This window comes from Ambystoma mexicanum, chromosome 11 (genome assembly GCF_040938575.1).
Source record: "Ambystoma mexicanum isolate Mex_15411 chromosome 11, UKY_AmexF1_1, whole genome shotgun sequence".
NCBI lineage: Eukaryota > Metazoa > Chordata > Amphibia > Caudata > Ambystomatidae > Ambystoma > Ambystoma mexicanum.
The window spans coordinates 638,535,866-638,824,223 of record NC_090934.1 but is presented as its reverse complement, the minus strand read 5'-3'; positions in this window follow the sequence as shown (position 1 = coordinate 638,824,223).

The following is a 288,358-nucleotide window of genomic DNA, read 5'->3' as shown; positions in this document are numbered from 1 at the left end:
CCATATTGTAAATCCATTTAGTATTGTGGTTGTCTTTGGGGTGCTGAAAGGAACACTGTCACAGCTAGGGCTGCGCTTGATTCAGGCGCCACTGGTAATTATATTGACAATCAGTATGCCCAGGAGCTCGGGGTGCTTGTCATCACCGAGGATCACACTGAACTTGTTAACGCAGTTGACGGACCTGCCATTCTCTCTGGTTCTGTAACGAACAAACTGAGGACTTGGACATGGAAATTGCTCAGGGTCATACTGAAATCATATCGTTTGACTTGATCACTGCACCACAGTAAAAGTTGATACTTGGGTTGCCATGGCTTCGGGTACATAATACTGTGGTTGATTGGAACAAAGGTGGCATCGACTTTCACTCTGATCACTGTGAAAGACATTGGGCCTCATTACGACCCAGGCAGTAGAGGGTTAACAGTGCCGGTAGAGCTGCGAGCACCATTAACCCTCTACCACCTTATTACGAGGACTGCTTGCGGGTCCCGCTAAGGACATCTGGTAAAACCAGGCATCCTTAGCGGGACCCGCTAGCAGACCAGTATGCTAACAACGGGCCCATCATTAACGGGCCCATTGTTAGCATCCTCCCCTTTCCCATTGAGCCCTATGGGGATGTACCAGGTCCAGGTCCCGGGAAAGGGAATTACCGGGCCCTCCAGGGTCGGAATGGCCCAGTAATTCCCTATTCCAGGAACCCGGACCCAGTACACGGTACCCGGTATGGGGGTAGCCATGCCGCTAAAAGCAGCATGTCTACCTCCATACTCATAATGAGGCCCATTGCCTTAGTCGTGATTCACTACAATTGTCAACAATTACAATTTGTTGGAGGTTGCCCCTACTATTGGAGCTGTGGTCACATAAACCTTTGCCTTCAGAGTATAAAGGGTTCCAGGATGTCTTTGATGAAGGGGGTGCAGGGGAGTTGCCTCCACACAGACCATATGACTGCCCCATAGATCTCATACCTGGTGCTAAGATCCCATCTGGTAGGATCTATTCGTTAACACAGAAAGAAGATGTCATATTAAAGGACTACATTGATAAGGCCATGAAATCAGGGTTCATCCATCCTTCCCGCTCCTCTGCGGCTTCACCACTGTTTTTTGTCCCCAAGAGGGAGGGGGATTTATGTCCCTGCATTGATTACAGAGCCATCAATGCAATCACAGTCCGGAATCAATACCCGATTCTGCTGATATCTGTATTACATGACCAGTTGGGCTCTTCAAGGATATTCACCAAACTTGACACATGGGGTGCCTATAATTTGGTCAGAATTCGCAATGACGATGAGTGGAAGACCGCTTTTAAAACCAAATACGGTCTTTATGAGTATTGTGTAATGCCGTTCGGACTTTGCAACACACCGGCAACATTACAATACTTTATAAACAATGTTTTCAGAGACATGTTGGATCAGTTTGGATGACATCCTAAACTATTCCCCCTCTTATGATATACATGTGGTCCATGTTACTAAGGTACTGCAAAGACTACGAGAAAAACATTTATTTGCCAAGTTAGAAAAGTGTACCTTTCATGATACTGAAGTAGAGTTTCTTGGTTGTGAAATCACCAACAAAGGAGCTCAGATGAGCAACTCCAAGGTAAAGGCCATTTTAGAAAGGCTGGTTCCCAATAATCTAAAGTCTCTTCAATCATTATTGAGTTTCAACAGCTTTTATAAACAATTCATTAGAGACTCCTCTGAGGTGGTGGCTCCATTGACGGCTCTTACTAGCAGTAAGAAAGACTTCATGTGGAGTGAAGAAACACAACATGCTTTCGTAGCCCTTAAATCTGCATTTACAACAGCGCTAGTCTTACAACACCCTGATCCCTCTATTCTTTATGGAGGCAGATGCTTCAGACATTGCGGTGGGGGCCATCCTTTCCCAAGAATATCCTGATGCCAGTGGTTTGCATCCTGTTTCTTATCACTCAAGGAAATGGACACCCTATGAATGGGATTACAGTATTATGGAGCGGGAACTGTTAGCAGTACGGGATGCGTTCATGGTCTGGTGGCATCATCTATTGGGTAATGCACTCCCTGTTCATGTGTACATGGATCACAGGAATCTGCTAGCTCTTCAGTCCGTCAAGTGCATGACTGCATGGCATGCTAGAATGCATGAATTAGTTTCCATGTTTAATTTCATAATCACATACAGACCTGGCTCTCTTCACACCAAAGCCGATGCCCTTTCACAAATGCATATAGTTCCCTCTTCCAGTAGGGTTGATGGTTGTTTGCTTCTACCACATCAAGTTGTTTGCAGTTGCACCTTACAACCATCACTATGAAATACTATTCAAGATTGGGTGAGAACCAATCCTCTTGAGATAAAAGAATACAACTTGGACATCGTGTGTTCCATGCCATATGCACGTGGCCTGGTATACATACCCGATCACTCCAAGCATTGCAAGGCCATGCAATGGTGTCATGATTCTATGTTCGTGGCACATCCTAGAATTAGGAAAACTATGGACCTTTTACAGTGTTGGTGGCCTACTATGAGGAAGGATGTAACTGAGTACGTAGCAGCATGTGCTATCAGCGCTCAGTGTAAATGCTCATCTTCCAAACCTATAGGATTGCTACAGCCGCTTCACATGCCGGATCATCCATGGTCTATGATCTCTACGGACTTTGTGATTGAACTACCTCCTGTTATATGATATGATATTTTATTTGTATCGCACTCGTACACAAGTGTTTCAGAGCGCGACTAGGCAAGGGAGGGGAACACGGGAGAACATAACACAACAACAATCTTATTGGGCCCAGTGACATTGAGAACGCGCAAGTGCATGGGAAAGGGAAAAAGGGAAAAAGTGCATGGAAGGGGGAGAGTGGAAGGTGTGGAGCAGAGGAGAGCAAAATAAATAATAAATAGAACATTGAGGCAATAAACAGTGGTAGTGCAGCCGGCAAGTGGCAAGTGCTGTGTTTAAGGCAGCAGACTGGGTAGTCTGATAAGTGCAGAAAAAGAAGAAAAGAAAAATGGGGGGGGCTGTATGGGTACAGATACAGTCCCCAGTGCAAGGGGTGGCCGGGAGGCAGTGCAGGAGGGCAGTCGGAAAATGAGTTGAGTGTCATCAGCATAGCACTGGAAATTTGAGCAGAAAAAGGAAATACAGTGGGCGAGAGTTGACAGGTATTGGTTGAAGAGCCAGGGTGAGAGGTTAGACCCCTGGGGAACCCCACAGGTGGAGAGGAAGATAGATGATAGAAAGGACCCCAGTTGGACCTGGGGGGGCCGATCAGAGAGGAAAGAGGTCAGCCAAGCCAGAGCCTGATCAGTGATACCCAGGTTATCACGGAGATGGTCGAGCAGGATGGTGTGGTTCACTGTGGCGAAGGCAGAAGAGAGATCAAGAAGGATGAGGACAGAGGGAATGTTAGAGTCCAGGTTGGAGAGCAGATCTTCACGGATGTTCAGGAGAGCAGTTTCCGTGCTTCTGGCCGCTCAGAAGCCAGACTGGTGGTCACGAAGGCAGCCAACAGAGTCTGAGTGAAGGTTATGCTGAGAGATGGCCAGCTTTTCCAAGAGTTTGCCCAGAAAGGGGGTAATGGAAATTGGGCAGTAGTTAGTCGGACAGGAATTATCAGCTTTGGGTGTCTTGAGAAGAGATTGGTGGATATGATACCATATGGGTGGTTATTGATTATCTCACCAAGGTGGCTTTGTTTGTAGCATGCAGGGTCTTCCTTCTGCTCCCGTTCTGGTGGATTTGTTCTTAAAAAAACGTTTTCCGGTTCCATGGTCTCTCTATTCGATTATCATCACAGACAGGAGGTCCCAGTTTACTTCTCATTTTTGGAGGTCTCTCACTGCTTCATTCGGCATAATTGAAAGGTACTCAAGCGCATATCAACCCCATACAGATGGACAAACAGAGCAGTTAAATGCCACTTTGGGGCAATACTTGAGATGTCTTATCTTACAACATCAAGCTTCTTGGCTCTCTGTTCTAGTTATGGCCGAATTCGCCTCCAACAATTCCCTTAATTCCTCAACTCGCTCTTCCCTGTTCTTTGCCCTATATGGTCAGCATCCTTGTTCTCTTACATTGTCTCCCATATTAAGTTCCAACAATCCAGTGGCATGCACATGTGTCAACTGTTTGGTAAACCTACACAAGGATATCAAGCATCATCTGGCAGACGCACAGGAACATAAAAAACACTTTGCTGACATTCATCGTTCTACCGCTCTCTCATTCTTGGTGGGGATGAAAGTGTGGCTGTCCACTAAGAACTTTCGCATCCTAGGGCGTAAGTCTCTATTGCCATACCTTATTGGTCCTTACGTGGTTACAGACCTGATTAACCCAGTCACAGTGCATCTGGATCTCCTTTTTGATTGGAAAGTGCACCCAGTCTTCCATGTCTCATTGCTAAAACCTTTTCATCCTACCACCAGGCTTCAGTCATGCCCACTTCTGCTTTTGATACAGGGGGAAGACGAGTATGAGGTGAATGAGATCCTTGATAGTAAGGTCTCTAGAGGAGTGCAAATGCATTACATGGATTGGAAGGGATACGGTCCTGAGGACAGGAATTGGGAGCCTGGTAGTAACATTCATGCTCCTTGATTGATTGCCAGGTTTTGGGCTTCCAGGAGGGTGAGCGCATCTTTGAGGGAGGGTACTGTCATGATCAGGGGAAAGGTCCACCCTGTCTCATTATAAGTATCAAGGAGGAAATGAAGGAATTGTGTGATTAGGACACTTACGACTTGCTTAAAGAATCGCCTGCATAACTTATGCAGGTTGGTGTTTCCATACTCAAGTTCCAACAAAAGAACACATATCCAGAAAACTCTGTTCCGTGGTAGATGGAGGTTACCATGGAAACAATGGCGTCCTTTGCACCTGAGGTGAGCGGCACTTCCATGAAGGCCATGTAGGGTCACGTGATCTAACCCTTATAAGCCGAGACTTCTCAAAGATTGCTGCTTCTGAAAATCCTAAAGTTCTGTATTGTATTCTTTGTGTATTCCTATTGCCAACCTTGTGCTTAGTATTATGACCTGCCTTTGTCTTTTCCATGTCTGCTTAGGTAAACCTCTGACTAGGATCAACGGAATTGACCCTGCTTCATTTTTGACCTGGTTCGGTTCTGACCTTGCTCTCACTTAACTCTGTACTACCTTGAGCCAGATTGTTTCTTTGGACCGCCATTTCTCATCCGTTGGTGTTGTGTGTTTTCTCTTCCAAATCAACCCAGATTGTTTACTGGACTGCCTGGTGAGCGTGCATCTCGCTCCAACTACCCGGACCTTCTGTTGGATTGCTTTTCCTTCCCAATTCTACAACGCCATAAGTCAAAGTCTCTGCTCCACGTTATATCACGGCACACAGACTAGAGACTGCCATTGTGTGCCTTACTCTTATATGCATCCTCGTTTCGTCGGCAGATGGTTTTGTGGACATTAGGCATCCTTGTGCCATCGGGTCAGGATTGGGACACTTCCTGCTGCTTTGGATTCACAACACTTCAAGACAAGCAAGGATTCTTATGGTAAGACTGTTCCCTCAGTTTATGCTTGTTTGTTTGTTCTCCTTTGTGTTAGTACTGATATGTCAATGTACTTTGTAGATCACCTGTGACACCAGCATTCCTGTGCATCTTTGAACTCTGGTTCTTGGTATTTCTCCACATTGAATAGCACAGGTCAGTTTTGGTTTCTGCGAACCATATTGATTTTCCATTTATTGTCAAAGTAGTAACACTGTGACTTGTTTTCCTTGCAGCCGGTTGGTGTTTCCTTGGATCCTGTCTTTCAATTAATTGATCCCTCTGCATGTCCTTTTATACATCCAGGGTGATACATTAGTGGAGAGAATTCTTCTTCTACACTAGGGGAACAAGACAGTGAAGGAGAATTCTGACAATGTAAGAGTCTCTGGACTGGTTTCTTTGGTCTTTCTGCTTCGATCAAGGAATCTCTGATATTTCTTCCTCTCTTATAGGCCATCATGGGTGGTTCTGGGAATAGTTTATTGAGAATTGGGTCCAATCTAACCAAATTCCAATTCTTTTTGATCGTCTTTGTTACCTGGTAACGTCGTGCAGAGTATCTCACAGTATGTAACAGTTGGTTAGTCTCAGCTCTGGCTACTGATGTATTCAGGATCTCTACTGGGTAACACAGCTCCAGGAATCTTTTTGTCATCAGGGCATATTCTCTTTGTAGTTCATCCAAACTGGAAACTATGCATTTGAGCCTGAGAAATTGGCTTTAGGGCAGACTCTCCTTTAGGTGTTTTGGGTGGAAACTGTTATACTGAACAGTATTATTAACATATGTGGTTTTTCTGTAGATGCTTGTTGCCAATGTGCCTTCCGTGTATGTAATCCATACGTCCAAGAAATGCAATCTGGGGTCACTAATTTCAATCGTACATTTTATTTGTTTGTGACATTGGTGATGCATTCAAAAAAATGTAGGAGGTCAAGGCATGTTCCTCTAAAAATGGCAATAACATCATCAATATACCTTCTCCAGAATACTATTTTTGAACGCCAAGGTTCCTTTTGAAGTATATGCATCTTTTTGAAGTGAAATATGAAAATGTTTGTGTAAGTAGGGGCTACTGAGGAGCCCATCGAGGTCCCAGAGATTTGCAGATAGAACTTGACCTCATACCTAAAATAATTGTTATTTTTTTTTATTTTTTTACTTGAATTTTAATTAAAAAATAAATGTTCAATTTTTACAAGGGTTTTTCCCAACTTAAGGAGTCCCGAAGTGCGGAGATGAACTATTGACTCTGGAGTCCTTTGATCCCGTCTGGTTATATTCCATTTTTTTTTTGTTTAGCTGCAGGAGGAGTCTCCCTCTTCGGTAATCGGGTTTAGATCAATCTATTCCCTGGTTTTCGGATGCTGTCTCAATGGTGCCTGTCTGGTTTATCCTCTTAAAGGCTGTTTCTATTAGCTTCACCAATGAAAGGGACCAACGTGTTGTCTCTCCTGAAATTAGTCTGTGCCACAGCACCTCTTCTACCAGCGTTGCACCTTGCAGACGAGGTTGGAGATATGTGACTCTGCCTTGTTTGGTATTCTGGCATTGCAGGGTCAAATGTTTCAAGGTTTCCACTTGGTCAATGTTCTTACATAGCCGACAGCTGTTGTCTGTTGCCTGATTACGTATGGCTTGTCCTCAGCAAGGATATAAAATAATTGTTATATAAAATTATGTTGATGAGTTATATGGCAAAGACCTTGTCGATGTGTTCTTCATTATGCTGAAGTAACAGACATTCCATGGCCACCATTCCTTCTGCATGTGTTATTGAGGTATACAAGCTACTGACATCCAATGAAAAAAAAAGATATGTTCCATTTCTGATAAATGTAATTCACTTAGTAGTCTCAGAAAATATGATGTGTCTTTAATGTACGTCGAAAGTCTGTTGCACAAGAGGTTGAGGCGCTGTGTCCAAACAAATGCCTAGATGATTGAAGATACTCTCCTTACCAGCAACTATTGGTCTAAAAGTTGTGTCTATTGCATCCTTGTTTATAGTAGGCAGTGCATACAAAACTGGAGTGATGGGATGTTTCTGTATCATGAATTCCGCTGCCTTGGTCTTCTCCCATCCCAACTCCTTGGCTTTGGATATGGTTCCTCTATGAGTGTACAAGTCTCCACCAGTCAAGAAAAGAGGAAGCACTTTGGGGACAGTCAGCCTTTAATGATAGAGGACAGAGGTGGGGTTAAGCAGAGTCTATGAAGGATGGGACTTGAAGATCAGGTTTTTTATTTCCAAAAACAAAAAAAAGGCCTCATTACGAGCTAGGCCGTAAATGGTAACATTGGCAGTTACTGCCAATTGTATCTATATGCCAAATTATGAGTTTTGGTTTTCAGTGGGTTGTTTACCTCCAGCAAAACCCTAGATCTAAAACTTACCCTCAGCACCAAAATATCTGCAGAATAGGCGGAATTTCTGCAAAAATGACACTGCACGCACCACTTGTAATCAGGTGGCAATTTCGGCCTGACCAAGTGGCGGTAACAGTAATTGCTCAGGGCTATTTTTTGCAGGATTTACCTCCAATGTTCTGCCTAACTATTATAATTATTAACTCGTAATGAAGCCTAACCTTGTTTCCGTGCGAAATGAAGAAAAGTGACGGCCTCTGTGATTTAATAAAGTCCTGAGCTTACGTCATAAGCTAGCAAAACGACAATAGTATTCTTTCAAAACAACTACTAACAGTAGGGCATTTGTACAGGTTTGAATATAATTGTGTGAAATTCATGCAAGCATCGTTTTTAGGCTAAGTAGCATCGGAGAAACGTATTGTTTAATGTACTGTGTTTAGGAAATTCACAAACATTAAACATTGTGCATGGTCCCAACTCCTGCTCCAGTTTTTCATTCAGTATTTTATCCAGTTGGAATTATTGAACACATTTTAATTTCAGAATTATATCTAAACTTATTTCGATATTGACAGAAAGTAGCACAATGTCGATGGGTAATCTGTAATATAGATGATAGTTTAGTGGGGATTTTGAAAGAGAATGAAAGTAGAGAAGAAAGAGTGGATTTAGAGGAACATTAGGGGTAGGAAGGGAAGGGACAGGGGTATAAGGGAACAGTCCAGTATCTTTTGTTGTGTTCATTTTAGAGGAGAATCAAGAAGCAACATCTCTTGCCAAAGTGGAGCCCATGGCAGCAGACAGAACAATACGGATTTCTATGTCTGAGGCAAAGATAGAAGGAGGCAGGCTCACCACCAGTATCACAAATGGAATCGCGTGTATGTCCACAGATGGTGAAAAGGAGGCATAACTCCATAGTGGAACAAGAGTAAGGGAGGGTTTATGAGCAGACAGGATATTAGTGTCTAGTGCAGCTCCGAAGTCCAAATTAGATGCTTAATATAAGCGGCATGTGGAGGGGAAAGAACTAAGAGGGAACGAAGAGGAAAGCCGTGAATTCATTTATTTAGAAAACAGCTCACTTTCAGTATGTACATGCTCATGTGCCAGGTTAAAGAGAGGGAGAGATGGCAGAAAAAACATAGTACACGAGGGAGTGGTTCAGACGATCCGGCTCAGTTGATGGGAAGTAGAGTTGAGTGATGGGAAGAAAAAGACAAGTTACAGAACTGCAATTATTGTGATTTGGCTGTATCTGAAGAGAAACCAGGGAGTGGTCGAGGGAACATGGAGTTAAGCTCATGTGTTTGGGCATTGTACAATTTTGGAAAATTAAATTTCATCACATTAATAGGGTCCTTCGTGTGGTTTGTCTTGAGAGTGAGTTCAAAGCCAGGGAGGAAATCATTATGAGGGCCTCGGATTCTATAAAGGAGGATAATAAGCAACGTTTAATGGCAACATGATGAAGGAAGTAGAGAATGTAAGGAGAGAAGGCGGGGATGTCGAGAAAAGCCCTGTTGATCATGGTTCCACTATTTGCCTGGCTGGGAGGATGTGAGAAAGAGGCATTTTGAGTGTTGAGAAGTGTGAGGGGATGAGTCTGGTCGGATCATCTCTTCAGTTTCTTACACATAATTGTTAGGAAATACATTCTGGTTCATTCTGAAACAGCGAGTTGTTAAGCAAGAATCATGACAAACTGAAATAACTCAGCAAGAGTACAGAAAACGCAAGAGACTTTGACAATGTCTCTGAATGATGTCTGCCTTCCTCTTTTCTGACAGAATAACAATACTTAACAAATTGGCATGCGACATGCCTCAAACCTAATTGAGTGTCATCTCCTGCCAGGCCTCCTGTGAATCTGGCGGTTCTTTCTATAACGCCACTGGCAGCCTCTGTGGCATTGCCATCTGCGCCCCTGTTTGGCTACATTTCGTATGTGAGCAATGAAGATTTCACCGGCAGGAATAAAATTCCTGGTGCACATGAAATTAGACAATCTCTCCTGACAACAGAAACAAAGTCTCCTTGAGGAAAGTCCATTTTGTTTTCTCAATTATCACTCCACGAGGAAGCCAGGGGGTTGTAACTATACACAGGTGGGTTTGCTGTTCATTGTATGCACCAAATGTCACACTGCATACTGTTTAAAATAAAGTAAACCATGTAACATTTGGATGGATGGCGTAAAGCTGTTATTAATCTATAATGAATATTTGGATTGTACATATATGTTGCATACACTTTGTGAATGTGTGTTTATTCCTGCTATCTACATATAATTTACGATGCAAGCAATACAAGATTACAAGATTATTCATGAATGACATTTCATAAACTAAAATAGGTTTGAACGATATATATACATATATACATTACTGCAGAAACAGATACATAAACAGATGGTCAAATTCATGGATATACATATTTCTGCAAGATTACAAACCTTAAAAATCAAAGTTATTATGTAGCGGATAACACTTGAACTGCAACACTGGGAGTAACAGGACCAAAGGGAACAAAGACGGTGATGAAAAACATCAAACAAGCAGGTTACATGCTTAATATGTATTGTAAAGGCACTCAGCACCAATCAAATATCAAGTCCTAAAATGAAAGAATGTCCAGCATTTGCTATAAGAACGTAAAACACACAACCTCATTACGAGTACTGTGGTGCGTTAAAAACAGCAGTAACACAGTGGTAATTATGTTACCGCTGCATTACTGCACCGCTGCACTACAAGTTGAGCAGGGAAGTGGAGAATTTACCTCTAGCAAAAACCTGGAGGAAGATCTGTCACTTTACTGCCTGAAAATTGGCAACATTGGCAGAATTACCATGGAATTACTGCTTTAGTTAATTCCGCCAAAATCCCAATGGAGTCCAATGGACACCAATAATTGCGGACTAACACCAACTACCGCCACTTGCAATCCAGCTGTAAATCCGTCCGACCAAGTGGCAGTAACAGCAATTCTGTTTACCACTGGAATCCTGCCAAACTTGTAATGAGGTCCAATATTGTGTTTGCTTAATCACATACAACTGTGATTATCGAAATCAGAGTAACAGAATGCTTTCCGTGCAAGATTTCACCAGGTCAGTGGAATTTTTCTACTAACTGCTATGTTTGTATCTAGCTTGGCATGTTTCTATGGACCACATAACTCAAGTGTAAGTTGAAATAGTGTAAAGTTTTACCCCCTTTTAATTGTGGGTCTGTCAAAATTACTTCATACAGTGTTCCAGTGGAATGCAACATAATGTTATCACTGTCATAGTATGACATAAAGTACCTCGTTATTGTTTAAAACTCAAATCTTTACCTTCACCCAAAAGCTGACTGTGAAGTTTTTCGAAAAAAGTAATACATGTTTGTTAACATTGTTCCTGTACTGAAGGGAGGCATAACCCTTTCCTTTAAAACATCGCAGAAGGATGTGTAAAAGGAAATTCATTGAAGATGGAAAATCCCCATCACTGATGACCATCTTATCATTACCTTTCCCCTGGTCATGAAGATAAGAAGGATCTCCACTGGATTGATTTGATACTGTTTATATTGTAGCAGGTTTTACTTGAGGTATAGCTTTCATGCAGGATTAGAAAACTACAAGGAGAGAAGAGAATGGCTCCAAAAGCAACAGCAGCAAATTACTAAAAAAAGAGAACATTACACCTCTGTGACTCTCTATGGAGAGTTATATGTACCAACAGCCTGTCTTTATTTGAGGATGCCTTAAATTCCTCAGGGTTTTACCTGTTGGGGAGTACATCCAAAGCCCCCAACGTGCAAGGAAATACAGTCTTTGACAGTCCCTGTGAAGAAACACACAGTGTAAAGAAAGCAGCCCCACACAGAATTCCCTGTGTAGGCCCAACAATGCACTAGTAACTAAGCTTCAGTAAGCAGTATCCCTAAGGCCCAAGTAAGCCATAAAGTGCAGACCTTATACCTGAGTATAGCCAAATATCCTTAACAAGCATAGTAGCATTAACCTTAGTCAGAGAACCAGCAGGAGCACTCATAATGACAGCAACAACAGTAATCTTTTACACTAATTTAATGAACAACACAAGTATGCCTCGAGATACATTCAGCCATTCCAAAAGCATTCAAATCCTCATCACCTCAAAAGGGCATATGAGTCAGGCTCTCGCAAAGAAGCACACATGCAAAAAGCTAATAACTTCCCACACCCAGACTGAATGTCTCGCAGTGATTGGTCAAGACAGGTCGGTGAACATTTTCCGAAGCCTGAATTTTGCTATTGAGGTCATACAAAAGCAACAAAGAAGTAACACACCCCAGAGTTAAAAGATAATACTGCACATTGATTGGCTGATACACATCACCTTAGCCACGTTCTGAGCCTGCGTTCACAAGATATATAACAATGTATATTCCTAGTCAATATATTGAAACAAATGCCAATGGTGGTCACAATTGGGCAAGGATGAAACAATGAGCAGTGCAGAGTGTATATGTACTGTAGGGAACACCTGACTAAAAGAGATCCAGTTGCTAAGGTACAAACCATATAAAACATCATTGCACATAGAGTAGAATTAATTAGGCAACAATGACTTTATGGAAGCTCATGAACAACCCCAAACGCACAAACACAATATTATTGAAGAGTGTGTTTATAATATTGTAAACTACATACATATATTCATATCACTAAAAGAGAATGAAGTTTGCAAGCACCTAAGCCCCCAGCTCACAAGGTCGAAGGCAGGGCAAATGAAATCATGCACAATCCATGAGAAAGGAAGAAGTGAGTAATGTTTTCAACAACGAGTTGCAATATTGAACTAGTGAGGAATAGTTCGTAATGTTGGGAACGGTATGATGGTGCCAACCTTCGGGAAGAGGATGTAAAGTTATCATTTTATTGTCACGCTGTCACCTCTCACACAGGGATTAGTTGCATTTTTTTAAGTCATTCACTCCATGAATACTCCTCCTGGGACAGCTAATCAACTATTAAGTCTAGAGGATACAAATGTTAAAATATAGCATCCAATCAGCATCATGGGAATGAGGATGAACTCAATGTCAATTAATTAATAAACCGATGTCTTGCCATGGTCACAAGGGTAGGAAAAGCCAATAGGGCAAGGCATTGTATAGACTCACCTATAGTACAAATGAAAATACCCAATCACAAGCTGGGGATTTGTGAAAAACCTGTAAAAATAACTTGTAACTTCTCTTCTGATATTTACTATAAATGTAGCCATTTACAGATGCCCGTTTGATCATTCCACAGCCTAGGCTGTTTGTAATAAACATATTTTTTTCATATCTCATGCATTCTTTTTTGGCTCATAGGATCGATTTTTATTATTAGGTTTTGGTAATTGCATTACAAACCCAATACCTGTTCTCTTTCTCCAGCTTTCCACTCGCATTTTTGGATGTGGAAATTGAAAGTGGCCCCATCCACATCCTTCTTGACTCCAAGAGCTTGTAGGTTCTGATCCTCCACTTTATTTAATATTTTTTGTTTTGTTGGTATCTTCAAGGCACCCAAGTCATATGATCTCATCCAGTATGTAAATGCATGTACAGAACATTAACATTTTATCAGGGTTGGTATGCAAATATTTTCAAAGTACATGCAGAATTGCTAAGAAGATAAAGAGGGGGGAAAGGCGAGTGGGTAGGCAGGGAGAGGAGCAATGCATGGAGGGTCAGGTTAGAATGAAAGTAAGTGCAGTTTATTTAAGAGTCAAACGTGCTATGGCATTGAAAGTGCATATCACACACATACTATTGTGGTAAAAGGTAGGTGGAAGGGGAGAGTAGGCGTGATGTGGAATTTATTAACCAAGGTGGAGGTAAGGGAGACGGCAGGGGCATTTGGGTTGTTTAAGTGCTTGAATAGATTTTTTTTAAAACAATTTTTATTATTTTTTAACAACAATACAACCAAACTTGCAGTACACTTAACATTATTACAATATTATATTCCTTTAATAGTATATACTCCTCCCTCTAGACACCCCCCTCCCGAGCCTATTCTTCCACACCTTCTGTTCCTGCGCCTTGCAGGTGGAGTCCTTCATCCGAATTCTCTACTGAGTCGCGCTAACTGGACCCATCATGCGTGGGTCCAAATATCATAGCTACTATATGTTTCCAATCTATCAAGGTTTCTGCTTCCTCCTCCCCACCCGAGTTACTTGTCTCCTGCCATACTGCAGTTTTAGCTTCTGACCACTTTTGTAGATCTTTCCACCACACTTCTACCATCAGACCATGGCATGCCTTCCAGTTCATAGCAACTCTACGTTTCGCAAGTATATACGCCAGGTCTTTAAGTTTACTGACATGCTTCAATTACGTGGTCTGGGGAACCCTCCAATCAGGCACTCCCACGCTGATTCTATCGTTAGCTTAACCCCTTTTGTGTTCAGCCTATCCGCCACTCCCCTCCAGAAAGTTTCAATCACTGGGCACGCCCAGAACATGTGCACCATCCCAGCATTATTCTCGTTACATTTAGGGCATGCTTGCACCCTGCATTCGCAAATTTAGCTATTCTTTGGGGCGTCATGTAAGCTCTGTGGGTGATATACAACTGTATCTGCTGGAACCTGGCATTTCTTGACACTTTCTTGTGATATCTTAGAGCTCTCTCCCACATCCTATCTGTCATAGGGGGGCCCACCTCTTCTTCCCATTCCTGTCGTAATCGCGTTAGTTCTTTCCCCACTTTGGACATAACATCTCATATAGTCTGGATATCTCATGTCCTCCCTCTGCTATGTCGTATATAACCTCTATGTTGGCATCCGGTTGACCTTCCAGTATTATCTCTGATCACGTTTCTCTAACCCGTAGCACCACCCCGTGGTATGTAATATACTGTCCCTTGTGTAATCCAGTTTCCACTACCAAAGTCTCATAATCTGTAATCTTCTCATCTTGCCATACATCGCCCAGCGTTGCTATCCCAACTGGTTCCCAGTGCTTCCTGATTGTTTTCATTAGTTGGGCGTCTTTTCCCACCAGTGCCACAAGTGGCACCTGTGGGTAGCATGGGGTTGGGCTCTCCAATACCCGACAGGCCCTGTGCCATATGTCCCATCCCAGCAACATCATTTTCGGGCACTCTTTCATATTCTCTCTGAGTAGCCACATCATTTCTTGTTGAAAAAACGGTGCACATTCTGATCCAAACAGCCTAGATTAGAAGTCTGGTTCTTCCCATAACCATTGTGCTACAAATTGCAATTGACTCGCTAAGTAATAGGCCTCGTAGTTTGGCAGTTTTATCCCTCCTTTCTCATGCGTATTTTGTAGCTTCCAGAGGGCTATTCTATTTCTAGTCCCACTCCAAAGGAAATCTCTACATATGCTATTTAATCGGGCAAAGAATTGTTTTGGGATCAGGTGCGGTATATTACTAAAGTAATGCAACAATCTCGGCAAGACCACCATTTTTAACATTGCCCCTGTTCCCATCATCGCCAAAGGAAGCTTCACCCGGAACTTCATGCTACTCTCGATACCCTTGACCGCCCTCTCTGTGTTTTGCAGGTGCTCTGCCTCCACCGTATGGTAGATGTCCATTCCAAGGTACCTAAACGTGTCCACTTCCCACGGTATTGGCAATACCGGCAAGTGCTCTATTGGGGTCCCCTTATATCTACCCAGCAGGATTTACTGCTATGCCGGACAGAAACGCAAATTGTTCCATCACCTCCAGCACATATTGGAGGTTTTCTTCCGGGTATTTCAAGTACAACAGTATGTTGTCTGCATACAGGGAAATTAAATGTGGCTCTGCTTTAATGGTGATACCTATCACATTATACTGTTGTCTTAGGTATATTGCTAGTGGCTCTAGGGCTAAAATATATAACATAGGGGTCCATGGGCAACCCTGTCTGGTGCCCCTGCTAAACTGCCACCTCTCTGAGATTATCGTTCCCGTTTTCACCTTGGCTAGAGGCGCGCTATATAACAATTGGACCCATCTAAGGTACCCTGGTCCTGTCCCATAGCTGGTGTAGGCAGCCATAATCCAGGGACATTTTACTGAATCAAATGCTTTTATTGCATCCAGTGATATGATTGCCATCTCCCCCTCTTCTTCATTTGCATACTCAATGACTCGATGGAGCCGCCAAAGGTTATTCGTAATATTTCTGCCTGGGACGTACCCAGTCTGATCAGGGTGTATGAGTTTGGTGATAATTCTTTTCATCCTATTTGCTAGAACCGCTGTGAGTATTTTGCTGTCCTGGTTTAGCATTGACAATGGTCTATATGATCCACAATCCATGGCCGGCTTATTAGGTTTCGGGAGTGGTATAATTATCACCTCTCGCAGGGACTCTGGGAGCCCACCCTTGTCATATGCCTAATTTAGCATTGTCAACAGCGGGGGAAGCACCTCGTCTTTATATTTTTTATAAAATTTGCTCGGGAGTCCATCGGCTCCGGGGTCTTGTTTGTGGGTAGCAGCACCACTACCTCCTCCAATTCTTCCAGGGTGATCGGGGCGTCTAGCTCTTCTCATTCTTCCAAACTAATCTGTGGCAGACCTATGTCTTCTAGCATTTCATTTATTCTCCCATGATCTCTCCCCCCTTGATCGTCATTTAGGGTTCGGTAGTATTCTACAAATTCTTGATTAACAGCTTCTTGGGTGTCTACCGTACTCCCATCATCTCTCGCATTTGTCCTGATTGTGCTTCTGGGGGTTTTATTTTTATAGAGCCATGCCAACATTCTTCCTGGTTTGTCTGCTCCCGCATGCAATCTCTCTACGTACTTCCTATAATTAAGATGACACAGGGCCTCATTACAACCTTGGTGCTAAGTGCACCAACTATACCATCATGGTGTAAACTCCGTTTACACCATGGTGGATGGCGGATTTACCGCCCCATTCCAAGGTGAGTGGGGCGGTAAATCCCCATTTCCCATTTTCCCTTCCCCATTCCCATTTTTGCCCCATAGGGCATAATGGGAGTGGGGAAGGCGCTAATTACGCCGCCGTAAATTACGGCGGCGTAATTAGCACCATGGCAGGTTAGCGCCATGGATTTTAACGTCTGCTAAAAGCAGGCGTTAAAATCAGAATCAGGCGTTAAGGGTTAACGTTGGCGTTAACCCTTAACGCCTGAGTTGTAATGAGGCCCACAGTCTCTCCCAGCATCCCATACATATTTGCTGCAGCCCCAGTGTCTCTACCTTCTCTTCCTCAGTGGTACCACCCCTTCCTTGTGCTTTCTCCAACTCGTCTTCAGCCTCTTGTAATTCAGCCACTATCCCCCCTTGCAGCCCTTTAGATTTCGCTATGGCCATTCCCTTTACTACTACTTTAAAGGCCTCCCACAGCACACCAGCGGATTCCACACTATCAGTATTAATTTCAAAGTAGCTTACTATGTTGTCTCGCAGACTTTCTCTAAATATAGTATCTCTTATGTTAGGGAGAATTCTCTGTTAAAGCCAATTTCCCAAACCTAGTGAGTCCCCCAGCAGCTTTGCTGGATTTTTGGGGTTTCTTTTTTTCTCCTGCTAAGAGTGCGCGTCTTTTACTCCCACTCTTAGACATGATTTGAGGTGTTCCTTTGACTTTGAATGTGTTTTATGGGCTATGGGGTCTTTTACTCCATAGGGCTTCATGTGTTTTTGGTATGTGTGTTACACAGCACCCTCCGTGCAGTAACACAGGGGTGTCATAGTGACCCCCAAACATAGACTCCCTACCCTGGGACTGACTACTGTCTCCCAGGGCATGTAAAGTCACCATTTCCTTTTCTAGTCCTAAATTGTGAACAGAACCAGTACAAACCATCATATTGTGGATGTACTGGTAGGGGCAATTCAATTCCCCCTGGTTCTGTTGTTCGAGGGGGCACTGACCAGTCCCCCCTGATCGAGTTTTGGCTGGTGGCAGTGGATACTACTTTTTATATTCGACCGCAAATATATTCCTATGGGATTTTCCCACTGTTCGAGGCTACCACTTTGTAGCATAGTCTCAAACATACCGCCGGTTTATTAAATTAATATTAATTCACTGGTTGGGATTTTTTGCCAGAACTCGGTGCCAAAATGACGTCTGTGTTCGCTTTTGTAACTCTAACCCAAGTCGAGCCCTTTGTTTCACTTTTTGGCGGGCTTCTGCACAGAAGCCCTCCAAAGTGGTGCCACTCTGTCTGGGTCTACAGGATGTGTGGGAGGGGGGCTTAGGCACCCTGGACAGAGTTGCCTCGGGAACTCAAGTTGCACTCTTGTGTGATTGGCCCAGTGGTGAGACGCCCGGCTCACCACTTAGCATGTTTGAGTGACAGCTAGGACTGATGAATGAGGGTTTTCTGCATAAAAGCAGAGCTTTGGGGACTGGAACTTCAGAAGTCGCCACAGGACCAAAGAATCCGAAGAGGGAGAAGCTGAGCCAACCTGCAACGATGACACCACTGGTGGAACCCTCATGAACCGCCTCACCACTTCCCGACGACAGAGAAGATCTTCATCCCGGAGAGTCTTCTTCCTTTGAACTGGTGGGGATAACCAGTTCGCCCTCTTTTTCACCTTCCTAGATCGTCTCGTGGTCGAATCGCCGTGCCAAGCAGCCCGGCGGCCGGATAGCCTTGCTTCACCACTACCGCGAATAAAAGGGTAGCACCTTTTTAACCGGGAATCTCTGCGGCTGGTTTCTTCCCTGGCAGTGCAACGACCTCCAGCTTTCATCCCCGTCGTGGACCTCTCATTCCCCTGGATGAAGCACCGACTTGCACCCGCTGCCAGGAACAACTGCCCCCGCTGGAGCTTTCTCACCATTTCAGGTACTGTGTTCCGCCTGGTCTCCCTTGCAACAGACTGTTCAAGGTGTCCCGTAAATCCTTGACTCTCTATCCTGGGTGACCTGGGACCTGCTTACTAACTTTTTCTGAACTGATCCAACTCCTTTTGACCCATCTGCAAAGACTTTTAAAGTACAATTCAACTGTGTGATCTTGGACACATTCCGCCTTGCTCTCTCCAAGAGTGGGCCTGGCCTATGAACTTTCTTGCTCTACAGTAGACTCTGCCTTTCTTGCCTTGCTGTGGTCCTTTAAAAGTGTTTTTATTGTGTGCTTTCTAATTCTGCCTTTTTCCCTCTCTTTTTAACTAACTTATTGGAGTGCCATCTTAGGTTAAGCGCTCACCTCTGTCTGCAAATAAGTGGTGTTTTAACTAAGACTTGTTCAATAAGTAATCAGGGATGTATATATGTTGATAGTGACTGTGTTTTGAACTTGCTTGCCATATGCTTGCCATATTAGTGTTAGTGTATTTTTACAAGTGTGTTTTTAAATAAATAAGTATATACTTTTATATGAAAGCTCTGGTCAGTGTTTGCTTGTGCTACTGTATTTTGGTACCTAATGTGTATACTCTATATACTGCCTAACTCTTCTTGAGAGAAGTCTGACTGCCCAGCCACAGCTACCAGGTAAATCTGTGTGGTGCAGACTTCTACCAATTGGGTTTACTGCCAACACCTGTAGTCTTAAGCCTTTTGCAGTGGTCCCTAAGGGAACTGCACAGGTTTCTGCCTAACATCTCAGCACCTCAGCACGGAGGTGCCGAGTCGGTATCCTTGTTCTCGGGGCTGATGTTGCCATTCCAGTATCAACAGTGAGTGGTCTGATAGGTCCCTCGCTTTATATTCTGTAAGTCTATCTCCGACATTAGTTAATGCATGAAAAACATGTAATCCAGCCTAGTGTGCAAATTTTGTTGGGCTGAGTAATGGGAGTATTGTCTTTCTGACATGTGTTGCGCTCTCCATGCATCTTCAAACCCCAGGTCCGTCAGCAGTGTGGCTGCCGGGGTAGGTCTATCTATTTTATTATCCGATCTATCAATTCTCGGATTCAGCGCGCAATTAAAATCTCCTCCCCAGACCACCGCCCCTCCTAGGCACCTACCCATCTTACTATACAGAGACCTAAAATACGCTGCTGTATCTTGGTTTGGGGCATATGTATTAATAATACTTATTTCTCTATTTTCTATCAACCCTCTTATCATTAGCATCCTTCCGTCCTCTGCCACCGTGGATTGTAGCAACTGGAAAGGGACATGCGGCACCACCCATGTGATCACACCCCTGGCATAGGCTGAATATGTGGCGCCTACCTTGGTTTTATCACTTCTAGTGAGGTGTGTTTCCTGGATCAAAGCTATATCTATTTTTTGTCTGCCAGGTACATCATTACCTTGTTCCTCTTCAGGTAACTATTGAGCCCTATTACGTTACACATAGCAATTCTGAGTTATCCCATTATTTATCAATCTGTCTCTCATTCACCTACCGGTGCAAATTCTATTCAAAGCGTGTATTCTCACGTGTAGACTCATATAGGCTCGGTCCCCAGCTCCAAACAACACACTGAACTCCCCAACATCCACCCAACCCTCCCTTTTCACATCCCCATCTCCAACTTGCCCAAACACAATATCTACCCCTCCACTATTTCCCAACCCTCCCAACTGTTGCCCAGCTCTATCCATGGATCTCAGGCACCCCCCGCATTTAGCCCTTAACCCGACAATACACGTGCTCAGGGCTCAGTGGGGTGATTCAGCCCTAGAGGCTTTTCTTCTCACTCTATTTACCGGGGGTAGGTCACGTCCCGTTAGTGCCTCCTGCATTAGTAATCACATTGGAATATCAATATCAATATTTGACAGTGCCATCTATATTCCAGTCCAGTATGTCCAGCATTACTCATCTTGAGCAATCCATGTCATGCCCCTAGGTAGCCCCCATTATATCTCTTTTGCGGCAACCCATAGCATTGCCACACATCACTTATCTTGTGCCTCTAGTCTCTGATCCTCTTCAACGTCCAAGCATCCTTGGGCATCCAGCCAGTTTGTCGCTTCTTCCGGGGTGTCAAAAAAATATGTTTTGCTCTTGTATATTATCTTGAGTCTTGCAGGATACAGAAGCATGTATTTAAGGCCAGCCATGCGTAGTCTCCTCTTCACGGCTACAAATCAGTAGCATTGCCTTTGTACTTGCATGGTATAGTCGAGGTATGCAGTTATGGTCGCTGCCACTCTTTTTATCGTCCCTCCTTTTCTGAAGAACTCCAGGATCTTCTCACGGTCTCTATAGTTAAAAATTTTCACTATGATCGCTCGGGGCGGGTCCCTGGTTGCGGCCTCCGCATCAGGGCTCTATGTGCTTGTTCAATTACGAATCCTTGAGAAAGCTTGCCGGCTCCAATCTCCTGCATAATCATGCTCTCCACGTAGTCCATTGGATCTTGGGCTTCCTCTCCTTCTGGAAGGCCCACCACACGTATATTATTAAGTCTCGCTCTTCCTTCGGCTTCCTCTGCTCGGTTCTCTAAGTTCGATACTTGCTGCTTTAGTATGTGGACCTCTTTAGCATTGCTGGTGCTGGTTTCTGTGTTGGTTTTCACTGCACTTTCCAGACTGGTCGTCCTCTCTGCTAGCACCCTCATGTCTTGCCGCAATAGATTGACCTCTAAGCCCACTGCGTCTATTTTAGTCTCCAGCGCCACTTTCAAGTCTGCCATTGTTGTCCCGCACAAAGTTTTCAGTTCCGTGATAGCAGCCAAAATCGCCTGGTCATCTCTCAAGGGGGTGACTTCCGCTGACCCGCTGGTGGGGGTCTGTGCTGGGGTGGTCCGGGTCTAAGAGAATGTATCTATCGTTGATTGTTTAGCCTTCACTTTACCTCCTCTCACCAACATTATCCCACTCTTGGTTGAGTAATTGCAAGTCGCCACCACCTGGGCCTTGCCCTGGAACCAAAGTCAGGACTGCTTTATGTGGTGTGTTGACCAGAGTTGGTCTCTGCCCCTCCGATGTCCGCCAGCACTGATATGTCCGTGGGGATTGTGCACAATGCGTGCCTACTTGCTCCTCCGTCACATACAGCACCTTTCACCTGCAGTGTTCGTGTGTCTGGCCTCCTCGCCCCAGCATGCATTATGTTTATTTTCAGTCTATAGATACTGACCTTCGGGTGGGAGCGGGCGCCATCTTGTTTGAATCTCCACTGTTTTCTGCTGCTTCACTTCACGGCGATGCTTTGATACACGTAGGCCGCAATGTATGATCATTTTAACAGATATTCACTTGCATCCAGGTCCTCTCCAATGTTTTAGATCCGCTTTTATTGGCGAGCGACGCCGTTCCGTGATGTGCCAATGCAGCTGTCCTAAGGTGCCATTTTGTATCTCTCGCCAACCGAAGCTCATTTTCTTCCTTAGCTCACGATACAGCACTTCGTACACAGGTAGCGCCAGCTCCACGACCTCTATATGCCTCTCATATTCATGTATTCATAGTTCCAATAAGGCAGCACTCCGCAGGCTCAAAGCATGTTTTTTTGGTTGGATCGGCGTCGGATCGGCAGGAGATCATAGGGATCACGTCCTAGCCTGTGTCCATGTAGCCACGCCCCGCTAGGTGCTTAAATAGATGAACTCCAGTCTCCAGTCTCCAGATGAAGGAGGTAGTCAGACGGGCAAACTGTTACATGTCTGAAGGTGAAAGAAGGTGGCGTGTTAGGTTTGTGATTAAAGGTTGTCAGTGACCAGTCTTTGGGTAGTTTTTCAAAGCTGTTGAATTTATGTTCTTGGGAAATGCAGTATGGTACTATGCTCCATTCGGTGGGGGAAATGGAAGAGAATGATAAGCATCTCTGTTATTTGTGCCAACATTTGAGAGATGTTAGTTTCACCTTATATAATGACCGTAGGTATCTGCATGGGATGGCAAGTTTAAGTAATGATTGGAGGCATAAGGGGATAGGAGAGAGGATGGTTGTTTGGGTAATATTTTGAATTTTGAGATTTTGTTTCTTTTTGTTGGATGACCAACTGACAGGGTAATTCATAGAATTTCGCAGAAAAGTGTCGCAAGCGGCTGGCGCAGAGTGTCCGCGTGCGATTGACTGCGCCAGGCACGTGCGCTAAAACCGATTTCCGCGCACAGCGTATTCATGGATTTCAGGCTCCCAAACCAGCCGTGGCGCAGAGTATCGCAGCGACCCTGCAGCACTGCCAGTAACGCCCCCAAGAACGCCCTCGCGCAAGGAAAAGCCATCAAAACCGCTAAATCATCGCAAAGGGCAGCGCTAACCCTGGACCAGTCCACAGGGCTGCCAAACAAGGAACGCAAAGCGGGTAACGTGCATATCAGGGGTACGCGTGAAGTTTTACACGCGATTAGCCAGGGCACGTGTATCACAGGGGTACGCAGGAATTATCACACGCGATTTGGCTGGGTACGTATATTACAGGGGTGCGCGGGAATTATCACACGCGATTTCAGCTTCATATTAATTTCTCCCACCCCCTCAATAGGCCATGTCCTCATTGAAAAATGTGAGGTGCTGCTGCATAATCACCATTCGATGTGGGATCTTGCTTCTCTCTATTCAGACCCAATATGTAATAGTCATCTCCAATACTACTTCATCATCTGATGGGTCATCCCTAAACATGTCTTCATCGGTGAAGTCCCTCAATCTATACCCTTCCCCAATGGCAATTACCGTTCTCCATGGCCTGCCTTCATCATCAAATCCTTCAAGCATGGCTAATTCCCCTCATACTGTAGCAGCCTGCTGCTAAAAAATCTGTCCCCCACCTCCATCCATAGGAATCTGTGGCCTGAACAAAAATGCATCAGCTATTCTCATAATCTTTCCCACTAAGCCAGCTGACCATGTTAACAAAATGCATACCCCATAAAGAAAGACTTCTTGCTCTAATGGCATTTCTTGCAGAGCCATCTGCCTGTAAATGCCAAAATAAATTTACTCATGTTTAAATAATGTATCCCTGGAGTGGAACACACTATTCCCTCATCAGTGAAGGAAAATGTCACATTTAAGGTACAGATATATCAGACTCTCCTATAAACACTGATACTTCATCAAAATGCTACTTGTAGCTCTAGAGAAGCCTTGCGCATTCATGGCATTTCCTGATAACAAAAATGTTCCCTCTCGTATACATGAGCAAGTTGGTCCAGTGTCTAATAAAAAAGAAAAAGATGTGCCTCCAATTGTAACATTAACCCCTGGTTCCTCTCGAGGATTTGCTGTCAATGATAGTACTGTACACATCAAGTTACCCTGTGAGCTGTCCTATTGTGGGTACATGCTTATTCCCGTGCCTGTAAAAGGACTTCCTCTTGCATTAGGGACACCCATACTCTTGGAGTCAATAACTGTCCCGTATTTGCACTCTGCTGAATCTGCATGGGTGCATGCTGTGAATGTCCTTGTGGTGGATTCAATGGGTGTTTTTGTGGTTTTAAAGCCTGTTGCATTTGCAGCACTTGTGCTTGATACACTGTCTGATCTTGGGCAAACCCTTCCCTACTTTGTGAGCTATATGCTGGAGTATAAGCTGTCCCCCTCTTCAGAATTGCCCAGTCTGTACATTCCTTTGGCTCACGCATGTTCACGCAATGTGCCCTGTCATGCCACATGTCCAACATATAGGAGGGAATGTCCTCAATTGCCCTCCCTTCATATTTTGGTTATAATTCTGCAGATTTTGAAACCCGCCATGGGTATTTTGGAAACCACTCTGATTATTCTGAAAACCCCCTCTTCCTCTAAAACTTGCACCTCTGCCTCTCGACACAAACCCATTTCCAACTTTATCCAACTGGCATTGATTATTCGCCTGTAGCACACCTGCAACTTGCTGTGTTCCCAGCCCTTCTCCGCTTGTCAGTACTGCTCCTTCCATGGCGTACTTTGATAATTTCTTCTGGACTAACTTAGCTTCCTCAAGTTTCCTAGCATCCTCCCTCTTCTTATTTTTCTCTTGCAGCAATCGACAATGATGCACGATAATCAACTGTATCTCTGCCCATGGCTTCACTTCCATTCCCAAAAGCTTCTTGAGCTGTCTCTGTACCTGTTCTGGCAACCCCTCACACAAAATGTGGTAAAAAACTGGCACAAATTTCCCTCAAGGCTATTGAGTTTCCATGGTCCATCGTTCCTAAATTTTTTGAATACAAACAAGCAGATCTTCATTTTCTTGCATCTTACATGCCATAATTACACCGATGTCTTGTGTATAAGGATACTGTACGCTAAGCACTTTCCAAACAGCCGCCCTACAATTATTAAATGGTGCTCCATCATGAGCTGTATTCTGTGCTGTGACACTGAAATAAACTGCTCTTGTCCATATATCATCAGCTTTTTCCCCAAGAATGGCTGCTAGGTGAAATGTCCCCTATAGCTAACGTGTTTCCTTCTGTCATCTTTTCTAGCTCATAAATCCATTTCCCCACAACCGCCGTTAAACTGAGGAATTAGCATCTTAAATTATCCTTGTCCATTTGGGGCCAAGGATTGAGTAAACCCAAATCTGCAATCCGCTCCCATCGTCTGCCAACTCATAGTGGGAACAATGGTTCCCGATTGCCTTCTGCCTGGCAATGACCTCAACCGGCTCAAATATGGTGGTGATTCTCCCCTCTCGCTATGGGACTGCCCTTTAAGTCGCTTTGGGGATGTCATGGCATCTGGCGTCCTATCATTAGGTTGGTCTAAATCCAATCATCTTACTTCCTTATCTGTCTGCAGACATCCCTCAGGACTGTATGCATTGTCTCCCTCTTCCCACGGAAGGTTTCTCTTTTTTAATCTGACATGTCTAGTCCCCAACTAGTGCAGCTTTCATCTTTCTTATCTCTGTTTAACGTTAGCCTGTCCAAAGACAAGGCTTTAAGCTCAAAACTAAACAGGCTTCCTTCCTTTCCTCGTAACTGGGCACCTGTGGATCGATCATCTTTCCCCTTGCTTATTGACTCTTTTTTTGTCCTCATCTCTGATAAGCTTTATCGATTTCTATCTGTGATACTTCCTATCTCAAAATTCTCATCTAGGTTTACCCTAGATGGTCTTGGCATTGCTCCTTGCAATGGGAGGAACTCATCTATGTTGCCCCATGATATTACTGGACTCGGTTTCATCAACTCTTTGTCAATGCGGTCAATATTGCCTGCCCTCTGTCTTCTTTTTCATTCTATTTCTTTGTCTAATTCCCTTTGTTTTCTCGCTTCCCTTCTAACTCTATCTTTTTCCTGCCTTTTCTTTTCCCTTCTTTCATTTGAGCTACTCACTTCTTCATCTCTGCATTCATTTATCTTGTCATTTGTGTTCTCCCTCCTCTTCTCTCTTCTTTTATAGCCTGTCTCGTTCTTCAATTGCTCTCTGGCTGTTGTCATACTTTCTCTGTTCTTCTGCCCATTCTTCCTTTCTGAGCTGCTCCTCCTGATACATTTGCTCTCACCTTTGTCTATTCTTCCTTTTTTGCTCATCCTCTTTCAATCATTTCTCTCGTTCCTTGTCTTTTCTATCTTGTTTGTCTTGATCTTCCCCTTGCCAGAAGGGTAGACCCCATGGGAAACTTGGTAGGTCTAGTGAATCCTCTGGTGCCCAACCAGAGGGAGGTCAGCAGAAAACCCCATTCCAGAGAGCATTTGTTAAATGCTATGTCTGTGGGTCAACTGATCATGTGAAAGGAGATCCCAGATGCAAGGGTAAACCTGTAGGGGTCAGTACTGCCTCATTAGCCTTCTCCCCAGAGGAAGAAGTACACATGGCTAGTGCCCACTTTCAACTATTTGTTGAAGCACACTTGGGTCTTCAGGCCTCTGTATCCTTAGAGTCCATGGGTCTGGGTAAGAAACAGAATATGGGTGTGTATGACACCATTCCAGAAAACTACAAAAGGTATTATATGGACAGTGTTCTTGTAAATGGTCAGGGCACCCCTGCCATGAGAGACACTGGGGCCAACAGAACAATTGTGGATGAACGCTTTTTCAAGCCTGAGGATGTTGCTAAGGCACTCAAAGGTCCCACTAAATTTTCTGGAGGCCCTGTCCTGTTGGTTCCAATTCTATCAGCTCTCATTCAGTGTAATAATATGACAGTCAGTGTCCAGAATGAGGTGCCTTTGAGAGTCCTGTTGGGGAATGATTTAAAAACTCTAAGAGTAGTATCCAGCACCCCCAGGCCTCCCAGTGAGAGAAAAGAGAACCAAACCAAACTGACTAGAGAGGCAACCTTACAAGACCACTCTGAGCCTGTGGGAACCGCTACAGAGACCCCCACTGTAAGCCCTTGTGTTAGTAAATTGACCTCTAACCAAGGCAAATCTGAAGCTAGAATAGTAGGGACATAGTAGCCCCAACCAGGCCACATCATTTCCCATCCAATTGTAACGTCTTTGACCCCCCTGCTTCTGAGGAAGAGGTGGATAGACAAATTGGACCCCTCTCTAGGCCTGTGAGAACTGGTAATGCTCAAAGCTGGCGGGGGACGAGTGTTTGGGAGAATTCTCACCCAAGTGCTAAATTCCCTCTACCTTAGAAACCTCCAGCTCTTTTGCTATATATTGGGACTTTGAACTTTTCATTTTCAATGTGTTTTACTTTTGTGTTCTTTGGATATGGAGTTTTTAGACAAACTCCATAGGCATCATCTTTTTCTTGTGTGTCACACAGCACCTTCAGTTCAGTGGCACAGGAATGTCTTTCAGACTTCCCAAGGTTTAAATACCTTCTCTGGACTGACTACTGTCTCCCAGTGCATGTAAATTTAAATTGACTTTGCTAGTCTTTTTAAATTCATAGACCCAGCACAAACTATCTTCCTATAGAGTGCTAGCATCTCATATGTCTAAACAATCATGTAACAGTCAAATGTTACCCTTTCCTCCTGAAATGGCTGGTGGCAGTGGTTTTAGAACAAACTACCATGATATTTCCTGACCGCGAACACTGGTAGCTAAAAATCGGGTCAGTCATGTTTTTCAATATGGCGCCCAAGACCCCTCTGTAAAAACAGACTCCGGTCATGTTTTATGTATATTTGCCGTTTCTTTTAGGAAAGGTCTTTCTAGTGTTTGTCTCTGCACGCCAAACCAGGTTTGGTCCTTTTGTTCGATGGCCTTTTTTGACTTCAGTGCTGAAGCCCTCCTCTGGCACCTGAGTGTCTGGGGTGGACAGGATGTGAGGGAGGTGCCCGAAACTCCCTGTGCTAAGTCTCCTAGGAGACCTGAATGCACTTTGACGTGATTGGCTGGCTGACTGTCCAGCAAGGACAGCCACCCTGCTGTAAGAGTGACAGCTAGGCTGGAATGAATGTGAGAAAACTGTTTAAAAGTAGGTCTCTGGGACTTAAAAGGCAGAGTCGACCACTGGAATGAAAGAAACAGAGACGAGCCGAAGGAAGACGACTGCTGCAACTCCTGGACCGTTGGTTTGCCAGGTGAAGCTCTTCTGCAGGTCGGAATTGCCTGAAACTCCCTTGACAGAGAAGCCCTTCAAGGACGACTTCTTCCCTTGAGCTGGTGGGAACAACCAACTCGCAAACCACCTGGACACAGTCTCCATACAGGTCGAATTTTCTTCAGAGTGCTGTTGAAAACCGGATAGCCAATGAGAAGAATACCAGTTTGTGGACTTTAAGGCACTCACACCTTAAAACTGACTTTTAGCCAAGCTTGTGGATTCTTCCCTGGGCAGTGCAGGAATCTCTCGATGTCCTCCTTCTTGTCCCCATGACTGAAGCTCAGGAACAGCGAGATCTGCAGGAACTGCCAGGAACAACTGCCTCAGCTACAGCTTTTCTATATCCATAAGGTACTGTGGAAACGCAGTGTGGAAATCCTTTCTGCTGCGGTGACAGTTTGTGAAACTTTAACCAACTTTGGAGTATCGTTCGCTCCTAATCCGACATATAACTCTTTTTCTGGCAAACTACTTCTAAGAAAATTGGCAAATACTTAACCGTTTACTACCAGAACTGTGCTATCCTATCCAAGACACTGAACCATTGACTTTGGCCCAGGCCTATTGAATTGAATTGCCTCTTGTAGTGAACTGAAACTATTAGCCCTGCCTCTGAAAGTAATTGCGTTTTGATTCTTATAACCTCTGTCTTTCTACCCCTTTTGAAAGTTACTGAAGTGCCATTTTGCTCCCCATTCAGGGGACCCTAACTTGTTCAGAAATGTATTGGTTGTGTACCGTAGTGTATTATAGTGTGATATTGAGCTGCTTCTTACTAATAGAATAGAACTAAATGTGTAAATAAATGTATATTACTTACCAAGAAACCTTGAGTAAGTGTTTGTTTGAACTACTGTGATTGCAAGTCCTATGTTTAACATCTTATACTGCTCACATCCCTCTTGAGATAAGTCTGGCTGCTCAGCCACTGCTACCACATAACTGTGTTGTACGGGCTTGTACCAAAATGAGATTGTGTTTACACCTGTAGTCTTAATTGTGTGCAGAGTTCCCAAATGATACTGCATGTAATTCTGCCTAACACAGGGGGTTAAGGGTGGTGTCCCTACACTGCATGCAAGGTCCTGAGCACGCAATCGATGGAGTGAAACTGTGTCACTATGTCATCATCTGGCATGCATGTGATGTCCAGTATGGGTGGCCTACCTGCAGGTTGCCGTGATGGCTGATGGGGGTGTCCCATGACATGGGCCTGCCTGCAGGTTGGCGTGACAGCTGATGGGTGGGGTTGTCCCATGACACGGGTCTGCCTGCAGGTTTCCGTGATGGCTGATGGGGGTGTGGGTGTCCCATGACACGGGGCCTGCCTGCAGGTTGCAGTGACAGCTGATGGGGGTGTCCCATGACACAGGGCCTGCCTGCAGGTTGCCGTGATGGCTGATGGGGGGGTGGTCGATGGCACGGGGCCTGCCTGCAGGTTGCCGTGATGGCTGATGGGGGGTGGTCCATGGCACAGGGCCTGTCTGCAGGTTGCCGTGACAGCTGAAGGGGGGTGGTCCCAATAGGGGTGGGTACCATGTGGTGTGGACTGCCTGTGGGGTGTAGTCACGAGTGACAGGCGGTCCAATGTAGTTTGGGCTGTTTGCGGAGTGTGTGGTCACGAGTGACAGGTGATCCAATGTAGTTTGGGCTGTTTGCGGAGTGTGTGGTCACGAGTGACGGGGGTCCATGTGGTGTGGGCTGCCTGTGGGGTGTGGTCAAAGGGGGCGGGGGGTCCCATGTAGTGTGGGCTGCCTGCAGGGTGTGGTCAAGGGTGACAGGGACTGGGGGTCCCATGTGGTGTGGGCTGGCTGTGGGATGTGGTCACAGGTGACGGGGGTCCCATGTAGTGTGGGCTGCCTGCGGGGTATGATCATGGGTGTTGGGGGTGTCCCATGTGGTGTGGCCTGCCTGCGGGGAGTGGTCATGGGTGACGTGGGGTCCCATGTAGTGTGGGCCATCTGTGGGGTGTTGTCATGGATGACAGGGTCTGGGGGTCCCATGTGGTGTGGGCTGCCTGAGGGTGTGGTCATGGGTGACATGGGTTGGGAGGATCCCATGTGGTGTGGGCTGTCTGCGGGGTGTGGTCATGGGTGACGGGGGGTCCCATGTAGTGTGGGCTGCCTGTGGGGTGTGGTCATGGGTGACGGGGGCATTCGATGTTGTGTGGGCTGCCTGCGGGGTGTGGGGGGTCCCATGTAGTGTTGGCTGCCTGCGGGGTGTGGTCATGGGTGACGGGGGCTGGGGGCATCCCATGCGGTGTGGGCTTCCTGTGGGGTGTGGCGACGGGTGATGGGGGCAGAGGTGTGGCTGTCCCGTCAGGAGGGATTACCTACCAGTGGATTAGTGCATGTGCCACGGGGTACGCACTGAGTTTCCATGCGATTTGTATGGAGTGCGTCCAGGGTATGATATGATATGGCATTTGTAACGCGCCTATACACAAGTGTTTCAAGGCGCGAATGGGCTGAGTTTCCAGGTGATTTGGCTAGGGTGCATCTGTGGTATGCGCTGAATTTCCACGCAATTTGGCTGGGGTGCGTCCGGGGTATGCGTTAAGTTTCCACGCGATTTGGCTGGGGTGCATCCGGGGTACGCGCTGACTTCTCATGTGATTACTCCATCCGCACCCCAGCCAAGTCGCGCGGAAACTCATAGCGTACCCCGGACGCACCCCAGCCAAGTCACATGGGAACTCAATGCGTACCCAGGTCGCATGCAAACTCATTGCGTACCCCAGACGCACCGCAGCAACGTCACGTGGTAACTCATTGCATACTTTGGTCGCACCCCAACCAAATTGCATGGGAACTCAGCACGTACCCCACACGCACCGTGTTTTCACGCAATTTGGATGGGGGGGTTGTTAGCTGATCCAGGGATGCCGTGGGGTCATGCACTGCCTAGCCATTTCGCTTGCTTCTTGCCTGTGGGATGTGGTCATGGGTGATGGGGCGTTCCATGTGGTGTGGGCTGCCAGCGGGGTGTGGTCATGGGTGACAGGGTCTGGTGGGGTCCCATGTGTGTGGGCTACCTGCAGGGTGGCTCACGGGTGACAGGGGCCGGGGGGATCCCATGTGGTGTGGGCTGTCTGCGGGGTGTGGTCATGGGTGAGGGATTTCGGGGCATCCCATGTGGTGTGGGCTGCCTGTAGGGTGTGGTCACAGGTGATGGGGGTGGGGGTGTGGCTGACCCATCAGGAGGGATTAGCTTCCAGTGGATTAGTGCGTGTCGCGGGGTATGCGCTGAGTTTCCACGCAATTTGGCTGGGGTGCGTCCAGGTTACACGCTAAGTTTCCATGTGATTTGGGTGGGGTGCGTCCGGGGTACATGCTAAGTTTCCACCCGATTTGACTGGGGTGCGTCTGGGGTATGTGCTGAATTCTCACATGATTATTCCATCTGCTCCCCAGCCAAGTCACATGGAAACCCATAGAGTACCCCAGATGCACCCCAGCCAAGTCGCATGGAAACTCATTGCGTCCCCCGGATGCACCCCAGCCAAGTCGCGTGGGAAGTCATTACATACCTTGGTCGCACCCCAGCCAAGTCGCATGGAAACTCATTGCGTACCCCAGACGCACCCCAGCCAAGTTGTGTGGGAACTCAGCGCGTACCCCGGACGCACCGTGTTTTCATGCGATTTGGATAAGGGGGCTGTTAGCTGATCCAGGGATGGTGTGGGGTCTAGCACTGCCTTGGCATTTCGCTTGCTTTTTGCTGCGCATGGGGGCATGTTGGAGGTGTTACTGGCGCAGCTTTATGTTCCTTGTGCCACGGCTAATGATGCCTCGGAAAATCCATATATACGCGTGCCGCGCTATTGCTTCTATGCGCCTTTTCTACGTTGGATTCTATGAATCGGGCCCATAATTGAGCTTTAAGAAAAAAATTACAGAGCAATTCAAAAGATATTTATAGTTTTAAAACATGTATTTATTTAAGAAAGGGATGGAGTATCGGAATGGGAAACATAAATGGGAGAATTAGGAATTTCTAAACAATAATGTTCGGGGTCGAAAGGGATTTATATTTTGGGAATTTGATGGGGATGATTGCTGGGAACAAGAGGGACAGGTGCAAGAAGGACAGTGATAGTGAAACATTTTTATCATATGATTTTTGACATCATTTGAAAGTTTGACATTATGTTGTGTGCTAAATAAAAACATAATATGTACTTTTTCAAATGGTGATTTTGTAAAAAAAGGTATATTTGGGTGTAGTAAATATACATAATGCTTTATTTTTGTAGATGTGTTTGTTTGTTGAAGGGTACACAATGTTTGTTCTTCCCTATGCTTCTGGGCTTTGTGAATTCTGCCTGATATCCGCAAATATGTGTACTGTCTGTGGGTTAAGGGCGTACTGGTAAAATCCTAGGAAATTCAGTGAAAAAACGTTGTTAATGGGACGTTATGGTTAAGTTGCACTAATAAAAACCTATGAAATTCAGTGCAATACCTTTGTTAAAAGGATGTTACGGTTAAGTTGTACTAACAAAAAACCAATAAAATTCTGTATAACAAACTGTTAGCTTGACATTATGGTAAGTAAACCGAAAAACCCCAGAAGTTTGCCAGTTATGGCAAGCTAAGCAACTTTAACTCGCGCCACCACTGTGCACTGCTAAGACTAACATCCAGGACATCGAAGATGACATCACAAAATGTCATTGATGACATCACTGATGTCATCATATATGAAGTACATTTTGATGATGAGTCCCTAAAAGAGGTTGTGTTTATATTGTTGGTAAAAAGATGGCACGGGCGATTGGGAGACCTACTATGAACTACTTAATTCATTAAACGATATACTCATGTAAACAACACATTATATTGAAGTGTTGTTGTTAATACAGGAACCTAATCATACATATACATTGGCAATGGCTGCAGCAAGCACATAGAAGTGCAATATGTTTTATCTGGTAAGTCTGGATAGTAAAATCATTATTTTTATCCGATGACAGTTTTGAGTAATGTTAAACATGAAATAAATAGCTAACTAGTCAAGACTTACTACATACTTGTGTTACTACAAACAATACATATGAGTGCAGATATGTGGAACAAAAAATAGGCCTCAAACACACAATTCATGGGTATACATGATTATCAACTTTAATGCTATCAACATGTGTTGGTGATGTTGTTCCTTTCTTCTTTTACTTTAGTTTGCTTGTGTGCCTTTGATTGTTATACATGGACACAGAGTGAAAATTAGTCAGTAGGTTCTGGTCAGCGCCTTGCTTTTTTAGGAGGGGGATAACTGTGGTTGTTTTAAAAACAGAGGGAAAGCAAGCAGAGTCGAAGAACAGGTTGAAGAGTTCAGTGAGGTGTGAGGTCACTAGAGGGGCAATAGGCTTGACTAGCTGATCAGCGAGAGAGTCTGATGGTCTAATCACAAGAGAGGTTAGCCTTCATCACTAGAAATAGCACTGTGTCAGCATTAGTGTGACTAAAGTGGGAGAGAGAGGCAGAGGGTGATGGTAGAGTAGGCAGAGTGTAACATATAGGAGGAGGGAGTTTGAGGAAGGTCAGGAGAGAGTCTCTAATTTTGGAAATGTTTGCAGCGAAGTAGTCAGGTAGGTCATTAGCTGTGAGATTGGAGTTGATAAACGTATACAGGAGTCAACAAAGAGTTTAGGGTGCCCTGTCGCCGGCGAGTATGGTTGGAGTGAGAATAAATGAGGGTTATGTCAGTGAGGGTTAGGTAGAATTCCCTTTTTGCCCTATCAAGAGTGGACTTGAGAGAGTTCAGGGCAGACAGGTAGAGTTGCAGGTGCTCATGGGAGTGGGTATACTTCCATTTGCACAACAGCCGATGCCTGTCTGTGCATAGAGAGCATATGAATTGGGTGACCTATGGTTGAGGATGCTGAGACTTAGGGATGAACGCAAGCAGTGAAAAGTAAGAGGAGAATGAGTCATATAGTAGGGAGTGGAAGCAGGAGAAGGCAGTGTTGGTGGAAGAGGAATTGGGTGTGAAGGTGGAGAGTGAGAACTGTAGGTCAGAGAAAAAGGGGGGCATGCAGTGGCAGTAGTATTTGTGGTTGAGAGAGAGGCAGAGATGAATAAGACATCCAAAGAGTTACGCCCTTTTTTGGTAAGTTGGTTATGGATAGCATAGAGAGCGTGTCCACTAAGACAATATTGAAGTTCAGATTTATGAGACAGGGTTGGAGAGGGAAGGTTAAAGTCACCTAAGAGAATGAGGTGATGTTTAGTGGAAAGAGAATGTAAGGAGGTGTGCAAGATCATCAAAGAATGGTCCAGTAGGACAAGGAGTGTGATAGATGAAGATGATGTGAACTGAGTAGAGCAGAGCAAGAGTAGAGACAGTGAATTCAAAAGAGGTTAGAGAGGACGTGGCATTGGAAATTTGTGAGGCATTGAGGTTAGAAGAGAGTAGGTGTCTGACACCTACACCTCTGAGAGTCAGTTGAGGAGATTGAATGAAGGATCATTTGGAGTCAAGTACGGCCACCAGAGTGGCAGTGTCAGATATATAAATCCAGGTTTCAGTGATAGAAAGAAGATCTTGGGGAGGACAGCTGGAGGTAGAGTAGTCATTGATAAATGAAGTTGTGTTTCATTCATACTGGGTATTCCAGAGTGCAATGTTCAGTTAATGAGTTAAAGAATAGTAGAGAATTGGATTCTCAAAGGAAGAGAGACAGGGTGGATAGGTGTTAGAGGACGTATGGTGTGCTGATCAGCTTTTTTGTTTGAATGAGGTGGTCTACCCCTAACCAAAGTGGTTGGGTCCATTATTGTCTGTTATGTTATATGAGCTCCACTTTTGACTGGGGCACACACCATTAATGTGGAAGTCTAGGCAACTACACTACTATATTTGGCAAGAAAAATCAAATCGATCCTTGACAGATTAATCTGATTTACAAAAATCTTTTAACATTCAAATGTCTCATTGAAAACGTTTTTGTAAATCAACCCCTAAATAAATCTTTTTTATCATTTTCAAGCCAAAAAGTTTTGTTAACTGTGACGCTATTGTGATTTGCTGTTAATTTTTGTCCTTCTCCTTGCATATGATATGATATGATAAGGCATTCATAACCCACCTGGACACAAGTGTTTCAGGCGCAAGAAGACAAGATAGGGAAGACATAGGGAGAAAAAGACAAATGATCCTACTAGGCCTTGTATCATTCTGATCGTGCAAGAGCAACAATAGAAGTGCAAGGGGAAGGAAAGGGGGCTGTGCAACGGAGAGGAAAAGGGGAAGTGAGATTAGGACAGCATGGGCCTCATTACAAGATGTGCGGAATGGGTTTAACGGCGCCGGTAATGGTGCCGACGCCATTAAACACACTCCGCACAATCACGAGGTCCCCTCGCGGGATCCGCTCTGGATGTCGGGTTTTTCCAGATGTTCAGAGTGGGTCCCGCGAGGGGACCAGGGAGCTAACAATGGGCCGGTCGTAATCGGCCCGTTGTTAGCTCCCGCGCCCATTCCCATTGAGCCCTATGGGGGCTCAAATGGGAATGGGAAAGGTCCGGGCCCGGGTTTCCTGAAGGAGGAATTACCGGGCCCTCTGAATTTGGAATGGCCCGGTAATTCCCCATTTAGGGAACCCGGACCCAATTTTGGAGGCAGCCATGGCGCCAATAGCCCCATGGGTACCTCCAAAGTCGTAATGAGGCCCTATGTATCTGAAAAAGTGCAGCCAGGCCAGCGTGGCTCTAGGTAAGTGCAGGAGGCAGGGGTGCTGTAGAGGTTACAGTTAACAGTCACTAAGTGCACAGTAGGCTAGGAGGACCGGTCATGGAGGAGCCTGGTACCCAGTGAGACTCTGAGGGAACGAAGCAACCTGTTGTCAGAGCAGAAAACTTAGCAGAGGAGAAAAGGAGGGTCGTGAGCTGCTTCTGGAACTTCAGATGGTCTGGCTGAAGTCTGAGAGGGGCAGAGAGGCGGTTCCAGAGGGAAGGACCCACAGAGGAGAGAGATCTATCCCCCACTCTCTGCCTCGAGAACTGTCTGACCCTCAGCTAGTTGGAGGTAGCTGAGCAAAGGGCTCTAGAAGGAAGGTATTTCGGAAGGGAGAGTTGGATGTAGTGTGGGCCCCTGCAAAGAAAGACTTGTGGACAATGCAGAGGGTCTTGAACTTGATACTTGCAGCCACTGGGCGATATTTCAGGGCTGGATAGATGCAGTGTCTCGGCTTGGAACCAAGGATAAGTCTTGCATTCCTGTTCTGGATTAGTTGCAGGGGGTGAAGACTACAGGTAGGCAGATAGAGAAAGAGACTGTTGCAGTAGTCCAGCTTGGAGAGAACCAGGGCTCTGGAGACGGTGAGCTTCAGGGGGAAAGTAAAGATTATTTTTAATTAATTTCTATTTGCATGGTACTTGGTTGTAGTTGTGTTTGACATTATCATAAAAATATAGATGCAATATTTTTACTCTTGCTCTAAAAATGGACATGTGTTACAAATACTTCATTCGTTTTTATCCTATTACATTTTTATTTAGCAAGATGGTGAGTGTTTATTTTCATTAACATTTGTCCAAGAACAAAAACACAGTGATTGCAGCAATCCCTCATATGGCACTTTACAAGTGTGTGAAGGTGCATGTGGAGATAATCCAGTTGAGTGGGGAGACTGATTAGAAACACTAGAGACTAACAACATGTGTGCACGTTATATACAGACAATACTTAGGGGAAATGGTAATTGCATTTTTAATATGCTTAATTACAATGCAGGGGGAGTGGGTGTGGTGTTAGTTGGTAACGATGACTGTTGCATGGAATTCTGTTGTTCTCTCTAGGGGGTGGGGAGAGAGGTGATATGAGTACAGTTTTTAATGTCGAGAGAAAGGATGTTTTATGTGTGTTCTTTAGGAGTTCCAGTGGTCGCTAGAACAAAAGTGAAGGAGTGGGAAGCAGTGCAATGGGTTTCGGGAACTGTCAGGTATTGTATAGGTCAAGATTGCAAGTCGTGAGGAGGGCGACACATGTTAATAGAATTTTCCAGGCAGACGGGAGCCAATCCACTTATGGATTTAAACACTAAGAGAAGAGTTTAAGCAGGATCCGGTTTCAATTATTGACTTGCAGTGCATTCAAATCTAAACAATAAAGTGCACCCTCTTTCAGTCTGACTGATTGTATCTGCGTGTTTGCATCTCTGCCTACCTGTGCTGCTGGGTAAACAAGGCTTTTTATTGAATTCATTAGTAATGAGATGTGTTCCATAATATGTCAGTATTGTAAATGTAAAGTGATCGACTGGTCCATTATTCATTCTGCTAGTTTTTAATATTCAGTTTTAAATACATGTTTTTTTTTTCTCCACAAATCATTATGCAAATTGCCACTTTTATTGCTCGTGTGTATCTGAGTGCTGCTGAACGACAGAAAAATAGGAAGCTGTGTTATGAGTCCCAAAATACCAATTAAACTCTCATACCTGCACTGTGTGTGTGTATATGTTTTAATGAAATTGCACTAACTCTTCGAAAAGCCACCAAGCATGACACCATTGTCCAACCGTTCTCCCAAATAGCGGAATTAGGTTAGGAATGCACATTCCTTTCCTCAAACATATGTTTCCAAGGCAAGAGATACTACTCTTGGTTTTTTTTGTTTTTTGTTTTTGTTTTCCTGGCACACAATCGGCAATGTGGGAATGTGCAGTTTCACAGTGGTGATTCTGAAATTTGATGTTGTATTCTCTGCTGTAATAAAGGAGATGAGACGGAATACAAGGATGACAGATTGAGGAGTGGGTTCCCACCTGCTTATCTGTCACAAAGGATACTATTAATTTCAGATGAGCATTAGGTGAAAATGGACGACATAACCTTGGAAGGAAATGAACATTTGGGTGAGTGCTAAATGCTGCTTTCAAGATATTCCTGTTCAAAATTAGAGCAATTTGCATAGGATGTAAGAAGAATTAAATATAAGAAAAAAAATGTATAATAAACAAAATTGTGAGCTTCTGCACGCCCAATTCCTGGGAGTGGATCAAGGCAGATTGTGAGTCAGTAACATTTTCCTGGAGATAAATTTATGTTATATGAGGTATTACAGCTTTGGAATGTTAATCCCTCTATTGAAACAATAAATGGGTGGCAGCAGGCTATACTCACTGTTATAAGCCTGCTCCCTGAACATGTCAATGCTCTTAATTTCCATGGTCTCAGTCCCACTTTGATTTTCATCACTGCCAATCTTATTAACCTCTATCTATTTGGTGAACTGTTGTTCAAGGTGTTCAAGGTGGCTGTAGCAAACAGTCTCAAGCCGTTGACAGAAACCTAAGTAGGACCCTCTCCTGCCCCCACCAAGGTCAGTCATCTCCAATGGTATTTAGTGGAACACTGAGGAGCCTCATCCCGTCACCGAACTCACACATGGTCTCAAATAACAATCACTCAGGGAAACATACAAAGAGGCAGGGAGGAACCAGATGCCAAAAATGTCACTTCTGTATTAATACACAGAGACAAAACATAAGCTGGAACAAAAGCTGGCATACGCACTTCACTACTTACACATCTTGTTGCAGCCATGGACACATTGGAAAGAAAGGCAATCTCCACTAAGCCGGTTGGGGAAACAAGCCAGCACTCACAAATCAGACATCCACACCACAAGCAGAGAATGCATCAATGTGCAGCCTCTCATGAAGGTGCCGGTTCCAAACTCTGGAATTTGCTCCCTAAGGAGTCCCGAGGTATGAACAATCTGATGGCTTTTAAGGAGAAAAAAACAATCAGAGATCCAATAAATACATGGCATCAAGAGCCTAAGAGAAAACACTGACCAAAGCAGGCATCAAGATACACAGGCAGCAGCCCATAGGCATCCCCCACATCTACCGTCAACCTGACACCACTCTGATATACAGAGCCATCCTAAAAACCCAGAACATATCCTACCAAACCATTTCACTCCAGGTCATAACACGAATAACAAGCTCCAGACATAACCGAGTAACAACTGGGTCCACCCACACACACAAAATAGGTGCAGCACTTGAATCATGATGAAATAACACTTACATGTGCAACCTTCCCATTGCCACAACAAACGGTGACCTTTTTGCCAACGCCTGGACCACCCTGCCGTACAGAACCCTGTTGCAAATCTGCTTGTTGTTGGTACACCTAATGTTCAACTGTTTTCGAATTTCAGAACCATGCATAACTTTACTTCATGTTACAGAAACCCCAAGCCATTTTCTTTTCTTATTTCTTATTTTCTCACAACATCCCTGTGGCCGGAACACCCCTGCATGATATTTTTACAGCACTATTTAGCTTCTTGTTACCAAGATCACGCACACCATTATCAACACCAACACCTTTGCTTAACTACTTACTTGTTGCCACTAATTAATGAACCCCCTTAGGCCAACCTCGGTCACTCCAAAAATGGACATACACAGAACCCAAAGAACGGACCCCACGACAGACCATAAGATATTAAAGGAAATAGCCACAAAAGGAGGTCACCATAGACTGATCACATACTTAGACCGAGACGAAAGCCCTTAAATGACTCATCCATTGCCTCCCTGACGTACCATATCCAAACCCCCAGCAGACACATTTAGACAGAAAGTTTGTGAGAGGAGACCACAACACCAGCCCCAGCACCCAAGGAGGAGAATTGACACCCAACCCAAATTAATCAATCCATCAGCATTAGAACACCTACAGAGCTCGCTAGAATAGAACAGCGAGGAGCAATTATAACACTTACAGAGCGCATTAGAACATCACAGGGAGCGCCTCACACAAACCTAAAACCCTGCCAGGCGTAACCCAATCGCCCACCCGGATGAGATTGGGAGGACTGGCGAGCGTCAAACTCGGACATAGTTCTGAATTTTATCATGTTAAACTTCATACAATGCACTAACAAAAAAACTCAGCATTTCTGCAGACTTATCTCACTCAAAAATCTCACACAACCATCTCTCGCACAACCCGCATGCACTTCACAACACTGCAACAACACATAAGCCGCACCAACAGCACACGCGAACTGACATCAATCCGATACTCGCACCAAAGCTCAGCACCCGGTGTATATCGAGTTGAAGCTGCCAACAGAACACCACTGCTTTCACTATCTTACTCACGCTTCACCTACTAACCAATCCCACCTTCTCGTTTGCAGATCCGCCAGAGTGTCTGGGGACCAACTCCATTGGTGACGGTGCGTGGTACAAATACCTTTAACATTTAACATTTAGACAATGCATGAGACAACCTGCAGCACGTGGAGAGTTAGCTTAGCTATAATGCATCTTACATAAATACACATGTGATTATTTCAGTTCTAACTGCCTTGTCATATAAATAAGACCATCAGTCTATATGTGGAAACGGACACATTTATGGAACTCGTTTGAAGCATATTTGTAAGGAAACTCTACTCTAGCTTGCAATAAAAATGACTTCTTGGTCGACAGTATCACTTCAAGCACATTAGTTTCATAACTGAACATATCTGGCAGTTAAAACTAAATCCAAAGAGATGTGAACCTTACAATTGAAACTTTGGAATACAAATATATGGTACCACCTATAGCTGCGATTAATACTACTAAATTATTAATGTCACATATCTACTTTACCATGTTAAACATGTAAGAAATTTAACAACTTTTCTTGAAGGAAATCAATTGTGGGCATCTGGAGAACACCAAACGTGGCAGGGTAAGTCCAGCACTCTTCTATCTTGACCCACGAACATTTCATCTGATGTGACTACAGTGTGCCTTCAGAGCTCTCTAGGAACAACAATAGCCCTAATGACCAATTCCAATTCATTATTTTTAGTAGTCTCGTATTGGTAGCAACACTAGCCCCCTCTCCCCCGAACACTGCGAAGAACTGTTCCTTCAGGCAACCTGCACATTGGTGTCTTCTATGTTACAAGTCCTGCACATCTTATTCAGTGCAGAATGTCCAACTCTCCACAGCGTGAGACACATTTCGAAATCCCCTCAATTTTGACTTTGCCATTTTCCCTCCAGACGTCTTGGTGGAAAGACATCCTGATTCATCACCCAAGCTGGCTCCCATCAATATCGTGCATCACTCTCTGCTGCCTCAGGAGGCTGTATGGGACCTACTGTCGAACGGGAAATCATATCGTGCCTCCTATACTGTACGAATATATGTATATTGGCTATGCCAAGCCACCTACGAAGAGATCTGCGTTACAAGGTCTTGACCTTAGATCAGTGTAAGCCGCCATTTTAGGTCCATCAGCCATTTTAGATTCTCTCTCTAAAGTCACCCTGTGTTCTAATATGGTGGACAGTGTCATTCCGAATGTAACATGGCCGTCTTGACCTCTGTGTACAAACTAATATGTAACTTGCCTGCAGGCCACTTGTTAGGGTCATGAACTGAGACCCTGTCCTTCATTGACCTGTGTGTAGAGGATTATCTGCGCCAACTAAGCTAATCCGCGAGCATATGTTAAACACAATGTATTCAAATACTGAAATGGAACACTTGTTTGACTGCATTGTATAAAGAGGATTGAGAAGGCTCTATGAGAAATCCGAAGACATACTGTTGCCATTGTAACTTGTTTGTGAATTTATTAATGGTAAACCCTAAATGCATAGATGTATGAACTTGGCACAAACCCTAGATCTGTCATGTATTTACTTGTATTAACTTGTAGGTGGGCTGAACATCATGTTTTGGACTGTATAAAAGGCGCAACTATTCTAATGTACAGTCCCACTCACTGAGGAACACCGAACAGAGCTGGAGTTTGCTGTGTTGTACTGAGGGCTGATAGCTTTGTCCTTTGAAACTGTTCAGTACAGAATAAAGATCTTTGTATCTTTCTTTGTAACCAGTGTTTGGTGTATTTCCTTTGTTAGGCAGAAACCTGTGCAGTTCCCTCTGGGACCACTGCAAAAAGTTTAAGTCTACAGGAATTAGCAGTAAACCCAATTGGTAGCAGTCCGCACCACCCAGATTTACCTGGTAGCTGTGGCTGAGCAGTCAGACTTCTCTCAAGATGAGTTAGGCCGTATTTGGAGTATACAAGATAGGGCAATTTACACAGTAGAACAAGCAGACACTGATCAGAGCTTGGGTGTAAAGATATATCTTTTAACTGCTCAGCCACAGCTACCAGGTAAATCTGGGTGGTGCAGACTACTACCAATTGGGTTTACTTCTAACTCCTGTAGACTTAAACTTTTTGCAGTCGTCCCAGAGGGAACTGCACAGGTTTCTGCCTAACACTGGTGTACAGCGGTGGGATTTGTATTGAGTATACAGTTTAGAGTGCTTTTCAACACTTTAGGATAACTAACCACAAAGTTTAGCACTAAAAAGCAACTTTAAAAAAAAAAAAACATGTCTACTATGGAAGTTTACAGTCAAGAGTCCTTGTCAAAGGAAAATACGGAGAGTTTGAGAGCTCTCTGTAAACAAGAGAATCTGTCTGTAAAGGGCAAGAAAGTAGAACTGATAGCGAGATTGCTGGAAAACCAAAGTCTGGGTGCTGGTTCAGAGGAACCAACTTCTCCAGCAAATGTAGAAAACAGCAATGGTATTGATCTGAATCAAAGTCTTGATAATGAGTCAGAAGAGGAAAGTGAACCTAATGAAGTTAGCCACTCTGAGCCTCTGTCTGCCTTACCTACTGTACCTACTGGGCCCATACCAGGTCCCACATGTAACCCTGCGAATTTTGAACTTGAAAACATGAAGCTTGAATTAGAGTACAAATGGTTTTTAGCTCAATCTGAAAGAAACCAAGAGCTAGAGTTCAGAAGAATGAATGCCCAGGCTGAGCAGAAGCAAGCTGAGTTGAGACTCAGAGAAATAGAACTTAATCATGAGTTAGAAATTAAAAAGTTGTCTGTGGAAAATGCTTCTCTCTCCTCTGGTTCCTCTAGAAGTTCCAGTCCCAAAAGACCCCGGATGCCTAAGGAATTAGTGGGTATGTATGAACCTAGATTGGATGTGTTGGATTGGTTGAACATGTTTGAGTATAATCATGGGCTCCAGGACATCACAGGGAATGAGTTACTTCCCTGGTTGTTCTCTAGGCTACCCCCTGTTACAACTGATGTGGTAATGGAGTTGGGGGAGGTAGATAAGAAGGATTATGAAAGTGTGAAACTAGCTTTGATAGCTAGATTCAGGAAGACCCCTTCCCAGTATCTGAAGAGGTTTAGAACCCTCAAAAAGCATGATGGTACCCCTTGGGCTACCTGGGTGAGTGAAGGGTTGAAACACTTAGAGAGATGGATTAAGGGTTAAAAAGTGAACACTTATGAGGGTATGAAGAATCTTTTTATGTTGGAGTCTATTTATGATGCCTGTTCTCCTGAGCTCAGACAACACTTGGCTTATTCGAAGGAGTTGGATTCCGGGAAGCTAGCTAAGGCTGCTGACCTGTGGGTTGCCAACAGGGCTACTCATAAGGATTCTGGGGCAACTCAGAAAAAGGATGAGGGAAGACAGCCTAAAAAAGACTCAAAAGAGAATTCTAATAACTCAAATTCCAAAGAGGGCCCCAAACAAAACCATAAGGGTAGGCCACAAGGAAAACCGCAGCAGAGTAGTGTACCGTCTGGTGCTAAACCAGAGGGAGGCCAGAACAAGCCACCATTCCAGAAAGCATTCGGGAAATGCGTTGTTTGTGGCTCTACTGACCATGTGAAAGGACATCCCAGATGCAAGGGTAAACCTTCAGGGGTCCAGCTTGTCTCCTTAGCCATCGATCCAGAGGAGGAAGTCCAACTGGCAAGTGGAATCTTTCTACTGCTGGCTGATGAACCCACTGGAGTCTCAGCCAGCGTTTCTTTAGTGTCTCTGGGTTTGTGGGAACAACAGAATTTAGATGTCTATAATTCTATCCCAGATAATACTAAAGAGTATTATAAGGACAGTGTCCAGGTGAATGGTCAGGAGACTCCTGCCATTAGGGACACTGGAGCCAGCATAACTGTGGGGGATAAATCTTTTTTTCAGGCTGAGGATGTTGCTAAGGCACCCAAACGCCTCACCAAGTTAGCTGTAGGGCCTGTGCAGATGCTTCCCCAATTACCAGTTCTCATCCAGTGTAATGACATGACTGTGAAGATACCTGTCAGCATACTGAGTCAGGTACCAGGACAAGTTCTGCTGGGTAACGATTTGAAAACCTTTGGAGTTGTATCTCATACCCCCAGACCTCCTAGTAAACGATTACAGGAGCTAACCAGACCTGCAAGGGAGAGAACCATGAGAGGTACTCCCCAGGAGATGATGAAGAAAGATATCACTCCTGCTCCACTGGAATTGTCAGCTGCTGTCTCAAAGAAATCAGAAGTGAAAGGGAAACCTAAAACTTCTATACCGAAACCCGCAACCAGCATTTCAGTGCAGCCAACAAGGACTTCCCCTAGGTTGTCCAAAGTTACACCCGTAAATCCCCCTCCAGCTGAGGCTGAGAGGGTGGTACAGCCCTGTGTGATAGAATTAGACTCTGATGAAGAGCTAATGGAAGGCCAGGAATTCATTGGAGATCTGGATCCCGTTGACCATCCTGAGCTGCAGTCTTTACTGGCAGAAGGTGGGCCCAACAGGGCAGACTTCAGTAAGGGACAGAGAGAATCTCCAACTCTGGAAGGTCTTCGTCACCAGGCAGAAGCTCAGGCTGAAGGGTAAGAGCCTGGGAATACAGGTTGCACTGGGAAGATGGCCTCTTCTACAGTGAACCGACCGAGTCTGAACCTGCAGACTACAAACGACTTGTAGTACCCCAAGAGAACAGACAACAGTTCTTGCAGTTAGCCCACGAGATTCCTTTGGCTGGTCACTTGAGTTTCAAGAAGACTAAGGAAAGGCTCTCTCTCTACTTTTATTGGCCAAAGATGGGGGCCGAAGTAGAAAAACATGCATTAGCTGCCTCACCTGCCATACCTCTGGTAAGGTTGGCTCCAGGAATGTGGCACCTTTAGTGCCTCTCCCAGTTGTGGGAGTCCCATTTGAGAGAGTAGGGATTGACATTGTTGGTCCCCTTGATCCTCCAACCTCCTCAGGCAACAGGGTTATACTTGTCATAGTAGACCATGCTACTAGGTATCCTGAGGCAATTCCCATGAGGGCTGTTACGGCTCCGGCCGTGGCTAAGGCCCTCCTTGGTATTTTTACCAGGGTCGGGTTTCCTAAGGAAGTAATCTCTGGCAGGGGGTCAAACTTTATGTCCCACTACATGAAAGCCATGTGGAAAACCTGTGGAGTTACTACTTACAAGTTCTCTACCGCCTACCACCCTCAGACAAATGGGTTGGTAGAAAGGTTCAACCGAACCATGAAGAGCATGATAGGTGCTTTAGAGGAACCCCTTAAACGTAAGTGGGACCTTCTACTGCCATGCCTTCTATTTGCTTATAGAGAAGTCCCTCAGGAGGGAGTAGATTATTCTCCCTTTGAGCTTCTCTATGGTCATCCCGTCAGAGGTCCATTGGCCCTGATTAAGGAGGAGTTGGAGAGTGCTCCTTCCCCCAAGCCAGTCAGAGTGACTAGGTCTCTGGAATAGAATGTCGCACATGATGGCAGAAGCAAGCGATAACTTCAAAGCTGGACAAGCATTGATCAAGCACTGGCATGATCAAAAGGCTAACATGGTTGAGTTCACTCAAGACCAGCTAGTTCTCGTTATGATCCCAACAAGGCAGAGGGCCTTGCAAGACAAATGGATGAGACCCTTCAGAGTTGTGGGTAAACTCGGAGAGGTCAACTATCTGGTGGACTTGGGCAATCCCAAGGAGGCTCTGACAGTCTTCCACACCAACAGACTCAAAGCGTATGTCTCGAGACCTGATGTAGGAGCATTGCTTCTAGCATTCCGAGGAAGAAGAAGAGAGTGAAGCTCTTACTGATCTCCTCAGAGGCTTACCTTTAGACGAAACGATTGAAGAAGTAAATCTCTCTTCAAATCTGACACCTGAGCAACAAGAAGAGTGCAAATCTATGTTGAATCAGTTTGCCTCTCTGTTCTCACTTTCACCAGGCTTGACTCCTTGGGGCCAGCATGACATCCTCACTGGTGACTGTTTGCCAGTCTAAAGCAGAGGATAAAGAATGTCAGAAAATGTAAGAACCCACATCAAAGGTGAGGTCAGTAAGATGCTTGATCTCGGGGTAATAGAGCCCTCTACTAGTCCATGGTCTAGCCCAGTTGTGTTAGTACCAAAGGCAGCGTCTAAAGAACTTCGATTCTGTATGGATTATAGAGCTATTAATGCAGTCACCAAGACTGATGCCCACCCTTTGCCATGAACAGATGAGTTGGTGGATAGATTTGGTTCAGCCAGGTTCCTCAGCACATTTGACTTGACGTCAGGCTATTGGCAAATACCCCTGACAGACCATGCCAAGGAGAAAACTGCATTTTCTACCCCAGTTGGCTTATACCAGTTTAAGGTAATGCCTTTTGGATTGAAAAATGCACCTGCTACATTTCAATTGATGATAAACCAGGTTCTGAATGGCATGGAGGACTTCTGCATGGCATACTTGGATGACATAGCATTGTTCAGCAATTCCTGGGAAGAACATGTAACCCACCTAAGAGATGTTTTGCAGGCTCTTGGACGAGCCAATCTGACCATAAAGGCGAGTAAATGCCAAATTGGACAGAGTAAGGTAGTCTATCTTGGACATGAGGTAGGAGGTGGAGAAATAAGGCCTTTGCTCAGTAAGATTGAAACTGTGCAAAATTGGACAACACGTACTACTCAGACCAAGGCGAGAGCCTTCTTAGGTCTCACCGGGTATTACAGGAATTTCATTGAGAACTATGGGACCATAGCTTATCCTCTGAATGTAATCTCCTCTCCAAAATTCCCTAAAAAGGTTAGATGGAACGAGGAGTGCAATCAGGCCTTTGAAAACCTGAAAAAGGCTCTTTGCCAAGCCCCAGTACTCAGATCTCCTGATTACCACCAAACTTTCATTGTGCAGACAGATGCTTTGTATGTAGGAATAGGTGCAGTACTCAGTCAACTGGATGGGAAAGGTAGGGAGCAGCCCGTTTGCTTCATCAGACGCAAGCTGAAGGATCCTGAAACAAGATGGGCAACACTCAAAAGAGAATGCTTTGCTATCGTGTGGGCTCTGAAGAAGTTTAGGCCATACTTGTATGGTTCTACTTTTGTCATTCAGACTGACCACCAACCCATGAGATGGTTAATGCAAATGAAAGGGGAAAACCCAAAACTACCGAGATGGTCAATCTGCCTGCAAGGGTTTGATTTCACCATTGAGCACAGGTCAGGGTGTCACCACCAAAATGTTGATGGTCTCTCTAGGATGTATGTCATCGACTAGAGGTATGAGATTGATCCAGGAGTGGATTAAATCCTCCTGTCCCTTAGTCTGGGGGTCGAGTCTTAGGGAGAATTCTCTGTTTAGGCTGAATTTCCTAACCTAGTGAGTCCACCAGCAGCTTTGCTGGATTTCTGGAGTTTGTTTTTTTCATCCTGCCAAGAGTGAGACTCTTTTCCTCCCACTCTTGGACATGAATGTGGTTAATTCCTTTGAATGTCAATGTGTTCTATGGGCTATGGGGTCTTTTACTCCATAGGGCCTCATGTGTTTTGCTATGTGTGTTACACCGCACCCTCCGTGCCGCAACACTGTGGTGTCCTAGAGGATCCCCACCATAGACTCCATACCCTGGGACTGACTACTGTCTCCCAGGGCATGTAAAGTCACCATTGGTTTACTAGACCTAAATTTACTAACAGAACTAGTACAAACCATCCTATTGTGAACGTACTGGTAGGGGTAATTCGATTACCCCTGGGTCTGTTTTTCGAGGGGGCACTGTCCCTTCCCCCCTCGTCGAGTTTTGGCTGGTGGCAGTGGAAACTACTTTTTATATTCGACCGCAAATATATTCCTATGGGACTCTTCCCATTGTTGGAGGCTAATACTTTTTCACATTGGTCTCTAACATACCACCGGTTTATTTATCTTAAATAAATCCACCGGATGGTATTTTCTGTCAGAACTTGGTTTTTAAAATGGCGAATGTGTTCACCTCTGTAACTCCGAACCAAAGGTTGAGCCCTTTGTTCCACTTTTGGCGGGCTTCTACACAGTAGCCCTCCACAGTGGTGCCATTCTGTCTGGGTACCACCAGAGGTGTGGGAGGGGGTTCAGGCACCCTTGACTGAGTTGCCTTGCCAACTCAAGTCGCACTCTGGTGTGATTGGCCCAAGTGGTGAGCCGCCCCGCTCACCACTTAGCATGTTTGAGTGACAGCTAGGCTGAATGAATGGGGGTTTTCTGCATAAAAGCAGGGCTTTTGGGACTGGATCTTCAGAAGTCGCCACAGGACCTAAGAATCCAACGAGGGTAAAGCTGAGCCAACCTGCAACGACGACACCTCCGGTGGAGCCCTGCTGAACCGACTCACCACTTCGCAATGACAGAGGAGATCTCCCTGCTGGAGAGTCTTCTTCCCTTGACTGGAGGGAACAACCGGTCCCTTGCTTTTTCTTCGCTTCCAGGACGTCTAGTGGTCGAATTGCCCGTGCTGAGCACCCCCGCAACCGGATAGCCACTAACCACTGTACCGCGACCAAAAGGTGGTGCCTTGTGACGGAGCACTCCGCGGCTGGTCTCTTCCCTGGTGGTGCAACGATCTTCGCTTTCCTCGACGACGAGAGCATCTCTTCTTCTGGCAAAGTCCCGACTTGCATCTACCACCAGGAACAACTGCCCCCGCCGGAGCTGGCTCTTCACTTTCAAGGTACAGTGTCCGCCTGGCTTCCCTTGTGACGGTTAGCGTGAGGTGTCTTATATCCTTACCTTTCCACTGGGTCGCCTCCAGACCTTCTTACTTTTGTTCTAAACTGGTCCAACCTTTCTGTGACAATTTGCTGCAAAGACTCGAAGTGCATTTCCACTGTGATACTTTTGGGACATACCGTCTTGCCTCTCTGCGAGTGGGCCTGGCCTCTGAACTTTGTGATCTACAGTAGACCCTGCCTTGCTTGTCTTGCATTTGCTTCGTAAAAGTGTTGGTACCGATTTGGTTTCATACCCTGCCTTTTTCTCTCCCGTTCTAACGAATATTAGAGTGCCATCTAGGTTAAAGCATTCACCTCTGTCTGCAAATAAGTGGTGCCGGTGAACCTAGACTTGTCGAAGTATTGTTAGGGGATTGATATACTTATAGTAATTGTGATTGAAGTTGTTTGCCGTATTAGTGCCAGCGTGTTTTTCATAGATGTGTTCTTAAATAAATAATTATCTTTACACCCAAGCTCTGATCAGTGTCTGCTTGTTCTACTGTGCAAATTGCCCTATCTTGTATACTCCAAATACGGCCTAACTCATCTTGAGAGAAGTCTGACTGCTCTGCCACAGCTACCAGGTAAATCTGGCTGGTGCGGACTGCTACCAATTGGGTTTACTGCTAACTCCTGTAGACTTACATCCTTTTGGGGTACTCAGCCTCGAAATCTTCTTTTTGATTTTACACTACTATCTTCATAGTAACACTTTTCTCTCTTCTTTGTCACTCAGAGCTGCTTTACAGAGGGGGGGCTATGGCATCTCTCCCATCACTCTGCTATCAAATCCCTTGAGGCCCACAATGTAGTGGTCCGCTACAGTCTGCAGTTCATAACTCTAAAAGCTGCTGCTCATTTAAAAGGCCAGATATCACGTTACTATGTGATGCTAAGACATATTAACACCATGGGGGAAAAAAGACCTAATACAGGGCAATTTAATTACTTCATGGGCAGGTTTTCCAAGCTCTGTGTTGTAATGTGGAACATGGTTCTCACCAAGTTTCCACATTATGTGAGAATGTGATGGAGTGTTTAATGGTAGGCAATTTGGAGAAAGCTGAACATACATTGGTGCAATGGGTACCTCCAGTGAGGGGTTCTCTCTTCTTCTATCTCAATAAAACATATCAACCTTCATCCATGTCCGCCTCATCTCATCAATGGTGATGATCTGGGCCCACTAGGAGGACTTAATCTCGGGATGCTATAGGGAGCGACCCTCAGCCAAACCTTATTTGTTGCTATGAAGCCCTTATTCAGTACCTCACAAAAGCCTAGCAGGAATCTTGATCCGTGAAAACAGCAGATGGTTGGCCAAGCAGCCTTTAAAGCAAATGCAAGTAACGGGGGGGACCTGTACATACACCAACCATTTACATTGTAGGGTGCAAGGACTAACGACAGGATTGTACATTGTGTGTTTGGATAAAATTGCTCAAGGCCGAATGGTTTGCAATTTTTTTAAAGCATATTTCCTAAGAAATATAATGAGCAGGGAGACCACCTGCATGCCCTCCACATCCCCCACTGTAATCTGTGTGTCTTTATCTACCCTCTGCTGTCTCTATTTATGCTATGATAACCGGGGTGTCTGTGCTCGTTTAGCCTAAGCTTGCCCCTTTGACAGAGATTGGTCAGAAACTCCTCTCTGCCTTGATAGGAGGAGAAAAACAGTGTGTCACCTTTATGGTGTGGGTCTATGAGGCTTAGAATCCACCCCTAGTCTCTTGAACACAAAATCTACTTTTGACACAATACATATTTACACATGGGCCACCTCTATAACAACCACACATACAGATACATATGTTGTACAGCAGCTACACCTCCAAACCCCGTAGCTGTGGGATCTTGTATCTGCTTTTCACAGAATTGTGCCCTTTTCATCCAGGACACAATGTACAATTTATCAGCAAATTTCTACAAGTGTGCGCGTATAACCTGGGCATAAGTGTATAAAGTTTCATACTTCTAGCAGAAATACATTTGGTGTAAAATCACATTTTTTGCCATTTAATTCCAAAATATGTCACACGATGTTGCTGCCTCTTGAAATGTGCAGCCAAAATTTACATTTACAATTCTGTTACTTTTGTGTTTTTGACAATTTTATAATATATCTTTAAACAAAATGTTCTTTGTGAATGTTCAGCCACAGATGGCTGTTTGGGTCTGCCTCTTTTTCTCACCCTTCAGTCCAGAAGCATCTCCTCCCTGTTGGCTCTTGGCAGAGTCCATTTTCGACGGTCCTCACACCTAGCCTTTCCTGCTTTGCAGCTGTTCATTGTTTCCTTCCACACTGCAGACCAGGTTCTTCCCCAACCATATAATTATTGCTTTGGTGTGATTACCTCGTGGAGGGAGCTGGAGGGAGAGGCCTTGCCTCTGTGAGGAAAGCTGTTATTCCAGTTTGGTTGTTTTAGCCAGGCATACATTTAAATGTTAATTCTGTTGCATTTTTCCTTAGCTTAAAACAAACTTGTGATTTCAAAATAGCAGGTAGAATTATCATTCTAGGTTTTAAACCATGGGATTAAACAATTACAACATAGGTTACTCTCAGTAACAGGCCTCTTAGATTGCAAACATTTGATTTCAGTTTATACACGTTTAAAGTTTAATCCTGCAGGCCCCTGACAGATGTCATTCAGGTGGCCCAGGGTACTGCACCCTGATTTTGACAGATCCACAGACAGGCCACTTGTGCTGGGGAAATCCCTTGATGCTTTCAGCGTTTCAGGACATTGTAAGTTCACAATGGTTTCTTGAACTAAGTGAATTGTAGCACCCAGCAAGCATTTTGAATGTTTAAGGGTGTTTAGTACCAACCTTCTGCAGTTTCAGCCAAAAAGAAACAGATTGTGGGGTTTCCTTTAACAAAGCACTGCTTTTCCTTCTGTACTCCATCTTCACATGTTGTGGAGCCCAGTGACATGTTTCAGGAGTGAGATCTCTGTTCCACCACTGACAACATGCATGGCAGATTGGGCAGCCGTCTTTTTGTGCTTTGCAAAGCGCGATTTTCAGAGGTTTTGGTGCGCACAAGGGTTTTGCGGCCATTTTGATGTTTCTGGCACCATCAGACCACAGTAATGCCGCATGGCAGAGCAGAAATGGGTTAAGACATCCCACAAAACTGAGACCATGATTCTGGAGTGTTTTGTTTGATTGTAAGACTGTTGAGCTGTCTTAGCTTTCGGTGGCATTCAACGAGGGCTAGGCTGTACACATGGGGTCCTTTCGCTTGGGTGGATTTTGTTGGCATGCTGTATTTCAGGAGTAAAGGTTGGTAATCCACTGTGGGATCTTTCCCTTTGGTGACATTGACGTCACACTGCCTTGTGTAATTTTTCACCAGTTCGGCAATATTTGACGATGTCAACTTAAGCATCGTTTGCTGCTGGTTTGATTCAGTGGTAGCATTCCATAAAGGGTGTTGGATGCGGGCAATGGGCCAACTTGTGATCAGAAGGTTGTGGTCACTTTCGTCAGTCCTCAGAACTTTGAAAGAGTCAAGTTGTGCCAATAAAGTGGTGGAGACAAAGATATAATCTACGGTTGCAGAGGATGAAGCTCTTTTCCAAGTGGGGATCAGTTGGGCGGCTAAGCCAATGGACGAGGCGTTATGTAGAGATCTTGAATTCATGAGTGCCAGCCATTCTGATCCTCTTTAATCAGAAGAAGACCTGTGTTGACTCGATGTTGGTCTGCTGTTAAAATTGGGGCAGGTGGCGTTCAGGTCGCTGCAGATGAGGATATTGGACAGAAGGTGGTCTGCCAAGAACCCACGGTTGCGCAAAATGCTTTGGTTGTTGTTCTTTGAGGGTTCCAGTAAAGAGTGATTATCCCCAATTTTATTTTTCTGGGTGTCGATTTCAAGTTGTCACACACATCCCAGGTTAGAAGGGCGGCTAGATGGCATAAGATTCAGAAGTTTTCTTTATGAGGTTTACTCCCGAACTGTTGTGAACTGCCAAGAGTAGGCCAGATGAGGGTCTGCCTAAGGGGCCTCTGCTGGTGGGAGATACTATTACCGTAAAGCCATCGAGAAGTAGGATCTCCGCAAACCAAGCTTCTTGGAGGCAAAGTATGTTGAATGTGCCTAGATCAATTCCTCCAGGTTTTGTCAGGTGCCGATGCCCTCTCGTAGTCTATGATCCCAACTTTAATTTTGATAGTTTGGGTTGGTCGATTGAGGTGTCAGAGTTTGAGGAAAGTATTTGTTGGAGCTGCAGTGGCTGCTATCTCTTGCTAGTTGGATCAAAGGATTTCAGCAGCCAAGCCCATATTCCTTTCCTGGGACTTACATCTCTACGGTTTTCTGGTGATTTAAGTTTGGGAATTTTCTGGTCCAGCGACCGGTCTGATCTTCTACAGATGTTGACATGTTGGTCTGTGTCTTAAGACTTGGTCCAGTTCCTCAGATTTTTTGTGAGAAGAAGGGGAGCCTCACGATCTTCGATGGTCTGTGTCGCCATAAAAAAAAAACTCTGCAGAGATTGGGATGTGTCATTGGTTTCTGGAGGTCATGGATTCCTTTGTTGTTCTGAGAGGCTCTCTATAATATCTTCCCCATCTTGAGTTTTTGTACAGTTATTCTGTCTTCGAGACGTATCGACTATGAGGGCCTCTCTCACTGCTAGGGTCCCATTTAATTTTTGCCATTATCACCCAAAAACCTGATTGGAAGATTTCTGTGTGTGTGGTCCTTTGTGATGTAAACAAGGCCATCTGGCAGGATATGTATCCCCTTCCGAATATTAGCACTGCACTGCCTAAAATGCGGGAGGTGTGATGGTTCTCAAACATTGGCCTGTCCTCTGCATACCACCAGAAAACCTACATCATGATTCCAGGCATATCACAACATATCACATCATTCATAAATCCTCTTGGGGCATATCCGTCTACAAACATACCATGTGGGTTGGTTGGCACATGCCGTTGCCATCTTTCCAAGGGTTAAGGAACATCTTTTGCATGGGGGCAGTGTTTCCAGGATGACATTTTCCCGAGTACATGGGAAGTAAGACATACTTGGGCATATGCCGATTTTGGGTTGAAAATCTTGCTATGCAAAGGTATGTGTAGATTATAATTCACAATGATTTGCAACCACATTTACCTCAGCAGAAACACAAAGGTTGTTATAGACTTTTGTTTGGAGGTCTGCTCCAGAGAAGGTTTCTACAAATGCATTGCATGGGACTGACAATGGGGTGCAATGTGTGCATTTGTAAATGTGAAACATAGCAATTTAGGGGTGCACGGCTGTTGTAACCCTAGAAATTAAACGTTTTACATTGATTTCAAACACTTCTGGTGCACTTGGGTAAAGTCCTAGGCTAGTGGACCTGTACAAATTGCAAACAAATGCCCATTTAACATAATGAGAAACCCAATGACAGTCTATTTGGATCAAGCATTCAGAACAGTTATCCAACCGTTCAACACATTAGAAAACATTGTTCATATCTCAACTAGCTTTAAGGTAGACACACAGTCACAAACATTAACGACATTTCTGCTTACTCTTTATAATCCATGAAATTACTTTTTAGCAAATAAATTGTTCAACAGAAATTTGTATCAATAATAGTGCTCAAGTGGAATAAATGAACTAAGGAGATATACATTCGTTGCTTATTGAACATTTTTTAAATTATTTTGAAACAAAAGTTACCTTTTGAACTTGATAATGAACTTGATAATAATATTGTATCACAGTGGAAAGTGAAATTCATTTTGTTTTGAAGCAGCATATTTGGGTGAACAGATTGTGTTTATAAATTGTGGATTTGTTCCTAACTTTCCAAACAGAACTCCATCTAATCAGTTACCCTTTTCCTGACAAAAAGCTCCGGCTTTTATGTACTTAAATGAGGCGTATCCTCTGGGACGCGTGTACAACTCTTGCGCCACATTACTGATTCATTTTGCCCATGCTTATTAAAATAATCGATTCATATGCATCTATCTAAGGTAGGTAATAAGGGAATAGTAATATGAAACTGGTATTTTAAATGTCCACTAAACAGATTAAAATAAGTGAATTACTCTTACATTTGAAAGGGAAAGCTGCATATTACCCATCCCCTATATTTCACAATTTTCCTTTATAGTATACTTTACAACAAAACATATTTACTGTAGCAATGCTTGCTTTATTTTCACAGCAAATTAAGCTGCAGTAACTAATTTGCATCCTGAGAGAGCTGCCAAACTTTCAGTTGGCTCATGTTTGCAATGTGCATATGTGTGACATGTCATTGACTTTTGTGTGACACTGTTTAATTTACACTTCATCTCAAATTTAGGATTCACCTCTAGGAGTAATGCCTGACCTCAAACAAAAGGTTGTTACCAGTATCAAAAGGAATTCACTAAACTGTAATCATGAATGTTCAAATATTGTATTAGATCTATCAGACATTTTCCACAATAGTCTTTGGACGACATACACATCTCCAAGAATAGACGCCCCGGCAGTTTGGTTTCACTAGCACTTTCTGTAAAACATTATTCTTATTCACAAATGAAAGATATGGTCCTCAGGAGCCATCGGTCCAGCACTGATTTAATGTACCCATTAGAAATTACCACACCATCTGTAAATTAGCCTTCAGGGAAAGAATCACACATACCTATACTGTGATTTATACTGAATTGCACTCACCTGTAATGTTGCTCCAAACTGAAATCTTTCAATTGGGAATGATCAGGTAGTCACATCAGCGACAAACCAGACCCAAACCATTCTAGTCCACCAGTTCTTGGGTTTTCCCCTTTGGATACCATACTCCAATTTGTCTACCCCAAACCTATAAAAAGTAAATTGGCAAGACCTGGACCTATCAGGACTACAGAATTTGCATCTGCCGCTCCCACTGTCTCAATAATAACTCCCACACCCCTTGTTTTCATACAGATCCATGCACAGTGGGTTCACCAATCGTGGAAGAAGGGCACTATACAAGACCACTCACATTAAATTACATCAAAATGCTAACATGATATGGTCTTGTTAAATGTTTGCCTGCTTGGACAATTAATTAAATAAGATGACCATTCTGCCAAACTATCCACAGTTAATTGAGCTATAGATGTGTACACATTACACATGGTACTCACTTGTTTTTTTTCCATATAAAGTGATTAACACCATCATTCACAGATGCAAATAGTGGCAAAAGAAACACAAAAGGGGTGATGGCTGCAAGGTTTATAATTAACATTTTCTTCCAGCATTGGATGTGCCAATCCTACAGACCATCAGCCTGCCCAGCAATTACAGAAAAATACCATTTGCAAACCAGGCTTGGTCCTCACCAAAAAGGGGCACTCCAGCCTAAACTGCTTGGTCAAATCCCTTCTGCATGAAACCGCAAGCAATCCCAGACATGTTTCAAACTCATTGGGCATCACAAGTGATGTGTAGCTTGGGTCTCTAGGCCCAGCTGGCTCGTGACCATCAGCTGGGCATACCCATCCCACTCGTGATGACTAAATTAACGGAAAAGAGGTGATGCATGGAAGCTTTAGAATTGATCTTAATCTCTGGCAATTACTCTGTGCAACACTGCAGACCATCATTCTACAGGCTGCCAAGCCATTATAGAAAGAGGAAATACCATTTGTGCCATGCCTTCTGGGAAGTTTTCGCTGGCACCTACAATATTCCTTCATCTCCAATGTGGAGATTGTTTCAGTGCAGCTGGCAGAGTGGTAGACCTATGTCTACAGCAGTGCACCCCCAATGTTCCCTGGGGATGGTCAAGGGACTAAGCATTCCTGTTACATGGATGACTTTTGCCTTCACCTCTATGGAATAGTCTGCATTCCCAACAGATATAAGTGTATTTGTATTCTGATGTCCAAAAGTGAATGAAGTAAGGGGTGGGAAACCACTCTTTAAAAAGGCAACATTTCACAAAGGATTGGCTCCAAGTAAGCCTGTTTTAAGGGGAGCATTCCCTGCCCCTTGCCTTATTTCTTTAAAGTGCCTTGCTCAGCTCAACCGAACATGGAGGAGACAGAAAGGAAGAGGTCCTTTACAGAAAAGCTAAATGTTGGAACCCTTTCTTAGTTCCACATTCCCTCTGGCTACTCTAGCTCTTGACCCTTCCCAAACCTACTGACTTCAAAGCCCCTTTTGTGAAGCTGGCCTTTCTAATATGAGTAACCCTTTGGATCAAGTTTCCCTGGAGATCTCCTGGTAACAGCTCCTGTGCTCTGGTGTGAGGTGTTTGCATTCATATAATGTATTCAAAGACAGTAGTCATCAGCTATTGGAGTAATAGAGTCAACCAGACTAGCCATGAATGTACATAACCATTACATCACCGACCAGGGTTTTCAGGATAGAATCTTGAATGATATTGAATCAGATTGGTTTTACATAATAGTGACCTCTTATCAATCACCAAACCTTAATGAGCTAGGGGTCTTTTATATTAATTACCCTGAAATCACACTAATAAGAGAACAATTATTAAATGTTAGCGCATAACTGGAGAAGATGTTACCCCGATTTGTAATGACTTGGTGGACCAGCAGCATTCAGGAAAGCACATGTGACTTTTGAATCTGCCCTGTGTCACAGAAGAGCAAGGACTGCAGATGTCAGGGGACTGGTGAAACAATGTTACATGGATGCACTATGCTTTTGGCAAAGAGCTTTTTATGAGAGTGGTTTCAGATTAGCAGACATGCCTTTCAAAAACAGGACTACGTGCACATTTTATATTAATAAACATAAACAGGCTAGGGTTTTCTCACCCTCGCCAGATGACATCCTGTCATAGTTTCATAGTAATGTTTTCAATGATTATCACAATTGTCACAGCTGATCTTTCAATGGGGCATTCTTTAAGTCAGTGCCAGATGCTGTTTGATGTATGTCGTGTATTACATATTTCTGATTAGACTACCAACCATGTTAGCCAGCAATATGCATCAATTTGGTAATGTTACTGGGATTCCTGATGGAACTCAAATTATCCAACTTGAGAAGGACTGATAATTTGGCAGAGATGGATATTGTGCTTCGGATGATGGATGTGCTCTCACAATTGAAAGAATATCCATGTATAGCCTCAACGAAACATTAAAATGCTCCCTTTCACATTTTGACCTAAATGTCTTGATCTAATGGGCTGCTTTCCAGCATATAAGAACTCTTGAGTACCCATCAGAATAAGACACAGTAAACATGGCAAATATGCACTGATGTCATATGTGGAAATTGAAGTTGTCTGAAAACGAGAGTGTGGAAAGTAATGTAACAGTCCCTCTACTCAACATACCACCACTAGATATGTCAAAACATTGTTTTTTCATGATCATAGAGTCCATTTCTCTTGTCGCCTTCATCAACTATCCCATCGTCTGTAATCACTACTGACTGTAGTAATGGGCTGAGAAACCTGTGGTATAGGTTATTGAATGCTGGTGTGGATTACATCACATGAATCCATTAGCCTTTGTGCTACAACTCTTCTCATCTTAAGTCCTCTTTCTATGCCCTGCTCCTTCTTTAAAAAAACACATTCGTTTATGGGAGAGTTGCCTCTCGACAGGGAAAAAAGCAACTGACGTGGAATTGAATAGGGTTTCAAAGCCTGGTGGTGCGCCTCTGGTTTATAATATTGTGGGAGTATGCGTCAAGCACAAGCCACTTGGATGTGTCTTGCAAATCCTTTTGATATGCTAAAACAAACAGGACCAACATTATTACAAGACTCATGTGCTCAACTCCTTTTTTTTAAGTGTACATTTTTTATGTGGATAGTCTATCAATTGTCCATGTACTGGTAAAGTCAAAATAGTTGGCATGTAATATCTGAGAAACAGTGCCAAAAATAGGTATTACCGTTGGTCAAATATTATACTCAAATTCTTTTACATTACCTCATTGAGTGACCAAATATTTTTTATCATGCTTGTCATAGAAAAACTATCGACTTAAATACAATGTGATTTTCCTGTTCAAAAATAGTCCTTCATTGGGTAAACAATGTTTGTTACTGTCATTGAGTATCCCCATATTCAGGTCAAGTGGAAAATCTTCAACTCACTAATTAAACCATGCTTGTTGTCTTGAGAAAAAATAGAACTTCAAATCACTACTTAATCCAACACATGTTTCTCCCTGCTAGGCCTTGTCAAGGCTGTGTTGATCCTAAAATGTCTTTGTATCTCAAACTTTGTAATTTCATGCAACACGGTTATTGATTATTGACATAAGAAATGATAGGAAAGAAAAAAGCAAAATAAAGGAGTGTGAGAGAGAAGAGATGTAGAAAAATACATAATTAGTATACATGGCAGGTTAACCAAACAACATCTTTGTACGTAATGTATTTGTCATACGAATTGAACATATGGAGAACTCTTACTGTAAGCCACAATCGTGTACTTTCCTTCATTGGTGTTGCATTGTGTGCTATCAATTCATAACTTTTGTTTTTTGATACCCTCAAAACCTGTGAATAAATCATAGCTTTGCAACTGTTGAACATGATATACTCCAATAATTCTAGTGTTAATGTAGCTTTAAATGCGGCATGTCATCAAGTTAAATCCCAAACAGAATTCACAGATTATCAACAGGGTTCCTTCTTCACCGTTATATTTCTCATGTGGCTGGTCTCTCAATTGTCTATATACTGCTAAAGTTAAAACAGTATACATGTAATATCTGAGAAACTGTGCCAAGGCATGACATTATCTTGTCATCGTCCCAAGGTGCTATGAAGATGAATGGTAATTGAATAAAGTTCTTGATGTACAGGCAAAAAGGTTATGGAAACAGTTAGGCAAAAGGTTAACATAGTAGAATTGTAGATAAGAATGTATGAAGATTATTACAAATATGCGTAAAATAATATGTCTGATGGTAAAAAATGGTCAAAAACAATTGAACACATAGTTGCTCTTTTTTTTGTAAAGAATTGTGGATTGCATTAATTATGATGTATGTGTAGAGAACAAATATAATATTCACTATGTGTTCTCTACATATACAGCAAAATCAAAAATGAATGACTATGACAATCACTCCGAGCTAAGCAGGACCTTCCAAGTGAAGTGAGGTTTGTGGGCCATTACCATCCATGTAAGCCCCTGACAAGTGGGTGATAACCATTCGCACCCCAGAGTTCATACGGGTGTGAACGATTTATTTTTATTTTTTTGACAGGAGGTGGGCTTCGAGCCTATTGCACTAGCCTAATCTTCCGTCAAATAATAAAAGCAAGATGGCTGCCACCATAGGAAAGCTGACTTAGTCTATTTTCAATTTCTATGGAAGCTGCGGTGGGAGGAGCCCCGGGACCGGAGCACAAAGCTCCAGTCTAGCAGATGAGTGGGGAGGGAGTGGGGTCGAATGGTATGTTTTTGGGGCGCATCTGGGGGCAGGGTGGAAATTGGGTAGGCAACAAGGAGTGGCTCGCTGTTGCCTCCCAACATTCAAGATTGCACCACCCGGGGAAGGGCCTTGGATGGCTGGAAACAGTGGACTTTACACAGTGTTTTCTCACGCGCTATTCCAACCACCTGATTGGTTGACTGCTCTTCTCCCGGCGCAAATATATTTTCAATTTTTCTGTTACAATTTTTAGCACCATACATTATTTTTTGCATAAACATGTCTAATAATCTTCACCAATTTTTATCTTTGTAAAAAAAATGTATAAAACATTTGCACGTACATGATGTACTTTAATTATCGTTTACTCGCTGGCACTTCGGCACATTGACATTTTTGCACCAATGACATCACAGCCATGGTGACATCACTGAACAAGCGTGCTTCTGCACAGTATTTTGAAAAAAATATCCACAGCAATCCTCCTGAGGAATTCTGCCAGAATAAAGTAGTGAAATAGTTATGGTTCTCCCCATGCTACGTGAGGGAGCTATAGTTATACCATTTGTTCAGGTTCTCCTTGGTTATGGAGGGAGATGGATAGGAACAACAGGAGGGTGGCTCTATTCATTTATGTAGCAATGGTAGGGTAGACACAACTAAGGCTGGCAAGAATATTCTGGGAAAGTCTGACAGCCCCTTCCAACAGAAGGATATTGGTCTAAAGGGCTTATTAAAAACAACTATGTTGTCGGTGTTTTTGAGGTAAGCGTGAACGTTTCTATAGTGTGACAGGAGGTAAATTGAGAAAAAACACTGACTGGGCGAGAGACAATGAGAGATTCTGAAGGGGGCTAAGTTATAGTGTGCCAAGAAGGGAGTACCAGGAGATAGAAGCAGCCAGATAGTGCATGCTGGTCCATGTAAAATATGGAATGCTTGTCACGTTATCGCACATTGCAGATGGTGGTATCCAGTGTTTTTTGGTCGACCCTTTTGCCCATGCTATTGTGCTCTATATCATTTTAGTAAATGACCTGCATCTGTAGATCTGTTGTCCGATTCTTCCTCAACAAGACTGGAGGAGATGGCCATTGTGTCAGGACAATGGATTGCATATACCTTTGTGACGTCATTGTATGCCACCACCAAATGTGATGACACTTTCCAGCAAACGCATGATGCTTAACTTACTTGTCTCAATGCCCTGACTTATTGAAGTGCTTGCTGACGTTTATTATTGGTATGTTGGATGATTTTAACAGTTCAATATATGGAAGTAAGACGGGAAAAGGACTTAATAAGGCTGAGCTGTCATTACCAGAAATTGATTTTAAAGGGCTTCTCTTTTGACCCATGGAGGAACCTCTAAATGCATTGAAGTAATAAATAATATCATTCAGAAGAAGACTTAATTGCTGTGCAAAGACATTGTGCCGATGTATTGGTCGAAACAGGTAGACATTGTTTGCAATTTGTATAGTTTCATTTTCACTTTCATGTAATAGACATTTTGGGAATTCATATTTATGGTATGGTATTGCACAGTATGGTATGGTAACATCACTCATAAAGCACAACATCCACCATGAAATGGCATCACAGCACTGGGCAAGTGAAAATCCAGAGTATAAGAAACACAAATGACAGTACCATCTCCCTAGCCCAGAAAAAAATGCCATTATCAGTGCGGGTACAATAAAGGGCCTCATTATGAGTCCGGTGGTAGCCGTGCCGGTAAAAATGCCATGGCTACCGCTGGAGGCATTTTTTTTCTGGTGCCCGGCAATGGGGTCTTACCGGGGCATTACGGCCCCCGGCAGTCCCGGTAATTGCCCATTGCCGAGTGCCATACAATATAACTCCCCATTACCATTCAAATCCCATTGGACTCAATGGGAATGGTGAGGACGGATGCACCAGCACCATTCATGAAGGATGCCGGTGCATCCGTCAAGGTCTGCGAGCGGGTGCCTTTCCGCCCGCCAGGTCAGAAAGGCACCTGCTCGCAGAACTCATAGTTTGCCATTCCGGAAACAATGGTACCAGCAAGCTTACTGGCACCGTTGTTTCCAGACTGGCAACCTTGTAATGAGGCCCAAAGTCTTTAATTTATGTCTGAGGTCTGAGTGGTTTGAGATGACAAAAACGCCACAGGGATTTCTAGAGCTATTGCAACAGGATTGTAAATGCATGGGCCCCCCATCTTTTCAGTCTGAATTTCGGGTAACAAGACCCGCTGGGCAGAGCAGTGCATTCTGTTTGGTTTATACCATGTCAACTTGTTACTCATGAATGCTGGGGCCAAGTTCAGACTTCGTGAGCAACACAATGAGCCTTGAATTGTGTATGTTGGTCAACTGAGAGCCAATGCAAAGAGGGAAGGGCGGAAGAGATATGGGGCTAATTCACAGAAGCGTTTGATAATGGAAACACCCCATTAGGTAACGCTCTGTGAATTAAGCCCATGGTCTCTATGACCCAAATGCAACATGATCCTCATTGGACCCTTTGAAAGCTGAATGAATGATTTAGGTAGTCCCAAATGAATTGTGTTTCAGAAGTCTAATCTGCTTAATACAAAAACAGTCAATAGTTGGATCCTAATTGGGAACACACATGAATCCAGGATGCTCTTTAGTGAGCTGAGGTGGCAATGGCAGACCCTCATAACGATTCCTCCAGCCACTCCCCCAGGCTTCTGAACTTCGGAGCAGGGGTCCTGCAGTTGGCTAGCAAAGAGGGCCAACACCGACAGACATTTATGAGATACCTTCTATCTGGTGTGAGGCTGCCCTTTCTTATGGGTGTGGATTAACTGTTGGCTCATACATATGCTCTAGAGTATACCCTGATGAAGGACCCAGAGTTTCGATATGCATTGGAGGAATGTGCATTTACTTCTACACCCATGCTGATGTTTAAAGAAAGACGAGATCGACACGGAACTGATATAATATGCATTGTTAAAGTATCATAATGAAAATGATCAGCCAATTTCAGCATTTGTTTTGCTTTTGCCTGCAGCCAAGTCTGATAATATCTAGTTGTATATAGCACTACAAACCCCCACGTATCTAATCGTTGTATTAACAGTTGATATTATTATCCCACTGCCTACACAATGTATCGACTTCAGCAGGATGAAAGGCTAAAATGAGTAGTCTGACCATAATCCACATGTCTTTTTAATAACTGGCCTGATCTCATAGGGGTGACATGCCTATGATACCAATTAGATGTGGCTGTTATAATTGTGTGCACCAACAGTCACCATATTGATCAAGTATAGCTTACTCCTAGAGTTTACCCTCCAACCAGATGGATATGGCCACATGATCATGTTTTTGGATCAGAGGTGCAATAGTTACATGCAACCTTGTGTGACAGCAGCTGCCAAACATCCCAAATGTGACCTACCTGATCTGTGCCACACAAGGGCAGGTGGTGCTGTTCAGGAGACTGATGCAGCAGAGCACGTGCATACTATTCTTTTGGCATGGATCTTTATAAAAAAAAAAAAGGACGATTGATAAGCAGACCACCCTTTCTGAGAGGGATAACCCACATCATGTTATTATTTTAATACAAATCCAAAAGCCAGGACTGCTAGACCCTCACCAGACGGCAATCCCTCACTAAATGCTACCACAGTTTTAATGCACAATACATCTTCCAGCTTTCGATGTGAAACATCCCAGAGCTTTGTGTTCATTTTCCTATATGCAGATCATTGCATCTATCTTCATTTTGGAATATCTGTGAGACTTCCAATAATAGTATGCTTGCACGGTTTTAAATGTGATCGGAGCCACGCGTGCCGTCTACCCCATACAGTAGATTCATATACGAATATATCAAATGGAAATAGTTAGGCCTGTCATTCTGCGTTTGCAGTATTTGCATTCAGCCTCGTTAATCATTGTCTACGCAGGGATTGTATTCTCCAATGTGTGGCGCTTTGGAAGTATTTGCTTTAGAGCAGGGCTGCATGTGTGCAGATAGTAGACTGGGCAGGATGAACACGGGTGATGGCAGTGAAACTTCAAATTAACTTTTTTGAAAGATAATGGAAATAATACATTGCATTTTTGTATGCAGTCAGACAAGATCCTGCTTCTATTGTACGGATTTCTCGGTGGGCGACTGTAGCATATAGTAACAATGTGCTCATCACATTTATATTGCAGTGTCCTGTGGGGACCTAGATTACATGTGGAGCTATATAAACAAAAAAGCCTATGCGTTCAATTTCCGGAGTTTCCGAATAGTGAACGGTTGTAATAACAGTTCCCGTTTTATGCTCCGCATCAGATAATATTTGGCTCCGGTTTCAGGTTCTTATCCCCTCTGTAATTCTCAGTATCTTAGCCCTGGCATCCTTTGAGCATTAACGCAGAAAAGGTGGAGTGGATCTGAAAGAAGCACCAGGCAGAGACATGCACGTCAGTTGTTCCTGTTTAATTTAGATTTGACATTTTGCGTTCTTAGTAATTTCATTTAAGCTCTTCCTGCAATCTACCTAACGAAATATGTGGATGTATTCACTTGTTTTTAATTGCCTTTGTACTGCTATTCTCAAATATGTTTTATATGTGTACACATGACCTTCAGATGAATCTGAAATATAGATTTGTGTCAATATTTCGCAATTTCTTTTTGTTCCTTTATTGTGTCACTGGTTGAAAATACATTTCAAATACAAAAAAATAAAACATTGTTAAAATGTCACACATCAGATTTTAATTTAGCCCATGCTTTATAGAAGATTATTACTCAATTTACATGTAAAGCAAATTAACTAGCAGCGGTACCAATCAATGTTTATCCAGTGCCAGTGTTACCCCTATAGCTTAATTACACCTGCCTCTTTTAAAAATGTTATAACAGCAATTGTGGTCGCCGTATCTTCCACACTCGATATTCTGATAAAAAATAGTTAAGAATCCCATAGACTGAAATCATTTGTAAACTGCCTCAATAACCGAGTCCTTATGTCATAATCTGTGTGGATTGATTATGGCTATGAGTGTTGTGGTGAAGGGCAGTGATGTTACTAACATTCTAGGTGGAATGTTGATGTGGTGATGTCACTGGGATTCTAGATGGAATGTTGGTGTAGGTTTGGTATGCAAGGTTCTACTGATGGCAGTTGGACATAAGATTCTGGACCAGATGGATGTCCCAGTGCTTTCTCTACTTATGAACTTAAAGAATAAACGTACATGTAAAATAATTACCTTCTGGGGTTACATGATTGAGAAGGAGGCATAGATTATATCACTGGCGACGAGGATGGTCCTGCTGGGAAGGGGCAGTCGGTGAGGAGCGCTGCCTTCCAGGGTGACATCCATCTAACAACAAGGAGCTGCAGGCCGGGCGGTGCAGTGGGGTCCAATACAGTGGTCCAGGTCGGGGACCCGGAGGGTCCAGAGTCCAGGCGGTGCCAGGGGAGGTGGCCCAGCGCCTGGAAGGTCCGGATTCCAGCCGGCGCCCGGGCTGAGGTGGCCCAGGGTCCAGGCGGTGCCAGGAGAGGTCACTGGCGACGAGGATGGAACTGCTGGGAAGGGGCAGTAAGTGAGAGGCACTGCCTTCCAGGGTGACATCCATCCAGCATCAAGGAGCTGCAGGCTGGGCGACGAGGTTCGGGGCTGCAGCGGAGGGGGCAGCACAGCTGGAGAAGACACTGCCTCCAGTTCAAGATCCCACCCGGCGGGGCTCTGACCAGAGAGGAGGACTGTTGCTGGTCCGGATGCTTCTTGGACTGTTCGGGTCTTGGTCCCTCTCTTTGTTTGCTGAAGTATCAGCGTTGGTTTTGGTGCTGGTTGGTAGACTCCTGTCATCCGCAGCGGGGGACGTTGTCCAGTGCCCCGGGTCCGGTGTGGGTGGTCTGGTCCTGCTGGTGAGCCCGGTGATTTGCAGCAGGGGTGCTGTGTGCCCCTGGGTCTGGAGCCGGAAGGGTGAGAGGCGAGTGCAGCCGGAGTGCAGTGCACTGGTGGATGTGGAACTTGGTGAGCTGAGGCGGGCCGAAATACTCTGGCCCCGCGCAATCTTCCGTGGCAGGATTTTGGGGCGGGTCCCCCCCCCCGACCAGAGGAGGTGAGCTGCTGAATTTTGGAGGCCGAGGGTTACAGCTCCTGTAAACAGAGTGTTTCCGATCGCGTTTTGAGAACTTTCTTGGAGTCAGAGTGTTAACTGCCCCTGCAGCCTGTAGGTGGCGCTGTGGTGCGCGCTCGTCAGCGAATGTCATGGCCGTACAACAATGTCAGGAAGGGATGTTTCTTCCTGCGCAGCACGGCCTCAGAGAAGTGTCGGAACTACAACCTCTTTCTGTGATGCACGGCCTCAGAGAGATGTCGGAACTACAACCAAAACAATCGGAATTTCCTACGGTCACACTTGATGGGGAGTGCGCATACCCGAGGGTGTTTGGCAATAGTTCCAGGAAGAATTCCTCAGTGACAAACAGTCCGGGCAGGAATGAAATAAGCGACTTTTTGGCACAATTGGTGGGAATGGATGGCATTGAGGTGAAAACTCATTTATCACTGGAAATGGAGGGAAGCTTAATGATCGTGTCTGGATGTATGGACGCCTACAGTGAGTGCAATGGAAGGCGGTGGTTGCCACTTGCAGGTGATTTCACAAGAAGGCTGGCAAGGTGGCGGCCGCTGGATCCGGACCAGTGGGGAATAAGTAACGTGATGAGGGATTTGACAAGGCACAAAATAGAGGTATGTGTTTGGTGAGGCCGGTTTTATTTGGTTAATGCTGTTGTATTTATGTTGTGGCCTCTGGGTTTAGTACAATTATGGTTTGGGTTCTGGGTTGATGTTAGCAGTTTATGGCCTGTCATTCATGTACTGATGTCGTGTTTATGTAAGTGGCCTGCTATTAGGACATGTTTTTGGGTCTTCACTATGGACTCGCGGGGGTGGGGTCCATGGGACATTGTAATGCTGTGTATGCAATGTTTTCTTGCAGGTTGGCTGAAATGGACATGTGGGTGGGGGTATGGCGCTGGGACTTTAGCGCCATGTCACTTTCATACATTTTGGCATTTACAATTACTGGCCATGCATTTTGTGTTTTGCATTTCAGGGACATGTTGGGGTTTGGCGCAGGGTTTTAGCGCCATGGACTTGATCGGGTTATCGCTTACTGTGGGTTTTACATGTTGTCCTGCAGTGTTATGTTTGTCGGGTTCGTAGGGGCATTACCCCAGGTTATGTGGGGATGATACCAGTACTTTTGCGGGCAGTGAGGTGCTTTCACTGTATGCACATGCTGGGATGGTGGCGCTGGTGCAAGAACTTTGGCGCCATTACGGTGCAAGAACTTTGTGTCATGACGTCTGTTGGTTGTTGTTTGTAGGGGCATGTCCCCTGGTTATGTGTGCATGCTGCCAGTGTTTTTAGGAACAGTAAGGTGCAGTCTAGTGGGCAGTTAGGTGCCACATAGCGGGTAGTTAGGTGCTACCTGGGTCATCTTTGGGGGCAGTGAGGTACTGTCTAGCGGGCAGTTAGGTGCTGTCTGGGTCAACATTGGGGGCAGTGAGGTGCTGTCCAGCGGGCAGTGAGGTGCTGTTTGGGTCATTTTTGGGGGCAGTTAGGTGCTGTCTAGTGGGCAGTGAGGTGCTGCCTGGTGGTTGTCACAATCTGGTAGGGGGGGTAGCGAGGTGTTGTGTTGGCTTTAGGTTATTGAGGTGCAGTCGGTGTTTTAAGGGACTGTGAGGTGTGTGTTGGGGACAGTGAGGTGCTGTCTGGGTCATTTTGGGGGCAGTTAGGTGCTGTCTAGTGGGCAGTGAGGTGCTGTCTGGTTGTTGTCAGGGGTAGTGAGGTGTTGTCTGGACGTTTTCGGGAGCAGTGAGGAGCTGCTGGTGTTGTGTGGACAGTGAGGTGCTGTCTGGTTGTTTGTAGGGACAGTGAGGTGCTGTCTGGTGTTTTTAGGGATAGTGAAGTGCTGACTGGTGTTTTAGGAACAGTGAGGTGATGTCTGGGTCATTTTTGGGGTCAGTGAGGTGCTGTCCATCAGGCAGTTATGTGCTGTCTGGGGTTTTTAGGGACAGTGTGGTGCTGTCTGGTTAGTTTCTGGTGTATTTTAGGACAGTTTAGTGAGGTGCTGTTTGGTTGGTTTCTGGTGTGTTTTGGGGGTTTTAGGGCACTGAGGTGGTGTTTGTTGGGACTGTGGGGTGCGGTCTGGTTGTGTTCTGGTGTTTTAGGGACAGTCAGGTGCTGTTTGGTTGTTTTAGGGGCAGTGAGGTGCTGTCTGGTCGTTTGTAGGGGCAGTTGGGAGCTGTCTGGTGTTGTTAGGGACTGTGAGATGCAGTCTGGTTGTCTAAGGGGCAGTGAGGTGATGTTTGGTGTTTGTATGGATAGTGAGGTGTTGTCTGGATGCTGGCCACATGCTGGTAGGTGGGGTAGCGAGGTGTTGTGTTGGCTTTAGGTTATTGAGGTGCAGTCGGGTGTTTTAAGGGACTGTCAGGTGCAGTTTGGTGTGTTGGGGACAGTGAGGTGCCGTCTGGGTCATTTTTGGGGACAGTGAGGTGCTGTCTGGTTGTTGGTAGGGACTGTGAGGTGCAGTTAAGTGCTGTCTGTTGTTTTTGGGGCAGTGAAGTGCTGTCTAGTGTTTGTAGGGATAGTGAGGTGTTGTTTGGGTTGTTTTATGGTGTATTTAGGGACAGTGCGGTGCTCTTTGGTTGTTTTAGGGTCATATGCGAGTGTGCCCTGGTTGTTTTAGAGTTTAGTGAGGTGCTGTCTGGTTGTGTTCGGTGTGTTTTGGGTGTTTTAGGGTAGCAAGGTGGTGTTTGTAGGGACTGTGAGGTGAGGTCTGGTGTTTTTAGGGACAGTGAGGAGCAGCCTGGTGTATTTAGGGACAGTGAGGTGCTACCTGGGTCATTTTTGGGGGCAGTGAGGAGCTGTCCATCAGGGAGTTAGGTGCTATCTGGTGTTTTAGGGACAGTCAGGTGCTTTTTGGTTGTTTTAGGGGCAGTGAGGTGCTGTCTGGTCGTTTGTAGGGGCAGTTGGGAGCTGTCTGGTGTTGTTAGGGACTGTGAGGTGCAGTCTGGTTGTTTTGGGGCAGTGAGGTGCTGTCTGGGTCATTTTGGGGGGCAGTGAGGTGCTGTCTGGTTGTTTTAGGGGCAGTAAGGTGCTGCCTGGTGTTGTAGGGATAGTGAGGTGTTGTGGGTTGTTTTAGGGGCAGTGAGATGCTGCCTGGGTGCAGAGGGGGCAGTGAGATGCTGGCCACATGCTGTTAGGTGGGGTAGCAAGGTATATGCATTTTAGGACAGTCAGGTGTTGTTGGTTGTGGGTTGGGCAGCGAGGTGCTGTTGTTAATTTAAGGTTTATTTAGGTGCTGTCTAGGGCCTAGTTAGGGATTGTTAGTGTTGCTATGGCGGTACGAAGGGGTTTTTAGATGATATATATGTTTTGGGTAAGGGCAGCTAGGTGCGGTCTGGTCATTCAAGGGGTAGCCAGATCCTGTGTCTAGGTTAAAGGGAAGCCAGATGACGTTTGGTGTTTGTATGGATAGTGAGGTGTTGTCTGGATGCTGGCCACATGCTGGTTCATAGCGGGTGCCTTCAGGCTTTGGGGAGGGCCTGTGGTTGAGTTCCAGCTGTGTGTGTGTTGTCAATTTTACAGAGTATGGGTTAGAATGGTGGTGTAGTACAAGGGCTCAGTTGGGAGCTGTTCGGAGATGGTATGAGCCATTTAGTTTGGAACATTTATTGGCGGTGTTCATCCATCCTCATGGTGGGTGATGTCATGGGGGTTGTGATGTGTCAGTGCAAGGGAGGGAGACATATGTCATGACATGTTCTGGGCCCGATTATGGCTATTAGTATTGGGTTGGTTAAGAGAGGGACATATATGTCATAATCTGTGTGGGATTGATTTTTGCTAGGTGTGTTGTATTGGTTGAAGAGAAGGACATATGTCATAATCTGTGTGGATTGATTATGGCTATGAGTGTTGTGGTGAAGGGCAGTGATGTTACTAACATTCTAGGTGGAATGTTGATGTGGTGATGTCACTGGGATTCTAGATGGAATGTTGGTGTAGGTTTGGTATGCAAGGTTCTACTGATGGCAGTTGGACATAAGATTCTGGACCAGATGGATGTCCCAGTGCTTTCTCTACTTATGAACTTAAAGAATAAACGTACATGTAAAATAATTACCTTCTGGGGTTACATGATTGAGAAGGAGGCATAGATTATATCACCTTACTATCCGTAACGCACCGCAACACAGGACAATATATTCACAATTTTGAACCACATTGACGTCACGGCAAAGAGGACAACCTGTACTCACTCCATTCCCATGTGTTCTAATAATATAAATGTTTTGCTGTAGGGAGCAAGTTTAATCTAAAGCTAAGGAACTGGCAGGCCAAGAAACCATTCAGGAATTTTACAAGATATTTTGGTAAGGCACCGTGTAGTTTATCAACAATAGAGAGGCTAGAATATAATGTGTACCCTCTCATCTTCTGGATTGTATTTATCCAGTTCCATTTATGAAGGTACTTTTTTACATCATTTGGATTTACCATTAACACACCAGATGCATCCAAAAGGATCAGCCCCATTAAAAATGTTGCTGTCACAATCAAGGACCGAGATAGGGTGGTGTTAAGACGGATTTCTGAACTCTGTCCTGGTGGAACACTTGGAACAGGGTAACCTGTGGACAAGTCAGACCAATCAGCGTAGCGATCGCGGCGGTCAAGACTAGGTCTCAAGAGGGGTGAGGGTGACTGAAAGCCCGCAATGAGCACACAAAGCAAGGACACTTACAAACTACTCCAAACAGGTGTTATATTAAAAATATATACACATTTATTCCAAGGCCAAAGGCCTTTAAAACAATGACCGTAGCGAGAAATCACAATACAACTCTAGTAAACCAACACATACCAAACCAATACAATATATATACAAATACAAACGAGTCTAGAGCGTTAGATGCACGAAATGTGTAGTCCACCTAGAAGGGAAGGAAAACAGGCAGTGCGAAATAATGCTTAGACCCAGTCCGCCTTCAGAGGCACCTAACTAAAAGTTCAGGAGAGTAGGGCAACGGAGCGGCCGTGTGTATCTCCGCCAAATGTGCACTACTCACTTCAGACCTGGGAATGCCAAGTGTACGAATCGTGTGAGAGTGACAAGGACTCGAAATACAACACAACCTGGCGGCGGTTACAGAGCAAGACTCCTGGGTAGGCTGGTCAGTCTGCTGGATGGCCCAGAGACACTTCCGAAGGCTTACGTGCAGGAGATGGTGAAGATGGCGAGAATAGCTGTTCCCGCTATTCCAAGGGTCGAAGTACCAGTACAGGCCTTCTGGTTCGATCAGAGGTAAAAAGGGTTTCACAAGGCGACAGCAGTGCAGAGGAGCTGTCCTTCAGCGGGTCACCAGCGATTCCTCGGTTCAGCCTCGTAGTTGCAGGATACTTGGCTCCTGTATTCCTTCGTTCCTGAGAACTCAGGAGATCGACATGGTAGTGGCGTTTCCAGCCCCCTCTTATCCACGGTTCCCTTCGCTCCAAAATGGAGGGGACCCAATGGAAGATCCGCTCATCAACACTCACACCTTACGTGGACCTATCACGGACCACGGTGGTCCCAGGCATTCACACCACCCTAGACTCTCTGGCGCCCAGGATGTGTATTGGGACCAGACATCCCAGCCCACATCCTGGACGCACACACAAGGCCTGTAGAAGCCCGCGAAAGCATCAGTGTTTCGCGGGAAAGTACATGCCCAAATAAGGAAGGCCCCGGGTCGGCTCGACCTGGGGAAGTTGAAGGGAGCAAGACAGTCAGCGGACAGGACAAAGGAGCTTCGTGGTCTGGCCATTTTGGGAGCCAGGCCACCATTTTGGGCTAAGCGCGAGAAACGCGCTTAAGAAGTCAAAAGGAGCTCAAAACACAAGAAACGATCGCTGCCACCATTCCCGTCCGTGATTCACTTGCACCGATCAGTTACAATCCAAAAAGAGTATCTAGGACCTCTTGAAGGCTAGAGACCCAAGAGAGCAGTAACTTAGCTTACAGTGCCCTCTTGTGTCATGTTGCATGAAAGCCGCAACATGATAAAGAAACTACGGAAAACAGCGTTTCCCAGTACTGACTGTCTTAAGGGCATGTCAGTTTCCCCGTAAGATTGGAGTGAAAGCCCAGAGAAGTGCAGCAGAAGGCTGCACTTCTCTGGCAAAGTCGAGATCATGGTGAAAACAACAGCAACAAGTTTAGGGGTTGCCACATGGAAGGAAAATTACCCACAAGTACGAAATCTTTCCTAACAGGTGGTAATTCCCCGGATTTGCCGTATCCTCCTTCTTATAAATTGCACAAGAACTGAGTTTTTCCATGAGTCTGGGAACTCAATTACCATAATGTAAGAGAACAGCACATGCAAGATTTTAGACCACAATTCAGAATTCTCTTTCATGACCACTTTAGATAGACCATTTGGGTCTGCAAGTGTTGAATTTGTGGATCTCTAGATTAAACGTCCCACCTCACCCAAAGATATTAACAAATCCCATTTGTCACAATGCAAAGAAAATGCAATCTCTCTGTCCGATTTCTTATAAAAACACCAACCGCAATAAGGTTACTCTGTTGGTAACTTTGAATTTTTCCCAAATAGTTATTCAAGACCCCAAAGTTCCTTGTATCTTTCCTGTAAATGTCCAACATCTTTTCCCCCTCTTATTGTGTCTGCACACATTTTTAACCTTTAAACCAGTTGTTATATTGTTGTTGTAAATGCTTCTTCTCATCATAATGTGACTCAGAAACCATTCTCAATCCCCCCAATGCCTCAATCTGTCCCCTTAATATTCTTAGATTTGCCTGTATCCACCATGGTTAATAAGAGTTTGGGGTAGTCACTCAGATCAGTTTCAATCACCTTGAAATCCACACAAATGTCAAACACAGTTGGAGATACTGCAATATAATCAAGTAAAGCTGATCTTGCCCTGGATTTCCAGGTGTCCCTGGGCGATACATCCCCTGTTATTACCCCATTCATAATTATTAAATCCCAATTCGAAAAGATGTTTTTCCATAATTTCAAATCTGTCAATACATGTTGAACCACCGCTGATGCTACTTTATACTGTTTCATTGCCATTTTTTAACCCTAAATACAAGCAGCATTCAGGTCTCCTCCCACTTAGATATATGAGCCATTCTTATTGCATGTAGAAATATAATATGCGCAGCTCAGTCCCAGGAATGATCCATCCTATTCTGGTCTGCACGGGCTATTATAGATATATATCACTAGAACTGGTTTAGGGTACAGAAGTCCCTTCAATAATACTTTAATTGCCAATAACCCGTAAATGTACTCCGAATCCACTAACAAATAATTTTGGATTAGTGTAATCAGGCCCGCAGATGGTCTATCACCCTCACCCTTCCTAGCCAATTTTTGATCTCCACTCAATTTTATTAAATGCCTGACAAGTAATTTTCATCGCCGGGTGAGTTCCCAGATTAAAAATTCACTTACATACCGGCTCTTCTTCACTAAATCTCTTCCATGTTTGGTTTTCACCACACCTAATGTCACAACCCATAGCTCTGATTGAGTCGATCTCGTTAAAAATCATTTGCACAACCATATGCGTCTTGAAATCCAACCGTGCCATATTTGTGCCATATCCGTGCGATTGGCCACTGGGAAATAAACTCTCTCTATTTCCGTAGCGTCCAAGAGTTTGAGCTGGGGTACTTGATGCAATATTTTAATTATGTTTGTTCAATTTAACACAACCTTAAAGATGCTACTTTCCAACCTTTCGAAGTAACACTTTGTGGAACAAGCATAAACTCAATCTTTTTTCACAATCTGCCACTGTCTCTCTACCTGGGCTTTACCATTCAGAGACCCCACCTCTTCACACTCCCCTTAACTTTCACAACACCAATGGCCAAACCCTGTGCTTGCCCCAGTCTACGGCCGCCATGTTCATATTTGCTTAGTCCTTCTTGTTCAAAATGTACACTTTGAGTTTCACAATTACTCCTTTCTCCTCCATTCATCACATTTCTTATTGCTTGCGTCACCAATTCTGGTTTAATCGCACCCTCAATAACATTCCCAACTGAGTCTTCCAACCATCATATTTTTTCAGAAGTGTGTATTGGGGACCTATCGTTGTCACATTGTAGAACACATTATAAGTATTCTTTGCTTCTTTCTCCCCAGTTGCTAATACGTGTGAATCCCTATGTTGGTGGCTTTTCTTAGCCCTCAGGAAATACCACTGCTTACACTAGTCAACTCTACATTGGTAGGAGCATACTTTCCCTACCCAGTGCCCTAATTGAGCTCTCTATTCCAGATCATTGCTTTGGACCATAGCAGCTAAGGACCCGGAATGATCCCTCCTGCAGGAGCTTACATGGTAAGCACCCTGAACTTACAATTCTTTTCAGCGTTCCCACTGCAGTAACCTGTGATCTCACAATAGTTACTTCATCAACTCTTCCACCTGTGGTCACGTTTATGGCCCTTGTTGTATTAGTCTCATGCCTGTGAACAACAATACTGTTTGTCTCAATAGAGCTGTCCAATGTTTTGTTTAACTCCAGAAATATTTATTCCAGGACTCTTTAAGGATTGGATTTAGCATTTTGCTATCCATTTTACCATTTCTTTTGTTAATGATGTTCCAAAAATGTTTCCCTGTTTTTTGTTAAATAGCCTCTAACATTAGCTTACCGTCTCTCTAGAGCAGAAGTTGCCCATGACTATTCACCAATTTTTAACAACCCTAAACATGTTTTTCTAATGCGTCTGTCCAATTCCATTTTCCTTATCTGCACCTCGTTTACATAAACATGTAGGCGGTTTGATCAAAAGCTCAACCCACAGTATAAGGTGGCTTTAGAAACCTTATCCATTATGTACATGGGAAAGCTCTCTACCCCCACGTCCCTAATATTAGTTTATAAACTAGTGGCATGTCAGAAGTCCTCAATGAGCCCATTGATGTTCTCTAGAGTTTTTGTACTCCAGCTAACTCTGTCCTTATGATAGTTGATGTCAATATTTCTACACGCTGTGCTTTCGGGCAAACTTATCTCTGTGTTTAGATTCAGGCCCAGAATGTCATGGACGCTACACAAATTGTCAACCACTTCGAACAGGTCCAGTTCACACAGCACACCTTCTGATATGACCATATAATCTATCTAAGTATATCAATAATTCATATGCCAAGTAGGCTTTGGAGAAGAGTCTCCTGGGGATTGTCTATTAAGAAAGGGTAGGCCTCACATTTTCCCAAGCTCCCGCAATTGCGAACCCTGGTCAATTTGACCCAGTATATATTTGCTTTTGATATCCATTTGTTTATCTAAAACCATACTAAGGGCAGGACAGTGGGAGTTAAAGTCCCCTACCATTATTGTTTCGGTGTCAGGGAATTATATTTTATATGCTAATAGCATGTTTTCTATAATCCCCAGAATAAGTGACTGTGGCAGTGGGAAGAGTACCATTGCACATTCACCAGAAGGATATGTTTCCGCGCTCTGTCGACTTCCATCTCCAAATCAACTCCCAGCACAGCCTTAAAATCACTTGCAAACAGACTTCCAGTAATCCCCAGCCCATGTTTGATGCTAATATATAAACCCCCTCAAAGGACATCCTCTATTTATTCTGGAAATACCCTGTTTGTAATTAAGATGACCGTCCCAGACCAAATCCTCCATTGCACAGGTTTCTTGCAAATATATGATTACAAACCGTTTAACATTTCCATCAAGCTCAGATTCTTGGCTAACTCACCAAAAACCCTAACGTTCCAAGCTGATCTTTTGAATGTTTAATATGGGCAACTGTGCCGCACCAACCGTCACTGTTTTAGTTCTCTGACACAAAGTGTCGCCGACTAGCCCTGTGCCACATGGTGGACATGACCGCTGACCAGTCTACTTTTTTGTTATCGAATCTGGGTAAGTAGGTTTCATCTTCTGCCATAACAAGCCCCCCATAGGCATGCTCACATTCTCCCCAGAGCTGTTCTTATTCCCCAACTCAGTTGCACCCTCAAAGTACATGTGGATAGCATTACAGTCCATGCTCCAGGTTTTTGCCTTTCGGCTTATACACGTTCAAATACTAGCTTAGAGTTAAAGTGTTTCATACAACAGTTTGGGTCCTTTTTGTCCTGGAGTTTGACTCTGTCCAATACCACATATGACAGGGCCCTCTGGTTCTGGATTTCAGCAAATATAAACAAGACTTTGCTTCTGTTTAAACACAAAGAATAACCGTGACCAAGAGTGTGCACAAGCTGAAGTTGGATCCCTTTCGTACCATTTAAGCCCATCTCCACCTTCCTACCTTGCAAGTTACCAGAAATGCTACAGTTGGGTTTAGACCCATCAAGCAACATGGTACCCTTTGCCCTTGTGGGTAAGGCATTTTTTCTTGTACAAGTTACTAGGCTGTTACCCAGCTGATTACCCAGCTGAGTAATCCTTATTATAGCTGTCCAGGTGTAAGAAATAGATGAGTTTTATTAGATCACCCAAGTTCGCACCCACATTAAGACCTTCCCCATCTTCCAATCCACTCTGTACAATAGGGTTGATACCACGCTGGTTCTGAGAATGACAATCTCTATGCACTATGCAATCCATCCTTACCTCAATATTGTCGCTGTACATTTGTTAGCCCGCACTATCCCTTTGAGGGATTTTGTCCATGCTGACTCTCCTTTCCAAACTAGCCTTGAGTCCCCAAGATAGCATAGCTGCAGAATTCCACTGTTGAACTAAGGGGTTGACACCCTGGCCTTAAACCTTCCTTGAGCTGCGATTCCTTGGCAAGCCAAATGCAACCCTCCCTCACAGTCGTGGGTGCATCCACTGTCAATGTAACATGCCTATTTGTGCTAGGTCTTGTGTCAAGACTCATTGTCTGTTTCGGGTGCCCAAAGTAAACTTTGGGCATGCTGTCTGGCTCAATGTATGGACCGTTTAGGCCCAAAAGTTCTAGACCTGTATGCACTACCATGCTTACCATAATACAGCCTTTCCTTTGTTCTCTAATTCAGAGGGATTGATTCTATTAGTAATAACTGCAGATGTGTGTTTCGTTTTGGTGTGTGTAATCATATTGTGTTGCAGATGTAACAAGTCCCACAATGAAGTTATTCAGTACCCTTAGGGTAACCCAAATTGCCAGCCATATTACCAATTAACCCTTCAGTCAATGGCAATAAGGGACCACCCCGACACAGTTTGCGTACCATTCTTCCCACCCCTTGATGGTTCAGCTATTGTCAGTTCTACCAAAAAAGGAGCTGGCAGACTTGGTCTTTTTCTTTATTAGTCTTTGTTTTTTTGTTTTCTTTATAGTACCAGACACACACCCTGGCACGCTTTCCATTGATGACTTTTCAGTTTCAAGATCTCAGTTTCCTAACGTCTCCACGTGTGCCAGTACCACCTCTTTACCCTGGACTGGTAAACAATTTTTATGGGCAGGTTATTTTCTTCCTTCTGGCCTGACATCAGGCTGACTCTTCTGAGTCAGCTATGATCAAAAAGGGGGGGTATGTTTTTTCTTTTTTCAGCACTGCATTTATTACTTTTCCCCTACACTGATTGTTATCCAGCTCCTGCTGAAAGCTTTGCAGAGAGGACAGGTCTTCGATCTATACATTAATGTCAGCCAATATAAGTGTATGTGCCCTTACCTCATCCCATATGTTGTCATAAAGAGTTGCAAAGGAACTCAATACCATGTTTAAAGCAGACAAGGTAGGGGACATTAGGGGGATACGTTCATCCACCTATTTTAAGGTATGGTAAACAATGTATGCCCCATTAATACCATCATCCTTTGGGGAGTTAATGAAGACATCATTAGCCTAATTTTCTATGAAATAAGTAAGGCCAGTTGGAGAACCTTGTTTTTTTGGTGCCTGTCCTCTCCAAGAGCCATAGAATCCACATTTTCAATCAGACTCAGGTCGTTCAGCTTGTTCATGTGTGTATGGTCAAATCACCAATTGTTTTAACCCTGAGTTGTTTTCTGTATTTGTCTCAGGGATCTTGAAAATGTCTGTTATGGCCAAACCGCAAAGGGCCGTATTGTGGGGTCTTGGGAAGAAATATTGCCCTTAATCTATAAAATAAAATAAGTAAGGTCAGTGGAAGAACCTTGCAGGGAATGATCACATGTGTGCTGTACACAGCCCATTAGGACCCGGTGTACGGGAATTCGACCCTTATTTTATTATTGTACACAGATAATTGGTAGACATATGAATATCCCAACAGTCATTGCAGACCACACTCACAGTTTCAACATTCACTCCTTTGTATAGATCTGTGAAATATTTATTCCAGGCCTCTTCCTGAATTGCATTTAGCATTTTGCTATACATTTTACCATTTCTTTTGTTAATGATGTTCCAAAAATATTTCCCTGTTTTTTTTTACAAAGGCCTGTAAAATGAGTTCATCGTCTCTCTTGAGAAGAAGATGCCTATGACTTTTCACCCAATTTGTCTATATATATATTTTTTTAAATTATTTGGCCACCTATTTCTTTCTCAGACAACAACCCTAAACATGTTTTTCTTCTGCCTCTGCACATTTCCATTTTCTTTATCTGTACCTCGTTTATGTAAACATGTGGGCGGTTTGAACGAAAGCTCAACCCACAGTATAAGGTGGCTTTGTAAACCTTATCCATTAAGAACATTGTAAAGCTCTCTACCTCTGGGTCCCTAATATTAGTTAATAAAGCAGTCGCCTGTCAGAGTCCTTAATGAGCCTATTGATGGTCTGTCGAGTTTTTGTACTCCAACTAAATCTGTTCTGTCAATAGTTGATGTCAATATTTCTAAACACTGTGCTTTCAGGCAAACTTATCTTTGTGTATAGATTTTGGGCCAGAATGTCATGGTGCTACACAAGTTGCCAACCACTTCGAACAGGTACAGTTCATAAAGCACACCTTCTGATACAACCATATAATCTATCCAAGAATATCAATCGTTTCTATGCCAAGAAGGCTTCGGAGAAGAGTCTCCCGGGGACTGTTCATTAAGTATGTGTAGGCCCCCGGTTTTCCAGATCTCCCGCCATTGTGAACGCTGGTTAATTTGACCTAGTATATATTTGCTTGTGATATACAGTTGTTTATCTAAGACCATACTAATGGGAAGACAGTGGGAACTGAAGTCCCCTTCCATTATTGTTTTAGAGTCAGGGAATTGTACTTTATATGCTAATAGCATGTCCTCTATAATCCCCAGAATAAGTGACTCTGGCTGTGGGAAGAGTACCAGCTCACATTCACCAGAAGGATATGTTTCCTAGCTCTGTCGACTTCCATCTCCAAATCAACTCCCAGCACACCCTTGATGCTAATTTATAACCCCCCCAAAGGACATCCTCCATTTAATCTGGAATCACCCTGTTTGTAAGTAAGATGACCGTCCCAGATCCTCCATAGCACAGGTTTCTTGTAAACATATGATTGCATAACCATTTAACATTTCCATCAAGCTCAGATTCTGGGCTAACTTACCAAAACCCCTAGCTTTCCAAGTGACTAAGTTGATCTTTTGAGTGTTTAATATGGGCAACTGTTCTGCACGATTCATGACTGTTTTAGTTTGCTCACACAAAGTGTCACCGACTAGCTGAGTGACACATGGTGGAAATGACCGCCGACCAGTTATCGAATCTGGGTATGTAGGTTTCACCCTCTGTCACATCAACCCCCCCAATAGGCATGTGTACATTCTCCCCAGAGTTGTTCTTACTGTGTAAGGGGGGAAGGGTATTTTTGCCCCCCCTGTACATTCCGCATGAAAGAAGTCCATTTGCTCATTCCATTGCGGGGAGACGTCCCCCTTGTCTTTCCCCTGACAACAGTGGAAGGAAGCGATTGGATGATACATTCACACTCCATTTTGTGTCACCTCTGACTCCATCTTTTTTCTAGGCTGCACAATGATCTCTTAGAAGCCTTCTCTCCCCTTCTCTAGCACTGCACACAGCCAGCCCTGATGCCTCCACCTCCTCCTCCCCTGTCTGTGCTGCACTCTGAGCTCATTGCCCTGCATGTGACCGGGGCAAATCTTGAATTGTGTACACATCCGTATCCACAAACCTGCTCCTGCTCCTTCAACCCCCACCTTCAGAAATTATTACCTGTACAACCTTTTGCCCTTCTATTATCTTTTCATGTAGCAGTTGGTGGGACCCTTCCCCACGGACCACCCTAGATTGCCCCCAATAAACTTAACCCTATGTGATCATATATTCTCCATGGACTAACACCTATCAATCCATTTGTTTGAACCATGAGGCACCAGGCAAATAAATCTCAGATCAACATCCCTAGATAAGGCTCCTGTGAAAAAAGACCACTCCACCTCTGCCCCCACAAAGGCCTGTGTTAAGAATTTGTTTATGTTTGTCCACAATTTACAGGAGACCCGCATTCTGGTATACATTGTATGTCCTGTATTACTCTTTTCATGTCAACAATTATTGTGTAGTTTAGATTAGTTAGAACAATTGCATCTTGTGGACCCAGCTTGACCTTCACCTCGCGGAGATGAGCCCAGCTGACCCACGTGCCCACTGACCACTCAAGCTATAGCAACCAATTGGAGTCTGGCACTATATATTGCTACATACTGGGCCATATGCACACACCAATGAACGCTGCTATTTTACGCTGTATGTTGTGATGTTTTTGTGCATATAACTTACTGTTCATGTGTCATTTGGCAGAGCACTCTGAGAGCAGCAGAGTCCTCTGCATGCATCATTTACCTGATATAAACTTTGTTCAACTTGCAATCTTTCTCCTGGTCTCATTTCCTACTGGGGTGTGTCCATTTATTCTGAGTTTCGGATCTGTGTTTTGGGGAATGACTGCCTTCACTTGGTGACCCCTTAGACGTGATTGTCCCGGAAAGACCCCCGTACTCCGCGGCGAGATCCGAAGCACCCCCTTCAAGTCCACCACCACCTACGACTGACCGGTATTTAAAATGTGTATTCTCCGGAGCAGTTTCTGCAGGTCTCAGCTTTGCAAATACCCAACTGCTCGCCAGAGAGGGTGACAGCTTGGTTGGGGGGAGGCACTCGGACCACCACGGACATGTGAGTATTCAATGCAAGAAGAATTAAAGGAGGTAAAATTAATGGGAGGTAGGTTAGATTAAAACAGCGGTGGAATAGCCTGTGGATCGGGTTGGGTGCGAGTGGGATTGAGTGATTGCAGATTAAGGTGTATGTCTTCTTCATATTAGGTTTTTTATATAAGGTGAGGAAATAAGAGGAGATACAGGAACCTAGCTCCGAAAGGGGGTGGAAGGAGGCGCCGCATAGTACTGTCTCGAACAGTGCAGGATTAAAAGTGTGGAAAAAGGAATACGTAGGAGTCTTGTTTATGGAATAGACTCAGAAAATAGTAGTGATTCTTTCTTTTGATATTGAAAAAAAATGTTTTAGAGATCGGCCCAGGAGGGGCCAAAGTGGAGTGAATGTGAGGTGTGAATGACAGGGAAGACTTAGCATTTTTTAATAAAGAGTTGAGAATATACAGGGTTATCATAAATACAGGTTTCGTGTTTACCATTGTCAGTAAAGTGCGTCAGTCTGTCAAGGTTAAGTGTTAAGTGGTGTATGCTTTTATGTTTTTTGTTAGTGCCCTGAAGTGTTTTGAAAATCAATTTGAAGTTTATATGCTAGAGCTATAAGTCACTTAAGCATTGACAGTGGTAACTAACGCACACACTGGCACACACACGCACAAAGATAGTGATAAGGAGGTATGGGAGCATATACGCCACTCCTGCACATCTGCCAGCACCTCCCCTTGTATAGTGGGAAAATAAAGAAGTACCTTGGGCAATGGCTAACAGAGATAAAGGGGGAAGGGACATCTCAAATAGGGCCAGACGGAGGGTTTTTGATAAGACAGTGTTGGATTTTGTGGCAACATACTTAATGGCGAAATATAAGGGGAAGCGGCTCCAAAATAGAATTGAAGTATTGGATCTTTGGAGGATGTTTGAAGAAATGCCTCCTGCGAAAAATAAAGACAGAGAGTCACAGCCTGTAGTGGCCATCACCCAGGAGGAGGGAGTGGGAGAAAAGAAGGAAGGAGAGGAGCCTAAGAAGTTGTACCTGTTGTTGACAAAACCCGCCGAAGGATATTGTGACCCGCTGTATTTACCTTGACCAAGTGCGCCAACCACACCGGCATTAACCCCCATGTCTGCCGTTTGACCCTAAAAGTCCACATGGCCCAACAAGCACATCCCCAGCCCACATAGGATGCATCATCCGAAACATAGAAGTTCAGATCATCAATACTCAAACGGAATTGTCTCGACTGACGGCCCTGTGCAGTGACATACTATTGCTGCCAGGGGGAGGGCAGACAGTACCACCGCCACCATCAAAAAACCCTTCCATTATAGCAGAGGATGAATGGAAGTCCGGGGATTTCCTTTTCTGCATTGATAGTACCCCGGTTAAGATAGTGCGGGTAGGACAGGAAGGTGATCAGATAAGTGTGAGACAGGGTAGTGTGACATCTGACAGGGAAGAGGAATGTTGGAGCGATATCGATGAGTATGAGGAAGGAGCGACAGGAGGGGGCCTACAAGAACAGTATCTGACACCGCAGGTGGGAGGGGAAGAAGCAGGTTGGCAAGGAAGGCTTAGGAACAAGATGGGGAGAATGGCACTGGCAAAGAAAAAAGGAGCAAAGGTAGGTAAAGGGAAGGGGAGAACGAATCTGCAGATGCCCCTCATCCACAAGGGAGCCGGAAGACCTCACAATGTGCCTTGTGAACTGATGGACAAAACAAATTTGTTGAAGTCAGTCACTACCCCTGCTTCCGGGGGGGAGGGCAGGGAAATGGATATAGGCCTTTGAGAAAAACACTGCAGGAGTCCCTTTAGCGATAGGGGATGTCAAGAGCTTGCTAGTATCTGCAGTGGGTGACCAAGCAGATGGAGTATGGATAAAGGCAGGGTTTCCAGGAGTAACAATGGACTGTGATCAGCATAATGGGGCATAATTCAAAACTTTGAGGGCACAGGTGTGGGATGCACTGAGGAGAACCTTCCACAACACCCCCGATTTGCACTCAGTGATGCAATGTACATTGGGGGACGATGAAGATGCTGCTTAGTTCATTCTTCTGGTGCAGGATATGTAGAGGACGGAGACGGGCACTGCCTGGGACCTGGCAACCTCCCTATTTTACTTTATTATAAAAAGAGGCCTTCCAAAGGAGGTGCAGAAGGCCCTAGATAAAATTGCTTTTGATAGAAGCCAAAGGTTTGCCAGAAATATAAAGCATGATAGTACAACACTGTAGGATGATCAAAGAAAGGCAGAAAGAAATCGAACAGAATAGACTGGGAGACAAAGCAAAACTTGCGCAAAATAAGTTGGTCAATGTCGCAGCAGTAACAGAACGACAGGGAGATGGGGAGGAGAGGCCAATAGCACTAAAGGCTAGGATGGCAGCCACCTGGGCAGCGAATAGGCAAGAACAATGGGCTGGAGAGGAGCAGTATGGAGGGTCCCAGTGGCAAGGAAGACCTGGAAGAGGAAGAGGTAGGTACAGGGGACGGAGAGGGGGATACAGAGGACAAGAACCCAGAGGAGGAGGACATGAAGCATGTTGGTCATGTGAGAGGTAGGGCTAATTTGCGAGGGAATGTTCCACCCATCCCAAGCTGTATTATTAGAACACACAAGGAGTCAATAATGAGCAACAGTACGGCCATCCTCATCCAGACAGTCCCTATGGGTTACCTATGGGGGGATGCAGACAAGGGGAACAGGTTGACACTTGCTTCACACAAGAGCACAGAGGACAGCCACAAGGAGCACAACAACGATTAACACGGCAAAGTCAAATGGGAAACACGCACAGTAACCCTTTTGCCACCACTCTCATTGGCTCACCATCAACGTTTCAGGGAACAGCTATGGTTGGGGAAAATGTTTTTTCTTTCCTGGGAACAAACACACACCCAGATTAGGAAAGCCCGCAGAGAGCACTTGCGTGTCCAGTCCTATCTACTACCCTACGTCCAGATGAGGAACCACTGATGGGGGCGGAGATAGGAAACAGACAGTTCATCTTTATGGAGGACTCTGCAGCGGATAAATCATGCCTAATGGAAGGCAGGTTTCCGCTGTCAGGCAAACATTTGGAAACACAGGGATTTTTTGGGGCTGTGGTCACAGTTCCATACACTAAAGATTTGTATATAATGGTAGGGGGGAAAACAGTGCGAGCACCCCTATTGTATCACAAAGACACGACGATAAACTTGCTGGGGAGGGACTTCCTCAGCAAGCTCAATATGACTATTTCCTTCTCTGAAAGGGGTATATTGTGTTCAACGCTGGGAATATGCCCCCTGCGTGTCATGAACCACCGTCCGCGTCCCTTCTTGACTTTGTGGTCCCTGACACATAGGGGATTGAACTCAGTAATCCTTCCAACATGGCCGCTTGATGCGGAACGCCGCTTGCCAGTCTCTGCGCTACACACTCTACATTCTAAAAAAAAAACATGCCCCCGCGGCTCTCCGCGTCTCAATACTACTGCTCGCTGTAGCTGAACGTGTGCTGCCGGAGTTCGCTCATGGCTAATCTCCTGACTTCTATTTCCTGGTTCCTTGATTCCTCCTCCTTTCCTTTCATCCTTCAAACTTTACCGAACTTTCCTGGATTTTCACGGCGCTCGAGTCACGGCTTCTGTGCCTCCGCGCGCAGACATTGTTCCTTCCTGGTTCCATCCCGGACAATCTGAACGAAGCACGCTGGAATCCGAAGACCCGTGCACGGGCTTATACAAATCCCGGACCATGCGAAAGAAGTCACAACAGAAGGTTGCAAGTAAACAGGAAAAACTGGTGAGAAGGCGAGAGACTTGTGAAACTGCAGGCAATGCTGTTGATGAACACAATAGCAAATGAAATAGCCGTCCGAGGGATGCCCACCAATGCAGACATGTTTTTGTATGGGATACAGGTCCTGGCAAGAGTGGTGCCCGAAATAACACAAGCAGAGTAGAGAGTACCTTCTGACTTTGTTTTCCATCCCATCGCTGCCCCCAAAATTCTACAAGGAACTATCCTCTCCCTAAATCTGCAGGCAGTACAAGTATCAGCTAAACGTATTGTGGCAGTAGGTCTGGACACGCACGGATGCGAGTGGCGAACAGAATTATGCATAGACCCGAATATAGCACTGCGTGATCTGACCGACGAGGAACTATTCACTAACAATGATGGGGAGATAATAATGGAAATATGCATACCCTGAGACTTAATGGTGCAAAACAGACGATTGACAAACTCCCGTGCATACCCTTCCCACTCATGGTGCCAGAGGTTAAGATTTATTCTAAACCTTCCAGCCATCACCTCTTTTGTTTTGCTTATGTCACCCCGAGTGGACGGGTATGCCCAGATGTGGGTCCCGTGCCTGCTGGGCCTAGAGTCCCAGGCTACTCCTCACTGATGATGCCCAACAAGACTGAAACATGTCTGGGGATGCTTGTGGTCTCGTGCAGAAGGTATGTGACCTAGCAGTTTGGGCTGGATTACCCCTTTGGGGGTGGGACCAATCCAGATTTTCATATGGTCTTTCCCCTTTTGTAATGGCTTGGCAGTCAAAGAACGATCATCTGGAGGGTTGCCCAGAGCAATGCCAGAGGTTAAGATTTATTCTAAACCTTCCAGCCATCACCTCTTTTGTTTTGCTATTCCCACACAGTGAAAGACACAGAGACATTTCTTGGCATATGTAATTATTGCCGAGCATGGATACTAGACTATACAGCATGCAGAAGGTCCCTACTACAAGCACTAAAGGAGGCACAAAAGGAAAGCACAGCAATCACATGGACACAAGAGATGAACACTGACTTTGCAACACTAAAGGAACATATTTGCACAGCTCCCGTTCTAGTGTCCCCAGACTATGAACAGAAAACATCCTTAGGGCAGAAGCTGTTGGCTTACTATAGCGGCACCCTAGATTCTGTGATGCAAGGGCAATTTGCATGCAAACAATTTGCATGCATGCAAACAAGCTCTTGCAGCCTCCACCTTTGCAATTGAAAAGACCACCACAATAGTGATGGGATGCTCGGTAACATTGTTCATTGAACATTCCTTGTTTGCAATTCTAGAACTATCCAAATCTACACTTACAACACAAAGAGCAGAGCAACAGCTTATGAAATAATACTTTCCAGCTCAAACATTCACATAGTGTGCTGCAAAACAGTAAATCCAGACACATTTATCACAGGGCCATGCACAGTAGAAGATATGCAAAATCACGTTTGTGTCACATACAAAGGGGAGGGTGATGACATTCCCAAAGCAAACAAAAATGTTCTAGAAGAAGGTGAGGTGTATTTTGTCGACGGGTCAGCATCTATTTGCCCAGAGACAGGTGAGAAGCATTTCGGTGCAGCAGTAGCAAGAGTGGAAGAAGGAGAGTATGAATTAATTGTACAAAAACGTCTACCCATGCATTACTCAGCACAAGCTGCAGAGCTTGTAGCATTAATTGAAGCATTGCATGCAGCAAAGGGATGTGCAGTAACAATTTCTTCAGACTCGGCATATGTAACCACAGCGGTACATGCTGGATTGTCTAGGTCGAGAAGGAGAGGTTTCAGGAGGGCAGACGGGTCCCCACTAACATGCAGAACTTTTAAATGTGTTGATAAAGGCCTTAGCAGAACCATCAGTGGTGGCTTTGCTCAAATGCCAAGCCCATACCAATAACAGTGATGTGCTGTCCTTAGAAAATGCGGCAGCAGATGCTGCTGCAAAACAGGCAGCACATTTTCATAAGCCCCAAACAACAGAATATTTACTAAAGGGCAATGCAGAGGAGGAAAAAGAAATTGAATATAAGTCACTGTCTATCACACAAATAATTGACTTACAAAGGAGTGCCCCAATAGAAGAACAAGAGATGTGGTCAAAGAGGGGGTGCACACAGTCGTGAAAATACAGGAAAAGTAGTAATGCCCGTGGAGTTATTACAGCTTGCATTTCAACAACTACATTATCCAGTACACACAACAAAACAACACATATCTGCGGACATCCAGGAAAACTGGTTTGTCCCAAAAATGCAGGAACACCTTGCAAAAGTGACGATCGAATGTGTAACATGTCAAACTTACAACTCTGGAATGATGCGCAGGTCACTGCGAGGAACACTGCCCCGCCCCGTCGGACATTTCCGTGAACTGAATATCGATTATGCTGACATGGGAGAAAGGTGCAACAGAACAAGCTACCTAATATTGGTGGTCTGCCCTTTTCAAGCTGGTTGGAGGCAGGACCCTGTGCTCAAACAGATGCGTAATGCGTGGCAACATTTTTGGTGAGGGAAGTGTTTCTGCATTGGAGCATTTGTGATGTCATACGCTCCCACAATGGAACACACTTTGTCAACAACCTCTTTAAAGAAGTAACAACCCTGCTAGGAATTAAATACAAGTTATGTTCCATTTACCACCTGCAAATGAATGGGGTGGTCGAGAAAATCAACAGCCTCCTCAAAGGCAGACTGTCAAATTCATGCCACACTTAAAAAATAATTGGGTATAATGCCTGCCCTTGTTTCTATTGAGAACAAACCCAAGCAAAGACCACCACTTGTCCCCGCACAAAATAGTAACAGGAAGGCGCATGCAAACCCCATTGTCCCCGATGAGAAGAGCATCAGATGCCCATAGGATTGCCACAAATCTGGGGGAGGAATTCAAGGAGTATCTGACACAGCTTACACGGGCAGTAAGGAGTGTAGCTAAACAGGTGGCACCACCCTTCACAAGGGAAAACAAAACTGACACAAACACTGCAGCAACAGACAGCCCCATGACACAACTAATGCCTGGGGAGTTGATGTACGTTCAGAGTTTTGTAAGGAGATGAAATTCTCCAAGATTTCACAGCCCTTACGAGGTGTATATTGGACCCCCTCTGCAGTGAAGGTTAAGGGCCTGAAATATCAGATACACCTCTCAGATGTTAGAAAAGTCCATGGCAGCATACTACCAGAAGGGGAACAGTGAAATAAACAAGAAGTGGCTTTACCCTAAGGGGATTTCATGAGTAAAAATTAAATATTTCAACCATAGATAGATAAAGGTGAATGATGATTAGTTGTATATACATCTCTTTCTCTCTCTCTCTCTCTCTCTCTCTCTCTCTCTCTCTCTCACTCCCTCTCTCTCTTTCGCCTCTCTCTCCCCCTCTCTCTCTCTCTCTCCTCTCTCTCTCTCTCTCTCTCTCTCTCTCTCTCACTCTCTCTATCTCTCTCTCTCTCTCTTTCTCTCTCTCTCTCTCTCTCTCTCTCTCTCTCTCTCTCTCTTTATTGAATAAAAGTTTGTTTTGTATAACTGAAAGTGCACTTAACCCATTATATTTCACTCTGTAGGTACAAACATGGCAGAAACCAGGACCACCAATGACAACGCTACAAATATAGCAAATATAGTTAGCAATAGCGGAAGTGTTAGTGCTACTAGAGGGTAGTCATATAAGTGTGGCCTCATTTTACGGGCATTCATTTTTCAACAATATTATTGTGTTTAGGACTTTACTGGTCAATATGTTTTATTTTAGAGGGCATAAAAGAAGGAGGAAGGGGCAACACTGGTGCAAGAGGGAACCCACATAGTATGGGATGGGTTGAAATTGATCTGGGCCCACAATGTCTCAACAAGCCTTACCTCCCTGCACACAAATCACACAATGAAAGCCCCACAATACTCAATGATGAAAAATGATGAAAATGTATTTAATGCATTCAATGAAGATGATCACATGCTCGCCCACAAACAACCGTTGAACCTACCTCAAATGACGGCTACATCCACTTTAAAGTTCAAACACCCGCCCCAACCACCCATCTCACCACACAGTATCGGCAACATAATGATGTTCAAAGTGAAGATGAATTTAGGAATTTTCCCTATTCGCTAGCAAAAAATTATGAAGCTATAGAATGGTCTAAAGGGCAGTAACAGAAGGAAAAGGGAGGCGGAACAGAAAAGACATGAGGCATACCATGGCCTGGGGTTAGATGCAGTGGAAGACTCCTGCCACCCAGATCAGTCTAACAAATGGTACATGAGCACCATGGGTAAAAAAGCACCTAATGAGAGTTGCTATGTGTGTTCCCTGATAGCTCAAGCATCAGGAACACCTAAGGTTCTAAAACCCCAAGAAACTCCCATAGTGGATGCCCACTGTCTCATTCAACTTGCACTTTGTAAAATTTGAAGTACCTTCCAGGCACACACAGTAACATTACAACTGTTCCAGAGCAAGAAAACCTGCACAGCAAGCCTCAAGGAATACTGGGCATAAAATAATATTTTTTTGTCATAAAAGGGACAATGTTTGTGGAAAACAAATGGCAAGAAGACACATTGATGTGCAAGGTGTAAGCACTACGTGGACTGTCAGAAGAAAAAATCCAATGGGTCAAGAAAACATGCACTCAGGTCTGGTCAAAGCACATTGCCAAACTGACATGGGTAACAGCCCTTGAAAAAACAATCAAGATCCAACGTGAAGTGCCATGCGAACTTTGCTTCCACAGTGAAGGAAAGGTGCCCATGGGATCAAACAAACATTGCAACAAAACATTTATCCTGCCCGACATGGAGAAAGGAACAGCTGCTTTAATGGTCAATTTCTGGGTATCTGGCAAACAGGCATACTTGCACCTCCCACCGTCATGGAGCAGTACTTGTGCCCTGGACACGCTGCATTCGGCCCTGATGGTGATTCCAGAGAGTCATGTCCAGGGGGAGAGGGTGCCCGCCAGAAAGCCTCCAGCACCCCAGTCAACAACAGAAGAACCCCCCACCTATGATGTGCTGTCAGAGGATAAGCTACAAGACAGAGTGTCACACAAAAGAAGGGCACAAGATTACATTTCTAACGACTCTTCTGAACTTCTGACACAATACCTGACCAATTCAAGCTGTCAATTCTGCAGTAAAATGTTTTGCATCACTCATACCAAGCATCCAGGTACCAGCAAATGCAAGTTGTTACAAATTGTGAGAATGAAGCTGATCCAGTTAGCAAACGGCACTGAAGAAGGGTTCAACATCATCAAGGCGGAACTCATAGCCCTGCGGTTGATGACCATCCAAAACCGTTATGTCTTGGACCTCCTCACAGCAATGGAAGGCGGTGTTTGCCAAAAAATCAGAAGTGCATGTTGCACATTCGTGCCTTCTGCAGATGCTGACAATGGGACATTATCACACGTGATAAGTGCAGTACACAATCTTGGAGAAAGAATGAAGAAGGAAGGTGGTGTGCAGCCAAGTGACTGGTTCGACACGGTTTTTGACTGAGTACCATCCCGGTTAGGGACTGCTATGAAGCTACTGGTACCCATCATAATATCTTTGCTGCTAATTTCTTGTGTGTGCCAGGTAGGGGTTCAATGCTCGGCAAAATCTATGCCTAGTAGTACAATGATGATGGTGACAATGGACAGCCCAACAAAAGTGCATCATGATGTGAAAGACATACAAGAGCAAACAGGGGAGAACCAGGACCCAAACACCACACGACAGCATTGGAAAAGACAGGGGACAGAGTGGATAATTTGTGGCATATAACTATCAAGGAGCCCCATGAACTAGAATGGTATAAGGAGGTGTGGGTAGATTTAGAAAGTGATGGTGGGTGTATTTAAATGACATGTACTCCTGATGAATATGCAAGAAGGGGTCAAAGCCTAAGATCTGTGTGCAGGGCCTGGATGCCAATAAAGGGAGCTCCAGCTTGGGATGGAGCAGTAATGGAGACAGAGGAACATAGGCGCACAAACATCCAAGGTTATTTGTTACTTTATGTGTAACGAAAGGAGGGAATGTAAGGTATTGTTTCTCCCCCTGTACATTCTGCATGAAAGAAGTCTATTTGCTCATCCCATCGTGGGGAGCTGTCCCCCTTGTCTTTCCCCTGCCAAAGCCATTCTATGATACACTCAAAGTCCATTTTGTGTCACCTCAGACTCCATCTTTTTACTAGGCCGCCCAATGATCTCTAAGAAGCCTTCTCACCCCATGTCCAGCACCATGCACAGCTATCCCTGACACCCCCACCCCACCACCTCCTCCCCTGTCTGCTCTGCACCAGCCCTTCTCTCACGGAAGCCCAGGTGCAAATTTTTGCAAACTGAAACAGTATTCTCTCTATGCCTCTGAGCTCATTGCCCTGCGTGTGACCGGGTTGAATCTTGACTTGTGTACTCATCCGTCTCCACAAACCTGCTCCTTCAACCCCCACCATTAGAAAAAAGTAAGTGCCTGCACAACCCTTTACACCTCTAGTCTCCTTTCATGTAGCAGTTGGTGGGACCCTTCTCCACGGACTACCCTAGATTGCCCCCAATATACTTAATCCTATGTGATCATATATTCTCCATGGACTAACACCTATCAATCCATTTGTTTGAACCATGAGGCACCAGGCAAATAAATCTCAGATTAACACCCCTAGATAAGGCATCTGAGAAAAAAGACCACTGTACCTCTGCCCTTCAACGGCCTGGGTTAAGAATGTGTATGTGTTTGCCCACTATTTACAGGCAACCCCACATTCTGGTATACGTTTTATGTACTGCATTACTTTGTGCATGCCAACAATTATTGTGTAGAACAATTTCATCTTGTGGACCCAGCCTGACCTTAACCCCGCGGAGATGAGCCCAGCTGACACATGTTCCCAAAGACCGCCTAAGCTACAGCAACCAATTGGAGTCTGGCACTGTATATTGCTACATACTGGGCCATAGGCGCCCACCAATGACTATTGCTATTTTACACTGTATGTCGTGACTTTTTTGTGCATATAACTTACTGTTCATGTATCATTTGGCAGAACGCTCTCAGAGCAGCAGAGTCCTCTGCATGCATCATTTACCTGATATAAACTTTGTTCACCTGCAATCTTTCTCCTGGACTCATTTCCTACTGGGGTCTATTAATTTATTCTGAGTTTGGGATCTGCGTTTTGGGGAATGACCGCCTTCACTCCCCAACTCAGTTGCACCCTCAAAGTAGATGCGGATATCATTAAAGCCCATGTTCCAAGTTTTTGCCTTTCGGCTAATACACGTTCAAATACTATTTCAGAGTTAAAGTATATAATACAACAATTTAGGTTCTTTTTGCCTGGGAATTAGACTCTGTTCAAAACCACATATGACAGGGCGCTCAGGTTCTGGATTTCAGCAAAAATTAACCAGACATAGCGAGCATAAGTTGCAACCCTTTTGGACCATGTAAGCCAATCTCCAATTACTAACTTGCAATTTACCAGAAATGCTACAGTTGGGTTTAGACCCATCAAGCAACATGATACCCTTTGCCTGCCATTTTATTTGTGGGTAAGCCATTTTTTCTCTTTACAAATTACTAGGCTGTTGCACTTCTGTCTTACCAGCTGGGTAACCCTTATTATATCCATCCTGGGTAAGAAATACATCTGTTTTATTAGATCACTGAAGTTCACATCCACATTACAACCTCTCCATCATCCAATCACGCTTTACATTAGGGTTGATATCACCCTGGTTCTGAGAATGACAATCCATCCTTACCTCAACATATTCCCTGTACATTTTAGGAGCCTGCACTATCCCTTTGATGGATTTCGTCCATACAGATTCTATTTTCCAAACTAGCCTTGAGTCCCAAAGTAGCAGAGCTGTTGAACTAAGGGGTTGACCCCTGACTTTAAACCTTCCTTGAGCTGCAATTCCTTGGCAAGCCAAATGCAATCCTCCCTCCCAGTCGCGGGTGCATCCACTTTTTATGTAATCTGCCTATTTGTGTTAGGTCTTGTGTCAAGACTCATTGATTGTTTCGGGTGCCCAAAGTCAACTTTGGGCATGCTGTCTGACTAAATGTATGGAACGTTTAAGCGAAAAAGTTCCAGACCTGTATGCGTTACCATGCTTACCATAATACATCCCTTTCCTTTGTTCTCTAATTCAGAGGGAGTGACTCTATTAGTAATAACAACAGATGTGTGTTTTGTTCTGGTGTGTGTAATCATATTGTATTGCAGATGTAACAAGTCCCACAATGAAGTTATTCAGTGGTTTTTCAGTACCCTTGGGGTAAGCCAAATTGCTAGCTGTATTGCCAGTTAACCCTTCTGTCACCAGCAATAAAGGATCACCCTGACACAGTTTGCGTACCATTCTTCCCACCCCATGATGGTTCAGCTATTGTCAATTTTAAAAAAAGGATCTGGCAGAAGATGGCTTTTTTTTTATTAGTCGTTTTTTTGTTTTCTTTATAGGACCAAACACACCCGCTGGCACACTTTCCATTGATGACTTTTCAGTTTCAAGATCTCAGTTTCCTAACGTCTCCACGTGTGCCAGTACCACCTCTTTACCCTGGACTGGTAAACAATTTTTATGGGCAGGTTATTTTCTTCCTTCTGCACTTGCATCAGGCTTAGTGCCTGATCAGGGTCATCTGAGTCAGCTATGATCACCGAGTCATCTGAGTCAGCTATGATCAAGACCGGAGGAAATAGGTTTTTTCTTTTAACTTTTTCCAACACTGCAGTTATTAATTTTCCCCTACACTATTTTTTAACCCGCTCCTTCTGAAACCGAGATGACAGATCATTGATGTTTATGTTAATGTCAGCCAATATAAGTGCATATGCCCTTACCTCATCCCATATGTTGTCATAAAGAGATACAAAGGAACTCAGTGTCATGTTTAAAGCAGATAGGTGGTGGGAGATTAGGCAGATAGGTTAGTCCACCTCTTAAAGTATGGTGAACATTGTATTGCCAATTACGACTATCATCTTTTGGGGAGCTAATGACGTAATCTTTAGCCTAATTTTCAAAAAAATAAGTAAGGTCAGTAGGAGCACTTTGTAGGGAGTGATCACAGGTGTGTTGTACTACTGCATTATTTTGGTGCCTGTCCTCTTCAGGAGCCATAGAAACCATGTGTTCAATCAGACTCAGGTCGTTCAGCTTTTTCATGTGTGTATGGTCAAAATGACCAATTGTTTTAACCCCAACTGAGTTGTTTTCTGTATTCATCTCTAGGGCATTGAAAAAGTCTGTTATGGCCAAGCAGCAATGGCCCGCTTTGTGGGGGTGTTGGGAAGAAATATTCCCCTTAAACCGTTGTTGTGGTTTCAGCAGGGCCTTCCCTATTTTTATCGGGCACCAGTACGCCTTGACTTATTCTCCAGCTCAAAGGGCCCCACATCACTGCCAGGACTCACAGAACCGTGGGTGCATAAGTGGTTACCTCTCAAGTCTTTCATTAGTTTTTCAACCATTAGGGTTTCCCTAGATGTAGAGCCCGAAGCAGCAACTAGCTCGGGACAGTGAGAGGCACCCTGTAAACCTGGCAAGTTCTCTTCTTTGTCTGTAGGGAAAGCTGGAGTATCTCTCAAATGTCTTCTCAAACCCCTATGTATGGTAATTATTCATACTCTTGGACTATTCAGTGCTTGTAAGCTTCCCAATCTCCAATGAGCAATTAACCTAATTGACTTTCCTGCCCTTCATTGAGGTTCTAAGGGAAATATCCCAACAGCCACCCCTCATACTAGCCCGTAAACATAGGCACCTTTTTTCCTTGTTATTTCTGAAGGGATTATGATGGGACTATGCCTCAGCTCCAGGACCTATGGCTCACAGGGTACCAAACCCAGAAGTCACCTTAGACACTGTAGACAGTACTCCAAAAGAGGGCACTCCAGTAAACTAAAAACAGAATAACTTGTTTGTAATCAGCAGCAGTGATAATCAAGTAAGAGCCCAGGCACTTAAGATGTTAAACCTTCATTTACATCACGTATCAGATAGCTCAAAGACAAATTTGGAAACATTCTCACTTTTTTTAATACACAAATCGCGAAACCAAGGCACAATGTAAACAAAACTGTATGTGTGTTTTTGCAGGATGTTTAATTACATATTTTCACTATGAAAACATCAAGTTTGACTGATGTTGGAAATCAGATTTTTCTTTTGGATATGCAAAATGCATTGAAACTGTTTTTGTGAGCACAACAAATATGTAGCGAAGTACTAGTAATGTTTATTACACAGCATGTGGTAGCAGCAGTGTAGTTACGGTTAACTTGCTCAACTCACAGAAATAACATTTTTTGGATAGGTTATAAATTTGTCAATGTGTGTTGAATCCTTACCAAACTTGGCTAAAGAAGTATATGGCCACCTCAAACGGTGTTCAGAAGTTTTGTGCTGTACCATTCAGGGAGGTGGGGGGGTATAGGTAATCCCAAAGATTTAGAAATTAAAATAGACATAATGGAAGCAAATATTTTGCTGGCTCCTACAGTGCAATCTGATGGATTTGTTTTTACCAAATGTGCGAAATGTGCGCGAGGAGCAGCACATTCATTTACATCACGTATCAGATAGCTCAAAGACAAATTTGGAAACATTCTAACTTTTTTTAATACACAAATCGCGAAACCAAGGCACAATGTAAACAAAACTGTATGTGTGTTTTTGCAGGATGTTTAATTACATATTTTCACTATGAAAACATCAAGTTTGACTGATGTTGGAAATCAGATTTTTCTTTTGAATATGCAAAATGCATTGAAACTGTTTTTGTGAACACAACACATATGTAGTGAAGTACTTTTTAGTAGTTGTAGTAAATAAAAAGGAAAAACAAAAATAATTAGAAGCAGTTTTTGTGAAAGTTTTTGTATTTTCAAATTCTCACTGTTAATGAACAGAAACAACTAGTCTAGATATGTCAATGAACAAAAACAAGTGGCCTAGATATGTGATGTCATTGGTGATGTCCTGGAAGTTAGTCCTAGCAGTGCACAGTGGTGGCACGAGTCATGGCCATGCCCCCAAGAATCTGGCCACTGGCTAGACATGCTATAGTAATGTTTATTACACAGCATGTGGTAGCAGCAGTGTAGTTACGTTTAACTTGCTCAACTCACAGAAATAACATTTTTTGGATAGGTTATAAATGTGTCAATGTGTGTTGAATCCTTACCAAACTTGGCTAAAGAAGTATATGGCCACCTCAAACGGTGTTCAGAAGTTTTGTGCTGTACCATTCAGGGAGGTGGGGGGCTATAGGGAATCCCAAAGATTTAGAAATTAAAATAGACATAATGGAAGCAAATATTTTGCTGGCTCCTACAGTGCAATCTGATGGATTTGTTTTTACCAAATGTGCCAAATGTGCGCGAGGAGCAGCACATTCGTTTTGAAAGCTTGCTTTTGCAAATAGTAATAATAGGTACTATAGGGGAGTATGGTATGTATGATGGCAGTACCATTGAGGATAGTGTTTCTGGAATCTGTGGTTGTTTCTTTGTGACTCTCTGGTTCTTTTTCTTGGGAAAAACTACAGTAATTTTTGTAAAATAAGATAGTTTAAATCTTTAATTGAATACAATTGTGCATATAGATTTACTTTTATAAATAGCACATTCTATGTACTATGTTTGGACCAACATTAGTGTGGGGTACACTGTTGCTATACTAACGTCAAATAATGATTGGGTGATTAGGAAAAAAGTCCATAGTGGAGAAAAAAAATGACTGTATTTACATACTGTTTTTGGCATTTACATAGTTGTAAAGAATATATATGTTACAGTATATATGTGTTTGATAGCATGGATATATTATGTAAGTGCAAGTGTGATAGGACGTTTATTTGAAGTGTGTTGTAATTAAGGTATTGCAGTAACAATGCATTTGTTGTATAAAATACCTATATTTATGTGATGAGGAGAGGGTAATAAAGTATTGATAGTAGAATGTGTTGAGCACTACATGTGTTAGTGAGTAAGAAAGGGGTGCTGTGATGATTTAAATAGGAACATTATGCAAATCTCAACAAACTAGGCTATAACTATTCCAACTTTATAATAGACAACAACAACATCACAGTAGCCAAGGAAGTCAAAACCCTTGGCTTCTACTTGACTCGAGATTAAATTTCAAAAAGCAAATTAATTCCATGGCCTCATCAACATAATACACCTGCAAACTAATAAGAGCAGCTATACCCTTCCTCTCCCCCATCAACTGCATTACCTTGGCAACTGGATTATTGTAAAGCCCTATAACTAGGGAGTAATAAATACATTACCATTAAGATCCAGACCTTACAAAACAACGCTTTAAGTGCAGCCCTATGCATTCCTAATAAAGCCCATATTTCTGACCTTAGAAGATCTAATAATTGGCTAGCTACGAATGATAAAATCTCTCTCAAAACAGTATCCCTCACACACAAATGCCTTCACCTAGCTGCCACAAAATATCTTACAGATTTACTAGACAACTCGCCAACCGACCTACAAGAACTACTAATGCCAACCTTCTTATTGTGCCCAGGTATAAATGCACAAAGACTGGCGGGAGTAGTTTCCGGTTAAAGCTGCCCAAGCCTGGAACTCCATCCACCCCTGAGGGCTGACCGACCTTACTCAAGCGTTAGATCTCATGTCATCCGCTGGATCAAGGAGAATGATCACTAACTTCCCAGTATATACTCACTGGAATCTGTTTATTCTACCTATTATGCCGTTATTATGTACTTTGCACTTCTGTTGTGTAACCACTTTCATGCTTTCCAGTACATATTGTTCTTACTACCTCTGACTGACCTAAGCTGAACAACCCTCTCGATGTCTTTTGCACCCTGATACCCCCGTGTCTGGCGCGTATTGCAAATAAAATAAACTACAAACTATGATGTTTTGAGGAACACATTGGTTGCTATAATGGTGTCATTTAGTGCATAGATATGAGGGCTGTGTGGGTATAATTGAAAAGGGGTGAGCAAGTGTGGGTATATGTGCTAATATGTGTTAGTGATAGGGGTATAGAAGACTAAAGAAATGAAATTGTAGAATGAGTGTGAATGCTGTATTTGTAACGCGTTGCAGTGTTTTCAAAGAAAAGGGAATCTGTGCCCTAGTGGTAATGGAATGGTGGTTTGTAGTTGGAGCCGTGTATGGTGCGTCATAGTATTTCTTGGAAAATAAAAGTACTTTCGATGTGAGGAGAAGTGTTGTATATAGAGATGTTGCCACTATACACATTTGTGATCGCAGGCAGAGAATGGTAGCACAATATGGGAGGTAATGAGAATTGTTGGAATGTATGGCATTTATATGGAAGGAAAATTTGAAAATGCTGTGTGCTTTTTTCGAGCATTTTGTTTAAAGTTAAAACATGAATATGTGCATTTATAGCAGCACTGTGCACAATTGTTTCTATAAGTAAGGGGATTTCAGATGCAAAAGATTTCTAGAACATTATTAAGTGGCAGTTGGTGTCTGGAAGTTTAACATGTCAACAGGGTTACATGTACAGTTTTTGGATGTGATTGGTGGATGGATGTGTGACTGTTCGAATTCAGGCAATGAGGGAGTGTTACAAACAAAAAAGTACAAAAAGGTAGAAGATCTGTCCTGTGTGATAGTGTATATGTGCCTTTTGGGTCTTTTAACGATGCCTGGCATGGAAAGGGGACTGTGGAGACTGTGGATAGTCATGAAGGTCCATGGATTATGGTCCTTATTGTATGCTAGAGAAAGGTATTTGTGACAGAAAAATGTTTCTGTACTATTTTCTTTTTCTCTACCATATAATTTACCACTACTTCCATTAGCATAGTAGAATATGCTAATGAAAATGTTGGAGAATTTTATTTTAGTTCTATTTTTTTAAGTGTGAAAGGTGGCTCCAAAAGGAACCTTTTTATTTGGTGTGTTTTACTTTTATTTTTTTCCCATGAGAGGCCAGGACATAAGGTTGCAGAGGGAACTGAGAGAAGGGGGACCAACCTCAAATACAGGGGGTAGGTGTACAAGGGAAGATGTTGGTTGTGTCTCAAATCTAAGGTATGGGCAGTGTTTCTCATGCTCCTTGTTTGCAGCCTCGAAAGCACTTTGAAACTACTCCCCCCTGCAGAGTAGTGTCACACAGTGTATACAGAGTACTGTTGTGTTGGAAAGGTATGGATCAACGGCCTCTTTGCAGGCTTGCAATGCAGCTGGTGAGATCTTCTTCCCCACAGGAGTAGCCTGTGTGGTGGCAGGAGCAGTTGAGGAAAATGAGGTAGAGGAAGACACCCTACTACTTCTTGAGAAAGCAACAGCCTGGTGGTTTGGGCAGGTGTGGCGACATATGGAGGTGGTACCAAAAGAGTACTGACTATGTTGTCCATGACTGAGTATGATTCCACATTCAATGCATTCAACATGAGTAGCCTGAGCCTTTGCTCCCCTCGTATGGTCTTAAAAAACCACCACCCAAATGATTATCTCTGGGTGCTGTAGGTAGGCATTTCCTCTTTCTCATCTTCCTGGTCCTCTTGATCCTCCTCTGCATCATTGTGCTTTTCCCCTGTCCAGGCCCTCCAGCTGGTGGTGACCCCTGGGGAGGAGGCATGGCCCTTGCTAATGCCATTTCTGAAGTTAAATAGCTGGTGTGCCAATACTATTCCAAGCAGGTGCTCTCTCCTGGTTTGTAGATGGAAAATGAGAAAGAATGGGTCTAGGAGCTGTTGAACAGTAAACTTTCTGCTTGAAACTTCCTGAAAATGCAGCTTTGAAATGTCTGAAAAGCATGCACCTGTCCATAGACATGTCATCACGTCACGTGTGCAGTCACATGAATCTGTCCGAGAAGTCCACGATAATGTGAGATGTTCGTGAACATTGGCGAACAATAAATGGTTTAAAATGTTGTAGAAAGTTGACAGACATGTTAAGAATGTTGCTAGAAGGTGCGTGATGGCACAGTTTTCCCTGGAAACTTCTTAGATTGGACAATCATGCTGTTCTATTGGGGATGTGTATGATATTTGGAGGTTGTAGCAAATTAGAGTGCACTGGTTCAAACCTCTGAAATTGATTGAAAAAAACTGTGTTAAAGGGACACCATGGTTAAGATGAACTAATAAAAACCTATACAATTTAGTGAAAAAAATGTTGTTAAAGGGACATTATGGTTACAAGTAAAATTGAGAAACCCCAGAAATTTGCCAGGTATGGTAAACTAAGCAACTGTAACTCATGCACCACCGTGCACAACTAAGACTAACAACCAGGACATCAAAGATGACATCACAAATGTCGTTGATGATTTCACTGATGACATCACATATCTAGACAACATGTTTTTGTCCACTGACATATCTAGGCCAGTTGTTTTTGTTCAAAGAGTGAGAATTTGAAAATTCAAAAGATGATATATATCTAGATGTTAACCTTGTTGTATGTTCATAAAGTACTTCCTTAGGGTTTGGTCTCACCTCATGCTACACATACATGGGCAATAAGCAGGCCTCAAACACACAATTCATTTGTATACATGATGATGAACTTTAATGTTATTGTCATTTTCTGGTTATGTTGCTTCTTTCTTCCTTACTGGAGGTTCCCTGTATGTGCCTCTGATGTGTATGCATTGTGAGTCATCATATGTATTCCTTGTGCTAACACAAGTGTGCAGTAAGACCTGAATTGTTAGCTATTTATTTTGTGTTTAAAATTGAGTAAAATTCTGATAGGGTTGCATTCCTTATTTTACAGGCTAATATTACCAGATAAAAAATGTGGTACTTCTATGGTGCATGCTGTAGCCATTGCCTATTTGTATGTATTATTAGATTCCTGTATTAAGAACAACACTCCAATATAATGTTTTGTTTAGATGAGGACATGTTTAATACATTAGGTAGTTCATATGAGGTCTCCTGATTACCCCGGACATCTTGTTACAGGCATGGTAAACACAACCCCTTGTAGGGTCTTTTCATCAAAATGAATTTCATTTTGGTGTTGTCTTTGATGTTGTGGGTGTTAGTCTTAGAAGTGCATGGTGGTGGCAAGATTTATGGATGATTAGCTTACCATAACTGGCAGATGTTTTTTTTCGGTTTTACTTGTAACCATAGCGTCCATTTAACAACTATGTTTTATTGAAAATATATATATATGTTATAGGACGGCGATAGCCGACCTAAAGTTAAGGTGAGTGGGACTCCTATAGGAACCTGTGATTCCAGAAACATATTTGACCAGAATTTTCTAAAGTGATTAGGGACTTGCGGGCCCCCCTGACTGCAACGTTTCGTAAAGATCTGTTACAAAACATACATTTCTTTTCCAAACTTGCAGCCTAATTTCAATTTATTTTCCCATAGACAAACAAGGTCAGTTTTTGGCAAAGCACACAGCCAAAACCGATGGACGGATTTGGACCAGGTCCGAAACAGTGCTGACTCGTGAGCCATGGGTGATTTGGGGTTATTCTGTGCAGTAGTTATTTAAATTTCTGATGAAAAAGTGTGTGCCCCTTCTCAAAAATAGGTAGCTATATTTCGGGTAAATTACCAGAACTAGGGTTTTTTAGAAATGGAATGGCTGCTATATTTTTTTTATATTCAATGTGAGAGATAACCGTGTTAATAGCCAAGGATAACGGGAAAAGAAAAGTGGTTAAAAAGCTGTTTGCAGGTTAAAATAATTCCAAATGACAATAGTCTAGAGGTGCGGCGATTCCTGCAGGACATCAAGTGGAATTTGGAAGTTATAGGAGGTCCAGGGACTACGTTTGCAAAACACACCTTTGCGCAGTCGAGGCTGTAACCTCCAATAGCTGACATCTCAAAGCAAACTGTGTCACAGAAACAGTGCATGTTGTAGGGGGAAACTGAGATGGCAGTGGAGGTGAGGCGGTCATCTGGGGAGTGGGGAAGCTGACAGAGATGAGGGGCCACTTGGTAAGGGCCTGGGAGGCCAGGAAAATATTTTCTATGCCCATTATTCTGATATGTGTGGCTATATTTGAGGCCATCAAGGACTACAGGTACCAGCAGGTATCACTAGTTCCCTGCACGTGGCCATAGAATTTGGGGTGTTTGTTTTTTATTTAAGTTATTTCTATAGTTATTGTGACATCAGGGGTGAAAAATCACTGGCCGGCCATGGTCAGTGACATGGAAGGTATTTGGGAGTCATATTTATTTTGGCTGTGTTGTAGATAAAAAGGGAAGACAAGTATTTTAAAAAAACTCAATACAAAAAGGAGTGTGGAAAATTGACATTCTTAGCAGAAAATATAATGAAGTGTGTTTGTTTTCTAACTAATTTTGTTTTCTTTTTTTACAGATAGAAGGATATCACTGTATCTTTCCTTTTCTACATCCAGTGAACATATTCACAGCCTTTCTACCTTAGACATTAACCATATTCCCATCCTTTCATTCTTATTCAGATCACCCGAATATAGGGATGTACAGATACATTTTTTTAAACATATATGCATAACTTCGGCTATCGTGCAGCCCAAAAAGGTGTTTAATTTTGGAGGAGTGGTCAACCGCAGCAACATCTGTTAGGTAGTAGCCACAGGTTTCATGCTGAAAAGTACTTTTTACAAATTTGAAATGTACTTTGTAAGAACTATCTATTACATAAACATGTATATATGTATGAAAACCTATGTGACCCATCCCCTAAGTATCATCTTGTAACCGTGGCTATAAAAGAAGTCAGTTTTTTTCATTGAATTTGTGTATTTATATGTGATATATAGTCCTGGGTACACTGTTTTGGGGTACAGTGACTGTGGTATTTTAGCACATTTGGAGTACTGCTCTGATGTTATGAAGAAACTGTGCATTACCGTCATTGGTTAGGTGTATTTGGTAAGTTGTATAGAAATTGGTTATGTAAAACGGTATGTTGTAGTTTGAAATCCAAAATTGGTTGTGGTCTGTCATGAATGCTGAAACTACTTTATTAACATGTCTCTATGATTTTTCAATTTTACTTCTTTTTATGGTTTTGATTTTGGAAAGTATAAAAGGCACCATTTTCTGCAGTTTTGTGCTTTTGTTTGTAGAAGTAATTATGCACCATACCAGTTTTTATTTTTTTTTTTGGTTGGGAACGTGGTTTTGGGTTTTCTTTTTCTTTTACTTTGAGCACATTATAGATCTTTTCCTTAGCCAATTAGCTGAGTTGGACTGAGTTGGGAAGCAGTCATTGCAGTCAGCATTTTATTTTTAAAACTTTCTACACTAAGGTGGAGCCAGCATGCAAATACCCAGCCAGACAGCGATGCAGAGTTGTACCACGTTGGGAAGCAGTCATTGCAGTCCGTGAGGCAGTGGACATGGCATTTGGTTCTTCTTGGTATTTTGCTATTCCGTGACGCTGGCCGGTGCGCACCAGCGAGGAAGAGAAATTAACTGCTTCAATCCACCCCATTGTATACCTATGCGGTAAGAGTGCTTGCTCCTGGCTTGACTGCTCAATTAGCATCTGCGGGAGCGTGATTGTAGGGTCTTGGGAGTCGAAGCTCCATTGCAGCCCACCCACTAAATGTTTTCCAATCCAGTTTAGTAATCAAGCCCTTTCGACATACTTTTCAATTGTGTTTGCTTGTGGAGGAGTCAAACAACTGTATAACTCACAGCCACTGACAGTGGTAAAGTACAGAGTGTGGTTTTGCAATTGGTGCTTCAATTATCTATTCATCTCAGATTTACTCCTGGCCTGTTTGTTCTCTTGTGCTTTTGTATTAACTGCGACCAGAGGCAGGCAGACCTGAAACATGTTGGTAACTGTGCAAGGGTGGACACGGCTTGGGAGAGGTGCCTCTGAACCCTTCTGATGACCACAATCTTGGACTCAAGGCTTAAAATGATAATGTGCAGGAGGCACAGCGGGAGGTTGTGGGCATTAAGCCTTTGAGCCTGTGACCACTGTATGCACTACCAACTCGATTTGTTCATTCAATTGTGGAGTCTCTCCTTTTGTGTACCACAGCCTTGGTTTCTATTTTTGTGTTTTTTCTCATCGTGGTTTGCAATATTGATCTGGTTTTAGTGAAATCTACTAATTTTCCAAGGTAATAGTGGAAAACCAACAACATGTGGCAAACCAACAAGTGGATTGCGACCCAAATCAAATAATTGACTTGGATTTGTGTGAGGCGGCGGATGCTGCTTCATGCAGTGTATCCCCGCAGTAAACCTTAGTCAAGAAATGAATGAGGCTACTGTGGCGAGAGGGGGGAGGAATGACAATTTTCTCCTGTTAAAGCAGAGCTCTCAGTGGCACAGGTCTTTACATATGAAGACATTTTTCCAGCAGTGTTGATGCTAGGCTCTAAGGCCCTGCCTGTAAAAGATGCAACTGATATCCTTTTTTTAAATAGTAGCACGATAGAACTACCGGCCGTGACAAAACCAGCTGTACCTACACAGTTGAAAAAGAAAATAATAGAACAAAATCCAAAGAAATCAAAGAATAGTAAAATCCCACGTAACCAACAAAATAATGGGTTGATGATGTTCTTGGAAAACAGGGAATTTTTATAAAAATCTTGAATACCCCCCACCCCCAGTGTCTGAAAATCAAGCTCATGGAATCCAGACCACTGCAAAGAAGGCAAGGGTGGGCAAGGGCCAGTTATTGCAGGGAACCATTACTAAATATATGGCCCCCGTAAGGATGGAGGACGATGTTTTGGATTTAAGTAACATCACAGTACATCCAAGCTTTGGTACGGTTGAATGAGATGAGCTGAGTGATTACATAGATGACACTAGTTGGGAAAGGGTGGGCTTGGGTAAATGTCTAGGTTTGAGCGAGGCTCTGCCCACCCCAAAGCCAGTAAAAGAGTTGTGTCCTGCCACACCATGCTTTCAACATGTTTTAAATAGCTGTGGTTATGGCAGGAGCTAATGAAACGTTGTACCCTATCAGGGTGGTTATAGCTGCAGGTATCATTGAACCAATGGGGCGCTGTGTCTTTTAGTGGTTGCAGCCACAGCTATAACTATTACGGTAGCCGCGGGTACAGCAGTACCAATTCTTGTGCATTTATCATGATATTTCATGGATTTTTCAGTACGCTACTCTGCATGTGTTTTTGATTCTATGCTCTCATGTGCACCTTTGTGTTGTTTGAATTTTCACACCTTGTTTATATGTCTTTTTGAATCTTGAAAAATGTTACGGGTAGCTGTGGCTACTGGTGGTTGACCAGACAGCCGTTACCTATGCTCCAATTGGACGCCATACAGAATGGCAGATTATTTTTTGGTGCAGTGATCATATTATTCAATGGATGTTTTTGCACAGATGTTTACATGTCTTTGTGTTTGGATTTTCTCACCTCAAGGCATGTGTGATTTAAATTTGAAACTTTTGCAATATGTGTTTTTTTCAGTGCATTTGAAAAATGTAAATGTAACAGCGGCTATGGGAAGGTCCTCCCAGTACAACCAGGGATATATCCGCAGTTATCTAATTTGTCAAATAAAATAATTATTTTTTATTTAATTGTGTTTCTACATGTTCTACAACATATTCTTAAGAAGGATTGTTTTGGGGTTCATTGACTGTTATAGGTTATAACAAAAATGTGTTGGGCATTTTACTTGTTTGCTTTTTGTGCTATTGATTTCTGGAAGCTATGAAAGCAGCCTTTTTGTGAACTTTGGACATTCTGATTCCAGAACTCAGAGTGTGTACATGTTCTGCGTGTGACTGTCATTATTTGGAGCTGCTGAAGGTCAGTGATTGTGTGATTTTCTATATTTCATTTATAACATGAATTATTGTTTATATAAGATAAATTAAATGTGTTTAGGTTTCTGATGTAGTAACGTCAAAATAAATAAAAAATAAAATAAAAATATCAATAAAGTTTATAAGTATTATTTGCAAAGTAGGGTTTCCATATTTTCCATCAGAGTTTTCAGGAGTGTGATAAAGTAGTAACACATGTCATGCTATGGTTATGTTTGAGTACAAATATATTTCCAATGAAAGGTTGTTTCTCACGGACATTGGAATATGTGAAGTGAATGGGGTGCATAGAAAACCCTGACGTCAACCAAGTAGCATAACTCTACCTTTGACAAATATTGCAGCTTTGTATGTGCTTTGTAGTTGGATTTCAAGGTGTTTCCTGTGACCCTATATTAGTGACGTTCTACAATGTTAGAGTTGTGGAAGTGTTTGAATGTCACTTTACATTTGAGAAGTCTTATGAGGCAGTGCACCTGATGAATGCTAACTTGGTTTTGATGTTAGACAATGTTATTTTGCTTATTTGTTGAGATATATGGATTATGCCAGCTTACTGGGAAAGTTATTTTAAACTGGTAGGTTTGCAGTGAACATTTCTAGTTTTGAGAAGTGGTTTGGGAATTGTACTCTGAAGTTAGAGTATGCCAGGTATTCCTAAAGTCTTTTGGCATTTCAGGCAAAATACAACAGGCCAGGCAAATGGTTTCCGAGAAATTGTGAAGCAAAGTGAAGAAGGTGAATTCATAGTGGGTAAGTGGCTAAGGCCTCATAACTTTAATTTCAGCTTTTCTGGAGTAATCCTACCATTTGTTTGCCTCTTTTTATATAGATATTACCTTGCACATCTCTGGTTGTGTGCAATATATTTCTCGTAATATGTGCATGATTCATCATTAACTGTTAGGTCATGAAAGAAATGGTTACAGTGGCACATACGATTAGCTCACTTTTCATTCAGGCTTAATATGCCAAAAATGTACAGTGCCAATCACAGATATATCACAACCCGATAAATTCAGTGCCCACCTCGTGAAACTCTACTTTTCTGCGCAATACCAACTCACATTACTCAAGCACTTAGAGCACTGGCCTACATGGGGCATATCTTTGTATTGCAATATTTCCACTCTCATCTAATTGCTGCATTATGCAGCTCAGCTATGTACAGTTTCCTCACCAACCATGCATTTGAAACTGAGTCCAACATGTTGGTCACAGATTTGAAAGTAGATTCCATCACTGCATTGAATGTCTAACAGTATGTGTAGTATAATGTTCAGCACCAATGCATGCACAAGTCTAACCTATATAGACAAACCAAAATGTTGGTAGTAATTTATAAATAATAATCAGCAACCATATCTGGCAGTTACACAATTTGCTTGGAAATTGTGTGCTTTGGAAGGACAGGAACCTATTTGGGTTTCATGCTATGTAATCACATATATTGTTGCACAATGGATAGACATAGGAAGATGTAAAATGAATGGGGGTGCACAGTAATGTTTATCATCAAACAAGCAGCATACCTCTAACTTGAAAAATATTGCAGCTGTATTTGTTCTTCGAAGTTGGATATCAAGCTCTTCCCTATGACCCCATATTTGTAACTCCTTGTGTGTCAGATGTGTGTAAGATGTTGAATGTTGCCTTAAATATGACAAGTCTTGTGATGGAGTGATGGACTGCAGCAGATCAATGCTAGCTTGGTTTTGATGTTGGCAAATGTTATTTTCCTTATTTGTGGTAATTCATGGATTCTGCTACATTACAGGGAAAGTAAATTTCAACTGGTAAGTTTCCAGTGAACATTTATTCTCTTTATGGAGGAACAAGCATTATTGAATAGCTTTGTTAGGGTAGCTTTCTGGGACTGCCCAGGGCACATGGCCATTTAAACCCTAGTGAGAGGGGGGATGGGCAGTGGAGGTAGAACATACATGGTGATATATTTGTTGAGTAGCAGTAATACTGATCAGTTTGTAGGTGAAATGTGGATCGCTAGTCAGGCCATTGGCCCTAACAGACCTGAATAGGTACAAACAGGTGAGATCCTTGTCTTTGCATGTGCTTTGATGAGGATACTTAAGGAGGGCTGATTAAATGGCTGGTAGGAGGAGGAAGTTAGTGGCAGGGTCTGGTCAGGTGACCAAAAGCATACCCAATGCTGTCTGCCTAGAGCTGGCCTACAGTCCTTAAATAGAGGCTTTTAGGTTGTAAACACTGGAGCAGGGTGGAGGAACTAAGTGGCAGTGCACTACCTTTCAGCTCCCCTCCATTATCACCTTCCTAATAAATTGGGAATACACCAGAGATTAATGAATGGTAGGTTGCTACATCAACCCAAAGATGTGTAACAGATTATCTTGCAACATCTTTATTTGTGTGAATAACAGGTTATGCTAATTTATGCTAATTTATGCCATGTATACTGTGCTCAGGACTAAAATGCTCACTTTGCACATTCAGTTTATAGTGTTGAATGAGTGTAGAGGAAGAAGACCACATGCCCTTCAATCAAATTTGTGATGATGGAATGCCTTTTGCCTTTTAGTCTGGGATACCTCTTATAGATTAGCGTCACATGATTGGAGAAAGTGTGTGAAGTATTGAATTTAGCCTAAATACGTTTTTCCAAAGTAGAGTTTCAATGGGTGGCAAATGAGTTTATCAGTTTGTGATGCATTTATGGTTGGCACATTACATTTTTAAGATTCTTAGCCTGAATGAAACCTGAGCCAATTGTATAGATCATATTGACCATTTATTTCACAATCTACAAATTCATGATAAGGGATGCACATATGAAGTGAAAGATATGCATCAGCTATGCAATTTGCCAGGTCATACCTATAGAAAGAGAAGCAAGGACATTTGATATGGGAAATATATTTTTTCCCACACATAAACATAGCCCAATATTTACTAATGCTTGAACACTCTTCTGGAACAATTGAAATAAATTATGGAAAAGCCTTATTTCCAAGTAATACCTATATACTGTACTTACAAACCGAAATATACTGAATACATTTCATATAAACAACAGTTCATATTAAATATTGAAAATATAAAAAAACACAATCATTGATCTTCACCATCCCACATGTCTTCTTTGCAGCAAGCAACAACAACATGCAAGACGGAAGAATTGGTTGCTGGGAAGTAAACATTTACAATATAATATTAAAAAAATGAGTGTTCTCATATCTGTACCTACACATATTGTAGATAATATGACAATATCTGTTATCGATAATGCTTTTGAAAATCTACAATTTCAAATAGATGTGCCAACTGAACACATTAATGGAACCCAGAATGTGTTTCGTGAAATACATTTTTAAAAAATATATCAAATCCATTAGTATTTAGTAAAAAAACTAAGATTTTAGAAGTAAATATTGCAAATGTGGTATCAATTTGAAACAGAGGAATACAGATACATATAGGCAAATGTATCACTCTTGAGTTTTTACAAATCTTTGGAGAAGTGTGAAACTAAAATCTAGATATGCTGTAAAGACTTTTTGCAAAAGAAAAAAGTAGAAGTAATAATTAAAAAAGTTTCTGATATGAAAAGAAAATAGTTCATTGTTGTATTGAATACAATTAAGAAATTACTTAAAGCGACTACAACATTCTATTGAAATAAAGAAACAGTTCACGTACTTACATGTGACAACTTTTTTGACATGTTTTTCTCAGAAAGATTTTTTAATGAGGAGAGTTACATTGAAGGGAATAATGTGCCTCTTGCTATTGATGAAAGTGGGCATAGCTATGAAGTCCAAAAGGGTGTGATTTCTAAAAAGGAATACATCCTAAGGTTTGATAATAGAGAAATTGAAAGTTTAGACCAGTCTAGAATAAAACTTAAAAAGCAAAGTGAGGTATGGACTTGCACATTTTTGTGCAATATTGATATGTTTTCTTGTAAAGTCTTAAAGAAATGTTTGCAAGTCTTGCACAAAAATAATAATGTTCAAAAACAGATCAAGATACTACAGAGAATAGAGGACTGTGAAGTTTGTGGACTTCTGGGTCACTCTCTAGCTTGTCTAGATAAAAATAGATGAAAGAGTCAGTTTCATCCTACACCGATGCTGGCTGCCCATCATACAAAAATGAGATACCTACTAGTTAAACTATGTGAGTGCAAAACCCCAAGTATGCCTCGTGCACTTTTAAATCAAACACTTCTGACTGGAACTGTAGAAAATTTAGTTTGTACACTGCAAATGATAGATATAATGCATTTAAAAGAATATGTGTACGTAAATGAAACACTTATAGGAAGTGGAAATTATAATACTATGCTTTCAAAGGATCTGATTTTTCAGCAGTATAAATCAAGTATTGCAATGTTTGAGTTGTCTTCTACTGAAAGACCTGACATTATTTGCGTATCTTGCCGACACACTTATTATAAGTCTCAAGTGAAACTAGAATAAATTGAGGAGAACATAAAACAGTGTAGAAGATGTTTGGGAATAACTGTATCTATATATGTTTGTAGAAAATAATGTAACATAAGTGTGTCACTTTATGCTTGTTGACACATTGTTGGGTTTTATAATCAAAACATTATTCCTCCAAGAAGTGTCTTGAACAACATGATAGTGCCTGATGTCCCTGTTATGCTTCAAAAATTGAACATGTTTGAAGTGACAGATTTGCAAACTGTTCATCCTTTTCAAGTTATTGTTAGATTAAAACAAAGATGTCAATCTTGCCTAAAAAAAATATTAGTGCAAGGTGTGAGAGGTAAAGTTGTCTCAATTTGCAAGAAAATGTCAAAACTCTAAGGGCCTGATTCATGGACGTTTTTTATAATGGCACAATCCCATAGGAAAACATTTGATGAATCAGGCCCTAAGAGTGAAGCGTGACATTGCATATTCTTTGTTTGTTTTGGTAAATGGTGTTGCCACAAAACATAAGAGCATTTGGCAACAGCTTGTAGATATTGAAAAGGTAAAAAACAGATTGGCTTTTCTATTGGAGCACAATGATTTACACAAAGGCAGTGTGACTGTACCAGACTTGTCTATGCTTGATGTTGAGTCAACAAATAAAAGCAGTGAAGGTCAGTTCCAAAGTCTATATGTTGCAGAAAAGAATAGCTGGTAAGAACATGACACTATTCATCCCCTACAGTCATGTGAAGACATGGGACCACCGTTTAGAATTATATCAAATGAAAGCAATGAAAGATGCACCAATCAGTGTCTGGGAAAAGACTCTAGAAGCGTTTTGTTTACCTATGCTTTTTCCTACTGGTACAGGAGGCCGTTTGGATGATAGGATGGTTCCTACTTCTTCAGAAAAATATCTGAAGATTTCCAATTCTGCAGCATTGTTGAATATATTTTTCACTTATTGTTTGAAAGTGAATGTTCAACTTTATGTTATGCTGTTGCTCATAAACATAAGACCAAAACTAGATTTAAAAATCCTTCTGCATGTGAGATGCTGAAACAGGAGAAATTAAAAAAAAAGTTAGAAGTAACATTATCAATATTGTTGCTACGATGAGAAGAAGCGAGGAATATTGGTATAGAAGCCACTCTGATGCTAGATGATTGATCAGAAATGTGGGCTATCCAACTTGGTTTGTGACTTTAAGTTGCACAAAGCATGGTTGGGATGATCTTGCAAAGTGTATTCGTGAAACAAATCCAAAGAAAGAAGACATAGAACACATGATGCCAGGGTAATTGTGTTACATGGACCCTCTAAGTGTAGTTTGGTTCTTTCATCATAGAGTTTTAGCCATGTTACACTTTATTTGTAATAAAGAAAATGGTCAACTAGGTACTGTGCACCATTTCTTTTGGAGGAAACAGTACCAGACACGTATGACTCTACATATACATATGTGTTGTGGATTAAAGATGTTCCTCAATTTGGTAAAGAAAGGGATGGATGTGTGATGGATTTCATAGAAACATGTGTTACTTGTTCAATTCCTACTCAGCCGTGAATGCTGATCTACGGAACAAGGTGAAAAGATGGCAAAGGCAATCATGTGCTAAGTACTGTCAGAGAAAATACAAAAGTAAAGAGAAGTACTACACTCAAGGACTATGACACCATACAACAGCTGTTGCTCATTATGTTACAGCATACCTGACTAAAGCTGAAAAGAGCAATGCAGCTGAGGTATGGGCCGACTTATCAGCTGATAAACATCTTAGTCGGAAACTTCTAAGCTTTGGTCTGAAGATGCTCTCACATAGAGAGTGTTCTATCAATGAAGCTGCAGATTGGATAACTATTTTGCCTATGTATGGACATAGTGTTAATGTACTTTGGTTAAGTCTTGGTCCAGCCAGTACTAGAAATTGGTTACTGAAGTCTTAGATTGAAATTCAGCACTTAGATGAAACAGTAACTGATAGTAAAGAGATTCTGAAAAAAAACGTGTTTGATACATATTATGAAAATTGATCTGTAGAGTTGGAGTATTTTTGTTTATATGAAGTAGCAGAATGCTACTCATATCAAAATATTAAAGCAAACAGTGACCGAGGATGGTTTAAAGTACAATGATGTACCGGTTGCCTAGTGAGACATTAGAAGGCAAGTCTCATCAATCACATTAAACTGTCTGGCCAAACTGCAGAGAAAAAGGAATTCTTTTATTTTTGTCTTTTGCAGTTTTTCTTCCCATGGTGTGATTTGCTTAGAAGTTTTAAAACTTTAGATACATCTTTTTTGTGCTAAAAATAAAGGTTAATTACCTATTCAAATTTTGAGCAGTACTTGAAGTTACTGGAGAAAGAACTATGTCAAGAAGAACTTTTGGTAGCTGAATTGGCACACGAGACTCCCGAGGGAAGTCAAGATTCTGCAGCAGGAAGTCAAAATGTGCAAATTATTCAAATGTTGAGCTTGCCATGGAATAAGTAGAAAGTGCAATGCAACAAACTAAAGTTCTTGGGCCTCATTACGAGAATGGAGGTAATGAAAAAAGGAAGGCGGAATAGTAATACCGGCATCGTTAAAGGGTCCGGTGCATCCCGACAACCCACCAATACCGGCATCGCCCGTAACGGGCCCCCTCAGAAACGGCATGGGCACGTACACGCACCCCTTCAGGGAGTAAGTACTGGGATGCCGGTAATAGGAGGACATCACAACCCATGCTGGCATGCAAATACCGGCATCCCGAAAGCGGGAATTAGGGCCTGCACGATGGCGGCCATACAGGCATTGCGGACCATCCGTAAACAGCAATCAGCAATCAAGCCAACTGCCACAGGTTCACACAATCACCACAGGTGGAGTCATTGGAGCCTGGCCCAGTATAAAAGGAGTACACCCACACACCACATCCCTTCCTACACCAAAATGATACCACTAGCTGCTGCAATAATGGCGCTGGGGGACATGCCTATACTGATATAACTACAGCAGCAACAACAACTACAACAACTACAGCAGCAACAACAGGCAGCACAGAGGAGATGCAGGAGGAGAAGGAGGGTGAGATAGGCTCAGCAATTACCACCAGTGCAGCTAGTAGTACCTCGTAGGCAGCCACCAATCCCTCGCATCAGACCCAGGCCATTCAATCTAACCCCTGACGAGATCCACACCCCGTACCGGTTGGACCGGGACACCATCACCACCATAGTGGACATGATAGGTAACGACATTGCCAGCCTCATAGAAATACCACTGCCATCCCCCTGCTACTAAAGGTGGTGTCTGTGCTCCACTTCCTGGGCACTATTTTCACGCATGCTGGATGCCCTCCTGAAGCATACTAGCACCCACATATCCCTACCACGGACTGCCCAGGAGATAGCCGACACCAAAGTAGGCTTCCATGCACTGGCAGGGATGCCCAATTGTGTTGCTGCCCTCGACTGCACCCATGTAGAATTGGTAGTCCCCCATGCCGTAGAGGCGGTATACCGCAATCGCAAGAAATACCACTCCATCAATGTGCAGATGGTATGTGACTCCAGCAAGATCATCACACATTGCTGTGTCCGATTTCCCGGATCAACACATGATGCCATGGTGTTGCATAACTCCACGCTACCCCGTCACATGGAGCAACATGCTGGACGATGTGCCTGCTTGCTTGGTGAGTTGCCTGACTGGCCCATGGGAGTGCTTTGTGGTAGTGATGTGTTGGGATGCATACTACACCTGGGTCGGAATGGGGGGGATGCATACTCCACCTGGGTGTGAATGGGGGTATGCATACTCCATCTGGGTGGGAATTTGGGTATGCATACTCCACCTGGGTGGGAATGAGGGGGGATGCATACTCCACCTGGGTGGGAATGAGGGGGGATGCATACTCCACCTGGGTGGGAATGGGGGGGATGCATACTCCACCTGGGTGGGAATGGGGGGATGCATACTCCACCTTGGTGGGAATACGGGGGTGCATACTCCACCTGGGTGGGAATGGGGGATGCATACTCCACATGGGCGGGAATGGACGGTGAGTGGAGAATGCACACAGAGCTAATGGCCCTCATTACGACCCAGGCGGTAAGTTACCGCCTGGGTCGTACCCTTACCACCATGGCGTAAACTATGTTTACGCCATGGTGGTTAGCGGATTTACCACCCCATTCCAAGGTGAGTGGGGCGGTAAATCCCCATTTCCCATTTCACCCTTCCCCATTCCCATTTTCGCCCCATAGGGCATAATGGGAATGGGGAAAGGCGATAATTACGGCACCGTAAATTACGGTGCCGTAATTATCGCCAAGGTCCCTTTGCGGCATGGATTTTAACGGCTGCAAAAAAGCAGCCGTTAAAAGCCATCTCGCAAAGGGAACCTTGTAATCAGGCGTTAACGGTCGGCGCCGTTTACGGCGCCGTAAACCCCTTAACGCCTGAGTCAGAATGAGGGCCAATGACTCCTGACCTGAACCTCCCAACCCCAACATGACACATCACTGGCACACATTTGACCAATTACGTATATAAATGACCACATGTAAGACGCACAACCTGGCCACCATGTGTATGTCAAGCAATGCATGACTAAACAGGATTGCAACTGTGCCAATGTGGCTAGTGATGACCATGCACAGTGTAGTATACACTGCAAAAATGGGAGGCAAAACATTGTTGTACAACCACAGTACATCCGCAGCAGCATGCATGATTTCACCCTGCGTCATCTGTGCGATGCCATCCAGACTACCACACCATATTGCAGTATCGAATGCATCTAAACAATATGGGTGCATAGGTACAGGGACATGTGCAGGTCGACAGCAAATAGCTGCGCCATGACTGTGTATCCTGAAGGTGGCAGCTCAGAGTGACTCACATAGACCTATCTGTATTCTCTTGCAGGTGATGGAAGATATCCCTTAAAGCTGTGGCTACTTACCCCTGTGCGGAATCCGCGGAACAGCCATGAAGAGAAGTACAATCGGGTACATACCCGTACCCGTGTTGTGATTGAGCAGACCTTTGGCCTGTTGAAGGCGTGGTTCCACTGCCTAAGCATGTCTGATCGAGCACTCTTTTATGCACCTGCGAAGGTGGCAAAGATAACCATTGTTGCAAGTGGAAATCAACAATTATATCAAAATACACAGGAAGATAATCAATAATGTGTAATGAGTGTCTTCGATTTATTACTGCAGGAAACTGCTAGTGTAGATATATATTTAAGAATTAGATTTGAGTGTATTCATATATGTCCACAGTGTAACAATGTAGCAATGCAGCAAATATGTTGGTATATTTCTGTAAGATGTTTATATGCAGTGATTGTAAATTACAATCTACACTGCAAAATCAAGTTTTTAGGTATGTATTAACTATGTTTCAAATATACATATGTTAAGACATGCAATTATTTTTCATGAGGCGGCATCCATTCACTGTAGACATTTCAGAACATGGGTGAGTACACAAGTCGATTGGCTTGTTTATAATGACGCAATTGTCATATACCAAACTAGATTACCAAAGGGTTTAAATAATGCACACTTAATATTGTTAGAACCAAAGTTTTAAAATATATTTTTAATATTCTTCGTGAATATAAACATGCAAAATAAAAGTTTGAAATGGAAGAATAGTGTAATAAGTATTTCATATCAATTAGAAGATGGATTGTTACTAGGATGTATTTTGAAATCAGTATGAAATAACTGTAGAGATAATATTCTGAAGATTACATACATTAAAACCGAAAACATTTTGCGATCTTCTACTGTTTTATTCTGTAAAACAGTGTGTATTTTAATATGTTCAAGTGCTTTCTATAAGCACCCAGATGCATTTTTGGTTGATCTACCAACGTTTTACAACTTTTCAAGGCTCTTGTGACTCGGAAGTCCACATACAGTACAACTGCCTGCGGACGGTTCCTCTAAAGGGATCCACCCATTGCTTTTCCTCATTCTCAATCTGGTTATCCAAGAGAGAGCACCTGCTTTGCAGATCTGATTTGCAGAACTTCTTGGAACCTTCATGGCATCTGTTATGACCTTGGCTACAAAGCCAGCGGTGTGGACTGCACTCCCATAAACCACTCTGTGGTGTTTAATATTCTTAATTTTTCTCCAAAAAGAATATTCATTAGATCTAGTTAAATGATCATACTGGTCCTGATGAAGGACACTTTCTGTCTGAAAAGCATTAGCCCCAATATGCATTTGCCAACTACGATTGAATATTGAATTGCACTTTGAAGATAAACAATCAAAGAATATTGAGAGTTAAATATCTTCGAACACTTGAATGTATATTGTTTTAGAAAATTATTAAGAATATTACACACCACAATGTGGTATATGGGAGTGCAGCACACACTGTTGGCTTTGTAGCCAAGGTCTTGTCATTTTGTTAAATTTTGAGTGCTCTACACGGAGTCATCTTTTCAGTGGGTTTGCACCTCACGCAGCAAATATAACAGATTTAAATAATTTTATAACAAGCTGGTAACATATGCTGTGCACACTCACCACTTTGGAGTAGCATCACTCCTTCCCAGCCACCACCACAACCACCACCACATGAAGGGTTTGGAGAGGGGATCAGGCGAAGTGAAGCAGAAGAGGAGGCTCAAGAAGAAGAAGAGGATGAAATGGAGAAAGTCCCTGTCACCAGTACTCAGAGGGAGTCCTGAGTGTGGCAATTTTTGTACTACCGTTGGAAATATCCCAAAGACCCGTGCAAGCAAGGTTCCATGCACTGAGTGCAACGTTGCACTCAGTTATAACAAACCTGGCTTTTATTCCTACGGCACAACTTCCAAGAGGTGCCACACCAAATCGATCCACCTGACTGCTCTGAAAAAGGCAATACCTTTCACAGGTAAGAGCAGGTTGACTTTCTCTACCACATCATCTTCATCTGCTCCTGTCACCACAAATTATATTCCTTTGAGGCAGAGGATCCCAGTGGCGGCTTCACAGGCCATACAGAACACTGCTGACTCTCTGCATGCACTGTGAAGCACCGATCTGTCGTGGGGAGCAGTTTTGGAGTGCTTTTGAGGGTACAGTCAAAGAGCATGAGAAACACTGCCACCTACCTAATCAAGGCCCACCCAACATTTTTCTCTCTCCACCTGCCCCTTTGCTCCTGTAGTTGGTGCATCTTCCCTCCCTTCCTGCCTCCACCTTGCCACACCTGAAAAATAAATGCCAACAAAAATATAACATTGAAAACAATTTAAGAAATGGTTCCTTTAGGGGCCAACTTTCACAGTAAAAAAATAGAAGTGGGAAAAAAGTCTTTGGCCCCTGTGCATCCTACAAAGGCTACAGACAGCACTGTCGTCTACATATTTCAGGGCATGGAACAATTGAAATGATTGTAATTGTTTTGCGTTCAAAAAGAGTTGCTCATCAAAGAACCTTTTTGTGAGTTTTCGACTTTTATATATTTTTAAAATTTTTAGTATTACATACTGAACTAAGAAAACATTTCACTGAATTTCATTATTTCTTCTCACTTTTACAAAAACTGCTTCAAAGCATTTTTAATGTTTTCCAAAACAACCTGAGTACCCACATAAGTAAGATGAACTCCACCTTGCTGAAAAATGTTGGCCCTATCAAATGTAATGTTCTCATTATTAAAGAATAACCATGCCAACAGCACAGGTAAAAGCACACACAGCTGTATTGGTAATGTGCCTCGCTTTTTCCATTTGCGGGCGGATCAAATGAACTGGAATGCATCCACAATTGTCTCTGCACAATGCATGATTATTTTTTGTGGGAATTACAGAACATTTCCTTCAACTTTCCCAATGTGTCATTCATTGCAAACTGCAATGAAATTCCAGGCCCATACCCCAAACTGTTCCACCTCAGTGATAGATAATAATGTCTGGATGTTTCAATTTAACCATATTTGCAAAAACTGGGAGCATGTCCACCAACTTCATGCCTTGCACTCCATACCAGAACACTTCCAATTCATGGAATCCAAGATTGTTGGCTATTCCACAATGCTCAGCATACACCTTCACCCAGTGGACCCAAGAGTTCTCCGAAATCCAAACACTCTGCCTGATGAACGACATTGCCATGGCCATTTTCAAACCTCTCACTACTCCCACTAACAAAACTCCAGCTACCCTCTCTTCCTGTACACCACACCCAGGAAACCTGATTGGCTGTTCTGCCAATGTCCGCGAACACTACAACAGCCCTTGGTCTTTGGAGTCCCCTTTCTATGCCAGGCAACCTAAAAAGTTCCCGGTGTGGCACGTGCCATCCGGGGACTATCATGGTGTCTGTGGAAAGATCATCCAATTGAAGGGGGTGGGGAAGTTCACACTTAATTTAAACAATGTATTATATGGTGGATCTTAAAATAGCCTTTTTTAGGTTTTTTCAGTTTTTATATTTTTTTGCTTTTCTGATTTTTATTTCGTAAAACTACTTACAAATGTTTTCATGTGCCTGTACATCTTTTTCACATAAACTGCCACAGTGCATTTTGCATATTTACAAGGAACATCTGATTCCCATAATCAGCACAATTCACTCCATCCCTCAGAGAATTGTTTACACATCTACCTTGATTTTTTCCACCATTAAAAAAGTGCATACACCTTTATTTACAAGGAGCCTACCTTGTTCTAGTTGTGCACAAAACATTTACACACTTCCCTTGGATGTATTTCTGAAAAAATAACCTTTGCATATGGAAATAGGTCCATTAAGCCTCTGAACATATCTTTTAATGCAACCTGCAAATAGAGTGGAGTTCTGTACCCCAAACAATTTCCTCTACAATGAAGAACAATAATATGTGGGTATTGAAGTGAGCCATAGTCACATCAAAATGTTAGCGACAAACCATTCTACTACACAAAACCTTGTGCATCGACTATACTAAGCAAAAAGTCTTGCTCTAGGACTGCAACATTAAAATAACATGCTCTTACTTGGAATAGCCAAAGATCTCTTTCAAGAAATGCAGCACATCCAACGTAAATTCTTTGGAACTGAATGTGATTTAGAACATTCTTTACATTTAGAAAACATTGCTGAAAAACTTCATAAACACCAACGTCCTAATAAAGACATACATAAAATAGATAGCTAAGTTTCAAAACACATCTGCTGAAATACCAGACCAAATATGTGTCTGTTGCTGCAGAACGTTTTATAAAAAAGCACACAAATAGTAGATCTAACCTACAAAATATAAGGCAATGAAGAATTCCAATGGTTCCAATAAGCTTTATATCTAACAGCAGAAGCTAAATACAAAATAACTAACCCTCAAGAGTGTGCATGTTCTGCAACACACAGTTTGACCATAAACAAAGGTCATCACATGCTACCCCTAATAACTTAGAAATATTCCCACTTCCAAAAGCTCTCCAACTGCTTAATATGTACGAGAGCATTATAAAACAAACAGTGCACCCATTTCAAGCTAAAATACACCTTCAATCAAAATCAGCAAAATGACCACCATCCGAGATACTAAAGGGCATCTGTGGCAAAGTAGTATATGTACCATTAGATCGAAAAGAAAATGTACAAAATCTAGGGGTACAACGGCAAATAGATCAATTATTAATTGCACTACTTAATGGTGTGCCAACAAAAGACAAACACATTTGACAACAACTTGTTGACTTTAACAAAGTTAGACAAGCCCTACCATATCTAAAAGAAAACAATCAATAGTAAAAAAATATAAACATAGAGGAAAACTTAAGAGAAACCACCCACATTATTCAAGAGTTACCAGAAACCGGCCAATTTGAACGTGTAGATCATGTTACAGCATTTCAGAGCACTATACAATTCACCCACTACACTCCGCATACACAATTGACGATGCATTAGAAACATATGAAATGCATCAAGCGAAATGATCTCCAATGAGCATATGGGAAAAAAGTGTAGAAGCACGTTCTTGTCCTCTACTCTTTCCTACAGGAAAAGAAGGAATATATGATACAAGGTCCACGAAAATGAGTGCATCAGAATATCGCTCTTTACAAATGTATTGTGAAGACCCCAGATTCTGAAAAAAATGTTGAATACATTGTCCAACTCCTCTTTGAAAGTAAACTAGCAACTATATGTTATGGAGCTGCACACACATTACAAACAGGCTCTACCTTTTCAAAAATATCCACCACCAAACATTTAAAAAAAAATACCAGACAAAAATGACGTTTTGCAGTCAAGTATGACACATCTCTTGAAAACCATGTGTGGTAAAAAAGAATACTGGTTCTGATGTCACACTGATGTACGTTGTATGCTAAGGAACATAGATCCACCCACATGTTTTTTTTACTTTAAGTTGTGCAAAGTATGCATGGGATGCATGGGATGACTTGCACGACTTATTACCCACTGCAAACCAAAATAAAGACGGTATAGACATTAAAAAAAACAGGAGAACATTGTTCTCCTGAGCCTGTAAATGTATCAAGGTACTTTCACCATCTCTTCATTGCCATGCTGCATTTTATCTGCAATAAAATTACCCCTCCACTCGGAGAAGTGCAACACTTCTTTTGGAGAAAAGAATATCAATCCAGAGGAGCACCACACATCCACATGCTTTTGTGGATAAAAGCTTCTCCGGAATTTGGCCATGATAGTATGCCACTGTTTTACAGTTTATTGAAAACTACATTACTTGTGAAATCTCTTAAGAAACCACAGAAAGTGACCGACGTACACAAGTGTTATGTTTCAGAAAGTACACATGTGGCATATACTGCTGATGTAGATATAAAAAGAAAGGGAAATACTATACCAAATGTCATTTTGGCTGCCTAGACCAGTTTGGAAAAAAAGACAAATAAATAACTTGATGTTAGACACAGTGTAAAAGGGAAATCCTCAAAAAATACATACAATATTAAAAGGGATGAAGCAGCCAAGTACAACAATGATTACAATCCAATCATTACCCTCTTTTGGAATGCAAACATAGACATACAATACATTGCAGACAATTCTGCTGCAGTTGCAAGATATGTCACAGCCTATCTCACCAAAGCTGAGAAAACAGAGCTAAAGGAACTCTGAGATGACATATCATCTAACAAAACACTATCTCAGAAATTTTAGAGCTTCAGTATAAGAATGCTCTCCCATAGAGAATACAGTTGCTACAAAGCTGCAGACCGTTTAACAGGTACAGACTTATTTGGCAAATCTGAGCACATTGTCTGGCTGAACCTTGGACCAGCTTCATCTCGGGAAAGAGTACTCAAATCCTACCAAAAAATAGAAAACATGGCCACAAATGATTCCAACATCCAGGGCATTTTAAAAACAATTGAATTGACTGATACTACCCAAACCGAAGTACTGCTTTGCAAAACATGCATCTGTTTGACATTGCCCAAACTATACTTACAAAAACAATGTCACACCAAATGAGACAACTGGCAAATATTCAGTCTCAACTTCTTAGCATAGTTTTACAACATACGAGGTATAACTTGACACTGGCTACTACTCCCCCGTAGAACAAAAGAAAATTAGAATACTACAAATTATCAGCAGAAGCTACTAGTGAAGTACGCAAAATTCGAAAACAAATGAAAGTACTCCAGATAGATGAGGTAAGCATGGTGTCCTTTAATTCATCTCAGAATGCAAGATGTCCTAAGAACCAACTCCAAAAAACTACAAAACCAACTACAAAAGACAGTTTGGAGGCCAATATGTTATTGTTGTCGGAGACCTCCAACAGTTAACACCAGTGAAAGGGTAACCTAATATCAAAACATTAGGACACAAACAATGCTGCAATACCCTTGGCAGCATTGAAAATGTAAATCTCTGGCAACATTTTCACTATAGAGAACTAACTCAAAACATGCCAACCTCACCTATCCTAACATTTTAAAAAGCATTAGATCTTACTAAAGATTCAAAATCCATCTTAAATAGTAGACTATTCCATGAGCTAAATGGATGAAAAATCTGTTCCTGATGTCATGGAACAATGAACTCAGGAATATCAAAAATGTATGTCCTTAATGCCAACATGTGCAAGCTGTAGACAACGTTAAAAAAAGAAATGCAACCTATACTGCATATCAGCTCCACAGACAAACTAGAAGTGCACGGCAAGACACTTCCTTTGTATCAACAATCAACAGCACGACTAACTAGCTTAGAAAATTGTATCTCCAACACAGTCAGATTGGAGAAAATATTGACTTAGTGTCTAAACTGCAGAGTCATTCTAAAACATAACCTTGACGTAGAACAAGATATAGTCAATGGAACAATTGGCACAGTTGTTGGCATCCAAAAATATTGATATGACAACAATATTCAGTTTGTCAACATCCACTTTGACAAACTTGCGGAAGTTAACAAAATTGGCCGAACAATAGGACGTTTCCTTCTTACGAAAGACATGTATGTACAAAGAGAGCAATTTGCTCTTGCATATGGTTTCACTATTAATAAATCACAAGGGCTAACCCTAGATCAAGCAGTAATTGACATTGGCTGCATACTCTTTAAAGAAGGTAGGAGTTGCATAGCATTTTCACCTCTGAGTACTCCCAATGGTTTATTCCTAGTTAACTTTGCATCCTGGAATACAACAGGCTATATGTACTGTACACACCCCCCATCTAGATATGTACCCTGTACATCAAAAATAGAAACATTTTAACAGAGAAATAATAGCAACAGAAGTGATTGCCAATTTCTCAACAATACCACTAAAAAACAACAACCAACTCCTGCATCAAACAATACAACCACAAAACTGTCTAATAGAAAATCAACTGCACATCCATCAGAAAAAAATACACACATCTCTCTTCTCCAGAAACATCTGCAGGCCCATCAAACGATCCACAACAGAACTCGCTGGTCTATTTAAATTCAGCAACACAACTGGAGTAAATTGTTATGCTAATGTGAAAATGAATATTCTCTTTCAATTGCCACCAAATGGTTCACAGAATGTACGTAAACTGTTCGGACCCGTTGTGTTTGCAAATGATCGACCTTCCCAGAAATGACACAAATGATCCTGACAACACTTACAGTGTCTCACGTATTAGGCAAGCATGGGACTACAGTGCAGGAATAGTATAATTGACCATAAACTAAAACGAAGATCCACAAGAATTCCTAATGTTCTTAATGAAAGGACTAGACACCAAAAACATCCCTATAAATGAAATTTTCCAGAGTTCATACGAGAGGAACCATACATGCATGCTCTGCAACAATGTTTCACAAGACCACATCCCTAATCAACTATATCCTTACCAAATTCTGAATCCATTCAATCTCACCAGATTCTGCAGAATGCAAATTATGGCATATTATGCCCTTTTTGCAATTCAGACAGTCGGTCCACCATACAAATAAACACATATAGCCAATATGTCATATTAATGCTTACAAGGTACAATTCAGATGGTACCAAAATAACTGTAAGCTTACAGGCTTCACACATGGACAAGTATATATTGGAAAGAAAAGCTTCACAACAGTAGGTAGAGTACAACATACTGGTGCCACAACCACTTCAGGACACTATACTGCATATGTCAAAAAAAAGAAGTGAATGGTTTGAATGTAACGAGACCTTAATTTCTACAATACATAGGTTACCAGCAAAATTAAAAAATGCCTACTTAAGATTCCTGCAACCCAAATGTAGTCACTAAACTATGGCACAATTAACAGTTCGAATATGCCAGCATGTATCTATTCTACATCTTTAATACTACAATAGGACTTTTGGAAGTCAATCTAGTTAGAATATGCTAACAGGTATCTAACTACTTGAAAAACACCCTTCATTGCAAAGCACTTCAAATATGCCATCTCAATTCTTATACTACAAAACATATTTGAACCTCTAATGTAGTTAAAATACGCCAACAGATATCTAACTATTTCAGGCATTCTCTTAAGCACAACATACTTCAAACATACTATCACCCTTACACTCGCGTAACTGTCATCTGTTTTTTTAATCCAGTACAGATGCTATTTTCCAAATGATTATATGATGTCAATACAACAACAGTGTGCCATACACTAATGTTGTACCAAACATAGTACTTAGAATGTACTGTTTATGAGGGTATAAAAAAGAAAATGTATATTTAAATGTATATACAACTACAGCTTTTGAACTATCCTGCATAACACATTGTACGGTTTTTTTTCTCCACAGAAAATAAACCAGAGAGTTCAGCTTCATAACTCTACCACACTAAGTAACCACAGCAAGTATATTCAAATACATATTCTATTTGCACTATCCTCAATTGTACTGCAATCATTAGTATGATATACAGTAAAATTACATTTTTCCTCCATATTAAAAACTAATTGCACTCCCACTATATTACCTACAATTACTATACACATATCGCTACTAATGTAATTCTGGCCATACTCTTACTACATTACCTAGAATTACTATATACATATTACTGCTGTGGTGGTTGTGCCCAGTGCACATATACTTGGGGCCATGGCCTGTGGCCATGCACCCGATAATCTGGCCTCAACCACCACAATACAATAAACTATATAACAAGTACATACCATCAAGTGATGCAACTCACCCTGACCCCCTGCAATCAAAAGGATGTCCGCGGACACCGACATTCACTGCAGACTCTGGCATTTCCAAACTCTTTTTTCACCTATGATTTACTTTCATTCCACTTCCTTACCATTTCTATGCTCTCTTCCAGCCATAAAATAACCCCAAATCTCTTTTCCAAGCCATCCGTTCACGGCGCTGTCCGCACACTACTGCAGTATCCACGGACAGCTGCGACGCCTGCCTGGCCTTTTTCAACCTACAAAAACAGCCCCATATCATATTTCTTCCTCTCCCCCAACCTTCCCAGCCCCTTCCCACCACCAAATGACCGAAAATGTGTTTTCCAGACATTGTCCCATGCGCACTGTTCGTGGACACCGCCGATGGTCCCCGAATCTAACATGACGGAAGTTTCCAGAAATATGACACACCTCATGCTTTTCACCATCCATTCATTGGGCTCATCAGCCCCTGGACCAATCATAGGCCTACTTTTTGGTTGTTTTTAAAAGAATGACCGTATGGATTTACACCAAATGTATAAAAGCACAAGTTGGGGACCAAGCCTCTGCTCCTGCTGCACATTTGGTGAAAATCCGTCCAGCTGTTTGGACTGTAGGCGTGAGCAACATTTATTTTTGCATTGCGTCTATGGGAAAAAACACACATTTTGGGACCCACCTTTAAATATTCCACCATGCAAGAAACCTCACTAAACTTTGCAGAATAAATCTGATTGGGCCATATACTTTTTCATTTGTATTCGTCGGGGAGGGCCAAGTTATTAGCTGCCCAAAAAGTGCTCTTCCTATGGGTTGAGCAACTTAACCATAACTAAAGGGCCTCTACCGTAGGCCCTGTAATTTATTGTTAAATATTGTAAAGATGTGAATAGGGTTTTTTTTTTATCCAACAAATAGTTTTTGTGCTCTGTAGCATGATTAATGAATAAAACCATTATTGGTTTTGTACTAGGAATACATTCAATATTCACTTAGTACCACCATGAAAAAAAACAATATTCTTTTTATTTTATTGTGAAATACATTTTATTCGGTTTTAGATTTAGTCTTATTCTACAAAGGAGATGACACATATACAGGCATTAGGTAAGACATCTCATAAATTACACGGCCTGCATTAGCGGCCGTGTAGTTATGGTTACATTTCTCAACTCACAGGAAGAACACTTTTTGGATGGCTTACAACTTTGCTCCCTCTGGACGAATCCATAGCAAAATTTGCAAAACAAATATATGACCTGCTTTGAATTTTTTTGGCAAGTTTGGTGAGGTTTTATCAAGCGGGGCAAAATTATAGGGGGATCCAAATTTTGTTTTCCATAGGCTCAATGGAAAAAAAAATGTTGCTCGTGTGTACAGCCCAAACCACTGGACAGATTTTCACCAAATTTGCGGCAGGAGTGGCGGCTTGGTCCCGAGAGCGTACTTTTGTGAATTTTGTGTAATTCCATCCAGTCATTTTCTGTAATACAGGCAAAATGTAGATCCCAAAATATCAGGGATACCTTGGTTCGATCTACAGAACCATTTCCCTGTTCGCTCTGTGGACAGGACTCAGATTGGTCCGGTGGGCAGCGTGATGTCTGCGGACAACCAATGCACCCGCTGATTGGCTGGTGAAAAACGTGATGTGCAAAATATCTTTCCAAAACGCCCACCATGTGCTATCTGCAGATTCTGTCTGCGGATAGCGCGTTGGGGAACAGGGTTGGGAAACATGCTTTGGGACATTTGGTGTTGGGAAGAGGGGCTGTGAAGGGTTGGAGAGTGAAAGATGGTTGAAATCATGTACTTGTTTAGGCAGAAGAAGAGTGTGCCAGTAGCAGAAGTCCCAGACATTGCAGTAGTCCGTAGACCGGACCTTAGACAGACAGCTCATGTGGTGACTGCATGCAGGCTTGATTAGGTTAGGGGAGTGAAATGTAGATGATGTAGCTCAATTCCTGGGTTTTTGATCCGTACCAACTGCACAGTTCCCATGCGCCCTGATAGATATACAATTTAGTGTCACTGTTGGTGTGCGGCAAGTAAGGGACTTTGACCCCGACCACTTGAAAACACAGTACAAAGTATTTCTCCACACTTCAAAAACTGCGCCACACTATAGTATTCCTGCATAAGGATTATTATTTATTATATTGCCCTTTGGATAACACGTGTTTCGACACACAAGTGTCCTTTTCAAATCAGGGCTAATGATAACACTGTTGTTTCACAATTCACAATTAATTCACAAATCAAGTGTGTATATATATATCAAAAGAAATAAAAAAGAAAATAATATGTGGACACATGAAAACAAACATTACATTATTGATATTGGTGTTGATCAATCACAAAGTATAGGAGGGGCGGAAGGGTAGGAGGTTTGAGGTAAATGAACAAAAGAAAATACAATACAAAGAGAAAAAATGCAAAGAGAAACAGAGTATTAGTGAATATGTCACTATCAAAAACACAAGTCAAATAAGATATTTTCAATCCTTAAAGTAAATAATAAGGTTTGATTTGCACCCATGGTTGCCTTACCTATGTTCCCATAACATATAGTTCCAATTAGTTGACGCACAATATCCCGGGTTGAACCCCCCTATACAAAATCAGGTAAAAAAATCTCGAATTAGGTAATACATTCATGCAGTGATACATATATGTATGGCGTACTTTCTCTGAATATGATGTCCAATGAATAAGAGGAATCCTAATGTCACTCCATGCCTGTTTGTACATGTACCACAAACTCATTGATTGCTTGTATAGGCTGGACTATACTTGTCATAGGCTATTTTGTACTTGAATTACAACCATTTATGTCTCACAAAGTGGCTTTTGCCCCACTTTGTAAAATGTACTCATGGTCAGCACCACCTACTTTATTATGCAGGGTAATTTATCGCGTAGCAATTGTAAATAATAATGTAATGGCCAGATTTGAGAGTTATGTCGTCTCGTTATCCCTTAAAACTTTAAATCAAATTATAATTCTTAAACCCATGGAAACCTGCAGTCTGTTTCCGGACTGTAATGAATATTGATACGAGTATTGTACTTCAAACATGGCGTCCATCTTTCTTGCACATACACACACAATGGGACATCCATCAAAATAGTAGTAGGACTGGGTTGCTACGACAGGAAGTGAGCCCACTTTCTCGCAACAGACGGCAGCTTTCTAGTACTTGGAATAAGTACATTAGAAATTCTTGTGGATTGGTTTAGTTTGGTTTATTCATTTGTATTGCGCACCAGACCCGAGGGTATGGGGGCGCATGAGCAGCAAGGTGATTCAAAGCTTGGTTACAGGATGCTTATACTTTACATTACATAATTATACTTTACATTACATAATTACAGTGTGACGATGAAGGAACATGTGTACAGTTTGGCAGGAGAGAATGCAGTAGATGTATTTAAAGAATTCCAAATATATACAAGTTTAGTATTACAAATTTACAGATTCTCTTAAAGCATGCAACACGGAGAGCAGCCGTGTGGTGTTAGAGGTGTTAGTGGTTCGTGTTCTTCCTCGTGGATCTTCCTGTGTGTTTATGGTGAATCTTACCATTCCCGTAGAGTAGTCCATTCTTACTCTTGAGACACTAAGTGTTGTCCGGATTGTTTGTTGCATTTCTATGAAGGATGAGCATTTACAAACACAACTGGTCTGTGCCGTTTAAGTACATGTTTTAAACAATTGGTGGTAATTGGAACAGAACATTGATTGCTACATTTGCATAGCAATTTGCTGCCAGTTGTGTTGGAAAATGTAAATGGACCAGAGAGTTCTGTGTCTGTGTCATTTTCTGGACCTCCATTGTTTTCTCAGATGATCGGAAGACATGTTTCTCTTTGTGCTGTTGGATGTGCACTTGCGTTTGTACTACATGGTTTTGTGGTTGTGCTACTTGATGGAGTAGCAGCTGCTTATATTTTCTTTGGTGATATGATATGATATATTTTATTTGTATCACACTCATACACAAGTGTTTCAGAGAGCTACCAGGCAAAGGGAGGGGAACAAGGGAGAACAGAAACAACTATCTTATTAGGCCCAGTGACATTAAGAATACGCAAGTGCATGGAAAAGTTAAAAAGGGATAAGTGTGTAGAAGGGGGAGAAGTGGAACGTGCAGAGCAGAGGAGGGTACACAAATATATCATAAGTGCAATAAATAAATAATAAAGGCAGCAAAAAGTGTCAGTGCAGCCAGCAACTGTCAAATGCATGATTAGTCATATGTGGTATATCTGATGAGTGCAGAAGAAGAAGTGGGGACTGTATGGGTACCGATACAGATCCTAGTGCAAGGGGTGGCCCAGAAGCAGTGCAGGAGGGAGGCAGAGTGAGCAGGTACCTGGGCCTGAAGGAGAAAGGGTTGCCAGGTGCCCGGTGGCGAGAGAGAAAAACAGATCATAAAGGGAGAGGAGGGGCAAAGGCAGAAGCGAAGAGGAAGGTCTTGAGGTGCTTCCGGGACCAGAGATGGTTGTCCTCAAGTTTCACGGTGGCTGGGAGGCTGTTCCAAAGGGAGGCCCAGCCAATTACAGAGATCTGCCCCCAGCTTGTTTCTTTGAAAAACGACTGACCGTGAGGGAGTTAGAAGTAGAGAGTAAAAGCCTCGAGAGGGGAGGTATTTACGGATGATAGTTGAAGGTATTTTTGACCCATGCACCAGAAAGCCTTGTGGACAATGCAGAGGGTGGAACTGTTGGAAGATCTTGTATATGTTTTGTGTGCCAATCTTTTCTTTTAAAATGTTTTCCTTTTTGAGAAACAGGGTACATATCTACATGAGCTGTGTAGAGTGCACATAGTCTGTTGTACTCCATGATGCAAGGAATGTCAGCCTTGAATTTTTTTTAATCAAAATTGACTAGAAATATTCCTTCGAGTGTCCGTAGATGTGACAGTACTACGTAGCTCATACCTTATTTAAAGACTGTGCTGCCAATGTCCATCAATGCTTGATCTAGGGTTACACCTTGCGATTTGTGAATAGTGACTGTATATCCAAGAGACAGACATGCGTACATACATGTCTTTGAAAAGAAGGAATCATGCTGTTATCCTTTTAACTTCTGAAAGTTTATCAAAGTGGATGTTGACAAACTGAATGTTGTTGTCACGTGGCTACATATGAAAGCCAACAACTGTTGAAGTGCTCAATTAACTAAACCTTGCTCCACGTCAAGGTTACATTTCAGAATTACTCTACAGTTTAAACACAATGTTAACATTTTCTCCAAACCAGCACTGTTGGAGCTACAGTTTTCTAAACTATTGTCGTGCTTTTGCTCGTTGACACATAGGGAGTGTCATGCTGTGAACTTCCAATTTTACTCTGGAGTTAATATGCATTATTAGTTGCATTTATGTTTTTGTTATTTTCTCATTGACTTGCACACAGCTTGCTAGGGTTGGCATTCAGGACATACATTTCACATTTGTGTGTGCTAATTGTTCCATGACATCAGGAGCAGATGTGTCATGTCCATATAGCTCATGGATGAGTCTACTATTTAAGATAGATTGTGCATCTTTAGAAAGAAGACCAATCTGAATGCTTTTTAAAATGTTAGCATAGGTGAGGTCTGCAGACTGACAAACATTTTTAGTTAGTTCTCTGTATTTGAAATGTTGTCAGATATTTACATTTCCTATGCTGCCAAGTGTGTTACGTCACTGTTTGTGTCCTAAGGTTTTAAAAATAGGTTCACCTTACACTTGTGTTAATTGTAGGAAATCTCTGAAAACAATAAGGTGTTTTCCTCCAAAGAGTTCTTCGTAGTCTATTTTAAGGACCTCTTGCAATCTGAGGTGAATAAAAGGCAACATTAGGTTTGCAACCCGCTCACCTCATCTATTGGTAGCATTTTCATTTGTTTCAGAATTCTGCATAGCTACATAGCAGCTTCTGTTGACACTTTCTAGTGCTCTTATTTGTTTTTGTGTTCTACTGGAAGGAGCAGTAGTCAGTGTAAAGTATCACCTCCTATGTCGTAGGCAGCTAAATCTTTGGGGGCTGTTACATCTGCTAAAAACTCGTTGTTTGTGAATCTTTGGAGGAATTTGCTGATGGTTTTTATTATAAATGCTCTGCCTGAACCAGCTTCACCACTTACATAGAGAAGTACAGGTTGATAATGTTGATAGCTAAAAGTTTTACTTTCATGCTGCAAACCATGTTCAATTTCTGTAGTTACTTCTAGGAAAATGCTGCATTGCTCATCATTGAGTTGTGATTTCAGCAGAGCAAAGATTTCTTCTTATTCCTTATATTGACACATGGTGTTGTCTACTTCATTAATGGCTAATTCTGCTCCATTTATTATGCGTGGCTCTCCAAGTGGTGCTTGGCTTCCTGTGACAGAAGGTTGAATGCTCTCCAGAGTGTCTTAATTAAGTTGTGCTTGAACTTCTTTCTCTTGTTGGTGTTGACACTGACATTTGTTATATTGCTTTCATTTGCATTGAAAGTATATTCAAAGTAGTCAGGGTGCCTAATATGTTTTCTTCTTTTCTCCATGGTTTAAAAAGTTGGAGTAGGGACAGGTAGTCAAGTTCTCTATTTGTATTTGTATTTGTTTATTTATAACATGCAGACCATCAGGCCCAAGGGCATCAGGGCACAATCTAAGCACAGGTTACATACAGAGCATAATGATATAGATAGAAGAATTTACGAATAAGTACAATCAGAGCATATATACATATATAGGACTAATACATAAGATAATGAGCAAGCAATTCTATATACATACATTACAATGCAGGTATGATATGGGGCAAAAAATATGTTCAGGAGTTTTAAATGATAGCTTTATATGATTAATTAGGCTGGGTTTGGTAAGTTTAACGAGGCTGCCTTCACAAGTTTTGACTATGTATTTACCCTTTTTTCCATCTGGTTTAATATTATTCTTGTATGAGACATTTTCGGCACATGTTTTCCAAAGCACTACTTCTGTTTGGGTAGTAAATTGTTTTTACAAAATGTCCTGGCTGTTGGGATAATTTCTGGCTATTGTTTCTATGTCTTGGTACAACGTTAGCACTCTTTTTCTGGATGCAGCAGGAACAAGGCTTAGCCAGACTATGTTTTCAGATTTGCCATATAATGCTGTGCCTGTTGAATGGTTTGCAGCTTCATAGCATCCACATTCTCTATTGGAGAGAATTTGTTTGCCAAAGCTGTATATTTTTGTGACCGTGTTTTGTCACATGATATGATATCCCAGAGGTCGTATAGCACTGTTTTGTCCTTTTTTCTGTTAGGTAGGCTGTGACGTATTGTGCAACAGCAGTGGAATTGTCTGCAATGTACCGTATATCTATGTTTGCTTTCAACACAAGAGCGATGGTTGCATTGTAATCATTGATGTACTTTGAAGCTTTGTTTCATTTAATGCATTATGTGTTGTTAGGCGATTTGCCTTTTACACTATGGGCCTCATTACGACTCAGGCGGTAAGGGTTTTACGGCGGCGTAAACAGCGCCGACCCTTACCGTCTGAGTACGAGGTCCCTTAGCGCCATGGCGGACTTAACACCTGCTTTTAGCAGGTGTTAAAATCCATGGCGCTAAGGGACCATGGAGTTAATTACGCCACCGTAATTTACGGTGGCGTAATTAACGCCTTCCCCACTCCCATTATGCCCTATGGGGCAAAATGGGAATGGGGAAGGGTAAATGGGAAAATGGGGATTTGCCGCCCCGCCAAGGTTGGAATGGGGCGGTAAATCCGCCAACCACCATGGCGTAAACGTAGTTTACGCCATGGTGGTAAAGCCACGGCCCAGGCGGTAACTTACCGCCTGGGTCGTAATGAGGCCCAATGTCTAACAGAAGGCATGAGGCCGTTTACTTGTCCTTTTGCTGAAACGGATCTAGGGAAACTAAAGCAGCATTTGGTGTAGTATTTGCCTATGTTTTTATATCTGCATCGAAAATATTTGCCACATGTATGCCTTTAGAAACGTAAAATGTGTGTATTTAACCCACCATGTGTGCTTTCTGAAGGGATGTTGCAGGTTACATATTTGTGAATGAACTGCAAAACAGTGGCATCACTGTCCTGATCAAATTTAGGAAAACCTTTTATCCACAAAAAGCATGTGGATGTTTGGTGCTCCTCTGGATTCATATTTTATTCTCCAAAAGAAAGGTTGCACTTCACTGAGGGAAGGAATTGTTTTATTATAAATGAAGTGCAGCATGGTAATAAAGCAGTGTTGAAAGTATCTTGATACAGTTAAAGGGTCAAGAGAACAGAGTTCTCCTGGAGCTTTTATGTCTATCCCTTCTTTGTTTTGGTTTGGTATGCGTAGGAAGTTGTGCAAGTCCTCCCATGCATATTCTGCACAACACAAAGTGACAAACCTTGTGGGTGGATCAAGGTTGCATAGCATACACCTTACATAAGCGTGACATCGGAACCATTATTCGTTTGTACCATGCATGTTTGCCAAGAGATTTGTGATACTTGACTGCAAATCTTCATCTTTGTATTTTATCTTTTGAAGTATTTGGGTAACAGAATTGTTTAAACAATTGGAACATGTTTTCAATGTTTGTGCAACTTGTGTTGCCTGAATCGGGGGTCTTCATTTGTAAATAGCAGTATTCTGATGCTGTTATTTTTGTGCATCTTTCATCATACCTTCCCCCTTCTCCAGTAGGAAAGAGTGGAGGGAAGGTGTGTGCTTCTACACTTTTTTCCCATATGCCTATTGGAGATTCCTTGGCTTGCCTCATTTGATATGTTTCTAGTTCATTGTCTATGGTGTCTTTGGAGTGCAGTGGGTGAATTGTATACTGATCTAAAATATTGGATGCCATAATAGGATCTAAAAGTTCAAATTGGCCAGTTGCTGAGTAATCCTGAATTATTTGGTGGTTTCCCTTAGGTTTTGTTCAATGTTTATCTCTATGTAGTACTCATTGTTCTCTTTAAAATATTGTAGGGATTCTCTAACTTTCTTTAAGTCTACGAGTTGTTGGCAATTTTTTAGTATTTCGTTGGTACACCATTCACTAGGATAATCAAAGATTGATCTATTGGCCGTTGCACTCGTAGAGTGTCTATATTTTCTTTAAGATCTACTAGCAAATAAATGACTTCGCCATGAATGGCTTCAGTAATTCAAAAGGAGGCAACTTGGCTGTTTTGGGTTGAAGGCATATTATAGCTTGAAATGGGTGTACTGTTTGGATTATTATGCTCTCATACAAATTAAGCTTTTTTAGAGGTTTTGGAAGTGGGAATATTTCCAATTTATTAATGATAGCCTCTGCAGTCATTTGGTTATTATCAAGCTTTGTAATGCAATATGTCCAAAGTATTGAGGGTTAGTAATTTGGTATTTGTTGTCTGCTATAAGATAGAGAACTAATTCGAACCATTGGGATTCCTTATTGTCCTCTATTTTGTACGCTAGATCTACAGATTTTGTGTTCTTTGTATAAAATGTTCTGCAACAACACACACACATACTTGATGTGCTTTTAAACTTTGCTATTTCTTTTTTGTACGTGTGTTTTAGAAGGTTGGCATTTGTCAGGTTTTTGCTACTCTTCACTAAAGTTACTGGATTTTCTGATCTGAGTGATCTAACTTCTAAAATAGTTGCTTTGCATGTGGTCTATTTCTTCAAGGAGTTCTTTGGTTGTGCCATGTTGGAGAATGTTATTAAAATGTTCCAGTTCTAAAGCAGGTCTTTTTGCATAGTACATTCTCTGAACAAGATTCTGCATAGTGGAATGGTGTGTCGCTAACATTTTGATGTCGTGGAAGGTGTTTTTGCAAGCAGGTCTTGAAATGCAGGATAATGAATGTCCTTGCAGTCCAGTGTAATTGCCCACTGGACAGTAGTCCATGGTTTGCACAGTTTTTATTCTTATGTTATCTTTTACTTTCACATATTGATTGGGGAATTGCACTAAAGATTTGAAGGATTGTTTCTGCATGTTACACATTAAGGTGCAGGGCCATTTGTAGACGGGACAGATTGGTTTGGTGGAATGGAGAGTTCATTGTAAGATTGTTGGGGACATTCTTTCAATGAGGGTTTCTTCTGCCATAATGGTGTTGTATACCAACTGTGCTAGTTGTGTGAATCCACTCACCTGCAGAGAGGTTTGCAAAGGTATCTATGTTGACATTGAACATGTTACAAAATACTTTTTGTAGTTTACTGATTAATTTTGTTAGTGGTTTAATTTGGGTTAAAATTAATATAAACAATTTTCTTTTAAGGAACATTGCACTGTCAATGGGAGCTTCCATGATTAGTCTTCTGCAGTAATTTTTAAGTTATGAGTGTGATTTCTCTGCTATTTTTATAAGATTCTGAAGTACTCTAAGACACAAATTATTTTGAAAATGTATTTTTTGGAATGCTTAACTGTGACTATGTTGACATTGGTATGTGCAGTGCTAGCACTATTGATAGTTGTATTCTTCTTAATACATTTCTTTTTATTTTTACTTTTTGGAAGAGGGGCCATATGTTTTTTACTGGTAGCTGGTTCAGTTTTGTTGAGTGACTGTATCAGTGGTTTTGTTTTAACATTAGCTAGAGATGGATGACTATTTTGCATGCTTTTTGTTATATCTGCTCTATTTTTTCGTTGTTTTCTATGGAGTTCCTATTTAGTAGGCTTTCTCTTTTGTCTGTGGGAGAAAAAAGGGGTATTACCCACACATTTTGAACACAATTGTTCAAATGCACAATTGACTGAATTGCAAGGGTTCGAATAGACCTTTGCACAATTGACCTGATATATATATTTATATATAGGGTTTGGGTTGGGGTTATTGGGGATTTTGCATTGAGTGGTGGTTGCAAGGGTTTCCCCACGCATATATGTAACAATTGACCGTCAAAATTCAGTCAATTGTGCAAAGGTCAATTGTCTTTCGAACAATTGTGACTCGAACAATTCGTATTCAACCGAAAAAAAGGAAAGTGTGGGTATGAAAGTTGTGCAATGTATTTGCGTGCACTGTGCATGAGTGTCTGAATATCAGGGTAGGCATAAAGAAAGGGCTGGGTGATTGTGCAATGGGTTGTTAGTTCTGGTTGGGAAGGTTGTAATAGTAGCTGTGTGTGTTGATCTGTGAAAGGCTTGCTTTAGTGCATATGACAGTGTACTGTGCATGAATAAGTAAGGACATTACAATGTTTTCACAATACTAGTGGGTGTTACGATACTGCTGTTCAAATGAGAATACAAAGAGTGTACCTGCTGAGGTGCTATTAGTAAGAGTGAAGCAAATGGTGTTGGATTGGATATAATTGTGTAGGCTACTATATGGCTACACTGCACTGTATGAGTAACAGAAAGAATACTACTACACTGCTGCACTTACCTTATTAGATGTGAAGAGTAGTTTTCTTCTGGATTTTAGCTTCTTGGAGAGACTTGTCTGTCTTTCAGCAGACTGTTCTTCACTGCAATTGGGAAAGAAGAAAATGTGTGAGTATGTGTGGTAATGGCTAAATAATTGTACTAGAAGAACGCATTATTTTACAATGTAGGAGGATTTGTTGGGAAGAAGGGTTAGTAACATTCCACATGATTATGAGTATGGTTGTAACACTTCTGTTGATGCAGACAGGTTGCCAACAAATTCCTAATACTTTTTTGGCAGCTAGCTTCCCAGTGTCACTAGGACAGTGCAGGCCATGTTGGCCTGGAATGTTAGGTGTTGGAAAATGTTAGTCTATGGGGGTTATTACGAGTTGGGTGGTAAGTGTTTACCAGCACCACTAAGGATGCTGGTGCCGGTAAACCCTTACCGCCCTATTCCGAGGTCCCTTAGCGGGTCCCAGCAGGAATGGCTGGTCTGACCAGCCGTTTTTTGCGGGACCCGTTAAGGGACCTTGGAGCTAATAATGGGCCTGCAATTTGCGGGCCCGTTCTTAGCACCTTCCCCATTCCCATTGAGCCCTATGGGGGCTCAAATGGGAATGGGGAATGGTTTACTGAATGGGGACTTTCCCGGTTCTGCATAGGTCAGAATGTCCCGGTAAGTCCCATTTAGTGAGACCAGACCCGGACCCGGGTTTGGAGGTAGCCATGGCGCTAATAGCGACATGGCTACCTCCAAACTCGTAATGACCCCCTATGTGTGTGCAATTGTATAGCACTGTAAGGGAATGGGGACTTGGGAGCACCAGCATCATTGGTATTGGGGCCGGTGGTCCTGTGATAAGTATGCCCTCCGGGAAAAATGGAGAAGCCAAGGAAGATGTACAGATTAGAAAGGAGAATGTTAGTGTGTGCAATTTCATTAACTTTCCCACACATGGATGCTTGGTACATGAGTGCACTTGCAGTATGTTGGAGAAATCCTTTCCCTTTCCTTTAATTTATTTACTAAAAATTATAAACAGCACTGCTGTAAATGTACACATGCATTCATTTGGTTTCCTTCAAATGGTGCTAAAATTAGCAGTTGTAAACTCAGTGGGCCTCATCACGAGTTTGGCGGTAACCCTTAAATCCGGCAGTACCGCTGTTACCGCCGGATTTAAGGGTCCGCCAAATCAGGGCTTTGGCGGATTTCTTCCCAGCTCTGAGCTGGGGGGAAATCCGCTGAAAATTTGCGCTCATACCGCCGGCTATCACATGGATATCTATTTTGACATGGAGATATTTTATGTTTTTATTTACTGTATGTATGTGGAGAATGCAACAGTTCAATATATTATTTTTGTACTCTCACAGTCATTCTTCATCACAGTTATGTTTGCAGTGTGCCTGTTTGGTAGTCCATTTAGTAGCCCTGATCCTGCGCATTGTTAGTAATGTGTGTGGTTGCTTACTTGCACATGTAAGGGTTGGGGTTTATTTGTGGGGTGAGTATACACATGAGCCGGAACGGTGGTGGTGTGTGAAGTGGGGTTTTAGTGTGTGCACAGGCTAATGGCATTTCCTTTCACATGTGCATCATGACTGTCTATTTGCCCTCACTGTGTTTGTGAGTGAGGTGGGTGGGTGACCGTAGGAGTGTTACATGTTCAGAACATTTGCACATGATTTGCTTGATGCTTTTTAACATACAAGTGGTGCTTTCCCCTTCACCAGCATGTGTTTGTTCAGTTATGATCATCTCTGGTGTTGGTCAACCTCTTTCACTGGGATACTGGGCCTCATTATGAGGTAGGTGCTAAGGGATTACTGGCACCGGTAAGGGCACCGGTGCCGGTAATCCCTTACCTCCCTACTACGAGTTCCCTTTGCGGGTCCTTCCTTAACGCCTGGTTTTTGCAGGTGTTAAGGAGAGGAACCACAAAGGGACTGTAGAGCTAATAACGGTACCGCAATTTGCGATACCGTTATTAGCTACTCCCCCATTGCCATTGAGCCCTATGGGGGTTCAAATGGGAATGGGGAATGGCCCTGGTGAATGGGAAATTACCGGTCCCTCCGACCTCGGAATGGACCGGTAATTGCTCCATTTACCAGGGCGGAGTCAGAAGGGTTTTGGAGGCAGCCATGGAGCTAATAGCTCCATGGCTACCTCTAACCTCGTAATGAGGCCCACACCATTTGCATTACTTTGTATTTACACATTTTCTGCCCAATGCAGCTGGCTCGGTGCATGGTGCCATGTCCTTCACACATAGGCCAACCAGTGATGTGTTTATTTGGGATTTGGGATTTGGGATTCTCTTCTAGAAATAGCAGCTCAATGAGGCTCATGTTGTGAGACACCTGGCTAGTGTTTGTTCATGTGGCACACATTGAGGGTGGGTTGATACTGTCATTGGTGAACAATTTGTCCCTGGGGATTGATTCCATAACATTTCACATGACCAGCTGGGCCTCACTTTGACATTAACTTGTTACATGTGTATGTTTGTAGATGGTTGCGGACTGCAATTCTGTTTGGCCAGCTGTCACAGTCATGGATGTGGCCTGATTTAATGCATTCATGTTGTTTTGCAGGATACATGTTCCAGTGGATATTGGGGGTCATTCTGAGTTTAGAGGTAACCATGGTGGTATTAGCACCCTGGCTTCCTCCAAACCCGGGTCCCAGGTCTCTGAATGGGGACTTACCGGGTCATTCCAACCTTGGAGGACCCGGTAAATCCCCATTCAGAAAACAATTCCCCATTCTCATTTGAGCCCCCTTAGGGCTCAATGGGAATGGGGAAGGAGCTAATAACGGCCCGCGAATTGCAGGCCCGTTATTAGCTCCATGGTCCCTTAAAAGGTCCCGCTGTAACGCTCACCTGATTCCCACGGAGGCGCCGACCCGTTCTGGACTGCTACAACTTCTTCCACAGTAAAGCGTAGTGCTTGGAAGATGGACTGGACTGGACCCCCAAACCTTGTCTGTCTGGCCCGTAGAATAATCCTTCTGTTGATGGGAAAAGGGAGTTAACTGTCTGCTAGATTGTGTGTGAGATTCCCCCCTTTTTCCCTTTCTCACCCCCCTCGAACCCTAGCTGTGCCTTCCGCAGACTCTCAACTTAATTTCTGTATAAACAAGCTCTCCATCCTGCTTCTGACGCCGGGGCGCATAGATTTCCAGTTACTTCACTGGATCTCGGATTTGGCAAGGGTTCGATGTCTGCTTGCCTTTACCAAAATGCAGCCGTAAGTACATAGTTCAAAAGATCAAGTCTTATTTGTCCCTTGGACTTTGTTTAATTTTCAGGGTCTAGGTGAGGAATCCATGTGGAGGAATGGAGGTGAGCTCAGGTGAGTACTTTTAATGAAGGTGTGCCGTAGTGGTTTGCTCCGACACCTTAATGAGTGTGTCTTATTTACCCATAGGGGCCGGGGTACGGAAAAGCCAGAAAAGCCGCTCCGACCCGAAAAGGGAACTGAGGTCCCAACAAAATTCAGGTAAGACTTAAGGTGAGTAATCTGTCCTTTTGCAATTAGTTTGTTGCTCACCTTGTTTTGTCCTTTTTCTCCATAGGTCTTGAATGCGACCGATGTCGCCTATGGGCGCTGAAAAGGTTGCCGGCGTCACGTGAAGGTAAGTGGAAGCGGCGCAGCAGCGTGAGAAGCGGAGCGCTTCTAACTATTGTCTTTCTTTTCCATAGGTGCTGGGATGCGGCCGATGTCACCTATGAACGCTGAAGAGCTAGACAACGCCACGTGAAGGTAAGTGGAAGCGGCGCTGCAGCGAGCGATGAGATGCATTTCTAACCCTTGACTTTCTTTTGCAGGATCGACGGAGTGAAGAATCCGGGAGCTGGATGAAGGTAGGTAATGTCCTAATGCTTGCCTTTCTCTACTTGCAGGTGTACCAGGTGCTGGCGGGCGTGGCAGGAGCCAGGATGCAGGAGCCGACTTGGTGAGCATCCTGCTGCAGATGCAGAATAACGCGAAGCACGTGTCGCCATCCGGGCATGGTTGAAATAGCCTTGGAAGAGCATCAGGTGAGTGTTCTTCCACTGGCCCCACCTGAGTAAGAAAAGAGTTCCTGAAAGAAAATAGTTCCTCCCCAGCCTTAGTTGGCTTGGAGCTTCAGACAGCATGGTCTGCCTCGGGTGGGTATGCAGCATGGTCTGCCTCAGGTGAGTTTACCCAAGCATTACCATATGATCTGCCATGATGAGCCTGGCGCCTATGGCGCCAGGATAGATGCCTTTTATGACCCTGGCGCCAAAGGCGCCAGGACAAGGTCCAAAGAGCCCCTATAGGGGTTTGCTGGGTCCTGCTTGGTGAGTATGAAGTCTGCTTCCGGGGACGCTGGGCCTGACCTGGCTCCTCGGGAGCAGGCATCATGACACTAAAACAGGCTGGTAAAACCAGGTGGTCCTGGTAGGACCCGCTAAGGGACCTCGTAATAGGGTGGTAGGGGGTTAACAGCACCGGCATACTTACCGGTGCCGTTAACCCCCTACCACCAGGGTCGGAATGACCCCCATTGTCTCTGGTGTCACAACACGGTAGTCAAGGTGCACAACACACTATTGATGGGTTGATGATGTGTCACTATGTCAGGGTACATCATGCAGGTGATGTCCCATGTGGAGGGGGCTACCTGCAGGGTGGTTTCACAGATGATGGGGGTTGGGGTATCCCATGTGGGGCTTTCTGCACGTGGGGTGATGGGATGGGGTATCCCATGTGGATGGGGCTTCTTTCAGGGTGGCATCACGGGTGATGGGGGCTGGGATTGGGGTGTACCGTCTGAAGGGGGATGCATGCCGCAGATTGCAAGGTGTTGGTGCACCATTTGGCTGGTGGTGGGCCAGGACTTGCGTGGGAGGGCAGATGTTTTCTAGGGGAGATGCACAGGGATCGTGGGGTGTTTTTATATGTTTATGCTGGAGTGCAGCCAGGGATTGTGAGGTGTTTTTGCGTGATTACGCTGGGGTGCGTACAGGGATTGCAGGGTGTTTTAGTTTGATTACACTTGGGTGCGGCCGGGGATTGCAAGGTGTTTTTGCGTGATTACCCTGGGGTGCTGACGGGGATCGCAAGGTGTTTACGCATGATTACGCTTGAGTGAGGCTGGGGATTGCAAAGTGATTTTGCACGATTACGCTGGGGTGCGGACAGGGATTGCAGCGTGTTTTTGCGTGATTACGCTGCAGTGCAGCCGGGAATTGCAAGGTGTTTTCACGCAATTACGCTGGGGTACGGATGGGGATTGCAGGGTGTTTTCGCACAATTACACTGGGTGCGCCCGGGGATTGTGAGGTGTTTTCACGCATTTACGCTGGGGTGTGGACGGGGATCGCAGGGTGTTTTCTCGTGATTGGGCTGGGGTGTGACCAGTGATCGTGGGGTGTTTTCACACGATTTTGCTAGGGGGGCTGGATGGTGGCCTTGGAATGGAACAGATTGTGCCCTGTTAGGCATTTCACTTGCTTTTTACTGTGAGTGGGGCATGTTGGGAGAGTTACTCGCACAGCTTATTGTTACTTGCGCCACAGCTACTGATGCCTCGGGAAATCCATGCCATGAATACGCATGCCGCGCAAAGATTTCTTTGCACCATGGCTGGTGCAGACGCTCGGCGTGCAGCCCTTGCACCTTTTATGCACCAGATTCTATGAATCAGGCCCATAGTGTACTTACTACTTATTGTATGGGTTTCTTTATAGTAGGTTGAACTTTCTTCTGAGAGTTGCTTCTGGCTGTGTAAGCACGGCTGCTCTGTGGGATGTATTAACCCACTCCGCTGTGCTATGTGGCATCACCCTGCCAGTTATGGGCAAAGAAACAACAACAATGGCAGCAAAACCCTTGTGCATGCCAAAAACCTACAAAAACCTACCAAAACTGTGTGCTTCAGCACACAAAAAGAGGGATGCACAACCTTCCACCCAGGGTGTATGTGCGGTGGAATAGAGCACACCCTGCAGAAATGTGCCAGTGGGTCCCACGACCAGCAAACAGAGTGCAGACAGAGAAGCAGCACTGTGCAAGTTAAACCTCAAAATGTACCTACAAATATCCTTTGCTTTGTTGCTAAAAACTCCAACATGCCTATAACACAACACTTTTACATTTAAAATCTTGCCTGGTGCTAACATTCATGTATCTAATGAAGCATTGTAAATATAAAAAGTCCTAATATGAAGAGCAAAACATTCATCAGAAAACTGGATTGTCTGTAAACTGACAGCCTCTATGCCAAAATCTGGGTGCAGTACTCTGGGCCACCTGAATGACGACTGTCAGAGAAGTTACTGATGAAATTTTAAAAGTGAGCTAAAACTCAAAAGTTTGCTGGGTTAGCAAACAGAAAATGGATTGTTGACAAAAGGAATACAGACCTTAGTTGTGTTTTTATCCCACGGATTTAAGGCTAAGAAAATAATGTACTTATGTTTGATGCAACAGAGTTGGTTTGGCTGGATTAAAAAAAATCATTTAACCTGGCTGAGGCTGCCAGAACTGGAAAAGCAGGTTTTTCTCCTCGAAGGAGGGCCTTCCTCTTAGCAGAAATGCACGGTCAGGTGTTAATTGCTGGTTAGCCCAGAATATTGTCTCTAGAAAGCTAAGGAACAATGGGCATCTTCCAACCCAGGACATTGAAGGTATGAAAGGCTGTAAAACTACTGCAGTCCAGGAAACTCCTGGCTGACAGAAGCAAATTCCAAAGGAGGGGGCCACCACATGCTTCAAGGAGTGACAGATACTGACCATTTGGTGTTAACAGGATATTTAATGGACATTTTCAGAAGGTGTATAACTTATTATCAAAAGGGGTGCAAAATCTGAAAATGGCAGATTAATTAACCTACATTTTAGCACTACCTTTGAAAACTACAGCCGTGTAGCTTATTCTGAACAGGAATGGCAATAAATGTGGGTTTATGGAGTCTGTATTTCTGCCAGAATTGTGAAACTTTATACACTCATTCCCATGTTAAAGAAACACATTTGCAGAGAGTTGCTTAAAATTTGGAATTTGTGTTCATAGCGAAAAGGACACATTTCTGTGCAAAGATAAAACAAGATCCTACAGCTGCGAGATTTTGATGAAAAGATGCTACACAAAATGGCATCTTTGTGTATAATCTGTATAAAGGTGACTAAGGTAGAAATGAGTGTTTAGTGTTAAAATCTGATTTTGTGACCAGGGTCTAAAGGGAGATCTTTGAGGACTGTAAAGCAAATCATAAAATGTGACATCAGCCGGCCTTGATCCAATCACCCCAAATGCAAGGTGGAGATGAAGTGTTGACCCTATCCCAGCTCAGAGGGGCAAGATTAGCTAAGCCAGACCCTACACCCCCTTTATGATGTCATTTTTATAGCATAAATGGAGACAGCTAACAACACATAGGTATAGACAGATCCACTCACTCCCCTAACTGCTGGTGGAGCGCCCTGCTGTTTAAATCTACATCTTACTTGTTCCAGACTCCAGAAACTTGTCAAAGCAAAGGCCTATTGCATAGCTGAACCATTCTCAGCTAGGCCTCAAATTCTAGAACAGAACCCCAAAAGCCATGGGGAAGCATCATAATATAGCCGGGCGTGCTGTAAATGCATGCCTGCTAAATTGAAAAATCCTCACAACCACGAAGGGCAGATCCCGTCCAGTCCTGTGTTGTGCTGTGACCAGAGCGACTTGCTGACCCGGTCCAGTCCGATGTGCCCAGCTGTCAGTCCCTAATAGATCTGGTACAATGGTCCAAACCCCTGACGGTCCAGAATCCTGATGGTCCAAAATCTTAAATTCATTTTGTTTTGTGAGTATTAACAGGAAGCTAGACATTGTTGTTTCCCGTTCATTATCTTGTCCCCTCCTAACCTCTGAACTATCCTTACTTCCAAAATCAGTAATATTGTTTAAATCCATAGTGAATTCTTATTGTGTCTATCTGTAAAAGCATCCTTTTCCTAGTCATTTTGTCAACTTTGATCTATTAATTTCATTCGAGTGACTAGCCTAGCGCTCCAAGATGGACAGAAAGGAACCAGGACTGAGTCGTGAATCACTCCTGACTCTTACCTGTGCCTTCCTGGTGGCTTAGCTTGGATGCTCTAGTCCAGAGTCAATATTTTTCTGATCTTAAAACTGAAGCCTTCCAAATGCTTGGCTATCTCGCAAAAACGACCTTTACTAAAACCTCTATAACTCCCTCCTTTTTTGTGATAGAAACAAAATTTCAACTCCTACTTGTACCTAACATCCATAGAACCCAAAACCGCATTTCAAAACAGTGCGATTCTCCCATTATCATGAATATCGTGCACGGAAATGTTTCCTGCAAATTTTGATTTTGAGAAATTTTTACACGTGTGAAATACCTTCCATTTGTTTCTGACTTGGATTTTAAGATTGCAAATGTTTTCTGCTGACTAAATCATTGCTTATGTTCGTGTGCAACTTTTCAAAGTGGCTCCCGTAGGAATTTGGAATAATTGAAGCATTTTTCCACACATTTAGAGTTCTTGCTCAGCCACTTTAAAAGTCATTCTGACAATTGAAAAGCCCACTTTCTTTTTCTCTTTCTGTGTAAGGAGGGAATGGGGAAGTGAGACATTGTTTGATCTGTACTAGCCCTGAATACCTGCTCTCTCCTTCCATCTCTTTGCATTGCCTATTGGGGGTTGAGGGGTGTTGCAGGGGGAACCTCTAACCATAGTACTATCTGATCTGAACCAACACAAAAGTATTATTTTCTGTGCTGCATTTGTTTTGCTCATTACTCATTCCCAGCGTATTAAAGATATTATTCTGTGTTCAGTCACCCCATTGGTGATTGCTGTTTACCTATTAAAATATATATTGTGATTTTGTTCTTAAATAAATAAATAAATAATACATTTTACAAACCAGACTGATTCCTGGTCCAGCGTGACACAGGGTATTTTTAAGTAAAGGGTGTGATACGAGTGGTACATCTTTCAAATAATTGAATCTATCTATCTATCTATCAAATAGGTTTTTCCATTGCGCTGTACAATAGGCTGAGAGCAGAGTGTATCGCCTGATTGAAATCCTTAACAGAACTGAGGTAATATTGTTAGATGCACAGGTCACTTTTGTGCTTGGTGCATTCCATTACATTGCGTAACCTATGTAATTGCATTTCTGGTTTCATCAGTACATAGCTTACAGACATATTTAATATTTGAATGTGCTACATATATGTGTTGCACTTTAAACATCTTCTGTTTGTTTGCTGCATGCTATAACAATGTAAGGTGACCTCTGTGCTTTTGGGCATTGTGAATGCAGTCCGGAGTTCCAGGCCTCACGCTGTCTGCAGACTCTGTGGCTATCATGTTGGGCAAGGGACGGGGTCAGTATGATGTAAGGGACATATAGACAAATTAAGGGTATCCTGGTAAAAACCGTTGAAATTCAGTTAAAACACTTTGTTAAAGGGATGTTATGGCTAAGTCTGTAAGAGAAGGGGTGCACAAATCTACATGCCATCTGAAACAAAGCTGAGGCTGTGATTGTTTCAGTCTCACTGTGTTTCTTTGGATTTATTTTGGATAGCATTGCTTTGCATGCGACTTTCATCAAACTGGGGAAAATAAAGCTACAGCTGTAACTGTTTTTTGCTCATCATGAATATGTGTGTGCAGAAAACCATGTGTGGCCCAGCTTGCAAGAAAAAAAGGGATATCTAGAATTACGTGTTGCTGTTTATGGTAAAACTGTGAATTATTTTATTTATTTGAAGACATTGAGTTCTGTATTAAGGGTAAAGACGGAATTTTTCATGATGTGGAGGAGTCCACCACTATGCATGTCAAAATACAGGAATTCAAGGACTAACCGCAAATTTACATTTAAGTACATATAAAAAACGTCTAGGTGCACTGCATTCTGGTGCTTGTCCACCTACATTTAGGACTTAAAAAAAACATGATTTGAGAGTTATGTTTCACCCTTTTTTTTTACGAAACAAGAACAAATAAATTATCAGGTATTAAAAGTGAACATGGTTTTGTATCTATATATTTTGATATGTATAGGATTATTATAGCTTAAACCTAGTTACTAAGTAACAGCACTGTAAACAACAGGTTGGGGAATTCAGGGAGAGGAGATTGAGGAGAGCCATGGGATGGGAGAAAAATTAATATAGTGTATCCCCTTTATCTATGCACACAAACAAGGCGACATATAGAGATATGTGGGGAACCTGTATGTTGAAATTCTGGCAGTGGATTTTCAGCCTTTCAATACTGGGTTGAAATTGTACAATTCATGAGCACTGTTTTTGCAAAAAATTGGGCACTATGTCTGAGATAGCTGTATGTGCAAGCCAGACATGGCCACATGATCATGCACCAGAATGACCGGCATGATTAATGCAGAGAGGGGCAGCGATCCTGTGAGCTGTTCTCTGTGATACTGCCTCCTTCTCTCGATGTGTGTAAAAAGTCATGTTTTTCTTTTTTGGCTAATGCACAATAAATAAGAAAAAAAAAACAAGATACTGCCTCCTTCAAAAATGGCAGACCGATGTGTGGTTGACACCCATTATGAATATGTCACTGCACACGTCAACCATACTCTATTTGCTCAAAATGTTAACATAACAAATCATATATTGTCTGGTGGGGTTGTTAAATGTACGTTTCAAGTCATCACTATAATACAAAATGCTACTTTAACCCTGTGATTTACACTGCTCTTGCATATAGCTTGATAACATGGTTTCAACATGTTCATTTTTTTCACTCTTGCCAATTTTTCAATCTTGCCAATTATTTTTACATAAAAACGTTTAAGGGTAGTCAATAAAGTGTGCTTTGGCTTACTTTTTCTTTGGCTGAAATCTGTGGCATAGCATTTGAGCAATTTGCATGAATTGGGGAAATGCTAAACTGGCAGTGGTTTTTCTTTTTTGACAAAGAACAACATGGTATGTGTTGAATAAAGAAAAAAAAAACATATAACACATTTGAAACACTCCTCAATTTTTTTTTATACATGTAACCATTCAACAAAATGTCCACCTTTAATCAACAGTGCCTAAATTAAGGCGGGATACCAGATTAATGTTGATAAGCATTTTGCTATAATACACAGACATTATGAAAAAGACATTCCCAAATGGGGCTGTGTGCCATCCTAAACATTCCGTAAACTAAACGCTGCAATGCAAATGCTGTACATGGGCATCCTTCAAAGTTTCTAATCATTTGATGAAAACAAAATGTACTTTTACAGAATGTGCAATTGTGAAGGGCACAGTAGGTCTATAGTAAGAGATTTAAAAAAAGACATTAATTTGTGACTACTATGTCAGGTGTGCAATTAGGTGCAAACACTATGGCAAGGAGGGTATCTGCACTATGAGCCAAAATGATTGCCTATATCTGTGAATCTGCCTTTTCAGACATGAACATCCTGAAATCAAAACTTTGAATCTGTCTGACAGAATCTGAGTGCTGTTGCTATTTCAAGCTACACCTAGATTACAGAGCACTGGTGGATAGCATGCAGGGTCAGCCTTCCCATTAATGCCCCTGTTGATTTCCTACATTCTGATATCCTTGGCAGTTGTTAAGAAACAGCTACTAATAAATCATAATGAAATAAAATGTTTTTTAAGTTATTAAAATCATGGTAAATGCATATGTATTTACTTTTTTATATAAAGAGCAAAGAAACTGCCCCAAGAAATCTTGGTACACATTCTCATGTACATCACTACCAGGGACATCATTTGGGGGTTGCCAAGGGTAGCAGCTGCTAGCCCTGGCTCCCCCTCTGCTACAACTATATCTGTATTTGTGACCGTGGGGCCACTGCACAAAGAGGCAGTGCCAAGTTCAGATATCTGTGTTGCACCTAAAAAGGCAGCTGTAAATTCAGCTAATTGTGCTACCACTTTTTTCACCTGGAATCTAGATCTTGTTAGCTATATAACTAACAGGGATGCAGGGAAAACCATGAAGCCACCATCAATAACAAGTTGGCAGTCCATTAGTGAAGAATGCCTGAATGGTTGGGTTGAGAGGCGGGGCTGTCTGTGCAGCTTGTACCCAGTACTGTAGCAACAGCATGGGTATAGGGGCTAGGTCTAGCTAGCTGTGGAAGGGTAAGAGCAGCTTTCAGTACTCAGTGACAGCACAGCATGAACACACATCTCATCAGTGTTTCTCTTTGTCTGCTTAAAACATCCAGTGAGCCACTAGGTCTGAGGTGAGAGGGGCCCCAGTGGCTTTTGCCACCAATCTGGCCTAGGCACTGTGTGACCTGACCCAGATCTGCCAAACCTGCACCACAGGCGCACTGTAGATAAACACATGGTGAGATAATTAATGCTGTACATGAAGTTGCCCTCCACCTTTTATATCAACCATCTGGTTCTTCCTCAAGCCAAAAAATATATATTTGGAAGCATAGCTCAGGGGTAAAACACTTGATTGGGAACAACAGGATGCAGTCCAAAATGGGTTCAATAATAACATTGGGCTTTTCTAGGGGGGATGTCATGGGGTTGCTGCTGTTGCTGTTTACATTTTAAAATTTAAAAAACTGCAATTACTGTGACCTGCAATATATTCTTCCCCTCTGTCTACCATCTAACAAAATAAACTCTGGAATACTTACCAAAAAAGAGAAACAGAAATGTGATGGCTGGAAGTTTTCAAATCCTTCATAACCACTGGCACAGCTCCGGGTTTCATGTGTTTGCTTGAGGCTCAATGATACAGAGAATGGTACTGGAGTTTTAAGATGTTGTACTAGTTACTTACAGATGTTTGGAGTGTTTGAGGCATAATGTGTTGTAAGTGAGTTGAAATGCATTGAATGCAAATATTTGATGTTTGAGGTGGGTAATTGCGACTCAGACTGTTGGTGCGTTGGAGGTGGGTACTTGACTTAATACTTTAGTTGCTAGTTTGCTTGAGGTTGATGGTGTTGGAGAATGCTGGAGACTTAAGTTGCGCTGGGTGGCACTATGTAAGCATGAAGGTGTTGGATCAAGGCATTGGTGGTTTAAGGTGATGAAGGGTGGGAGTGGGTGTCAGACATTTAAAGCTGTCGACGAAGGGCCCTTAGCAACTCGTAGTGGCTGTTGGGGGGCACATGGTGAAACTTGTTGGGGGATATTCACGGTCTGGTTGACGGACGGGACTGCGTTGCTGTGCAATATTTCAATGTGCACTATTGACAAGAAAATCCCTGAGCACATTTTCCAAGTGTAAAAGCAAGAAGTAGTACAGCCTCTGATTGACTTCTGGTTGGACTTGTGTTGGTCAGTTGCTGACACATGGCAGGCACTGGATGTCTGCACTTTGGGATTTAGACCTCTTTGAGATGTTCTGTCTGTTTACAGTTTAGCCCGAGGGATGTACAATAGTCCAGGTTGCCGTGTTGGATGTCAGCTTACATTCCTTACTTTCCTCCATCTCACTCTCTACTGGTGGTGTTCCCAGGGGTCTAACCTCGCTCCCTGGTTTTTCAAGCAATACCTGGCACACCTTGCCCACCGCATTGCCACTCTCTGCTCCAACTTTCAGTGCTATGTGGATGACACACAGCTCAATTTTCAGGCTCTCTCATCTCAGACTTTCTGTCTGCCGTCTAGGATTGGTGTGCCACCAATGATCTCTGCCTTAATGCCAGGAAGAAGGAGATTCTCCTCATTGGCACACCTGCAACCTCCTTTCCTGTCACCCTATGGCCAGCCTCCCTTGGCCCTCTTCCTGCTCCCACCTGTGAGGCTAAGAACCGCAGGGTCATCTTCAACTCAACACTCTCCTTTTCTCCTCACATCTCTGACATCTCTAAGAAGTCAAACTACCAACTGCACCTCCTCAGAGGTATTATTACTTTCCTCTCCATTTCCCAGAAGCTCACTGTATCTACAGCTCTGGTTCTCTAGGCTAGACTACTTCAAAAGCCTCTTTCTAAATCTACCTGCTTCTACTCTCCGCCCTCTGCAACTCATCCAGAACAGAACTGCAATAATTTTCCTTGGCTTCAAGCCCTGGGATCGTATTTCTCTAGCCGTGCACTCTCTTCACTGGCTCCCAGTGGCTGCAGGGGTTAAAGTCAAGAGCCTCTGCATTGTCCACAGGGCTTTCTGGGGCTGTGGTCCAAAATACCTTCAACTCTCCCACTGTAAATAACTTCCCACTCAAGCTCTCCGCTCTTCCACCTGCAACTCCCTCATGGTCAATTGCTTCGCAAAGCAACGAGTTGGGGGTAGGTCTTTTGCTCGGGTGGGACCTCCCTTTGCAACAGCCTCTCTGCAACTCTGAAATTTGAGGACAACCATCTCCAGTTCCAGAAGCACCTCAAGATCTTCCGCTTTGCTTCTGCCTTCGCGCTTCATCTCCCCTGCTGATCTGTCTGCCTCAGCTATGTGCACCTGGCTACCCTCTGATTTTGGGCCCAGGTCCCTGCCCACCCAGCAACATACTTGCACTGCCTCCTGGGAACCCCTTGCACTTAGGTCTGTATCTGTAATCCTACAGTTCCCTTACCTGCACTTATCAGGCACCCCTTGTCTGCGTTGTAAACCTTGCACTTGCCACCTTGCTGGGTGCACTACCAGTTGTTGTGTTTATCCCTTGCTCAGCACTTTCCACCTCTACCATCTCCCTTGCACTTACGTGTTCTCAATGTCACTGGGCCTAGCAAGATTGTTGTTTTGTCCTCCCTTGTTCCCCTCTCTTGACTCTGGCTCTCTGAAACACTTGTGTATGAGCATGATACAAATAAAATACCATATCATATAATTCACAGTAATTTGGTAATATGGGCCTATACGCACAGATAGTAATGCTACAATTGGTGATCCAATCTTGTATGAAATGTATATCAAATTGCAGAGATAGCATAACCATAATGTTCTTAGTGTACTGAAGAACAATGCTATGTGATGTCACTTCCTTTTTTGTCAAGGGGTGGAAGACTTCCCGTAAAGTCACTTGTGGGTTGGGTAAAATGGCACCACTTCATGTGATATCATCAGAAGTCAAGGGTCATCTGATGTCACTTCCAATACCCCTGCCATTTTGGTGAAATGACGTGCCTTATCACCACCACAGAAGCTCTCACCTACTGGCCAGTAACTACAAATAGCTCTTGCCAAGGTAAATGTTAGACACCTGCTCTGTACAAACCCCCATATGTGACTCAAACCTTCACAACATACATATAACATCTCCTCTTTCTGCTGTATCGTTATCTTAAACTTTTGAACAACACCATTAAAGAAATCCAATAACATCTATGGACTTCAACTCCCATAAATCCTCCGAAACTGATACGAGGAAGAGAGGAAGGTGTTGCAAACTAAGAGAAAGATAGTTATTTTGTTGGACCTAAAGGGTGTGTGACATTTAAAAATGGCACCCGCACTAATGGACCAGGCATTTTGGAGAGAACCGTGCAGGAGAAAGCAGTGTGATAGAAGACGTGCCAATCCATGCGGTGCCTCGCAAATGTGAATCACACATGCCAGTGTGGTGAGAAGGAAGGGGAGGGGCAGCAGGCACACCGGAAGGACCATAGAAGCACTGTGAGTCACAGTGGAGCTCCTGGAGATACGCTGATGCCGAAAGGCAGCGTTCTCCGGTCCAGACCATGGAGTAAAGCCGGCCAGTGATCGCAGAGCTGCAGGAAACGCTGGGGGAATGTCCGCACCGTTTAAGAAACCAACCCAGTGAGGAAGCTTCATCGCAGAGGTCATATATGCTGTAAATGACTGGTGAGTCTTCACAAAGTCATGGAGGACCCCAGGGCATACAGAAACACAAGCAACCGAGTGACTGAATGGTATGAGACATCTAATATAGACAATAATCAAAAGCGGTTTTGAAGGCAGACAAAACCCAATACCAGTTCAATATCCAGTAGGAAGAATATTTGAACACCAAAAAGACAAATTACAGCAACAAACCCCAAACAAGTATAGATATATGAGATGCTATTGTGGGGGAGATCTGAAGCAAGTGTTACAATAGGCAAATATATTGAGCATTTCAAATATATGCTACTGTGGTATAGTGAAAAGAGCAGTGAAACAAATAAGAAGTCCTGGCATGCGAGTACACCAGGCAGCTGACATTAGGGGGAATATTCCTGGCAGGGCAGTATACCAGGGGATCTGAAAGCCACATAGAATGATTCCTGGCATGGGAGTATACCAGGCAATCTGCCAAAGTTGTAGAAAGATTCTGATATTGTGGCAAGAAACCTGGCAAGGGAGTATACCAGTGGATCTAAGAGGCCCATAAGAGAAGTCCTGGCAGGCAGATAGGCCAGGCACTTGAAGTTATATAAAGAGTCTGACATCATGGGGAGATACCTGGCAAGGGAGTATGCCAGGGGATCTGAAGACCCCATAAGAGGATTGCTGGCAGAGGAGTATACCAGGCCATCAGCCAAAGTTGTATAAATATTCTTTTCTGATAGTTTGGGGAGATACCTGGGAGGGGAGAATGCCAGGGGATCTAAGAAGTCATGAAAGAAGTCCTGGCAGACCATAATACCAGGCACCAGAAGTTGTATATCCATTCTGACAGTGTGAGACAGATTCCTGGCAAGGTAGTATACCAGGCAAACCACAAAAGTTACAAGAAGCACTAAAGAAAGACTGTTATTTTACATATTGTTTGAACAAGAACTGTCGGACTCCGGTACAAAGAAACCAAGGAATTGTTGGATAAAGACACACTTTTATAATCAAAGGAACTGTTACATAAACAAACACTTTTTGACACAAAGAAACTGCTGGATCAAGAGAAACATTTTGACCCAAAGGAACTGTTAAAATGAAACACTTTTGCCATCCTACTCATTAATCCAGGGGAAGGGAACCACCCTCTGCATCCAAGGGATTCTCATTGGAAAGCACTTTGTATTGGATATATCCTCATCAGTTTGATTGTGAACACTTATTATTAATGTGAAGTCAAAGACATTTCCTTGCACCCTTTGTTGTTTTGTTTTTAGTGTGAAAGTCAGCTTAGAATGCTTTGGACACAAGGGCGGCTTTTAAGTTATTAACTACTTGACACACACTGATCTTTAGTTTAAGCTTTCTAGGTAGGGAAATTCTTCTTTAGAATAGGTCTAGAGAGGCATTTTACTACCCATTTCTGTTTAATATAAATGTCTGACCTTCAAAATAACACCCCTTTGTGTCTGCCTTTCATTTCTGACCCATCACAATACACACTCATCCCCGCTGCCTACACATTACCAACATACACTCATGCAAGGAAGTAAACACTTCAAGCAGTATGCAGCCAACATGATCTTAACCACACATATCATATGCAATCACCTCCAATGCGTACATATTTCAACATACACTAAAGCAAAGACAACACACAACATACCCACTCACTCTCTGTGTACACATTGCAAAGATAAACTTATGCAAGCAAATAGATAATGCAGGCAATATGCAGTAAACTTTGTTATGACCACACATAACACACACACCACTACTGCATATATATTGCAACATAAACAAAGCAAGGAAATACATAATTCAAACAACGTTAGGAAACAAATCATATTATGACCACAAACAACATACTCACCTGCACTGTACATGTTCCAACATACACTAAAGTAAAGACCATATAAAACATACACCATCAGCCCCACTGTGTACATATTACATTTTGCACTAACGTAAGGACATACACACTTCAAGCAACATTAATCCACTCTACTACGTATCCTGTTTCTGTCCTTCCACAGTACCCAGTACACAATACACTAAAGCAAGAAAATACATAATTCAAGCAACAGCAGTATGCAGTCAAAATTATCATGACCACTCACAGCTTATGCACTCATCCCAAATGCATATTCATTACAACATACACTAAAGCAAATAAATACATAATTCAATAAACAATATTGTGCAGATTACAAGACTCTGCAGCTTACCATTTGCAGCACAAATTCTGCTGCCCTTCTGCCACCTCCACCTGCTTCCTATGCTCCTGTTTTGCGGAGTCTGAAGGTCTCCTTCTCTGCCATTTTGGCAACAAGGCTGCGGGAACCATGGCCTGGCCCTGCCCCTGGATGGACTGAGCAGTCATGTGACTGTCACATGATCTCTACATAGGAAGTGCCCCAGGAACCAGCTTTGTCGCTCCTGTCTGCATCTTACAATTGGCGCATGAACTCTGCTGCCCTTCTGCCTACTCCATCTGCTGTCTTTGTTCCTGTTCTCCAGGGTCTGAAGATCTCCTCTGCCATTTCGTTGTAACAGCCATGGTGTCCATTGCCTGGCCATGTCACCCAGGATGGACTGAGTGGTCACGTGACGGACAAATGACCGCTATATAGGAAATGCCCCAGGAACCAGTGTTGCTGCTCTGGACTGTGCAACATATCATCTGCAGCATGAACTCTATTGTCATTCTGCTGCATCCATCCACTGCCTATGATCCTGTTCCTCACAGTCTGAAGGTGTCCTTCCTGGACGTTTTGCTGCTGCAGCTGTGGGGACCATTGCCTGGCCCTACCCCCTGGATGGACTGACTGGTCAAGTGACTGTCACATGAGTGCTAAATAGGAAGTGCCCAGCAACCTGCGTTTCCACACCTGATTGAGCCGATTACCATCTGCAGCCCAAACTCTGCTGCCCTTCTGTCACCTCCATCTGCTGCCTATGCGCCTGTTCCCCAGTGTCTGAAGGTCTCCTTATCTGCCATTTCGTCATCTCAACTACAGGTTTTTTTTCCTTGCCCTGCCCCCTTGGATGACCTAAGCGATCATGTGACTGTTACATAGGAAGTACCCCTAGGGCGCCCATTGCCCTGGGTCTTATATTCAAAGGGCGACCTTCTAAGGGCATTGTGTCCCTCTGTTTGGCCCTGTTCACACCTGATCATGCACCCTTCTGTCATCTACCCATCTTTTTATCATTTCACCTTTGCCTCCTCCTATTCCTTCTAGGGTCTCCCGTCATTCCTTTCCCCAGCCAGTTTCTGCTTGTACGCATGACTGCTCTAATCGCTGCTACCCTTCAATTTCTACTGATGCTTTTCCTGCATTTCATTTTGGCTTTCTAAATGCACATTTGCTCAGCAACAAGTGCTATTATGTTCTTGATTTGTTCTTCCACTGTAATCTACACTTCCTCTGTCTAACTGAAATCTGGAGTACCCCACATAATTTCTGTACTCCAGCCTCATTTCAAACTTCCTCTCCCCAGTTCTCTCATAGCTCACAATAATCTAGGTGTGGCAGAGCTACTGGGATTCTTTTTAATTCCTATCAGTACTCTATTCCTGTCCTTCCAGCCTTTACATCCTTTGAGTATAATTGCTCTTCCTTCTACAAACCTCTTGCGTCTTGTTGTTTACTGCCTACCAGTCTCAGCTGCTGACTCAATTGAATACCTTCCTTCTTTTAGGGGACTTTAATCTCTCTTCTCCCGCCTCCACGTATTCTTTGTTGGTTTCACTCACTGATTCTTATCATTTACATTTCTTTACATCATTGCCTTCTCATCAATCTGGCTCTTGTGTTGACCTAATTTCTTCAACACTTCCTTCCTCATAACCTGTGTCCTCTCACCAATATACCCATCTGAAAAATGTTCTACTTTCCTGTTCTTTCTCATTTCCTACTCTACCCACTTTCCCCTTCCTCACTCACCTTCACTCGTCCTAACCTTCATTGTTTTAACTAAGCTTCAATGCTTTGTTTGCTAAATTCTTTGCTTCCACCAAACCCTAACTTTTCCTCTCCCTCCCCTGATGCAGGTACTAGTGCTCTGCATTCTGCTCTGTTATCTGCACTTAGTCCATTTCACCCATTTGCCCTTTCTCACCTACGAAAACATCAAACCCTCCTGCCCCCCACCCAACTACTCCCCCACATTAATCCCACAAACATTCCTCCTCTTCTCCCTCTACCCACATATCCCTCACAACCTCTCCCTTCCCCCACTAACTTGCACTTCCCATCGCTAAGTGCAGTAAGGGCTGCCATGGCTAACATACCAATTTCAACAGCACCTCCCCTGCTCTAACCCACACTCATCTGGCCACCCGAATGCCCCAAAGGGGCTATTGTCTCATCCACCTCAGGACCCCTTAACCTCACTCTTCTCCTATGTTCCAACCAAAATTACAATGCTTGCTCCCTCAATACTCCATCCAAATCTCCACTCCCACCAAAGCCCTTGCCCTTTCCCCCAAAACCTCTAAACCCCAATTGCCCACCTACCCCTCCCATGCCCTCCTCTGAACCCCCCACCTTTTCCTCTATCAGCTCCCCACTCCTTGCCCCTTCCTGTCCTACAACAACACACCCTGCAACCCTATCCAGACAGACTCTCCCATTCACCAATACACACACCAACTCTTGCTTTTATCCATAATACACTCCCCTCACCCGGAAACAGAAACTGCACACTCATCAACACCAGGTCTGCCTCCAAAAACAAATCTTTGACTTTATCTCAGACAAACACCTGGACATCTTCTTCATCACAGAGACCTGGTTCCCTCCAGGGTACAACCTGATTGTTCAGAACAGATCCAGCAGAGAAGGAGGAGGGCAGGCCATCCTACACAAACACCAGATCCCAGTCCTACTTAAGGACAACATAGCCTTCAGCAGACTGTGAACCACTGCTGTAACATTCCAACACTCCCCTGATATCACCCACATTGATTCTACTCCCTTGCTACAATAGGAATATTGCAGACTCCCTCAGCAGCCACCTTAATTCAGCATCCTTTTCTCACCATATTAGGAGATGTTACATCTTGTTTGACATTCCCACAAACTGCATGACCCACTCTCTCAGTGAATACCTTGAAGCCCTTAACTTGACACAACTCATATCTCTCCTAACCTACTCCACAGGTCACACAGCATTTTACAGTGCCACAATCCTTATATCCACCCTTCCCTCCACCTGCTGATCTGGACAGATCACTCTGCAATCTTCTTCTCCCTCCTGACCCCATTCCCCCTCCTATCCTGACTTACCAGCCTGCCCTCTCCAACCCCTCCCTGCCACATCTCTCTCTGGAATAAAGTCACTATCAACCCAGATCTAGCTCATTCCCTGCTAAATTCAGTCCCAGGACTGACACTCCATTAAGGTGCTTCTCCCAATGAACTCTTAGATCACTGGCTCTCTAGTGCACTGAACCCCACTGACTCCAACAAACTGTACCTCTCAGAGACCAGGCCCCAATCCCAACTGGTAAACAAAACTACTCAAATCTTTCAAAACTCTCATGTTCTGACTGGAGCGGACTTGGAGAACAAACACCACTCCACAAAACAAATCCTCTCTTGCTGGACTGACAAGGAACTAATGTCAGAAATCAAGAAAGCCAAAAAAAAAAAAAATCCTTGGCAACCAAATCTTCAACTCCTATAACGCAAGCTAGCAACTGCACATAATCATCAATGAATTCAAGATAACAGGCTCTCAACCGCAATCTCTCTGCAATGCCCTGTTTGAACATTTCCCAACATTGCTATTGATAGACACTGTTCCATCCTTTCAAAACTAGCACTGACGCCCCTACCCCTTCCTGTCCCCCACCCTACCCCGGACCGACCACCCTCTCCATTCCAGTCTTCTCCCTTTTCTCCCCCATATCATACCCCAAGTTCCTCCACACCCTAGTGGAAAGTCGTCCGCCAGGCTTCCCTTTAAACCCATGTCCCCTTGGAATTCTCATCCTAACAACATGTGCAGACAACATTGCTCGGTCCATCCTTAACCAGTCCCTATCCTCAGGAATCTTCCTGATCACCTTAAAAAACATCTTACATCGATCCTTTCCACAGAAAATCTTTTCTCCACCCACCCTCCCACTAAACTACTGGTCTATCTCCAACACCCACTTAATTCTCAAACTCCTGAACCACACTGCAAACAAATTCACAGAATCCATCAACCTTCTTGAACAAACCCAAAACTCGGCTTCAGACCCCTCCAAGGAACTGAGTCCCCTCTTTTGTCAGTTTGGGATGTCTTTAACAGAACAGCAGACGCGTAAGGATGTGCACCACTTATCCTTCTTGACCGATCTGCCACCTTCAACACCACTGACCACTCCATACTCATAGACAGGCTACACTCCATATTAATCAAAGACTCTGAACTAAAATGGATCTCCACCTTCATCTTGACCTGCTTGCATTTTATGCTCCTCCCCCTTTCTCCTCCCTCTCTCACCCTATGCCGAACTGGGTCCTAGAAGGAGCCTCCCTTGTCCCATCCTCTTCACTATCTACCTTAGCACACTCCCTGCACTCATCTGATCTCACAACTTCATCTGCTACAACCATGTAGGTGTCACCCAGATCATTCTCAAGATCCCCAAATTGCCAGCCTGCGCCCACTGTGACCTCCACTCCTGTCTTTCTTATATAGACCACTGGATAACAATCAACCATCTCCTCCTCAACGCTGGCAAAATGAAAATACTAGTATGCCCCAAACCTGCTCTCCTTCCCAACCTATTCCCTGGCCACACTCCCTACAACCCAACGCTACAACATCCACTTGTGTAAATAACATCAGATGCAATCTGGACTCAAATCTATCCCTCTCCAACCACACCCACTATGTGTCCAGAACCTGCTTCTTCCACCTACACATCCTCAGGTGAATCCTCCCTTACCTCACCTACCCACACCAAATCTCTGCTATCCTTGCCATCCTTCTCTCCCACATAGACTATGCAACTCCCTTAATCTAGGTGCTCCAGCATACCAGGTCTGTAAACTCCAAAGAATTAAAAATGTTGCTGCCCATCTCCTCCTTGACCTCTCACCTAAAGGAGATATTAGTAGCCCCACACTCAGAATCCTACACTTGCTCCCCACTGGCCAACTAACTACTTTTAAAGCCATGTGCATCACTCATCATGCCCTCCACAACATCAGACAAAATTCATCCAGGATAAACTCACACGCTATCAACCCACCAGGAACCTCAGATCTGCTCCTGCTCTTTTCCTTATTATACTCCATTACAACTCCACCAGTTTGGATTGATCCTCTTCCTCCATCCAAACCCCCACCACCTGGAACTCACGTCGTCTCCACATCCACTGCATAGATAACCATTACTCCTTCAGAAAGGCACTCAAAATATGGCTATTCCCCATGGCAACCTGAATCCTTTTCCCCAAAGGAAATACATAATTTAAGCAACAATATGCAGCCAACTTTATCATGACCTGATACAACATACGCAAACACCACTGTGTACACATTTTCAACATGCAGTAAAGCAAACCCAACAAATACACTCACCCCCACTGCATAAACTTTACAAATGTACACTGATTCAAGGAAATACATAATTCAAGCAATATGCAGGCAACACCATTGAGTGCGGGTCTAGTTTCTGTGTCACTGTTCACACCCTGTGGAACACCCTCCGTGAGCTCATCTAAAATGAACCATCCAACCTCATCTCCAAAAATCAATTACAAACTTGGCTTTTTAACAAATATGTATAAGATAAAATCCACTACACAAACTGTTCCACCTTGTTTTTCTCTAACCACTTCACTGTACAAGCGCTGTGGGCCATCCAATATTATCATGACCACACACATTAAAACATACACTAAATCAAAAAAATGAATAATTCAAACAAAAACATGCATCCAACAGTATCATGACGAGACACAACATAAGCACTCACCCCACTGCGTATACATTATAACATGCATTAATGCAAGGAAATGCACACAACATTCACACTCACTAAGTGCACCTTACAGCATACATTAAAGCATGGGAATACATAATTCAGGCAACAATTTGCAGCCAATGTTATCATGCCTAGACACAACATATGCACTCACCTCCAATGCATACACATTACAATATCCACAAAAACAAGTAAATGCATAACCATTTATTAACAAAAAACAAAAAACAATAACCATTCAACAAGCAAAAGTAAAGCAGCCCTTTACTGCAATATATTATGTAGGCCTCAAATATTATTGGCTACAAATGAACCATTCCCCACATTAGTTAAGAGTATTCCATCAACCCTAAAAATATTTAATTCTGAGTAAATATAGTGTAGGCCATGTTGAACTAAAATATAAATGTATAAATCTCTTTACAGTGATTCAAACAGGATGAGCTTTTCGATGATTAATACTTACACACATTCAAATACTACATGTTGCCAAGCATGAAAATACAATTTTTGTTCCTGGAAGCAATCCTGCTAGGGGTACCAATTTGGTTTTCATTTGAAAACACAATTCAGGTACTTTTTGCTAACCTTTTTGCATCTTCCATCATCCCTGACTGCCTATCTGCCATCCAGTCCTGGTGCACTTCCAACGATCTCTGTCTCAATGCCAGCAAAACTGAGATCCTTCCCATTGGGACCCCTGTTCCTTCCTCCATTCTGTCTCTCTGGCCTTCCTACATGGGCTCTCCCCTGCTCCTTCTTCTGAGGCCAGAAACCTTGGAGTCATCGTCAACTCTTCCCTCTATTTCCTCCCTCGCACTCAGGACATTGCCAAGAAGCCCCACTTTCAGCACTTCCTTCTCAAAGGAATTCTCCCTTTTCTCACCTACAACAAGAAGCCCAATGTGACTCAAGCCCTGGTTCTATCTAGGCTTGAATATTCTAACAGCCTCCTCCTGAATCTACCTTCTTCCACTCTGTGACAGTTCCAGCTAATCCACAATAGGGCAGCAAGACATATCCTTGGCCTTAGGTCCAGGATCTATCCTGCCCTAAGAAGTCTTCAGTGGCACACGGTTGCTGCACAGAATAAATTCAAATCCCTCTGCATCATCCACAAGGCTGTACGGGGCCGGGCACCGCACCACCTAAAAACTCAGGTCCTACACCTGTACATTCCCCTGGCACCAACTGGCACCAAGTCTCTGTGTGTAAAGCATTTCTCTAAACAGAGAGCCAGAGGTCGATTGCTTTCCTCAGCTGGTTCCTTCCTAAGGAACAGCCTCCCCCTCCCTTTACGTCTTGAGCAGGACTTTTTTTTAAAATTCCGGAAGCTTGTCAAGATTTTCCTCTCTATGTCTTCCTTCTCTCCTTCTCTCCTCTCCTAATCTCACAGTTGATTGGTGTACAGAGCATTTATGCATCTTCGGGCACTTGACTTCCCACACCCAATCACTTGTGTCTGTCTGCCCTCAGCAACTTTTTGCACACGCATCTGCCCTGGAGGGTCGAACTTTCCACCCAATGCGGCTCCTGGACGTGTAACACATACCATATCTTACACTTGATCTGTGACTCAGCTTGGAGCATGGACATCCCAGCACTTACCCCACTGCACTCTTCCTTGCTGAACTTGCAAGTACTGAATACTCACAGGTATAGTAGGTTCTTCCGTTTTTTCCCTCACCGTATTTATATTATGGGCTTCGTATCATATTTCTTTCCCATGTTCCCTCCCTGTTGCCCTGTGGGCGCTTTGAAGCAGTATTTACTTTCTGTATAAGCAGCCTAACAAGTGTACAATAAATACATTTAAAAAATTGCTTTCAGCATGTATCAATATTACATCTAGTATTGTGCTACTGTCATACTTTACAAAGCTTTAAAAACTTCTCTATTTTTTTTTTAAAGCACCAATAGTATAAATAGAGTAAAACTTGTAGAATGTATAATTTCCTACTTTAAGAAATGTATGTATGCCTATTTTATTGCAGCACATTTTAAAATGTCAATGACTTTTTTAGATGCTTTTACGGAGCCAGGTTAGTATAATAGTTAATATAAAGTCCACATTTAGCAGCGAATGCAATCATTACTTATATCTGTGAATTGTTAAACAATACAATCTACACGTTAAGTTACTTATTAAATATGGTATTGCACAATAAATATTAACTACAAACACAACTGTATACAGTAGCACACTATTTAGTTGTTCAACACGTTCATGCAATAAGTACACTGCATTTGGAAAACGTATTTTACAATTTAGTTAATTATTTTGTAATACTATATAGCACTAAATATTAAATGCAAATACAAATGTATGCAGTAGAGTACTATTTAATGTACACACTTCAGACACTTTATAGATTCTACTGGTGTGTATGCTAAATAGCTATCCACTAGGCACATTTATTATTTAACAGGTGTCCTTACAATTATAGCATGCAGGTGTGTACGCTAAACAGTATGAATAACATATTTACAATAAACAAAACATTTTTACCAACATTACATAATGTACAGCTTTAAAAAGTATACGCTTCATATTGTAAATATATTCATGGATACATTATATTACTTTAAATTGCATCCTCATTGGTCACTTTTTGAAGTGTCTTCCGTTTTTATGATGATATAATATGATATGTTATGGCATTTATAACGCACCTATACACAAGTGTTTCAAGGCGCAACGAGGCGGCAAGGGAGGGGAACAAAGGGAGGACAGACAGCGATCCTACTAGACCAGGTGTCATTCAGATTGCACAAGTGCGTGGGAAGGGGACAAGGAAAGTGCAGTACATGGGAATAGATAATAACAATAGGTAAGTAATTGATATTGATATTGATATTTTATTTCTATCGCGCTCGTACACAAGTGTTTCAGAGCGCGACAAGGCAAGGGAGGGTAACAGAGGAGAACAAAACAGCAATCTTACTGGGCCCAGTAACATTGAGAATGCACAATTGCATGGGAGAGGGGGAGGGGGAAAGTGCATGGAAGGGGGAGAAGTGGAAAGTGCAAAGCAAAAGAGAAACAGATAAACAATAATAAATAAATAATAAAGGCAACAAACAGTGGTTGTGCAGCCAGCAATTTGCAAGTGCTAGGTTTAAGGCAGCAGACAGGGTAGGTTTGATAAGTGCAGGAAGAAAAGGGGGGTGGCTGTATTGGTACAGATACAGACCTCAGTGCAAGGGGTGGCCTAGAGGCAGTGTGGGAGGGTGGCAGGGTGAGCAGGTACCTGGGCATGGAGGACAGAGGGTGGCCAGGTGCATGGTGCCAAGAGAGAACAGATCAGCAGGGGAGAGGGGGAGCGAAGGCAGAAGAAAAGAGGAAGGTCTTTAGGTGCTTCCAGAACCGGAGATGGTTCTCCTCAAGTTTTAAAGTGGCAAGGAGACTGTTCCAGAGGGAGGTACCAGCCGAAGACAGAGATCCACCCCCAGCTCATTTCTGTGAAAAACAACTGACCGAAGGAGTTAGAGATAGAGGTAGAGGAGCGAAGAGCTTGAGAGGGAAGGTATTTGCAGAGGGATAGCTGAAGGTATTTTGGACCCAGGCAGATTTAGAAAGAGGCTGGTGCAATATTCCAGCCTAGAAAGAACCAGAGCTCTGGAGACAGTGAGCTTCTGGGAAGGAGAGGAAAGGAAGAATACCTCTGAGGAAGTGCAGTTGGTAGTGTGACTTCTTTGAGACGTCAGAGATGTGAGGAGAGAAGGAGAGTGTGGAGTGGAAGATGAGCCCAAGGATTTTAGCCTTGCAGGTGAGAGCTGGAAGAGGGACAAGAGAGGCCAGCTAGAGAGCTACAGGAAAAGAAGGAACTCGTGTGCTGATGAGGAGAATCTCAATCTTACTGGCATTAAGGCAGAGGTCATTGGCACACCACTCCTGGATAGCAGACAGACAGTCAGAGATGAGGTAAGTAGAGGAGGAGACCGAGGGTAGCCTGAAATGAGCTGGGTGTCATCTGCATAGCACTGAATGTTGGGGCTGAGAGTTGCGAGGTGATGGGCAAAGAGTGCCAGGTATTGATTAAAAAGCCAGGGAGAGAGGTTAGACCCCTGGGGGATACCACAGGGAGAGAAAAAGATAGCAGAGAGGAAGGTCCCAAGTTGGACCTGGGAGGGTTGGTCAGAGAGGAAAGAAGTCAGCCACGCCAGAGCCTGACCAGTGATACCCAGGTTAACACAGAGACGGTTGAGCAGGATGGCATGGTTGACAGTGTCAAAGGCAGAAGAGAGATCAAGCAGGATGAGGATGCAAGGGGTGTTAGAGTCATGGTTGGAGAGTAGGTCTTCACGGATGTTCAAGAGAGCGGTTTCCGTGCTTCTGGCAGCTCTAAAGCCAGACGGATGGTCATGAAGACAACCAACAGATTCAGTGATGATATATTTTTAATAATTGCTTAAGTATGCTTAATGTAATGTGTGCAGCACCGTGTCCATGTCATACGCTTTACAGCTTTAACATGTGTGTACAGTAAACAGTATATATTGCATTGTCAGATTACATAAGTAGGTACCCCTTACAAACACATGTTTGTAAAAAGAACAACTAGTATTTAAAAAAAGTTAAACTGCTTTAAAATTATTGATGTATGCTCATTTCATTTCAGCAAATTTCAAAATGTCAAGCACAACTTTGGACTCTTCTACTGAGCCTGGTTAGTAAAATAGTGATTATAAAATCTACATTTACTAGTGAATGCAACAATTACCTATAGATGAACATTGTTAAACAATAAAAACCTACCCTTTTAGTTATTTATCTAATAATGTTATATCGCAATTAGTATTAACTACAATTACAACTGTATGTAGTGGCGTAAAAATTAGTAGTTCAACTAGTTGATATGGTTCATCCGCTTCATAGTTTCAACAGGTATATAGGCCTATTAAACACACATTCAGGACACTTTCGGGGAGATTCATGGAATGATTGTGCACCGAAATCTGTGGTGTAAGTGTGAAAAATGCAGCACACGCATGCGAAACGCATGCATGCGCCAGTTTCCCGATTCATGGAAAGCCCTGCGCCTGGCTTACATAGGACCTACGTGGAATCCACACGTGGAAAACACGTCACTGCAACAACCCGAAAGCTGTGCTCGAGTTGCCCAGTGAAGGCACACTACGTCCAGCGCACAAACCTAAAAGGGGGTGGAACACGTGGAATGGGGAACAACACGCGAAAATGTGGGTGTAATGGGGGAAGTACAGCAGTTTAATCCCTGCAACGCCCACACGCGCTAACAACATATATTCATGGAATTGAACAGGGCAAACCCACGCATGCCAAAAGATGCACAAAGTTGGAAACACGTCCGTCACAGCCCCCGCACAGCAAAACAACAAACAAGCATATACAGCTATGATGAGTGTCCCATTTATCGCAGCAGTGATCGTGGAACACCGCAGGAGGAGGGGATAGCCAGGCCTTGCTCACATCACCCACCTTGTGCTCCCAAGCACTGGGCCCCTTGGAAAAGGTGCTCAATGTCCTGCATTTTTTGGCCACTGGGTCATTTCACTGGACAACTGCCATAGTTGGGGGCATCTCACAGGCCACACTGTCATGCTGCCTACACCAGGTATTGGCAATCATGACTGCATGGCCCTCAGTCAACAGGCACATATGCATGCCCAGAACACCTGCAGAAAGGCAGGCCGTGGTCCAGGACGTTTACAGGGTGGCACACTTCCCCAGAGTCCTCGGTGCCATTGATTGCACCCATGTGGCCCTATGTCCACCTAGGGCGACTGAGCACATCTATCGCAACCACCAGCAGTGGCATTCTATCAACGTGCAGGTTGTATGTGATGCCAAGGGAATCATCACCTCTGTCTATATAAACTATCCTGGGTCCACCCATGACAGTTTCATATTCAGAATGTCAGTCCTACACCGGGACCTGGAAGCTGGGAGGCATGGCAACACATGGCTGATTGGTGAGTACAAATTCCTGTGCACATGCATGCATGTCACATACAGACAAATACACAAAGCCAACTAATAACAACCATTATCACCCCCCCCAGGGGACTGTGCCTACCCTCTGAGCACCTACATGATGATGCCAATACAGAACCCCACCAGACCACCCCAGCTAAGATACAATGCAGCCCATATTGCAACCCGGGGCATAGTGGAGTGCACATTCGGAGTGCTGGAGTCATGTTTCCGCTCCTTTGACCACTCTGATGGGCAGCTACTATATGCGCCCACAGTAGTGTGCTGGATCATTGTGGAGAAGGTGTCCTGCACAACGCTGCAACCCAGTGGGGCGTACTGGTGGACATGGTGGTACCCCCACATCCCCATCCCCCACATCCCCAACCACACGAACGCCCGCTGCGCATGAAAGGAGAAAGGGCGTGTGGCATGTGGTGAGGCAGCTCGTACCCAGCTTGTGGCTACATTTTTCACCTATACCTCCCCCCCGTGGAGTGCACACAGGCCTGCCACATTCCAGGTTGCAATTGATGATGACAAAGGGACAGTCACACTGTCACAACCTTAACACCCTGAGAATGTGTCCTTGGAATTGCATCAGTTGGCACTTAAACAAACACAATCCCATGTAACCAAAAAGGCACACATGCAAGCTTCAGATTCCACCCCCCTAATTCAAATAGCACATCTAAATGCTGGTATGTCACATAAATCTCCCTCAGCCCCATGTCACCCACCCCACAAACCATGCCATGACATGCAATATGAAAACTTCAATAAAAATATCAACACTCATGACACAACTGTCACAACAAAATGCACCGTTACAAATGGAAACAGGCCACAGGCAATCCCCTCAGACATGGACTCTGAAGAAAAGAGTGAGCAAACAAAACTATCCAACCTATATGAAAAGGACGTAATGCATGCCACCAAAGGTGTAAACCCCAAAACCTTGAACCTTTGGTGGCATGCATTTCACGGAATCCCAAAAAAGAAAAGAAAATGTGGGTGCTTTAGGGTTGTCCCCCACAACACCCCGCTCACTACACAACACAGTACAGTGAGTGGTGTTTGTGGCCTGGAAATCCCTGCAGCAGCATAAACAAACAAAGCAAAAAAATGAGCCTGCAGCGCCAGTTCACGATCATGAAAGTCAATGTGAACTTGTGCAGCAGGGATACAGCATGTTTCAGAAGGCAAGTAGTGTGTGCTTGGGTGGAAGTTAAGGTGGGGGTGAGGGGGCATTGTGTGTGTTGTGGGGGGTTGTTTGCAGGGTTATTCAATGCATGTTAGCATGGGAAATGCATGAACCTTCAGTGTTGTGTACATTTCCCATGTTAACCACTCCGTTGTGGACACATCTACAAGGAAAACATATTGCCGATCCCGTGACACATCATAATCAAAACCAACACAGGACTATCAAATTACCAGCATAACATATCATGAACACAGGACCCAAGGGTGACAATGTCAGACAGTGAGGAAACACCTTTGCACAAGTACCTCAATGTGACATTGCCACCACATGCCCCCCCACCGTCATGAGAGTGGCTTCTACAGCTAAAGGGGGCATGGGACCGCATACAGCATTAAGTGCATTAACGATGGATACAGTCAAGGCAATACATGAATAAGCAAAATGAAATCATGCACAGTCAACAATATACTCACCAAAAGCAGTCCAACCATGCACTTGAGAAACCATCATGAATCCCCACTATGGGTGTATACACAAGTTGTACTTCAGACCGGCCACAGATATGACAGAAGTCCAATGTCTCTGTATAGGTTAATGTCACACAGTGCCATCCTTGCGAGCCCATGGAAAGGGGATCCAGGAGTGGCATATGTGTCTGGACCACAAGCCACAAACACAAACATGAGACAAGCCTGTATGGGCCCAGCCGGAACACACAGTGGATGCCATCGGATGCCACAGAGCACTCACACTGTAACATAAATGCTCAAAAGACAAAAAATAAAAATGGCCATAGTGGACCCGTGGGGGGGGGGACACCCAGGAGGGGGGAGGTTTAGGGTGCACCTCAACACCCATATGCGATGATGTTGAGACTGAAAAGAAAATCCTCCAAGGGCTCATGGTCTTCATGGCCCAACCTGAGTGAGAGATAAGTCGTCTTTGTAACCCCTTGGTTGTACATCAGGAGGTGCACGTGGCACAGGTGCCTGGCCATGCATAGCCCCAGCAAGCCCCTCCACAGCAGCAAGCATGCAGGTCTGGTGAGCCTGGTTCGGCATGAATATGGCACAGAGGCCGCCATGCAGCACCTCACGTGTAACACCGAGTTCCTCCTGCAAGGACACACATGTAACATGGATCTCTGCCAGTGATGCCTCACATGACAGATGGACCTCCTCCCGGCTTGCATGGAGTTCAGCCGAGGTGGTGTGATCCAGCCGCTCTAACGCCTGTTCTGCCCATGTCCCCTGGCTCATAATGAGTGCAGCCAGAGTACTTCTGAAGAAGGTGTTATCTTCCCTCAGGGCTTCCCCGTGGCCCTGTCCCTCAGCAGCAATAGCTGAGTGCATAACCACCAGTTCAGCCCGGCGGGCCTTGTTGGAAGCTGCCATGCCCAGCCTGAGTGAGCGGCACATGGACTGCGTTGCCTGCTACTGGAGCTCCACCTGCCTCTAAGGGGGGAGAATGGAATCAGCCACCCATTACATACCTAGAGCCAACATCTTAACTGCTCCCCCCTTTTGCTGTGCTATCTCATACCTGGCTTGGCGGACACCACACCTGTTGGGCCCAAGGAGATGGGGTCCTTGCTGGGATGGCACTGACTGTGGCTGCAGGACTGCATTCCTCTGTCAATCTGTTGCCCCAGGAACAGGAGCAACAGGTGTGGAAGGTGACCTTGCACCCATAAACACCACAGGCAGACATTCCAACACTGACAGGCCCCTTGAGGGCTCAACCCCCACTGCAGGTGTGGCCCATTTATTTTTGTTCTAGTAACAATTACCAAATAGCCACAGAAGTAAGTCAAATTGAAATGTCCATGACAAATCTAAAATGCATGTCAACATGCACTGCAAGAAAATAAATATCCCAAAAATGATACGTGTCACAGAATACAACAGCGCAAGTGCATTGAAATACAGTGAAGGCAGACACATGGATACATACATGCCAGGTCACTTTGACATCACACAAGTGAATAGGCATTTTGAAGGGTCAAACATGGCTTTGAAGTGCGTGGGTAAAGTGCAGCACATGTGTACATCCTCAGCTATCAACAGAACCAAAAATGTAGTGATGTCAATCTCGTGACATAACGGCACTGTAAGGGCAAGTGCAGTCATCATATGCAAAGGTTTGGCACTGGGTTGTAGGGATGCAGTGACCCCCCCATCCCCACTCTCCTGCGGAATGACAGGAAGGCAGTACATGGATCTGAATGGCTGACCAGAGCACTGTGAAGTTACAGAAAGTGTTGGCAGATGTCAATTGCATCATCTCAGTCAACTGCGACTACAGCAGATGAGAGGGGGACAGTAAGCAGGACACATGAGGAACCATCACAAGTACATCTATACATGCAGAAGCCACAACACCATTAGCCTAGAGTCAGGGTGGCTGTAACAGAGGGAGGCCTGTGCTCGACACAGACAAGGACACCCTGAACATGTGCATGATGAGGAAGTGACCCTGAGTGAGCATGATATCGATGACCAAATACCATGAAACAAATAAAATACCAGAGATGTAGTACAACAGACCCATAGGGGCTTGCAGGGAATGCCTGTGCTCCATGAATGAACACTCATGTCCACTCTGAGCCAGTGCCATCTGCACGGCCCAAGTGAGACACCCTGCACCAAGGACAAAGGAAGTATCCCACAGTACAGGTTTGGCAGGGTTGAAGAGGGAAGTGTGCATGTACACAGGAATGGTGAACGGGCCATTGCAGTAGTCCAACACAGAAATCTCCAGTAACATGGAGACAGTGAGCCGCAGCGTGGTAGAGAGGCAATGAAGCATGCCTGTGAGGAGGAGCAGCCTGCAGGGTGACCTCACATAGCCGTCAGTCATGTGACGACATAGGCCGAGTGTTGAGTGGAACTACACCACAGGTTATACGCTAACATGTCAGTGAGCTTGAACATGAACAGGAGAGGCTGCTGAGTGACTTGCATGTAAGCAGGGGGCATGCGTGCTGATGAGGACTGCCCTGTGTACGTCACATGGCCTGCATGAAGACTGCATTACTACAAGCATGCATCAGTCAAGAATTACATGTGTCACCCATGGCGGCACTCATGAATACATAGCCTGAACTAGCAGTCAATCACAACACATCACACAACCAACACACACATGGGCTGGACACACAAGCATCAACACTCACCGGATGTTGAATCATAATCTGGCATCTCTCCCACTCCCTGTATAAGTCCCTGATTGAGCATCCTCCTCTGGTGGTGGCCCACTGCCAGTCACCAGAGTCAGGGAGTAATTAGAGGCCGCTTTTGTTTTGCACAGCGTCAGAGGTCAGTCCAACGCTTGTAGCAATCTTGAGCTGTGCGCCTCTGATATCCCATGTCACTGACACTATCCACAATGAACTGCCAGTGGACCTGACGCTGGGCAGGCGTAGTATGGCAACCTGAGCCCACCAGTATATCGCGGTTGTGTGCCGACACATGGTCCACAAGGAAGTCCAGTTCATGTTTATTGAAAGGCTTCTTCCTTGCTGTGCCGGAGGCCAGAGCTGTGTCTGGGGTCCCAGCCTCATGCGCAGAAGCATACTTCCTGCTCTTGGCCAGTTCTGCGGACCCTGAGTGGTTAATGACACTCTGGTCAGTAGGGACACTGGCGATGGTGGACTGGCCAGTGGGAGTAGTAATAGGCATGTGGACGGAAGGCCTGGATTGTGTAATTGGTTGCTGGGTGATGTTGCCAGGACCCAGCAACACAACTGCCTCAGTGCTAAGGGTTATGACCAACACAGTCCTGGCTGACAGATTCACTGCCGGGGTGGTGATGGCTGCATCTGCCCCTGCCGTTCCCACCACCTGGCTGCTCGGGGCAGCAGATGTTACCACTGCCCCAGATACATGTGCCTTAGTCACAGCTACCTTAGGCACATGTGGCTTGGTCTTCCCCTCCTGAAAGTCTGCCTGGGAGTCCTCCTGTGCCAAGGCAGCCTGTGCCGGCTGGCCACGAGCATGGGTGGTGGTTGCCACAGCTGCACCTGCAGCTCCCACTACCTGGTGGCGTGTGCCAGCAGATTACACTGGCTGTGGGGTCAGATGTGCACCGGGGATGACTGAACCACTGGGGGGTGGCATGGCTGTCCCAGCATGTGGCTGGACATCCTGTCTCTGTGGAACACCCTGGCCACGTCCCCCTCCGTGTCCTGCTTGGCCTCCCTGGACTCCCTGGACTCCCTGTCCAACCCGGCCACATGCCCCACCATGCCCAGCCCTGGGAGGTCACCCAACTTTACCACTTTCACTTTTGGTGGCCTCCTAACCATGGCACAGATGGACTATTCTCAATGGGAGTTGCACACAACAATTGTCCTGGGCAATTGGGGTGAAGGCGGCAGGGTACGTGATGTTAGACACACCCCTGTGCTCCTGCAAGGCTGTATTTGACCCCTGGTGAATAAAGATGGGTCATGCAATGCTCAGGCATCCCAACAAATTATAATAAACGTGCACACAACCCCCAGTAGCCCATGTGCGTGGAATAAACACCTGCAGTATGCTGTGGCACCCAGGGACACAAAAAAGCATTCGTATTGAACACACAGGCAACTCTGACCTCGAAAATGGGGTACACGACACACAGGGGGAACCATAGTGGGAAAAATAAGCATGCGCGACTCACCGTCTGCCTTGCATGGAAAAGAAAAACACACGTGCGTAGGCAACTCACCCGTCAAAACAAGAAGTACGAACTTCAAGCGCTGTGAAGATGTGGTGTGTGAACCCACAAGTAGTAGAAAGACATGCGTCGGTCTCCACGAAAAGCACGTACAGCGAACTGCTGTTCAGCGGGGACCTTTAACCCGTGCTGAAGGCAACGCCCATGTCACGTCACTTACGCACTTATGCACTAAGGGCCTTTCCTCGAATTTCACACTAATGCGCCTGTTTTTCACATGCTGAGTCACTCTGCATCAAGCTGGCCACGCGACTACACACGGAATACCACGCTCCTGCCCAGAGGGCAATTTACCTGCCCCCCTAAAGCCCTGAGCAGCCTCCTATGAGCCATCTGCTGCTGCCAGCCAGCCTGCTGCCAAAGTGCCCTGCAATTAGTCGCCTTCACAGGAAACATAGCCAGAGGTTCTGTTGCTGCATGAACCTCTGCTGGAACAGAAGACTCCTGACTGCTCTTCCATTGCTCCACCGCCCAGCCCCAGGACCTAGTTGCCACCCACACCTGCCTTGGGGGTTGCCATGTCAGACCAAGCAACATCTGGGGCTAGTGGCAACCCCCAGTCAGAGAGGCAGAGGGCTGCCAGCTTCACTGCCAATGAAGTTGGCATCCTGGTGGAGCAAGTCCTGGGGCATTATGATGCCCTCTTCTCATCATTGCGCCTCAACAAGGAAGGACGGAGGAGGACCTGGGAGGACATTGTGGGTGCCATGAACAAAGAGGTGGTGGCACCACGCGACTACAAGCATGTTGTGAAGCGGTGGGAGGACTTCAGGTCCAGGACCCCCTACAAGGCCCAGCGCCTCGTCGAGTATGAGGATGGAGTGGGGCGCTGCGGCCAGTTGAGCAACACACAGATGAGGGTCCTGGAGCACACACGACCAGTGCTTCACCACCAGGTCCTAGAGTTGCAGACCTGTCCAGAGTCGAGTGGTAAGTGTCGATGTGTTCATGACCAGCGTAGTGCATGTTGAGGTGTGGCAGGAGTGGGCACCTCGGCCGTATGACTAGCATGCCCCATGTATGGATGTCTTTGTGCAGGGACATGATGGTGCTGCATGTGAGTCCAGTCAAGCATGTTCCACATAAATGGGGTCTATGTTGCAATGCATGATGTGCACCAGCATGTGACGACACACACATGTTTGCATGCCTCTGTCTGTCCTGGGCCATGTATGGGGTATGAGACATGGATGCTTATGTCACCTTCATGGATGTCCACAGTGAACATGTGCATGTGTCTGAGTGGTGAGTGTGTGACTGGGAAACGCCATGGATGCATGACACATGGCCATCTCAGTGCCTGATTGACTGGCGCCGCACAGTTGCCAATGTGTGCCCTGTGACAGGAGGTGGACATGGTCACATGCATGACTGTCCGGTGGTTTGTGTGCATCTGATGTGCATCTCCCATGATACATGTAAGGCTGAGCCCCCCTTCTGATGTTCCCACAGTGACTTGGACATGGATGTGGATGTCTGTTGCACATGCCATGCTTGTTTGTGGATGTGTATTGCTTGCACTGACTCGTCTGTCATGGAGGGTGATCATGGTAGTGACGTTTGACAGTGCCACTCATGTGCAATGGCTTTGTGTCTTGTAGGCTGATGTTCGGTACCCTGATGCTTGTTTTCAATGTCTCCCTATCTACAGCGTCGATGGAGGAAGAGGGCGGAGACAGTGCTGTGGAGCAAATCAGCGGGGATGCCTCCACCAGGCGGAGACACATGGCCCAGTCACCCTCCCATGTTGCAACATCTACTGGGAGCCTGGGGACTGGTGCCGCGTCCGGGACTATGGCTGCGGAGGGGCAGGTGAGCCCCCACAGGGGCAGGACAATGCGGAAGACGGTGCAGAGGCATCCAGGTTTGTTTGTTTATTTATAGGGCACCAGAAAACCCTTGGGTAGCTGGGCACACAGAGTAACAAGAATACTTAGAGCTTGGTTACAGGTTACAGGTTACAGTTTTATCACATGTTGGTATTATATGTTATATACAGTAATTACATTATATACAATCTTTACTTTACATATAGGTACATATTATAAACAGGAGATGCATTATGTACGTTTTACATGATAGAGTCGAGAGGTGCGTATGGTATCAGAGTGGAGAGGTGCGTATGGTATCAGTACGCAATATACAAGGTCTCAAGTTTCAAAGGTCATTGCGACGGAGCCAGGTGCGGGTATGGTGCCTGAAGCTGTTGTAGGACTGATCCCGTCTTAGTTCAACTGGTAGGGCATTCCAGTACTGAGCTGCTTGCACAGGGAAGCTATTGCCTCCTGTTTTTTTTAGTCGGAATCTTGGGGTTTGGAGGCAGAAAGAGTTGGCTGTTCTGGTTGGTCGTGAAGAGGTTTTTCTTATTATTCTGTCCCTGAGGTATGGGGGGGTAGCATTGTTCAGGCATATGGATGTTAGTGTGACAATTTTGAGGTGATCCTATCGCTGATTTTTAGCCAACTGTAGTTTCTCCGCGCATTTGAAATGTCCTCTCTGGCTGGGAGGTTCAAGGCCGTTCTGAGCGCGTTGTTTTGCAGGGTTTGGAGTTTATTAAAGATGTATTTGTTAGCGCCTGCATAAAGTGCGTTGCAGTAATCCAGTTTTGAGAGGATCAGTGCATTGGCTAGGATAATGCGGCTAGCTGGTGAGAGGAAGGGTCTGCATGCTTTAATGAGTTTGCCATGTAGGCAGTGGATGAGGCCAGGGAGTTCACTTGTTTCTTTAAGGACAAGGTGGAGTCCAAGTAGAAACCAATGGTCTTCACCTCTTTGGCGACAGGGATTATATTGCCATCGATATTGAAGAAACTGTAGTTGGAATCGAGTTTTTTTAAGTTGTTAGGTGAGCCTAGAATGAGGATCTCTGTTTTTTTTGTCATTCAGGCAGAGGCCATGAGTTGCCATCCATGCCTGAATGAGGGTGTACATTTTATTTACTAAAGCTGTATCCGTAGCGAAATTGCCCGAAAGGGGGATGAGGATCTGGGTGTCGTCTGCATAATTTGTGTAGGTGACACCCAGTCTGTCCAATTTGTCGAGTAGAGGTTTAGTAAAGATATTGTACATCGTTGGCGAGACACAGGAGCCCTGTCGGACTCCACATGTTGTCTGGATAGGGTCTGCAGAGTCTAAGGTGGAGAAGACTTGCATACTTCTATTGTCGAGAAAGGATTGAACCCAGGCTACAGCTTCACTTGAGAAGTGGGCGGCTGACGTTAGGTGTTTGCAAAGTACTGCGTGGTCCACTAGGTCAAAGGCAGCCGACAGGTCAAGGAGGAGTAGCATAGCTGTGTTTCCTTTGTCGTTAAGTTCGTCAATTTGTGCTTTGAGATCTATAAGTGCGGTCTCAGTGCCGTGCTGAGGTCTGAAGCCAGATTGACGAGTGCCAAGGAGTTGGTTAGTCTCCAGGTATTTTTGAATTTGGAGATCGGCCACTCTGTCGATTATCTTCAGGAGGAAGGGGACCGTGGTGATGGGCCTATAGTTAGTGGGGACGGAGAGGTCCACGGTTTGTTTTTTTAGCAGGGGGAGAACCCGGGACTCTTTTAAACTGCTTGGGACCATGCTAGATGAGAAGGAGGCGTTGATAAGTTTAGTGACAAATGGGGCTAGGTCTCTGGCGGCATTCTTAATTATCTGGGCCGGGCAGTAATCACCTTTGCAGTTTGAGGGTTTTAGTGAGGCAATGATTTTTTCAGTTTCATGAGTAGAGACTTTAGCAAATTTGAAAGGTGTTAAGCTAGGATTGGGAGTAGTTGTGGGTGTTGGCGTACTGGGAGTTTCGCTGATAGGGAGCGAGGTTGGTGGTGGTTGAGGAGGGGGAGGAGGACGCATCAGACTCGCACATGGGGCCTGGAGGTGGTGCTGCCACTGGTGCAAGTGGTGCAGTCCAGGGGCAGGAGGCAGTGCAGGTCACCACGGAGGGGCCTGTGCCTAATCCTGTCCCTGAAACTGAGACTGCATCACTGTGCACTGGCACGCATCGATCAGTCCAGGCCCATCCGCATGTAGAGGATGAGTACACATCAACTGACCTTCCTCTACCTGCAGATGTGGCAATCTGTGATACGGTTGAGCCCATCCTAGTCGGTGTTGCGATGCGCACACGCATCATTTGTGATGATGTGCATGATTCCTGGCACAAACACGCATGTTATCACGTACAGACATGTGCCATCCTGAACTGGCTATGACTGCTCATTGTCAGGGGTTTCCTCCATATGATGGGTGCTCTTGCTACCCCATCCTCCTCTTCACACACTATGCGCCAGTCGTCCTCCATGCCATCTTCCGGCCCAGATTCCACCAGGGCCCCCTGTGGACCTGCCCAAGCCACCGCGGCCAGGCTGGTGGAGATCACATCCCTGCCATAGTCGGGAGTCGGAGGCTCAGCAGGGGTCGTCACCCCGGCAACAGGACGCCTGGCAATGGAGGTTGTGCAGGCACCTTCAAACAGGGCATGTGCACGATGGCCCCGGGGCTTGCCATCTTCCCAGAGGCAGTCGTGGTGGCACAGGAAGATGGCTAATAGGCAGCAGCAGGCTCGATGTAGGAGGCATCAGGACTCGGGGCCAAGTGCATCACAGTGGCAGGCATCGGCCAATGGGCAGGAGGACCCTGGACAAAGTGTGTCTTCCATGTGGCAGCGGATGGCCCGGCAGATAGGTGCATGCAGCCCATACCACAGGGGACCCCCCTACACCCGTGACCATGTCTGCAGGCAGCCCACGCCATAGGGGACCCCCTACACCCATCACCATGCCCCGCAGGCAGCCCATCACCCCTGACCATGCCCCGCAGGCAGCCCACACCACAGGGGGACCCACCCCACACCTGTCACCACACACGCAGCCCTTTCCACACAGGGGTGCGCAGGGAGATTTTCACACGTTCTTGCTGGCACGAGCGGGGTATGGGTATTGAAGGGGTGCACAAAGAGATTTTCACATGTTTTGGCTGGCGCGTGTTGGGTACTAGTATTCAAGGGGATTTCGATGGCTTTTTCTGGCAGAAGGGGCATTCTTGGGGGTGTTACTGGCGCTGCTGGATTTTTGCTGCAAATGGCTTGAGAAATCCACGAATACACAGTGTGCCAAAATGCTGTTTTCTGCTGCGCCTGGCGCACACTCCCTCTCTGCACCAGGTGCGTGCGCTACTTCTGCAATGGATTCTATGAATCAACCCGTTTATTTTTAAAAACGTGTCCTTGAAATTCAGCTACTTCTTTTGTAATGCTGTATAACATTACACATTTATTGAAATGATTAATGTATGCAGTAGCATACTATTTACTTTACACAATTCATACACTTTATATCTTCCACAGACGTGCCTGTTAATAGCTATCCAATTGGCACATTTGATATTTAAATCGTGTCCTTATGAACTAAAATGTACATTTAGTCACTTTTAGTCACACCTGCAGTACATACAACTTTCCAAAGATACAATTAAGTACATATGCATGAAGTGGTTCAACAACTGTGTAGGCTTTACGGCAAACTTAGGAAAATAGAATCTATTTATCTGTTCAACCAGTTTGCATCCTTTATACTGCTCACAGCTTTAAAAGGTGTGTACGCTAAATAGTACCAATTACATTATTACCGTGCAATAAACAAAACATTTAACCAACATTACACAAAATGTACAGCTTAAATAACTGTACGCTTCACATCATAGGCATATTAATGAATACATAAAGTTGCTTAAAATGCATCTTTATTGGGCACTTCCGCTTTATGAAGTTTGTCCAGTTTTCATTACAAAACACAAACAACAGGGAACCAAAATATTTTCTATGCACTAGCCGCTAGTATTTCCTGGTATGTGGTGTTGCAGAGAAATCTAGAGAATGAGGTGGTCCCCAAAATGACCCAACACTGAAATAAACAACTTGGGTGACTAAGTTTCCATCTGAACACAATCCTTTCACAGCTCTCAGTTGCAACAACAAATAGAGTCCATAAATTGGAAATGACATCAAGCTTCTGATTTAATTTTGTTCTACTGAGTCAACACCTCATTCAAGCCTTATGGTCTTCCTCAGGGCTCTTAACAAATGAAACAATCTTCACATTACTGTAGTAATGAATTTTGTATTCACAATTATTATTGCTGTTCCCGCACAGCATAAGATTCTCCTTGTATAAAGAGAATCTTCTGCTGCGTGGGACCGGCGGCTTCATATTGTAGGAGCAGCAGAGCATTATCAAGTGGTTCATGTCGAATTGTATAGGAACAATTACAAGACACATATTAAGCACCTGGAACAGCAATAATAATTGTGAATACAAAACTCATTACTAATTTATGGAATCACTTTTATTGCAACTGAGAACTGTGAGAGGGTAGCTTGCAGGTTGAAACTCAGGCACACAAGTAGTGTATTCCTGTTTTCATTAGAATATATTACTTATCTACACATTTTGAAATGTTTCTAGCACTTTATACATTTCATACACTTTACAGCTTCAACAGGTGTGCATGCCTAACAGTACATATACCATCATCAGTGTACATGAACAAAACATTGGACACGCATTAAACATAATTTCCATCTTTACAACTGTATGCTTAATCTAATAAGTGTAGTAATTGCAACATTATATGTATAAATATATAAATACATGTACTAATGTTACTATTATTACACTGGGCCTCATTATGGGATTTGCGGTAAAAACCAAACCTTACCGGCATGGAGGCAATATCACGTCTGAATAGCACTGACGCTGCTAACAGCGGCTGATTATGAGAATGTGTGCAAACGCATAGCGGCATGCCGATAACGTCTGTACCGGCATGCCGTTAACAACCCTATAAAACACCCATTAGCAGCATCAGTGCTGACACTTCCTCTGCCTTCGCCCACCCCTAAATAATGGGCAACAGCAATAACGGGCACCGGCAATAACAGGTCCGGCAATACCGGGCCCGGCAATACCGGAACCGGAAGTAACGTCATTGTGCTGGAACAGGAAATGCAACAGGGTCATCTTGAAAAACACAGTCCATTGCAATCCTCCAGACACAGGACCTGGATCCACAAACCACCACTTACATCTCCAGCACAATGCCTAAGGCCATCAAAAAATGGTGCCTCGCGCCAGCCCAAGGTGCGCTTTTTGGAGGATGAATTGAATATGTTGTCAGACGCCCTGGCCCAGAATGGTGATCTGGTCTTCGCAGCAGACCTCAAGCGACCTGCTCAGATAAAAAAAAGAAATATGGGAGGAAGTGGTCAGAAAGGTCAGTGCAGTCGGCACCACCCCTGCACTGTCAAAGACGTGAAAAAGAGGTGGGATGACCTACGCATTAGTGTGCGGAACATTCTATCGGCCAATCGGAGCCAGAGTCTGGCAACAGGCGGCGGGCCAACTCCCCCATCATGCTCACCAGATGGGAGGAAAGATGTGCCAGTACGATCGGCATGGAGGCCATTGAGGGAGGCCATTGAGGGAGTCGGAGACATGGAGCGTGGAGTACCGTCATCGCAGATGGAATTGAGTATCCACACAAACCACTGGAATCCAAAGCATGATGATGGGCCACAAATGTGACAGTGACATAAGCCTATGCATGGGCTATCACACACATGGACACATCCCTGTCTAGATGCTGTCCCCAGCACTGTCACATCAACATGCATGCAGCATGCCAATGCCATACCGGAGACACACCCCACAAACAGCTAAATGGCAAAGGCATGTCACACAGCATACACCACCTTACACACGTGAGAACCTGACGTATGCCTGAATAACCCCCCATATAGCAAGCAACCGGTATGTCAAAACTCCCACACAGCAAATCATTACATGCGTACAACTGCACTAATACCAATGTATGCATGATGCATGTACAACCATCACTGATGCCGTGCCTCTCTCGGTCCCCCACAGGCACAGATTCTGACAGCAATGGTGAGGACACAGCGGCACAGGCCAGGACACCATCCAAAAAGGCCAGGGATGACGACAGCAGGCCATCCACATCAAAGGCCACTGGCAAGCAAAACCAGACACCCAAGCCAATACCAACACAAGATGCCAAGGTATAGGGGTGGCAAAGAACTGCTGCAAAACCAATAGAAGGTAAACAGGTGGAATCTACTGATCCTGAGGCAGTGGCAGACGGGATCCTATCAGCCGCAAACAACTCCATAGGGGAGGCAGCTGCCACAGTGCCCCAGAGTGGAGACGAAGGACAGTGCCAGGCAGAGGAATGTCTACCTGAGGACAACAACCTGTCCATGGATGTGGTACACACACCGAGCCCAGATCAAACCCCCCAGCACACCCCTGAAAACCCCCAAAAGCACCCCACTGGACCAGTCAGGAGCAGAGGCAATCCAAGAGGCCTAGAGCCCCTCAGAGGACAGACCTGCATTGGGCCCCTCGGCAGATGTCCCATCCACCTCAACAGGCTTCCGAGACGGAGAGTGCTGCACGGCCCAAATGGAGGGGCAGCAGCAGGAGCTCACAAGGCTCGTCAAGCAGTATGTTTCCGATGGTGCCTTGACAAGGCAGGAGGCAAATGAAAACACTGCGGCCATGACAGGGGTCATGGAGTCAAGTACCAGGTGGATTTGCGAGGAGCTGTCAGCGGGGAGGCAGGTCCTGGCCAGGATTGCCCAGGCCTTGGAGGCTCAGCGTCCTGCTCCAACATTGGAACATGCGAGCACGGTTTCATCCACCAGCACTACCCAAACGTGCCACCTGCGTAGGTCTTCAGGCCCACACAGCGCTCTGACATGCAGCCCCCGGAGGCTGACAGAGGCTCCCAGTAGCAAGAACAGCCTGCATGTGCAATCTCATATTGACTCATTTCGCATAGCATGACTATAATTGCACACCATGTGTGGGGGAGTTGTGAGGGGAGGGGAGGATGGGGTGTGTGGGGGAGTTGTGGGCGGAGGGGGTGTGTGGGAGAGTTGTGGGGGAGGGGGTGGAGGGAGGGGGTGTGTGGGGGAGTTGTTGTGGGAGGTGGAGGGGGGTGTGGTGGAGTTGTGCGGGAGGGGGTGTGTGGGGGAGTTGTGGGGTGATGGGGAGGGGGCATGTGGGGGAGTTGTGGGGGAGGGGAAGGGGGCAGGTGGTGTGTGTGAGGTGGAGGGTCAATGCACTTTGTATGTATTACCTGTTTAATACACCCGTTGTGTACAAAAAACACATGACTGGACATTGCTTATTGTGTATGTGTGCTTTATTGGTTTACACTGCACAGTGTCCATGTACCCCCACACCCAGTGCCCAGAGTCCCACATCCATGGCACACTCTGCATCCATGTGTCTTAGAAATATTGGAATATCACAGACTGGCGCACAGCACGCCCCTCATGTGCATCACCACATGGCTGATGTGCAACTCCTTCTTCTTCATCATCTTCATCCTCATCTGGTGGTTGCTGGTCTATGTCAAGTGGCAGAGGCACGTTCCGTCGGATGCACATGTTGTGCATTATGTCACATATCATGATGATCTTGGCCACCTTCTCATGCCTGTAGAGAAGTGCCCCACCCGACCTGCTGAGGCAGCAAAACTGAGCCTTCAACAGGCCAAAAGTCTGCTCGATCACCACACGGGTACGGGTATGGGCCCAATTGTAGTCCTGTTCGTGTCTGTTCTGTGGGTTGCGAACAGGGGTGAGGAGCCACAGCTTCAAGGGACAGCCAGCATCACCTGCATGGGAGCGAAATGAGGTATATGTGAGTCAATTCCTACCATGACACCTGTACTTATCACTCTCATGCCTGCAGATATGTGTTGTTCACATGCACATGTCCCTGGATGTCTGCAAACATGTTTATTTGCCACAATGTGTGCTGTTCCATGATCTACTGGTGTGGGTTGCATCGTCCAGATGATGCAGGGTGTCCATTTCCTTGCTGGTGCTCATGTACTGTACATGCCTACAGCTGTATTTGCAATCATATAGGTGATGTGAAGTGATTTGTATGTATTATTACTAGCAGCATTGACACACGTTTCATCATGATTTTTCATTCACTGCTGTGGTAGTGGGCCAGTGACAATCAGTGTATTCACTTGATGGGATTGATTTGTGCGCACTCATGGATCCATGTTCTGTGTTGTGCTTTGTTGCGGTCATGTACTTTGTGCATAGTCCCAGCATGTTGCTGCTTTGTGTTATAGAGGGTACAGTCTGATGATGTGCAGTGGACGTGTTGAAGGATGTGGGCTGGTTGCAAGTCTGGCATATTGGCATTGGTGTGCAGCATCCATAATTTCTATGACGTTTAGGTGTCATGTTCAGGTTGAGATGTTTTGGGGCACAGTGTTTTGCAGTATGGGCATTGTCCAGTCACCACCGCAATCTCACCCAGGTGGTGTGTGCATCCACCCCATTACACTTCCATGTGCCTGTGTTGCAACTTACCAAGCAGCCAGGCACGTCGTCCAGCATATCGATCCATGTAGCGTGGTATCGTGGAGTTCCGCAAGACCATTGACTCATGAGTTGATCTGGGATATCGGGCACAACAATGTCACATACCATCTGCACATTGATGGAGTGGTATAGCTTATGATTGCGGTACGCCACCTCCATGGCATGTGGGACCACCAATTCCACATGGGTGCAGTCATATAGGTGATGTGAAGTGATTTGTATGTATTATTACTAGCAGCATTGACACACGTTTCATCATGATTTTTCATTCACTGCTGTGGTAGTGGGCCAGTGACAATCAGTGTATTCGCTTGATGGGATTGATTTGTGCGCACTCATGGATCAATGTTCTGTGTTGTGCTTTGTTGCGGTCATGTACTTTGTGCATAGTCACAGCATGTTGCTGCTTTGTGTTATAGAGGGTACAGTCTGATGATGTGCAGTGGACGTGTTGAGGGATGTGGGCTGGTTGGAAGTCTGGCATATTGGCATTGGTGTGCAGCATCCATAATTTCTATGACGTTTAGGTGTCATGTTCAGGTTGAGATGTTTTGGGGCACAGTGTTTTGCAGTATGGGCATTGTCCAGTCACCACCGCAATCTCACCCAGGTGGTGTGTGCATCCACCCCATTACACTTCCATGTGCCTGTGTTGCAACTTACCAAGCAGCCAGGCACGTCGTCCAGCATATCGATCCATGTAGCGTGGTATCGTGGAGTTCCGCAAGACCATTGAATCATGAGTTGATCTGGGATATCGGGCACAACAATGTCACATACCATCTGCACATTGATGGAGTGGTATAGCTTATGATTGCGGTACGCCACCTCCATGGCATGTGGGACCACCAATTCCACATGGGTGCAGTCAAGGGCACTGATACAATTTGGTATGTCTGCCAGTGCATGGAAGCCAATTTTAGTGTCAAAGATCTCGTGGGCAGTCCGTGGTAGGGATATGTAGTCGCTTGCGTGCTTCAGGAGGGCATCCAGCACTTGGTTCAGCATGAGTAAAAAAAAGGTTGTGATATGCCATGCATCTGCTCCACTGTGTGCTGGTAGGTGCCTGTGGCCAGGAAGTGGAGCACAGACACTGCCTTCCGTAGGGGGGGGTGGCGGTGCGGATTTCAATTAGGCTGACAACGTCATCGTGTATCATGTCCACAATGGTGGTGATGGTGTCCCGGTCAAGGCGGTACAGGGTGTGGATCGGCACAGGAGTTAGGTTGAAAGGACAGGCTCTGAGGCGAGGAATTGGTGGTTGCCTGTGTGGTACCACTGGCTGCACTGGTGGGACATGCTGGGCCTGTCTCACCCTCCTTCTCCTCCTGCGTCTCCTCTGTAGTGCCTGTTGTAGTTGTTGCTCATGGAGTAGCAATGCAAGCATGTCCTCCAGCCCCAATATCGCAACTGCAAGTGGGATCATTTTGGTGTGGGAAGGGGTGTGGTGTGTGGGTGTGCTCCTTTTGTGCTGGGCCAGACTCCATTGCCTCCACCTGTGCTGATTGTATGCACCTGTGCCAGTTGGAAGCACAGCACATTGCTATTAGCAGGTGATCCGTGATGTCGGTGATGCTGGCATCGCGCTATCCCTAATTACCACCTTCGGGATGCCGGTAGGTGCATGACCGCATGACTTGTGATGTCCTCCTGTTAACGGCATCCCGGTATTGCCGGCCTGAAGGGGTGATACCGGGATGTCTACTCGTAATGGGCCGGGGCGGTAAGCGGTGCCGTTATTCCCTTACTGGCATCGTTTTTCCATTACCATGAATCTGATAATGAGGCCCACTGTCATTACCATACACATGTTTTACCTTTATAACAACATGTCTTGTTTTTTATAAGTGAAAAATCAACATTAAGACAGGATGAAAATACAATTAATTGAGGAAATAATACAACAACATTGCCATAAATGTTGTAAGCATAATTTGTTGTAAAACAAATGAAATATTGCACAACTAAAATTGCAACAAAAATAAAACCAAATTGTCTTTACATTTCTCCTTTAAAAATGCCCTTTGTTATTTAAACAGGTGCAAGTATAACAAAGGTAAAACAACATTGTGGTTTCTCCCAACAAAACAACACAATTGTCCTTTAAAAATGAATGCAAAAATATAATAAAAGTCAAACAACATGGTCCTTCAATAAACACAATTGTAATTTGTTATTTAATTTCTGATGGAAAACAAAAACAAGAGCAAATCTCTAAAAGAAAATAAAACATAAGGAAAAAACACTACAAATATTCCTCCAAAAGGAAACACAAAAAAAGGAACACAAAATAAACACATCATTAGGGAACAGGAAGTTGAAAAATAATTCTTCGCAGTGCACTGGTGACATTACAATTGAACCAACTATAGGTAATGTTACAGGAGAACTAGTAGAAGATATATGTCATAAAGATCAATTTAATAAAGAAACAACACAACTTTAATTTGGGGTCCCTGAGGAAGCGCCCTTTGGCTTGAAACACGTGTTTGCTCAAGCAGGAATTCAATATGAAATTACATTTTGTTTCAGGAATAACAATGTCTTTACATAAAAACCAATAAAAACAAACAAAAACATGTTTATGTGTCGATATGTGTGGTCTCAACACTAAGTACTTGTACATTTAGGGGATAATTCATAGATTTCAGCACAGAGGCTGCGCATGCGAGCAGCGCAGAGAGGGATCCTGCGCCAGCATGCGCCAGCCGTATGCGCTGAACAGCATTCTGGCGCACCGCGTATTCATGGAATTCCCAAGGCAAAAAGAGCCCTGGCGCAGAGAACATCCGGCAGCGCCAGTTACGCCCCCAAGAATGCCTCTTGCGCAAGGAAAAGCCATCATAATCCCCAATCCAGTGCAAAGGGCTGCGCTAACCCTGGACCACCTTACAGGGCCGATACACAGCAAACGCTGAGCGGGGAACGTGTATTCCTGGGGTTCACGGGGAGTTTCACACGCGATTGGGTTCTGTGGGAGCAGGCTATGTGTATTTGGGGGGTACGCTGGGAGTTTCACACGCGGTAGGCCCTGTGCGAGCGGGGTACATGTATTTTGGGGTTGCACGGGAAGTTTCACACGCGATTGGCCCTGTGCGAGTGGGGTATGTGTATTTCGGGGGTGCAAGGAAGTTTCACACGCGATTGGCCCTGTGTGAGCGGGGTACGTGTATTTCAGGGTGCGCAGGAAGTTTCACACTCGATTGGCCCTGTGCGGGTGGGGTACGTGTATTTCGGGGGTGCGCGGGAAGTTTCACACGCGATTGGCCCTGTGCAAACGGGGTACGTGCATTTCGGGGGTGCGCACAATGTTTCACACGTGATTGGCCCTGTGCAGGCGGGGTACCTGTATTTCGGGGGTGCACGGGAAGTTTCACACGCAATTTTGCTGTCAGAGCAGGGTACGTGTATCCAGTGGGGTGCGTGGGGAGTCCCACATGTGAATTGGCAGTGTGGGTCCTCCCAGGTGTGCCCTCTACCCCCTCCATGGACCCTGCAGGCAGCCCACACCACAGGGGACTACCCTGCACCCCTGGTCATGTCCCACAGGCAGCCCATCCACCATGGGCATGCCCCCCAGCCAGGCCAGATGTCACCTTGCACTAGTGATCACCAACTCATGTCCCCCTGCACCCCCAGCTGTGAGGGGTACCTGCCAGCAGGCCCCCATTCATGTCTCACACATGTCCCCCTGCATCCCCACCCCCCAGCAGTGAGGGACACCTGCCAGCAGGCCCCCACTCATGTACCCCCCACCCCCCAGCAGTGAGGGGCACCTGCCAGCAGGCCCCCACTCATGTGCCCCTGCACCCCCACCCACCAGCAGTGAGGTACACCTGCCAGCAGGCCCCCACTCATGTCCCCCTGCACCCCCACCCCCCAGCAGTGAGGGGCACCTGCCAGCAGGCCCCCATTCATGTCCCCCTGCACCCTCACCCCCCAGCAGTAAGGGCACCTGCCAGCAGGCTCCCACTCATGTCCCACGGCTCCCACTCATGTCCCACTCATGTCCCCCTGCACCCCCACCCCCCCAGCAGTGAGGGACACCTGTCAGCAGGCCTCCACCCATGTCCCCCTGCACTCCCACCCCCCCCCAGCAGTGAAGGACACCTGCCAGCAGGCCCCCACCCATGTCCCCTTGCACCCCCACCCCCCAGCAGTGAGGGGCACCTGCCAGCAGGCCCCCACTCATGTCCCACACATGTCCCCCTGCACCCTCACCCCCCAGCAGTGAGGGGCACCTGCCAGCAGGCACCCACTCATGCCCCCCCCTACATGACGTAAAGATGCACAATCATGGCCCACTTCTACACCAAAATACCAAAGCACGCCACCCCAGTCTGAGACGCAATGATTTCCCAATCCACCCCACACTGACATGCCTATCTCAAGACACAAACCAAAAGTCAACTATGTACATCAACACATGTCTGTCTCACACACACACACTGGTTGGCATTGATTGCGTAAACCCACATCTTCACATGCATGAACCCAATGAGCGAATCACACACATGGAAGTAAAATATCAAAATGTATTATGGACAAAAATAAAGCAATGAAATGAAAGCATAAAGAAATAGCAAACTTGAAATGAAAAGCATGTCCAAAAGATGAGTAAATGAAAAGCATAACCAATCCAAATAAATCCAAAAGAAAAATAGTCCAAACTCTCCCTCCACCAAAGCAAATCCAAAGGAAACGTAAAAAGAAAAATCCATTAATCCATGGTGAAATCCAAAGAAAAAGTTCAAATTAATCCATTGTCCAACTATGTACAATCCATTGTCAAAAAGAAAACTACATTAATCCATGTTCAAATCCAAATGAAAAGTTCAAATACATCCATTGTCCAACAATGTACAATCCATTGTCAAGGGTCCATGAGCCCAACGAAAGAAATGAAACCTACCTAAGAAACTACCTAAGAAAAAAACTATATACAAATGTGTGGGGCATAGTCCAATCACTCCAAATCAAAGGAAGATGAAAATGGAACCTAACAATAAAAAGTATTTACAATGGCAGCGGGCTAGTCTGATGGCTGACTTTTGGATGTCCCGGGCCAGGGCATCATCGAACTCCCGCTCAATGTCCTGGAGGCGGTCCTCTTCCATGACCCGAGGGTTTGCAGGGACGATGACATGTTGACTTCCAACTCCCTGTGAATTGCCTCGAGGCACCTGGACCACCTCAGTGCCCTCCGCATGGAGTTCTCCGCCCTGACCATTGTGAGCCGTGCCTCTTCCGCCCGCTGCCGCTCCGCATCTATGGTGTGGCCCAACGGCTGCCACATGGACACTTGTAATCCTGGGTCCTCCTGCCCTCTGGCCGATGCCTGCCCCTTCGATGTCGATGGGGCAGAGCCGTCATGGCTCCATCCTGGTTGCTGCTGCTGCTGTGCCTGTGCCCCTGCTCTTGCTGCCTGCACGTCCTCCTCTGGCTGGGGTGCAATTGTCGTGGTGGTCACCCCTGCTGGACGTCCGACTCCCGACTGTGGCAGGGATGTGTCCCCCACCAGCCTGGCCGCTGGGTCAGAGGCAGCTCCACAGGGTACCCAGGTGATACATGGGTGGGAAGATGGCATGGAGGATGACTGGTGCGTAGGGTGTTCAGGTGAGGAGGCCGTCAGAACAAGGTCCAGCAAACAGAAGAATCCAGCCCTGGTGACCCGTCCCAGTAGGTCAACGCGGTCAATGAGGCATTCGAGATGATGTGCAGTGTATTCCCGAAAACACTGCAGGTCACCTCACATGCCATGTTGACGCAATGCCATCCCACTCAGGACAGGCTCAACCCAGTCCCGGATAGCCACGTCCGCAGGGAGAGGAAGGCCAGTTGTTGTAAGCGGATCCCCTACCTGAAAACAGGTCTGGACATAGGCATCCCTGCTGGTGCAGGATGATGCAGTCACAGGATCAGGGACAGGATTACACACAGGCACCTCCGCGGTGGCCTGTGCTGCCTCCTGTCCCTGCCCCTGCAATGCACCACTAGCACCAGTGGAATCTCCACCTCCAGACCCCCTGTGTGTTGCTTCCACGGCCTCCTCCTCCACCAAACCCCCCACCAACCTGGATGACTCTGTGCCATCTTCCTCCGTCGGATCCTGTGGGGTCTCAGCTGCCCCTTTTGCTGCAGAGGAGTCCACCTCCAACCTCCGCCTCTTGGACCTACCCTCGGCAGTTGTGACATGGGACGTGGCACCAGAATCCTCACTCCCCGACAAGATGGCAACCTGGGAGGGGAGTCGGGCCTTGCTTTCCCGGCTGGTGGTGCGATCCCTGCCGCTCTGCTCCACAGCACCCTCTCCGCCCTCTTCATCAGTTGACGCTGCAGACAGGGAGAGATAGAACACAGGGAACTGGACATTGGATTGATACACACATGACAGTTGCACATGAGTGTCAGTGTCAAACTTCAGACACCACATCACACTCCCAACACACATGTCATTTCAACTCACACAAATGAGCAATTCAACAGCATTATTCCACCAGGCAGCACCATCCATACACAAACAACAGCACGAGCAGCCGAAGGTGAGGCTGATGTCACATGAAACACGGGGAGTGCACAACACATGCACACAGGCCACCACACTTACATGCATGTGTACATCTCAACCAACTGTCGCAGTGATGAGATCTCCATCCATGTCACATCTGCCATTCAGCCTTCTACATGTCAGTGTCACATGCATCCATGTTGCATCACAGTTGCACACTTGTCAAATACACAAACATGCACATGTACACAGTGCAGATACATGCAGCTGGAACCGCCATCCATGTGTGACACCACAATCATGCCAACGTACATACACAGTAATTCAAACATGTGTGCTCCCACACCTGCATTTAGCCTGCATGCTTACCAACACATACACCATCCATGTGTCTCACACATGAGAGGACTCACATGTGTCAGCCTCACGCCCCTGTACATACACATCCATACATGGCCCTACAAAAACACATGTGCAACCTGCACACTTCTGGCACACCAAAACACGCACAGCGTCCAATCAGTATGCATGTACACTTACCGCTCGACTCCAGACGGGTCTGCCTCTCAAGGACCTGGACGTGGAGCGCTGGGTGTGTGCGTTCCAGGACCCTCATTTGGTGGTCCGACAGGTGGCCCGGTGCCCCTTGGCATCCGCTGCCTTCAGGAGGTGCTGGGCCTTGTCGAGGGTCCTGGACCTGAAGTCTTCCCAGCGCTACCGGACATGTTTGATGTTGCGGACTGCCACCCCCTCCTCATTGATGGCAGTCATGATGTCCATCCAGATCCTGGTCCGTCCTTCATTGTCGGCGCGCAAACTTCCAAAGAGGGCATCATACTGCCCCAGAACTTGCTCAACCAGGACACCAACTTCCCTGGCACTGAAGCTGGTGGCCCTCTGCCTCTCTGGCTGGGGGTTGCCAGTGTTGTCAGATGGTGTTGTGCCCGACATGGCAACCCCAGAGGCAGGTGTGGGTGGGCAATTGGGTCCTGGGGCTGGGCTGTGTAGCGTTTGTATCCCAGTTGGGAGTCTTCAGTTCCAGCAGGGGTGGTCACAGCAACTGCACCCCTGGCTGACCTGCAGGCAGCAAATAGCAGGGCACGTGGGCAGCAGGCAGTCAGGCAGCAGCAGATGGCAGGTGGGTGCATGCTCGGGGCTCTGGGGGGCAGGAAAATGGCCTTTTGGGCAGGAGCGTGGTGTTCCCTGTGTATTCGCCTTTCCAGCTTGATATGGAGTGATTTAGCACGTGAATAAATTGCACATCAGCATGTAATTCGAGGAAAGGCCCTTAGCGCGTAAGCGCGTCAGTGACGTTAGACGCGCAGGCGTTGCACACAACACGGGTGCATAGTTAGTCAGCACGTGAGAAAACTGCACGTCACCGTGCTATTGGAGGAAAGGGCCTTAGCGCATAAGCGCGTAAGTGACGTTTCACGTGTGGGCTGGCCTAAAAGGTAGGAGTATCATGCTATTTCCTTGTACGTGCTTTTTGTGGAGAGCGAGCGGGTATATCTTGTACTTCTTGTCGGTTCACACGCGATTACTTCAAAACATTTCCAGTTCGTACTCCCTGTTTCCTCAGACTGCGTTCTTTTCTTCTTTTGGCGGGGTTGTTGCCTACACACACATGCATGTCTTTTTCACATTCTGTTTCAAGGCAGACGGTGAGTCGCGCACGTATTTTCCAACTGTGTGTCGCGTACCCCTTCAGAGGTTATTGTAGGCTGCATGTAACACGCGTACGCTTATTCTTGTGTTTCTGGGTGCCACAGCGTAGTGCAATTTTATTTTTCCATGTTCGTGGTCTACCAGGGGTTGCGTGCATGTGTACTTTTGTATTTGGGGTGCCTGTGTATTGCTTGACCCGTCATCTTCCCCCAGGGGTCACATATAGCCTTGCTAGAGCACTAGGGTACGAATTCCATCTAGTACCCTACCCCTTTCACCCCAATTGCCCAGGACAATTGTTTACTGCAACTCCCATACACACAACAACATCAGTTCCATGGTTTGGAGGCGACCAAGCAGTAAGGGAGGCAAAGGTGGCCGACCGCCAAAAGGTGGGTGTGGTGGGTGCAGTAGAGGAGGTGTCAAGGTGCCCCTAGACCCCTGTGTGTGGAGGACCAATCAGGGACACCCATGCCCCCGCCATGTTTGTGGGAAACGTAGCATACACCATCCCAGCTCAGCCCTTGTTGGACCGGCCCATTTTGGCACCTGAACCGGCACAGATGACTCCCTGGCTGACTTCCAGGTCAGCAATTCTAAGCCACGTGTGGCGGTGCAAGTTACTGTCACCAGGCCACATGGATCTGGGGCAGCATATCATCTGCTGCCCCAAGTAGGCAGGGTGGGGAGGCTGCAGGGGCAGCTGCAGCTCTATCCACCCAGCTCTGAGTCTCCCTGCCGGGACAGTGTCGGTCCAGGTCCATCAAACCGACGTTGGCCCTGCCAGCGTCACCCTGCAGCCAATGCCTGCACCAAGAAATATGGTCATTGTGCATTCACACACTTCTAGTACCCAGTCCACCTGCGCTTCTGCCCCTACCGACCAGAGCGGCATAAGCAACTCAGGATATTCACCACCTTTGAAAAAGAAGAAGAAGGGTGCTCTGGCACTGCAGGCTGAGACCCCAGACACGGCTACATACTCCGGCACGTCAAGGAAGCCTAGCTTTAATGACGCCGAACTTCATGAACTTGTGGCCTATGTGTCGGCACATAGCCGCCAAATGGTGGTGACTGCAGGGTGCAAGACCACACCTGGTCAACATAGGGCACACTGGCAGACCATCGCGGACCACATTAGTGCCCTTGGATTTGTGAGGCGCACAGCTGATGATTGCTACAAGCAATGGAATGACCTGAAACGCAGATCAAAGAACAAGCTGGCCTCAAATGATGCCTCTACTCTGGTGACTGGCGGTGGGTCTCCACCAGAGGACAACCAACTCACTGAACATGAGTCTGTTGCTGGAACCTTCATCAAAGAGGAACAGATCCAAGGCGTGGGAGACCTACCAGATTACGACGCATTGTCCGGTGAGTGCCAATGCATGTGTGTGTAATCCATGTGTATGTTATTTGGGTGACGGGTTCTGATTGAGTGCCAGGTGAGGGTGTGTACTCCTGAGTGTAATGGGTCACCCATGTGCTTCCTCCAAAACATTCATCGGCCTTGAATTTGGGTATGACAGTATCCCTTCTGCCCAAAGTAGCCAATTAGCGCCACATTACTTTAGTTGCCTTTGAACTGTCATCTTGCTACAACATTGTTCTGAATTTTTCAGTGTTCATTCAGGCTGATTGTTTCAATTCTCCCAGTGTTGCAATGCATTTTTCAGCCCCAATGCCACATATGTGACATGCTTCTGTCATTGATTACACCCCACATTGGCCCAGATTTGTTGCCTTGTTATGTGAATGATTAGACCATTCAGGCTGATTGAGTATTGGCCTGCTCACATTCATTTCCGGGGCCTGTTTGAATGTGGAACATGATAGTTGTTTCATTTCATGTTGAAGTGACCAACCATTGATGTGTACATCTGCCTGCGATCACTGAATTATTGTACACTGGATGTGTTGCAGTGTGTGGGACATGCGTATTTTGTCACACTATTTAGCATTTTTCATCTCATCATGTCCATCTCACATGGATGGGTGACAGAACTCATTCACTGACATATGGCTGTACTTGTCAAATGTACCATGGCTAGGCTACATGCCATCTGTGTGCTGGCATGTGTCATGTATGTGTATTGGACATGCCACTCACAGGCTAATGTGTGATGCCAGTGCTACCCAGCATGAAAGCAAATGTGTTGCTTTTCCATCTTGGTGTCCTCAGTGTCTGCTTTTTGCCTCCCCTTCCAACTCATTGACAGTGCATGCATGCCATGGTTATTGTCATGTGGGACATGTGTAAATCAAGTACTGGATCTCTGGCTTGTCAGGCATATGTGTGTGCTATGGTGCTCATGCCTGTTTCCATTTGTTGTCTTTCATGTTTTTGCAGGTGATGATGCACTTGATGCTGTTGAGGTTGAGGAGATGGTGGAGACCCAGGAGGAATCTCAGGCACGACTGGGCACCAGTGGAGGACGTGGTGTGATGGTGGGTGAAAACCCAATCTTATTGCAGACCACACTGTCCAGTGGTGCCTCTGGTTGTACCTCCCCAGACCTCTATGATTCAGGTGCTGAATCGGATGATGATACTTATGTGCCGTCACAGGTGAGTGTTTCTGGCAGGGATTCTGTTCTGTCCAACCCACCTGCACCAGGTGTAGAACCCTCTATGGGGATGTCATTGTTGGTAACTCTGCCTTTGGTTGTTACGGAACAGGGTCACACTCCACAACATCTGATCCTGTTCCTGGGCCAGCAGATCAGAGGGGGAATGCAGTCCTGCAGCCTCAGGCAGTGCCGGCACAGCAAGGTGCAGATTGCCTTGCCCCAAACAGGTGTGGTGCCTGCTGACGCGGTGGCCGTGTGACACCATGCAATACTGTTTGGGAAAACTCCATGTACGGTATAGCAGCACAACAGGGAGCATCAGTTGAAATGATGGCTCAGGCAATGGAGAGGGTGGCCACTTCCATTCTCCCCCCTTAAAGGCAGATGGAGCAACAACAGCAGGCAACAGACTCCATTTGCCAATCACACAGGGAAGACATGTTGGCGTCCAACAGGGACCGACAGGCGGCACTAGAGACTCTGCGGGAAGCCATTTCTGTAGAGTTACAGGGCCACAGGTTGCCCTGAGGTTAGAACTCCAGTTCCTCAGGCAGACTCTAAGTGAACTTGAGGCTTCCCGAAATTTAAGGTCAGAACAGCAGCTGGAGCAGCTCACACGTTTGCACTCAGCTGAGCTGCAGGCAACTCGGGAGGAGATCCGGGCATCATGCGAGGCCATGCGTGCAAAAATACAGGCAACCTGTGAGGTGCTGCATGGGGATCTCCGCACTACCATCCTCCAGAATCAGACCTTCAACACCCGCATGCTTGCTGCCATGGAGGACCATATCAGGGCTTTGCGTGGGCTGCCTCCCATAGCACCACCACCTCCTGAGGCAGAAGCAGAGAGTGAAGAGAGTGACTGCAGCAGTTTTCCCACAATAGCTTAGCCGTGCAGGCCATGAGCCCATGGAGGTATTTTTTTTTTCGCAACATCCACGCAGGTGGGTGTTGGTGTGCACCCTGTCCTCGAACCTCCTGGGTGGCCTCCCCCACCTGGCCATTTTTGATATATATATATATATATTTTTTTTACAGTATGTTGCCTTGTGTGGCTCCCGTGGTGTGTTGGGTAGAGGAGATGGGGAGGGGTTGGGTGACATGGCGCTGTTTTCATGTTCTATTTTGCAAGGGGGTGGACATTCATGCAGCATAAATGTGTGTCTTTTTGTGACACAGCATTGGTTGTCTTTAGGTAGGTAGGGATGCACACAATGTAACACTTCCAGGTGACCAATCTCAGGCTGGTATGGTTGTGACAGTTGACTGTCCTTTATGTCACCATCATTGATTGTTAGCTGGTATGTACTAGGGCTGTGTACACTCCACAGGGGTGTGTTTTTAGGTGAACTAACTAGCCACCAGCTGCGTACGGGCTGCCTCACCACGTGCCCTTTCCCCTCCCTGCGCAGCGGCTGTGCATGTGGTTGGGGATGTAGGGGCACCACCATGTCCACCGGCAGGCCCCGACGGCTTGCAACGTTGTGCAGGACACATGCTGCCACTATGATCCTGCACACTACTGGGGGCGCGTATAGAAGCTGCCCACCAGAGCAGTCAAGGGAGCAAAAGCGTGACTTGAGCACTCCGAATGTACGTTCCACTATGCCCCGGGTTGCAATATGGGCTGTGTTGTATCTTTCCTCGGGTGGTGTGGTGTGGTTCCGAATTGGCGTCATCAGGTGGGTGCTCAGAGGGTAGGCACTGTCCCCTGGGGAGGTGATGATGGGTATCATTAGTGGGGTTGTGACATTACTCAGTATCTGACATGCATGCATGTGCAGAGGCATTTATACTCACCAAGCAGCCATGTATCGCCATGCCGCCCAGCTTCTAGGTCCCGGTTTAGGGTTGACATTCTGTAAATGAAACTGTCATGGGTGGACCCTGGATAGTTGGCATATACTGAGGTGATGATTCCCTTGGCATCACATACTACCTGCTCGTTGATGGAATGCCAGTGCTTGCAGTTTCTATAGATGTGCTCAGTTGCCCTGGGAGGACGTAGAGCCACATGGGTGCAATCAATGGAACCTAGCACTTTGGGTAAGTGTGCCACCCCATAAAAATCCTGGACGGCAGCCTGCCTTTCTGCAGGTGTTCTGGGCAGGTATATGTGCTTGCGGACTGATGGGTGTGCATTCATGATGGCCAACACCTGGTGTAGGCAGCGTGACTGCGTGGCCTGTGACACCCCCTACTATGGCACTTGTCTGCTGAAATGATTCAGTGGCCAAGAAGTGCAGTACATTTAGCACCTTTTCCAAGGGGCTCAGTGCTTCGGAGCACAGGCTGGGTGATGTGAGGTCATCCTCCCACTCACTCACCAGGTCGAGTATTATGTGAGGTGTAAACCTGTACCTCCCATACACCTGGTCATCAGGCATCCCAAAAAGGCTGGTCCTGGGTGTAAAAATTCTGGCCCTGACTATCCTCCTCCTCCTGCGGTGTCCCACGACCACTGCTGTGAGGAACGATATATTCAGCGTAGCGTCTGAGCTTGTTTGTTGTTTGCACTCACTTTTATGCTGCGCAGGTCCGCGTACGCCTGCTTCTTGCTGGCGTACGTGTTTCCGGATTAGCACGTCTTTTTTGATGCATGCATTTCCCCTGTTCGATTCCATGAATACGTGTTGTAGGCGCGCGTGAGGGTGTTCCACGCATTTGCCTCCTGTACTTCTCCCGTAATGCCCACATTTTCACGCGTTGTTCCCCATTCCGCGTGTTACACCCCATGTTTCGCCTACTTTTGTTGTGTGCGCCACGTTATGTGCACTTTCGCTGTGCGCGTAGCGCACGCCGTTTGATGACGTGTGCGCCCGCATGCGCCACGCATTTTGGCACACATCCATGTATTTACACGCGCACAGACTTCCATGAAGCGATGTGCGCGGCTTTCGCACGCTTGCACTGCGATTCTCGCACTTGCGCTGCGATTCGCACGCTTTCGGACGCTTGCGCAGAGATTTTCGGTGCACATTAATTCCATGAATCAGCCTGTTAATTCGCAAAGTGCACTTGAGGAACCTAGGAAATAGTTCTGGGGTGTGTCTTTCTGTTTTTGGTATGCTAGGGGCGTCCCACAATCTAGGTCTCTCTGTGACACTTAGACTCCAAATCGCTGTTTTTTCCCATTAGTTGTTATTTAACAATGCTACATTACCATCCCAAGCCTGGTGGGGAAACTTATGAGAGGAAAAGGCAAACGTAAATTAAACATCAAGAGCAATAGTAAACATGGATAGCTGTAGAAATGTACAAATGTAATAAGAAACCCTCAGAAAGCAATAATAAATGGACTATGAATATGATTGGAAGAATCGGGTATCATGAAGGGAGAGGGCTAATTTACACAGTGGTTAAAGTAGGCAGGCAGCGACTGTTTGAAGAACTAAATATTAAATGGTTTTAGGATCCCAAATATATGTCTCTAACCATATTTAAGAAAACATAAGTGTGAGAAGCCCTAGGAAACGAAACCACTGGAAAATGAAAGGGACAGAGGAAGCCATGATCAGAAGAAAAGAACTGAAGTAATATATTACATGCTACAAATAAACGTGTGCCTGGATACCTGCATCATGATTAGATGAGGAAATTCCTCAATTATAGCCTGCCTAAGGAAGCCTGCAAATAGGAGGGATACCAGCTAAAGGAATTCCGAATTGCAAGATCTGAGATATCATTGTACAAGATCATCTCCGAATTCACCAAACCATCTTGCGCCACCACCCTCCCGACCCCCTCTCAATCGCTGTGTGACTCACTCTCTCTCCACATTTACACCAGAGCTCTCAAAAGAACAAATGCTCTAACCAACAAAAAGCTCTCTTACACCCACCAGGTAATCCACCCTGCTTACCGGCCAACCCACCGCCTGCGACCACTACCCAACCAACGTTTGACTCCTTCAGTTCAATATCAATCGACCAATTTCTCAAACTTCTCTCTGACCGCAAACCAACCGGCTTTCGCTGGACCCTTGCCCAGGCACAACTCTCAAAGTAATTTTAGCATCTACCTGCGCAGGAGAACACGCAAGAACCATCATAAATAACTCCCTTTCCTCTGGAATTTTCCCAACGCATTCAAATCGGTTCATGTCAAACCTCATAAAAAAAAACTCCCTCGACCCTCTCGAGCCAAAAAACTATCACCCATCTCAAACACCAGGTTCCGTGCCAAACTCTTTGACCGAACTGCCTACTCCCAACTAAGCGCCCTTCTCAAAGCCAACAATCTCCTAGTCCCCGCTCAATCAGGTTTCAGAGCCCGACACGGAACCAAAACCACCATAACCTCAATCCGGGTTGACCTTAAAAACACAGCAGATTCTGCAGGATGCGCCGCATTATTCCTTCTTGACCTATCTGCCGCCTTCGACACAATCAACCACTCAATCCTCTTTGACCGCCTCCACTCCCTAGGAATTTGTGGAACCGCTATCAAATGGATAGCATCATTCCTCAATAATAGGAACCAAACAACCCTACTCTCCACCTATTCCTCCCAAGCCCGACCAGTCGACACTGGAGTTCCACAAGGAGCATGCCTATCAGCCCCGCTGTTTAACCTCTACATGGCCTTCTCCCACGAATAATTTGTTCACACAACATCCTGTGCTACAACTACGCCGATGACATAAAATCTCCTGAACTCAAAACCCAACTGCCGACCTGACCTTGCTTCCTGCCTCCTCGACATAGGTCTCTGGATGACCACAAACCACTTCGTGATAAACCCTACCAAAACCGAAATCATGGTATGTGACAAAACCAAACCTCTTCCATACCCACTACCCTGGCCATCTGCCATGGGCAACTCACTGACACCCTATAATTCAGCAAAAAACCTTGGATGCACCCTTGACTCAGACCTAACCCTCTTGCGCCAAGTCAACAACGTCTCAAAGTCCTGCCACTACCATCTTAAAAATCTTAGGTGCATTTTTCCATACCTCCCCTTTCCCAACAGGCACTCTGCGGTCCAATCAATTGTTATATTAAGACTGGACTTTGCTAACCCCCTCTACCTCAGAGTCCATGCATACCAACGGACTAAACTACAAACAGCACAAAACGCCACAGCCAAACTGCTAATAGTGCTTGTCCCAAGAGATGACATCTCCCCAGCCCTCAAAACCCTGCACTGGCTTCCGGTTGCCGAAGGGTGACCTTCAAACCCTTATGCATTTCTCACCAAACACTGAATAAAACCAGACCTCAATATCTTCAAGACAAACTAAAACCCTATCACCCTGCATGTACTCTAAGATCAAGCTCAGCAGGCCTCCTAGTCATACCAAAAACAAACTCAGGTTAGGTGGATCATCATTCTCAGCCTTGGCCCCCACGCTGTGAAACGCACTCCCACCCCACATCCGACTCACCGAAGACCTCATGTCTTTCCGCAAATTACTGAAAACAGGGCTCTTCCCCTAAAATCAACCCCTAATTCAAACTAACTCAAACTGGATAACAGCAACTCAATGACATTTGCCCAAAATTCTAGATCATAAATAGCAATCCAGCATCATGATCCGAGCGAGAAATTGAAAACTAGTAACCTCTAAGGTAAACTAAAAAGGACAAACAAAATAGAATGAGTAAAAAGGATCAAAGCAGTGAAGTGGATAAAAAGAATAAGTTGTATGAGAGCAGTAAAGTGGTTGAAATAAATGAAATGGATGAAATAAATGTAATGGACAAGAGGATCAAAGTGGACGAGAGGAATATAGTGGATAGCAGCAATTCAACTAGCCCAAACTACTAGATCATAAATACCAATAACATAAATAACAATCCGACACCAAGATCCAAGCGAGAAATCGAAAACTAATAACCTCTAATGTAAACTAAAAAGGACAAACAGAATAGAATGAGTAAAGTGGATCAAAGCAGTGAAGTGGATTAAAAGAATAAAATTGTATGAAAGCAGTAAAATGGTTGAAATTAATGAAATGGATGAAATTAATGCAATGGAGGAGAGGAACAAAATTGTTGAGAGGAATAAAGCGGAGAGGATGGAAACGATGAATACAGGATACGGATGAGTGCGCAGAGTGCACGGAACAGGTAGAGTGCATGAAACAGATAGATGGCATGGAATGTAAGAGTGCATGGTATAAATGGAACAAATAGAATAGACGATTCAAGTGCATGAGTCGGGTGTAGTGCATGGGCCAATGGAGAACATGGAACGGATCGAGTGCGTGCGACAAGTGACATGGGTTGAACCGATAATGCAGGATGAATGGATGAATGGATGAAGTGAGTGGAGCAGACAAAGTCGGTGGAGCGGATGAAGTCGGTGGAGCGGATGAATGTCGGTGGAGAGGATGAAGTGCGTAGAGCAAATGAGTGTGAAGAGCAGATGAGAGCATAGAGTGGATGAGAGCATAGAGCGGATGAGAGCGCAGAATGATTGAGAGCATGGAGCGGATGTGTGAGTGGAGCAGATGAGAGCATGGAGCAGATGTAGGGCGTGGTGCGGATGTAGGGTGTGGAGTGGATGATAGCGTGGAGTGGATATCGGGTGTTGAGCAGAGGTAGGATGCTGAGTGGTTGTAGGGTGTGGTGGTGTTGAGCAGATGTAGGGTGTGGTGCGGATGTAGGGTGTGGAGTGGATGAGAGCGTGGAGTGGATATCGGGTGTTGAGCAGATGTAGGATGTTGAGCGGTTGTAGGGTGTGGTGGTGTTGAGCAGATGTAGGGTGTGCAGCGGGTGTAGAGTGTGGAGCAGGTGTGGAGCAGGTGTAGAGTGAGGAGCGGGTGTAGAGTGAGGAGCGGGTGTAGAGTGAGTAGCTGGTGTAGAGTGTAGAGCAGGTTTAGAATGTGGAGCGAGTGTAGAGTGTGGAGCGAACGGGTTATGTATGTGGTGCGAACGGGTGATGTATGGGGAGCGAACGGGTTAAGTATATGGAAGGAATGGGTCAAGTATGTAGACTGAAAGGATATAGAGTGTGGAGCGGGTGTAGAGTGTGGAGCAAATGGGTGATGTATGTGGATGGAACGGGTGAAGTGGGTGGAAGAAACGGTGAAGTGGGTGAAAGGAACAGGTGAAGTGGGTGGATGGAACGGGTGTAGAGTGTGGAGCGGGTGTAGAGTGTGGAGCAAACAGGTGATGTATGTGTTTGGAATGGGTGAAGTGGTTGGAAGGAAAGGGTGAAGTGGGTGGAAGGAATGGGTGATGTATCTGGAAAGAACGGGTGAAGTATGTGGATGGAACGGGTGAAGTATGTGGATGGAACAGGTGAAGCGGTTGGAAGGAACGGGAGAAGTATGTGGAAGGAACGGGTTATGTATGTGGACGGAATGGGTCAAGTATGATGAATGGAACGGGTGAAGCATGTGGATAGAACGGGTGAAGTGGATGGATCAAGTGAAGTATGTGTTTGCAATGGACAAAGTATGGGTTTGGAACGGGTGAAGTATGTGAGTGGAATGGATGAACTAGGTGGAACGGATGAACTGGGTGGAACGGATGATTTGGGTGCAACGGATGAAGTGGGTGGAATGGGTGAAGTGGGTGGAATCGGTGAAAGGGATGGAAGGAAAGGGTGAAATATGTGGAAGGAACAGGTGATGTATGTAGAAGGAACTGGTGAAGTATGTGGAAGGAACGGGTGAAGTATGTGGATGGAACGGGTGTGAAGTATGTGGATGGAACGGATGAAGAATGTGGATGGAACTGGTGAAGAATGTGGATGGAACGGGTGAAGCCTGTGGATGTAACAGGTGAAGTATGTGGATGGAACGGACGAAGTATGGGGTTCGAACGGGTGAAGTATGTTGGGTGGAACGGATGAACTGGGTGGAATGAGTGAAGTGGGTGGAAAGGGCGGAATGGGTGGAATGGGTAAATTGGGTAGAACGGGTGAAGTGGGTGGAATGGAAGAAGTGTGTGGATGAAACGGGTGAAGTGGATGGAACGGATGAAGTAGGTGGACGAACAGATAATGTATGTGGATGAACAGATGACGTAAGTGGATGGAACGGGTGAAACAAGGTGTATGGAATGGGTGAAGTATGTGAATGAATGATGCATGGAGAACAGTGAATGTGGGTAGAACGAATGAAATGAGCAGACTGGATGATGAAGGGATGACATGCATAGATCGGACGAAGTGCATTGATCAGAAGGAATACATAGAACTGATCAAACTGATAGTGTGCATAGAACTGAGTGAGTACATGCAACTGATGGAATGCACGGAACAGATAAAGGGCATGGAATGGACACTGTACAAAAAATGATTAGAGTGCATGGAATGATCTGAAGTGCATAAAGCGATCGAAGTGCATAGAATGGTTGGAGTGCATAAAATGGTTGGAGTGCATAAAATGGTTGGAGTGCATGGAACGGTTTGGAGAGCAAGGAACAGTTTGGAGGGCATAGAACTGTTTGGAGTGTATGGAACGGTTTGAAGTGCATGGAACGGTTTGGACTGCATGGAACGGTTTGGAGTGCATGGAACGGTTTGAAGTGCATGGAACGGTTTGAAGTGCATGGATTGGTTTGAAGTGCTTGGAACGGTCGGAGTGCATGGAACGTGTGGAGTGCATGGAACGTTTGGAGTATGCTTGATCTCAAACACATAAGATAAACCACCATATCACATGTCCACGCTTACTCTCTTCTTTACACCACCACTCAACTAGAACACAGCGATACTATGACAACATTCGGTACAGCTGTTCTCATACCATCACTTGCCTCATACTCCCCATCATGCTAACTAATCACAGCTGGTTACACACCCTCCAGCCTAGGCGTTATCCTCAGGCCTAACGCAGCCAGAATCGGACTGGATAACAACCTGCCAGAACAAACACATAGGGCCTCATTACGACCCAAGCGGTAAGTTACCGCCTGGGTCGTACCCTTACCACCATGGTGTAAACTACGTTTACACCATGGTGGATGGCGGATTTACCGCCCCATTCCAAGGTGAGTGGGGCGGTAAATCCCCATTTCCCATTTTACCCTTCCCCATTCCCATTTTTGCCCCATAGGGCATAATGGGAGTGGGGAAGGCGCTAATTAGCAGGTGTTAATATCACCATGGCGCTAAGGGACCGTGTAATCAGGCGTTAAGGGTCGGCGCCGTTTACGGCGCCGTTAACCCCTTAATGCCTGATTCGTAATGAGGCCCATAGTGCCTTATTACGAGGTTGGAGGTAGTCATGGAGCTATTAGCTATTAGCTGCATGGCTGCCTCGAAAACCCTTCCGACTCCGCCCTGGTGAATGGAGCAATTACCGGTCCATTCCGAGGTCGGGGGGACCGGTAATGCCCCATTCACCAGGGCCATTCCCCATTCCCATTTGAGCCCCCCATCGGGCTCAATGGTAATGGGGAAGGCGCTAATAACGGTACCGCAAATTGCGGTACCGTTATTAGCTCTAGAGTCCCTTTGCGGGTCCCGTCCTTAACCCCTGCAAAAACCAGGCATTAAGGAAGGACCCGCAAAGGGAGCTCGTAGTAGGGAGGTAAGGGATTACCGGCACTGGTGTCCTTACCGGTGCCAGTAATCCCTTACCTCCCACCTCGTAATGAGGCCCATAATCTTGATCTGCCAAACACCACACCTACCGCTAAGAAGCAGCTATCACACAAATGCCACACCAGCTGCAGACATATCTGGTGCTCACACGCACCTTATGACTCTCTATCTTCTCTCTACTGACTTGAACTTTGGTTCCTGAGGGCGTTCAACCTACCAGCGCCTTGAGATCATACCAATGGTACATAAGGCGCTATATAAATGCAACATAACATTGGAGCAAACAGTGCCTTGGAAGTACAGGTTAATAGGCTCCAAAGAGCGGACGATTCGAAAAAAAACAGGGAGAGGAGCATTTGTACAGTGCACAGATAAAAGGCAAAACCTGGAGTTGTCGTTTATAGAAAAACAGAAAGCTGAAGAACAAATGGTGTAATCACATACATGCCACAATACATAATGAGCCCAAAACCGTTCTGGAAAGGAGAGGGGTAAGCGGGTAAGGTGTAAAGGTTAAAACAAGAGAGAGCATTGTCAATTAATTCTACATTACAACGTCACAAAAACTTTGGAATTTACCAGCCTTTGAAAATCATATTGTACAGGGGGAAGGATAGGCGGCTTGCAGCTGGGAATCTGTGCCACCAATGCATGCAATATAACACATACTAAACACTGAAAATGGTCCAATGTTTGCCTTTAGAGGAGAAGAACATTACATATCTGAAACATGTACCCCCTGCCAGGTAGGGCTAGTCAATTTAAAGCCCACATTGATATCCTTGAAAAGATGATATACGCACAAGGAGAACCTCAAACTCAAACAAATGCTCCTTTTCCCTTAAAGGGCAGTGATTTTATTAGACCTCGATTGAAGGGGGATGCAGACAAATGCATGTCATGTTTAATGATTAAAAACGAATATCCCGTTATAACTGACGCATTATGGGCAGGCCAAAGACAATGTGCAATAACGGTGACAGAACATTGATAATAACTGCGCATGCGATTTATTTGTGCTGCTGAACACCTAGGCAATCCACAACCTGTTGCTTTGTGAATTCATTAGCCTATTCTTGTAGCCTTCGGCTCTATGGAAATTAAGGCATGGAAAGCAATTAATAGTGTATGACATACTCAGATGCTCTTTACAGCAGAGCTCTTTAATCTGAAGGAAATGTCCTGGCGCCTCAGCTTAGAGCTGTCATCTCTATAATGAAAAATAGCCCCTGGCTATTAAATTGTATTTATTATTATCACGGCCCTGCAATACATAATTATGAATTGGGTATCAGTGAAAGTGCTGCCATCATTATGGCATCACCATTTATATGGAACGGATGAGCAATGTTACACCGTCTAATAGGCAAAGTCTGAAGGAGTCTATAATACTGGTGATGCCCAAATTAGTCAGAACGTGTGCCCTGGAATACATGATCATTATTCTGCTTTGTTTCACAATAACACAAAGGTCATTTTCATAGTGGAGTACAGTAACAAATATGCGTAAAAGACACATGCTTTTAACTGTGCTCCATATTGCCATTGATCATACAAACCCACAAGCATTTATGCCAGCATGATCCTTGCATGCTTTAGCAAATGCATAGGATGCCAAAGGGATCTGCTGCACAAAGTTAAATCGTGTGGATTTTATAGGAATCCTTTGTAAATGCCACTTGGGATAATTATGCTATCCCAACATATGACCCTCTGCTTAGCACCGGATGATAATTTAGTTATATGTCCTTATACAGAGATAATGGGCCTCATTACGACCCAGGCGTTAAGGGTTAACGCCGTCGTTAACCCTTAACGCCTGATTCCGATTTTAACGGCTGCTTTTAGCAGCCGTTAAAATCCATGGCGCTAACCCGCCATTATGCTAATTACGCCACCGTAATTTACGGGGGCGTAATTAGCGCCTTCCCCACTCCCATTATGCCCTATGGGGCAAAAATGGGAATGGGGAAGGGAAAATGGGAAATGGGGATTTACCGCCCCACTCACCTTGGAATGGGGCGGTAAATCCGCCATCCACCATGGTGTAAACGTGGTTTACACCATGGTGGTAAAGTTGGCGTAATTACCGCCTGGGTCGTAATGACCCCAATGACCCTTCTCTCCGTCTGTAACATTGCTAACTGAAACTAGTGAATCACCCGGTCTTACCAAATTCATTTCATTTAGTAAATTCCCTTTCCTGTTTGTGAGGCCTTTGTTGCACATTTCGCTGATGTGATTGTTTTTTATATTGCCCACCCCTTTAAATGAGCACAGTATTGCAAACGTTTAATTTGGTAATGGCACTATTAGCTATTCATGTATATACAAGCAGTGGCGTAACGAAAATATGGGGCCCCCCTGCAACCTCCCCAACTCAGCAACAAATCATGGGTTGCGCCACACTCTGGGCCAGCCTAGATTAACACACTTGCGCAGTAGGCACAAATGTGCTGTTGAAGCGGTATGTCACAGACTGCACTAGGGGAAAGATATAAAAATGTGTTTTAATGTAATATACAGCACACTTTCTGAGAGAACGGGGCTAAAAAGCCAGAGTGTTTGCAATGGTTTTGTAGGGTAACATCAATCCAATGCATGCAAGTCACCAACAGTGCACTGGAACATTAATGTTTTGCTATTAAAAATGCCATGCCACAATGAAAACATGACCACCTGGCAGCACAATGTAGACTAGTGTAATAACATTACAGTAAAACATGCCAGGCCACATTTAGACATGAATAGACTGGTTGCACCAAAATGCCAGTCGAAGCAATAACACTCATCGAGAATAGAACACACATTCAAGCCTGCGCCTCTGTGGCCTCTAACAACATGGCCAAACTCTTTAAAATCTGTAAGTAACTGGTCAATCCTTTTGCGGTCTTTACCTCTCCTGTTCCCTCACAGGCCCTCTGTATGGCTCTATTCTCTCACTTCTCCGCTAAAACTCAGGACATTCAGTCCCCCATCTCCTCTTCCTCTCCCTCTTCCTCCTCTCGTGGCCCCCCATTGGCCAGCTCTACTTCTCTTCCTCCTTTCTCCTCTTTCTCTCTGACAATACTTGATGAGGCTTCTAGACAAATGCGATCTTTGAAAGTGTTGTCCAAAGAGTTGCTCCCCTGCTCCTCTAGAACCATCAAGGGCCATATTGACACCCTCGCTCCAGCCTTGGCTGATTTATGTATTCACTCTTTCACTACTGAAATGTACCCCTCTCCCCTTAAGCACTCTCATGTGCACCTGCTCCTCAAGAAGCCATCTGCCTTTCCTGCCTGCCTGGAAAACTATCACCCAATATCCATCACCCCTTTCCTGGGCAAACTGAAAAAACTGCCCATCTTCCAGCTTCCAGCATTCCTTCTGTCCTCATCCTCCTTGATATTTCCTCTGCTTTCGACACGGTCAACCACGCCATCCTGATTAATTGACTCCATGAGAACCTGGGCATCACGGACCAGGCCCTTGAGTGGCTGACCTCCTTCCTCTTGGACTGCCCCTCCTAGGTGCACCTTGGCCCTTTCTTTTCCGCCACGTCTCTCTATACCTGTGGCGTTCCCCATGGCTCCATCCTCTCACCCTGGGTTTTCAACATCTTCTTGGCCCCTTTAGCCCACCTGATCTCTACCTTCTCCTATTATGCAGATGGCACTCAGCTTTCCTTCAGGGTCCCCTCAGACATCTCTCCTCTCTCATTCCTGACTGTCGATTTGCGATTCAGGATTGGTGCACATCCACTGATATCTCCCTTAATGCCAGTAAGATGTAGATCCTTCTCATTGGGACCCCTGCCCCTGCTTTCCCTCTTGCAGTCTTTCCGCCGACCCTGGGCCCCCTTCTTTCGCCTTCCTGCGAGGCAAAAAACGTGGTTGTCATCTTTGACTCCACTCTCTCTTTCCCTCCTCACATCTGGGACATTGCCAAGAAGTCCCACTACCATCTGCTCCTCCTCAAAGGGACTCTTCCCTTTCTCACTTTTCCCCAGAAGCTCACTGTCTCAAGAGCCCTGGTTCTCTCTAGGCTAGACTACTGCAACAGCCTCTTTCTCAACCTGCCTTCCTCTACTCTCTGCCCTCTGCAATTAATCCAGAGCAGGACTGCAAGACTTTTCCTTGGCCTCAAGCCCAGGGAGCATATCGCTCCCGTTTGTTGCAAGGATCAAGTTTAAGACCATTTGCATTGTTTACAAAGCTTTCTGGGCCCGGGCCCACAATACATCTATCTCTCTCTTCCAAAATACCTTCCGTGTCAAGCCCTTTGCTCAGCTACCTCCAACTCTCTAAGGGTTATACACTTCCTCAGGCATAGAGTGGGGGGGTAGATATCTCTCCTATGCAGGTGTCTCCATCTGGAAAGGCTTCCTTACCCCTCTCAAACTTGAGCCGGACCACCTGAACATCTTGAAGCAAATCAAAACGTCCCTCTTCTCCTCTGCTTTCTCTCTCTCTCTCCCTCCCCTCCTGGTCCACCTGACCTACCTGTCTGCTGTACCGTCTGGTTGCTGGGCAACCCTCAGAGTCTCACTGTGTCCAGACTCTTTCTTGATCAGTCATCCCTGCACTGCTTCTGGGCCTACCATGCACTTAGGGGCTGTAACTGTAACCCTACAGTCCCTTGCTCTCCTTGAACTACCCAGAGCTGCACTACCCTGGCTGCACTTACTCAGAGAATTGCTGCCCTGTTTTTCCCTCCTCTCTCCCTTGCACTTCCCCCCTCCCTTCCCCTTGCACTTCTCGTTCTCACACCTGCACGATCTGAATGACACAAGGCCTAATAAGATTGTTTGTCTTGTCCTCCCTCTATCTTCCCTCCCGTGTCTTGTCGCGCCTAGAAACACTTGTGTACAGGCGCGTTATAAATGACTTATATTGTATCAATTTATCGCAGATTCCAAGAAAGATGTAAAATGCCCCAGTAAGAAACAACTAATATGGCATCACCAAAATGCCTCTTTAGCCACTAATACCACATATCATGCCTGCTTAGACTGGACATGGACAACCATTATGATTTTTCGCACAATCCGGCCCCCCACAAACTTCCCCTCTCCCTCCCACCCCTACACCAACCTCCAAAATCAGTTCCTTGGCCTAGAATTACATCCACCTCTCTTCGTTGTCCCAGAGTTTACATATGGGGCTCCTTCACTCATAGGTAAGTACTGGAATGCGGAAGAGAGGTAGCTATGTCAGGCATTACCTCCATGTACATCTACCTCATCCCAGTACTTGTGTATGAGGCAGAGTGCCTCATACACAAGTACTGGGATGAGCAAGAATCGGGCTAGGAGTAATGAAGATTACCAATAAGGAATCAAGGCATTAAACACAAGTAGTGGTGCAACACCACTGAATTCACTGGATGCAGCACTCCTCCCCCTCGAAATGTTGGGCTATGTTGACTCGACTTGGCTGACCTTCAGAGCAGTTGCCGGACAGAACAGGACAAAGATGTTAAATGGCACCTGGGTTTTGCTGTTAACAAGAGCCCAGAAATTACTAACATAAGGCAATTCACTGTTAGTACCCACATTCAAATGCCACATTTTTTAGCCAATTGAAATTGTGATGTGGGTTTAGTACTTGCATGCCAGGGGAAGCACTGGAAGGGTAGAGAGGGAACAGGAGACCACTCATTTCTCACAGCAGTCCATAAGTGGGAGCTTTAAACCTTAAAGGAGAGAGTTAACTGCTTGTAACATTGAAGCTGCACTGGAATAGTCTCATTAAAATGTGTAAAGAAATTGGATGCCCCCACACAAATAAGTTTGCCCCTCCCCACCGCCTGTGATGTTAGCGCCTCTCCCAACATTTGAAGTGTTAGCCCCCCCGAAATGTAGGTTTTGTAGCATCCCTGAACACAAGCACACACACACCATTCACCATATACACACATACACACCCAGCCATCCATACATTTGAGTGTGAACTCTTTCAACATACAGACAAACCAAGGCAGCCACCCCCACATTTAAGTGTGCACCCTTTCTCCATACGCTCACACAGGCAGCCACCTATACGTTTAAATAAGCACCCGTTCACCATTCAGGCACAACCAGGTAGCAGCCAGATGTACATTTAAGTGTGTACCCTTTCCCCATACAGGCACACACACCCAGGCACTGTAAGAGAATTCAATTCAACACTAGAGCTAAGTCAATGCCTAGTCTGGGATACTGAACGGAAACCCTTATTGATATATCTTTATGTCCAGTTCATGAGTTCTGGATGACTACCCCTATATAACACCCCTCTCTTAGAATCCCCCTGACCCCACTGAGCTAAGAAGTAGTTCTGTTTTGCAAGTTTAAAAGGTTTATTTGAGAAATAAAACAAAATATAGATACCACGCTTTTATAATAAATTAATAATCGATATCGCCCTTATAAATATAATGTTAATCAACAATGGGTAATCTGACACTAGCACACTTCTTTATAATCAATGAGGAGTTGGTGTAGGATGGATAAGGCAGCGAAAATACTTTTATGGTTTCAAATGGATGCAATGTTGAATGAAAATGCAGTGCAGAAACTAACTAATATGGTTTCACAAGATATCATATGTTCACTTTTGCCCTGGTGGCAATTCACCCCGCCCCCCTATATGCAATGCAAGGAGATGGAAATAACACACACAGTTCTCAGGAATGCAATCAAATACAATACGAAATTCAATTCCCACCCCAGCAAGCTTAGAGAAAACAGGTATGAGTTTTAGAACACAGGCCCTAGTGCTTTGAATGTGGTGGCAATGAAGTGAGAAATATGCTGAAAATGCTTTTAATTCCCTTTAGGAGGTTCAGGTTGAGTGAGAGATACTTGGGATGAGCTCAGGCTCACTTTAGCAATGATTCAGGGATGGTTATTAAGAGGCAAACACATTTTTAGCAAAGGAAAGCAAAAAGCTGCTATCTTTTTACAGGTAAAGAAATCAGGCCAAATCGCAAATCATGGCAAAATTCGCGAGTGCGTGAATCGTGATTACGGCAAAAGTATATTATAGGCTTTCAGAGGAAAGTTAAACCAAGTTCCTAGGACAAACGGTTCCAGAGATATGAACGATTTTGTAAAGGTCGTTTTTCAGATTTAAAGTAAAACTCAAAATGACAGGTGACAGCTTGCAGCTGCAGAATTGACAGGTGACAGTTGTGCAGCTTTAAAAATGACAGATGACACGATTTCTAGGAGGCAGTTCTACTTAGGTTAAAATAGTTTGGATTAGATTATTTTAACTAAGAGATTGGTTCTGCACAGTTCTGCTAGGTACTCACAATATAAATTTGAAATAGGCCTCGCCACGGATCTGGTCAGGTTTTGGACTGGACTCCGGTTCTGGTCTCGGCACTTCACAGTAATCTGGGTCAGCTCTCTGGTTCTGCTCACAGCGGTCTGGGTCTCTCTGGATCTCTGGACTGGTCTCTGGCAATTGTTCTTGGCAAAAGAATTCAAACAGCTCGCCCGGCTGTGGAATAGTTTGCAAATGATTTTAAGGTTGCTGAGGCCTGCTGAGAAGAGTTCTCAGTTTGTGGGTTTAGGCCCTTGCTTTAAGTTCTGAAGTAAAGTTCTGGTCTTTGGAGATTGATGGATTTGAAGTCTGGATCTCTGGATGTGAAGTCGTCGGTCAGCATGCTCCGCAGCACATGGAATTAAATGTCTCTACCTGTCCCAGCAGTCTCTTCGTATGTGTTTTGAAAATGGGTGTGTGCCTGGGCCTAGTTAAGCCTGCCCCTCTCTACTTGTCATTGGCCCAATTCCCCCCTCTCCCATGATTGGGGGAAGGAATGGATTGTCATCATGATGAGGTCTGTTTATGGGTCAGAGGATCCTCCCCTGGTCAGTTTGCCCACAAATCTATCTTTGATTCAAATACATCTTTCCCAGATATACAATTTGTTGAAATTACATGTGCACATTATATATTCCTTATGGTCCATGCTTGTCCGCCTCTGATCTTCCTGGGGGCTTGCATTCAAAAATGACAACATTTTGCGCTTTTTAACTGGTTTTGCAATATCGGACATTTACCCAAAATTACACACATGTGCGCAAGGAGTATGGACATTAATTGATGAAGTGTCAGATTTTTAACATGCAGACATTTGGAGTGAGACCCTATTTTCCGCTAGCAACCCCCCAGAATACACCACAGGGTCCTAACGCCTCTCAAAATGTTCACAGAAAAATCATAAAAATAATGATATTACTTATATAATTCTGACAAGTCCGCACTATGCGTTATCTATCTTTTTAAAATTATGCCCTGGTCAAAAAGGGGTGTGGCTTCCCACATCACAGGGTGGAACAACTGGTTTAACCACCTCCCCCAAGCTCAGCTGCTAGCAGAGGCACTGCCCCTCCCAGTTCCCCTAAAAGGAAGCCACTTTACGACGCCACCAATATAACATTTGCCTGAGTCAAAGGAGTTGCATTGTTCTGTTCTTTCCAGTTCCCAGGTGCTCCACCCCTAATCTAATCAGAGAGGTGACAACTCCTTTTGGCAAGGGGCAGCAGGATGCAGCTAGGCCTGGGAAGAGTGGCTGAACAGGTTTCTCCTGTCGGGGGTAGTTGTCAGGCAGAATCCAGTTTCACTAAGCCAGGTTTCAGCTAAAGGTCACTTTTTGTTCCCAGTTTTCTACATTCAAATCACACTGACAATTTGTACATATACATTAAATAATTACTTCCTTCAAGTCATTTCAGAATATGGTTTTATATTCTTCCACCTCTTAGCAAGTCTTTCCTTGGTCTGGTTTTGTTTAATTTGTGCAGTTTTACACAAAAGTCTGGTGGTTTTAAAACGCCGGCTTTCTGATAGTGGTGAGTACTGGTAATGCAACCATTTTGGGGATTAAGAAAATGAATTCCCCACAGTCTGGGTTGCTTTTGGCGATCAGCATTGCCATTCCCAATGGTTTCAGGCTACTGTGTGTGTAGCCCAATGGTGGTTTTAGGCAGTGCCCTCCTGTGCTCACAACATAGGCAAAAATGGGTGGCAGCCTATTCTTCATGTTTTCCCTGTGCACTCTCTGGGGAGTTCTGGCCATCATGATGCTTTCCATGCCAGTACTGCACAGTTTTATTGTAGGGCTTGGATGCATGGGTAAAAACATCCCACAAGCCCCCCCTCTTGCGATGACCATTCTATCCTTTCTCAGATGGAACTCGCAAGATCTGGGATGTTCTCCTCATCTTCTTCCGGTAGATGGCACAGTTCAGCATCTTTTCCCCCATCCAGTTGGATCGATCGGTTCTCCTCGCCGGTCCTGATGGGAATATTGGGCGGTAGCCCGGGCCCCTCGGGTCTCTGCTCCCGGTCCCCGGTCGTCCTCCTTGGTCAGTCTCCATGGTTTCATCTCTCCTAGGATGATAAAGCAAAGCGGCAATACACATTCCTAGACATTTTTCCACCACTATTAATGGTGTGGCGAACATATACATTTTATGAATCAGAAGATATGAACATATGCATTTTCTTTTTTAACTTAGGAGACAAGAACATATATATATATATATATATATATATACAAGGATCACAGAATTTTGTATGCTATATGTGGAATATTTTAGGGTTGGAACTGAATTACTCTGGAGCGGCCCCCTCTGGGATTCCAGTGGATTCCTCCAGTTGTTGCAGAGTGTGCCTGGGATGGCAACACTTTATCTGGTTAATATGGACCCACTTGTCTTCCCCCTCTGCCAAACCGCCTTTGGGGATGCAGATCTTGTAGGCCACAGGGGAGATTTTGTCTATAATTTCAAACGGTCCCTTCCATGTAGGCAAAAATTTTCTCTGTTTGGCCTGGTTTTTTTGGAAATTGTATAGATAGACCCGATCACCCACCTTATATTCCCTACGGGTGGTCTTCAGGTTGTAGTGGGTCTTCATGCTCTCGGCTGATCTTTCTAGATTCCGCTGAGCATAGGCAAAAGCATGTTGAAGGTGTTTCCTTAAATTCTCCACATACTCATGAGTTGTGGAGGCATTTATCAGTGTCTGCTCTTGGGTCCTGTAGAGCAAATGCTGGGGAAGCATCATCTTGCGTCCCGTCATCAACTCAAAAGGTGACATTTTGGTTGCAGTTGAAGGGGTAGATCTGATGACCATTAGGACCAGAGGTAATCGGATATCCCAACTTGGCCCAGAATCCGCCACAAACCTTTTTAAGATGCTCACAATGGTTCGGTTATATCTCTCTACTGCTCCAGAAGAAGCTGGCCTGTAAGCAATGTGTAGCTTCCTTTTAACCCCCAGTATCTCCCACATCTTTGTCATTACTTCACTGGTGAAGTGGCTACCTCTGTCTGACTCAATCCTTTGAGGTAGACCAAAACGGGAAAAGACGTGGTTAATCATCAGGGCAGCTGCTGTTTCTGCCTTGCAGTTTGGTGCCAGGAGCCATTCCACCCACTTGGTAAACAAGCATGTAACGGTCAACATGTACTTGTTTCCTCTAGACGAGCGGATTACAGGGCCTACAAAGTCGATTTGCAAATCTGACCATGGCAGTGTCATCCCCCTCTTTTGGAGAGGCGCACGGTGTGTGAGGGATGATGGCTGAAATTGTGCACACACAAGACACCTCTTCAAGTATTGGTCAAGGTCCTGCCCCATGTGTGGCCAGTATGCAACCTCTCTTAAGATTTCCAGTGTTGTGTGAAACCCCCTATGACCGGCGGTGGCCGCATCATGGGTGTGACTTAACATCAGGCTTCGGAATGAGGTAGGAACCACCCACTGATCGTGGCCAGCTCTGGATTTCCTTACCAGCAAACCGTTTTGGATTCGGGACATTTCATCAACACTCTTAGGTCCTCTTTCCCAATGTAATCGGTATCGTCAGGGGAAAGTTCTCAGGGTCCTCAAGGTGTTGGTAAAACTTACCAATAATTGGATCCCTCTTCTGAGCTGTAATTAAATCAGCATCAGGGGTCTCCTTACTCCATTGTGCAGTTGAAAGATCATTGTGAGCATTTGTCTGGGACCTAGTGATCGCAGTGACCTGGATTTCCCCCAACAGGAACTCTATTTCTATTAGATCCCCTTGGATGGCCCCGGTTTTGGCCAGCTGATCAGCTAAGTCATTTCCAGTTTTGTCTGGTCCCTCTACTTTGGAATGACCCTTGATCTTTTTCCAATAGATGGTCCTCCCATTCGATGTGACCAGATCATCAATATTTTGGATTAACCACCCATGTTTCAGGGGTTTGTTATTAGCGCATAACATGCCTCTGGTTTTCCAGTTGACCAGGTGCTCAACGAACCTGTTCCGTACATAATCCGAATCTGTGATTATGACCAGTTCGTGGAGTTGATGCTGGACAGCAGTGAGGATTGCCTGATGCACAGCCATCAATTCTGCCACCTGACTACTTCGGGGACCAATTTTGTATCCAGCGGAGGGTTCTGGGAACTCCTTCACCCATGCATTCCCTACGCCAGCCACCAGTTCTTTCTCCCCGTCGTTGTCAACATGGTAAGAGCATCCATCCACATAGACAGTGGGCATTCCCTCACACTTGTCTTCTTCAAAGACTTTGTGTGGGGAATTAAGGTATGCCTCCATGTTGTCCTTGATTTTTAGACTTTCGTCCTCGAGACAGTTTTATCTGGCACAATCATGCAAGGCAGCCAGACCTTGCGCGAGGGGACTATTCTTGTTTTGGCCATATCTGACCTCCACAGGAAAGCCTTGCATTGACAGAATCCAGGAAGTAATTCGGGAATTACTCACATTTCCGGCCCGAATTCTGTCACTGTGGAGATATTGCAGAGGCTGGTGTGGAATCTCCACTATGCTGTGTTACCCTTGGATAAACGGGCGGTAATTCTTCAATGCCCACACCGTTGCCAGGAGTGCCTTCTCACAATCGTTGAATTTTTCCTCCACAGAGGATAACGTTTTTCTCGCATAGGAGATTACTTTATTGACCTTGTCATGCTTTTGGTATAATACTGCCGTCAAGCACGTATTAGAGAACCCTGTCTCCAGGAAGAACTCCTTGTTTCTGACAGGGTAAGCTAGGCAAGGCGCTTGTGAGAGGCTTCTTTTGAGTTGTCTTACTGCCTCGGATTGTTCTCAACCCCATTCCCACTTAACCCCCCCTTCAGGAGATGAATCAGGGGTCTAGTGATCGCTCCGTAGCTTTCAATGAACTTTCTGCTGTAATTAGTCAGTCCAAGGAGGCTCCTTAGTTCCCGCAGAGTTGTGGGGTCTTTCAGTTTCTGGAGTGCTTCCACTTTCTTTTCTTGGGGACAGAGACCCTGAGGAGTAATCTCATGCCCCAAGAAATTAACACGGGTTCTACACCACTGTGCTTTCTGAAAGGAAAGGTTTGCTCTGGCGGCTCTCAACTGTATCAGAACATAATGGATCTCCGCTGAACTTTTGATGAGGACATCATCTACATAAGCCAGGTTACCCCACGCACCCAGGTCGGGCATGGCTTTATGTAGGAAAATGTTGAATTCATTGCCGGAGTTGAGGTATCCGAAGGGAGTCCTGGTCCATGTGTACTGCTGGCCCCCAAAGGTAAAAGCCAGTTTGTATTGGTCCTCCCTACTGACAGGCACGGTCCAGTATCCATTGGTCAGGTCTATTGCTGCGAAAACCTGTGACCTGGATCTGGGCCAGCCCTTGGTCAATGTAGGGCAGAGGCCATCGGGAAGTATGGACCCGTTTGTTGAGCTTCCTAAGGTCGGCGCAGAGTCTCCACTGGCCGTTTGGCTTCAATATTCCCAGCACCGGATTATTGAAAGTGCTGTGGACTAGACGGATTATTCCCCGGGACTCAAGGTTCTTAATTATTTCAGTAAGGGACTCCATGGATGCGAGAGGCAAGCGATATTGCTTCACAAACGCTGGAGTCATTCCAGGGTCCGTGGGAATTGTTGTGGTGTGGATGTCGGTGGGACCACAGTCATATGAGTCTACCGCAAAGAGATCTTGGAAATCCAAGAAAACTTGTTTCAACTTTTGCTTCTGTTCCAGAGTCACACAGGCATCAGCTAGGTTGACACTCTCTTCCACCATCTGCCTGAAACCTGGAAAGACTTCTGGTTTGGCTATCTCAGCGGCCTCCTCCAGCTGGGTGGAGAAGTCCCTGGTCAGAGTGCTGATTTGGACTGGAGGCTTCAGGTGTGAAAGGCAGCCCTCATGGACCTGGAAAATCACCTCATCCCTCATGAAGTCACAAGTCACATCTTCCTTACAATAAGGGTAAGAAGGGTACACCAGGAAGTTCCCCCCATGCCGGGTGAAAATCCTGTCTGGTGTTGTATTGTCCTCACTGTCACTGTCAAAACAGTCCTTGGGGATTGGTCCTAACAGTTCATTTCCTAAATCAATGGAGAAATGTCGGTCATCAATCGCCATTCCAATAATGGTGCCTGCGGCTAGAGTAATACTCTTTAAGTCGCTGTTATTCACCACTATTGGAATGGTGTCATGTTCTATGTTGACTAATGGTGTTGGGTTTACCCCTAACCCTTGCTGTTGGAGAGAAGCATTTAGATGGATATAAGCATCAGCATTGTCGGGTCCTTTCTGGGATGGTGACTTCCTCTTTAATCTGAATTTCAACTGCATAAGGTAACAATTGAGCTGACCTAAATGCTTTTTCTGGATCATCAAAGCCCATGGGATTATCCGCTAATTGGGACCAAGCTGTGAAGTTTATTAGGTCCAAACTAATGGCAAAGCGATTGAGAAGTCACTGCCTAAGTAAAAGGCGGTAGTGACGTCTCACACGAACCAACAATTATGGACTATGCTCTTGTTGCCAATGGAGATTTTGAGCATACACCTGCTTGGCAGGAGATGTTTGGAATTAGGTGCTTCCAGGTCCATTTCCCATTTGTCTATCAGTTTGAATGTGGGAATGGCTGGATCTTTTGGGAGTTGGCGGAACATGGCTTCGCTGATGAAGCTCTTACCGTTGTTCACACACACTCGAGCGAGAACAGAGTCCTTCCCATCATTTAACTGAACAGGGATGAACAACTGCTCTCCAATTTGGCGAATATCAGCCAGGCTGTGAGCTGATTTCACATCTTTCTGGACTATAGGAGTGGGAGTTTCTTATTGTGGATTAGTAAAGAATTTAAGGGTGTTTCCTTCCAGTGTGGAATACCACCTTAAACTGGAAGGAAGGTTGATTTTCAGAAATAGAGAGGACCCCCCATCACCAGTCCTACTGCTATTACTGTCACGTCTGTAGTTTGGTTGTTCTGGAAGTGAAATTCTACTTGGTCAGATTTTTGTTCAACCATGTGGCAGGTGCCGTTTAAACTAACATGGTTGACACTCTGTTTTAATTTTATTGGTCGGCTAGTCTGGGTCCAGATGACCTTGTTTACACAATCTATTAGGGGTGACAACCTTCTCAGGAGGTCATTCCCTAGTAAACAAGGGGTGCCCTCTGGAGTCACTACTATGACCGGGTGTTTCACCTTGTGTCGCCCAATTTTAATGTCCAAGTCTGCAGTCCCCTCAACGGGAAGTTCTGCAGTTGTCCAGGAAGAGAGGTGAGAGGAATTCGGTAATTCTCCCCCCTTCCTGCATTTAGTTCCTCAAAGGCCCTTTTGGACAGAAGGGTAGCTTGGGATCCAGTGTCCACCAGTGCCAAAATTGTACCCTGCCCCTGCACTTGTAGTTGTAGTTTGTAGTTTATTCATTTGTATTGCGCACCAGACCCGAGGGTATGAGGGCGCATGAGCAGCAAGGTGATTCAAAGCTTGGTTACAGGATGCTTATACTTTACATTACATAATTATACTTTACATTAAATAATTACAGTGTGACGATGAAGGAACATGTGTACAGTTTGGCAGGAGAGAATGCAGTAGATGTATTTAAAGAATTACAAATCTATACAAGTTTAGTATTACAAATTTACAGATTCTCTTAAAGCATGCAACGCAGAGAGCAGCCGTGTGGTGTTAGAGGTGTTAGTGGTTCGTGTTCTTTAACCAATGGATGTAGTTGCGTCTAAAAAGTGAGTAAGGTTGGGGAGTTCTGAGCGATGGTGGTAGGGAGTTCCAGTGTTGAGGTGCTTTCACCTGGAAGCTATTGCCACCCATTTTAGTGCGTTTAAACCTGGGGACGGTGAGCAGATTAGCATTGGAGGTTCTGGTGGGTCTGATGGGGCTGTGTTTGCATATTCTGTCTGCCAGATAGCATGGGGCAGCATTATTCAGGCATTTGTGGGTGAGCGATGCTACTTTAAGCAGGATTTTGTCTGTTGTGCTGAGCCAGTTATGGGATTTCCTGATATTGGAAATGTGTTCCCTCCTGGGAATATTGAGTGCTGCCCTAAGGGCGTTGTTTTGTAGCGTCTGAATTTTGTTGGTGATTTGTTTGGTGGCTCCTATGTAGAGGGCGTTACAATAGTCCAGTTTGGATAATACCAATGCTCTGGCTAGTGTAGTGCAGCTGTGGGTGGAGAGGAAGGGTTTGGCTGCTCTTATGAGCTTACATGTGTAGGCCGTAGAGGATGCCATCGTGCTAACCTGTTTGTGGAAGGTTAGGGAGGAGTCGAGGTATATTCCTAGGGTTTTTACTTCTTTCGAAACCTTGATTAGGTTCCCATCTATGATGAAGTTGGCATAATTGTGGTCGAGTTTGGTTAGGTTGGACGTAGAACCAAGGATGATGAGTTCAGTTTTGTCATCATTCAGGCATAGACTGTGCGAAGCCATCCATGCCTGGATGATGAGATACACCCTGTTCACCAAGGTCAAATCCTTGTTGTAATCTCCCGTCAACGGGATGAGGATCTGTGCATCATCGGCGTAGTTAGTGTAGGTGATACCCAGGCCATCTAGATCATCAAACAGGGGCTTTGTGAACACGTTGTACAGAGTGGGGGAGACGCACGAGCCCTGTGGGACTCCACATGTAGTGGGGATGGGTTCGGCGGTGGCAGAGGAGGAGAAGACTCGCATGGATCTGTTGTTGAGGAATGACTCAATCCAACTGATGGCTTCTTGTGAAAAGTGGGCAGCTGAGTCTAAATGATTACATAGGATTTTATGGTCAACTAGGTCAAACGCCGCAGAGAGGTCTAGCAGGAGTAGTAATGCAGTTTTCCCGTTATCTCTAAGGACGTCTATTTGGGCTTTCAGATCTATCAGGGCTGTTTCAGTTCCATGTTGGGGTCTGAAGCCGGATTGTCTTATTCCTAGAAGGTGGTTTGTTTCAAGATACTTTTGAATTTTTTGGTATGCTGTCTTGTCTAGTATCTTGAGCAGGAATGGGACAGTGGTAATCGGTCTGTAGTTGGTTGGGATGGACGGGTCAAGGGAGGGTTTTTTGAGGAGAGGGAGGACCCAGGACTCTTTAAGGTTACTGGGGACTGTTCCTGAGGAAAAAGAGGCATTGATGAGTCTGGTGATGAATGGTGAGAGGTCTCGTGCCGCGTCTTTAATGATTTGTGGGGGGCAGAGGTCACCTTTGCAGTTGGAGGGTTTAAGGCCAAGAATTATTTTTTTCTACTTCGAGGGAAGAGACTTTGGAAAAGCTGAAGCGAGCAGTGTTAGGTGTGTGGTGTGAGGGTGGAGGGCTCGAGTGGGCGTTGATGGGGTTGGTAAGATTGGTGAGGGAGTCTTTCTTATTTTTAATTTTTGTTTGAAGGCCAGTGACTTTGTTGTTTAGTGCATTTTGGACACTGGTGCACCATAGTTTGTTTTTAACGCAAGTATCTGGGATTGTTACCGGGGTTTCCAATTCTTTCAGGATAGTAAATAATTCTCTGGAGCTGGAGTTGGATTGGGAGATTCTCTGGTTATAGGATTCTTGTTTGGCCGCTATGATTTCTTTTTTATAGTTGGCCGTTATTTTGTTAAGCAATAGTTTGTTGTGGTCAGTCGGAGATTGTCTCCAGACTTGTTCCAGTTTACTCTTTTCCAATCTAAGGGTTTTAAGATGGCTGGAGAACCATTGGTTGAGGTGCTTTTTTGGTTTGGATTTTCTAAGTTTCAATGGTGCAATGGCGTCTAAGGCTATGCGCATGGTGTTGTTATAGCCTTCTACGAGGTCATAGGGATTAGAGTCTTGGAGTTGGCTTAGTGTAGGAAGAATGAGTGGGATCAGTTTTTATACTGTAATATTTTTTTTGCTTCTCGTGTGGATGGCTGGGGCTAGTGTCATGTTGGTTGTAGGGCTTGAGGCCTCAAGTGAGAAGGAGAGGAGGTGGTGGTCGGTCCAGGATTGGGGAGTGTTGTTAGTGATCGATACGGCACAGTTATAGTCTGCTATCCAATCAAGGGTTCTCCCTTTGTTATGGGTGGGGCTGGTTACTTTTTGTGTGAAGCCTAGTTCGGACAGGGTGTTACTGATGAGAATGGCTTGATTGTCTTTGGGGTCTTTGTAGCCTAAATTGAAGTCTCCTAAGAGAAGGCATTGTGAGGAGTTTTTTAGGTTGTCGGTAAGGATGGCATTGAGGTCTTCCTCGAAAGATCCCGGGGGTCCGGGCGGTCTGTATAGTAAGTGAATGGATATTGTTTGGGAGTTAGCGATGGGTAGTTTGGCTGTAAGTGATTCACATGAAGGGAGGTGTGTGGCGGAGTTGAGTCTGATGTTAAGGTGGGTCTTGGCAATGATGGCCAAACCACCGCCTTTAGCTTCAGTTCTGTCCGCTCGGATGATGGTGTAGTCAGTGGGGATGGCTAGCGAAAGGGCTGGGCCTGCGGCTGCATGAAGCCAGGACTCTGTTATGGCTAGGAAGTCTAGATCTTCAGCTAAAATGAGATCAGCGATGTCCGTGGCATGGGCAATCATGGAGCGTGCGTTGATGAGGGCACCTTTTATAGGTAGGGTTTTGGCTTTGGCAGGGGTGGGGGTGGTAGCTGTGCTGAGCGCTCTATTGTTGGTTGTAGTGGAGTTGACGGGTTTAGGTTCGGGTTTTTTTAGCGTAAGGTTAGCGCAGGAGCTAATGGATGTTCGGTGTGTGAGTATGGATTGTGTGGAGTCCCTGGCTCTAGGCTCCTGTATTTTGGGAAGTCTGGATCGTAGTCTGGTCAGCCTGTCCGAAAGGCATGGGGGAGCGAGTCGGGTAAGCATGATTGTGGTGCTGGGCTCTGTGACGGTGGGTGATGCGGTGCCTAGGCTGGTCAAGTTAAGGGGTGAGCTGGGCAGGCATGCGGAATTGGTGATGTGGAGAATGGTTCTCAGTAGTATAGAGTAAAGGCCCGGGAGGAACATTGTGTGAGGGGGGTAAGGTGCAGTGTGTGTCCTGTCTAGGGTCGAAATCTAGCAGTGGACAGTGCGGCCTGCTTGGAGTAGCCGAATACTACCCAATCCATGTAGTGCAAGGTTTCAGATTGGCATCTGACTCAGGTACAGGTAAGCAAAGTGGTCATAGTAAGCGTTTGTCAATTAGCACAGCATTAGGTTTAGAATTGCGCCAGTGTACCAATTAACATCTTGGATCAGAGTAGCATGTATTCAGAATAGCACCTAGGTTCAGAGTAACACTTAGTTCAAGATAACATCTAGAATCAGAATAACCCCTAACTTCAGAATAGCACTTAGAGCAGATTAAGCACAACATTGAGTTTAGTGGCTATAAAAGTATGTTGAGCGGGGACACATTGGGCTGCAGGTCAACAGATCTAGAGGCAATTGGTGAGCAGATCAGCAGAACAGAGCAGATGGTCACAAAGCGGTTAAAAATGGCAACTAGAATTGCATAGGGTAGCCGAGCAGCAGTGAGGCACAGTGCAGTTATATGTTACAGGGATGACTAGTGACACAATAGTCTAAATACGACTGAGCACCTATTTAATGGAAGTGGCAGCAACTTTGGGCACAGATACAGCATGCAATAAGGCCTGAGTGCACGAGAGTGGCAATAAGTAGCTTGTGGTAACAAAGCCTTTTCCAGAGTCGAGGCAGTTCAATTTAAAAGCGAAGTGGCGTTTACCGTTGAGGTTGGTCTGGAATCCGGCAGGGGGTCCGGGCAAACGGCGAGGAAGGCTGGGACAGGTGAAGACAGGTATTGGCCTTATTATCCTGGGCCTTGCTGGGAGTGGGCCAGCTTCGCCTACCGGCTGGCGATAGGCTGCTTAAGGTGGCTCAATGGCCAATCGGATGCGAGGACAGTCGGATGTGCTCAGTTAGGCACTGGGGATCCTTGAGACATGGCGGGCGGCCATCTTGGAAGTGTAAAAACCTCGTGGTGGCTAATGGTGGCAGGGGCAAACACAGCAGCTGTTGGCATCAAGTTTAAAACATGCAGGCTGTGTAGATATTCTTGCAGGTCGGCGGATCACTGGTGCAATTAGCAGCGAGAAAAAACGAATCTCGCACGGAATAATGATTCTTACCCGAATTCGAGGGCAATTCAGGATGGATCCAGGAAAGGGAGACCACTGCTCCTGCAAGGTCCGGGGGAGCTCCTGCTCCTCTGGTGAAGGAGGGGGTCTGCTCCACGGCTGGGACAGGTGAAGACAGGTATTGGCCTTATTATCCTGGGCCTTGCTGGGAGTTGGCCGGCTTCGCCTACCGGCTGGCGATAGGCTGCTTAAGGTGGCTCAATGGCCAATCGGATGCGAGGACAGTCGGAAGTGCTCAGTTAGGCACTGGGGATCCTTGAGACATGGCGGACGGCCATCTTGGAAGTGTAAAAACCTCGTGGTGGCTAATGGTGGCAGGGGCAAACACAGCAGCTGTTGGCATCAAGTTTAAAACATGCAGGCTGTGTAGATATTCTTGCAGGTCGGCGGATCACTGGTGCAATTAGCAGCGAGAAAAAACGAATCTCGCACGGAATAATGATTCTTACCCGAATTCGAGGGCAATTCAGGATGGATCCAGGAAAGGGAGACCACTGCTCCTGCGGGGTCCGGGGGAGCTCCTGCTCGGTACTTGTACCGGGGCATAGTATCTTCCCTCCTTCTCCTCAAGGAGGCACAGATAATGCACATTTTTGGACAACTGGTGGGCTAACTTTCTGGTTTTGGACATTGCTAGCGAAGAGATTTGGGCAGAATTCTGTGGAGAGCCTTGGGAATCTGAAAGAAAAAGTTGGCAACTGTAGAACAGAGCCATTGTGGGGTCCCCTGGTTCCGGTTCTGGGCCGCCCCCCCCTTTTTGGAGACAGTCACCAGGATGGGTTTGAACCAGGGGATTTTGGTATTGTCGGTTCTGGAATGAGATGATGGGCGGCGGTAGCTCAGTCTCCACATCTCCCCAGTCTGGATTGGAATCCCTTGGGACCCATTTTTCCTTGGGAGGAGTTCCCCCATCTCTGAAGGAGAAGATCCTTTTCCCAGGATCTTCTGAGGATCCCCCTCCCTCAAATTGGAAGACCTGTACCTCCTCCACAAAGTGGGTCTGTTTGGGTCCTTTGTTTCTCCTACCTCCTCTCTGCTCCTTGGGTGGCAGACTTTCAGGGGCAGGAGATTTTGTTTCCGGTTCCTGGTTTTCCAGGGGCTGTTTACAAGTTGGGAAGGAGGCTTCCTCCAAGACTTTACACACCCCTTCCCCTTGTGCCTCCTCCCTTGGAACCGGTGGGTTATCGGGGTGCTTCCCCCGTCATTGTTCTGGAGCACCCGGTCCAGAGTTTGGGGCATTCTGCGGTGGCATGCTCATCTGAGGGTTCTGTTGAGCCCTCAGTATGTGACCCAGATCTCGTGCCATATTTTGGACCTGGCGCTCAAGTTGTGAAACCCGCTCAGGCTGATACGGGGCTCTATTTTCTCCCCTGGGCTGATCCCGGGAAGGGTAGCTATCCCTTCTCTGGTAGTACCCCTGGTTGGGAAGATTTTGGTACCCCTCCACCCTTGGCCTCCCTTCTCCCGGATTAGGTTGTCTGGGCTCAGGGAATTGGGGAAAGAAGGATGGATGATTTTGGGGCTGGAAATTGGGTGGATACCTGGGGAAAAAGTTCTGCCCAGGATTTGGAGAATTTCTGCCCTCCTGTGGGAAGTTGGGAGGGAAGTTCCCTGGGTTAGGTGCTTGGCTGGACCCCCCCCTTGGGCTGGAGGAGTCCACACATAACTCAGGATTGGTCGGTTTCCCTTGTAGCGGGGACTTACATAGTCAGGGGAGCGGGGGACCCCATTTGTGGGACTACCTCCTCGACTCCCTGTCTGTGACTGGCCCGAGGGCCTTCTGGCCTGTGAATTATTTGGTGCAGGCAGGTTTTTAGGCCCCCCCATCGCCAAATCTAAAATGGGGGCAACCTTTACCTCTGCCACCTTGGCAGCAGCAGGGGTGCTGTTGGTTTTGGGGGTTTTCGGCGCGTTATTTTTATTTTCGATAGGCTTCTGCACCTCATTGATCCGGGTAGCCTGTTCAATGACCCAGTCTAAAGATCTTTTCTCATGAAAATCTCTCACAAACTGGGTCATTATGTATTTGGGTAAGGCATGGAAAAACGTTTTGATAAATTCTCTGCTATCCGTGCGCACCCTTCTGGTGGTCTGCGCAAAAGCACGCTTTAATTCTTGCACAAACTTTTGTGGGGCCTGATCCTCCCCACATTGCAAATTGTAGGCTGCCTTGCGAGCCTCTTGAGGATTTCTATGCACAGAAAAATGTTTCAAGATGGCCGCCCTGTATGTGGACCACCTTGAATGGTTTTGATCCTCCAGCCCCGCAAAGAAACTGGAGTATTCTGGTGAGAAGGTCCACTTTACATATTGAATACAGCTTTGGCTGTCCTTCAAATGAAAAGTCTCCATCATTTGCTCATAGAGCTCCAAGTGTTCCCAAACAGAATACTTGGCGTTCTTATTATAAGGCGTGATGACACTCCTTATTGCCTTTATTTGTTTCAATGGGTCCATAAGCAAGGCCCTTTTTGCCTTATTGGCCTTTTTGGTTCGGGTAACCCTGGTCCATTCATCCTCCGACTCAGAAGCGCTGCTCCCAGAGGTGCCCGTCTGATCTTCCAGGTTTTCCCGGATTCTGCGAGCCTGGGAATGGCTGGAAGAATGTGGGGACCTGGTCTCCTGTGTCCTGTACCGCTCAGAGGAGTCTTCAGATCCCTCCTTGCTACCAGGATTTGATGGGTACCCCCTCCACTGACCTAACTTGGCAGAGGTTTTCAGGATGCCCTTAATGGGCCTACTCTCCTGGGGTTCCCCACTAAATTGCACTGTGCTTGGGTGCCCATACCCAGATGCCCGCCCCTCCATACCTGGGTGGTACTGGCCTATGAGCTCCATGCTTTTGGCTGGATAGTAATCTGCCATCCCTGTGGCCCGGTGCTCATGTGCGCCAGGGGACATGGGGGTGGCAGACTCCAGGGACTGAGAGAGATGAAGGCTTCCGGTACTAGGGCTCCCGAGGTTATGTTCCGGTACTTCCCTTTCCCAGCGAACCTCGTCTCTATCAGCCCATGCTCCCTGTTGCAATGCAAGAGCCTGCGCCTTCAGTTCCTCAGTTAAGGCCTTACTAGACTCTATCAGTCTCTCCTGCATCGCTACCTGTTTCTGGAGCCTATCATTGTGCTGACAGAGAGCCTCATTTTCTCTCTGTGCCTCCTGGTTGGTCCTGGAGTACTGGGCCAGTCTCTGCTGCAAGAGGGTTACCTCCTGAGCTGTGTCCCTATTGGCCTGCTCCTTTCTTGCCAGAGCCTCCTCCACCCTCCTGGTGTGCTCTAACAAGTTCTGGTGTTCTTTTTGGAGGTCACCCAGTCCATGGAGGGCCAGATGATTTTCTTCCGTTTTCCTTTTTAAGTGGCAGACTTCCTGGCCTAAGGTATCCCTTTCCTGACTAAGAGCCTGCATCTGTGCCGCCAGGTCGTCCATTTGCCTTTGGAAGGCACCAGCTTTCTGGCGCTCCTGATCAAACTCTGCCTGGGTATCCAGGTCTTTCAGAATCAATTTATTGCTTTCCTCTTTCTCTCTGTCTAATCGAATTTGCAGGGTGGCTACCTGCTCTGTGCATGCCCTGTTGAAGACCAGTTGTTGCTCCAGCTTTTTCTGGCTCTGCAGAAGGGAGTCCAAACCTTCTTGGTACTCCTTCTGCAAGGCCAGAAATCTGGTATCCTGGTCAGACATTTCCTGTTGCAGGATACACATGTCCTCTTTGATTCTAATGAGATACTGTCTGCTCTCATTTTCTGACTCCTGGCTCCTCTGCAGCCTCTGCTCAGAAGAGACCAGGTCAGATTGGGCCTTCTCTAATGCCATCTGTTGCCTATTTGCCAGATCATGGCCTTCAGCACATTTATTCTGTATGACTTCCATATACAGGTACAAGTATGCCGCTATCCTGGCAATCTTGTTATGTTCCTCTTTGGCTTTAGGGGCCATATATAGTTCACTCAGGGCCACTTGTAGGGGACCCTGATCTCTCCATATATCTGACCCTGTTTCAGTGACCTGTTGGCGCGATTGCCTGCAACCAGACCGTTTGGTCCTGATGAGTCCACTCACCTCTCACAAATAGCTTATGTAAGAGGTGCTACCAAGGTCGTCATTCTAGAAATTGATTTCCGTCCTGACTTACAGAAATTAGTATTTTATTTTTGCAAAACAGACCTTTCCCTTAGAGCGTCCTTTTGAGGAGTGCTTTACAGCGTAACACAGCGTGGTGATCCGACCGGATGTATGTATCTTGTCAGTTTGCACACTGTATTAATCTGCACAAGTGATAGATCTAATCCGGAATCCCCGGCTACGAGCCCCCAATTTGTAAGAGGATTCAATTCAACACTACAGCTAAGTCAATGCCTAGTCTGGGATACTGAATGGAAACCCTTATTGATATATCTTTATGTCCAGTTCATGAGTTCTGGATGACTACCCCTATATAACACCCCTCTCTTAGAATCCCCCTGACCCCACTGAGCCAAGAAGTAGTTCTGTTTTGCAAGTTTAAAAGGTTTATTTGAGAAATAACACAAAATAGATACCACGCTTTTATAATAAATTAATAATCGATATCGCCCTTATAAATATAATGTTAATCAACAATGGGTAATCTGACACTAGCACACTTCTTTATAATCAATGAGGAGTTGGTGTAGGATGGATAAGGAAGCGAAAATACTTTTATGGTTTCAAATTGATGCAATGTTGAATGAAAATGCAGTACAGAAACTAACTAATATGGTTTCACAAGATATCATATGTTCACTTTTCCCCTGGTGGCAATTCACCCCCCCCCCTATATGCATTGCAAGGAGATGGAAGTAACACACACAGTTCTCAGGAATGTAATCAAATACAATATGAAATTCAATTCCCACCCCAGCAAGCTTAGAGAAAACAGGTATGAGGTTTAGAACACAGGCCCTAGTGCTTTGAATGTGGTGGCAATGAAGTGAGAAATATGCTGAAAATGCTTTTAATTCCCTTTAGGAGGTTCAGGGTGAGTGAGATATACTTGGGATGAGCTCAGGCTCACTTTAGCAATGATTCAGGGATGGTTATTAAGAGGCAAAGAAATTTTTAGCAAAGGAAAGCAAAAAGCTGCTATCTTTTTACAGGTAAAGACATCAGGCCAAATCGCATATCACAGCAAAATCCGCGAGTGTGTGAATCGCGATTACGGCAAAAGTATAAGGAGAAGTCGGTTCTAGGTCCGTTGGAAAGCTGAGATTATAAGCTTTCAGAGGAAAGTTAAACCAAGTTCCTAGGACAAACAGTTCCAGAGATATGAACGATTTTGTAAAGGTTGTTTTTCGGATTTAAAGTAAAACTCAAAATGACAGGTGACAGCTTGCAGCTGCAGAATTGACAGGTGACAGTTGTGCAGCTTTAAAAATGACAGATGACACGATTTCTAAGAGGCAGTTCTACTTAGGTTAAAATAGTTTGGATTAGATTATTTTAACTAAGAGATTGGTTCTGCACAGTTCTGCTAGGTAATCACAATATAAATTTGGAATAGGCCTCGCCACGGATCTGGTCAGGTTTTGGACTGGACTCCGGTTCTGGTCTCGGTACTTCACAGTAATCTGGGTCAGCTCTCTGGTTCTGCTCACAGCGGTCTGGGTCACTCTGGATCTCTGGTCTGGTCTCTGGCAATTGTTCTTGGCAAAAGAATTCAAACAGCTTGTCCGGCTGTGGAATAGTTTGCAAATGATTTTAAGGTTGCTGAGGCCTGCTGAGAAGAGTTCTCAATTTGTGGGTTTAGGCCCTTGCTTTAAGTTCTGAAGTAAAGTTCTGGTCTTTGGAGATTGATGGATTTGTGAAGTCGTCAGTCAGCATGCTCCGCAGCAAATGGAATGAAATGTCTCTACCTGTCCCAGCAGTCTCTTCTTATGTGTTTTGAAAATGGGTGTGTGCCTGGGCCTAGCTAAGCCTGCCCCTCTCTACTTGTCATTGGCCCAATTCTCCCCTCTCCCATGATTGGGGGAAGGAATGGATTGTCATCATGATGAGGTCTGTTTATGGGTCAGAGGATCCTCCCCTGGTCAGTTTGCCCACAAATCTATATTTGATTCAAATACATCTTTCCCAGATATACAATTTGTTGAAATTACATGTGCACATTATATATTCCTTATGGTCCATGCTTTCCGCCTCTGATCTTCCTGGGGGCTTGCATTAAAAAATGACAACATTTTGCGCTTTTTAACTGGTTTTGCAATATCGGACATTAACCCAAAATTACACACATGTGCGCAAGGAGTATGGACATTAATTGATGAAGTGTCAGATTTTTAACATGCAGACATTTGGAGTGAGACCCTATTTTCTGCTAGCAGCCCCCCAGAATACACCACAGTGTCCTAACGCCTCTCAAAATGTTCACAGAAAAATCACAAAAATAATGATATAATATAATTCTGACAAGTCCACACTATGAGTTATCTATCTTTTTAAAATTATGCCCTGGTCAAAAAGGGGTGTGGCTTCCCACATCACAGGGTGGAACAACTGGTTTATCCACTTCCCCCAAGCTCAGCTGCTAGCAGAGGCACTGCCCCTCCCAGTTTCCCCTAAGAGGAAGCCACTTTACGACGCCCCCAATATAACATTTGCCTGAGTCAAAGGAGTTGCATTGTTCTGTTCCTTCCAGTTCCCAGGTGCTCCATCCCTAATCTAATCAGAGAGGTGACAACTCCTTTTGGCAAGGGGCAGCAGGATGCAGCTAGGCCTGGGAAGAGTGGCTGAACAGGTTTCTCCTGTCGGGGGTAGTTGTCAGGCAGAATCCAGTTTCACTAAGCCAGGTTTCAGCTAAATGTCACTTTTTGTTCCCAGGTTTCTACATTCAAATCACACTGACAATTTGTACCTATACATTAAATAATTACTTCCTTCAAGTCATTTCAGAATATGGTTTTACATTCTTCCACCTCTTAGCAAGTCTTTCCTTGATCTGGTTTTGTTTCATTTGTGCAGTTTTACACAAAAGTCTGGTGGTTTTGGTTTGAAAACACCGGCTTTCTGATAGTGGTGAGTACTGGTAATGTAACCATTTTTGGGATTAAGAAAATGAATTCCCCACAGTTCTGGGTTGCTTTTGGCAATCAGCATTGCCATTCCCAATGGTTTCAGTCTACTGTGTGTGTAGCCCAATGGTGTTTTTAGGCAGTGCCCTCCTGTGCTCACAACATAGGCAAAAATGGGTGGCAGCCTATTCTTCATGTTTTCCCTGTGCACTCTCTGGGGAGTTCTGGCCATCATGATGTTTTCCATGCCAGTACTGCACAGTTTTATTGTAGGGCTTGGATGCATGGGTAAAAACATCCCACAGCACCCATCCATACATTTAAGTGTGCACCCTTTCACCATGCAGGCACAACCAGGTAGCAGCTACATGTATATTTAAGTGTGCACCCTTTCCCCATACAGGCACACACACCCAGGGGCCCATCCATGCATTTAAGTGTGCACACTTTCAGAAAACACTCACACAGGCAGCCACTGATGCATTTAAATGTGCTCACTTTCACCATGCAGGCAAACCCAGGCAGCCACCCGTACATTTAATTGTGCATCCTTTCACGATACAGGCACACTCACCCAGGCACCCACCCATACATTTAAATGTGCACCCTTTCACCATACACTCACACAGGTAGCCACCTATACATTTAAGTGTGCACCCATTCACCATACACTCACACAATCACCCATCATGGGGTTAAGGGGAGCCCTATTACTTCAAAAAGAAATTGTTTCTTTTTTAAGTCACGTTGACTTCATAAAGAAATTATTTCCTTTAAGGACTGAACCATAACGGAAATAATTTCTTTATGAATGCAGAGTGACTTCAGAAAGATGCTGGGGGTCATTATGACACTGGTGGTAGCCGTGCCAGTAAATACCAGCATGGTTGCCGCCAGAGTCATGAATTTTCCGGTGCCTGGGAATGGGCAATTACCGGTGTATTCCAGCCCCGGCGGACATTGCTCATTCCCGGGCGCCGGAAAATATTAATCCCCAATTCCCATTTGAGTCCCGTTGGACTCAATGGAAATGGGGTGGCCGGATGCACCGGCACCATTCATGAAGGGCTGAAAGGCACCTGCTCGCAGAACTCGTAGTTTGCTGGTCTGGAAACAACGGTACCGGCAAGCTTTCCGGTACTGTTGTTTTTGGACCGGCAAACTCATAATGAGGCCCACTGTTTCTTTTTGAAGTCATAGGGCTTCCCCACCCCATGACATGGAGACCTTTTTGTAGTCACTCTGCCTTCATAAAGACATTATTTCTGTTACAGAAATAATTTCTTTATGAATGCAAAGTCAAATCAAAAAGAAAAAAATATATTTTCCATTTTTTTCTCTCCAAGTGGGACCCCCACCCAGGACATGTGCTGGTGGGGCCCCCCGCACCGCGGGGGCTGTGGAGGCCACCTTTATGCAGTGTAAACAGGGGTTACTATTGTTTAAGTGAAGTGAAACATGTTTTAGACTATTCTACGCAACATTCGAGAACATAATTCTGTAAACTACACTGACATCATAAAATGCTGCAGCACCACAAAATATGATAGGTAAAATTCATGTGCATGCCATGTTAATGAACTTGGACCCAGGGGACCATTATCTGCTTAAGCCAAAAATCGTATTTAACCATTAACACTAATCATGTACGTAGTCTATAAAATGTATGTTTTAGAGAAAAAAAACGATACATTTTGAAATATAAATGTGCTTTCAGTCTTCTATTTAAGCAATAAAACCCTGATGAGTGGGGGCATTGCCAGGTACGTTAATGTCCCGGGCAGAGTTACTGGCCCGAGCAAGGGTGTACTTCCACGTTAACCCCCGGGGAATTACCAAATCTGGCAATTCCCCGCCTGGAGGGCTTAATTGCTATTTGCATGTTTAACTGGATGCTAATCGTTTTATTATTTTCTCCTAGTTGAGAAACAGCATGTTTGCCGTTTGTCAACATGAAACAACTACAAACTAAGATGGCCACCATGGATTAGGGAGCAGTCCCTTCTCCCATTCTATCGAGGCTGCAGCCGCAACAGAGATGAGCTTGGAACACTGAGTTTTCCCCACGCTGTCAAAGGACAATGGAGCGCAAGGTAAGTGGGGTGGTGATAAGGTTTGGTGATGGATGTGTAAATTGTGGTGGAGGGAGGATGGGGCTACAGACCCACTTAACTTCATTCCAGGTGTGGAAGATGCAGCCCCCACTTCTGAGGAGGCTCAGAGTGGGGGCTTAACCATGAGCTAAAGACCCTATTGCGAGCCTACTGAGATGCTGGGGTCGCGGCACACAAGCCCCCCGCCACATTGTTGATTGTGGATAAGTAATTGATAGGGCACGAATTCAACAGGAAAAGCAAATAGCTTGATACTAAGCTTCTAGTTAAAGGGAGATTCCAAGGGATTCATGATCTAAAAATTGTGCAATTACTGAAATGGTAAATGCGCGTCAGAGACTTAAGAAGAAAACATTCCTGTGACGAATGTTTTCTGGATTGAGGCACACACAAATTTCTGAAAAGGAAAAAACACACCTATGGCCTAAAATGATTATGCCAGTCTAGAAAATGATCAGAAAATTCCAAAAACTGAACGTTGTCTCCCACACTATGTACAAGTCCACCCCCAAAGCCTAATAAGGCCCCAAACATATTTGCCAAATAACCACCTGAAAAACACCCAAAATACGCAGATATAAATGTAGCTGTGCAAGTTAGTACATTGACCTGTTGAGAAAATAGTGCACAAGCTATATGGCAGAAAAGACTGAAAAACAATTATCAAAACTTCGAAACATGATCCAATGAAACTGTACCTTTCGAAAGGTCTGATTTCTGACAGCCAAATGTGAACCTAGATACTATTAACTCTGCAATTACACCGATCGTTATAGATGCACACGCTCACTTGGTGGGAGTATGTGACACATGTTTTAAACCTCGCAATGGGTTATGCGTATTTGTATTGTAAGGACGACTTTGCCATGGAGGGCTACTTATCTGTCCTGGAAGATCTGATGAAACGAAACGTGTTTGCGAAGCTACGACTGGGTAATGTACCTCTTGCTATGACAATAACAACTTTTCAATGTGTCCCTTTTCCATTGGCATCAAGGAATCTTTACAGCATGTTCTTTTTATTTTCGCATGATATAGTGGCATCAGGAGCAGAAATCATAAGCAATGTATGAAGAATAGGGGCATGATTTCATTGATTGATGCAGAAAACCTATGCAAAGGTGGTACAACAGTTGGTCTAACCTTTGTAGTTTCCATGTTTCTGTGTAGTGCATGGAGAAGGAGTATATTGTATCGTATATGATATGTTTCACACTGTGTACTTATGTGGCATTTTTAAGCTTGGTGTATAATATTTGTTTACTGTATCTATGAACTGTGCTGTTTGTATAACTTTTATGGATGTTATTTCCGAAATAACGTTTTCAATACATTCATCATCAAATGTGAAAAGACATGCACATCGGTCCCCTTATTAGCACACATGGTACATTTAGCATAAAGGAAGGTTAATTACAATAACTTCAACTTTCAAACCAGAAAAAACATTGGACATAGGGTTAGCGGGTGCTGAAAGAATGGGCTTAACCTCTGATACATATGCATTCAAACATCAAAAACTTTTATTACAACAAATTAGACTTGATTAAACATAAAATGGAACTTCAACGTGTGTTAGTACTCAAGAACACAGTCATTCTGCTTTACAACACTGAAATGTCAGAACTGACCCTAATGGTCAAAGATAGCTCCATACACCTCTTCCAATCCCCACATGCACATGTTTCTGTGCTAGCAGACACAGCTTGTCGGAAATTCCTCAAGGGCTGTACTCGATCATTAGCACATGTGGAAGATGAATTGCAAATAGATGGTATATCTTTGTGTCCACAAAATTCCTCCAGGATGTTTCCTAAACAAATAAAGAAACATACTTTTATTTATTTATTAATTATTCTTTCCCCATTAGCGATATTACACGGCCCGTGGCAGCAGCCATGTAGTTATGGTTAAGTTGCTAAACTCATAGGAATAGCACCTTTTTGGCGGCTTATAACTTCGCTCCCCATGGACGAATCCTCACCAAACTTTGTAAAAAAAAAGTATATGGGCGGCTTTGAATTTTTTCTCCAAGTTTGCTGAGGTTTATTTGGGGGGCAAAGTTATAAGGGGTGTTCCCCATTTTTTCCCCATAGACTGAATGGGGAAAAACTTTGCACTCGGCTACAAGCCGAACGGCTGGATGGATTTTCAGCAAATTTGTGGCAGGAGCATGGGAATGGGGGCAGGAGGTGTGCTTTTGTGTGTTTGGTGGAGTCCGACCAGTATTTCTTTTGCAAATTAGTGAAATGTACGTTACAAAAAATATGTAATATACGGGACCCATTTCCCTGTTCGCTCCGCGGATTGAATGTGTCATTGGCCTGCGGTACGCGTGATGTCGGCAAACATTGGACACAGCCAGTGGTTGGCTTAAGGGAAGTGTGATGTGCATCAAAGTTTTTGGGAAACACTGCCATGGTGTATTGGAGGACAGTGCGGCGGCGGAAGGGTGTGGAAAATGTACCGTACGGTATGTGTTGGTGGAGGGAACGGGTGGGTGAATGAGAAGTGGTTCATGTGAAATATGTGTGTAAGTGGAAGACGGAGGAGTGCCTGTAGTGTTTGCACATACCTCGTGAAGTTGCGGGTACCTACACAGGTGAGTACTTTGTGTGGTGATTGGAGGCAGGTGCCGCAACGTCCCCATAGATTGTGGCAGCACCTGTTTGCGGCCACCTCTTTCCGTGGTGAGTGGTCTCAGGTAAATTTTAGAAGGGGAAGAATTTGCACATGACATAGGTTGGGTGGGAGCGCAGGTGTCTGTGTTATGTGGATGGAATGCGGTAGTTGGGCACATGGTGGCATGCATGGGTTAAGGAACTTGCATTGAGTCTGTGGAAGGATTACAATATTGGCTGCATGGTAGAGTTGCAAACCAATTGTGGATACTTTGGCATTGGCACTATAGTTTGGGAATGGAATTGGGGTTGGCCATAGGATGTGAATGAATGTGCACAAGGGTGCAGAAGACAGTGTTTTGTTTCTACAATATAGTAAGTGGTGCAATTTGTTGCTGTATAGGTACATGGTGGTGCACAGGTTGGGTAGTAGTGCTGGTAGTAGTGCTATGTATGTGGATAGGTGAAGTTGGTGACATGGTCAAATGGATGGTACAATTATGTAGCAGTGACAGACGTGAAGGTCTACACTGTTGGGTACATGGCCGAAGGTCATAGGCCGTAGGCCATGCGCTCAAGAGGCTAGGACTGTAGGACACCCACGGCACAAATGTATTCTGGAATCTGCAGCAGTTACAGGCTGCTGAATGGATGGTGCCATTATGTAGAAGTGAGACTTTTGAAGGCCTAGACTGTTGGGTGCATGGCTGAAGGCCGTAGACTGTAGGCCATGCTCTCAAGAGGCTAGGACTTTAGGACTGACACAGTAGTAATGCATATTGCAATCTGCAGCAGGTAGAGGGTGGTGACCTGTAAAAAATGGATGTGGAGCACATTTCAAATGCTATAGAGCAGAACAAGTGAGCTGCCATGCCTGCATGTTTGGTTTTGCTGGTGAGGACACTGTTAAAACATGGTCAAGTTTTTGATGTGTAGTTGGAGATGGTGATGTGAAAAGGGATGCAATGTGGGAACTGGGTGTTGTGTTTGTATACTGTAACTATGGAAGAGGATATGGTAGAAGTGCAGCTTAATAGAGCATGGGAAATATGTTGTGTGCTGAATTGTTTCACTAGGGCCAATATTGTGAAATGGTGTGGTTAGTTTGTTAGTGACACAACAGTTTGTGAATGGGTCTGGGTAGGGGTGGTGGAGTCTGTGGTATGTTTGTGGATTCTGCTCATAGCGACCTGTTTTAGTGAAAGGGTGCAATGCAGAGGTTCAGTATGTGATTGGTGGATTTGTGTGCAGGTCACCTGTTACCTGTTTGTGCCCACCTCTTTCTGTGGTAAGTGGTGGCAGGTACATTTTAGAAGGGGAATGAATTGCATGTGACATAGGTTGGGTGGGAGCGCAGGTGGCTGTGCTATGCGGATGGAATGCGGTACTTGGGCACATGGTGGCATGCATGGGTTAAGGAAGCTGTTTTGGATTTGTGTAAGGATTATAATATTGGCTGCATGGCCGAAGGCCATAGACCGTAGGGCATGCAGTGAAGAGTGTAGGCCTTTACCATATCCACTGCAGTAAACCAAGTGTGGGTGTACATCTGGTGTACGGTGGTGCTTGCATAGTGTCGTGTGTGCACATTGATTGCAGTAGGCTATTGTTGCAAACTGAATGTGGCTACTTTGGCAGTGGAACTTTAGTTTGGGAATAGAAGTGGGGGCATCCATAGTATGTGAATGAAAGTGCACAGGGGTGCATGAGAGAATGTTTTGTTTCTACATTATGGTAAGTGCTGCAATCTGTTGCTGTATAGGTCCATGGTGGTGCGCAGGTTGGGTAGTAGTGCTGTGTATGTGGATGGGCGAAGTTGGTGAAATGGACAGTGCTATTATGTAGCAGTGACAGTCTTGAAGGTCTAGACTGTTGGGTGCATGGCTGAAGGCCGTAGGCCATGCACTCAAGAGGCTAGGACTTTAGGACACACACAGTAGTAAGGCATTTTAGATTGTGCAGCAGGCAAAGGGTGGTGACCTGTAAAGAATGGGTGTGGTGTACATTTCAGACACAATAGAGCAGGATAAATTAGCTGCCATGCCTGCATGGTTGGTTTTGCTGGTGCAGACACTGTCACAACATGGTTATGTTTTCGATGTGTAGTTGGCGATGGTGCTGTGAAAAGTGATGCAGTGTGGGCACTGGGTGCTGGGTTTTCATGCTGTCACTATGGAGTTGTGGTGCCTGTGTTGAAGGTGTAGCCTATTGGGTGTATGGCCGAAGGTGATAAGCTATACGCCATGGATTGAAAAGCCTACGACTTGGGGAAACCCGCACCATTAATGCAATGCTGACTGTGCATCTGGTAGACGGTGATGACCTGCAAAAAATGGTTGTGCAGTACGTTGGAGATGCCATATAGCAGTACACATGAGCTGGCAGGTGTGTATGTTTGGTTCTGCTGGTCAGGTGGCTGGTAGAATATGGTAAAGTTTTGGATGTGTGAAGTGTGATTGGAGATGGTGCAATGAAAAGTCAAGCAGTGTGCTCACTGGGTGCAGTGTGTTCTTACAGGCAGTGTGGCACAGAGTATGGGTGAAGTGCAGCTTCTGTGGGTTGTTTACTATGATGATTGTTGAGGTAGGGTCAATGTTGTGGTTAGGTGTTAGTGAAAAAATATTTTTTGAATGGCAGTGGGAAGGGTTGATGGAGGCTATGGTATCTTTGTGGATGGTGGTAATTGCAACCTATTTTCGTCAATGGGTGCTTTATAGTGTGAGGGAATTGGGTTGAAGTGCCGCTATGTATGTTATGTTTGTGCACAATGTTAGCTGCCTACATATAGTATGCATGCATTCACAGTGTTGTTATGGATTTGGGCAAGGGTGGAGTGTTGTGTGCATGGCGAAAGGTGTGCTGGGTGCACCGCAAGATCATTGTGGATGCTGAAATAGGGCATCCTGTAGGAAAAGTTTCTGGTGGAGGGGCTTTGAAAGCAAAGGGAACGTGTACTCAGAGTGCTAAAGGGGAAATATGGAGTTGTGCACAGAAAGGATAGTGTGCAATGCAGAGTTTCAGTATGTGATTAGTGCAGGCATTTTTGAAAATGTGATAGTTGTTAATAGGCACCAGTAAGGGACTGTGGGAGAATGGAGTGCTAAGGGAAGAGTATTGTGTCTGCTTTGCTGGGGCATGGCCCTAGCTGTAGCTGGGAAAGCGCATGTGCCACTTCATGGTTTCTTGGAAAATTTGAGCGCAAAGGGAAGAAGTATTATGTGTGCTTTACTGGGGCGTGGCCCTAGCTGAATCTGGGAAAGTGCACGTGCCACATCATGGCTTTATGAGCATGGAGCCTTCAAAAATGGAATTGTGGGGATACTCCAATGAGGATTGGAGGGTGTGGTTTACCTGAAGGAGGCAGTGACATATTTACCGAAAGGTAGCTGTACTGAAGTTGGCAGACATGGAGAGACGGCAAGTGCTTATAGTCAGTGAAAGCTTTGTGCACAATCTGCACAGGTATGCTGTGGAAAGAGGCTTTGATACTGACTTTCAGTTGGAAGGAGTGCAGGCTTTTTGGGCTACAGTTTATGAGTGGGGTTTCGGCAGCATGGATCTCCTTCGCAAATATGTGGCCTCTGTTGCTACTGTACATGTGGTGGTCGTGCATTTTAGAGGACTACATTTGGGACACATGTCATGTTAATGTTTGCTCGCTTATTTAAAGAAGTTGATGAGAGCTGCGATGCAGATATTTCCTACTGTAAAGGTGATTTTCTCATTGATGACACCAAGAGGACAATGGGATTATGCCGGTGTGAGTTGTGCACAGCTAGAGTTTGATAGATGCTGGATAAACAGAAGCATGTGCAACTTTATTTCCAGTGTTGGGATGTTCTGCACAGACTATGAAAGCATTAATAAACAGCAAGAGTTCCAATGGTCTCAGGGAAATGGCATTTTTTTTACTTCCATTGGCAATGCTGTTGTGTTTGCCACTGTGAACGAAGCCTGATAGAGAATCCTGTAGAAATGTAAGATAGTGGTTTATCGTCAGTGGAAAAAAATGTGAGGAGAAGCAAACAGACAGTGAGCAAAAGAGAGAAAAACAAGAAAAAAGTACGAATGCACATATATAACAAAAACACGACAAAAAGAAAAAAAAAGAATAAGTGTTTTTAGACACCACCCTAAAGACACAAAATAATCCCCACCCCTTTATTTCATTTCCCCACACATCCACAAAAGCCTCTCAACCCCCTCCCCTTACAGTGTGTAGCACGATAATGCCGTGCAATCTGCAGTACTTTGAAGATTAGACGTGGCACATCCAGTTGTTTTTAGGATGGCAGCTATAGGATTGACATTGTGGAGGCAAAGCAATTGGGCAATATACTTACTGGTTGTGGTGTGTACACAAAGACTGTGAGAGAAGGTTTGTTTGTACAGATAAATGTAGGAGGCTATGGTGAACGCGTGCAAGGTAAGGGGAATGCATTCTGTTTGTATGCATGCACTGCACACACTTGCTTAACGTTGTTACTATATATTCTCTGCTGCTTTTGTGGGATCACTTTTGTGACATTTGTAATACATGCATTACAATGGGAATACCATATTGTGAAGTGTATAAGGTACGTGGCAGGCATGATGTTGTTATGCATGGAGTGTGTGCATCATATCATATGATGTGCTATGGTACTTTCTGATATATATATATACAAGTGTGTGACAGAGCGCTGAGGAAAGGGACACAGAACGGAGGCCACACAGATTCATTGATTCCTCTAGGCCAGCTGATGTTCACAGTGTGCAAGTGAATGGGAAGGGGGAGGGCAAAGTGCAGTATATGGGAACAATAAGAAATAGAAATACATGCAACTACAGCAGGTGCTGGCAAGTGGTAGGATAAGTGTCAAAATAAAGTGGTGGCTGCACTTTTAGGGTTCTAGAAAGCAGTCCACAAGTGCAGGGGTTGGCAGAAAGCTAGTGCAGGGGTGGAACTGTAGGGAGGGAGGTGGCAAGGGACAGATATTGTAGGATGTGTAAGAAACCAGTGCAGAATATGTTTTAGCCAGGAAATGAGCAGGGGAGAGGAGGGGAAAAATAAGAAGTACATGGAAAGGTTTTCAAGTGCTTTCAGAGCCTTCTATCCTTCTCCTCAATGTCCAGGTAGACAGAGACGTGTTGTACAGGGAGGCCGCAGCAGAAGAAACACATGTTCCACCATCTGGTTGCGGGTACAAGCAACTGACCCGGATGGAGTAGGAGGCTGATGACGGAAAAGCTGGAGCAAGCAGATATTTAGGAAGTGAGAGTGGAAGGTATTCAGGTCCCAGGGTATCTGGGAGCTACTGGACACATTTTAGTACAGCAGAGATTGGATCCCGAAGGACAAGTTGCACACTCTTTTATGGATGACTTGCTGAGGACAGAAAGTGGAGGCGGGTAGATTTAAAAAGAGACTGTGGCAACACTGCTGTGTACACAGCGCCACACACATGCAGACACTGACCTTTTGGAAAGTGCCTGTAGGTTGCTAAAATACATTCAGTGGTGCATTTAGTGCCTTGTTTTTATAAGTTATGTAGTTGGTGGGTTAGTGGGGAATGCATTTGGTACGATTGTTGGAAGGAAAGAACAGTTACTGTTTCGCTAATATAGTGCATGATATGGGTAAATGAAACCATTGGAAGCACATACCAACAAATTGCCACTTCATGGTGGCAGATGGGACGAACATCAGTATGCATTTCAAAGATGTAGTGGACGCTTATAAGCAGATATCGTGCGCACAGGCACTTATAACACAGTTGTGCACATACTGCCAAAAAAATGTTCATAAGTTTGTTTTGTGGTGATGGGTGCTTATGTGGATGAATGTTCGTGTATAACTCTGGCAATGTTTTACTGCAGTTTCCACTAGGCGTGCTTACCAATAACAGCACACGTGCAGGCTGATGTTGTAACGGTACATATGAAGTGGTGTGGAAAACTGACATTGTAAGATGCAGAAGTCTTGGAGGGCATTGGTGGATGCGTGCGTGAGTACTTACAAATATCTAATAAGGGCATGGTGGGAAGAGGATAGTGGAACAGGAAGGAGGACTGTCCATGAATTGCTGGGGTGCAGCTCTAACTGTACTTCGCGAGGCGCACGTGCTATATCATGTTCTTTTGAACATGCTGGCCAATGGAAATGCGATTGTTGCAATTGTCCAATGAGGTTGTGAGAGTGTGCGTCACAGGAAAATATGGCCATATTTTGTTTTATTACTGTGTGTAGTGAGGCGGGCAGAGATGGCGAAATGCAAAGTTTTCATAGTGGGTGATTGCTTTGTGCTCGATATGCTCCAGTATGCCGTGGAAAGAGGCCTTAATGGAAATTTGAATTTGGACGAAGTAGATGCTATGTGGTGCGGTGTCCCAGTCCGTACTTTTGACCATTTGATTGAAGAATATTGACAAGTGGCCACTTAAGGTACTGTATATATTGTGGTACTGCATTATGGAGGATTGCTTTTGGGTTCAATAGCTTGTGCAAGTGTCTACTGTCAACTAAAAAAGATGATGAAAGAAGAGCAGCACATTTTTGCCACTGCAAAGGTGCTTGTCTCATGTATAACACAAAGTCCAGTATATAACTATTCCAATGAATGTTGTCAGCAACCAGAGGGGGGAAGGCGTCTTATCAACAGAAGCATGTGTAACTTTTTGTGTGCTGCTGGAATGTACTCCTGTAAGAATGAGAACATTGGTTATCGATACCTGCACCTTCTCAATGAAAATGGCATTTCATTGTCATCCAGTGGCAATAACATTTGGTTTTACAATATACAGGCTGCACTGAAGGCACTATTGTAAGAACGTGAGACACAGAGCACCAAATAAAAACCATTACGAAAGAAAAAGGAGTTGTTACTGTGCAAGCTGTTTTAAAAAATAAAAAAGATTTTTTTTTTAAAGCAACCACCACAAAGGACATCAACTACCTTGGTTGACATGTATTCCCCTACTCCCACTTGTGCACACCTGCAAAAATTCAGACATCTTCACAGTTGCAGGGTTGTAAGTGTAACATATCACCACTTTGCAAATGCACATATTCTGGTTTCGATTGCGGACATTATGGGATTGCGCTATATGCTTTGTGGGTGTGGGCAGCACGCCTAGACTGTGGTATATGGTATATTTGTTCACCTTAATGCAGAGGGTGAGCTTATGGCTGTGTGCTGTATAAATCACAGCGTATGCTTTGTGGGTGAAATGCACATGTATTACTTGACAGTGAATAAAAAACTGCATCTGATGGGAGTTTTGTGCAGTTCATCAAGTCTGTTTGTACGCGTATGGAGCACCTACACTCAAGTTATTGCTTTTGGTTTGTCTGTGTGAGACTTTGGTGACACTCGATTCCGACAACATTATTGTTGTTTATCGTGTAGGGAGAAATGGACATCGTGTAACACGATGTTTAGTGGTGTTTGTGCTGAGGGGGGTAGTAGGCCAGGCAATGATTTTGTTTCCTAATTTTGGTTCCCAATATGCAGCCACCTGTGTAGGGACGTTATTTTTTATTTGGTGCGGAAATGGAGAAAATGCGGCACATTGTGCAGAAGTGTATTTGTGTCTTTTTACAAATATCCTTTTACAGCACAAGCATTTTTCCCCCACAAATAGCGTTCTTTTTCCTATTACTGCATTTTCCATTTCTGCACGCTCTACAATCATTGCTTTGGTGCCCTTTTTGGAAGTATAGGAACAATGTTTCTCCTTGCTGTTGCGCACGTGCACCCTTAAAAACGCACTGCAACACACACAACCATCTCTTTCAACAGCCACCTATTTCTAACTGTTTCCACTGCAGTGTTTTCCACACTACAACTGTTCCTTCCATTTAGCCTACAATTGTGTGGCGGGTATACGATGTGCGTCGCACTGACTCCCTTCATTGCCACTTACATTGTGACACTCTAAAAGGAGCTTTCTATGATAATCCTGCACAAAAAACATTCTTAAAGGGACATTAAGGTGCGATATTACAAAAATAGCATAATTTCTAAATACAGTATGCTAAAGCAACGTTATGTTTACAGTGCCCTAATAAAAACCTATGAAATTCACTAAGAAAAAACTTTGTTAAAGGGACATTATGGTTAAATTGCACTACTAAAAACCTTTTGCCTTTACTGAAAAAACTACCCTAAAGCAACATTATGCTTAAAGTGCCCTACTAAAAACATATGGAATTCGCTAACAAAAAACATTGTTAAAAGGACGTTATGGTTAAGATGCTCTAATAAAAACCTTTTGCCTTTACTGAAAAAATGTGCTGACTCTCAGTGAAGAAAAGTGCCTGGTGTACATATGCCACTGAACAAAGAAAGAGGGAGCCAGACCTGTGATCTCATCAGTTATGTCATCAATGACATTTGTTATGCCATCTTTGATGTCAGGGGTGTTAGTCCTTGCAGTGCACAGTGGCAGCTCAAGTTATGGTTATGTGCCGTACCATAACTTGCACATTTCTGGGTTTTTTAGGTTTTACCAGTAACCATAACGTCCCTGTAGCAACATTTTCCAGTGAATTTCATAGGTTTTTAGCAGGGGACTTTAACCATAACGTTGCTGTAGGGTCGTTTTTTAAGCAAAGGCAAAATGTTTTCAGTAGAGCAACTTAACCATAACGTCCTTTTAACAACATTGTTTGTTAAGGAATATAGATATATACAATGTTACATATCTCTCTTATTGGTGCACCTGGATGAGATTTCGCTGGTCACCATCAACGTTTAGTGTTGTCAAAAATCACCTTCATTACTTCATGTGATTCAATTCTTCAGTATACTGCCAGTCTGCAAATATAGCAGCACACGACCACAACTACCTTAAGTAAGGTGATGTCTGAGTGAATCCTATGTACAACTATTGACTTCTTTATTCTTACCTATTCAGGTGGTTAGGACATTGCTCATATACCTATAGCACCCATCTCCTGGCCTTCCCTTCTGTCTTTTTGTAAGGCTCTGCCAACAGTTATCGGAAAAATGATGGAAAACATACGATATAAGGTCCTTCACGACCTTATATAACTGTGTGAAGAGACTGACACATCTAAGCCTATTGTTGCACGTCAGACTTACTTGTGGTTGCTGGCTCCCAAGCCTTCCTTTGAAATAGTATTGATGGAAAAGGCATGGCTGTGTTTTACCAAATGGCCTGCAAAAGATATCATATGCTGTGTAGGTTAAAGTAAGGCATACTGAATTGCCTTTTAATCTAGAAAAATGGCTCCTAAATGATATGGAAACAGCCTCACTTACTGTCATACAACACCATACACCACCTCTCACATGATGCACATCACAAGGAAATACCTCCATGCATGAGCAATGCCATTGATGGAGCATTCCCCAAACAAGCAACACAGTATATGGACAGTCTTCATCACACCACCCCCAGCCTCTTTACAGCTGATGTCACTAGGATACCTTTGGAACACCCAGGGGCCCATGTTCTAAGTGCTCATGTATTCTAGGAGTGAACCTGTTAAGTTTGCACTTTGGTGCAAAAAGGCCCCTTCTGTGTAATTGTAATGTTTGTATTGGAAAGTGCAAAAGGGAGGTGTAATGTGGAGGTATACTCATAATTAAACCCCCCTTTTGCACTCCACCATGCAACCCCCCTTTTGCACTCCTGCATGCAAATTAACCAAACCTTCCCACCAGTTATGCATAGGAGACATCATTTACAATTAATTCCTATGGAATCTGCCTGATTTTTGCTGGCTAAAAAAGCAAGCATATTCCTTAGGGCTCGTTTAGACCACCATGCGAATGACATGCTTGTGTAAAAGCTACGGTATTAATATAGTCGAGAAGGGCTAGGTGGAATCATAAAATACGGTCTGTGCGCCCTGTGCACCATACACATTAATGAAAATATGACATGGCTTGAAATACACAAGTGCAATTTGTATGTATGCATTCTAGGCATGCATTTCACACCATGCCATTAGAAATATGCACATTAGAAACGTGCAACATATCACAGGGCTTCGTCAGAAAAGCAGTATCATAAGTTACACATGTTCTAAAGCCACATGTGGCAAGGTTTGTTACAGATTTATATTTCCCTGAGAACATTAAAAATCCCAAGATGGCTTTCTGTGACATGGCCATGTTCCCTATGGTTATTGCAGCAATTGATTTCATGCAGTTGCCCATAACAAAACAAAAACAAAAAAGGAACCTCGCTCTATGATTCCCACTAGCGTTGACTACCTAATCCAAATAGTCATCTGGGTCAGAGCATGACACTGACATATTGTCAAACAGTCAAATATAAAGGCTTGTGTGGGATGATGGAAAGTCAATATATAAAGGCAGGTCTGCAGCAACCAATAACTATCAAACACACCAAGTACTGCCTCCATTTGCAGTTTTCCCACCTACGGATACAAGCTATTACAGGTGAAGCAACATTTCTTTCATCTTCTTCTCACATGTGACAGAGTACACCAATCCAATTAAAGATGTTGCTCATGACACCATTTAACAACCTCCCAACAATAGAGACAAAATGATACAACAGGACACATACCTCACACAAGGAAAACCATCAAGAGAGAGACATTGGTATGATATGATATATTTTATTTGTATCGCGCTCGTACGCAAGTGTTTCAGGGCATGACTAGGCAAGGGAGGGGAACAGTAGAGAACACAACACAACAACAATGATCTTACTAGGCCCAGTGACATTGAGACCATGCAAGTGTATGGGAATGGGAAAAGGGGAAAAGTGCATGGAAGGGGGAGAGTGGAAAGTGCGGAGCAGAGGAGAGTAGATAAATAATAATAAATAAAAAATAATTAGAAAATGGGGGCAATAAACAGTGGTAGTTCAGCCAGCAAGTGGCATGTCCTGTGTTTAAGGCAGCAGACTGGGTAAGTCTGATAAGTGCAGAAAAAGAAGAAAAATGGGGGGGGGGCTGTAATGGTACAGATACAGTCCCCAGTGCAAGGAGTGGCTAGGTGGCAGTGCAGGAAGGTGGCAGGGTTAGCAGGTACCTGGGCCCAGGGGACATAGGGTGGCTAGGTGCACAGTGCCAAGAGAAAGCAGATCAGCAGGGGAGAGGGGGGAGCAACGATTACAAAGCATTACAAAGCATTGTTATGTGTATTAGCACCAAGGCATATGGCGAAGCCAAGTTACTATGTTGAAGTCTGCTAACGCACTGCAATTCTGCCTAATGCTAAATAACATGTCAAGTCTACCCATATCCGAAAAGGGTGAACTTCAGTGTCATAAATGCCTCTGGAACAATTGTGCAGCATCATTCACCGACTTCCACCCCAACAGATTGGTCAAGGACTGGCTGCGGAAATTAGGAGAATACCCAAAGCCTGGGGAATGAAATGACAACACACCATGCAACGACACTGTACACTGATAAGCACAGTTTCCTTGCACATGTTTCGCATGACATTACCACAGGAAATAGTGGGATCCAACCCTAGGATCTTGAACAGTCCCCTGACTAATGATGGCAGAGAAAACAGCTGTGAATGTACACATGTCCTCCTCATGCAGACCGAACTGTAACTGCTGTCAAATAAACTGGTGCTGTTTTGGGGTGGTCTGGCTAACATACAACTGTATTAATTCCTGTGACAGTCTCATGAGACGTGCTCCTTCTTCTCCTCATAGCCCAGTAAAGTGTGATACACCTGTTCTATCATGTCCTGTTCCTAATGAGACATTTGCAGAATATTCATATACTCTTGAATGTTTTGCAGAGGCAAAATGGACACCCTATTTGAGTATAGTCTCAAATCAGTCATTGAATCCTAATACACATGTCATGCTGCTGTACCTATTCAGGTGATATGCGTAGCACCGACGTACCTGTATTTCACTTCCCTGGTGCACACATATATCCGGAGTTGTCTGCTGCGTGCACACCACAAGATCCTCACATGTTTTAACATAGACAGGCATAAAGCACTACATGAACATTATATCGGTTCTATTGTCTGCTTGGGCCATTATGTCCATAATTATTCCATGGGCGGGTCCTTTTTCTATCTCGTCCTGTACTGCTCCCCCCTCAGTTAGTGTGAAATGTGTTGTAAACACAATATGTGTTCAATGTATTGTCCTCATGAGCCACTCCCACTCACCCATTATACATCTCATGTCACTGAAAATGCTCATTGCCTCATGGGCTCAAATGCCCTTGTTAGTTCCACTCCAACAGGTACGCTTCTTCACCTCACTGGCTCCATATCCTTTTGAGGAAGTGGTAATGTACAGAACAGCAAAGTCGGCAGTATCACTGTGGTCCATGTCTATGCCCATTGATCCAGGCATTGACACAGCACTTTCAATAGACGCTGTTGTGGACTCAGCACCTAGTCAATAATGACACTTTCCCCATATGGGTGGCAGGACCTTTTATGTCCACCTTACCCATTGCAATAATACAATTATACAAATGTGTTATTGGCGAAGTCTCCAATGCTGCCCAAACTATTGATAGTGTATAGCAAAGCAGATACGACTGGCCCCCTCCATCCTAAAGTCAGGAAGGACCTAAAGAACACACCCTTCAAAGAACATCTCACAAACTTCTGATTGCTCCCCTTATCTCCATTTCTCTGCCTCTCAAGTTCCCCTCACTCCTGCACCCTCTACTCACCATGGTTCCTCTTATATCCATGCATCCTACTTAAATCCCATTGAGTGAATTCCCTTTGAAAAGCACTGTGTTGCTTCCTCACCAGGTTTGCACTGTATAATTAACATGCATATGTTAAGCAAATGTTTAGCTACATTTACATTGTTCGACACACTGTACTTGTAAAAGGTTGGAAGCCCCAAAACTGTAGACATAAAAAATCAAGAAACATGTTCTGTGGGTGGGTCTGCACCCATGAGGGTCTACAGCCATGTGTGAGATCGGTTATAGGTCAAAGGATCAAATACAAAGGATCGAAATGCAATAGGGTCGAGTCAAAAGGACCGAAAACAAAAAGGTTAATTTAATTTTTTTTTTTTTTTTTTTTTGGGGGTCCACCCCCAAAAAAAACACGTTTTTGGTGTAAAAAGCACTTTTTTCCCATATGGAAACCCAAACAAAATATATACATTTTCCAGTCCTTTAGACTCGACCCTATTGTATTTGATCCTTTTGTTTTAGATCCTTTCACAGAGGACAAAGATCCATTTGCATGTGGGACAAAATGACGTCTGCCCCACACAAGTACATGGGTGAGTCATTGTTAATGTGCCTACTCAGCCCTCAAACTGGTACAAAACAAGAGAAATCCCAATCATAAAGGTCAAACAGGCACAGATAAGAGATATACCTCCTTTATCTTTTGTGGTAACGCAGGCCAAGCAAAGGCTATATTCTCAAGGGGATGGATAATGTGATCCAGTAGTAACCCAAACGGCAATTGTACAACAGCCAAAATAAAGGGAATGCCCAATTAACTCTCCATCTGCAAAAATAACTCAATAGAAAAATAATTCACAAAACCCACCGGTGGGGATAGACCACAGAATATGCAGGGGTTGACAGATGCAGCACACTGGATAATGAATCAGGTTTGGAAGGCAAGGAATAACCACAACTTTTGCAAAAAAGAATATGTTAAAACAACCGAACCAGCCACTAGTCCCAAAACTGGATGGAGGGGGCAGTTATTAGTTAATGTTACCTTTCTGTAGCTCTTGGAGGTCTGACATCATTGAACCTGCTTCTTGGTGCCAATTGAGCCAAGTTCAGATGTGGCAGATTGTGCAACCTCAGGCAGGGAGCGGGCGTGGACTGGTTCAAAGTAGTATCTCAGAGCAGTTCAATTGCAGCGTTTGAATGATACGCCTCAGATGGATTACCAGGGATGGTTCGAATATGCGGTCCATTTTGAGTCATGGTTATTACTAGTAGGACACTCCAGTAGTTCGGGACAAGGTCTTGTGATGGTTAAAAACTGTGAACCTGATGATACAAGGTTCCTTTTTAGCAAGTCGGTAACTCTATGTCGAGCCAGTTCAGGACAGTTGAAGACATTTGGTAACCACTGAATCAGATCGATGCATGATGCAATGCTTCCAGCAGTTTGAGATGAGGTCTGGCACTTAGCGGTTGGATTGAGACGGACAGGTGATTGGCTCTGCTTGGGATGTGACAGTGTCAAACTGAGGTTTGCTGTGGTTCAAAGAGATGCTCAACAAAGTGCATAGCGCGAGGGCCACTATGGTCAGTGTAAGGGAGGAAGGGTTGATATGCCCCCCCTTTAAATTTGGCACAAAAGAGACTTACTACTCATGAAATAATGGGGAGACATCCTCTTTGCCTTTCCCTGGTCACAGTGGAAGCAAGGGTACTACAAGAAAAATTAGGACTCCATTTTGTGGATAACTTGACTCAATTTTTTGACTAGGCTGCATCCTGAGCCCTGCAAAGCCTCTTCTCCCCTTTTGCAGCGCCGCACACCACGCACATAGATAGCCCCCACCTCCTCCTCCTCTGTCTGAGCTACCCAGGCTTCTTTCTCACGGATGCTCTGTTGCAAACAGAAACTGTATTCTTTTTTCTTTCCTCAAGCTCATTGCTCTGTGTGTGACCGTGGATGAATTTCAATTGTGGCCCATTCGTCTCCACAAACCTGCTGTTGCTCATTTCACCCCCACCTTTGGAAGTTATTGCAGGTTCAACCTTTTTCCCCTCCATGGTTTCTTTGATGTAGCAGAAGTGCGACCCTTCCCCACTGACCACCGTAGAGTGTCCCCAATATAACTGGTCTCATGTCATCATATATCCCGCCTAAAACCAACACCTATCATTTCACTCACTCAAGCACTGGGGCGCCATGGCAAATAAATCTTAGATCAAGCCAACTCATAACGCACCTGGGGGGCAAGTCCCTCGTACCGCCCATGACTACAAAGGCCTGAGGCTGGAATGTGTAAACAGGTGTCTTCAATTTATAGGTGTCCCCATATATTACTACATGGTTTATATTCTGTATTATTCATTACATGTTAGGAGATAGCATGTATCTTATCTTAGACAGAATGACCTCCTCTTGTGGAACCAGCCTGACCTTCAAACCACCCAGATGAGCCCAGCTGACCACGTGCTGCTCGAAGTAACAGCCCTGCAACAGCCAATCATGTGGAGCTGGCCCATACACTGCCATACAGTAACTTTGTTGTCCACCAATCCCGACACAACTTGATGTACCCTTAGAGAATCATCACTAGTGACGATTCTAAAGCATATAATTTACTGTATTCTGTATTGTTCAGAGTGCTCTCAAGGTAGCAGAGTCCTCTGCATGCATATACCTTGATAAAACTTTGTTCTCTCATTAACTACTGGGGTGTGTCCTTATTATTTTTCTACAATTTTAATTTGGGGATGAGCACCTTCACTTGGTGACTCCCGCTATGTGATTGCGAGTGCGTGCGGCGAGATCCGGGGTGCCCCCATTAAGACAACTGCCACATATGGCTGACCAGTAGAGCGTACGCAACAGAGAGGTTGCAAGGGTCCCAAAAATTAAAGGAAGGGAAATTAAAGGGGGCAATCGAACAGTCTGGGAGTCAGATAAAGTATGCATGGGATTGTGTGATTGTTTTCTAGTGTGCATTTCTTCTTCTTTTCTTCACATGGCCATTAGTTTTTTTTAAAATTTCTTTAGTAAGGTAACGGAATAAGGAGGAGAATACAGGAACCTAGCTCTGAAAGGGGGTGGAAGGTGACACCGCGTAGTACTGTCTTGAACAGTGCAGCGATATAAGTGAAAATAAAAAAAGGAAATATGTAGGAGTCTTGTATATTGAGTAGACTCGGGAGATATTAGAAAACTATTTTTCTTGTAAGAACAACTTTCTCAGAGGTCGGCCCAGTAGGGGACCAGGGAGAAGTGAGTGTGGAGGACGAATGTGGGGGAAGAATCTAACAAGTTTCATAGAGGGGTAGGGCTAAGAAACAAAGGCATTACAGATACCTGTTTTATGTTCCATGTTGTTTGTGAAGTAAGTCAATTTGTCTAGGTGTATACGTTAAATGGTTTTATGTTTCATTTGTTTTGATGATCTTCATGAAATGATCCAAATCGGGCAAGGTGTAAGTGAAACGTTTTAAACTGTATTATCATAAGTTTTCTTTTTGCTAAGTTTACCAGAAACATAAGACTTGCCAATGTACTTTTAGTGTTTAGTGTCACCACCACACATGCATGCAAGCAGTGAGCCACGTAGAATCCTGGGCACAAATACAACTTTTATGCATATGTGTCAACACCTCCCTCTGTACAGTGAAAAGATAAAAGATAAAAAAGTATCCTGACCAGTGGCTTACTGAGATTATGGGAGGGGTCGTCCCAAGTGTGGCCAGAAGTGGGATCATTTGATAAAAGGCTACTAGATCTTGTGACAACATATTTGTTAGCCAAATACAAGGGTAAACACCTCGAAAATAGAAGGGCGGTCCTAGATCTTTGGAGGATGTTCAAAGAAATGCCTCCTGTAACCAGCACAAAAAAGGAAGCACCAGCTGAGGCGGTATCTGGCCCGACAGTAGGGGGGGAGAAAGTGAGGGTGGGGAGCCCAGAAAATTGTACCCCCTGCTAACTAGACCTGCATAAGGGTATAGTGACTCATTGTATTTATCACAGCCAAGCGCACCCACAACACCCGCAGCAGCACCCCCGCCACTTAGAGCTTTGTATGGTCCCACATGCGCACCACCAGTAAACATTGCACATCTGACTAGGGATCTAGAAGCACAATTGACCACTACAAAAGCAGAATCATCCCGGTTAAGAACACTGTGTGATAGGAGACAAATGTTGCCAGGGGGAGGGGAGACACCATTGCCTGCCCCATCAAAGAACCCCTCCAGTTTAAAAGAGGATGAGTGGAAGTCAAGAGATTTCTTCTTCCACCTCAATAACACTCCAAGAAAAGTATTACGTTTAGATCAAGAGAGCAACAAAGCAAGTGACAAACAAGGCAGTGTAGCATCAGAGAAGTAGAGATAGAAGAATGTTGGAGTGATTTAGACGAATATGAGGAAGGACTGGCCACGGCAGGCTTACTTCCACCACTGAGAAATGAGCTGGAAGATGGGGAACCGGTGAGGGAAAGATTGCAGGGGAGGCTCAGGAGCAGGGTAGGGAACATGGTACTGACAAAAAACGAGGGGAAGAAAAGGTTACAGATGCCCCTCATCCACAAAGTAGCAGTAAGGCCTCATTATGTACCTTGGGTGTTGATAGACAAACTAATCTATTAAAAGCATTTCCTCCGCTGTCGGGAGGGGCGAGTAAGTGGATATATGCCTTCGAGAAAAACACTTCAGGGCTCCCACTGGCCATAGGAGACGTTAAAAGCTTTCTAGTGTCCGCTGTGGGTGATCAAGCAGACAGGGTGTGAGTGAAGGTGGGGTTCCCTGGAGTAACGATCGATTGTTACCACCAGGACGGGTCATCTTTCAATAACATAAGGGCCCAGGTATGGGATGCACTGCAAAGAACCTTCCCTGGCACCCCTTTCTCACACTCTGTGATGCAATGCACAATTGGGGATGAGGAAGTGTGATGATCGTAAAGACGAATCACCCACCTTACGCTTATTCCATCATGGCCGGGTTGTGAACTTAGCGCTAGCAACAGTCTAGTTGTTTCTTCCCATAGAGCAACGCAGGATGCTGAGGTCACTTCCTCCCCTGTTTATCATCCGGGAATCCCTGGAGACCGACGCATTGCTACTCTCTTAGGAGTATACAAACGCTTCGTGAGTATAGCTATCACTGCCCTACTACCTATCTTATTTCTACATTTTAAATTGCTGCCTCTTACCCACTTCTTACTTCTCATTCTTGGTTTTTCATCTGCACACAGAGTTCGGCATTCGGACAGAACGAGATTCTTGAGCACGAAAGTAACAAGCCACGCCTCCCATATACGCGCCTGCACTCGGCATCGTTTCGTGCTTTCCATCTAGGTCGGTTTTCCTTCTAGACCTGTTTATCACAATCTTAGTCCGACAGGTCACGGCGTTATTATATATTGAACACATTGTGTTTACCATTACAGTGTGACTCCTCACGTACGGCCAGGCAGCTCCTACCTTCGAGCTGTTTATTTACATCAAACAGCTGAATACTGTCACGTAAGTGGCCGGTCTTGGTTCCTTCGAAAACATATCTTGCTTAAATATTGCTCCCATTCTTATCATTTCTGTATTTTCACAACAGTCTTGAGAACGCATGGATCTTCCTTCCAACAACTAGTCGTCTCTGACTTACACCTTTTGTGGTAATTCTAAACCTTTCTTATCATTGTTCCTTGTTTAGTTCACTCTTCATTCCTATACTGAACCCTGTGTTTCTCTATACATATTTCATTCAGCATCGGATCAGCATAAATAACACCAGAGCGTAGAGATGGATCTTCAGTTCCTTCCTGCCCGTCTCGTGGAGTCAACGCTCCCCAGCAGCACTTCGCAGGGTTTTCTCCCCTGTGAGGGTTTCCCTGTGATCCCTCTGGCTGCCAAGCATTTGAGCTGGGCTCCGGAGGGGTTTTCAGGGGAATTTCTTTATTCAGCTGGGAAACCACTTTGCAGGCACACTTCATGCTTGATCTTCAAGCCGGCTAAGATCCTACCGTCCATCCATATTCCAGGTAGGAGATTCTGCGTTATTTTTGTTACAATATACGAAGGCTGTTGTATTTTGAAGACAAGTTCAAATTGATTGATCATAACAGGAAGATGCTGCGCAGTCCATTCTTCGGGTCCAGGACATGTGGCGAGCGAAGACGGGCACTGCTTGGGACCAGTCCACCTCCCTTTTTTACTTCATTATTAAAGGAGGCCTCCAGAAGGAGGTACAGAAGGCCTTAGATAAAATTGCTGGGATAGATGCAAAAGGTTGGCCCGAAATATAGAGTATGATAGTATACCACTGTAGGAGGATCAAAGAGAGGGAGAAGGAAATCGCACAAAGAAGGTTGGCGGATGAAGCAAAACTTGTGCAAAGTAAGCTGGTGAAGGTTGTGCCAGTAACAGCTGCCATACCATCTGGAAGACAGGGGGAAAAGGAAGAGGAGTCAGTAGCTTTACAGGCAAGGATGGCAGCAACGTGGGCAGCAAACAGGCCTGAGCAATGGCTGGAGAGGGAAGGCCTGGAAGAGGTGGGTACAGAGGACAGAGTGGAGGGTATGGAGTACAAGGGCCTCGTGGAGGGGGGCAAGGTGTATGTTGGATTTGTGGGAGGTGGGGCCACTTTGCAAGGGAATGTCACGCTCGACTGATGGGGTACTATCAAAACACACAGCGCTTTGGCAACAAGCAGCAGTTCGGCCACCCCCACCCAAGCAGTCCGTATGGGTTGCCAATGGGAGGAAATAGACAAAAATAACAATATGATAGCAATTACCATCCAGGCCCTCACCAAACACAGCAAAGACCACAAGCAACACAACCAGGGATACAACAGAGACTGACATGACAAAACATAATTGGGAACACACACACACAAATCCGTTCATCACTACTGCGAATGGCACACCAGCACCCTTTCAGGGAACAGCTGTGGTCAGAGAAAGTGTTTTCACCTTCCCAGGGACAAACACCAATACAGATTAGGACAGCCCACAGAGAGCACTTGCCTGTCCAGTCCTATCAACTACCCTATGTCTAGACGAGGAACCACTGGAGGGGTCGGAGATAGGAAACAAACAGTTCATCTTTATGATGGACCCAGGGGCAGAAAAACCGTGCCTCATGGAAGGATGGTTTCCACTGTCGGGCAACATTTTGGAAACTCAGGGATTTCACTTGACCAAGTTACTCCAAGAGAGGCAAATATATACACTTTTAGTAGTACCACACACTACACAAATCCAGTAATAAATGCAGAAATTGCAGACAGTTTTAAATAGGCAGGTGTATTCTTAAGGTAGGTGTAACAGCATAGAATAGGAAAGAAAGGCTGGTTAGTTATGAGCAGTGGCAAAATGTCCAATAATGTTCAATAACTTTCTACTTTCTTTCAAAAGGTTCTACTGTCTCACAGTACCGGAGTAACTACAGACAGTTTTAAATAAGCTGGTGTATTCTTAAAGTATGTGTAACAGCATGGAATAGGAAAGAAAGGCTGGTTAGGTATTAACAGTGGCACAATGCTTTATTTAGACTAGAGAAGTAATTCTGAGTGAGTATAACCCACCTGGGCAACCTGTAAGGGAAATGTTAGGAAGTAACCTATGTTGTCTTTTACAGCCAGTCCAATAATGTTCAATAACCTTCTACTTTCTTTCAAAAGGTTCTGCTTCCCCAAAGTACCTTAGAGGCCACAGGAGAACAGGATCAGCCCAAATCAATAATGTTCAATACCCTTCTACTTTCTTTCAGAAGGTTCTATTAGCCCAAAGTACCTGAGAGGCCACAGGAGAACAGGATCCAAGGTGAATCTGCGACCCTTGGATGACTCCTGAGGCTAGAAGATGCTCTTACTTGTTACAGTACGTTTGGTGCCCTGGCAAGAAAAGTGGCATAGTTTCTCAGCTTTACTCAACAATTCCCTCCAAGGATGGACCCCCTTTGGAAAAAGGAGCCACTGGGATGCTGAGCCCAAGAATAAAATGGACCCTAAATTATTCCGAAGTTCAACAGTTTGGCTCTTCGCAGTGCGCTCATATGTTCGATGAGTTCTCTGACTGCAAAAATCCTGTGAAGATGAAACTTGCAGTGGGCTCCTTAACGGCTTGGCAGATGAAAGTAAGACCCCTGTGACCCTTCAACGACTTCTGGCGGTGACGGGTACATAGGTCACTTTTGCTGTCAGGTTTCGGAATATTGTGGTTTTCAGACTTTTGGTTCTTCTGTGCAGCAGCGGCAGCAAAGACCATTGGACGGCATATGGCACCCTGGACTCGACCACTGAAGTGGACCTCAAAACCCTCACCAAGTCAGGACCCTCGGGATGTCGCTGTTAGCTTCTGGTGGTCGGAAACACACCAACGGACCTTCCACGGCACCCAGTGACTCTGGCTCTTTCCGGTGGGAAAAAGTGGTCAGGGGTGATGGCAAGGATGTTCTATCATATTTTCTTAAGCATATTGGAACTTTCACAGCTCCGGGTCTCCAGCAGCACTATGTCCCTCTTCTGGGTTGTAGACAACAGCTTCCAGTGGTCACAAAATGCACCTCTGGACCCTGGGCAACACTAATGGACTTCTCTGGATCGAGATGTCCGGCACTCCTCTTCTTGCCTTCAAAGACCCCTTCTCCAAATGGCAGGCATGCAGGACTGTCTTTCAGGACACTCCGATGAAGAGCAGCAGCTTTGCATGATGGTCCTTTGTAGATAAGGGGGAGGTCTCCTTAACAGTTCCTCTCTGGTTCAGTACTTGAGAGACATGACCGCTTTCAAATTACATTGAAGAAATGCAGCAGCAGACATCTCTTCCAGATGGGTTTCAAGGAACAGCTTCTTCTTGCTTCAGTTACTGAACAAATTGGTGAGTGAGAGGTCCCCAGATACACACATCCAACCGTCATTCACTCTGGTTGAGCCAGGCTCAGTGAGCCAATCACACAGACAGGCATTCACACAGGCAGGCAGCCACTTAGGCTCACAGGCATTCGGGTCATTCAGTCCACCTAGACACCCATGAGAAAAAAATGCTGGTTGGGCAAGTACCCAGCCTTTCAGCACACTACACTGCATTCATGCCAGTTTCAGTCAGGGCTGTCTAATTCATTGTATCACACACACAGAAACAAGATACCCACAAGAGGGAATGTGAGTTGACTCCCAACTCCATTCAGACATGCCCTTCCACTAGGCTGTACCCACAACACACTACACTCGGAAAGGCACTGTTCAGTCTGACAGGAGGCAGCCTGAGAGCCATATATGGCATTTCCACCCAGCAGCCATCCAGGTGGAAAGGGAACAACAAAGACATATATGGGGGTACCACGCAAAAGCCCTTCAGGAGGAAGGGATAGAGGCAGGACTTCCCAGGACGTTGGGAAATAAGATAAAAGGCAATAGAAACTAAGGGGCCATAAAGCCATCATGCCTTTGAGTCAGAATCTATTGATTCATATGTCAGGGCCTGGGTTGCCAAAATGAAGGACACTCAGAACCACTGCCAAGTCAGCATGTAGCTGCCACCAGCCCATACCCAGCTCTGTGGGCAAAACATAGGTTTCCAAAAACACACATAAGGGGTAGAAGGTTGTATAACCCATGGGTGCAATAGGGGTATCCTGTGGGTGGTGTTCACCAAAGGTTACAGTGAAGAGCTGCACTGTCAGAGATCCAGGCTGGGCCTCAGTGGCAGAAAACAAAGAAAACACACACAGAGAAATGGCAGGGCAAGGACATGAGGCCCTGTCCCTCCAGTAGGCATTTCCAGCATCACACACGCACACAAACAAACTCAAAACATACCTGAGCAGTCCTGACTTCCTTCTTCCAGTACCCCCCACCTGTCATCTGTGACAGGCCCTGCACACAATCGTTCACAGCACAGCAGAGCCTGGGGTGTGCCTTGAAGGACCTGCATTCATTCTTGTGCATCACAGAGAGCAACTGTTGATTGGGGAGCTTAATTTAAGTGAAAAGGTTTGGTGTGAGGGTCTTGTTATGGGATTGGTGGTGGGTGAAAGACCAAATAACCACTTTTAAGTGGTCTTTCTAAATCAATCATGAATGTGGATGAAACGAAAAATCGCTAGTTTCACTTAGTACAAACTTCACTGGGCAAATTCTTGATGCACCATTTATTTAAACACATTGGATGATCATTCACAGACCTAGTCTTAACTTAGAACACCCATGAATTGCATATGAGATGCCAACTGATTTGCCCACAAATCACACACATTGATTGTACCTTGTTCTCTAAGACCAAACAAATGCAGAAATCAACATACTCTGCAAATTAAAGAATACACTGATTTTCTTAACAGAACCTACTGGGGATTGGTGGATATGATGGCCAGCACCAACCAGAAATACACAACGGTTCAACCTGTCTCTCTCTCTGTGTTTTTCACTCTCTCACATACACACATGACTAAGGGTGTTCGCACATTTCATTTTCTGAATTGTAATTTAAAGGTAGGCTTTCCAGATTTCCCAGATTAGCATCGATATCACTTGTCATAACCTTGCCATGATCAAATCTTTGGTTTCAGAGGAAACTGTGAAACAAAATGTGCATGCTTACTGATGGCATGTTTTGTGTGTTTCGCAGCAACCAAAAGCCAGGGAGAGATTTTAAGACTGGAGAGATGTAGTCCCTGGGCTTGAGGCCAAGAATAAATCTTGCAGTCCTATTCTGGATTAGTTAATGGGGAGAAGGGAGATATTAGGCAGATTGAGCAAGAGGCTGTTGCAGTATTCCAGCCTGGAGAGGACCAGGCTCTGGAGACATTGGGCCTCATTACGAGGAAGGCGGTAGATGGTTACCGGCGCGGGTAGAGCTGCCGGCCCCATTAACCTTCTACTGCCTCATTACAAGGTCTGCTCGCGGGACCCACTAAGGGCGTCTGGTAAAACCAGGCGTCCTTAGCGGCATCCACGAGCAAACCTGGATGCTAACAATGGGCCCGTCATTAATGGGCCTATTGTTAGCATCCTCCCCTATGGGGCTCTAATTGGAATGGGGATGTACTGGGTCTGGGTTCCTGGAATGAGGAAATACCACGTCCTCCAAGGTCGAAATGGCCCGGTATTTCCCCATTCCAGGAACCCGGACCCAGTACCCAGTATCCGGTATGGGGGTAGCCATGCGGCTAAAAGCAGCATGGCTAACTCCATACTCAGAATGAGGCCATTGAGTTTCTCGGGGAAGGTGAGGAAAGTGAGAATGCCTCTAAGGAGGTGCAGCTGAATCTGGGCCTTCTTGGCAAGGTCTGTGATGTGAGGAGAGAAGGAGGAGAGAAGGACAGAGAGGAGTCGAAGTTGACACCAAGATCCTTTGCCTCCCAGGAGGGTGAGGGGAGGGTGCCCATGGAGGGCAAACAAAAAGTAGGAGGGAAGGAGGGAGCTTGGGCCACAAAGAGAATGAGCTCATTCTCACTAGCATTGAAACAGAGATTGTTAGAAGTGTACCATGTCTGAAGAGCAGACTGACAGTCAGGAATGAGAGATGAAGAAGATGAGGCAGTGGAGGGAAGCTTGAAGTAGAACTGTGTGTCGTCCACATAACACTGGAAGTTAGACAAGAAAGCAGAGATAAAATGGGCTAGAGTGGCAAGGTAGATGTTGAAGAGCTAAAATGAGAGGATAAAGCCCTGAGGGACACCACAGGTGGAGAGTGTGATGGAGGAAAGAAAAGGGCCAAGTTGATCCTGGGATGGTCAGTCAGAGAGGAAGGAGGTCAACCAGTCCAGAGGCAGGCCCATGATACCAAGGGTATCATGGAGCCAATGTATAAGGGTGGCAGGATTGACCATAACAAAGGCAGAGAAAAAGGTCAAGAAGCATGAGAATGGAAAGAGAGTTGGAATCGAGATTAGAGAGCATGCCTCTGTCTGTTCTGAACCCAGACTGGTGGTCATGGAGAAAACCAACAGAATCAGTCTGGTGGATAAGCTGGGAGATTGCCAGTTCTCCAAGCTTTTGCACTGGAAGGAGGTAATGAGGTAGGGCGGTAGTTAGCCGGACAGGGTGGGTCTGCAGAAGGCTTTTTGAGGATAAAGTGCACAAAGGAGTGCTTGAGGATTAGCAGGAAGGAGCCAGTGGCAAAGGAGTGACTGAAGATATCAGCCAAGGCTGGAGCAAGGGAGACAATGTTGTCCTTGATAGTTCTGGAGGAATAGGGAACCACCTGTTTTGATGAAACTTTCATAGAGAAGACTTGTCTAGAGACCTCATCAGGTGATAAGGGAGAGAAAGAGGAGAGTATGAGGGAAGGGTAGAGGGGGTCCAAGAGAGACATGAGATGGGGTAAGGGAAACGGGAGAGGTGTAGAAGAAAGTGAGAACAAGATGCCCTGAGTTTTAGCAATGAGAGGCCAGGGCAGTGTACAGGGTCAGGGAAGGCAGAGGAGAAATGGAGACTGCAGTAGGATTGGCAAGTTACTTGCAGATTTTGAACACTTCAGCAGTGTTGTTAGTGGCCCCAGAGATGGGGACATGGATATAGGCCCTCTTCTTAGAGCAGATCCATAGTCTTTATTGCATTTGGTGTAAGCAGCAGGCTAGTCTGTCAAAGGATGTGTCGAAGCCTACCACTTCCTCTCAGCAGCTCTGAACTTGCGTTTCAGAGAGACTAGGTCAGAGTCATACCAGGTGTTGTGCTTGGAGGCAGGTTTCATGCAAATCCTCATGACAGGGACAAGGATGTCCAGAGTGTTGGAGATGGAGAGTTGATGGTTAGTAAGGTCTGTGTCAGTGTGAGAGTCAATGGCAGGAGTGAGAGGGGGAATGTAGGTGTGGCAAAAGCAGCAACTGACACTCGCTTCATTGGTCAAATGATGGCAAAGACTGGCAGTGGAGGCGGGGGCTTTTCCGGGGGACCTAAGAGGTCTAGGTGAGAGGACAGGAGAGCATGCTCATACCAGGAGAGAGGTATCATGTGAGGGTTGGAGATGGGGATGTCTTCTGTAATGAGGGTATCCAAGGTGTGTCAGGCTGAGTGTGTCAGACCAGAGGGAAGAATGGAGAGGTAAAGAGAGTCACAGAGGTTGCAGAACAGTCCAGAGGCCTCATTAATGGAGTCAAGGTGAATATTAAAGTCTCACAGGAGGAGAAGCTTGGAGGTAGAGACCAGGAGAGAAGTGGTGAGGTCGGACCAATATGAGAGGACGATGGAGCCCAGACCAGGGGGCCTGTAGATGGTGGCAAGAGTAAGAGGATAGGAGAGTTCTCAAGCCTGCAGATGAGGAATTTGAAGGAGGAGTAGGACTGAGTTGTTATGATAGTAGCAGGGACCCATTCATGGAAGGTCAGGACCACTCTGCCCCCGAACGGGTTAGGCCAGGGCTTAGAGAGGATCTTGTATCCCTCTGAGAGGAGAGTGTCAAAATTCATCACTGAGCTGGCCGTAAACCATATCTCGGAGGGAGCATCTCAGAGAAAGTGAGTATGTCAAGGTCGAGGTCTTCGCGGAGGTGGCAGATGTCAGAGGAGTGAATAAAACAAAAAGAAAACACTGAAACGAGGAAATCCATATTAATCGGGTATGTGACAATGTCATTGAATGCTGCTGCTTTTATCTTTCCTGCAAGCCAATGACTTTAATTGACCATGGTAAATATAATTGAACACGTATGGTTATGTATGGCAAACTGGAGAACCACAGAGAACATTAATGTGGCAAAAACAATGACAACAGCATATACAATTGTGAGGACAATCTGAAGCACCAAGCGTATACATATTTTGTGATGCATTCAGCATTTTAAAATATGCAAACATGTATAGGGACACTTTAAAATCTACACAGTTTGATAAGGTACAGGCATGGCATGATTGCTTATTGATTCCAGGCCAGTAAACTCACAGCTTGAGCACATGTTGTAGCTACACAGACCTGGAGAGTAGTTCACTTTAAATGGCTACCAGACTATATGCCCAGCTATCAGATCAAAGTACCTTCATTATAACAAGGCCCTTAAGGACCTACTGCAGAAACCAGCAAATAAAGAAAAGCAGGATTTTAATCGATTGTGTGAGAGGACTTCAGGTCACAAACGATTTCGAAAGGACTTCAGCAGAAGTGTTTGACTGCAGGGAAATAACAGTAATGCACAAAATATCGAAAACGAGAGCTCTGACCTCTTATTTGAAATTAGCTGCACGAATCTGTACTTGATATGTGTTTTTTACATTAAATGGTGAATCTGATTCGTAAGTTGTCAACAGCTGAGTACTTTGTGTGAAGAGGTGTCTGTACGTTCTAAGCATTATCTGTTTCTGTTTTTAATTCAGATGATATTGACAACACGTTTGCTTTGTCGAAGTTATCCTTGTTCGTAGAACAGAGGGCCTGGTATTTTAATGGAATATTCTCATGACAATACGCTTTAGTATCATTTTTGTTTCATCATTATTTACAAACAAAATTGTATATTTTGGTGAGTTTTCTTGCATTTCCATCTATAGTTTTACCTTAGATTGCTGTAAACAATGTGAAACCTGAACAATGAATTCCACAAATAAAACAATGTTTTGATGCCTTGTTTGGAGTAACTGAAAATAATAGGCTACAATCACTAAACAACTGCAATTGTTTTGACACTTAGCTCAGAAGTATTACCACATTGTAAAATGTTAACATTAGGGTACAAATCAGTAAACCCCACCTTGATCGAGAAAGCAGACGATCTCCCCTTTTATTAGTGAAAATAGCTGCTTATGCATGAGACAGTACTTGCATGTCTCCAAGAGAACCCCTGTTAAGACTGCTCCAGTGCTTGCTTTGTGGGGGTATTTGCCAGTGCTCAGCTATGGCACTTATTGTTATGCCCCATTTTCTCTGGCACAGCTAGACTATGATCTGGAGTTTTGGCCTTTTTTTTCATTTTTTTACTTTCAGTAGTAGCAACAACAGTACGTACTGTTTACGTGTTACTGCATCCTGGCCATCTCTTTGTAATTGCTCAATCGTATAACCTATACTCGCAGGGCAGTGCTAGGTTTCCATTTTCATGAATAAGAACACATTGGAAGGTGAGAACGCTGGTTGCTCATGCTGGCCATGCTTGCATACTGCTCCAGTCATCCTGCATGGTATTGGTGATGTTCTGTAGTAACTTGCAGCAGTGTCACAGCAGGGTAGGTTGACAACAATGGGACAACCAGCAGCACCAATGCAGATGTAAATCCAGGGAAATGACCATAGCCAATGATTGCCTGTCCTGAGTGCCAACCTTCACAAGAGGATAGGGCAGCAATGCTTGACATAAAACTTAACCAGTTCAATGATTTTGCCTGTATTTGACCATGAATTAATTACAGGAGAGAACCATGTTTGCTCTATTTTCTGTGAACAGTCAATCAGTTTCACAAGCCACCTATAGAATCAGAACGAAATGTTTACAATGATTATGGGCCTCATTATAACTTCTGCGGAATGGGTTTAACGGCGCCGGTAATGGTGCCGGCGCCGTTAAGGCCATTTCGCACAATTGCGCGGTCACCTCGCGGGACCCGCTCTGGATGTCTGGTTTTTCCCATTGTTAGCTCCCTCCCCATTCCCAGAGAGCCCTATGAGGGCTTGAATGGGAATGGGGAAGGACCGGGCCCGGGAACCCTGAAGGAGGAAATACCGGGCCCTGCATACTCAGTATTTCCCCATTCAGGGAACCCAGACACGAATTTGGAGGCAGACATGCCCTTATTAAGGGCATGGCTACCTCCAAAGTCGTATTGAGGCCCTATGTGTTTAAACAAGCTCTTAAACATGTGTCTCATTTCAAGACGCAAATAGCATGTTATGTTATTTTATGTTATGTTGATTGATCTTTGTTAAATCACTTATCTAACATAGTCGAGATCTCCATCAACCCCAATGAGCCATTGCAAGTTGTATCTTTAACCCTACATATGTTGACACTGTGGGATAAAGCTGTAGGTGGTAGCAACAGTGATGGGGAAATGCGCGCCCACCTGTGTGTTTTTGTATTTTTATTTACTGTGTTTGAGTTCAAAGAAACATTCTACACATATCTGTCTTTAAACAAAATATCAATACATACATAATACAATTATAAACCTTTAAGATAGAGACATACTGTATCAGCATAACATACTATTTAACAAAAGATAGCCCATAGCCAATTACACACATAATTATTTGCATTCCTAAAATGCTAAGTTATATAGATTCCCCAAGGTGAGTTACCTTGATGAATCATTGCTCATCCAGTTTGTTTTTAGTGATCAGATCTGTAATAATAACCATCTGTCCCCTCGGGCTGCTAAAAATAATATGCTCAGAAAACATTGCCCTCAATATGTCTAATATCCGGGGGGAGCCCGAGAGCTCCAAAGTGAAAGCTGCTGTAGGCAGAAACACAATGTGGGTGTTTAGAAATGCTGCAGTGCTTCTAACTGCGGCAGCTTTTGCGTGGAGTCAGCTGGACTCCCCCAACCCTGAGGGAGTGCAGGAGACTCCAAGCGAAAGCTGCCACAGTGAGAAATACAATGTTTTTGCATTTGTAAATGCTGCAGTATTTACAAACCCAAAAACGTTGTTATTCTGAATTCGGCAGCTTTCGCTGGGAGTCTCCTGGACTCCCTCAGGGTTGGGGGAGTCCAGGAGACTCCATTCAAAAGCTGCCGCTGTCAGAATAACAAGGTTGTTGTATTTGTGATTGCCGTGGTTTTCCAACCACGGCAATCACAAATACAACGTTATATTTTTAATTGGTGCGCCTCTGCTTTTTGCCTTCATTTTACATTTTCTGTGCTTCCCTGTGCTTGGGGAGCACAGAAAACCTAAAATGAAAGTGAAGGCAGCCTCCTCAGCTCTGCTCAGGCTGCAGTAAGCAAAAGCTCCCACTAGGGGGCTTTTGCTGCTTGTTTAGTGCCGCAAATGCAGAGCCGAGGAGGCTGCCTGCACTCACAAAATGGATGCCCCCTAGTGATTGCAATTTTAAAGTTTGAGCTTTGTTTGTTCGAAACTTTACATAGACATTAAAAAATATATATTTTACATATTTGTTTTATTATTGGCCATCTTTTTGGCCAATAATATTTTCTGACTGAACCATTTCTTTAAGACCTAAGAAAAGAAAATCACAAGACAGCGGTATAAATGAATGCCACTCTGTTGCCAAAACGAATGATGCAGTGGAGGTATACCTCCAGAATAGCTGTGTACCTAGCGTCAATGTCATTTTGAGGTGTCAGGATAAAATGCAAAGTGAAAAAGAAAAACAATCTGTGCACATTTATTTGGATCCCAGGAAGAAATGGCAAACTGAAATAGATGAACACACATTGCCCTTTTATTTAAAAGAGAAGAAATGCAAACAGAATATTATTCATAAAACAGACACAGAAAAAAACATTTCCACTCTTGCTGAAATACATATGAAAGATGAGCAACCATGGGTTCACATTGGTATACATGACCATTCTAAAATGATAAAAACTACCTTAGCGCTTGATAAACAAAGGAACTTTATTAATGAGAAATTACTGCAGAAAATAATGGAGAGGGAGGAGATCCCAAAATTTAGAATTAAAAACGAATATGTCTCTGGTTTGGACAATCCAGACTTTGAAAACCGAATTGCAGGAAGATGCATGCTAAAGATTAATATTGGACAGAAAACCATCTACCACAATGTGTGGATAGTAAGTGAAATACAAAATGATTTTTACATGGGCAATGATATCATGCACAGAATGTGTATGGTGTTAGATTTCCTTAATCAAAAAATATGGTCCCGGCTAGGTGGGCATGCACCTGAATTTGAAGACAGAGAAAGGCTTATCATTGCACACAACTGGTCCCATATGCAGTTGAATTACAGGTGAAGAAGGATGTTACCATTCCTGCATTCACCAAACAGGCTACTATAACATTAAAGTACAAGAATGGACAGTGAATGAAAGATTCTGATGCATTTGGATGCTTGAATGAATGCATAAAACAGCAAGGCCTGGATTATGAATACACCCCATTGATAGATGTTGGAGAAGGATCTGTCAAAATTATGGTGAATAATAAAGGGTATCAGGATATTAATTTAGCAGAGAATTGTTTATTAGGAATGGCCATACAAAAATCACATTATACTGCAGATTTCAATAACATGGTAATTGGAAATATCCCTGAGAGATATGTAGATGCACAGGGTGTGTTTCCAGAATATCTGGATTCTCAGCCCAAAGGGATCTTTAAAGTTATATCTGTGTACCCATATGATTCAAATGAGACAGTGTGCTGTCATCAAGAGGATTGCATTACATTTGACTTAAATGAAAATGAAATAGAAAATCAGCACATTGAAGTGGAGGCTGTCATGATGCCTACCTCCAAGGAGCCAGGCCCAGCCCAGCAACCCCAGAGGCAGACATCATTTTCCCCAAGGACATCTCAGCAGGCCCAAGTTGGGGCCTTTTGGACGCAGTCCTGGCGCCTTTGGCGCCAGGCTCATTCTGGACCCCAGTCCTGGCACCTTAGGCGCCAGGCTCATAAAGCAAGACATGTGTGTAAGTGTTTTAATGTGCACTTACCTGAAGCAGACTGTGCTGCTACATCCAGGCCCTCTTGAGGACTGAATGGGACTACTTTATCTTTTGGACTACTTTATCACTCGGGTGTGGTCTGAGGAAGAATACATATCTGAGTTTAAGGATACATACCTGGAACTACTTTACAGGCTATTTAAACCACACCCGAAGAGCAGCACATGCTTCGCGTTGTTCTGCATCTAGCAGCTGGACGCTCACCGTGTTTGCTCCTGCATTCGGACTTCTGCCACGCCTGCCAGCATCCTGATCACCTACAAAGGAAGAGAAAGAGAGAATAGGAGAAGGAAAAGACTTTACCTGCAAGATCCGCATTCCGGAGTCAGCTCGCCGACGATCCTGCAAAGGAAGACACTTCATTTAAAAGCACATCGCATCGACCGCCGCAGCGCCGCATTCCACTCACCTTCACAGGGCGCCTCCATGTTCAGCAGCGATCACCGGATTCGCAGCCAAGCTTCCACGCCTAGGGAGAAAAAGACAAGAACAAAGGTGAGAGAGAGAAGGGAATGAGGAAACCTAAACCTCCATGTTAAGACTTACCTGTTGGGTCATTCCCTTTTCATTTCGGGTCCGCGCCGCATCCAGGTGTTTCCGGACCCCGGCCCCTATGGGGAAAAAGACATTAGCGTCAATGAGCGAATGAAAAGACATTACCCAAAAACGCTCATCAAGACTTACCTGATTTCTACAGGGATTGCACCTCGCATCTCAGGTCGGTGCCTTTTCCCCGGCATTCCGTACCCCGGCCCCTATGGGGAAAAAGACATTGACATTAGCATATTGATGCAAGGACAAAAGGGGAACCTTTCAAGGAACTTACCTGGAAGCCAAGCAAGTTTGGTTCTCATAAAACCAAGAATCCAGTGAAGTAACTGGATACCAACGCGCCCCTGCATCAGAAGCAGGAAGGAGAGCTCGCCCTTCAAGACCCTAAGGTGAGACGCCACGGGAAGCACAGAAGGGTTTCGAGGAGGGTGAGAGGGGAAAGGGGGAGGCTGGTAGCATTCCCCGCAGACAGTTAATCCCTTATTCTCGCCTACAGAAGGATACTTTTGCAAGCCGGACAAGCAGGAGTTGGGAGTCCGGTCCAGTCCATCTTCTGAGCCCCGCGCAACACCTTAGAAGAGGTCACAGCAGCACGATCCTGGCCAGCGCCTCCGTGGGAGTCAGGTGAGCGTAACAGAGGCTGATATGCCAACATATTTTAAAAGTGGCGGCTTTGCAGAGAGACACAGCCACACAGTTGGAAGGAAACACAGAGATTCCTCCACTGGAGGATTTCCCAGAATTTTCAAAAATGCTAGAGGATCGGATTTTGTTAGCAGAGGCATGTGATAGTGGTGAGGATAAAAATGAATTGAGGAAAATATTTATGGAATTTAAAGATGTTTTTGCTAAAGATGCATATGGTTGCGGCCTAACTAATTTACATGTTGCCACCTTACCGGAGGGGTGTGGTAGAAATCCAGTGTTTGTGCACTAATATAGATTACCACTGGCATGTTTAGAGTCATTGGAAGAAATCATTAAAAACTTGGAGTCTCTGGAATTATCAGGCCCATTCATAGTACATCCAACACTCCTATTCTGGGTGTGTTAAAGCTAAATGGTCAATGGCCCTGTGTGCAGACTTAAGAGCGTTAAATAAAAGAGTGCCAGTGTCCAGATGGCCACTGCCATTCATTGATCAAGGCCTTGCTCAGGTGCATGGCTCAAAGTTATTTACTACCTTAGATCTCACATCTGGATATTGGTGTATGCCACTAGCAGAGGATATGCAGAATTTATTCTCATTTTTGTTTGATAAAACGCAATACGCATGGGCTAGAACACCATTTGGGTATGTCAATAGTGGGAGTGAATTTGGCATATTTTTGAGAAAGGCTATGCCTGATGCAGCGGAAAGATGAACTATAGTTTATGTGGATGATGTCCTGATAAAAAATGAAAGCTTAAAAAGCCATTTTGATGAAATTAGACATGTTCTTGGCCAACTGCAAAAGGCGGGTGCCAAAGTACCTTTACAGAAAGCACAATGGTGCAAGAAAAAGGTGAATTTCCTAGGCCATGAAGTGGCCTAAACATGGACTAAACCCACAAAAGAAAAGGGTAGAGGCCATACAAAAATTGAGAGATCCTAGAAATGTGAAAGGTTTACAAAGTGTATTAGGAATAACAGGAAATAAAAGGAAATGTATTGAAAATGATGCTGAAATTACTCAACCATTGACTAAACTATTGAAGCTGAATACACCCTGAAAAAGGGAAAAGGAGCAATCTGAGGCAGTTGCTTAATTAAAGAAATGTCTTATAAAGGCACCATGTTTAGCATACCCCATAAAAAACAGGGGTTTCTTTATAGAAATAGCTTTCACTGAACATTGTATGTCACCAGTGTTATCTCAACCACTGTAGGGGCGTTGCAGCATTTTTGCCCCATTGTTCAAGGAGAAAAGGTAATCATTGAGACAAATCATCAACCCTTACAGTTTTTACAGAGTAAAAGGATTAGATCAGGCAACCTAGCATTAGATCAGGCAACCTAGCACAGTCCAGAATTACTTCATGGACATTGGCATTGCAAGGATTTCCTGTAGAAGTGAGGTATGGCCAAAATAAAAAAGAGCCCAGTTGCTCAAGGATTAGTGGATTTACATGACTGTGCCGCTGAATGCGTATCAGGTGAAGTAGAGATGGAAACTAGTTTGTAGGAGATTGAACAATCACCACACAAATTTTTTTATGAAGACATGCAAGAAGTTACCAACTGTATATGTTGACAGCTATGCTTTTCACATTGGAAATGACAGTAATAAACAATTGGTATCAGGAATAGGAAATGGCTGGTTGAAATGTGAAGACATTCCTAGTATAGGGATGAGAATTGGGGCTAGGAGTAGTCAGGTAGCGGAATTGGCAGTCATTTATAAAGCAATTACTACTGCAATTGATAATAAATTCAATGAAATTGTCCTGGTGACTGATTCTGATTATGCACAAAATAGTTTTGTGGAGTATTTGCCTGGCTGGAAAACAAGAGTCATGCTTGCATATAATAAAAAGCCCCTCAAGCATGGAAAAGTGATACAGGCTATAGACAAATTAGTTTCAGAGAATGATTTAACAATGTATTGGAGGAAAATGTGTGGACATTTAAAAACTCCAGGAGAACATAAGGAGGGAAATGATAACGCAGATCATTTATCCAAAACTGGGGCTGTGATGGGAGAGTTATTACTCTCCAAAACTGGGGCTGTGATGGGAGGGTATTATTGAAGAACAAAAACGAATTAGACTACAGGATGCACTCATGATCAGGGAATCCATAACAGGACAAATACAGTGGGTGGTACCCCTTTCATTCAGAGGGATAATGCTACACCATGCACATGATGCAATAACTGCAGGACATAGAGGTTCACAAAAGACTTTAGAAATACTGAAAGGTTAGGCTTACTGGCCACATATGTCCCAAGATGTGGAGTTATATACTAGGGGGTGCCTAGTATGTGCCCAATTGAAACCTGCTTCATCAATGAATAGAGCTCAGCTGATGAAAGGAGGCTTAACCCTTCCATGGTCGGAATTGCAAATAAACTATGTAGGGCCTGTAAAAAGTTCGAGCAGGGGGAACCGTTTTATCTTGAGCGTGGTTTGTTTGATGTCATAATGGATAGAGTGCATTCCTGCACCAGATTGTAGTGTGCAAACCACAGCTACATTACTGGTAAATCATATATTTTCAAGATTTAGATTACCACAAAGAATAGAATCAGATTGATGAAGTCATTTTCAAGCCCGTTAATGAATAAAATGTGGCAGATGCCAGGGGTGAAAAGAAAACTGAATATTGCATACAGACCCACCTCTTCTGGGAATATTGAAGGTCTGTTGTGGAGAAATTAAAGAAGTTTGTAGCAGAGGCAGGTTCCAGCTGGGATTTACGATTACTCCTGGTTGTGATGGCAATCAGATCGACTCCTGCCAAAGCAACAGGTATCAGCCCTCATGAGGTATTGACAGGTAGGAAAATGGTACTGCCACAACATTTATTATACAAGACACATGAACAGACACTTGTAAGCGCATCTACAGTTCATGAATATGTGGAAGAACTGAGGAAGCATATACAACATGCATTTGCTTTTGTGCAGTGAAATTTGGAAAGGGCTGCTGACAGTGCAAAATCATATTATGATAGAAAGACATCTGTGAAAGAATATAACATAGGGGATCAGGTTAGAAATTTAATTTTGGAAAAGGTAAACATAAACATTCTTAATTTCTGGCGGCCTGGCAAGGGCCTTTTCAAATTGTGGATAAGGTGTCCCCAATTGTCTACAAAATAGTGAACACAGAGGGTGAAACAGTAACAGAGCAATTTGTTCATGTTAATCAAATTAAGCCCTGTCATCCCAAACATGAAATCAGGAGACTTAAGCAAGTAGAAACAGCTTAAGTTCCCTGAAGACATGGAAGGGAAGACACACTGATTGTTTGCATGGTATCCCACATCATAGAAATAATAAAATAATTGTGGTCCTTATTATAGAGATTAGAGAGATAAAAGTAGATGAACATTCCATAGATGGTAAACATTGACAAAAGCAGATTGAATTATTATGATACAATGTTGAAATATATTTTAATGTATGATGGTATTGTATGTATATGTTTGTTTTCTCTCTAACATGTGCCAAGTTTCAGGAGGAAGCAGAATGTTTTGGACTATTTTTTAATGGTAGAAAGGGTGACATTTGTATAGTGCTATTTACTTAATCTGTCTCTTTTCTGTTTAATTTAGAACGACTAATTAACACTTTTGGTCTGAGGTCGCAGGACCAGAGGACACGGGAGATGATTGAGTCCTGGAGTCCACGGGATGAAGCTCAAGTAATGCCACTGGACCGAAATATGGAGGTGAAGACACCGGGACACCCTATGAGATGACTTCTATGAAAAAAAATTCAAGAGTGCCAGGGTGAAAGAGTTTCATGGAATAAACCAAATAATAAAGAATTGATGATCAGGACGTCTTGGAGTTGCGATCGTAAAGGTAGCGAATATCATTAGGGGAGCAATGATAATTTGAACTTAATTCTGCAGCTTTGGGAGTGGAGAAGATTATCCCATATGTGACTGGAAGTATGGGCGATGGAGTCCCACAACTTTATTGTTTTATATAATTATTTTAATTAGTTGTGGTAGTTATTTATTTTAGTTTATTATTTTGTTATTGTAACTTGTTATTGTAACTTAAAATATTAAAATATTAAAATTATTAAAATATTGATTTCACAATTGAAAAAAAGACATTTGAAAACACATGAACAATTTAGTTGGAAAGAAACGTGTACACTATTTTATAAGGACTTATGAACTCAGTTGAGATGAATTTTCACTTTTATTATGATTGAGCAGTGATGTATTATGAAAAATGTCAATGTTCAGTTCATTGAATCGCTATGATGGAAAGAAAAAAGGATAACCATTTTCTCCACTTGTGAATTTGGGTAGCCAGAATTGTCGGGAAAGGAGGGAATAATATGTAAGAGTATATATAGCATTTTACTAAATATGATGGCATTTCATGGTGTTTTGTTGCAAATGCAGTGGCATTTTTTTTTGTCAGCAGCAATAAGGCACACACATATATATATAGTTATTTTTGTGTTGCCAGTATAACATGTGAATATGTTGTTGGTGGCATGCAAGGTACAGACTTCATAACACAGCAAAAGCCCAATGTGAAACTGCAGAGAATAAAGTGCATCATTTTTTTTTCTTTTGATAGCTCATACATAGAAGACTACATTATTTATATAACTGACTAACTTAATTAAAATTTACTAAACACTAATTCTAACTTCCTTAACATTATAATGTAGTCTCATGTGAAAATACATATTTTGGTAGCACTGCTATAATTTGTTTTTTAAATGTACACTGGCATATTTTTTTTTCTTTTCTCTCTCTTTCTGTGTTGGGTTGCAGAAAACAGAAAGTATGCATGGCAGGAAATAAATTTGAAACAGTTGCTCAGTGAGCAAGGATCCCATTGTATAAAAGTGAAGGGTGTTGTTAAAAACATGCTTTTAACCGGATTGGAGGAAAGTGTCTGCAGACATACCAAGTAGATAACGTAGGAAGGTTCTGAGTTCTGCTGTTCTGCTAATGGCAAAATGTATGGAGAGAAGTTAGTTTGTGTTGACTGGGCTGTGAAGACAGAAGTCCAAGGTGTCACAGAGCGCTGGCTTGAGAGTTTCTCGCTGTGCTTACCAGACACACAAGATTATAGGAGCCGTTCGTGCTGACTGGGTGTCTTTGTGAGGCGAGTGAAACAAGGTCGCGTGGGGGAACTTCAAAGAAACACTTTTGGTAAGAAGATATGTACAAGTGAGGTCACTGTGTAAGGTTGCATGGAGGACTGAGCTGTAGTACAGTGCAGACAGGATAGGAAATTCCTGCAATTTTATTTCGTTATGTTCAGAATGTGGGAAAATGAACCCAGATTTTAAAAGGCTTGTTTGCTCTGTATTCTCTTTCGTTTTCCAGATGATGTTGCGATGTTTTCATGGTAAGAACTAATAATTGTGATTTGTATTTGTATTTAACATAATGAGAATATATAAAAAAGAAAGGGCTTAGTGTCATCTTTGCATCTGTGAATTTATACATATACCTATAAAGTATCCAGTACAGGGGAGGTCCATTTCTCTTCAATAGTGCATTTGTCAATTTGCCCCCGCAGGTAAAGTAACCCAGGATAAGCTGATAATATTCATTGATAAAGCAGGTTTGTGTGTGTGTGTGTACCTTCCTTGCATATTGTTTGGAAGGAATCTGATATAATATATAGATCGCTGGATGTAGATAAGCCAGTGATACCCAGGGGCGCATAGATCGCCTGATGTAAATAAGCCAGTGATACTGGCCACAACCTATAGGTGGCACTCTATATAAAATGTTTGGGTTTCTATCACTTGCAAAGGTCCAAGGCTCTCTATAGACCACTGGGAGGTACTCTAATAGAAAGGAAGGTTTTGCTTTATGATGAGGATATAATATAGGGAAGAAAACTATGCTCACCACTAAATACTGCAAACAATATATCACTGGATTCCCCAATTTAATATAACAAGGTATGGTCACTAAAATAATACGAGGGCAAACCCAATCTAAATGCAAGGCTAATTTACCACCAAACTACTGCTCATATTTTGTCGGTAAGAAAATACCGCCAAACCCCAAATTTACCCCAATCAGACAAAATATCCTACACTATCTCTGGCTCCTATCAAGAGGACAAATCTTATATCAATAAAATGTATCTAAAAATCCAAAATTGGATGGTCACCAATGGGTTGGCCCTGAATAATGCTAAAACGGAACTTCTCCTAGTTGGCTCACCTAGCAATTTGGGGAAATTGGGTGCTGACTATAAGAAATTCAACTCGGATAACTGTGTTATCAAGATTCTGAAGAAGGTGAAGACTTTGGTTATCTACCTGTATAAACACCTGAATATGAAGGCCCATGTGAACAGTTTGATTACATCATCTATATATTTTATCAAACTCTTTTGCCACCTACGCCCTCTTATATCCGAAAAGAAATTGGAAACCTTGGCTAGGGCCATCATCGGATCCAAGTTGGATTATAGTTGTAGCCAATTTGTAGGCAAATCACAATCAGAGTTTCAACGCCTCCAGGTGATCCAAAATGGGGCGCTGAGAGTGGTTAAAGGCCTCCACAGAAGAGATCACGTATCTGAGGCTAGAAAAAGTCTTCACTAGCTCCCTATTAGGGCAAGGGTAATGTTTAGGCTTCTTCTTATTACCCATGAATGCATTATGTGCCAAATGACAACATACTTGACAGAAGCTATTGTCATTAAACACAATAACAGGGCTTTAAGATATGACAATATCAATCTGACAATGCCAATCTACTGCTAACAAGGCATGGCTGGGGTCCTTTGGATTAGCAGCCCCACTGGCTTGGAATAACAATGATGATGTGTTATTTTATATAGCGCCTTAATCCAACGTGCTTTACAGAGCACATATTTACATACAACATCACCCAACCGAAATTGGTAAACAATTATCGACCTCGGAAGGATGAAAGACTGAGTTGGCCTTGCCGGGATTCTGACCTTTGACCTGCAGATCACACTCAGATCACAGCAGCGAGCACTCAACCCGCTGAGCTATCTTCCCAGAATGCCTTTCCGCCCATGCTAAGAACCATAACTTCGACAGAACTTTGAAACAGCTGAAGACCCTCCTCTTCTCCTAGAGAGCTCTCTTAGCTCCATATCTTATGTGCCCGGCTTTTGAAGTTTCCTGATTCCTGCCATCAACTCCTGCTTTTTATGCTTTTTTTGCATGTAAGTCCGAGCCCGTCAGCCTTCGACTACCAGGTGTGCGTTATAAATGCCTAAACATAAACATAAACATAAACATACAGATTACACACGCTCATTTGTCCCCAGGTATCTTATCTTTCGCACCATAACCATAAGGGAAGGGAGCAGTTTCAAAAATCGTTGCACTATAAACCTAAAGAGATTAATATAAGGAATCACCTGTATGTATGCCTGTGTAATGTGCATTTTAAAACCTCGTTTCATGTATTCCATAAACGTAACTTCAGATGCAAGATGTTAAATATTGCTGGCTCAGTGCCATCTGAGAGTTTTAGTTTTCAGCTCCTTAGTTGGGGCCACTAGACTTTCATTTGGATCAGCTTGCCAGTGCATATTATTATGGATTGCTTCCCATTCCTGTACGCATTTTCGAAGTGAACTATTCCTGTCTAGGTTATGCCTAAGTAATCTACAAAATATGGTCATTATTGGATTTTCACTGGAGTATAACATTCAAATACAGAATGCTATTCTTAATTTCCAGTAAATGCATAACAAAGGAAGACCCATCTCCAGTCTTATTGCTTGTATGTGTTTCCACATCCTCTCTCCAAAGTGCCAAGACATTCTGCTTTTAAAGAGGTATAGGTTTCTAGCCCATATAAAATGCCTTGTGTGATATTGTCATTATATTTTTTCAAAATTCCAGCCGTGGAAGTACCCCCTTATGTGTTGATATACATTGGTCAAGGCTCTCTTTCAAATGTTGTACTCAGAGATATGTTGAGGACTTTTGGCACAGCTCGTGACCTCAAGATATATGAATTCTGTATAATTCTGAGATCAAATGTTCGACCCTCTGTATGCCAGTGCATCGATGTGGTCCCCTGCATCGGAACAAATCCCATGATTTTTGTTTTCTCTTGGTTTATCTGGAGATAATTGTCTCTGCATAAGTTGCAAGTGCATTCAACGCATTCTGTAATTATATTGGTGTTTCATCTAAGATTAGCAAATCATCCACTTATTTAGCCAGAGAATTTGCTCCAGACCTAATTTAGGTAGGAAATTACGAGCGCCCCAATAGGGAGCCATCAATATCTGAAATGTAGAGTTTGAACAAATAAATCATCAACTCGTCAACATTGGCTTAGATAGAGTGCCTTATCCATCTAGACGTATCTGTACCCTATGTGTCTTTGTATAGACCCTGTATCATGTTTAAGAGGCCTTAAGGAATATGCCAATTGCACAGCTTTTGCCATAATGTATGCCGATTGTATTGAAAGTGGTTGTCAAGTCTATCAAGGAGATATACAGCATTTTTCCTATTTTATCATATGTGTTCACAATCAGTTGTTGTAGCAGAATGATGTTATGTATAGTCCCATATCCCAGTCTAAGGCCGTTTGGAATGTATTCAATAGATGTGTTTCTGCCTCCCACATCCCAATGTGTGTCACAGGCACTCATTTCTTTTACAAATTAGACACTGGACTGCTCATAGCATGTTTTGTTCTTGGTGACTTTGGAATACTCAATGGCAATACTGGACAATATCTAAACAAGGCTATGGGAAAAATACATATTCACATCGTCTTGCAAAAGCTTCCATAAAACCTGCTGAAGTCATGTTATGTACTTCACTTCATAAGGTTGCAGGAGGTCAATCAGGGGACATCTGAGCAACAACAGGAAGTGGGTAATATCCCAAAACTCAATCTCAAGTTGAGTGGCGATAGCACAGACACACTGCAAAGAAAAGGTGTAATGTACACAATGATTGTTTTTATGATTGAACCATTGTCACAGAAGTGGGAAAATGCAAGTAAACCCAAAGCAGCACAGCCATACATAAACTATGCACATTGACCCTGGAAAAGTATGTATACGTCTGATATAACTAAAATTAAGAACACCCCCCTCCCCCAGACCCTCACCCCCTGCAATACTGCGATTATTCTTCCATCCCACCCATGTTGTGAGGGAAATAGGATGCCATGGGATTGTTTGGTAGAACATTTGAGGGTGGTATAGCTGTGGAAGTAAATATTCATGAAACCATCTCTGTGATCCATTCGTTATCATCAAATAAGTGGAACATGAATCAGTTTTATAACGTATAATTTGGAATTAATTTAAGACACTGGAGGCATGTTCAGAGCCTCCCAAACATCTGTCTTAAAGAAATGCTGGTGCCGAGAGAGCATCCGATGACTCCAATTGTCCCCACAACTCGAGACACACCTGGGAACATGTTTTGGTACAATCCAGAAGAAAAAAAAATCAACCATGGCTTAGCATCCAAACGCATTAAAATCACTTCCATGAAAATGAATCAAGCTGATTCGCACTGATCACTATACCACATAGATTTAGCTCACAGTTTGTGGATCTGCAACTCATTGTGGCTGCATTATTGGTGGTTTTGTCTGAAATAATCACTCTTAATAAAGAAATCCAGGAATCAACCGGTCCCCTTATTAATAATAACCTATAATGATGTATTTGATGTATGTGTTTGAACAGGTCCAAATGCATTGTATGGAGATTGCATTTAATTGTATTTGGGCATATCGAAATGTAATCCAACATTTGTTAGCAAGACTACAAAATGATGTACCCATTAAGGCTAATCTGTCAATGTAACGGTATCCCCATAACACACCCTCCTTTAACATAATAAACTGTCCCTGCACCAATTTGGGTAGAACGAGAAAACATTTATAGGAAGCAGTATTGAACAAACAGAAACATTATGTAATACTGATTATTTTTTTCAAATAAACATTTTATTAAAGTATTCAAAGTTCAGCACACATTTGACATCAGCATATCATTTCCCAACAATATACAGAGCTATAGACAAGGGTGTTGTGCAGTGAATGTTGTTGGAGTTATAGTTCAGTGAGGTTTCCTTCGGAGTCCGCCTGGCTCGGGATTATCCCGGGTCGGTTCACACGGGTCTAGTCCACTGCTCACTGGATCCAACGTGTTAGTGGGGGTCTCCTAGTGAGGCTTGGGAACCGAACCCGTCAATCCTCGGAAATAAAAGTAATTGATTGCCATGTGAACATTATGTATGAAATCCTGCCATAATAAACATAAAGACGCTAACTTTCCAGCTGCTCTGTATATCATGGAATGAATCAGGGTTACAAACAAACATAGAAGATGCAGATTGGGTTGAATGGATTTCCCAGAGAGAGATCACCGCTCTTGAAGAAACCTGTCTCTTGAGATTACGAAAGTAGATGGCCATTAAAAGGTCAACAAGAATGTACCGGGTCACCCTTCAGGCGTCTTGCTTATCTGAGTCTCACACTAGTTAACTGTGTCCTTTGTGATATAAATGTAGACAGAAATTAAGATAATATGCATTCATGGGAAACACATACACAAATGTGAGGAGACTCTTTAAGTATCTAATATAACGTTTATTATTCCACTCAGTCTAGGGACCAGACCATGTTCTGCTCATTAATAGCCAACGTAGTTGGTGTTTTTTGTGGTTTGAGCTTGGAAATGAATGCAAACCAGTGCAGATTAATTATGCTCCTCCAGGCATATACTGAGGAAGTTGCATATCAGAAGCAGTGGTTGCTCAAGTCTGTGAATTAGACACACAGGAGAATACTACTGAACCTGACTTTACTCCTGAAGAAGTGCTTACATCCATAAAATCCCAGCGTAAAGGAAAAGGTGCAGGCTCGGCTCGGCACACTTTGTCTTTCCAGCAAGGAATAAGATGACTCGTCATGCATGAAGTGCATGCAAAGTCGTATGCAAAGTCTCACAGTTGATATGATATGATATGGCATTTATAACCCGCCTATACACAAGGGTTTCAAGGCGCGACAAGGCAGGGAGAGGGAACAGAGGGAAGACAGACAATGATCGTACTAGGCCAGGTGTCATTCAGATCGCGCAAGGGAAAGGGGAAAGGGAAAAAAGTGCAGGGGGGAGGGTGCAGTACATGGGATAATAAAATAACGAGATCAATAAAAACGGCCAGCTGGTGGCAAGTGCAGGGTGAGTGCTGACATAAGTGCTGGTGGGGGGTCTGTAGGGATACAGAAAAACACACCCCAGTTGCAGGGATTACCAGGGAGGCAGTGCAGGCGTGCAACAGGCAGGACTTGGGCCCAGAACAGAAGGGTGGCCAGGTAACCAGTGCAGTCTCAGTATCAGCCTGGAATTTATCAGAGGAGAGGGGGAGAGAAAGCAGAAACAATGAGGAAGGTTTTAAGGTGCTTCCAGAACCGAAGATGGTTCTCCTCAAGTTTCAGGGAGGCATGGAGGCTGTTCCAGAGGGAGGCCCCAGCCGAGGACAGAGATCTACCACCAACTCGTTGCTTGGAGAAGCGACTGATCTTGAGGGAGTTGGAGGCAGATGAACGAAGAGCACAAGAAGGAAGATATTTAGGAAGAGAGAGTTGAAGGTATAGAGGCCCCTGGCTCCAGAAGGCCTTGTGGATGAAGCAGAGGGTTTTGAACTTAATCCTCACAGCCACTGGGAGCCAGTGCAAAGATTTCAGTCGTGGAGAGATATAATCTCTGGGTCTGAGGCTAAGGACAAGTCCCGCAGTCCTGTTCTGGATGAGTTGCAGAGAGCGGAGAGTAGAAGCAGGCACATTTAGAAAGAGGCTGTTGCAATAGTCCAACCTAGAGAGAGCCAGGGCTCTGGAGACAGTGAGCTTCTGGGGGAAGGAGAGGAAAGGAGGAATACCTCTGAGGAGGTGCAGCTGGTAGTGTGACTTCTTAGAGACGTCAGAGATGAGAGGAGAGGAAGAGAGTGTGGAGGTGAAGATGACCCCTGAGGTTTTTAGCCTTGCAGGTGGGAACAGGGAATGGGCCAAGAGAGGCCGGCCAGAGAGCTACAGGAAAGGAGGGAGTGGGTCAGCTAATGAGGGGAATCACAGTCGTACAGGCATTAAGGTAGAGGTTGTTGGCGGCACACCACTCATGGATAGCTGACAGACAGTCAGAGATCAGGAACGGAGAAGAGGTGGCTGAAGGTAGCCTGAAAATGAGTTGAGTGTCATAAGCATAGCACTGAAAGTTGTGGCACAGAGCGGCAATGCGGTGGGCAAGGAGTGCCAGGTATTGTTTAAACAGCCAGGGAGAGAGGTTAGACCCCTCGAGGACACAACATCTAGAGTAAAAGATAGAGAGGAAGGACCCAAGTTGGACCTGGGGGGGTCTCTCAGAGAGGAAGGAAGTCAGCTATGCCAGAGCCTGACCTGTGATGCCCAGGTTATCACAGAGACAATTTAGCAGGATGGCATGGTTGATAGTGTCAAAGGCAGAAGTGGGATCAAGTAAGATGGGGACACATGGGATGTTAGAGTCAAGGTTGGAAAGCATGTCTTCACGGATCTTCAGGAGAGCAGTTTCCATGCTTCTGGCAGCTCTAAAGCCAGACGGATGGTCATGAATACAATCAACAGATTTGGTGTGGACATTAAGCTGGGAGATGGCCAGTTTCTCCAGGAGCTTGCCCAGGAAGGGAGTGATGGAGATTGGGCAATATTTAGCCGGGCATGAGGGATTGGCAGAGGGTTTCTTCACAAGGCAGTGCTTCATGGGGGATGGGAAAACTCCAGCGGCAAAGGATTGGTTGCAGAAGTCAGCCAGGGCAGGGGCCAGGGTGTCAATGTGATCCTTGATGGTTTTGGAGGAACAGGGGTGAACCTGTTTTGACGAGACGTTCATAGATCGGACTTGCCTAGAAACCTTGTCAGCGAAGAACAGGGGAAAGACAGAGAAGGAGGGAGGAGAGGTGGCTAAAGAAGGTCCAGGGGAAGAGCAGGGAGTGGAGGGAGTGAGGGGAGAGGAGGAGGGTGAGGACAGGATGTCCTGAGTTTCAGAGATGAAGTGAGAAGCCAGTATCGTTCAGAAGGCCTGGGAGGGGACAGGAGAGGTAGTGATTGCAGCTGGGTTGGCCAGTTCCTTGCAGATTTTAAAGAGTTCAGCCGAGTTCTTAGATGCCTCCGAGACATGGGCTTGGATAAGAGCTCTCTTCTTGGTAGTTTTGCAGTGTGCGGCAGTCTCTGTGCTTTTGGATCCCTACCTGTTGTGAAATCTGACATTGCAGCGTCCCAGAATCCATTCTTCTGCCTGGGAGCATTGGTTGGTCGGCTCAGCACGCTTTGTCGTTCTGGCAAGGAATAACATCACTGTGCATGTGCGAAGTGCATGCAAAGTTGTTTTGAAGTTTTGTAATACTTTCTGGGCCGTGGTGCATTGTAACAAAACATACTTTTGTGACTTCCATCATGAAATCAGCACATGAACTTTCATTTGCGAATAATTCCAGCCAATAGCCTCAAAGCCTGATAAGATCTCAGTGCTGGCAGCTCCGGAATTGCTCAGTGCTTGCTACTCATCTCACCAGCAACAGAAAATCTAAAAGACTGAAGGATGGACCAAATGGAGCCATACCAGAGAAAACAACATCTGCATCTCCAATTAACTCTACCAGCAGGGAAACCAACAGAGCATGTGGGCAGAGTACCGGTAAGTGGATTTGCGCCGTTCATCCAAACTCAGCACTCGCCACTTCACACACACACAGGCAATTAGGTATCTGAGTCCAATGGAGTTGACCAGAGGGTTCTATCGATGGCACGTGTGGGTGTTCGGAATGTGGAGACTGTACAGACTGCAGAGATTGCAGAGCATGGAGTGCTTCTAGGGTCATCGGGGCTGCTACAGAACCCAGATGTGACCTTGACATGTTATTGACTATGATGCACACTATTACACATGCTGTGGATAAAAAAGTACTCTCCACATGAGGTGAATATTGACAATTGTGGATTGACTAGCCAGAGCAGACCCTTAGTAGAGGGAGCAAAAGCAGAAGAAGATGTCTCTAGTCGCCACCCTACATGGGATGAATGACTCAGGTATGGGGTGAATTGTGCAGGTGCCAGAAAGTTGCCACATGAGTCTCTGCTACCCATATTACAACCAGCTTGTATCAACACAGTCTGTAGTGAAACCTCAATTGAACCTACATGATCTATTGAACCAGCAGGAAGAGGAATTGAATCAGTTGACACTCGATTTTGGAGCAGATTCAGCATTCGCGAATTGGCATAAGGTAACTGCTCCTCAACGAAAATCAGTTAATGAATGTGCAGTGTTCACCTCTTGATTCATCCCCTCCGAGTTATTTCATGACCCTCCCACATCACCTTCTGGAAAAGAGGAAGATCTACAGTGTCATAATTTCCCAGCAGATTTAGGGTTGCAAATACACAATAACATAATGGCTGCACTAACAATATCATTAGCTATGTACCGGAAAATGTATGAAAACATTCATTCTAGTTTGAAAGATCATGAAATCTTATTAGCAATGATATAAACAAAGCTAAATCCAATTGAAGCATTGGTAGATAATATTCAATTAAGATGACATAAGGAGGCAGAAACGTCAGCAATTTGGCAAGCAAGATTAAGCGATTTGGGCCAGATTAAACATGCTGATTGGAAAAATATTAAAAGGATGAGGAAAAATTCTAAAAAAGAAGAAATACCTCTGAGAATGATATCTGGCAAAAACTCGAGAATTGGTGAATGGGTGAGTCAGTTGTCTGCAAAGGAATATGGAGAGAGCATGGTTAAGGATATCACCACAACCCAAGTTCCCATCTAAGTTGTAGGGACAATAAAGCAGCCATTCAACAGAAGTAGTCAAACTAATTGGCAAAATGTGACTGCAGGTACTCAAACAATAACAGCAAAGACGCACTCTGGGAAGTAAACACACCCTAACATGAGAGGGGCTGCGATTAATACATTCTGAGATTGTATCTCCAATACACCGGAGTATCAAGTCAATCAAACTGAAGTTGAACAGATAGAAAGGAGCTTAGAAAAAAATACACTGGAGCATCAAGTCAATCAAACTGAAGTTGAACAGATAGAAAGGAGCTTAGAAAAAAAGGCAATACAAATATGCTTAGAAGTCCTGATGTGCCCACTGACCAGGATACAGTGGGGCACAAGGAGCCAGTATATGAGAAAAAAACTTAGAGCAGCATTGGAGGGGATTCCAATTAGCAATTAAAACGATGGGAGGATACTCAAAGTGAAAGGAAAAAATCTCCAGAAATCTATACGTCCAAAAACCAACGGCTCCAGAGCATTCCTGTGGAATCTATGCATGCCGGCAATAGATCACAGTCTATATGAAAACGGTTAGACCAACAGGTGGCAGAATCCGGGGAAAGAACCAGATCAGTTGGCCAATATAGTATCACATTTACACTTAGGCCTGAAAACAAGGAAAACTGTAAACATTGACCAAGATCTACCTCCAATGACAACTAGAAAGTTACCAAAAATGTGTGATTATGACCCATTGGGAGATCTATCTAAATATCTAGAGAACGGAATTCGGGTGTGAGCTGTTGTGAAATTATACATGAAGTGTTACCTAATGACATGGTAGCGCAAAGTACATGGTCTCCAGACAATAAAAAGTGCCAAGCTAAAATAACAGATTCAGATGGTGAAGAGCCAAGAGACCCAATTGGGGAGAGTAATACATCCAATTGGGGAGAGTAATACATCTTGTATGACTCTTTCAGAAAAAAGACAACGCAAACAAAATAATTTCAAAGTAATAGAGCGGGCAACATAGCACAAATCTAATCAAACAATTGCAGAGGCTTGGAATATAACCAAGCCAAAGGGGTATTTTCAGAAAAAATCAGCGAGTTATCAGCACAGACAAAACATGGAAGTAGGGGGAAAGGTGCTTTGGAGAAGGTGCTACTTGAAAATATACTAACTGAAATAAATGAGGTAAATCTCAACCGAAGAATTGTGATGCAGTTGCTCCATTGTGTGCCAGGACTGAGAACCATCTCATCTGACAATATAGCAATCATTGAATAAATGTGAGAATCATAACTGGATTTGGAATGCTTAAATCAAAATAGTAAAAATAGTAAAAATATCACTACTGAATGCAAGAGCTACTTTGCTACCATTTGGATTCGATGTGAAAGAACACAACAATCTTACTAGTGATTTGTCAGAAATCAGACAAAAAGAGACAAAGGGTAAAGAAAGAAATAAGCAGATCCCAAAGAACATGGATTTCGAGCATCCATTTACACTCACATTCAAAAACTCTGTCAAACAAAGGATTGAAGAACAAGAAATGCTGACTGCAAAGAGAAGGGAGCAAAAGGTTGAATATTAGAGCTGGCTAACATGTGCACTGTTAGCGGAAAGACAGATATAGCAAAAGGACAGGGGAAAGGTGATCAGGGGAACATTACTGTCATGCAATACAAGGCGCTTCAGACATATATGCAGGCACAATTCTGTGTATCTAAGGGATGTCATAGTGATATGCCTGCAAGAGACATGGCTCTGCGAGGCTCCAGAGATGGATGTATATGTAACCATGTTAAATTGCACCAGGAGGGGGCCAATAGGTAGACCCTTTTCCGGTCTTTGAACATGTTTAAAAATAAATGCTGGATTGAAAATCAAGGAAATCGTAAATCCAAATCTGTACATCCAAATCACTGTCCTACAAAAAGATCAAGACAGCACGGAATTTCCAGAAATAACAGTGATAATAAACATCTATTGGAACCCTAAAAAGATAACCACCAAGGAGTTCGTGTCACAAATAAACAAAGTTATTGACAAATGCAACATGGAAAATAAAAATCGGCATATTCTAATCTGTGGTGACATGAACATGCATTTTTAGATTCTAAAGGTATGCCAATAAACTTTGAAAGAAGTCGTACAGCAACTAATGAGCAACGTAATGGCAGATGGTCTGGTGATCATAAAGAACAAAATTGTTATATGCTAAACGGTCAGACATTTGGAGACATTCCAGGGAAGATGACATGGTCTAATGGAGCCTTGAGCTCAACAATAGATTGTATATGGAGTTTACGCAACTTCATGGAATTGATAGAACGTCTTGATATTACAACATCAAAAGAGAGTTACCACATTATGTTAATTCTGATTTGGAGAGTGTGGAATACACCCAAATAAATTCACACACTAGGGAAAATGGTGGTAAACCAAGGGAACAATTGGTTGAAAATTAGTAAAACTAATATAGTATACCTAACAGACAACTTCTTGGAGATGACTCAAGAAGATTAGAGTGAATTACTTACCGTTGTAAGCATTCTATAAAGAAACACAATCAGGATTTCAAAATGCCAATCAACAACACAAATACCCCTTTAGTAAGATCATGGATGAAGAAAAAATGCTTAAGAGCAGACTTAAAAACAATAAAGAAGGTGAACTCTCAACCATGGTAGCAGAGATTAAAAAGAGAAAACAATGCTACAGAAATTGGCATAAAAGCCATCAGATATTATATGATCAAGAACAAGGCAAGGACATGATTAAAGCAATTGTTCAAAAGAAGACAGGAGAAATATGGTCACTCAAAACAACATTCAATCAAGAGACTTGTCTCAGTAGTGGTTTGGCAGAAGAAAAATGGATGGACCATTCCATAACAGAAACACAAAAAGGAAATCTGGAGTCTGTCTGAAGCTCTACACCATGGTCAATGGACTGCAACAAGAGTGAGATATGTGAAGCAATTAAAAAAATATAAACATCAAATAGCACTGGCCCAGATGGGCTGACAAATAATATCCTGAAGAAAAATCCAGAGCGATGGAGTGTATTTATTGAGATACTATTCCAACAAAGAACAAATGTGAAAAAGATTCCCGATTCATGGTCCACAGCCATTATAATTTAGCCCTGTTGGATGTGATAGGAAACAAGGCGCAACTGAGCTGCAAAAATGCCTTCTAAAATGGGCAAAGTAAGCCAATAGTCAAGATCATAGACAGACCGGGTTTGTGAAGGGCATGGGGACAGAACTAAATCTGTTTTTTTTAACATCCTCAAAATACAAAGGATGAAATCAAAAGGAAAGCTGTATCTAGCTTTCATTGATCTACAACATGCTTTTGACACCATTGATAGGAATATTCTTTGGAAGAAACTGGAAACCTGGAAATGCCCAAGTGACCCAATTGAATCAATAAATACGTCCACTACTCATGAGTACATTGAACATTTAAGGAAGCACCTTCAACATGTTTTTGCTTATATTCAGCACAATTTAGAAATGTCGGCAGAAGGGTTGAAAACATATTATGATCTAAAGACCTCCAAGAAAGAGTATAAGGTGGGTGACAAGGTGTACCTGTACAATTTTCAAATGAATCAGACAAGGAACTTAGATTTGTTCTGGTTTGGTGTAGTGCCTTTGAAATTGTAGATACAATATCACCTGTTGCCTCCAAGATCTGCAGACAGAAGAAAACTGGGTGCACTTCAATCATTTGATAAGCTGTGATCCCTGACAAGCTTTATGACTAATTGGGGAGCCAATTGAAAGTCGAGCAGAGGAACCATCCGAGGGGGAAAATTCCTGGATGGAGACTAATAACAGGTGATTTGTTCATTAATATGTTTGAAAATGCCAAGAAATAAATCTGTTATGTTATGTTATGTTCTGAAATGTTATATCTATTTTGTTTTCTCAAATGCTATGTCCTATCTTCCAGGGAAATATATTGTGTAAAAAGTACAGAACCTTTCTTTTATTTATATTGCTAGATTTATATTGCTAGATAACAAATTTCCTTCACTTCTAGCCTGCGGTTTGGAGGGGAGTCTGATAAAGACCCCTGGGACCCCGGGAAGAAGGAATAAAGGGGAGTTTGTTTGATACCACCAACCCAAAGACAGAGGTGGAAGCCAGAGTACCCACTTTCTAAGGAAGGAAAAGGGATGGGTTCCATGACCATACCCCAAAACCCAAAGATCCCGAAATGGAGGCCAGAGCACCCACTCACTAAGGAAAGAAACTGAGCCAGAGGGGCTCCAACAACAAAAAAAAAGCCAGTGGAGCAAAGCCCCATTCTCCCCTGTTCTTTCCCATGACTCAGGGGTTATGCAGCTTTAAATGACAGACTCAAATGATATGAACTGAAACTGAAAGGCCAAGTAGGAATCTGGTGCGAGAGGCATTGCATCTACTGGCAAGGGCACCCTAAAGAAAATAACAAGCCTAAAAACCGTTATACAGGTAAAGGACCTGTTGAATATCTTGCTGAAGATATTTCTTTTACATTAATAAAACACATAAAGCAGCCCTCTGGCATCATGGTGCCGTTACATGCATGGCTTACTTAGTTACACTAGACTGACAGCCTGTCTGTGGTTCGTGGTTACAGTGAACCTAATACCAGACAGGTAGTGGTAAGCTTATATTGTTACAAAGGATGGGGGGTTCTACGGTTCAGAGGGTTACATGTGAACCGGCTACAACTAATAAGACAACACAAGGAACAGCGGATTAAGGAAAGTGTGTGTCTTTCTGCAGCTGAAACCAAGAGAATGCTGAAAAGTATAATCAGACTACAGATTGGAAAGGCACATCACATTGGCGTGTGTTTCCTCCTGTATTAAATACTGCATTGAAAGTAGTCCCGTTCTGTGACTTGCATTAGCACGCATCCAGCTAACCTTCTGACACTTTCTTAGCACCCAGTGTCCAGTCCATTTGTCATCCTGTCTGGTCTGCGAGCACCCTGCCCTGTGTCCTTACCTAGTGTTCTCCCCTACCCCTTCCCACTCATTCTCTCTTCTCACCTCTCCCTTCCTTCTCTATGGTGCTCTTTGTCTCCCCAATCTTTTCTAATTGTTTCTCTATCGACTATCCTGCTCTCCTCACTAAATCTGGTAGGAAGAAGTTTTAAAAGGAAATCCTAGTCTCCAACCCAGGCCTCCCGATCGCTGACACCTATACCAGTTCCTCCTCCAGGCAAACTGTCACTGACATCCTCTTTGTCGTTCCCTCGCCAGACGTAATGCTCACCTGGTATCCACGGGGACGTCTCAGTCTGTTCTGACCTCTTACGACCTCAAACCCTTCCCTGGAGGCTATTCAACTGGAGACTGGGCCTAAAACAAAGGATTGGTAGAGTTTAACTCCCTATTGTCTCTGTGTGATTGAACCCCTTCTTCCCCGGGGTCCAACCCTTCCCTTTGATCCACAGCTCACCTTGTTTTGTTGGATAGTGTGCTCTCCGTCCTGATTTCAGCGCAGTGGCGCGTTGATTGATGCTGGCTCATTGCTGCCTAGTTACTTCAATGGCAAGAGTCCCACAGGTAAGTATAATGAGTCTTTTGAACAGTTCTCTAACTTTGTTCCTTTCCTTTTGTTCCTTTCCTTCCTTAGATGATGGTCGGCGTCCGGGGATGGCGGCATGCTGCTGAGATGAGTAACGCTGAAGGTGAGCGTGATGCGCGATGCACCCCTTTCACATTTGTATTGAACTGAGTTCTTTTTCTGTGTCTTTTAGGTGCCACAACGTTTTCAGCGTGGATGCCGGTTATGAAGAACAAATGCGGTGAGTAAGCGCGGTATGCAGCGCCTTTAGATGTTTCCACACTAACCTGGAGTGTCTTTTCCCTCTTGCAGATGGATGAGAAGCTCCGGAGACAGAGTTCCCCCAGAGCGGCTGGGATTCAGGTAAGCGTTTGAAGCTCAAGCAGTATTTAAAAATAAGCGAAGATTTGCAGAATGCTTACTAATGCCTTTTTTCTGTTCTTTTCCCTTTTCCTTAGGAAGCGGCGTGCCGGGATGGGAATGACAATGCCGAAGATGCCCGCAGAACAGAAGGAGCAATGAATGATGGGCATAAGCGCTGCAAGGTAAGGCTGTTCCTAACGTTGTTCTTGTTCTTGCAGGAGCTGAGCGCAGAAGAAAGATGCAGGCCTACTGGAGACCGATCCGAACACGGTCAGTGTCACGCTGCAGGTGCAGAAAATGCAAAGCATGTTTCTCAGCCTAGGTGTGCCTTAAATAGTCTCTGGGTATCCCAGGTGTCTCTGGCTGAACCACACTCAAAAGACTAGACTTCACATGCAGTTCTGGGAACCAAAATATGTGGGGGCATTCATCTTGTCCCCATCAATGCACTACAAGTCCAATCCCCAATGTTATCCTATGGGAGTGAGTGAGTCTGGTGCCACAAGAGTCAAGTCTGACTCCAAGTGGGTCTTTGGAGGGATGGAGAGGCCTGGCTCCAGCCTGACATCTTGGAGGGCTGGGGACATGAGGGGCAGGAATCATGACACCAGACCTATGGGCCTTACATATGGTCTCTGTGCTCTCTCTTTTATCTTCCTCTCCCATTAACGGTGGCACTCGGTGCGAGGCCCTACTGGCCTCCTTTCACTCCTCTAAGGTCATCATTAATGTTTATCTGAATATTACCATCCTGGTTGAAGGCCTGCAAGCCAATCTTCTCCTCTTTGATAGACGCTTCCCGCGCCTCATCAACTTCCTCTCCTCTCCTGCTGTCCCTTGTCTTCCCTCCAGGGCTTCCCCTACTGTCTCCTCCTCGGCTACCTTGACCTCTCCTTCTACCCTTTCTGCCCCCCCTTAGGCTTCTTCTACACCTCCGCAGGGTGTACCTCTGATTTGTACCCCTCCCCGGAAGTCTTTCAAGGGCGGCAACCTTCTCCATATTGCCACTCTAAATTCTCGCTCAGCTTTCAAAAACTCCTCTGACATCTGCCACCACCTGGAGGAACTTGACCTTGACGTCCTCGGTCTCACCGAGACATGGTTCACGGCCTGCTCTGTCACAAGCTTTAATACTCTCCTCCCTGACAGCTACAAGATCCTCTCTGCGCCTAGGTCAAACCGTTCTGGAGAGGGTGTAGCCCTGATCTTCCCTGAGTGG